Genomic DNA, 288,358 nt, shown 5'->3' on the forward strand with positions numbered 1-288,358 from the left:
TCACCCTCCCCTAGTGGTGTGCACTGGGACAAGATGATTCGCTCTCTTGTGAGACAGGATGATTCGCTTTCCTATGGACAAGATGATTTGCTCCACTGTGGACAAGATGGTTCACTCTCTTGTGTAGCAGGATGATTAGTTCTCCTGTGAGGTTTGGATGATGTGTTCTCCATGACAAAATGTAGCAGAATGATTATTTCTCCTGTGAGGTCTGGATGATGTGTTTTCCATGACAATTGTAGCAAGATGATTAGTTCTTCTGTGATGACGGGATTGATTAAGTTCTCCTATCGAGGCATCCTACCCTTGTAGTCAAGGACTCATGGGAAGTACCTCTCATCTGATCAATGAGCAGCGAAATGAAGTTAGGAACCATGGTAGTATCGATGGACGCATCGCTGTATCTATTGTACTCCCTATGCTAGGATGACCTTCATTGATATGGGATCAATGATACTGGTCTGGGACCAGTGGTAGGAGTGGTACCTACTATGACGCTGACTTCAGGTTGGTTGAGACTGATCTGGGACCAGTGGTAGGAGTTGTACTCAGTATGACACTGACTTCGGGTTGGTTAAGACTGGTCTGGGACCAGTGGTACATACTCTGAGACTAACTTTGAGTCAGTATGTTGCATCCTCAATCATTTCTTCTTCTTCATAATTCAGACAAAAGCAGAGTAGAACAGAACAAAGCAGAGCAGAGCAGAACATAGCAGAGCAGTGCAAATCAGTACAGGGCAGAATAGAACAGAGCAGAACAATACGGATTAGTATAAGGCAGAACAAGACAAAACATAACAGGAAGAATAGAGTAAAGCAGGGCAAGGGTCAAGCTGTACAGGGCAGTGCATTTGATGGATGAATAGTAGCGACCGACAGACAGATTGCAGATGGAGTTCTCCCTAGTTGAGAGGGAGTGTTAAAATTGGCAACTAGGGCCAAACTCCATGTGGGTCATCTTATTCATGGCTGATAATATTTTTATTAGAATCCTCTCGTTGAGAGGTGTAGGATTGATCTAAAGACCATCCGATTCCGATAAGTATTTATGGAGATATGAATTTATTTTGATTATGGAACAATTATCAAGTCTACCAACAACTCATGTAGGCTTAGAAGCCCAACAATGGCATCTATTCAATTATCATCAGATGTGTATAAATATAGGAGGACTTTTCCTCATTTGGACTCACTCAACTCATCACATCTCTCTCTCTCTCTCCAGCGCAGTAAAGAGGCTCTTCTCTCCTGCGCAGAAGGTGACTCTTCTCTCACACGTGTGGAAGGAAGGTGCAGAACTTGAAGCTGCAATTGCAGATCCAAAGTTTGACCAGTGTTGACCATTAGACCTCCTCCTCTAAACTGTGCTGTAGGTGTATTTGGATCTCCTCTGAAGGCCGCATTTTTTGGTGAAGGAATCAAGCCAATCCGACAGTGGTTTTGCAAGATATCGACTGTCGTAGTTTTGATATTGACGCCGCTAATGCTGATGCTGCTGATCTAGGGTTTGCTACTGCTGATATAAATCTAATTTTTGTACTATTTCTCTCTGTTGAATTATTGAAGATAAAAGACGATTTGATCAAAGTGTTTACCCATATTGGGGTTTGTCGCTGGCTAGCCGCCACATCTTGTGTCTCTTGTCTTGGCTTGTTTTCTGTTGATTGTTTAATGTTCTATCTGCACTTTACTTATGCAAATGTGATTGCTAATCTGTGAAAAAAATAAGAAAGAGAAGTAAACTGTTCTAAGCATAGAACATACCGTAAATTAACATTAATCTTCAATTATTATTAATGTTTATGCTGTAATAACAATAAATAAAAGAACACAGTAGGCACAATAATTTTGGGTCAAAAACCCCCTCCAGGTCAAAAACCACCGAACGTTTTTCTAATAAATTCTTTAATCTTCAGCGCCAACTGAAATGAAAGCAACAACTTCCTAGAATTCTAGAAAAACATTCTTCTCTAACTCCCATTGGAAGGACGCCCCATCGCCTTGGTTTCTTCAGTAATCAACTGAATGGATGCCCCAACACCCTAGACCAACCTACCACCTTGAAGTGTTCACGGCTCCAACCTGTAGGCGACTTCATGCACCTGCCTAGCACCTCCTTGCTACCCTATAATGACTGAAATGAGACAAGAGTGTGGATTCTTGTACTAGGGACAACAATCCCCAATACAATATGATTTACAATGATTTTGACCAAACACCCAATCACACTATGACCTGCAATCCAACCATGACATCATTCCAACAAAGACTCCTATACCTCCCAAAAATGCCTTTTCGACTCTAGGCATATTGACTCTTTTACAATAATGACTTCCGTTGATGACACTTTTACAAATGACTCTTTTACAACTTTACAATGATGACTCTTGGCCTTGACACTTCTTCACAATATACGAATGACTGTCATGTATTCAAAGGATGTCTCACTGCAATGCTTCCTTTGATTTGATACCCCTGCTCTTGAATTCTTGCTTGAAGTTGTACTTGAATCTTCTTCTACCTGCATGCAAATTTTTTTTGGCGAAACCAATCCCAAAACAAAACAAAATACCCTTCAAACTACCTCTACCAGCAAAACACATGTAAGTGAATAATAATGAATAAATACTACTTAAAATTACAATGCGTACCTAAAGTGTGCTTGTCACTTTTCTTGTTGACTTGTTGCAGCAGTAGACAAAGACTCCCACTCTTGATATAGGCCTGGACTCTATGTAATACTATATCCAAAACTGACCTAAAGATATATACAATAAAAATTGATGACAGACCCTAGAACAACAAAGACCATTTTATAAACTGACAAGAGAAGTAACATGAACTTACAACATCATATAGATTTAGCAGACTTGGTGCAACATCAAATTTGTAATATCATATAGAGACATAGAGATATAACCGAGACTCTGTTTGTACTTACATTGTCCTGCAAAAACACATGTCAGAGATGATACTCATATTTCAAATGTAAAAACTAATCATACGTACCTTGCTGTAGGAGACTTACCTTTGACTGTTGATGTGTGGTCCTTACTACAATGATCCTTGAATGCATGTTTTTCTTGCCTTCTAGGAGCTCGATATTGAATATATTGTATTTATGTAATTTCAGATCTCTAGGGTCTGAAATTTCGTCCTGTGGTAGCCTTCTAAGTCCTCTTGCCAACCCCACAGGTCTGATCAAGATTGGATTCTTCAAGAAAGAATTATGCCCAATCTCCCATGATGGTCTGATTATACACTGGTTCAGTAGAGTGAATTTGTTGTTGAAGATTCTAAGTTTACTTAGTTTAGAAACCCTTCATGCACTTTTTCTGATTTATTCCTACCTACTTATTATTTTTCTTTAACAAGTTATTTACAAAGTAAATACTAAAAATAAACACCAGTGCATGCTCAACATATTACAGATTAGAAACTAAAAGAAACAAGAACAAACAAACCACATGACACCATTATTTTTTGGACCAATGTCCCTGGAAAAACCCAATGCGGGAAAACCAGTGCAACTATCTGAGGGTTTTCTTATTAAGCAATATCAGAGTACAATCTGGGTGCCAAAAATGGCCTAGCCAACAAAGAATTTCCTTAGTAGCTATACCTCACAGTTTGAGAGAAATCCCCTGGCTAAAACCCCAGAACATCCTTCTGGCAACTCCTCAGCACAAAACTGCTCTGCAACCTCAGCGTCTACCCAATCTAGATTGCGTCAGCCCCTCTCTGTCTGATGCTGGCCCTGCGTCAGCCTTTCTTGGTTTGCGTCAGCCCCAAGAGGTCCTGCGTCGGATTTCTAGGCCTCTGCGTGGGACAGTTGGTCTCTCAGGTGCCCTACACAGCACTTGGCTACCTCTGTGTGGCCCTGCGTGAGCCCTTGCTGGCTCTCCGTCACTCTCCTTAGCTGCTGCGCTAGTCTCCCGACACAATATCTGCCTTCTTTGTTTCTCTGTACTCAATGCTCCTCAGCTGCTCTCCCGATCATTTATTCTATCTCTCTTAGCAAACCTCGCTTTAAAGAATAGAATCACTGATCACTCTGGTGTGCTCTCCAAGTGACCCTCAAGTCTCCTCTTATACTTTTCCTGTTGACATCTCAACGGCCGAGATTAAGTCCCTATTCAACATCTAAGATTAGATCTGGCTTGATCCATGTTTTTTGGACCATTCTAACACAGATTCATATTAGTACACATTAATATTTTATTTTCCCTAAGTTTAGACTTAGGGACTCCATTAAAAATATTAATTATTTTAATATCTCCTGATTTGTTTAGAATCTGCCCAAACCCTTTCTGGGTATTGGAGATCTCATGTGCCCCAACCTCTCCACCAAATTTCGTGGCTGGAGCACATCCGATGCTACCCCAAATCAACACTCCCTCTTAGCGAGGACTGTGCTCTAGCAATACTCTTCGCTGAGTATTACTCTAATCATCTAGCATCGGTACCTATGCTGATGCTAGGCCTTCCTGCCCAACATCCTCTACATTGTTGCCTCCTGTACTGCTGCCCATGGTTCTGCCACTGCCACTGCTGCATCTGTACGACAACCCCCTTTGCATCCGTGTTGCTGTTGGTCCTTTCTCCCAACACTGAATCCGCACTGCACCTCCTCTCATCATGCTGCATCGTGCTGCCCACTGCTGCACTGCAACTCAATTACTGAGAAGTAAGTAACTGATCTCCCAACTGACATCCCTGTTGGGCTAGAAACACCTTCTGATGCTGAAGCTCCCTATGCCGCTGACAAGTGCTCCCTCTCTGACCTCTGCGCTGCTGCAACAACTCCCTACATCTCACACCGTTGCACACCTATTTTTGCCTTCCTGCACTAGTGTAACACTCCTGTGCCTCTCGCACTGGTGCAACACTCCTGTGCCTCTCGCACTGTTGCAGTCTGCTAGCCTCGCGCTGTCTCAGGACTCCTGCACTGTAGCTCTCTCTGCTGCTCCATCTACATCCGTCTCTACCCACTCAGACATTCCTGCTACTTCTCGTCGGGGCTCCTGTAGCAAGGTCTAATCCAAGAGGCTAGGTACCTTAAGGATCTTGCCCCTCATTGCTTGTAGTTCGCCTGACTACAGTGCAATGTCTCCCCACTTCCGCTCAAGTGGTGCGTGTGCACTCACGACACAGTCATCATCTGTCAAAACTTCCTTCTCTGCTCGTGCTGGCGCTGCCTTAGTCTCGGGAGAATCTCCCTTACTCTTCTTCCTTGGGCATTGGGTCGCATAATGACCCATCTCCCCACAGTGGAAGCACTTGATCTTGGAGAGATCTTTCTTTTTCCGCTTCTCTTGCTTTCCCTCAGATGCTAGGGCCACATCCTCCTCCTCCTGTTTGACCTTGATCCCTTTGCTACTGCGACCTGTCTTGGACTGCCGTCTGGTCTCTTCTTGGCGAAGAGTTGCCCACATCTCGTCCCAAGGTGGGAGAGTCCCTCTGCCCAGGATACTCTGGACAAACACTTCCCAATATTCTGAGATAACATTCAGGGTTGTCCTCACCATAAGCTCCTGATCCAGTGTCGCTCCTATAGCAGTCAATTGGTCTCGAATCTCATTCAGTCCTCCGAGGAAGGTGTCAATTGATTGAACCTTCTTCATCTGATACAACCTCATCTAGTTCTCGAGTAACATTCTTCTCTACACAGAAGTATGCTGGTATAGGTTCTTGAGAGCCTCCACATTTCAACTGCCATTTCCTTCTCGGCTATATGTGGTACCACATGATCCTTGACCCCGTCAAGGATAATGCACTTGGCCCTCGCCATTGCCTCTTCGTACTTGTCGTTATCATTAGGGTCGACTGGGATAGCTATAACCTTCAAGGTGAAGTTCTTGACACGATTCCTGTCAAGCACTGATAAGATTCTGACCTTCCAGACTATGAAGTTCGATGCTCCGTCCAGTCTATCCTGGTCTCTTACCCTGTGTAGTGCCATGACGCTCCTCTACTTACCTCCTGGAAGTTCTCTGTTTGACTCCTCTGATTCTCTACTTCCCGTCTGGAAGTTCTATTCTAGACTCCCTCTGAGTCCTGGTTTCCCTTCTTGGAAATCCTACTCTGATCGTCTTGTGCAACTACAATGCTGATCCAGGTTCCTCGGTAACAACTCCTCTGGCCCTGCTATGTCAGGTACTGTTCTGACTACAGTACCTCACCAGCTCCACTCTGCAATATTTCTGCAGCTTTCTAGACTCTAGCAACTGCCACTTTGTGAACTGTGTCAGCCCCTCTCTGCCTCATGCTGGCTATGCATCACCCGGATGGGTCTGCGTCAGCGCTCGGATGCCCTGCGTCAGCCCTTTGGCCCTCTATGTCAACAACGCTGGCCTCTTTTGGGCTCTGCGCAGCTCTCGACTTCTTTTGCATGGCTCTGGCTGGCTCTGCATCACACTTTTTGGCTTCTGCGCTGCTAGAAACAACTTCTGTCACCTCGGGACAATTGTTTTCTGCTACTATTGCTCTGCTCGGCTGATTTCTTTTAGTCCTCCTGTGATCTACTATCACGCTCTGATACCATGTTGAAGTTTCTAAGTTTACTTAGTTTAGAAACCCTTCATGCATTTTTTCTGATTTATTCCTAAATACTGAAAATGAACACCAGTGCATGCTCAACATATTACAAATCAACAACTAAAATAATCAAGAACAAACACACCACATGACACCATTATTTTTTGGACCAATGTCCCCGAAAAAACCTAATGCGGGGAAAACCGGTGCGGCTATCTGAGGGTTTTCTTATTAAGCAATATCAAAGTACAATCTGGGTGCCAAAACTGGCCTATGCAACAGAGAATTTCCTTAGTAGCTATACCTCATAGTTTGAGAGAAATCTCCTGGCTAAAATCTCAGAAAATCCTTCCAGCAAATTCTTAGCACAAAACTGCTATGCAAGCCCAGCATCTACCCAATCTGGATTGCGTCAGCCCCTCTCTGTCTCACATTGGCCCTGCGTCAGCGTTTCTTGGCCTATGTCAGCCCCAAGAGGCCCTGTGTCAGCTTTCTGGGCCTCTGCGTGGGACACACTGGTCTCTCTGGTGCTCTGCGCAGCACTTGGCTGCGTCTGCATGGCCTTGCGTGAGCCCTTGTTGGCTCTGCGTCACTTTCCTTGGCTGCCGCGCTGCTTTCTTGGCACAATCTTTGCCTTCTCTGTTTCTCTGTATTCAATTACCCTCAGTTGCTCTTCCGATCACTGACTCTATCTCTCTTAGCAAACCCCGCTCTAGAGAAGAGAATGACTGATCGCTTTGGTGTGTTCTCCAAGTGACCCTCAAGCCTCCTCTTATACTTTTCCTATTGACATCTCAACGGCTGAGATTAAGTCTCTAATCAATGACTAAGATTAGATCTGGCTTGATCCATGTCTTTTGGACCATTCTAACATAGATTCATATTAATATATTAATACACATTAATATTTTATTTTCCCTAAGTTTAGACTTAGGGACTCCATTAAAAATATTAATTATTTTAATATCTCCTGATATGTTTAGAATCTGCCCAAACCCTTTCTGGGTAGTGGAGATCTCATGTGCCCCAACCTCTCTACCAAATTTCGTTGCTGGAGCACATCCGATGCTACCCCAAATCAACATTTGTACGATGTTCCATGTGTCACTGTTGCAACCTTCGGCCCTGAAAACGCTACTCAACAAACTACAATCCATCCTCTTTCTGTGACTATTTACAAAATTTGAATCCAATGCTTAGAGAGAAAGTTATGATGATTTTCCCAACATCACCTATTTGACATGGAATTCGGGAGCTTGCAAAAACCCTAATTTCCTCAGATCATATCTCCGAAAATATAGCGAACCAAGATCTGAAATTCGGTCACGAGGTTCATCAAGATTTCGGCTCAAATGGGTTTTAATTTCAGCTTCTGAAGCTTCGCAAAAAAAAAGTTATAGTGAAAATGCCACAATGACATGTTTGAAGCCACAAAATCCCTACTAGAGGAGGATATGAGGGTCATTATTTATATGAATGTCTTGAGTTGAGAGGGTCCTCAACAAGTGAACGTTGGAGGGATTTTAGGAGAAAAAAAATATTATTAATTATTGACTATTCAATGACCACAACCAATTATGAGTGCCATGCCACAACCCCATAGGGTTTTAGCCCACTAACTGGGGTTACTAACTTCAAATGCAAATACGTCTCAAACCGTGAAGAAATGGGAGGCGTACCATATATCAACAGAAAAATCTCAACAAGTAGAATCTATCGAGAATATCTTTGATGCAAAATAATATGAGTTTTCAAGTCAAAATGCCCATGCAAGATCTGGGTAGCCCTTGGTGCTGCTTGGGTTGACATCAATGACAATCACTGATCAACATGAGTAATGCTAAGGTTGAGTACATTGCAGCCTGTGAAGTAAGCAGAGAAGTTGTCGGGTTAAGGAAGTTGCTATCACACCTATTTGAAGGACCAATGGACCCTACAGTGATACATTGTGATAACACCAATTGAATACGATTGTCTGAAGACCCAATATTTCATGGAAAGACAAAGCATATCAACAACAAGTATCACTACATTCAGAAGCTAGTGCAAGATGGTGTGCTGCAACTACATTATATCTCCATCGATGAGCAGATATTTGAGATATTGACAAAATCTCTTCCTAATAAGAATCTTGTATATCTAAGAGACAAGCTTGGTTGGTTGATGTTTTCTCCTTGATTGAGAGGGAGAGATATGCACATCATTCTTGTCTTCACTTGAGAGACAGAATGGAGTGTTGGGTAAACATCTAACATCCAATACTCTTTGAGGATGTGGTAGGGAATCCAAGATAAAAGTAGTCGTGGACCAATATTCTTTGAGGACTAGCTATCCAAGATAAGAATAGTCCAAAGAAGGTCATACTCTGTGAACACCCGGGTGGGGTGTGTACCTTGAGAGACAACAATGATGGTGTCTATAAATCATTGGTCTCGCCAACATTGTGCTACAATCTTATGGAGAGATAGAGCTGTTAGTCAATGCCTTTGCTATATGACAATGCCGGTTGTTATGATGCTAAACCGATGGGTTACCAATTCGATTCTTCTTATGAGATATCTTAAGATTGAGAATGTCCATGTACCATTTATGAATACCTCCATAGTTAAGAGGGAGTGTTGAAAAATGTGTCATTAGATTCGGTCTTCATAAATATGAAATGTACTTTTGATTCTAGTAAATTATAAAATGAAAGAAAATTATTATTATTATTTTTGGAGCATGGGTTTCATCTCAAGGTCTTTTCTTTTATAGGTCAAGCATTCATTGAGAGCTTCTAGGGTTGGTCCTACATCAAGAAGTCAAAAGAGTCATCGTTATAAGTTGAAGACCCCATCGGACACATTGTAACTTGTAAAGAAATTTATTTTTGTCCTTAAAAGTGTCAAAATACCCTTCAAGACCATGTCGCCCTGGCAGTTGAAAAGTCAGCCTAATTTGAGGAGAAACGTCCACCTTAAGAAGCTTATATAAAGGAGGAAACCCGACCTGCTTGGATCACATTCATCTCTCACTCATTCAAGAGAAGGAGGAAGAAGAAGAAGGCAATAAAGAAGGAAGAGGGCGAAGAAGACTTGTCTTTGGGCTATTTCTCTCTCACACATGTGAAAGAAGGCTGGGGTTTTTGCAGCTGGTCTATTTTTTTCTTCTACAGGTTAGATCTCTAAGAAGGAAAGGAAATAAGGTCAAGCGAAGGTCATAAGAGGCCATCCTCAAGCTCCAAAAGGAAGATAAAGCCAAGCAAAGGTCTAAGGAAGCCTTGGGAGGCCAAAAGAAGCTTACACATGTGGCAGCAACAACTGTGGAAGGGTTGAAAATTTCAGGCCTGCAGTGAAGGTCAAAATTCTGCAGTTGGGGGTCGAAGTTGTGTTACTGGAAGAGATTTGACTGGGTTTGGCTTGGACAAGGAAAGAACATCATCTGGAAGGGTTGGAATTAGCCTTGAAGGGTATTCTTCTTGGTCAAAAGATCTTGGAATTCATCAATTGAAGAATCTATAAGGAAGAGAAGAGATTTTTGGGTTTTCCTCTCAAGTGGAGAGGTTTTTCCCTTGGCTTGCGGCCTATATTCTATGTTCTTGTTCTTCTTGTTTTTGGTAGCTGTTTGATGATATACAAATATAATAATAAGTAAGAAAAGGTAAAAATACATCACAAGCAGTTATCAAGTAAAGAGGAATCTCTATTATCATTGCCCTGTAGAGTTCTCAACATGGACATGAGTCTACGGTCTTGCATCCTGAATCTCTTCAAAATCTCCATAGTATATCTCCTTTTCCCAAGGAATATCTCCCCATCCGTCTCCCATACCTCCATTCCTAGAAAGTAATGCATCAATCCTAATTTCTTCATCTCGAACTCAACTGCCAAGTTCCTCTTGCAATCCTCTATGGGCCCTAATGACCCTGTTAAGAATAGATCATCCACATACAATACTAGGATGAGTGGCTCACATGCTACCATCGGATAATAGAGGTTGGAATATGCCTCGCTCTTCACAAAGCCCATCTATTGCAAGTCGCTGTCTATTCGACCATACCATGCTCTAGGAATTTTTTTGAGCTCGTATAGAGCCCTCTTCAGCCTGCACACATGTGTGTGTCTCTCATGTATCTTAAAACCCTCCTGTTGTTTGATATACACCTCCTCCTCTATCACCCCGTTCAAGAATGTAGTCTTGACATCCATCTGGTGAATCTGCCATCCCATTTGCGATTCTAGAGATATCACTACTCGGATAGAGGTATATTTGGCCACTGGTGTGAAGGTGTCCTAATAATCAATGCCTTTCTTCTACGCACACCCATTGGCCACGAACCTTGACTTATACTTCTCCATCCATCCATCCATCCATCCATTTGGAGTTGGCCATTGCCCTGCCCACTAGTCTAGGCATGGTGTCTCGTACATCGTTAATCATGATGGAGTTGTACTCCACCATAACATCTTACCACACTTGATGTTATGCAGCCTCACCAAAACTTGAAGGATGCCTGTGGACGAACTCTGTCGCTAGTGCCTTGTATCTGTCTAGTTGTTTGCGCTCTCTGGTGCTTGATATAGGAGCTCTGACAAAATCATGCACATCTTTGAACGTCTGAAGCACCTCTCTATTGCTCCCATTGGTGGTGGTTGGAGCTTCAAGCTCCTCGTCCTATTTTGTTTACTGTGAACTTGTAAGACCTCTTGCACCTGAGCTAGTGCTCGTACTATTAACTATACTCATGCTCTGTTGTCCTTGCAGCTGTTGCTAAACCCTTGGAGCTTTCCCTGGCCACTCGCGAGATATCCTAAAAGCTTTCTCCTCTTGGAACTTCACGTCCCGTCTCATGACAATCCTCTTGCTACCTGGAATATAGATCTTATATGCCTTGGATATTTCATTATAACCAATGAAATATCCCTTCTTTGCAGTCTTATCAAGTTTGGTGCGTTTGTCATCTAGCACATGACAGTACACTATGCTGCTGAATATCTTGAAGTGCCCAACCTATGGTTTCTTCCCTCTGAAGAGTTCCTTTGGTGTTATCTTCCCCTACACTGTGAGGAACCCTGTTTTTTATGTAAACAACCGTGCTACATGCCTCCACCCATAGGAACCTGGGCATATCTTGGTCATTCAACATCGACTTAGCTGCCCCAACAATAGTCATGTTCTTCCACTCCACCACTTTGTTTTGCTGTGGATTGTATTGAGCTGTCCACTCTCTCATGACATCATCCTTCTCTTAGAACCCTGTGAAGTCCTTATCTGTAAACTCACCTCGATTGTCCATATGAAGCACCTTGATATTTTTGCCTGTCATGTTCTCCACAAGAGCTTTAAACTCTTGGAAGCAATTGGAGACTTATCCTTCATCTTCAAAAAATATATTTAGGTTTTCCTAAAGGTCTTCTATGAAGGTTACAAAGTACTTGTAACCTCCTAGAGATTTGGTGGAAATTGGGCCACAAATGTCTAAGTGTACTAACTGCAACACACCATTGGCTCTACTATCACTTCTAGGGAACGTTGCCTTTGCCAACTTCCTGTTACCCACCACTAGTGGTGACCCCATAGGGGAAATTTTTTCTCTTGGATTTGTCTTCGATCGACAACTAGCAGCCCGTAACAACCCCCAGTGTAACTGATATATGTGCTAACTGATCTCCGCTCCCTCATCATGGCACCTTAAGGACTTAGCGAGGCCCTCCAACAACCCTTATGTATTATGACTTCATCATTTCAGCTCACTTATGGATGGATTCTTCATCACTTTATTGGCTACTTGGTGGGCTTGTTACAGCGATTTGTTAGTTGCTCATTATTGTATAATTGCTGGGGCTAATTAGGCTAAGTCAAATTAGGAAAGGATCCTATAAATTTAACTAGCCATCATTGTGAGAGATCGTCATCATCGCTTGGATTCTCTCTTGTACAAGAATTTCACACTTTTCTCTTGGATGCTACTTGTAGTTTCATTGACGCATTTCGATATCTTTGGAAACTAAATTTTTTATCTCTCTTGGAGCTACAACTTTTCTATGGTTGGATATATCTTTTCTCATGTTGTAAGTGCTATTTTGTTGAAGATATTTTTTCTTGGAATAATGTCTAATGTGTGGAGTTATTGCAACTAGCTAAATCTCTTGTGCCCTAATTTATTGAATATCGTTGTGAAAGATTGTTTGGTTGTAAATTACACATGTTACTCATTGAATGAGAATATATGAATGTTCCTAGTGGATGGGATTTCGTTCTTCTTCCATGAAAAACCATAGATATTGAATATGTAATTGTTGGAGTGGTTGCTAGGGCGTCATTATTTAGCCTCCTTGAAGATGAATTTAGCAAATCTTGAATCATCTTAGACTCCATAGCCCAAGGATTAGGCATTGGTCCAAGAATTATTGGCGGTCAACCTTCTTTTTTCATTGTTTTATTCTCTTAAAATTTTCTGTCCCTCTCCTTCAAATGACTAGTTAGGGCATCTTGTGAATTACATTAGAGGAGGAATTTTGGGAATCTTCTTGGATATGACTCTTCCTTAGTGTTTTCTCTAGAGGATATTAAAACTTGGTTGAGTTCCCACAATGGATTCTCCATAAATCTTGATGCCCTAGGTGTGCCCTAGAAGGGAAACCTAGTTTTGATCTATTGGACTGGTGGATTTCTTGAGGGTCATACGAACTTAGTATTCAGTGGAATAAACCTTAAGAGACCCTTTTCTTTGTCTTACCTTGGCCTAGTGAATACTTTGGAGGGAATTCTTCCCACGAATATCCTAAAACTGTAGGTCTAGCGTAAGCCCTAGTTAAGTCTCTCAAGGATAGTGAAAGTCCATTTCAAGTGATAAATCATCTTGCAAAGCTTGTTTAGAGGTCCTATCCCAATTCAAAGTTATTGACCTTAAGAATATCTTAAACCCTAAGTCTAGATTTTCCTCCTAGGTCTTTCTTGGAGAGCCATTAGCTTCTCTGAAGTATTGAGCCCTAATTGAGTCTTTACTTGAATGGGCCTTCAGAATCACTTCATACCTTGTCATTGATCCTATCATTTCAAGTGATTTACTCCTATTGAGTCTCCTCCCATCTGTTGAAGTCCATAAATAGCAGCGAACACTGATTGAAATGGGTCTTTGTCCCATTGTTGTCATTTGGTCTAGTAGTTGTCCCATAGGTTCCCTGCCTAGGGCTTTTGTAGATTATGTGGCAACACTTCCTAAATACGCACCCTTTGAACATGTCATCATATTCAGTGCTCAATTATAGAGCACCAATCTCAATCTCCTTGAGCAATATGTGTGTTCCATGGTGTAAGTGTCCCATCCTCCTATGCTACAACTCTCCCAAGTCTCTACCACTACTAGTATTGCTGCTAACCAGTGCCTTTGGAGAATCGAATAGTAACATGTATAACTTGTTGCTTCAAACCCCAATCTCTTTGACCTTCTTCCAACTTTGGTGTTTGATGATTACCTTATGCCCCATGGAACAAACATCATCATTAGGGGAGTTTTCAGGTCTAAAAGGGGACTTCTAAGGAAATTATAAAATAATAAAATAAGATTAGATGACATCATCAAATTTTAGAGGGAAAAAAGAAAAAAAAATTCAACTCGTATTTTCAACTTATCTCCCTATGGGTTTACTCAAATTTCGAGTGGAAACATTCGTTGGATTCATAATTTATTCCTCATCCAAGGAGTACCCATGTTGCATACTTTTGATGGACTTTGTTACATGAAAAATGAGAAATACATGAAAAATGTGATTGCAATCACATGTTTTCATGTATTTCTCATTTTTTTGTGTCGCAGGGTCCATCGAAAGTATGCAACATGGGTACTCTTTGGATGAGGAATTAAATTTTGCATCCAACGAGTTCTCCTGCTCGAAATTTGAGTAAAAAATGTTGGACACAGATTGTCATTGATGTCAATATGGCAATATTCGAGGAGCAAAAGGAGCCAAGAGGAGCAGAACAGAGGATGCAGACAACCATCGCAGCAACAGAGGAACAAGCAGAGCTATAAGGAAGCAGACAGAGCCATCAGAGGAGCAATGGGTGCATTTATATTATCAGGAGCTATCGGGCCACAAAAGAATTATATGCATGAAGATACAGGCGGAGGAGCATATATCATACATATGTGTTTTTACACTATCGGAGGCACAAAACCTTATATATATATATATATATATATATATATATATATATATATATATATATATATATATATATATATATACTATCGGGCCTGTAAAACCCATGCATGCATGCTTTAACACTATCGGCGGATAGAAAGCCCATATACATGGGAAAATACACTATCGGAGGCGGATTGCAGACTTGAAACTCTATACGTGGGAGTGTTGAGTTGTATAGGGTTCGGCACTGATCTAATATTCACCCTATGAGTGACATCAGTTAAAGATTTATTAAAGTAAAGTATTACAGACTCATGTGCTGGTGTGTGTTCTGTGTTATTGAAACAACGGATCGATCAGATTGCCAATACACAGACAATAAAATGGAAAGATGACAGAGAAATATAGTAAGCAACACAAAGACACAAACGGTTTTTAGTAAGGAGTTCACCCTATTCTCCAGGGCTACGTCTCCGGTCCAGCTTCAGTGGTGGCCTTGTTTTATTGTGTCTTTCAGCAGAGAAATTACAATGCAGGGACTCAATATGAGTTCTCCTGAAACAGATTTTTCTTGGCAGGGTGGTTCTTGGATTCCCCAAGCCACTAGGAGTACACAGACTCTTCTTCTTCCTACCAGCTCTGTGACCTCTTGGTCTACCGTGGAAAGAGCCAAATGTGGTGCTCAGTCTGAACAGATTCCTCTATGGGAAGGCTTAAATCTTCAAGCTCTCTGGTGTTCGACGCTGCCTCTGGTCAGCTTGGCCCTCTGTCTCTTTTGCTTAGCTTTACTGTTCTCTGTGTTCAGTCCTCCTCTCAGGGTTCACTGTTCAGTGTCTCTCTTGGTCGCTTGGAATATTCTCAATTCTGATTCCAAATCAACTTTAGCTAATTCAACTGTCTCTGTTCATAGCTTTAGCCATTTGATCCCTATGCCTGTTCGGTTCCTCTTCCGCCTGTGCCGATTCACCTTCTGCAGCTGCGCTTGGAGTTCCCTGCGTTCGGCGTCATCATGAACGCTCAGGGAGTGGCCACTTGTCCTCCTCTAAATGGCGCCAACATGCTTCATTGGTTCGTTTCTTCAGTTACACCGTGGATGCGTTCTTCCTCCACTGTGGCAGTCAAACGGATTCCAAATCCCTTTAGAACGTGGCTTAATTCCCTGTCGATTCCGCTTCTTTCCATCGGGTGCAATCTCAGCCGTCCGATCTGGGCCCTCCAGATCCGACGCCATACACACATTTCGCGCAGTTGACTTGCTCGACCAATAGCACGCGATCAACGACGGTTTTCTCTCACCTCCGCCTACCACGCGTCGATCGGTGTATGGAATCGCTCCGCTCCTATCCAAAATATCTTACTGTTCAAGGGTGCCCCGATCAATATTGTCGGTTTTCCAGTGCGCGGGTCCTGCATTCGTACACTAGCGTTTTTCGCTTTTTCTGCCCATGGTTTTCCTGGCTCCCGATGTGACCGAGTGGTCGGGCTTCCCCTTCAGGGCCTTGTTTGCCTAGAGATGCGCGACTAATCACGCATCAAAAACCTCCTCCTTTTCCCATTTCGGGGCTCCCAGGGGCTACTTTGGCTTCCTGCGCGGTCTCCATGGGCCTCGGTTAGTGTGCTTTGACCGAGGTCCTCGTCGTTCCACATTGGTTACCATTGCCACTGGTTCAGGGTGTTTTTGATATTGTTTTGGATTTCCTTAGAGAGTTGTTTGACCTGATTCAGTCATGGTTCTTGACAGTCTTTCTATGAATCCAATTTGGATCACGACCTCCCTACTGAAAAGCTTTTGGACCACCAAAAGTTGGTTTTCAAGCATCGACTAAGTGAGGATACTGTTTCTTCACTTGTCCAATCTCAATCCACTTTGTGTTGCTTGGCTTTGAACCTTTGAGCCCAATCCTGAGGTATTCAACTTCTCCCCTGCGCGTTGTCCTCACCTTTCTGTCCAGCACGGTGTCTTCCTGCAACTCATTGAGGTATTCAGGTAGTAGGTCATCAATAGAAGGTAATTGACTTTGCTCTTCAGGGTCCTCAATAATTGAAGGTTCAAACAATCTCAAACAATCTGCATTTACGACTGAGTAGATGTTCATGTAAGCTGGTAGATCAAGACGAAAAGCATTTTCACCAATTTTCTCAAGTACTCTAAAAGGTACATACTTGATAGGCTTTATCTTTTTACCTTCACCTTGCATCCTGTCCTTGCTGATATATAGCCAGACTTGGTCTACAACTTGAAAACTATGCTCCATCCGATGCTTATCATGCCTAGCCTTATACTTGGCCTGACTCTTTTCCAACTGTTCCTGTACTGCCTGATGGATCTCCTGGATCTGTTCAATGAACCTAGTTGCCTTGTCCACATCACTGTGTCCATCAACCATGGTATCTTTACCAAAGACAAAATCCAAAGGAGACCTTGGTGTGAAACCAAAGCAGGTCTCAAAAGGAGATCTCTGTGTAGAAGAGTGTTTGGCTCTGTTGTAAGCATGCTGCACATAACACAAGTGTTCATCCCAAAGCTTAGGATGTTTACTGCAATAACCTCTCAGTAACTGGATCATAGTCCTATTTACTACTTCTGTCTGGCCATCTGTTTGTGGATGAAAAGCTGTGCTTTTCTTTAACTTGGTGTCCATCAGTTCCCACAAACTAGACCAAAACTTCCCCACAAATCAGGTGTCTCGATCAGATACGATGGAAGTGGGTAGTCCAAATGAACCCATACATGTTCAAAGAACAATTTTGTAGTCTGTTCAGTTGTGACTTGTTTACTACAAGGTATCAAAATACACATTTTGGTGAACCTATCCACAACAACATATAGATAATCATGGCCTTTCCTAGATTTAAGCAGTCCTCCAACAAAATCCATGGAAACACTTTCCCAAGGGTGAGAAGGAATTGGCAATGGAGTGTACAAGCCTAGTTTTCTATTGCTGGGCTTGCTTTTAGCACACATGGCACACCCTCTTACATATCTAGAAACTGTCTCATTCATTTTCGGCCAATAGAAGAATCTTTGCAGTTGTGCAACTGTTTTACTTACCCCGAAGTGACCTGATATCAGAGAAGTGTGTGCTTCCTTGATTATCTTTACTCTCTCAGTTTGTGGAATGCAGAGTTTCCCACAATGGTATAAGAGTCGGTCATTTATGTGGTAGTCCAATTCTTCTACTCTTTTGCCTTGACTCAAAGTTGCATATACATCTTTAAAATCCATGTCCTAAGCATATTGTTCTATGTAGCTTTCATGTAGCACATAATTATGCTTAAGTATGGTAGATGCATTTATAATGAGTCTAGATAACATGTCTGCAACCTTGTTATGTATGCCTTTTCTATATCTGATGACTAAGTGAAACTGTTGTAGAAAACCCATCCATCTGTAGTGTCTTGATTGTTGCAACTTAGTTTGGGAGTGTAGATATTGAAGTGGCTGATGATCAGTATGTATTACTGTCTCTTTGCCCATTAAATAATGTTTCCACTTTTTCACACTCTGAACTAATGCATACAATTCTGTATCATATGTAGGATAGTTAACTACTGCAGGATTAAAAGTCTCAGAATGATAACATATGGGTTTGCCATGCTATGTCAACACTGCTCCCATGGCATAGTCACTGGCATAAGTTTGGATCTCAAATGGTCTTTGTAAATCTGGCAGTGCTAATACAAGTCCTGTACTGATTTTCTCTTTCAAGGTGTCGAAGGCTTTCTGTTGTTTGCCTCCCCACTGAAACACCTTATTCAATCCTGTTAAAGCATGTAAGGGAGCTGAAATCGAGGATAAGTTAGAAATGAACTTCCTCCAATAATGTGTTGCTCCTAAGAAGCTTCTTACTTCTGTAGCAGACTTGGGTTTAGGCCAGTTCATAATGATTGCCACTTTAGAGGGATCTATTTTTAATTCACCTCCCCCTACTATATGACCCAAGTAGTTTAGAGATGTTTTGCCAAATTCACATTTTGAGAGTTTAACATAAAATTTTTCTCTTTTCAAAACATCTAATGTCTGCTTAACATGATTTAAATGTTTTTCCCACGTTTTACTAAAAATCAGAATGTCATCCAGATACACAATAAAAAAATCATCAAGAAAAGGTCTGAGTACATCATTCATTAGTCTCATGAAAGTAGCAGGAGCGTTAGTTAAGCCAAAAGGCATAACCAGCCATTCATACAATCCCTACTTTGTTTTGAAAGCAGTCTTCCATGTGTCTTGCTCTGCAACTCTGACTTGATGGTATCCATTGTGCAAATCCATCTTGGTGAAATAAACAACTTCTTTCAATTGATCTAAAAGATCATCTATGCGAGGAAGGGGATAACGATTTTTGATCGTTATCTTATTCAGTGCTCGGTAATCTATGCACATTCTCCACGAGCCATATTTCTTTCTCACCAAAATGATTGGTGCCCACATGGTGATGTGCTAGGCCTAATGAAGCCCTTCTCGAGAAACTCCTGCACCTACGTCTTGATTTCAGCATTCTCTAAAGCAGACAACCTGTACATCTCAATGTTAGGCAATGGAACATCTTGCTGCAAAATAATATCATGTACTATTCCCTTTTTGGGTGGCAGACCTTTAGGTTTTTGAAATAAGACATCATACTCTGAAACAACCTTTTCTATATCAGCTTGCTGTTTAGCATTATAGCCCTCAAATGCATTGGTTTTATTAGGTTTCTTTTCCTTTACAACCATCAGTAAGAATTGTTTGCATGAATTAATCATTCTTTTCATCTGTCTTTAGTTTATGAGAGTGTAATTATTCTTGAGCTTATGAGCTCTTACAAAATATTCGATTCCATCTTTAACTAGTAGATACTTGTGCTCAGCTCTATAGAATATAGCCTTTCTATTATATAAGAAAGGACTTCCTAAAAAAATTCCACATATATCCAAAGGAATTATGTCTAACTCAACCTCATCTACAAATGCTGACCCAAAAGAAAACTTGAGTTTGCACTGTCTAGTCACTTGTAGTTGTGCTTTATCATTCAACCATCCTAATGGGTATGGTTTCCTGTGAGGTGTAGTTGCTAATCCCAATTTCTTTATAATTGCTTCAGAAATCAAATTTACTTGTGAGCCACTATCAAACAAAGTATGAATCTTTTGATTTTTAGAAATAACTCGAATATGGAAAAGCTCATGTCTTTTTCTCTCTTTTTCTTCATCAATAACAGATTGAGCAGAATTACTAGTAGATGCTTCAGAATTCTTACCTTTTATACCTGTGGCTGCTATAGTTGTTTCATCTCCCGAGTCTGACCCCAAATCTCTCTGAATAGCTGTAATTTTCTTCTTCTTCTTGCCCTCAAAATTCTTAGGTCTCAGTTCTAGATGCAGAATCCATCAATGCTCATCATTATGCCCCTCCTTTTTACAGTGAGTGCATGAAGCTTTGGCTTTCTGTGCAGTGTTAGCCTTCCTTTCTTTCCAATTCTGTTTTATTTTCTCCTTGCTCTTGCTCACAGTGGGTTGGGATGGTCCCCCAACCTCTGGATTTCCATTCTTTCCTCTAGCCTCTAGATGAGTAGCTTGTATAGATACCTCATCTATACTAGTGGGATTAAACATGAGGATGGTATGCCTCATGTAGCTGTGTAGACCACCAATGTACTTCAAAAGAGTCTCTGGTGAGTCTAGTGAGATACCCAATGTCAATGCTCTCTTTCTGAACTCTTGAGTATACCCTTGTACACTTTGCCCCTTCAACTGCCGAAGAGTTTGCCAACTCATCATGGCCTGCTGCATGTAGGCCAATGGATAGAACTATTTTTTGATTGCAGAAATAAAGTCACTCCAGACAGAGATGGTCTTACCATGTCTTTTCATATCAGCTTGGGTTCTACCTTCCCACCAAACCAAGGCAGTGCCTCCTAGGCGTAGGCTTGCCAGCTAAATCTTACTCTTGTCTGAGTTTATGTTCTGTACCCTGCAATACACATCAATTTGTCTAATCTAATTGTCCAATTTTTCAGCATTTAGCTCTCCATCATATATAGGCAAATCAAATTTAACATCTAACTTAATCAAATATGCTTTCTTATTATGTACAGGGCTATTAGGAGGTGTGAGAAAGTGTTCATCTTTCCCCTTTCCTTTGGAGTTGTCATGGAAGTAAGACTCATCTTCTTCTTTCTCTTGCTTAGAGCTGGATGCATCTTCCACCTTTTGCTTTCTAATGTCTCTGTACATTTCTTCAACCATAGACTTTATAGCTAGGAAACTCTCTATGAATTGAGGGTCTGACCCCATAGAACCTTCTTCTTACATGGTCTTTCGAGGATAGACTCTTCCAATTTCAGGATTAGTTTCCACCAACTCTCCGTCTCCTAATTTGAGCTTTGATCTTGTAAGCATTCACAACTATACCAACACAAGCTTGTCTAACTTTACAGCCTAGAGCTCTGATACCACTTGATCTGATATTCACCCTATGAATGACATTAGTTAAAGATTTATTAAAGTAAAGTATTACAGACTCATGTGCTGGTGTGTGTTCTATGTTATTGAAACAATGGATCGATCAGATTGCCAATACACAGACAATAAAATGGAAAGACGACAAAGAAATACAGTAAGCAACACAAAGCCACAAACAATTTTTAATAAGGAGTTCACCCTATTCTCCAGGGCTATGTCTCCAGTCTAGCTTCAATGGAGGTCTTGTTTTATTGTGTCTTTCAGCAGAGAAATTACAGTGCACGGAATCAATATGAGTTCTCTTGAAACAGATTTTTCGTGGCAGGGTGGTTCTTGGATTCCCCAAGCCACTGGGAGTACACAGACTCTTCTTCTTCCTATCAGCTCTGTGACCTATTGGTCTACAGTGGAAAGAGCCAAATGTGATGCTCAGTCCAGATAGCTTCCTCTATGGGAAGGCTTGAATCTTCAAGCTCTCTGGTGCTCGACGCTGCCTCTAGCTAGCTTGGCCCTTTGTCTCCTCTGCTTAGCTTTAATGTTCTCTATGTTCAGTGCTCCTCTCAGGGTTCACTGTTCACTGTCTCTCTTGGTCGCTTGGACTCTTCTCAATACTGATTCCAAATCAACTCTAACTGATTCGACTGTCTCTGTTCATAGCTTTAGCCATTCGATCCCTATGCCTGTTTGGTTCCTCTTTCGCCTGTGCCGATTCACCTTCTGCAGCTGCGCTTGGAGTTCCCTGCGTTTGTCGTCATCATGATCACTCAGAGAGTGACCACTTGTCCTCCTCTAAATGGCGCCAACATGCTTCGTCGGTTCGTTTCTTCAGTTACGCCATAGATGTGTTCTTCCTCCACCGTGGCGGTCACACGGATCCCAAATCCCTTTAGAACACAGCTTAATTCCCTGTTGATTCCACTTCTTTCCATCGAGTGCAATCTCAGCCGTCCAATCTGGGCCCTCCAGATCCAATGCCATACGCATGTTTCACGCGGTTGACTTGCTCGACTGATAGCACGCGATCAACGATGGTTTTCTCTCACCTCCGCCTGCCACGCGTCGATCGGTGTATGGAATCACTCCACTCCTGTCCAAAACCTCTTATCATTCAAGGGCACCCTGATCAATATCGCCGGATTTCCAGTGCGCGGGTCTTGCCTTGGTACGCTAGCGTTTTTTGCTTTTTCCACCCTCGGTTTTCTTGGCTCCCGATGTGACCAAGTGCTCGGGCTTCCCCTTCAGGGCCCTGTTCGCCTAGCGATGCACGACTAATCGCACATCAAAAACCTCATCCTTTTCCCATTCTGGGGCTCCCAAGGGCTACTTTGGCCTCCTGCGCGGTCTCCATGGGCCTCGGTCAGCACGCTTTGACCGAGGTCCTCGTCGTTCCACGCTGGCGACCATTGCCACTGGTTCAGGGTGTTTTTGATACTGTTTTGGATTTCCTTAGAGATTTGTTCGACCTGATTCAGTCATGGTTCTTGACAATATTTCTATGGATCCAATTCGGATCAGGAACATCACATCGCTATGAGGGGTCTACGTTAATGTTGAGCCCTGACTCTATGCGACTTTCGATCGTCGATAGCAAGTATGGCATCAACACTTCGGAAGTGGTAGCTACAATATGTCAAGCGGTCCATTGCGATTGCCAATAGCGATATCGCATTGGACCTCTGCCAGGGGCAACTCCCGACTGCGATGCATATCCACGCGGACCCACTGCACATTACAAATATGACTTAATCTATGATCACATCCGTCGCATATCACAAGTCGTAAAGCCTTGCCACATTGGAAGCACCGACTGCGATAGGCTGTGGACCCGACGGGCATATTAACTATGGTTTAATACCATATCACATCCAGTCCATCGGAGCAGTGGAGGATCGACTGTCGGCCATTGGTGGAGTCATGGGTCCGATATATAAAGGACCCTCGGGAGTCACGAATCGCCGATTTCGATTTAAGCGCAGACCCGATACATGAATAAGTGCGATTGTAATATTTCCTGAAGTCCGCCTTTTAGTCTGTTTGACTGTTTTTTTCTCATACTCTCTGTGTAATGGAATTTCTGGCTTGCGCGAGGTGTTTTAAGCCGAAAGGCTTACAATGGCTGTTCCGACGGTTCAGAAGGCTGAACGTCAGTAAAAAGGGGTGAATCATGGAAATTATGATTGCAATCGGGACAAAACATCTCCGTTTAATTGAAAGAACTCTGTGTATGCCGCAATCATTGCCAAAAGGAGCACTGTTACGGTAAACCAGGAGGATGTGTTCTCCGTGGATTGTTTGGACCAGTCTAATGAATCTACGTATCCCTAGAAAGTCAGTGAACTTGCACAACGTAGAGGAAGCCGTAGCGACCGAGGAGGAAGCCTAAGAGGCAGTGTAAGCAGAAACGAATGGACAGAGGCATGGGAATGTATAAAACAGTAAAAACAGAGAATTGTTGGTGCTATTGTTGTGGTGAAGAACCAGAGTGTGAGGTAGCAGAAGCAGCAGAGGCAGAAGAGGCAGCAGAAGCAGCGGAGGCTGTAGAGGCAGCAGAAGCAGCAGAGGCAGGAGAGTAGGAGTGAGAGAACCTCAGCTGAATAGAGTGTAGCAGCATACCAGTTTATACCAAGGTTGGGTTGGAGCCCAAGAGGTTGGAGCCTCAGAACTGAATAGGATTGAAGTCATTGGGGGTAGGTGCTCCTAAGTGCAGAACCACTGCAAAATAGAGTTGGTGCTCTGGAGGTTGGAGCCTCACTGAAGTCCAAGTTGGAGCTTGGAAACTATTCACAATCAGATATATACTTATATTGTATTTATTTCATTGCACTGTCTTGAGTTTTAATAAAAGCATTAATTCTAGCTGTTGATTTTTGTGTTCTGTGTATACATATACATATCTATATATGCTTTTGGCAATCACTAGAAGGAAAGGGAAAGGCGAAGATGAATTACAGGAAAAGGAACAGTTCTGTGTATACATATACATATCTATATATGCTTTTCCATTGATCATAGTAATTGTTCCTTTTCCTGCAATTCATCTACATTTCCTTCCTTTAAAATCTGTTCACAGGTTTTTCCTCAAAATAAAAAAATCATTTCTCTCAAAGTGGAAAACGAGGAAATAAGAAGGAGAGAAGATCTCTTGGAAGCAAAGCTTAAAGAAAAAGAAGAGACTTGTGAAGAACGTGAGGCCGAAATAGTGTCTCTAAGAAAGGAGTTGGAGAAAATTAAAAAGGGCTGTAAAATATCTCAAATACTTGAGACTATTATGAAATATCAAAAACCTCAACATGACAAGTCTGGAATAGGTTTCAAAGGAGAATCCTCAAGCACTAAGAATAGTGCGAAAATCTATGCCGATGCACTTTCCTGCAATCCAAAAGATGAAAAAGTATGATATCAAAAGTGCATCCCAGATCCCAAGAATGAAGAGAGAATTACTCCAAAGAAGAATGTGGAGTCGAATCATGGACACTACAGCTAATACAAACCTGTACTCCACCAAGGGCCCATCGAAAATCCAAAGAAGGAAATCGACTCAAACCGTGGTTACTTCAACAAGTACAAAACCATCTTTCTTGGACACTGCTTTCACTGTAAAAACTTCGGTCATCAAGCTAGACATTGTATGGCTCGCAGAAGTGAAAAAACAAAGCTAAAGGACCGAATAATCAACTCATATGCCCCCAAAAGGCAGGGACAAATCAAAACCTTCAATTCATTTGATCCCTTGACCAAATTTGATCTGATTTGCTCTTTCTGCTACAATAATGGACACTATGAACAAGATTGCCCACTTAAAGGAAGAAAGACGAGTAGCAAGAACTCCAGCATGGATAAATGCGGCCTGGATCGATATGCTCAAAATAATGGAAACCATTGGTTTGTGGATAGTGGGTTATCCAGACACATGATAGGAGATAGAAGGAAGTTTGTCTCACTGAGCAAAAAGGAAGGGAATGTGTCCTTTGGAAGTGGATCTGGCAGAATTGCAGGACAAGGAACAATTACTATGATCAATTGAAAAGGAAAATCTCAAGATGCTCTGCTAGTTGACGGACTCAAACACAACCTCCTGAGTGTCAGCCAAATCTATGATCAAGGACATAAGGTTGTTTTCAGCACCAAAGACTGTGAAATAAGGAACTCTGCCTCTGGGGAACTTGTGGCAAAAGGGGTGAGAACATTAGGGGTGAGAACATCAGACAAAATTTACATTCTGAACAAGATTCAAGAAAATAAATGCTACTTGAGTCAAACATATGAGAGTTGGCTGTGGCACAAGCGACTTGGACGTACAAGCTTCGAAAATCTGATCAATATCAGCAAGATCAAAGCTGTAAGAGACATCCCAAGGTTGTTTAAAACAAATCAAGGAGTTTGTGGTCCATGTTAACATGGAAAGTAGACCAGAACTAGCCACAAGACAAAGGAGCTCTCTACATCGAAGCCCTTGGAGATCATCCATGCTGATGTGTGTGGGCCAACTAGAAATCAGGGACTCCAAGGAGAAAGGTACTTTGTGTTATTTGTTGATGATTATACTAGAATGATGTGGATATATTTTATAAAGTTTAAATCTGAAACTTTTGAGTGTTTTAAGAATCTAAAAGCCCTTGTAGAAAAAGAAAAAGATTAAAAAATTAAGTGCCTCAGAATAGACCAAGGGGGAGAATTCACATCAAACAAATTTAGTGAGTTCTTTAATATTCATGGAATTAAAAGGGAATTCTTTGCTGCCAGAACACCTTAGCAAAATGGGGTAGTTGAAAGAAGAAATCGAACAGTCCAAGAAATGGCAAGAACAATGCTATTAGCAGCAGACTTACAGCCTAGATTCTGGAGAGAAGCAGTAGGGACAACTGTCTATACATTGAATCAAACTCAATTAAGACCAAATTGTGAAAAAACTCCTTATGAGCTATGGAAAGGAAGACCTGCTTCGGTGAAGTACTTCAAGATATTTGGAAGCAAGTGCTTCATAAAAATAAATGATGGCTCAATAGGAAAGTTTGATTCTCGGGTTGATGAAGGGATATTTCTTGGATACTCTACACGGAGCAAGGCTTACAAGTGCTACAATTATCGACTGAAGAAAATAATGGAAAGCATTGATGTAAAGGTTGATGAAGATCTTCCAGAAAAGGAAATTGAAGAACATGAAGATAACTTTCTCATTGAAGAAGAAGGACATAAAGAAGAAGAAATAGATGAGGAAGAAGAAGAAGAAGAAGAAGAAGAAGAGGAAAGAGAACCACCTAATACCCCTTCAAAGATGAAGTATGTCCAAAGACATCATCTAGAAGAGAAGATCATTGGCGATAGAGATGAAGGTGTGCAGACCTGAAGAAGGATAACAATCACACCCAAGAGAAAAGTCATTGCCCTCCTATCTACGATAGAACCAGAAACATTTGTAGAAGCAAGTAAGGATCCTCATTGGGTAAAGTCCATGGAAGAAGAAATGTCCAAAATTGAGAAGAACAAGACATGGGAGCTGGTACCTTGTCGAAAGGACAAAAACATAATAGGAACCAAATGGGTGTTCAAAAATAAAATGAATGAGGAAGGACAGGTCATCAAAAACAAGGCAAGACTTGTCTGTAAAGGCTATTCACAAATTGAAGGAATTGACTTTGAAGAGACATTTGCACCAGTGGCCCGTATGGAAGCTATCAAGATGTTCTTGGCATTTGCTTGCTCAAAAGGATTCAAAATCTATCAAATGGACGTGAAATCAGCAAGATTGGATCACTACCTACAACAACAAGGCTTCAAAAAGGGAGTGGTTGGAAGTAATTTATACATAAAGACAGATGAAGGTAAGTTACTAGTTGCTCTTGTTTATGTCGATGATTTGATTTTCGCTAGTAATAATGATGATATGAGCCATGAATTTTCTCAAAGCATTTCAAAAGAGTTTGAGATGTCAATGATAGGAGAGTTGTCCCACTTCCTTGGACTTCAAGTATCTCAAACCAGAGCAGGATTGTGTATATCTCAAACCACATATCTAAAAGACATGCTCAAAAAATATGGAATGGAGGACTGTGCACCCATGAGCACACCTATGACCACAAACTGTAAACTGAGAAAAGATGATGACTCCCCTCTAGTAGATGCAACTCATTACAGGTCAATGATTGGAGCCCTTCTATACTTAACAGCTACAAGACCAGAGATAATGCAGGCAGTAGGAATGGTGGGAAGATTTCAATCTGCTCCTAAACAATCCCGCTTATTAGCTGTAAAAAGAATTCTTTGATACCTGAAAGGAACTTCTGGTTTTGATCTTTGGTACCCAAAGAGCTCAACACTCACTGTCACTACATACACCGATGTTGATTGGGCTGGAAATATAGATGATTGGAAAAGTACTAGTGGAAATGCGTTCTTCCTAGGAGACTGTTTAGTATCCTGGCTCAGCAAAAAACAGTCATCCATATCATTATCCACAACTGAAGCCGATTATATTGCTGCAGCAGACTGTTGTACTCAGATGCTATGGATGAAGGAAGCTCTAAAAGATGTCGACATATGTACAGATCAACCAATTATTGTCTACTGTGACAACACAAGTGCTATCAGTCTTAGCGAAAATCCAGTGATGCACTCAAGAACCAAACACATACCAATCAAGTATCATTTCCTCGTGAGCAAGTAACTGAACAAAACATCGTCCTGGAATATATCAGTACTAAGGAGAAGATAGCTGATATTTTCAAAAAACCTCTTCCTCGAGAAGCATTCGAACATGTGTGTCAAAAGATGGGGGTTATTTCTTTATCATCACTCAAGTTCATTCATAAAGATGTAGCAGGACAGGGGGAGCAGTTTGACAGGGGGAGTCCATATGCATTCCTTTGCCATTGATGTCAAAGGGGGAGAGTAGAAGAATGTTGCCATCAATAACAAAGGGGGAGATTATTGGACACAGATTGTCATTGATGTCAATATGGAAATATTCGAAGAGCAAAAGGAGCCAAGAGGAGCAGAACAGAGGATGCAGATAGCCATCGCAGCAATAGAGGAACAAGTAGAGCTATAAGGAAGCAGAAAGAGCCATCAGAGGAGCAATGGGTGCATTTATATTATCAGAAGCTATCGGGCCACAAAAGAATTATATGCATGAAGATACAGGCGGAGGAGCATATATCATAAATATGTGTTTTTACACTATCGGAGGCACAAAACCTTATATATATATATATATATATATATATATATATACTATCGGGCCCATAAAACCCATGCATGCATGCTTTAACACTATCGGAGGATAGAAAGCCCATATACATGGGAAAACACACTATCAGAGGCAGATTGCAGACTTGAAACTCTATACATGGGAGTGTTGAGTTGTATCGGGTCTGGCACATCGCATCACTATGAGGGGTCTATGTTAACGTCGATCCCTGACCCTGTGCGACTTTCGATCGCCGATAGCGAGTATCGCATCGGGGTTTCAGAAGTGGGAGCTACAATATGTCAAGTGGTCCATTGCGATCGCTGATAGCAATATCACATCGGACCTCCGCTAGGGGCAACTCCCGACTGCGATGCATATCCACGTGGACCCGCCGCACATTACAAATATGACTTAATCTATGATTGCATCTGTCGCATATCGCAAGCCATAAGGCATTGCCACATTGGAAGCACTGACTGCGATAGGCTGTGGACCCGACGGGCATATTAACTATAGTTTAATACCATATCGCATCCATTCCATGGGAGCAGTGGAGGATCAACCGTCGGCCATTGGTGGAGTCATGGGTCCAATATATAAAGGACCCCCGGGAGTCATGAATTGCCGATTGCGATTTAAGCGCGGACCCGATATAGGAATAAGTGTGATTATAATATTTCCTGAAGTCCGCCTTTTAGTCCGTTTGATTGTTTTTTTCTCATACTCCCTGTGTAATGGAATTTCTAGCTTGTGCGGGGTGTTTTAAGCCGAAAGGCTTACGATGGTTGTTCTGACAGTTCAGAAGGCTGAACGTTAATAAAAAGGGGTGAATCATGGCAATTATGATTGCGATCGGGACAAAACATCTCTGTTTAATTGAAATAACTTTGTGTATGCCGCAATCATTGCCAAAAGGAGCACTGTTACGGTAAACCGGGAGGATGTGTTCTCCGTGGATCGTTTGGACCAGTCTAATGAATCTACGTATCCCCAGAAAGTCAGTGAACTTGCACAGCGCAGAGGAAGCCGCAGCGACCGAGGAGGAAGCCTAAGAGGCGGTGTAAGCGGAAACGAATGGACAGAGGCATGGGAATGTATAAAACAGTAAAAACAGAGAATTGTTGGTGTTGTTGTTGTGGTGAAGAACCAGAGTGTGAGGTAGCAGAAGCAGCAGAGGCAGAAGAGGCAGCAGAAGTAGCGGAGGCTGTAGAGGCAGCAGAAGCAGCAGAGGCAGGAGAGTAGGAGTGAGAGAACCTCAGCTGAATAGAGTGTAGCAACATACCAGTTTATACCAAGGTTGGGTTGGAGCCTCAGAATTGAACAGGACTGAAGTCATTAGGGGTAGGTGCTGCTAATTGCAGAACCACTGCAAAATAGAGTTGGTGCTCTGGAGGTTGGAGCCTCACTGAAGTCCAAGTTGGAGCTTGGCAACTATTCACAATCAGATATATACTTATATTGTATTTATTTCATTGCACTATCTTGAATTTTAATAAAAGAATTAATTCCAGCTGTTGATTTTTGTGTTCTGTGTATACATATACATATCTATATATGCTTTTGGCAATCACTAGAACAATTAAAAGAAATAAAATAAGAAATACTGATTCACCCCCCCCTAGTATTTCCAACAAAAGCTTAGGGAGATAAGTTGAAAATACGAGTTGAAAAAGTAGTTTTATTATTTTATTAGTTTTTAATCTTTTTACTTTTTTACTCCAAAAATGGTGAATCATCCCCCATGGTTGACATCATCATCTTGAATCCTATTGGTTCTTATAATTTTTTTTTTTTGGTTGTACTTTTTTTTTAGGAGGCCCATTTTAGACCTCAAAAATCCCCTAATGACCCCTTATCCTGAAGTCTAGATACTGAAATCAGGTTGATACCCAAATTTGGTACATGCAACACATTTGTAACACTGGTGTTCTTGCTTGACTCCCTCTGAATGTTAATGTTACCTTTGCCAACTGGAGTACACTCCGTCTTATTTCCCATTTGTATTTGGAAGTCCATCTCCTTTTCTCAGTAACTGGGAAAATAGTCGCCAACTCCCGTCCTATGTGTTAACGCTAAACTATCTATATACCAAACACCTGTCGATCTGGAGCTAGTGAGGCAATCTATGAGAGCAAATTGATCTTGGAAGACAAATCCTCAATGTCCTCTGAAGCTGTTGTTTTCTTCCCCTTCTTGTCCTTCTTCCAGTTAGATCATTGGCTAACATAGAGACCATGTTGAGAACAACCAAAACATTTGACCTTTGACAAGTCCTTCGTCTTCTCTCCCTTCAAGCCTTGTCCCTTACTGGGATCCTTCTTCGCCTTTCCCTTTCCTTCTAAGGTCACATTGTCTTGCTCCTCTTTCACCTTCAGTGCCTTACTTCTGCTATTGGTGCCATTGACTAAGCTAAGCCTCAGCTCCTCTTAAGTGAAATCACTCCATAGGTGATCCCAATCTAGAAGTTTGTCTCACCCAGAAATCACCTGGACGAACATGTGCCATTCCCTGGAAAAGCCATTGAGCGCTATGCGCACTAGCTCGTCATCACTTGGCTTGTCTCATGTTGTAGCTAATTGATCTCTGATAGATCAAACTTTCGTGAGATAAGATCATACAATTACATTCTACGCATACTTCTTCAAACCATACTCATCCAAAAGGAGTTACATCTTGGTCTTCTAAATGCCAAAGTTGGAGGCTCCATCCAACCTAGTTGATCTCTCAATCCTACTATGGCCATCTTTGGAATTTTGCGAACTCAAATAAACTAGAGAAATTGAACTGAAGAAATCGAATTGGGTAAAAAGCCTTATGCGCTTCTCTTCTTGGGCTTTGCATTGATTTACTGGTGCAAACCCTTTGCGCATAGATAAACTTTGATACCATGTGAAATTTCCTTAATTGCAACAACTGTAAGTTAATCTTGCAACTTATATAGTTTGTTTGTCTTAAAAAATTATTATAGGAAATAATGATTAATTCACTACCGCAATATTCACAAATAAACTTCTGGTACTAAGAAAATGATGTACACACAATGTTTTGGACACCAAGATTTTTGGACAATAGTCCTTAGGAAAACCTCAATGTGGGGAAAACAAGTTCAATGGATGAGGGATTATATATTAATTCTTCAGTGATTTGAGAAATACAACTGCTTGTTTGATACCGGAAAAGATTTGATATACAATTTTCTCAATTGGCAAATAAATTTGGAAACCCACGTTTCCTTTGCAAAATAAACTCGACCTCCTTAATGCATTCACCCCTAATGTCTTCTTTGCGGACTGGAAATGCTTGCAACCCAAATTGGATCTCACACCACTACAAGAAAATTGTTCTTGCAACCCCTTCTTCTGCCTACATGTCACACTAGTCAACTCTCACTTCCCCCAACCCATGTCTTTGAAAACTAGAAATCGATTCACTGCCCAGGTCTACGCACTGGCTAACTCACATTGCCTGGTACGACCTCTCTGCAGATAAATTCAACCTCCCTTCTTGTTACTGGAACGTTGGAAAATCTATGGAATTCTTCTCTAGAAATATTCTCCCAAATTTTATGCTAAAACTCATTGCTTATGTCTCCCACTGCTTCAACTGCACCCTTGCTGATCACTGCAACTAGGTAAGTTGAACTGCTCAAGTGTGTTTCTCCAAACCCTAGTGACTTGCTCTTATAGTCTCTCGTCTAGCAACCAACAATCATGATCTAATCAGAATGGATGGCTAAGATCATCTTGATCCCATCAAATGAATTTTCAAGAAGTCTCTAGAGCAAAATCGATTTTTCTCAATTAATTTGATTTATTTAACCAATTTTCCTAAGTTAGACTTAGGAAAATAATTAATAATTGACTAATTATTATACCTGTTGCAGGCATGGTATTACACATTAAATTTTGCTTTGACTACATATTAGTTTGTGTTTGACCAAATTTTTTTGCCACTTATCCATGGTTTAACATTAAGAATTCAATTTTTGTTATTTTATTATTATTATTTAATTTCATTTATTTGTAAGATGATTGGTTGAGGTCTTATTATGGGTTCTTTAGTAACTTCTATTTCTATGAGTTATTAAGTTTTTGTTTTTAGTTTTATTTCCTTTTTATTTAACTTTTGTATTTTGATTTTTTCCCCTTTTTCTATTATTTTGATTTTCATGAATTATATTTTTTTCTCTATATTTTCAATTTAAGATGACTTATTATTATATTCAAAACATATTTTAATAAATTTAATTAGAAAATATATATATTTATAAAAAATAAAACAAATAAATATATATTAAAAAAATAAACATATATATTTAAGGGTATATATGTTAATATAAACATTATTAGTTAATCATATTTCTTAATTTTTGGTGATAACATTTAACAATACAATATTTTATTAGTTGTGTTATTTTTGTGATGAAATCTTTGTCTTTATTATTTTTTAGTTTAATTAAGCAATATTTAAGCTTAAGTGACTGGTACTAGCTACTATTTATCCCTCATTCTAATTGAGGTGTTCCTTTCGAAACCTTTTTGTGGTATTGGAAAAAATATGTTCCTTAGCCTCATATACACCATAGGGACTAGAACACCTATCCACTACTACAAGAAACTAATGACCAATACAGGGTTGCGTGAAGACAAATGCACACGCAAGAGGCTAGAAGGACCTAGAGATTGGCGAATGTCATCCCTCAGAGGAAGAGAGGGAGGGCATACGAATCAGGGCATGATAGAAATTTTTAGTCATTTTCTAATGGCACCTGTTGATTTGTGTAGCTTGGGAGGTACTCCCACAATCCTTGGGGTACTAGGTTTGTGAGGAGTTGACCCACAAAAGTGGTTTGTGGACAATGTACCCAAGCAGTGGGTTTTGTACTAGAAGTTGTGGGTGCAAGACCAAGTGGAGAAAATGATAGTTTAATGATTAAGAGCATGAGGGGCAACCTTGAAGGGCTAAGGGGAACCTAGGGCTTCAATGATGTGGCGAAAGAGAAATGAAAGCGAATTTATTTCTAATGATAATGGGGTTTTTGGTGTTTGGTTCAAGTCAGATTGACCCATGTTACATGACCCCTAGTGGAGGATGACATGCCCTAAGAACACTATAAATAAAAGTGAATTCAAGCTCATTCCTGCCATCCACAGGTGCAATTTATCTTGTGCAAGACAAGCCTAAGGTGACCAAGTATCTCATGAAGCTGAGATGGAGTTGAAGGAAGACAACCAAATTGATCTTCTCTTGTGTTCTGGTACAGGTTGAGCTTATGGAGGTTTGGTTAAGCGAATGACATGGTTTCTATGCATTTTGTTGATAGTTTTGGGCATGCGAGCTAGAAAACAACTATGTTATCAAGGTTGAGTTATTTTTTGCATCCGAGTTGTAGCAAAGCTATGTGATTAGGCTGAAATATCTCTGTGGAATTGCAAGAAGGTTGAGGCACCTATAGTCTGTTGTTTAATAGGCCGAGAGACCTAAAGTGATTGCTGAACGAGGGCTGAAGTGTTACACAGTAAGTAGAGGCTAGTTGTGACAAGTATGAGGCTGCCTGAACTAAGATAAGGGTCCAACCTGCGAAAAGCCGATTCTGGTATGTTCGAATTATGGTAGGGACGAGTATGCTTGCACATGACCAAGCCTCTTGTAATTTGGGTAGAGGTTAGAAGGTGTGTTGTGTTGAAAAATGCAAAGTGGCAATTTATTGAATCTTATTTTCCTTAACCTTAAGATTTTCTTGTGAACTTAGTTATTCTTCTTGTGTTCTTTTAGTTAGATCTTTTCATCAAACAAATATCAAGAATGAAACAACAACAAAAGAGGACACACAATTTAGGCTCTAAACAAGGGAAAAATCCCTCTAAGGGGAAAACCTAGTAAACTCTTCTCTTCTTATAGAATTTGCTTCAAAATGAGACTCAAAGACCCAAACGCTAGAACAAGTCCTTCTCTAAGTACCAAGTCATCCCTTCCACAAGTATTTCCTTGATTTTGCACCAACCAACTTCAAACTGCAACTTCAACCTACGAAATTCAATACTGCAACTCCTCCAACAACTTTGACTCTACAACTTTGACCTTGTAGCTTCTATGGGAACCCTAATCCAACCTCATTTTAAGACCTACCTAGTGTTAAATTTCTATGATCTTGGGTCTAGGATAGAATCTTAGAATCTCTGATGCGACCAAACCAAGAACCTCAACATAACTACTTTTCACAACAGAACAATAAATAACAGTAAATCACACATGCACAAGTATAAACAACTTTTTACAAAATATTGTACAATTATGTACAACAACGCAATCTTCGTTATATTAAACCAATTGAGTAATACAACAGGATATGGCTCCCATACAAGGGATACAAGATACAATGGCAATCTCGCTGCAGTCTCTATGTCGTATCTCATCATGTCGGTGCTTTGCTTCCGTTATGCTCTCTAGCTGCCCCTTAGTCCATCAAGAGACAACATATAGAGTCTCCAAGAGGGCTACCAACTATCATTGTTGCAAGTCACTTCTTTTACAATGAACACAGGTTGATCCAATCTTCTCTTTTAGGCTGGCAAACACCTGAGCTCCAATATGCCAATCTAGCAGTCACTTTCGTCCATCAAAGTCTTATGATTTAGGCTTCAACCTTCACCCAACCTTTAGCTGTCAATGTCACTTTATAACTGCTCGTCAAGGGTTACTTTGGGTAGCCAACACATTTCCCTCCACCAATCCAATGGCACCAAATACTTCACTGTGAAATCTACTCCTTGTTGAGGTCTACAACCACCCAAGTCAACCTCAACACATGGCTTCCATAGGCTCCAATAACTCTGTCCACACTAGGACACCATCCCTTACATCAAATCAACCAAAACTTCACCAATACATACCTTGTCCTTAGGTATGTTTAATTGCAGTAGATTTTGGTTCTGGTTAGGGTTGATAGCTTACTACTTCAACTCCTCTTTTCTCCACCAAAATCTCCCTAACTGCTGCGACTTTGTTTCCTGTGCCTCCTCCTCTATTACGTTGCTCCCTTAGACTCTTTTTCAGCCCTTAATACCCCTCACAGATCCTTATTCTAGGGACATAAGGGCATGCGACCTATTCCTGGAATCTATCTGGGTTGCGACCTCATAAACAGAGGTATTACTCATACAAAACCACCCTCAAAACTATCCAGACCTCCCTCTCTCCAAGAGACTGTCTTTTTCCCTTAATTCAAACAAGCAATTGACAAATTCTCTCACACAAACTGCCCATAAATCATCTCCAAACTTGCAACTGTTTTATTGCAGCACCTTGGCCCTGTTGTGGATGCAAATTCACTCCAAACAATCTTTCACTCCCATGTCTTGTACTCCTGTTGAGCTCGACCTTATTTTAGAGATGTATTGATGAGACTTGATGCTCTTGGATGGATGTGAAGTGACCTCCAACGTCACTCATATATATACAAATCCATGTGGTGCTAAAACATGACTTGTGACACTTCAAATTGTTAAGCTAACCTCCATTTGGTGCCACATTAACCCACAATTTCATTCAAAAATTCATATCTCAAGTTCTAGAGCTCCAATTTGAGTGATTTTCGAAGCGTTGGATTCACTACACCATCCTCTATCACCTCAAATTTCTCGTACCCATATGTCTCATGGTTTTGGCCCAACTCCTTTGGGTGAAAAACCTCAACCTTGGGTTCCAAGCCCACGGGTGACTCTTATGGTGCTTCACCCTTTAAACCTTGAATCTTAGGGCTTGGTATACCTCCCAAGCTACTAAAAGATAAACACTCCCTCTTAGCAAGGGAGGTACTTCCAGGACAAGGAAGTAACTCATCGTCATCATCACTGCTCACAACACTCGCCCAAGTCTTGGCGCTCACCACTGCAGCAATCCTTGAAGCATGAACTACTCCTCTCTCAGAACAGTCGTTGCCACTGGAAGCATCTTGCTTCTTCTTTATCTCATGTATCGCGTTCCTATCCCTCCATGATTCCTTCTTGGTAGATGTGGAAGCACCCTTCCTCCTCACTGTCCACACACTCTTCTTGGGTTGCAAAGTCTCCCTCTGAATCTGCAAGCTCCCGCAAGAACTCGACTCCCTCTGAGTCTCTAGAATTTGGACCTTCTTCTTTGGAACCTGTAGATGCTTCTCCGAAACCTGCACCTACTCCTTCTGCTTCTTCTTCCCATGATCTATAAGCTTTCCCGTCAGCCTGTATAGACCATACTCTCTAACTCCAAGTACAATACTCACGGAGCTAGAGCCTCTAGGCCTGAGTCTTGCCTTCCCATTCTGGAACAAGAGCTCAAACATCTTCTTCTCGATCATCGAGACATATATCAGGCTATATATGAGTCCTGGTATAAACAATATATCCTGGACCCGCATCCTTAGTCCTGTCTCCATCCTAAATGGCATAACTCTTGATCCTCGGATCTCGTTTTGACTCTTGTGGCCCAAAACCATGTGCAACTTTGAGTCCCATTCAACTAGAGTCTCGAGAACCTCCTGTGACCCTGTCATATGTTTCGACGCACCACTTTCCACATACCATCCACCCTCATCAATAGTATCCCGTGGGAAATGAGAGATAATAGCAAAGTCCTCCTCCAGTCTTCTAGTGAGAGCATATATCTCAACAGAAGTGGCAACTCTAGCGACCTGCTTCCCTTTCTTCTTCTTGTCATCTCCCTTCCTCTTCATGGGACATCTTGACGAAAAATGAACCATCTCGCCACAATTGAAACACTTGAATTTACTCAAATCCTTCTGATTACCCTTCATTCGTGCTGCAAGTGCCATGTCATCATTTGGAGCCGTCTTCTTCAAATGAAGATCCTCGTCTCGCAACTCCTCCTAAATGAAGTCATCCCACAACCTATTTTAGTCTGGAAACGATCCCTTTGATGAAGGGCTTCTATTCCTCGATGAAAACTTTCAAGGCGATCCTCACCATATCATTTTATGAAATAGTCACACCGACGACAGCAAGTTCATCTTTGACCTGAGACAATCTTGTCAGATATGAAGTCACTCCTTCACCCTGTATCATCTTGGTGGACTTCAACTTATCCTCCAATACCAGTACTCGGTTCTTGTTCTTATTTTGGAACAAATTCTGAAGAGCCATCCACATCTCATGTGTAGTGTTCTTCCCAGACAAATGAGGTATTAGGGGATCCTTCACACCATCTAGGATGATCAATCTCACCCTCATATCCAAATCCTCGTACACTTCCAACTCCTTTGGGTCAGTTGGCTTCTTGATGGCTTTCTCGGCGAACTCCTAGATCTTGTTGACCTGCAAGACCAACTTGATCCTTTCCTTCCATGGATTATAGTTGGACAACCCCTCCAACCTGTCCTCATACTGAAGACTAGCCTGCAACTTCGACATTACAATGAGCCTTTTACCGACAATGTGACCAACTCACTCTTAAGATGTACTTCATTGTGCACACTTTGATTCACTGTTGAATTTCGATGATCTTGGTTCTAGGATAGAATCTTAGAATCTCTGATGCTACTAAATGAATAATCTCAACATAACTACTTTGCATAGTGGAACAATAAATAACAATAAATCACACATGCAGAAGTATAGACAACCTTTTACAAAATATTGTACAAATATGTACAACAACCCAATCTTCGATATATTAAACCAACTGAGTAATACAATAGTCTAGGGCTCCCATATAAAGGATACAATATGTAATGAAAATCTCATTGTAGTCTTTATGTCGTATCTCGTCCTGCCTGTCCTTTGCTTCTATTCTGCTCTCTAGTTGCCCCTTAGTCCATCAAGAGACAACACATAGAGTCTCCAAGAGGGCTTCCACCTATCACTGCTGCAAGTCGCTTCTGCTACAATGAACATGGGTTGATCCAATCTACTCTTCTAGGTTGGCCAACACCTGAGCTCCAATCTACCAATCTAGCAGTCACTTTCGTCCATCAAAGTGTTGCACATTAGGCTTCAACCTTCACCCAACCTTCAGCTGTCAATGTCACTTTATGACTGCTTGTCAAGGGCTACTTTGGGTATCCAACACGCTGCCCTCCACCAGTCCAATGGCACCCAATAATTCATTGTGAAATCTACTCCTTGTTGAGGTCTCCAACCACCCAAGTCAACCTCAACACATGGATTCCACAGGCTGCAATAACTCTGTCCACAATAGGACACCATCCCTTACATAAAATCAACCAAAACTTATACAATACATACCTTGTTCTTAGATTTGTTTGACTGCAGTATATTTTGGTTCTAGTTAGGGCTGATATCTTACTACGTCAACTCCTTTTTTGTGCACCAAAATCTCCCTAACTGCTGCGACTTTGTTTCCTGTGCCTCCTCCTTTATTATGCTGCTCCCTTAGACTCTTTTTCAACCCTTAATACCCCTCACGGATCCCTGTTCTAGGGAAAGTAAGGGTTGTGACCTACTCCTGTCATCTATCTGGGCTATGACCTCATAAACACAAGTATCACCCACACAAAACAACCCTAAAAACAACCCAGAAATCCCTCTCTCCAAACGACATTCTGCCCCTAATTTAGACCTGCAATTGACAAATTTTCTCACACAAACTACCCAGAAATCACCTCCAGACTTGTGTCTGTCTTATTCCAACACCTTGGCCCTAGTGTGGACGCAAGTTCACTCCAAAACAATCCTTCACTTCCACATCTTGTCCTCCTCTTGAGCTCGACCTTATTTCATAGATGTATTGATGAGACTTGATGCTCTTGGATGGATGTGAAGTGATCTCCAACGTCACTCATATATATACAATTCCATGTGGTGTTAAAGCATGACTTGTGGCACATCAAATTGTCAAGTCGACCTCCATTTGGTGCCACATTAACCAACAATTTCATTCAAAAATTCATATCTCAAGTTCTAGAGCTCCGATTTGAGTGATTTTCGAAGCGTTGGATTCGCCACGCCATCCTTTATCACCTCAATTTTTCTCATGCTCATATGTCTCATGGTTTTGGCCCAACTCCTTTGGGTGCAAAACCACAACCTTGGGTTCCAAGCCCACAAGTGGTTCTTGTGGTGCTTCACCCTCCAAACCCCGAACCTTAGGGCTTGGAGTACCTCCCAAGCTACTAAAAAATCAACAACTAGAGAAAGACAACCCTTCCAAGGTCGACGAGGTCAATATAGGGTGTCCTACCTTCCAGCTACAAGATTCTGTACTTTGTCCTCTTGCAACTCAGACTTGCAATTTTGGCCTCTTTCTGCAGCACCAAAATCCCTAGAACTTCACACGTGTGAAAGAAATAGAGCCCAAAGGCAAGGTATTTCATCCTTCTTCCTTCTCCTAGACCTTCACTCCTCTTTTCTACTTCTCCCAACTTCAGATCAAACTTCTTTCTTGATAGATCAAACTTATGGATGAGTGAGTCCTAAATGAGGTTGAACTGTTTCTTTATATATCCTTCTCAAGGGGTTGAATTCCCTCCTTTAGGTTGACTTGTCACTGTTAGGGCTGACTTGTACTTTTGGAGTTTCCCAAACTTTCTAGACTCAAAATAATTCTTTTTACAATTACATTTTTCTTGGAAGGGTCTTATAAACATGATGTTGACTCCTTTGACTCATGACAATAAATCCTAAGACTTAACAAACCCTAGAAGCACGAAGAACACACTTTTACTTAGAAGTTTTAGTTACATTTTTCAACACTTCCTTTTAACTAGGGAGGTATTCATAATCGTACAACCAGTGCAACATGATTCTCAAATTGAAGAGTTCTCATAAGAAGAGTTAGATTGATAAGTCATACTGTAAGCATCATCATTATGACTAGCACTGTCTCTGAGGCCTAACTAGACAATCTCTACTTTAATCAAGAGCATTATGCTGGGAGGATTTTCATGTGATGCTGCACTACCTCTACAAGGTACATACTGCATTCGAATGTCTACAAGGTATTCGCTTTTTGGACTATTCTTATCTTGGATCTCGAATCTTGAGTCAAAGAATATTGATCCTCTTCAACCATTATACTATTCTTCTCTTGGATACATGTCACATCGTCAAAAAGTGTCGGTACCTTTAGTTTCTTGGATGTTTTATCCTCAAGGAAACCACAAATGCTTATCCAATCCTTTGGCATTCTCTCTTCATCACCTGAAGAGGAGAATGCACACGTGAATTCCAACATCACTCCCTCCCAACCAGAGAGGACATCCCTATTCTCCTTTAATATTGAGAATAGAACCTTGCTCCTATACAAGGAGACTCCTTTACTCCCTCTCAAAATAAGAGGATATCTAGACTTCCTTTCTATTTGGGAAGTCATCATCACAAGCCTTACAACTTGTCTTCATAAGAGTATCAACTACCAATTCTTCATAGCTGCCCATCTCCCTCTTTCCTCTGCATTATCGAAATTTCTTTTTTTCAAGGTATCATGGAACCACCTTCTCTCTTCAATCTTGTGACAGGTTCTAGGTCACCTTTCTTGCTCATTACTTTCTTCTTCGATATGAAGGCATTACATTGAGCCTTTCCAAACTTCAAGTTGATCATAGCTTCTTCTTGAAAGTGATCTTCCTTTGACCTTTAGGTTATCTTCTCGCACTGCTACCTTTTAATCCAAGATGTCCATATCTTGAATTCACAGTTGCTAGGTACCAGATATTGAGCTTTCCTCAATATTCTTCATCCATACAGTTGAACTTGCCTCAACTGCCATCATATATTCCTGCAACATTCTTCCAGGTAGCAAAATAATATGTTAACCAGATAACAAACAATAATTAAAATCAAACTTTCCTGATCATGATGACCTTCTCAATCCATTAATATCCTCATGGTCCATCTCCATATGAATCTTCCTTCATGCAACAGAGTGCCCATTGATCAAACTTGATTACCAAGTTACAACTTTTCTTTCTGAGACTATACTGGATGTTAATCATTATTGTATATATTCTAGAGAAAGTCTTCAATTCTTTATACATCCTAAAGTAAGTCAAATCCTATTCATTTTAGGCATCATATATCCATATACCTAAGCATATTTTATGACCAACTTTATTTCCACAAGATTCTACACATATGAATCTTATCCAAAGTTTTATATCCAACATGCATTCCTATGCTTTCATCTGATCATTTAGCTATCCACAAAGAACCTGCATCCTGACCCATTGCATTCTTTCATACCTTTACCAATATTGATTCCACATTACATGGAATGTCTACTAACCTTTGTCATAGTGATTCTTCCAAGAACCTTTCATAATTATGGTTCTTCTAGGATCATGATGATCCACCTAAGCAAGATGACTTCCTCTAACATAATGTTAGATAATTCCTGGATGATCAATATGAAAAATGGTCTATCTATCCATCTATCTAGATGATCTCTACAAAGCAACTTAATCATGTAAATTTTAGACATTCTACTATCATATGCTTCTTTCTATTATGCTATGCAAAACATAATTTCCTAAAAGAAAGATTAATCCCTATAAAGAACTTGACAGTCAATGAACCTTATTTAGTAGTGAAGGTCCTTCGCTTCTTCCTTCTTTGCCTTCTTTTTAGGTTCTCCCATTGGTTCGGCTACATGAGCTTCACTCCTTTCCTTTCTCTTATTGTTCTGTAGGCTTGGACAATCCCTCTTAAAGCGTCCATACCCATTGCACTTAAAGCATTGAACCTCAGACCTATATTTCTTCTTGGACTTTCCAAAATTTCCTTTCTTCAGCTTCTTGACTTGGACAAAAGGCTTGAGACTTCTCATTTGATCCAATGCCATCTTTGACCTTTATCCTTGATTCTTCCAATATGCATTGATCCCACAACTCATCAAAGGGAGTTGAATCCTTCTTGGAGTAGATGCTCGATGCAAAGATGCTCCATTATGGTGGCAATCCATTTAGTACATAGATGCTTACTTATGAATCAATAATTGGTTCCCCAAGTCCTTTCATATGGTCTTAGTTGAGAGACTCTCATGAGAAATGATGCCACATCTTCATCCTTTGATTTCTTCATTCTATATAACTTGTTCCACAAATACATTTTTTGTCCAATTGTACTTACACATTAAGGGAATTTTGAGGTCTAAAGGGAATTTTGAGGTCTAAAATGGGCCTCCTAAGAAAAATGTACAACCAAAATAAAATTTATAAGAACCAATATGATTAAAAATGATGATGACAACCATAGGGGATGATTCACCATTTTTTGTAGTAAAAAAGTAAAAAGAATATAAAATAATAAAATAATAAAACTACTTTTTCAACTTGTATTTTCAACTTATCTCCCTAAGGTTTTACTCAAATTTCGAGAGGGAGTAATCATTGGATGCAAAATTTAATTCTTCATCCAAATATTACCCATGTTGCATACTTTCAATGGATCTTGCTACAAGAAAAATGAGAAATACATGAAAGGACGTGATTGCAATCACGTTTTTCATTTTTTCGTGTTGCAGGGTCCATTGAAAGTATGCAACATGAATACTCATTCGATGAAGAATCAAATTATGCATCCAATGAGTGTTTCCACTTGAAAATTGGAGTAAATCCATAGGGAGTTAAGTTGAAAATACGAGTTGAAAAAATAGGTTTTGCTTTTTTCCCTCTAAATTTTGATGATGTAATCTAATATTATTTTATTATTTCCACTATTATTTTATAATTTCCTTAGGAGGCCCATTTTAGACCTCAAAATTCCCCTAATGGAGTATAAATTCACTAGCTTCTCATACATAACCTTAAAAGTTTCCGGGTTTGCAACAAATGAAACAAGATAATCCTTAATTGATTCAACTATGATGCTTTGAGCCCTTACTTCCCCCTTCTTGTACTTTTCTAGTTCTTGTGCCTTGTCCTTGGTTGGTTCAATGATTTCCCCAGTAACATATTCCATTACTTCTTATTTTGTGAGTATCAAGTCAATTCTTTTCTTCCATGCTAGATAGTTTGATGCCCCAACAAGCTTATTGCTCTCCTTGCAGAAAGAACCCATATGACTTGAAGATTCAGACATGATGTAATAATATGATACTTACTTGAGATCAAGATTCTTCTTGATGATGTCTTCAATCTTCTTGATGCCTTCAAGATATTTGAAGTGTCCTTGATAACAACTTCCAAAGTCCCTTGATGCTTCCTTCAAAGATGCCTTCCAAATAGATCTTCTTCCAGAGAGAGATCAACACTCTTCTTGAAGTCTTTCTCTCAGATCTTCCTTTGATGTAAGCTTGATGTAGACTTGATCTCCTTTAATGTAGAAACCCTCCTTCCTTGAGTCCTTTCTCAAATGATCCCTTTTGACAATCAATTTCTTCTTGAAGAGCTTCCTTTTTCCTTCCCCTTGACAAGTAACTAGTGTCTTTTCAACTGCCTTCCTTGTTCACCTTAACTATGATACCATCTTGGAAAATGCGAAGTGGCAGCTTATTGAATATTATTTTCCTTAACCTTAATATTTTCTTGTGAACTTAGTTATTCTTCTTGTGTTCTTTCAGTTAGAATTTTTCATCAAGCAAATATCAAGAATGAAACAATAACAATAGAGGACACATAAATTAGGCCCTCAGCTAGGGCAAAACCCCTCCAAGGGGAAAACCCAGTAAACTCTTCTCTTCTTAGAGAATGTGCTTCAAAATGAGACACAAAGACCCAAACCCTAGATCAAGTCCTTCTCCAAGTACCAAGTCAACCCTTCCACAAGTCTTTCCCTGATTCTGCACCAACCAACTTCAAACTACAACTTCGACTTGCCAGCTTCATTACTGCAACCCATCTTGCAACATCGACACTGCAAGTTCGACCTTGTAACTTCTGTGGGAAACCTAATCTAGCCTCCTTCTGAGACCTACCTAGAGCAAGAAAACTCTTCCGAGTTCAACAAGGTCAATAGAGGGTTTTCTCCCTTTTAGCTACAAGATGCTACACTTTGCCCTCCTGCAACTCGGACTTGCAATTTCGGCCTCTTTTGCAGCACTAGAAACCCTAGAACTTCACACGTGTGATAGAAATAGAGCCCAAATAGAAGGTATTTTGTCCTTATTCCTTCTCCTAGACCTTCACTCCTCTTTTCTGCTTCTCCCAAATTCAGATCAGACTTCTTTCTTGGTAGATCGAACTTGTGGATGAGTGAGTCCTAAATGAGGTCAAATTGTTCGTTTATATAGCCTTCTCAAGCAGTCGAATTCCCTCCTTTAGGATGACTTGTAACTATTAGGCCCGACTTGTACTTTTGGAGTTTGCCAAACTTTCTCGACCCAAAATAATTCTTTTTACAATTACATTTTTCCGGGAAGGGTCTTATAAACATGATGTTGACTCCTTTGGCTCATGACAATAAATCTTAAGACCTAACAAACCTTAGAAACACGAAGAACATGATTTTACCTGGAAGATCATCACTAATGAGAATGAAAACCATACTTTAATAATGATAAATTTTTATTTTCTTCTCTTGTTTGTTACATAGGATTCATATTGACATGAGTACAACAATCATGAAGACTGAAACTAGTTACATTTTTCAACATGTTGTTGTGTTGTCTTTAAGAGGAGGATTGCTAAGTGTGGTAGGTTTGTGCATAGGAATTTTGGACTACAGTCTATGCTTCCCTAAGGACATAAATGCATGTGGTCTTTTAAAGTTGTGAGGGTTGCTTGTTTGGAAGGTTAAGAACAATTCTCTTTGTGAAGTAAAGAGACTGTTAGTGGCTGAGTTTTTAACTCTAAGTATAATGAACGAAGTGGTGATTCATTATTGTGTGGGTTGTACAGTAAGCCCTAGATTAGTGGGTCGTGTGAGGGCTGGTTTGATGCCCTAGTTTAGTGAAGTCAATGATAAGAGGGCAGAAGTTGAAGACCCCAAGAGCAAGCTATCTTGGAGGAGCAAGAAGGTTACTAGAGGGAAATTTTGGTTGGCTTATGGTAAGTTATTCTAAGATCAACTAGAATATTGATAGAGGCAGTGTGAGCGACTGGAAATGTAAGCATTCTGAAGTTGCAATACTTGTGAGCAGTAGAAGAGGTCGCAAAGGATTTGCCAGATTTTCAAGGTACATGGACCAGAAGGCTAAATAGAGATCTCCCTCAATAGGTAAGTCAAGTTTATCTTGTTCAACGATATATTGGTGATCATAAGTTGTTGACATCAAGCCCTAATTGTTCTTGTATTAGGGCTAATTGTAAGGGCCATGATCCTTGGTATGGGAGCCCTATGTTTGTTGTATTAAAGATTGTAATATAACAAGTTTTGAGTTGAAAAATTCTCTTGTGTACTACATTGATTCACTGGTGTATGTTTTCCACTATGCAAAGTGCTTGTGTTGTGGCATTTTAGTGTGTTTGTAATCATGTCTTAGACATAAACCTGATTCTGAAGTGTTGAGGAAAAAGCAACATGATCTTAGAGCTACTTTGATGGGACAACCAAATCATAGTGTGCACAATGTACAACTCAAGATGGAGTTGGTTTCCTTGTTGTTGAATGACTAACAACAATGGCGAAGTTGGCTACTGGTATGAGCTATGACGATCAATTGGATGGATTTCCTAACTATAGTCCCTAGAAGGAAAGGATCAAGTTGGTATTGTTGGTAAACAAGATTTGGGTTTTTTCTGACAACAAGATCAAGAAACCAACAAAGCTTAAGAAGTTGGAAGTGTACGAGGAGTTGGATACAAAGGCAAAGCAGATCATCCTAGATGGTGTCAAAGATCACTTGATTCCTCATCTGTTGATCTGATAATGAGATCTAAGACATTGTTTAAGGTATTATAGAATCATGTGCATGGATATGCCTATGTTATTTTGTGCAATGGATCGATAAGATTGCGAAATACACAGGCAATGAAGTAGTAAAGAAGCATAATAGACAACACACATAAACACAACAAGTTTAATATGGAGTTCACCCAAAACTCCTGGGCTACATCTCCTGGTCCAGCCTTCAGTGGTGGCCTCTCTATTATGTCTTCAGAACAGAGTTTTACAAAGTGTGAGCTCAATTTGAGTCTCAACACACAACAGATACAACAATAAGAGTTTTGCTTGAACCCCTCAAGCCTCTCTGAGTACACAGACTCTCTTTATCACTCTCTGTCTTTGTCTTTGCTCTCTCTCAGCACTTCCTGCCTCTCTCTTCTGTTTTCTATGGCTTTAAAGCCAATTTGTGCTGCCTGTTCGTTTCCTCTTCTCAGCTCTCTGTCTCTTGGCCTCTCTCTGCTCGAATCCCTCTTCTAGCATTAAATAATCATTGCATAACGCCTTCAGGGGAGGTGGCCACCTATTTTGCAACGTAAGAGTGCCTCGGGCCTTTGGAATCCCTGAAACAGCCGCTCTCTGTTTACACAGAGAAATACTTTCAAAATTGTGAAAATCCGCCAAAAACATTGTTTATCGGACTTTAAAAGTCCTCAAATCCGCTCTATACTTCTATCGGGTCCGCCCTCAATCGCTGTCGCAAGTCGCAATTTCCCGTTCAATGGTTTCCCTTTTGTATTTAAAAATACACTAAAATACTGAAAAATCCCGTGAAAATGGCTTTAAACGGATCTCAAATCTTATGCAATAATGTTTATATATCCATCGGGTCCAGCTAATCACATCGCATATATATATATATATATATATATATATATATATATATATATATATATATGTATGTATGTATAAGCCCTGCTCCATTGAGTTTGCCGATTGCGATATCGCGATGCAATTGATTGTAATTGCATATCGCGATAACCCCGGGCCATTTGGGGAGCGGTCTATTATATTTGCCGACTGCGATTCTGCGATGCAACATGGGCCATTGATCTGCATGCTTGATTGACGGTCCTCATTGACTCCACTGATCGCCATCACAAGTTCCATAGGGTCTCCACCGATAACCTCTGATAGCCTTTGCCGATTTCGATTTGCCGATCAGATCTGGATCGTTGATCGGCCAGATTTGATGGCTACTGTGCATTCACTATTCAAGCTGCCGATAGCTCTGTTTTCACTGTTTTCTTGTGTTTTTCACCTCCCGATAGTGTTTTTCCACCATTTTGAAGGTTCCCCTTATGCGATAGTTTTGATCTTTTAAGCGATTTTAAGACTTAGAGAGTTCTTGGATCCATTTTGGATCACGCCTTCCCACTGAAAAAGCTTTTGGACCACCAAAAGTTGGTTTTTAAGCATCAATCAAGTGAGGATACAGCTCCCTCACTTGCCCAATCTCTATCCATTTTGCACTGCTGGGTTTTGAACGTTTGAGTCCAATTCTGAGGTTCTTAATATCCCCTCTGCGCGTAGTTCTCACCTTACTGTCCATAACTATATATTCCTGCAACTCATTGAGATATTCAGGCAACAGATTATCAATGGAAGACAACTAACTTTGCTCTTTGGGATCTTCAATCAATGAAGGTTCAAACAGTCTTAAATTTTCTACATTTACCAATGAATAGATGTGCATGTACGCTGGAAAATCAAGGCGAGAAACATTCTCACCAATTTTCTCGAGTATCTTTAAAGGCCCATACTTTATTGGCTTCAGCTTCTTTCTTTCACCTTGTATTTTGTCCTTACTGATATACAACCAGACTTGATCATCAACTTGGAAGCTATGCTCAATTCGATGCTTATCATGCCTTGCCTTGTACTTGGCTTGGCTCTTTTCCAGCTGTTCCTGCACTGCTTGGTGAATTTCTTAGATCTGTTTAATGAACTTAGTTGCTTTGTCCACATCACTGTGTCCATTAACTGTTATGTCTTTACTAAAGACAAAATCCAAGGGAGACCTTGGTATGAAACCAAAACAAGTCTCAAAAGGAGATCTTTGTGTAGAAGAATGTTTAACACAGTTGTAAGCATGTTGCACATAACACAAATGTTCATCCCAAAGCTTGGGATGTTTGTTGCAATAACCCCTGAGCAATTGGATCTCTGTCCTGTTGACCACCTCTGTTTGGCCATCTATTTGTGGATGAAAGGTTGTGCTCTTCTTCAGTCTGGTGTCCATCAACTCCCATAGACTTGACCAAAACTTCCCAACAAATCGGGAATCTTGATCAGATACTATGGAAGTGGGTAACCCAAAATGTACCCAGACATGCTGAAAGAACAACTTTGTTGTTTGTTTAGTTGTAATTTGCTTGTTGCAAGGTATTAAAATACACATTTTGCTGAACCTGTCCACAATAACATATAAATAGTCATGACCTTTTCTAGATTTTGGCAATCCCCCAACAAATTCCATGGAAACACTTTCCCAAGGATGAGAATGAACTGGAAGTGGAGTGTACAAGCCTAGTTTTCTATTGCTGGGCTTGCTTTTAACACACATGGTACACCCTTTAATATATCTAGAAACTGTTTCATGCATTCTTGGCCAATAGCAGAATCTTTGCAGCTGTGCAACTGTTTTACTTACACCAAAATGATCTGATATTAGAGAAGTGTGTGCTTCTCGGATTATATTAACTCTTTCAGTTTGTGGAATGCATAGCTTCCCCAAATGATACAAGAGTTGGTCCTTAACACGATAATCCAATTATTCTACTTGTTTGCCATGACTTAAAGTTGCATATACATCTTTAAAATCTACATCTTGAGCATATTGTTCAATGTAGCTTTCATGCAATACTGAATTATGCTTAAGTATAGTAGATGCATTTATGATTGGTCTATGTTATCACCTGGATTGAACCTCAGGCTGAAGGGAGGCAAGCTAGGGTAACCACAAACCACACTGAGCTAAGTAGCTAGCCCTACTAGGCTAGGAGAGGGCTCTCTCCATAAGGATCTCAACCTAGATGACTGGATCAAGAAAACGATTTTAGGCTAGGTATAGTAGCATGAAGTTTTGATTGGATTTTGAAGTGGTTTTGCTGGATTAGGAGGAGCTGGGCAATTTGGGTCTAGTAAACTAAGTCAGAATTGCAGGGTATTCTATGGGGCAAGGTAGGCATAAGCTTTAGCACCTTAGGCTTGATGAGGTGAAATGCTAGACTGGTGAGGAGCTAAGAAGGGCATGAGAAGGTCATGAATCCTTCTTAAACAATAGAAAAAACATGAAATATTGGTGTTTTCCTAAGGCAGAGCATCAAAACTTAATGGATTTCACCTATCTTACTTGAAAACATCCAACCAGAAGAAATTATATGAAAGAGGCATACATGAAAAAATTAAAACATAATAACAGAAGAAGAAACTCATGCTAAAGGCCATACCACATGGATCCCATAAAAATAGCTGCAACATTATTTAGTTTCCTGCCAAACTGCTACAAGATGATGTATATTTAGTACATGAGCATCCAACTGAATCCAACCTCTACCAATGAAAAAGAAAATACATGATATATAGTTTCAAAACACTCATCCTAACCATCAGGGGTCGAAACCATGAGAAGAGGAGCTATTTCAACCATTTCTAAACAAAGAACAGGAATCTAGGCAGTCAAACATCTTGCCTCTAAAAGAGGGGAAACTTATTTATTACCCTCAAAACCACTTTTTATCTAATGAATCGACCATCTACTAGTGTTTTACTATTACATTTACAAACCATGGCACTAATTACATCAGTAGATTCACCTCCATGAGAGAGAAAACAAGAAAATGGTCAAAATTTAGCAAAACAGTCATCCTGAGTAAAAATGCCCTACGCGCAGTGTCACTGTTCCTACATGTAGTGCCATGTTGAGTCCACTTTTGGAGGCCTCCTGTCATCCAAATTGAGCCTAGGATAGCTCATTGGAAAGGAATTCAAGTCTAGTTTCTATAACACCTAGAATTTGTAGATTTGGAACTCATTTTCCCCATCAAAAACTGTTTCTCCCAAGGCTACTTCTGTGTCTCCAAAAACTGGCAAAAAGGTCAAATTTTGAGTGTTTTTGGACCTTTTGGTGGACTAAATCTACCCCAAAAATTCTAAAAATTGCTAGGGTGAATTTCCTTGATGCCCTGAATCCAAAAATGCAAGCCATTTGTGCATTAGGTTCCCCTAAAAAGCATAGCGCCACTGGCAGATTTTCTTTGTATTGAATTTCCAAAATTCAAAAATGACAAAATTTCCTTAAAAACTGCCCAAAATTGGTATGAGGCACCACCATCAATTTCTTTGATTAGCCAAGGAGGCTTCAGCCAACGTATTTAATCTATCCTCCTCCTTTTTGCCTTCTAAATCCCTCCTTAACCTAGCCTTCAACTTTCTGATCCTCATGTTACAAATTTTATTGCGAGCCATGTAATGGTATGCCATGTGTCTAAGAATTTTCTTGTCCCCATTGGCCTTCTCAACGAGCCCTTCAAGATGTAGGTTGACTCTTTCAACCCAAGTCTCCCTATCCTTTTCAATTTCTTGCTCGATAGGAGTCAAAGTGACATGAGCCTCTTTGTCACTTTGCCTTTTTGCTTTCAATATTTCAAGCTCCATGAGGACCTGTTTATCACTCATTTGTTTGTTCTTCTGCTCCAAGTATGTGATGACAAACTTGGCTATTTTTAGATTATCCATCAAGGCTTGCACTTGAGATTCCTTCTCTTGAATGATGATGTCTTTGATAGTTTCCCTCTCTTGAGCCTCTAAATCAATAACCTCAGTATCATGCTGCTCGGGCTCATCATGTTCTTCCAACTCAAACTCCCTTTCTTGCTCATCATCCAAGTCATCCTCTGGTACCTTTTCCTTCTCTTTGTTCAACTGCTCAACTTGCACCTGTTTTTTTGATGTAGAAGGCAAAGCCCCTTCCACACCCTGTGGAGATAACATTTGCCTATGGACTGATGAAGAAGACAAGGTCCCTTCCACATCCCGTGGAGCAAATACTTGCCTAGCAGCTGCAAAAAATTTCCTTGTACCTCTTTGATATGTCAAGTTTACTAGCACCTTAGAAATTTTTGTCTCCTTGTTTTCCTCTCCTATTTCCACATGACTAGAAGGCCCACCTGTTTCTTGCACCATGGATGAAGGAATTTGGGCTCCCCTGAACATGTCATGAGTAATGAAAGTCTCCCAAGGGATGTTTAGAAGATTGAGATGGTGAAGAACAATAATCTTGATTGAGTAATGATATATGTTGTTCATCTGCTGAGGGTATGGCTTCTTCTGCACAAGGTAAGCCATCTTATCAATGTTTCTAAACAAAAAGTAGGGGAGATTCAACATCTTCACCCTTGTAAAGTGCATGAGGAGCCTGATATGGGAAGTATACAACCTGGAAAATCTGCCCTCACAAGTAAAATATTTGATGATAATCCTCATCAAGGGGACATACTTGTTCTCCAAAAATTTGAAAGGGAAAAGCCTCTTCACCTGACTTTTGTGCAGAGGTTTAATGTAAGGTTCATAATAATTCTCATCAAGGTCCTGAGCCTTATACCATTTCTCACCAACATCAGGGATTCGGGTGGCCTCTGAAATAATAGATGGTGACACTGTGAAAGTCACCCTAGCAAGAGTCACTTCATTGTTGTGCAGGTTGGCTACAAAGAGTCTAGCCAATTCATGATGAAACTAAACTCTATCCACTAGTTCATAGAACTCATAACATCCAAGGTGTCTGAAACAAGAAACTGCTAATGGAGAGGCCTGTAGTTCTGCTAGGTTGGTTGGTTCTTCTCTGGTAATTTTACCTCCCTTATGAGGCTTTCTTTGTTGCCGTCTTCTCTCAACTGAACTATCACTTGCTGTATCCTCCTCATCATAATCATAATCTCCTCTATCTATTTTAACCAGCTTTTTAGTTGCACAATCTTAGACAATGAAGATGGGAATGAGTGGGATGCTTTAGGGTTTGTAGGGATGAGTTTTGAGTGAATTTAGGCACTTATGGGTAAATTATGAATCATGAGGGTGAGGGAGAGGGTTTTGAGAATGATGGATAGATGAGGGAATATAGATTAGGGGAAAGGAAATGATGTAAAAAGGGTTTTAGTTATAATGATAGGTAATGGGAAAAACAAGCTAGTTAGGGTTTGTAGTGGAAAACTAGGGTTTGATATTAAGAGTGAAGGAGATGTCTAAAACATTAAATGTGCAAGCTAAACATCAAGTGAAGTAGGGCCACTTACTTGTAGAGGAGGAATTTGCAAGAAATTTGGTGGAATTTTGAAGTTTGAAGTGATTTGGTGGCTCACTGCCCTACGTGTAGCGCACTCGCCCAGAAGCACAGTGCCTGTTCCTACGCGTAGCGCCCTTGTATTTTTGCATTGGATAAAATTTCCCTACGCGCAGCGCCTCCTTCCCTACGTGCAACGCTTTTTTCAGACCACTTTTGGAGGCCTTCCCGGTGTCCAAATTGGGCGTGGGATAGCTTGTTGGAAATATTGTCGAGTCTAATTTCTAGAACATCTTGAATTTTTCAATTTGGAGTTCATTTGCCCTGCCAAAAGCTCAATCTCCCAAGACTGGTCAAAATGTGAAAAATGAGGTTGCCAAAATGTAGAGTGATTTTTCAGTCAACTTTTGGAGGTCTTTCTCAACTCCAAATTGAGCTCAGGATGGCTCATTGGAAATCTCTTTGTGTCTAGTTATCATTTGACTCATCAATTAAGTAATTTGGTCATCTCAGCTAGGAGAAATATTGATTTTACCAAGGTCACTCCAGAAGTGCATCAACCCTCCTGAGGCAAATGATGTTTTGGACATTTCTCCCAAACCATGAGACCTGTGTAAAAACTGAAAGAGGTTTTTCTTCTTGGGTCTATTATGGATAAAAACCTCTCTCACTTTTGTCAAATTAATCTTTTCATGCTCAGAAACATCATTTGAATAAAACCTATCCTGATATGTGGAACAAGGGATTTGTAGAAATGAAGGGAAATGAAGGGGATGAAGGGCTTCTAAATTCTTGAGAAAATTTTGGGAAGTAGGGAGGGATGTTAGGAAGCAGGGGAAAGTGAAATTTCAAATATTGAGTGAGGGGAAGGGGTCCAAAAGGGCAAAATATAGACGTAACCTAGAAAAGTGTCAAATTATAGGAATATGCTAGGGTTTGTGGGAAAATGATGAATTTGAGGGATATCAGTAATGGGAAGTGTTTAAGAATGTACATTAAGGATAGGGGAATATGTATCAACATCAGGATACAATTTTTGTTGATGATTTGACCATCCAAGAAAAATTACCTTCAAAACCCGAGGAGAGGGAAATGAGCCTTACCTAAGCACCACTGAAGCACAAACAAGGTGTAAAATGACCCATTGGAACTTGAAATAATGATGAGAACTCTTTGAATGATGGTACACTCAGCCGAATGGTGACATGGACCAGTACTTGGAAAATTTTGAAAGGAGTGAAAACAATCCTAGACCTAATACCTAGTGACCAAATTTTACATGAAGACTCACTGAAATGACAAAATTTGACTTTGACACCCCAAGACCACTTTATAAGAGCATATTTGATCACTGGTGGAAGGCTGCAAAGACTGACACTAACAGTCTAGACAACATATTTGCAACTTTATTGTGTATGCCTTTCTTATATTTGATGACTATATGAAATTGTTGTAGAAAACCCATCCACCTATAGTGTCTTGATTGCTGTAATTTAGTTTGTGAGTGCAAATATTGAAGTGGCTGATGATCAATATGTATAACTGTTTCTTTTCCCAATAGGTAATGTTTCCACTTTTTCACACTTTGCACTAATGCATACAATTCTTTATCATATGTGGGATAATTAACTACTGCAGAATTAAATGTCTCAGAATGATAACATATGAGTTTACCATGTTGCATCAACACTGCTCCCATGGCATAGTCACTGGCATCTGTTTCAATCTCAAATAGTCTTTGAAGATCTGGCAATGCTAGTACTGGTGCTGTACTAATCTTTTCTTTCAAGGTGTTGAAGGCTTTCTGCTATTTGCCTCTCCACTGAAACACCTTGTTCAATCCTGTCAAAGCATTTAAGGGAGCTGCAATTAAGGAAAAGTTAGCAATAAACTTTCTTCAATACTGTGCTACTCCTAAGAAGCTTCTAACTTCTGTAGCAGACTTGGGTTTAGGCCAGTTTACAATGACTTCAACCTTAGAGGGATCTATCTTCAATTCACCACCCCCTACTATATGACCCAAATAATTCAAAGATGTTTTGCCAAATTCACATTTTGATAACTTAACATAGAGATTTTCTTTTTTCAAAACATCTAGAGTCTGCTTTACATGCTTCAAATGTTCTTCCCATGTTTTACTGAAAACAAGAATGTCATCCAAATATACAATTACAAAATCATCAATAAAAGGTTGGAGTACATCATTCCTAACTCTCATGAAAGTGGCAGGAGCATTGAGAAAGTGGCAGGAGCATTAGTTAAGCCAAAAGGCATAACTAGCCATTCATACAGTCCTTGCTTCGTTTTGAAAGCAGTGTTCCATGCATCTTACTCTGCAACTCTAACCTGATGGTAGCCGCTACGCAAGTCCAACTTGGAAAAGTAAATATCTTCTTTTAATTGATCCAATAGATCATCAATGCAAGGAAGGGGATAACGATTCTTGATCGTTATTTTGTTCAACGCTTTGTAATCAATGCACATCCTCCATGAACCATCTTTCTTTCTCACCAACACGATTGGAGATCCGCATGGTGATGTGCTTGGCCTTATGAACCCTTTTTTGAGCAGCTCCCGTACCTGCTTCTTGATCTCTGCATTCTCTAAAGCGGATAACCTGTACATTCCGATGTCAGGCAATGAGCATCTTGCTGCAAATGAATATCATGTACAATTTCCCTTTTGGGTGGCAGACCTTTAGGTTCTTGAAATAGGATATCATATTCTGAAACAAATTTTTCTAAATCAACGTTCTGTTTAGCATCATAGCCTTCAAATACATTGGTTTTATCAAGTTTCTTTTCCTTTACAACCATTAGTAAAAATTGATTGCATGAATTTACAATTCTTTTCATTTGCCCTGAGTTTATGAGAGTATAATTGTTCTTGAATTTATGAACTCTTACAATATATTCTATTCCATCTTTAACGAGTTGATACTTATTTTCAGCTCTATAGAAAATGGATTTTCTATCATACAAGTAAGGACTTCCTAAAACAATGCCACATATATCCAAGGGAATTACATCTAACTCAACCTCATCTACAAATGCTGACCCAATAGCAAACCTAAGTTTACATTGTCTAGTCACTTGTAGCTTTGCTTTATCACATACCCAACCTAATGGATATGGCTTCTTGTGAGGTGTGGTTAGTAATCCCAGCTTCTTTACAATTGCTTTAGAAATTAAGTTTACTTGTGAGTCACTATCAAATAAAGTATCAATCTTTTGATGCTTGGAAACAACTCTAATATGAAAAAGCTCATGTCTTTTCCTCTCATTTTCTTCATTATCAATAGTTTGTGAAGAATTACTAGTAGATGCTTCAGAATTTTTACCTTTTATACTTGTAGCTGTGATTGTTGTTTCATCACCTGAGTCTGACCCCAAATCCTTCTGAATAACAACAAAAACCTTCTTTTTCTTGCCATCGAACTTCTTGGGTTTCAGCTCTAGATGCAAAGACGAACAATGTTCATCATCATGTCCATCCTTCTTGCAGTGAGTGCATGAAGGTTTGGCTTTCTGTACAACATTGGCCTTCCTCTTTTCCTTGTTCTTGCTTGCAGTGGGTTTTGATGATCCCCCAATCTCCGGGTTCACATTCTTGCCTCTAGCCTCTAGATGTGTAGCCTAAACAGATACCTCATCTATGCTAGTAGGGTTAAACATGAGAATGGTGTGCCTCAAATAGCTGTGTAGACCACCTATACACTTCAGCAAAGTTTCAGGTGAGTCTAGAGAAATGCCTAGAATTAAAGATTTTTTTCTAAATTCCTGGGTATAGCTTTGTACACTTTGCCCCTTTAACTGGCGAAGAGTTTGCCAACTTATCATGGCTTGCTGCATATAAGCTAGTGGATAGAATTGTTTTTTAATGGCAGAAACAAATTCACTCCAGGTAGAAAGAATTTTACCATGCTTCTTCAAATTAGCTTGGGTCCTACCTTCCCACCACACTAGGGCAGTTCCTCCAAGGCATAGGCTGGCCAGCTGAATCTTTCTCCTTTCTGAATCGATGTTCTGCACTCTGAAATATACATCAATCTGTCTAATCTAGTTATCTAGCTTTTCTGCATTTAATTCTCCATCATATATTGGAAAATCAAATTTTACATCTAATTTAATCAAAGGGTTAGAAGGAGGTGTTGATAGAGGAGCCTCTTTTCCTTTCCCTTTGCCTTCAAAATGACCATCTAGGAGAGGTTCTTCTATTCCTTTGTCTTGTTTGGATGTTGAAGAATCTTCACCTCTACCTTTCTTAAATTCTCGATACATCTCTTCTACCATGGCTCTCATGGTCATGAAACTGTCCATGAACTGAGAGTCTTATTCTAAGGGAATTTCTTCGGCCATTTTCCTCCTAGGATAGACTCTTCCTATTTCGGGGTTAGTCTCAACCAGTTCTCCTTCTCTTGATTTGAGCTTTGACCTAGTTAGCATTCAACAATCTAGCACAAGCTTGTCTAACCTTAGCAAACCTAAAGCTCTGATACCACTTGATCTAATAATGAGATCTAAGACAATGTTTAAGGTATTACAGACTCATGTGCATGGATATGCCTATGTTATTTTTTGCAGTGGATCGATAAGATTATGAAATACACAGTGAATGAAGCAGTAAAGAAGCATAATAGACAACACACATAAATACAACAAGTTTAATATGGAGTTCACCCAAAACTCCTGGGCTACATCACCTAGTCCAGCCTTCAGTGGTGGCCTCTCTATTATGTATTCAGAACAGAGTTTTACAAAGTGTGAGCTCAGTTTGAGTCTCAACACACAACAGATACAACAGTAAGAGTTTTGTTTGAACCCTCAGGCCTCTTTGAGTACACAAATTCCTTTATCACTCTCTGTCTCTGTCTTTGCTCTCTCTCAGCACTACCTGCCTCTGTCTTCTGTTTTCTATGGCTTTAAAGCCAATTTGCGTTGCCTGTTCGTTTCCTCTTCTTGGCTTTCTGTCTCTTGGCCTCTGTTCACTCGAATCCCTCTTCTAGCGTTAAATAATCATTGCATAACGCCTTCAGGGGAGGTGGCCACCTATTCTGCAATGTAAGAGTGCCTTGGGCCTTTGGAATCCTTGAAACAACCGCTCTTTGTTTACACAGAGAAATACTTCAAAACGGTGAGAATCTACCAAAAACACTGTTTATCGGACTTTAAAAGTTCTCAAATCCACTCTATACTTCTATCGGGTCCACCCTCAATTGCTGTCACAAGTCATAATTTCCTGTTCAATGGTTTCCCTTTTGTATTTAAAAATACACTAAAATACTGAAAAATCCTGTGAAAATGGCTTTAAACGGATCTCAAATCTTATGCAATAACATTTATATATCCATTGGGTCCGACTAATCACATCGTATATCTAGATATATATATATATATATATATATATATATATATATATATATATATATATATATATATATATATATATATATATATATATATATATATATATATATATATATATATATATATATATATATATATATATATATATATATATAAAGCCCCGCTCCATTGAGTTTGCCGATTGCGATATCGCGATGCTATTGATTGCAATCGCATATCACGATAACCCTGGGCTATTTGGGGAGCGGTCTATTGTATTTTCCGACTGCGATTTTGCATTGCAATGTGGTCCGTCGATCTACACGCTTGATCGACAGTCCTCGTTGACTCCATCGATCGCCATCAAAAGTTCCATAGGGTCTCCGCCGATAACCTTCGATAGCCTTTGCCAATTGCGATTTGTCGATCAGATCTGGACCGTTGATCAGTCAGATCTGACGGCTACTGTGCATTCACTGTTCAAGCCACCATTAGCTCTGTTTTCACTGTTTTCTTATGTTTTTCGCCTCCCGATAGTGTTTTTCCACCATTTTGAAGGTTCCCCTTATGCGATAGTTTTGAAATTTTAAGTGATTTTAAGACTTAGAGAGTTCTTAGATCCATTTTGGATCACCTGTTTGGGAAGAACATTTTCCATGAGATGTGGAAAGCTCTTTAGGATTTGTTCTAGAATAAGAATGAGAACTGATTGTTGGTATTGAGAGATAAGTTGAAGAAAACCAAGATGTTGGTTGGTGAGGGTGTGGCTCCATATCTGACGATACTTTCTCAAGTTTGAGATGAGATTGCTGCCATTGATGAAGATGTTCTAGATTTTGAGCTAGTGAGGACTGCTTTGAAAGGACTTACCAAGGAATGGAAGCCATTTACCAAAGATATCATTTCTTGAGAAAATCTGCTAGATTGGAACAAGTTATGGGATGAATTCATTCAGGAAGAACTGCGAGACAATGACCTTCATAAGAAGAAGAAGAAGACTTTTGATGATAATGTGGCTCTTGTAGGGAGGATTAAGGGCAAGGCAAAGGATTTGAGCAAGCTAAAGTGTTATACCTATGGCGAATATGGTCATTATTTGAGCAAGTGTACATGGAAGAAGAAGGGAGACAATGAGAAGAAGATGAGGAAGGAGGTAGTTGGTGCTGCTACATCTTTTGAGTTGGATTACCTCTCCAGAAGGTTAGGGGACAAGGACTTCACTCTAGTTTCTCATTTCTATGAGGGTGCCATTGATGAGACTACATGGTACGTGGAAAGTGGAGCATCAAAGCATATAATAGGTTCGTGTTAAGTTTTTGAGATTCTAACTAAATGGGACTCAAAGTTGCACATGGAGATTGGTGACAAGAGTCAAAAAGTTGACAAAGGATCAGGTGTTATGCCATTTAAGATGGATTCAGGTAAGCTGCTACGAGTTCAAGATGTACTGTGGGTATCAAAGCTCAAATACAACATATTGTCGTCTCATTGATCGAGATGAAGGGGTTTGTGGTGATTTTCCAGGATGGAAAGCAAGACTGAAGCCTAGAGGCTCTAACTTTGCTAGAGTTATCATTTGATTTAGGGAGCATGGTCTATATTGGATGACAAGAAAACCTATAGATCAAGGGAAGAAGTAGGTTCCTAAGGCTTAGAGCGAGTCAAGTTCAAGGAGAAGTATGTAGGTTTGGAGGGAGAATCTGCAACCCAAGAGTGCATGGTCAGTGGGAATCAAGGGGACTTATGTTGGCAAGAAGTAATCATGGAATTTCGTAAAAGAATATCAGGAAGGAAAGAGGCAGGAAGCTTCTGGTGGAAGGGACACTATTGAGATTAGTGGTGTTCATTATATAGGGTATATTGTAGTGGTGAATGCCAGAGATTAGGCTAGTGTCACCGATGATGACAAGATACTTCTGAGTGGTGGAAGTATCTCCCTCACTAAAAGAGAGTGTTGATTTGTGTACCTTAGGAGGTAATCCCACAACCCCTGAGGTACTAGATTTGTGAGGAGTTTACCCATAAAAGAGGTTTGTGGAAAATGTACCCAAGCAATGGGTTTTGTACCCAAAGTTGTGGGCACAAGGCCAAGTGGAGAAAATGATATTTTAATCATTGAGAGCATGAGGGGCACCCTTGAAGGGCTAAGGGGCGCCTAGGGCTTAAATGATGTGGCAAAAGAGATGAAAGCGAATTTATTTCTAATGACAGTGGGGTTTTTGGTGTGTGGTTCAAGTTGGCTTGACCCATGTGACATGACCCTTGGTGGAGGATGACATGACCTAAGATCACTATAAATAGAAGTGAATTCAAGCTCATTCTCACCATCCACAAGTGAAATTTCTCTTGTGCAATGACAAGCCTAAGGTGACCGAGCTTCTCATGAAGCTGAGCTAGAGTTGAAGGAAGATGGTTGAATGGATGTTCTTTTGTGTTCTCGTACTGGTTGAACTTATGGAGGAATGGGAAAGTAAATGACATGGTTTCTGTGCATCTTGTTGATAGTTCTCGGCATGTGAGCTAGTGAGCAACTCTGTGATCAAGGCCAAGTTATTTTGTGCATTTGATCTACAACATAGCTTTGTGATTAGGAAAAAATATCTTTGTGGAATTGTAAGAAGGCCAAGGCCCCTGTAGTCTACTATTTAGTAGGCTGAGAGACCTTAAGTGTCTATTGGATGAGGGCCGAAGTGTTGCATAGTAAGTAGAGTCTAGTTGTGATGAGTGAGAGGCTGCTTGAACTAAGTTAAGGGTTCGACATGTGGAGAGCTAAGTTTGGTTTGTTCAAACTATGTTAGGGTTGAGTATCCTTGCACAAGATCGAGCCTCTTGTAATCTGGGTAGAGGTTACATGTTGTGTTTTTGTGTTGTATTCAAGATGAGGATTACTAAGTGTGGTAGGTTTGTCCATAGGAGTTTTGGACAACAATCTATGATGCACTAAGTACATGAATGGATGTGGTCATTTATAGTTGCAAGGGCTATTTGTTTGGAAGCCTAAGATCAATGCTCTTGGTGAAGTAAAGAGACTGTTAGTGGCCGAGTTTTTGGGAACCGTAAGTACATTTAACCAAGTGGTGATTCATTGTTGTGTGGGTTGTATAGTAAGCCCTAGATCAGTGGATTGTGTGAGGGTTGGTTTGATGCCCTATTTCAATGAAGTCAATGATTTGAGGGAAAAGTTGAAGACCCTAAGATTAGGCTATCTTCGAGGAGCAAGAAGGTTCCTATTAGTTTTTGGTAGCAACAGACAAGTGTTCTAGTCTCTATGGTGTCTAAGATGCTAAAGAACACATTTTATCCAATACCTAAAAAAGGTTTAACAAGAAATATGTCAATTAGATCAATTAGCCAATTATTAACTATTTTACGAAGTCAAACTTAGGAAAACTAGTTAATTAAATAAGATTAATTGAGGAAAAACGATTTTTCTCTAGAGACTTCCGAAAAAGTCACTTGATGGGGTTAAGATGATATTTTAGCCATTGATTGTGATTAGATCATGGTCGTTGATTGATCAACTAAATATTATAAGAGTAAGTTTATGGGGTTTGGAGAGATACACTCGAGTAGCGAGAGATATCAAGAAAGAAAGAGGTAGGAAGCTTCTGGTGGCAGGGACACTACCGAGATTAGTGGTGTTCATTTTGTAGGGTATGCTGCAATGGTGAACGCAAGAGATTAGGATAGTGTCACCGATGATGATGAGATACTTTTGAGTGGTGGAAGTACCTCCATCGCTAAAATGGAGTGTTGATTTGTGTAATTTGGGAGGTACTCCCACAACCCATTGGGTACTAGATTTGTGAGGAGTTGTCCCACCAAAGAGGTTTGTGGAAAATGTACCCAAGAAATGGGTTTTGTACCCAATGTTGTGGGCGCAAGGCCAAGTGGAGAAAATGATAGCTTAATCATTGAGAGCATGAGGGGAACCCTTGAAGGGCTAAGGGGCACCTAGGGCTTCAGTGATGTGGCAAAAGAGAAATAAAAGAAAATTTATTTCTAATGACAGCGGGGTTTTTGGTGTGTGGTTCAAGTTGGCTTGACCCATGTGACATGACCCTTGGTGGAGGATGACACAACCTAAGATCACTATAAATAGAAGTGAATTCAAGCTCATTCTCACCATCCACAAGTGCAATTTATCTTGTGCAATGACAACCCTAAGGTGACTGATTTTCTCATGAAGTTGAGTTGGAATTGAAGGAAGATAGTCGAATAGATCTTCTCTTGTGTTCTTGTACCGGTTGAACTTATGGAGGATTGGTCAAGTAAATGACATGGTTTCTGTGCATCTTGTTGATAGTTCTGGGCATGCGAGCTAGTGAACAACTCTATGATCAAGGCCAAGTTACTTTGTGCGTCCGATCTACAACATAGCTCTGTGATTAGGATAAAATATCTTTGTGGAATTGTAATAAGGTGGAGGAACCTATAGTCTACTATTTAGTAGGCCGAGAGACCTTAAGTGACTGTTGGACGAGGGCTGAACTGTTGCATAGTAAGTAGAGGCTAGTTTTGATGAGTGAGAGGTTGCTTGAATTGAGTTAAGGGTTCAACTTGTGGAGATTTGAGTCTGGTATGTTCAAACTATGTTAGGGTCGAGTATCCTTGCACATGATCGAGCCTCTTGTAATCTGGGAAGAGGTTACATGCCAGGTTGTTGTGTTGTCTTTGAGAGGAGGATTAATAAGCGTGGTAGGTATGTCCATAAGAGTTTTGGACAATAGTCTATGATGCCCTAAGTACATGAATGAATGTGGTCATTTATAGTTGCGAGGGCTATTTGTTTGGAAGAACAATGCTCTTGGTGAAGTAAAGACACTGTTAGTGGCCGATTTTTTGGGAATCGTAAGTACATTGAACCAAGTGGTGATTCATTGTTGGGTGGGTTGTATAGTAAGCCCTACACCAATGGACTGTGTACGGGTTGGTTTGATGCCATATTTCAGTGAAGTCAATGATTGGAGGGAAAAAGTTGAGGACCCTAAGAGTAGGCTCTCTTGGAGGAGAAAGAAGGTTGCTATTAGTTTTTGGTAGCAACAGACAAGTGTTCTAGTCTCTATGGTGTCTAAGATGCCAAAGAAACATTTTCTCTAATACCTAGAAAATGTTTCACAAGAAACATGTCAATTAGATCAATTAGACAATTATTAATTATTTTCCTAAGTCAAACTTACGAGAATTGGTTAATTAAATAAGTTTAATTGAGGAAAGACAATTTTTCTCTAGAGACTTCTGAAAAAGTCACTTGATTGGGTTAAGATGATTTTTTAGCCATCGATTGTGATTAGATCATGGTCATTGATTGATCAAATAAAGATTATAAGAATAAGTTTATGGGGTTTGGAGAGATACACTTGAGTAGTTCGACTTACCCAATTGTTGTGATTAGCAAGAGCGTAGTTGAAGTAGAGGGAGACACCAATAACAATGATTTCAACAAAGAATTTTAAAGGAGATTTCCAGAGAAGATTTCCATAGATTTTCCAGTTTCCCAGTGATAGGAAGAGAGACTGAATTTATCTACAGAGAGGTCGTGCTAGGAGGTGTGAATTAGCTAGTGTGCACTACTAGTTTATCCAATTCAAGTTGTCGAGGCTAAATCGAGTTCTATTGCTGGTATCCGTTACCAGAGGAGGTGCAAGTGGTTTCAATGAGTAGAAGTAGGCAATTTGATTTCTGAAACATATTTCCGGAGGCTGATCAAATCTCCTAGAGCCAATGGTGCACATTTTCGGTCACTGGTGCAAGTAGCAGGAGGAGGTGCAAATATGCTGGGAAGAGGACACGTTATTTTTGCAGAGGAAACTTGTGTTTCAAGATTATTTTGCTAGTGGAGAAAATTTTATGCCAAAGCTTTGCCAGTATCATGCAAGCAATTGGATTTCTCAAATTGCTTAAGTCATAATAATATAAACCCTCATCTGCTGAATTGGTTTTACCCACATTGGGGTTTTTCTAGGGACTATTGTTCAAAAATCTTGGTGCCTATAATTTTTGTGTGCATTGTTTTCTCAGTTCCTGAATTTTATTTGATTGCAGTAATGAATTAATCGTTATTTGTTGTAATAATTTCTGAATACAAATAAACTACACAGGTTAGAAGAATACATTTTGGTCATTGTAATTAAGTAAATTTCACATGGTATCAGAGCTAATCTAGGTGCAGAGGGTTTGCAGTGGTATGTCAACGCAGGGCACTTGAAGAAAAGAGAGCACAATTTTTACCCAATTTTATTTCTCCAGTTTATTTGAGTTCACATATTTCCAGAGCTAGCCACAATAGGATTAAGAGATCAACACAGGTTGGATGGAGCCTCAAATTTTGGAATTTGGAAGGCCAGGATGTCATTTCTCGTCATTCCTTTTGGATGAGGATGGTCTGAAGGAGTATGCGAAGAATGTAATTATTGTACCAACATATCAACAACAATTGGAAACCTAAAAAAAGGAAAATCGAAAAAAGAAGAGGATGATTCTTGATGGAGTCAAGGATCACATTGTTCCACATATTGCAGAAAAGGGGAGAACGAAGGAAATGTGGGATCCCATCATCAAACTATACCAGGATCCTTCATAAAACAAGAAAATGATTCTCAAGGAAAGGTTGAGGATGATCAAGATGTATAAGGGCGAGGATTTTACCTCTTATCTCACTAGAGTTAGGTTTGTCAGAGACAAATTAGCTGCAGATGGAGACAAAGTAAGTGATGACAAGTTAGTGCACATGGCAATGAATGGATTTTCCAAGGAATGGCACATGTTCGTCCAAGTGGTTTCTAGGTGGCACAAACATCCAGATTGGGTTCAACAATGGAGTGATTTCACTCAAGAGGAGCTGGGGCTCAGCTTAGTCAATGATACCAATAACAACGTGTTAAAGAGTGAAACTAGGGGCTAATTCCCCTTCCTAGAAACCTGTTATGAATAATATATATATATATATATATATATATATATATATATATATATATATATATATATATATATAACAATCATAAATAACGAATAATTAACTAATAATTAGTGTTGAAGAGTCATGTCACCAAGAACATGACCATTCATGAATGGGTACCTACCTAGGTATATAAATGGGACCCTTAATTGTTGTTGTTCCTTAAGAAACCAATTTGCTGGCTGTGGGGAAATTGTGCTTAAGGCATTAATAAATATTATTTACTGTCACTTATTGTTTGTTGTGTTCTCAAATGAAGGACCCAGAAAACTTGGTCTTTAACTCTTAATACATGTATGACCAGAACATCTCAGAATGCCATTTGTTGCTAGATATAAATGATGAATGAAGAAAGTTTGAAGGAGAAGTTAAAGATAATATGCTGATCTTTCACAAAAACTACTATCTGTAACTTAGAGGAACTATGATGATGAGAACTGAATCATAGACAATATGTTGGTCTTTCAAAAAAACTATTATCTATAACTTAGAAAGGAAGTGAGGACTTCAAGTATAGGAGTTCTCTTTTAAGGAAGTTTAACTTTATCTACATAAGCAAATAAAGACCTGCAACTTTATTACTATACTTGAAAAGAAGAAAACATAGCATGACACATGATAGAGAAGCTTACAAAATTATATGCAACAACTCATGGAAACTTCTGATTCTTTCATTAATCAACGATGATATCAGGAATACAGTGGCCTAGTCTTTGGGTTCTCCAAAAATCGAACCCTTTCTTAGTAAATTTTCCTCCTTTTATACATTGTGGAACAGTTGTTGATTTCTGAAACTACTCAAACTATCTCACTGCTTTTCTAACTATATGAAGTAAAAACTATTACAGAATTTTACAGAGGGTAAAAGACACCTCCAAGAACACGAAATAATAAGAACATAACTGGATTCAAAAGGGGATGATAACTGCTGGCTTGCTCTGTTGATCTGCTGTTGAATTCCTCTCTAAATGCCCTAATGATGCTTAATTCGTTTTAGCGGTATTGAAATATGTTTAGTTTGTGTAATCCTGAGCTTACATGGGCATTATGATTGGACAAAATGCAAAGAAACATATCAGATTGTCTTCCTCTTCAGCTTTGGCTCTAACCCTGATTTTCCGCTTTACACAACGAAATTAACGTGAACCTTTGATTAATATGGAACTCAAAAGAGTTCATATTGCTTTATAAATCTGTCAAATCCTCTTGTACAGTGCTCCATTGACTTCTGCCACAAATCGCAATCGGCCCAATAATCACTGTAAAACTTAACTTATGCACCCTTAGGTCGCATAACTATGGAAGTGTTGGACTTATGCGTAAATCCTTTATACCTGTGCTTTTCTATTGTAAACCTTTTATAATGAAAATATATTATAAAAAATACTTTTTCCACTTTCAATACAGGATTCGCACAATTTTCAAGGTATACCTTTCTGCCGATTCATCCCATCGTAGATCTATGCTTTTCAGATCAGACAGTCTACAAAGGTTTTCGGGTGGGACATAAGCCCAGAGAATACCCGCCCGAAATGGGTGGTTTCCTCTCTCCACCCGGCTACTACGTGTTGAATGCTGAGTGGGATTGGGTGAGCTCCAATAAAACCATTTACCGTTTTTTCTCCACCCAACAACCTGCCTTATAACTTGAAATCTGCTTTTTCATATGCCTTGCGGATCTGCTAGACTTATATAACATAATATATATCACTATCGGATCCAGACTTTCTATTATAATCCTTTATAATATAAATTCATATAAAATAGTGTAAACAAGAAATATATATGAATATCAATAAAAATCTTTACAACCCACGATAAGACAGACACGCTGAATTATAAAGTATAGCACATAAACTTATCGGGTCCGGAATCCCCATCGCTCATCGCAATCGGCAAAGGAACCTGCATAAAGGCTTTTCGGACCCGCCAGAGTTATATATATATATATATATATATATATATATATATATATATATTCAGGTCCGGCCCTTATCGCAGATTGCGATCGGCAGGGTCATATACATATAATATAAGTGCTCTGTGTTGTTTCAGACCCGCTGTCATTATAAAATATGGCATATATAATATCGGGTCTGGAACCCAATCGCAAATCGCAATCGGCGCTTGTCAGCGGAACCAACCGTCCATAATCATTGCGGACCCGCCGAACTTTTAAACGCAACATATATATTTCGGGTCTGGTGTTAATGCTTTAACGCTTGTTTCCTTTGTAAATCCGATATATTTCTTCATTTCTTTTATATTTTGATTTCGATATACTTGCCTTATCTTTTTTCAAAATATTTTTCAAGTGATTTTTTGAATGAAACAAACAACAAAATACATGTTACAACATCTGGCTCCACCTGGGGATAGTGCTTTTGCCATAGAAGCACTAAGAACCACAGATTAGTGCCTTCACTTTGGGCATGGAGTCATATATTGCTTTGCATAAACTGAAATACTATGGCATTTGTACAATGATTTCACTCCGGTATTCACAATGAAATGATGCTTATTCTTTAGAACTGGAAGTAGTGTTTTAAGTATTGCCCATTAACAGGCAGTTGTAGAGTTTCACCATTAAGATTCTCAAGGATGAAGGTATTATTGGATCTCACTTCAGAAATTCTAAAAGGACCATACCAGAGAGGATCAAACTTCCCATGTTTACCCTTATCTTCTCTTCTGGTATCCCATCTCAATACTAAATCTGCAACTTTGAAATCAATTTCCTTGGCTTTCCTGTCAAAAATATTTTTCATCTTGGATTGATACATAATCAAGTTGTCTCTTACCTTGTCCATGTTCTCGCTTAGCTCCACCACTTTGTTCATTCTTCTTATCAAAGCATTTGGTTCTTCTTTCACCTCTTGAATCATTGCAATCACTGGCTTTACAAGTTGACTTGGAAATAGAGCCTGAGTTCCATATACTAATTCAAAAGGTGATTTCCCTATGTTCTTTTTGTAGTTACTCTAGCAGCCCACAAAGCAAACTTTAACTTAGAATCCCAATCTCTTTGATTTTCTGCAATGATTTTCTTAAGGATCTTCATCAAAGTTTTGTTAGTAGATTCAGCTAATCCATTTCCCTGAGGATGGTAAGCTGTTGAATGGGACAAAATAACATTATACTTGTGACAAAAAGCAATGAACTTACTTGAATTGAAGACTTAAGCATTGTTTGTTATAATTTTAATGGGGCATCCAAATCTGCTGAAAATATTTTCCTCCGGGAACTTCATTACTATCTAATCATTTTCTCTCTTAGTAGGAATTGCCTCTACCCATTTGGTGAAGTAATCAATTGCTGTGAGAACCCACCTGTGTTGTCTTCTTGAAGGTGGATTGATTACTCCAACAAAGTCCAATCCCCATTGTATAAATGGCTCCTCTATGAAAACTTGAATCAAAGGTAAAGGAGCTAATCTCTTTTTCTCAGCAAAAAGTTGACATTTCTAACACCTTCTAACAAACTTATATGTATCACCAAATAAAGTAGGCCAATAAAACCCTGCCTGCAAGATCTTATGTGCAGTTACTTTCCAACTGTATTGTCCTCCACAAAACCCCTCATGATAATCTTTGATTGTTTCTGTAAATTCATCCTCTGCTAAACATACCAATAGAATTCCAGCAGGATCCTTCCAGTACAATCTTCCTTCCACAATCACATATCGTTGTGCCTTGATCTTTAGTGCCCTATACTTTGTTCTATCTAAGGGTTGGGGACAAGAAAGAAAGAACAAATAATGAATTATATGCTTATACCATTCTGAACACAAAAATTTATACCTGATCTTCATACCTGGATCTTGCTCTCCTTCACTTTCTTCAGCTTCTTTTTCATCCACAGGTGCCAACAAGTTAATTCCCAATGCCTGAAAGTTTGATTCTGTCAAAATTTTTTCCAATCCTTGTTCTTTCACCAACTTTGTGGGTTTTATGTCCAAATCATATTCTTGGATCTTGGCAATCCACTTTCCTCTTCTGCCTTCTACATCTCCCTATAGTAATACATCTTTCACGGCAACATTTGGAACATAAGCAATGATTTGGGACTACATCACATAAGTTCTAAAAGCTTTCAGGGCTTTTACCAAAGAATACACCCATTTCTAAAGAATATTATATTTCAGCTTGGAATCCCTAAGAATCTTACTGAAGAATGCAACTGGCTGCTTTCTCTCTTCATCATTCTTCTGCAGTAAGACAACAGTTATTGAACTTGATGATGCAAACGAAAAAATTTGGAAAGGATTTTGGTAATCAGGACTGATTAAGACTGGAGCTGCTTGTAATTCCTCTTTAATCCTGGAAAATGATTCTCTAGCTTCTTTGGTCCAACTCACTTCATTCTCTTTTTTTAGCATATTAGTAATTTGTTTTAAAATTTTTGCATAGTTGGATACAAATCTTCTCAGGAAGTTTATCTTTCCCATAAACTTTTGAATATCATTTTTACTCCTAGGCAATGGTATTTTCTACACAACTTGTACTATGTCTGGATCTATCTTCACTCCTTCTCTGGAAACAATGTGTCCCAATAGTTTTCCTTCTTCCAGAGCAAAAATGGATTTCTTGGGATTTAAGGAAAGTCCAAATCTTCTACATTTATCAAAAGTCCTCTTCAAATGATCCAAATGTTCTTCATCAAACTTTGAGAAAATAGTAATATCATCTAAATATATTACTACAAACTTATCTCCAACCAATGTCGCAGGAAGCGTCCCCCCCGGTTCCAAGGCCCAAAGCGCGTCCCATGCAGGAAGTGTCCCCGGAAGCGCGCTTCCCCCTGTTTTGGACGCTTCTTGGAAATTTCAGAAGCTTTCCTCCAAAGTGCACTTTGTACGGTGCTTCGGTAGTACGAAGCGTGGCACTTCGGAGGGCGAAGCGAACGCTTCCATACAATTCTGGAAAAGTGCCGCGCTATTTAAAAAATCATTTTGTTTTTTCATTTTTTTTTTTTTTTTAAATTTTAAGTGAGTTTGCTTGTTGGGGGTTGGTCCACCTTGGGTTGGGGTGAGGAATGAAGGCAAAAAAAATATAAATATAGCAGATGCTCCCTCATGGTAATGTTAAATTCTTAAAGTAAAAGTGACATTCTCCTTTATTTTTCATTTTCATCCTTTTACTTAAATTTTTAACATTACCATGAAATGACTCAGGATGTTTGAGAGTGGTTCCGGCCTCATTAGACTTCGTATGGAGAAAATAGAATTTCATATCCTATTCAAAATTTAGCAGACTTAACAGTTTTCATGAATTCAGGATCAATGGGATTGTGGCATTTCATTAGGTTATATCAAGTATGAAGGTATGCGATTAGCATTTAATCAAGAGCACCAAGCCCTATATGTACCCTAGTGTTGGTGGTGTTAATTGTTGAACTCCTTTGTCACGCGGCATGCCCTTAGCAAAAAATTACCTTTCAATTAAGTCAAAATCATCGATCAAGCATGTTAAGTTTTTTCTACCATATTTTAAGTCTTGAATTAGGTAGTTTGATCAAAATTGGGCAATGTTGACTAATATCCCTAGACAATCGAGGTAGAGGCAAAGGCTAGACAAGAGGAGAAGTATCTAGATTCTAGATGGTTGATGCATCTAAATGGTTGATGCTCAAATAATTAATCATTAATGTACAATGGATGTTATATCTATCTTGATTTATGCAAAAATATGCATGTTTTCATGTCTTCTACAACTAATTTGGTATTTGGGATGTTTGTTTTGAGTATAAATTTCCACAGATGCTTCGCTTCCTAGCTTTTTGGAAAATGACGCTTCCGCATCCCTGCTTCCAAAAAACGTCCCCGCTTCGTCCCCGCTTTGTGCAACATTGTCTCCAACAAAAGCAATGTCCATAGCCCTTTGAAATGTAGCACCTACATTCATTAATTCGAAAAGCATTCTAGCATACATAAATGTTCCCCAGGGGGTTGTGAACGTTGTTTTCTTCTGATCCTTCTTATCCACAACCACTTGGTTATAATTAGAAAATCCATCTATCATTGACATTCTAAAAGATCCCGTTACCTTTTGCAGCACATGATCCATCTTAGGCAATGGATAGTTATCTTTCAAAGAAGCCCTGTTGAGATTTCTGAAGTCCACACACAACCTTATTTCTCCATTTTTCTTTCTCACAGGTACTAGATTAGCCACCTAATCAGAATCCCTGAGTGGGACTATGATTTTGGCATCAAGCAAATTCTTGACCTCCTTTTCAATTGATGCTAGAAGCAGAGGATTTATCTGTCTAAGCTTATGTTTGTAGGGCTTAACCCCCTCCTTCAAAGGAATCTTATGTTGAATAATATTTACATCATAGGTTTTGAGATCTTCATAGGACCATGCAAAGAAATTAGCATAATTCTTGAAAAGTTTAATATATCTTTCTTGAAAATTAGGTGAAACTCCAGCATATAATTTGACTAACCTGAGATTCTCCTGAGTTCCAATGTTATGATCCTGAATATGTTCATCCTATGAGATTTTCCCTGAGTCCACAACCACATCATTGGAATTAAAAAGCCTTTCAAGAGGAACAAGTCCCTTTGGCATAATATTATCTTTCAATTGAAAGATCTTCTAATTTGCTATTGAATCTTTTAAACCACTGGCTCTTGCAATTTCTATTGTCTCTTCTTTGTCTTGATCAATTTCTGTGCCCTGGAACTCTTCAACCATAGTCAAAAAATCCTTAATCTGCTGGTCATCTTCAAAAAATTTCTAGTTCTTAACATTATCAGGAATAAAAGGTCTGTGTCTCATTTCTACCTCATATCTTAGTCTTGGATTAATAGGAGGCTTGAAAGTGCTAGCAGCCACAGCCAATGAATCTGCCAATCTATTCTCATCTCTTGGAATGAATTGAATGTTAAAAGCTTCAAAGAAGTTTTCAATAAAATCCCATACCTCATTTCTGTATGCTCGGAGCCTAGGATGCTTTGTTTGGCAATGATCTTTTATCTGCTTAATAATTAGCTCCGAATCTCCAAAAGTAGAAATTGACTTGACTCCCATCTGTTTGGCTGTTTGTAGAGCAATAATCAAGGACTCATATTCTGCCACATTGTTAGTTGCCTCGAACTCTAATTTGAAAGAAAAAGGGAACATATTACCTCCAGGTGCAATTAGAAAAAAACCAGCACATGTTCCTTCCTTGGAATAAGCTCCATCAAAGAAACATTTCCACACTTCTTCTGTTTGTAGCTCTGTAATTACATTGGCTGAAGCAAGCTGCTTCTGATTATCTTCAGCCAGCTCTGCATTATCATGCAGTGTGAAACAAGCAAAGTCATCCTTCTCCTGACTATATACAGGTGAATTGCTTGCTCCATTTTTTGTAATTGTCTTTACAAACCTAGTTTCTCTATACAATCTCCTCTCCTCCCCACCAAAAATCAGTATAACAGCATATGTAAAATCTAGTTTCAAAACACCTCCCAATTTAGCCCCCCAGGACCTAGATAGAAGCATTCCAAATCTAGCAGGAATATCTGCTACTACAACATCCATGACCAAGCTTCTAGCTGGAATTTGGGCTAGTGACACTGCCAGATCCTTAATAACCCCCAGACACTTGACCTTGTTTGAATCAAAAGAATACAAATCCCTGTAAGGTTTGGTCACTTGTAGATTTAGTTGCTTCATCACTGATAGAGGCATAAGATTATGTGAAGCTCCCAAATCAAACATACAATTATGTAGGAGGAAATCATGAACCAATAGGGAAATATAAAAAAGAGGTATTGAAGAATCTACTTCCTCTACATGTGGACCAAAAACCACTACTGGTTTATCTTCTTGCAGATTTACATTTTCACTCTCATTTTCTTTTAAATTAATAAACTCAGCGATCTCCTTTTGATAAGTAGGTGTTTTTGCTAGTTCTGTAAGGGGAACTTGTATTCTTACCTTTTCCAACTCCTTGGTAAGACTAAACAAGTGACCCTGTTTAGAAGTCTTTTCATTCTCATCTTCACCTTTCTTCATGACTGGAATTATTTGAGGAATTGAAACAAGTTTCTCCAAAGGAATTTTTCCAGTCTGATCTTGAGAAGACTCACCTCGAAGTATCTATGTCTTGCCATTTGCATTTTACTATTTATTTCCTTTATTTACTTGTTTTGCAGGTTGACATTCTTGTGGAGTCGCCTTTGGTGAGGAAGTTGAAACTTGCTGCTCACTTTCATTTTCTTGATTTCATGATCTTTTCTTAGATCTCAGGTCATATTTCTTATGTAGTTCAGCCTGCATAAAATCAAAGAATTGTTTCCAATATTCATCAGTTTCATTTTCATCATGAATAACATCTGCTTCATCATACAAATACTCTTCTCCTTCAATGCCGAGTTCATCTTCACCAACTGCATACAATGTAGAAATTTGATCTTTAGGTTGTTCTTCACTAGGATCTACTTCTATATATAATGGTGCTTGAATTTGATTTTGATCTTTTCTTTCCTTTTGCAAGATTTGCAAAGGTTGTCTTCTGAATTGGGGATTAAAGTTCTTATTATACTGTGTTTGTCTCTGAGAGTTCTTATTCTCTAACTCTAACCTATTTAACTTATCTGACATAGTTTTAATTACATTACACATATCCTCCAATGATTGACTTTGAGAGGATTCTATCTTTGCCCTTCCCTTGTCTTGGGTAAGCTGTGTGTCCGGTGCTTTCCCTGTAGCCACCATATTTGCTTCTATCTCTAAAGCATATGTTTGGATTTGATCAAGGGTTGGAGCTCTTCTTTCCCTTAATGTGAATCCAAAATTTGATTCAAAAGCCCTTGCAAAAGTTATTTTTGCACCAGCAGGAGGAGGCTTAATCTCTGCTGGGAGACTATTGTACAATTTGTTAAATCTTCTGACAAATTCGGCCATAGTTTCATTAGACTTCTTGTTTATGGCATTAAACTCTGTTAATGAATATCCATGGTCTCTTTTTTCTCCCCATCTCTGAATAAACACATTCCATCTCTTCCCAAGAAGGAATGGTATTATTGGGAAGTCCTTTGAACCATTTCCTTGCTTCTCCATCCAAGGACTGAACAAAAAGTCTTAGAACAACATCTAAATGTTCAAGATTTAGGCTTTATGAAAAATTACAAAATACTACTACATGATTCTCTGTTGTCTGTTCATCTTCTCTTGAAAAACGTGGAAGAGTTTTAAGGCAATCCTGTGGCATTTGATTGAAAGGTTGTGGTAGTTGAAGAGGTGCATACCTATTCACTAAGAATGCAGGTGTTGCCATGTTTACTGAACTTTGATTACCAATAGATGTGGAACTTGATTGAGAGGTAAATGGAATGTGCAAAGGAGGTAATGTGGTTATTGGTTGAGGTTGAATAATTACAACAGGTAAGTGAAAAGTAACAGACTCAAAAGATTGGTCTTGATAGCTAAGTTCCTGAAATAAAGATAATGAAAAAGATGACTCTCTTTTAGATGAATGTTCAGATAAGTTGCTTCTTGATGCAGACAATGTAGGAATTGGTCTAGTTGAGATCTTAGACTTCCTAACCCTCCTTGAAACCAGCCTTTCAGGATCTGAAAGAGCTTGAACCTTCTTTTGTGAAGTGTTTGATCTTGTATGGGGCCTTCTTGAAGCCAGAGTTATTGCTTTGATTCAAAACAACCAAATATTTCCTCCTCACTGAACAACTAGAGGAAAATATTGAAACCCAGGGAAAAATCTTCTTGTCTTCTCTCCCCAAAAATGACGCCAATTAATGTTGTTCCTTACGAAACCAATTTCCTGGATGTGGGGAAATTGTGCTTAAGACATTAATAAATATTATTTATTGTCACTTATTGTTTGTTGTGTTCTCAAATGAAGGACCTGGAAAACTTGGTCTTTAAAATGACCAGAACATCCTAGAATGCCATTTGTTGCTAGATATAAATGATGAATGAAGGAAGTTTGAAGGAGAAGTTAAAGATAATATGTTGATCTTTCACAGAAACTACTATCTGTAACTTAGAGGAACTATGATGATGAGAACTGAATCATAGACAATATGCTAGTCTTTCACAAAAACTATTATCTATAACTTAGAAAGGAAGTGAGGAATTCAAGTATAGGAGCGCTCTTTTAAGGAAGTTTAACTTTATCTACATAAACAAATAAAGACCTGCAGCTTCATTACTATAATTGAAAAGACGAAAACATAGCATGACACATGACAAAGAAGCTTACAAAATTATATGCAACAACTCATAGAAACTTCTGATTCTTTAATTAATCAACGATGATATCAGGAATACAGTGGCCTAGTCTCCGGGTTCTCCAAAAATCGAACCCTTTCTTAGTAAATTTTCCTCCTTTTATACATTGTGGAACAGTTGTTGATTTCTGAAACTGCCCAAACTATCTAACTGCTTTTCTAACTATATGAAGTAAAAACTATTACAGAATTTTACAGAGGGTAAAAGACACCTCCAAGAACATGAAATAATAAGAACATAACTGGATTCATAAGGGGATGATAACTACTAGCTTGCTCTGTTGATTCGCTGTCGAATTCCTCTCTAAATGCCCTAATGATGCTTAATTCATTTTAACCGTAATGAAATACATTTAGTTTGTGTAATCCTGAGCTTACATGGGCATTCTGATTGGCCAAAATGCAAAGAAACATACAGGATTGTCTTCCTCTTCAGCTTTGGCTCTAACCCTGATTTTCTGCTTTACACAACGAAATTAACACGAACCTTTGATTAATACGGAACTCAAAAGAGTTAATCTTGCTTTATAAATCTGTCAAATCCGCTCGTACAACACTCCGTTGACTTCCGCTGCAAATCGCAATCGGCCCGATAATCACTGTAAAACTTAACTTATGCACCCTTAGGTCGCATAACTATGGAAGTGTTGGACTTATGCATAAATCATCTATACCTGCGCTTTTCTATTGTAAACCTTTTATAATGAAAATATATTATAAAACATGATTTTTCCACTTTCAATACGGGCTTCGCACAATTTCTGAGGTATACCTTTCCGTCGATTCATCCCACCGTAGATCTGCACTTTTCAAATCAGATAGTTTACAAAGGTTTTCGAGTGGGACATAAGCCCGGAGAATACCTACCTGAAATGGGCGGTTTCCTCTCTCCACCCGACTGCTACATGTTGAATGCTGAGTGGGATCAGGTGAGCTCCAATAAAACCATTTACCGTTTTTGCTCCACCCGAAAACCTGCCTTATAACTTGAAATCTGCTTTTTCATATGCCTTGCGGATCTGCCGGACTTATATAACATAATATATATCACTATCGGATCTGGCCTTTCTATTATAATCCTTTATAATAGAAATTCATATAAAACAACGTAAACAAGAAATATATATGAATATCAATAAAAATATTTACAACCTGCGATAAGACAAACACGTTGAATTATAAAGTATATCACATAAACTTATCGGGTCCGGAATCCCCATCGCTCATTGCAATCGGCAAAGGAACCTGCATAAAGGCTTTTTGGACTCGCCGGAGTTATTAAATAGATATATATATATATATATATATATATATATATATATATATATATATATATATATATATATATATATATATATATATATATATATATATATATATATAGATATATATATATATATTCGGGTTCGGACCTTATCGTAGATCGCGATCGGCAGGGTCATATACATATAATATAAGCGCTCTGTGTTGTTTCAAGCCCGTCGTCATTATAAAATATGGCATATATAATATCGGGTCTGGAACCCAATCGCAAATTGCAATCAACGCTTGTCAACGGAATCAACCGTCTATAATCATTGCGGACCCGCCGAACTTTTAAACGCAACATATATATTTCGGGTTCGGTGTTAATGCTTTAACGCTTGTTTCCTTTGTAAATCGGATATATTTCTTCATTTCTTTTATATTTTGATTATGATATACTTGCCTTATCTTTTTTTCAAAATATTTTTCAAGTGATTTTTTGAATGAAACAATAAATGAAACAAACAACAAAATACATGTTACAACAGTTGTAATAAAATATTCTCATATATCTTCCTGTATGTATTGTTGATTTTCTATCTACAATTACTGTGAATTATGATAAGACATTGAAGTAATTGTTGCAAGCATAATGTTGAAGAATATAACTAGGTTTGGTCTTCATATTTGTATTTGGGTCATTATGAAATGTATTTATCAAGGAATGAGAAAATAAATTTTATTATTATTACAATGACTTATTAAAGCATGGGTTTCGTACTTGGGTCATCATTTTATAGGTCAAAGTCCCCATTGAGGACTTCTAGGTTTTATATTGAGTCATTAGAGTCATTGTCCATTTATTGAGACTCTTCTTGGGCTTTTGAATCATGCAAAAATAATTATTATTGAGTAAAATATGTAATTTGTCACCTCCACACCAAGTCGTTCCTTTCCTGATGAAGTGAGCCTACATGAGGAGAATTCAACCCACAAAAGAGGTTATATATACAAGTGCAGTTCGATCCATTTTCTCACCAACTCAAATAGTTCGATACACAAGAAGGAAATGTAGAAAAGTGTGAAGTTCAAGGAGAAGAAGGAGAATTGCAGAGAAGAACAAATCGAAGTTTTTAGGCTATCTCTCTCCCTCTCTCTCTCTCTTTCGTATGAAGTTACTAGGCTATTGCTGGGGTCGAAGATCTGTTGTTGGGTAGGTCGAAGTTTGGAGTTGCTGGGGTTGAAGTTTTGCTGCTTCATAGGTTGAATTTATGTTGCTAGATAGGTCAAAGGTCTACTGCTGTAGGGTCGAAGATCTAGATCGAAGTTGATGGAAGGAAAAGCTGACTTGGTGATTGGAGGAAGTCAGTGTCTAGGTCGAAGAGTCTTGGATTATCTCGTCTTATCTTGTGAAAACTACTGAAGGAAGAAGTTTGATTGGTTTTTCCCCTAGATAGGGGTTTTGTCTTGGCTGAGTGCCTACATCTTGTGTTTCTTTTTCTTGTGATCTTCATACACATAATTTGTTAACTTCTTCATGAAAGATAATATAATAAAGAAGTAAAATAAGCCACCATAATTCACAAGTAATTCTCAAGAAATAGAAATCAAACCCTAATACTACTAGCATTGATTTCTCAACATGGTATTAGAGCTAAGGTCAAGGAAGAGTGGAGATCGCTCTGTTGGCTTGAAAGGAAAATTTACTCCCTCTATGATAAGATACTTGAAAATGGGATTCAATATTGCAGGAAGCTGGATTAAAAGAATCATCTAAAACTTATTCAATAAGGTCAAAGGCAAAGGGTTCATGGCTGCACTCACAGGTTCACTCAATGATGACAATGCATGGATGATTGATAGTGGAGCATCAAGGAACATGACAATAGAAAGTAAACAAATTCAAACTCTATCAAAGGAACCATCTTCTCATAAAGGTTATGGTGTTAGAGGCCTAGGATAAACTTCTTGTAAGCTGGAAAATGGAGCAAAGCTATATCTCAACAATTTACTCTATAAACCAGGTTTGAAAAAGAATTTACTTTCAATTTTTTGCTTAGAAGATAAAGGTGATAAAATTGATTTTTTAGATGGAAAAGTTCTGGTTTGGGGAAAATATTCAAGCATCGATAAAGCTAGGGTTATTGGAGTACGTGAAGGAAGTCTATATAGAGTTATAACACCATCTCCTCAAGCCCTAGTTCACATGGAAATCAATCCCATTGAGCTATGGCATAGAAGATATGGACATTTACATTATAAGGTTATTCCCTCTCTCAATCAATTGGTAAATGGAATCCCCAATATCAAAGAAGAATCGTGAAGGAATATGCAAGGGATGTGCTTTGGGAAAGAATACAAGGAAACCCTTTACAAATAGTGAAACAAGGTCTAAGGATATATTAGACCTCATTCATTCAGATGTGTGTGGGATTATGTATGATAAATCGCTTGGAGGTAATATTTATTATGTGACCTTCATTGATGATTACTCTAGAAAGACATGGCTCTACCTTCCCAAGAAAAAGGATGAAATATTTGAGAAATTCAAGGAGTTTAGATTTGAAGTGGAGACCCTAACTGAAAGAAGAATAAAGACTTTGAGATCCGAAAATGGTGGGGAATTCATTTCCAAAGAAATGTTTCATATTACAAAGAAGCAGGAATTAAGAGGGAGCTCATTGTTCCCTACTATCCTGAACAAAATGGAGTGACCGAAAGGAAAAATAATACAATTGAAGAATGTATATGCACAATGATTTTTGATCAAGACATACCAATATTTATGTGGGGAGAAGCAACAATCACAACAATGTATATATAAAATAGAAGCCCTCATAGAATTCTTGAAAATATGACACCTGAAGAAGCATTCATAGGAAAGAAGACTTGTGTGGATCATCTCTGAATCTTTGGGTGTCCCTCCTATATCCATGTTCCAAAGGAAAAATTAAAGAAGATAGATTCTACAAGCATTAAAGGAAGCTTCATTGGCTACAATCTTTCTTCAAAGGAATATATAATCTACATCAAGGAAGGAAGACATATTGAAGTAAGCAGGGATGCTATATTTGATGAAAATAATGCCTACAAAAGATCCAAAGATATTCCTGTTGATTCCGATGATGAAGACATACCACTATTTGAAGAAGAAGAGAACCACGAAAATCCTACTACAAATAAAGAAGAAGAAGCAGAAGGACCAAGTGATCCTATTAAACCTGTGATCATACCTGACACAAGGAAGAGGCCAAATTGGTTAAAAGATACTCTTGAAGATACCAAAGGACATGGATATGCGAAAGTAAATTTTAGAGAAAGCAAAAGACCAAAAATATATTCTGGATATGCTGCATACATGAAAGCTATTAGAAGCCGAACCAACTACATTTGAAGAAGCTGCTCATGAAGATGGAAGAAGGAAATGCAGGAAAAATATCAATCCATCGTGAGGAATGGGGTTTGGGAAATCATTCCTAGACCAAGGGACAAATCGATTGTCTCTTCTAAATGGATCTACAAGATCAAGAACGTTGTTGATGGAAGCATATACAAGTACAAAGCTAGATTCGTTGCAAGAGGTTTCTCTCAAAAGGAAGACATAGATTATGAGGAAACCTTTGCACCTACTGCAATATATACTACTATAAGATCCTTGGATTCAGTGGTTGCTACAATGGGATGGAATGTCCATCAAATGGATGTAAAAACAACATTCTTGAATGGAACCGTTGATGAATAAGTATACATTGAACAACCTGAAGGCTTTGAAATAAATAGCAAAGACACTCATGTTTGTAAACTGAAGAAAACCCCATATGGTTTGAAGTAAGATCCTAGGGCATGGTGTGCAAGAATGGATGCATACCTTCTAAGAATCGGGTTCGTCAAAAGTACTACTAATCCAAATATCTATATCAAAGTTGTGGATAATGAGCCAATCATTATTCTACTATATGTAGATTATCTATTTATTATATGTGTAGAGCGAAGGATACAAGAATGCAAGAAGATGCTGGCAGACGAGTTTTAGATGAAGGATCTGGGACTCATGCATGATTACCTAGGTATGGAAGTACGACAAAAACCTGGTGAGATATGTAAAGACCTATTCTGTACTATATTTTTTCTTTTCTTTTTTTCTCAAAATAAATCACAATAAAATACAACTAGAAGAGAAAAACATTGGGAATTCAAATTTTATTCAACACTATATAACACATCCCTGAATTTCATTTCACTGAACATATCATACAATTTACATATATTTAACTAAGGCCATAAAGAAATCATACAAAATAATATTGCAACACATATGTACCGTTCACCAGAAGACAAGACTCCACTTGATTTGCCTTTACTTGTCTTCCCTTGTTGTCGATCACCTTCGAGTGTAAATGACGACATACTTGATCCGAATGCGATGACCCACCGGTTAACCTCCCAGCCTACTCCTTGGGTACTTTTCTTCCCCATGGACCCCTGAGCTGCAATGGGGTTATACAATGGAGGAATATAATAGCTGGTAGAGGAGAGCACTCCCTGGCTCAAGAATCCCCTCTCTAAATTCCTCTAACTCACCAAACTCACTATAGTTCGTAGTCACTACTCTGACATAGTCTCATCCATCCAACCATAGGGTACCCAAAAGTCCCTTCTCCCATGGCTTGCCCCTTCTTTTATAGGTGTCCTCATAGGTGACACTTGGCATGTCATGCATAAAAATTATTTTTGATAATTCAATTGTTTGATTATTCACCCACCCATGTGTCACTCTCTCATCAAGGGTCTCCAAAATTATTTACTTAAATTTTAATTTAAAACTAATATTTTCGTCACCTCAACAAGATTCCTATTTATTCTCCTAGTTGCCTCTTAATCCCCCTTTTTATTCCTTAATTTGTGTTCATTACTAAAGTCAATTAATGAGTCAATATTTGATCCCCTATCTACTCCCTAATTTAACTCAAGTTATCTCTTAGATGGATATTCTTATGTTGGTTGTTGCCACATGGAGGTTCTCTACATTTCTCTAAAATTTAATTTATTAATCTTATTTTAATTCACCTTCCTCTTCTCTTAATTAGGTTTAACTAGTTTAGGATTAATCTTTATCCTTACATTTATGTCCCTCTTTCCCCTTTTTACCTAATTAAACTACATAATCTACCTAATATTTTCCAACATGGGGAGGGTAGAGTTTTTAAGATAAAATATTTTATTTCTTCCCATGATCCTCTTAACCCAAGTTTTATTCTTGATTTAATTACCTCGGTTTCTAACATCATTTACCCTTGATGTAAATTTACCTAGTTTTCATTTCTTGATTATATTTATTAATTTATTTATTTTTAATGATTCCAAGGGTACCAAGTTTTGGTCATGCCCTTCAAGAACTTCCCTTGAAGTTCCAAGGGTGCCACGCCTAACAATTTATTTATGATGCCAAGGGTGCCAAGTTTGGTCGTGCCCTTCAAGAACTTCCCTTGAAGTCCCAAGGATGCCACGCCTAACAATTTATTTGTGATTCCAAGGGTGCCAAGTTGGTCATGCCCTTCAAGAAATTCCCTTGAAGTTTCAAGGGTGCCACACCAGTTGCCCTTCAATCATTCAGTGTATACGAGGGGAAAGTATAGGTGCAACAACATAGACCACTATAATCTCTTATGTTGCCTGCTATAGTGAGACTAATGGTGTCGGGGATCAAGGAATTCACCTTGATGCGTGCCCCCCAGTAAAATCCTCATGAGCGAACCAACTTTAGGACCTGCCCTCATGACATCGTGATCTTCAAGGTGAAGGTGTTCCAACCTTTCTAGCCCAAGTCACGGTGGGAGTGCTAGTGGGTGAGATCAGGGACACTATCCCACCCCTCCCATGCATTTCCATCCAATTGTACAACCCCATCACCCATATGTGAGTCATTCGGCCAAGCAACTAATCTGTGCCTGCAACCATTAACATATCATCAGAATATAGATAAACATATATAGCAGGTTTCAAAATCGACTTAGAATTTCAAAGATAAAATAATATAAATTTTCATCAAACCAGGTGTCGTCAACTCATCATGTGCGAGTGCCTCTGGTGGTTTCCTGCCATACTCAATAATAATCAGTAACAAGGTTTCTTAGTGTTAGTTATTGTCATAATAGCATTATTACCATCACCTGGTCATTCACATCATTGTTCATTGTGAACCAGAACTAATGCAAGTAGGTAACATAGGGGACACATCCATCATGGCTATCATCATCATAACATCAATGGAAGCATACATATTCATCAAAGCTATCAACATCATAACATCAAATAGATAACAAACATAACCATTTATGCGACAATCATCATAATATTAATAGATAACATGCATAACCATTAATGCTATCTTCATCATAATATCAATGGGGATCATACATAAACATCACAACCAATAAATAGAGTCATGTGTCCAGATCCTCAACCTGAGGTCCTCAAATAATAAAGTGTGGGCCTTAGGGCTAAATAAATGTTAATCTTATATCACTCTCAGTCAACTAGAGCGAGGCACTACAAGATATATCTGGGGCAAGGAAAGTATATAATCTTGTTGTTGCAGAAATTTAGTATGATGGATTCCAAGCCCATGAATACTCCCATGATCACCAATATCAAGAAGTTGAGAAGCTTTGACTCAAGTCTTGTAGATCCTACCACCTATCGTAAGTTGGTGGGTTCTCTGATGTATCTGGTAAATACTAGACCAAATATATGTTTTGTTGTGAACATTCTTAGTCAATTTCAGTTGGAGCCTCGCCATGATCATTGGATAGTTTCCAAGCATATACAACAAAAAGGAAGTCAAGTTGGTAGGTTTTACAAATTCTAATTGGGATAGTAGTGATATTGATGGAAGAAGCACTACAGGTGGATGTTTTAGTTTGGGATCTGCTATGATCTGATGGATGAGTCAAAAGCAAGATCCTGTTGCTTTAAGTAGTTCTGAAGCTAAGTATGTGGCTGCATGTGAAGTAGGAAAGGAGGTTGTATGGTTGAGGAAACTTCTGTTAGATTTGTATGGGAAGCCCTCTAATTCCTACTATGATAAATTGTGATAATCAAAGAAACATTAAGATGTCTGAAGATCCCGTGTTCCATGTAAGGACAAAGCATATCAACAATAAGTACCACTACATTAGAAGCTTGGTACAAGATGGGATCGTGAAGCTACAATATGTCTTGACCGACGAACATGTAGCTGATGTGTTAAGAAAGTCTCTTCCTAATAAAAGGTTTGAATATCTTAGAAGCATGGTTGGTTTGGTTGATATTACTAATCTCGTTGATGACAAATGTTTGGAAGAGATTTGATGAGGCATATTGTGTAATACAAAATGCTTGGGAGGACATCTGGTTGGCCTATGTATTGATGTCTAGTTCTCGAAGTAGGGAGGGTGGTGTTGGTCATAGAGCTTTGACCTTGCATTACGCACTTAGTTCCATGGGTTGATGGTTAGCAAGTAAGCATGATGTTACCTAGAGAGGCTGAGAGCTTGAGTCCATCTTAGTCCCACCCAGATAGATTGCCCTAGTAAGGAATCTAGTTTGTGGCACCGCGTGTGCCTAAACTCTTCACAGTTCTTGTGTTTTGAGATCTTCCTTGTACTTGTATATACATGTGTAAATTATGAATAACTCCCTAGTTAAGAGGGAGTGTTGAAGAATGTAACTAGGTTTAGTCTTCATATTTGTATTTGAGTCATTATGAAATGTATTTATCAATGAATGAAAAAGAAAATTTTATTATTATTACAATGACCTATTAAAGCATGTGTTTCATGCTTGGGTCATCATTTTATTGGTCAAATTCCACATTGAGGACTTCTAGGTTTTATATGGATTCATTAAAGTCATTTTCCATTTATTGGGACCCTTCTTGGGCTTTTGAATCGTGTAAAAAGAATTATTATTGAGTCAAATATGTAATTTGTCACCTCCACACCAAGTCAGCCCTTGCCTGATGAAATCGGCTTGCATGAGGACAATTCGACCCACAAAAGAGGCTATATATACAAGTGCAGTTTGATCCGTTTTCTCACCAACTCAACAAATTCGATACACAAGAAGGAAGTGCAGAAAAGTGCAAAGTTAAAGGAGAAGAATGAGAATTGTAGAGAAGAACAAATCAAAGTTTTTGGGCTCTCTCTCTCTTTCTCTCTCTTTCGTATGAAGTTACTGGGTTATTTTTGGGGTCGAAGATCTGTTGCTGGGTATGTCAAAGTTCTGGAGTTGCTGCGGTCAAAGTGCTGCTGCTGCATAGGTCGAATTTCTATTGCTGGATAGGTCGAAGTTCTACTGCTACAGGGTGGAAGATCTAGATTGAAGTTGCTGGAAGGGATGACTTGGTGATTGGAGGAAGTTTGTGTCTAGGTCGAAGTTCTACTGCTATAGGGTCGAAGATCTAAATCGAAGTTGCTGGAAGGAAGGGCTGACTTGGTGATTGGAGGAAGTTTGTGTCTAGGTCGAAGAGTCTTGGATTATCTCATCTTGTCTTGTGAAAACTACTGAAGGAAGAAGTTTGATTGGGTTTTCCCCTAGATAAAGGTTTTTCCGTGGCTCAGTCCCTACATCTTGTGTTTCTTGCTCTTGTGATCTTCATACACACATAATTTGGTAATTTCTTAATGAAGGATAATATAATAAAGAAGTAAAAGAAGCCAACATAATTCACAAGTAATTATCAAGAAAGAGAAATCAAACCTTAATACTACTAGCTTTGATTTCTCAACACATAAAACATAACATAAAAAATAACATGGTATTAGAGCTTTGGTGGAGAAATGCCTTAATAGAGTGTTAAATTTTTGGGGGTTTTTCAATCTTTACGTACAACATATTTAATTTTTTACTCCTACCTAAAAAATATAAAGATTTCCATACATTATGGTGGGCAATAATTCGTGGTAAATTTGTATAATTACTGAAATATAAAGAATGCAAATAATTCCATAAATTATGGTGGGCAGTAATTCTTGGTAAGTATGTATCTGCTAACGCTCTACTATATCTATCAATATGGAATAAGGCATAATTGAAAGTCTATGATTCAAGCATGTATTTTGAAGTCAGTTTGCTCAAATAAGATTGGTTAAGACCCTCTTTCATAAACCTTAAGTGGCATTGGTAGTAAAGTGGTGACACGATTGAAGAGCTTTCAACTTGACATATTGCTTGGTTCCTAGCTTGATAAAGGTTTCCATGCATAACATACTATAATGTGAAAACTATTTTTAAAGATCAATGACTTCTCAAATCATTGGAATGGGAGCTATGCATCATCACTACAGTATTGTTTGAAGTATTCTTAGATAATCTCTTATCATCATAAGAGAAGCTCTGTTAGAAGTCTGAGGACTTGCATCATAATATTTTGATATACCAAAGGTTTATATCAAATGCTTGAAAAATGAAAATACATTAGAGGACTGTGTCAATGATCTACAAATTGAAGATTATTTATCTCATTAGTCTCAGAGGGAGTTGTCTGTTGAACCCTCCCGATAATTATAGCAATGGACTTCTCTATGAAAGAGAATTGTTAGAGGCATGGCATGTTGATTGGTAATTCCTCATGTTATTGGATCCCATGATGAGCAGGCTTCTAGGTGGATCTTTTGTATTACAACATGCACCTTAAACCAAAGAGATTCTGGTCGCATGAAAGAAAATTGTGCAAAACAAACACTGTGGGACCTTCATGAATTAGACAAGCTTAGCCTTGTGGTCTCCTTGAGTGAGAGGGAGTAAGGTTAGTTAAATATTTTCTTTAACGTGATTTTTTATTTGGTATCTTGGATGTACAAGAAACAAAGGTTTTCTAAGTGTCACTAAAATCAATGCTGTTAGAATTCTAGCTGTAAGACAATGTGTTTGAAGAAGCTCTTTAGTGAGCTATGTGGCATCATCTATATGTTGTTGTGAGGAGGAATGAGGCTCCCATGGAAGAACATGTCATCATTATTGTCACTAAGAACAGGTCTTGATTCTCAAAGTGAAACATTCCCTATATGGAGTGATGTTGGTTGGGTTGGACATTGAGCTTTGGGAGCTCCTGGGGTTCTGGGGCACTTGTTAGAGCTATATGGACAGAAGGTGAATGGTTCACCTTCCCCTATGGAGTACATACCCTGGTATGTGAACATAGGGTGAGTGGTTCACCTTCCTCTATGGAGTACACTATATGAGAACATGGTGAGTGGTTCACCTTCCCCCGTGGAGTACATACTCCAGTATTTGAATATAGGATGAGTGGTCAACCTTACCTTTTAGAGTATGCTATATGAGAACATGGTGAGTAGTTCACCTTCCATTGTGGAGTACATACCCTCGTATGTGAACATAGGGTGAGTGGTTCACCTTTCCCTGTGGATACCCCATCATACATCCTACCCTTGCAGTCTAGGACTCTTGTGAAGTACCTCTCATCTGGCCAATGAGTTGGGAAAAGTGGTTAAGGTTAATTAGTACTACTGACAGATGCATCAGGTACTACTGGATTCCCTATGGCTAAGATGCATGATGTTCAACAAATTGATCACTAAGGATTAAGCCTGGTAGGGGTTCTATCCATGGACATGAGGACTTTCCTTTGTCATTTTGGCAAGGATGGCAAGGTCTTGTGGCCCACCCTCTTTCAATCTGTTATCACTCCTCTGGATCTCCAAGGCTGAGGAAGAGTCCAATTGAGGTAACCACAGACTAATCTTTTGACTTGGTAGATAGCCCCACCAAGCCTGAGAGGGCTCTCTCCAAAGAATCATAGCCAATAGGGCTGGATGGATTAGGGTTTTAGGCTAGGTATAAAGTGCATAGGTTGTTTTGATTTGACTTGATTGGGTTAATCACTAGATGAGTGAATTAGGTCAGAGAGTGAACTAGGTCAAAGAAAGTTAGAATTGTAGACATCTGATGGGGCAAGGTAGGAAAGTACTTTAACACTTTTTAGTATCTTGATGGAATGGTTTAGACTGATGAGGTGCTAAAAAGAGCATGGAAATCATGAATTCTTTTTAAACTGAAGAAATGAAACAAATTATGATGATTTTCCAAAAACAGAGCATAGAAGATGAATTCTGCTTATCATACTTGAAAATCGAACATATTTAGAAGTGAAATGGATCATGGAAAATACAAAACATTCACACACATGTAACTAAAGAAGAAACAATGTCAAAATACCATGCGACAAGAATCCCACCAAAATCGCTGCAACTCATCCAATATATTCCATGCCAAAGTTCGAATACAAGAATGTCTCTGATCACTAGTACAACATCCAATTGAGTCCAACCTCTAAAAAGAGTGAAGAAAGGGAAGATATAGACCTAAAAATAAACTCCTCCCAGTGTCAGGGGTTGAATCCACGAGAGGAGCAATAGTTCCACCAAAATCTAAACTGATAGCTAGAGTGTAGGGTGGTCAAAGTGACTCATCCCTAATTACAATAAAACTGATTCATTACACCTCATAAAGTCTATTTTTCTAATAGTAAAAAGGGCATAATTACATTTACATCATGAATTCCATCAGTAAAAACTTTCTTTCCCAATATGAAAGTCAAATATGGAGATAAACAATGAAAAATCAGGAAACTGGTCAAACGCGCCCTACCTAGTCAAACGCACCCTCCACCTTGAAGTCTGATTTTGAATGCCATATCGATGTCCAAATTGGGTCCAGGATAGCTCGTTGGAAATATTATCCTATCTTGTTTCTAGATATACCTTTAGTTTGCAAAATGGACTTGATTTGACCCTCCAAAAGTGGATTCTCCCAAGACTAGTCAAACGCGAAGCACCAAGCTGAAGGAGGAGGAACAACATTGATTTTTAGGTGTTTTTTCACCGTTTCACCTGCTAGTTGTGAAAACCAAGGCTTGTAAATTTTTTTTCCTGCATGTCTTCCCTGCTCTGAATCCAATGGTGGTCTTCTTTTGTCCAAAAAGTGCCCCAAACAAAAGCCCTTGGCATTCTAGTTATCAAAAAACTGTGCATGATTTCTTGAAAAGCACCAAAAACTTCAAAATTACCTCAAAACATCACAAAATTGGTGAAATGATTGCTGATCATGTGGTTTGTGCATGGAGTGAGGCCTTAGCAAGGATCTCAAATCTTCCTTCTTCTTCTTGCTTTTTTAAGGCTTCAATCTTTGCATTAGCTCTTCTAAGCTTTGCCCTTGCAATCTTGTTCTTCATGGCATAATGTTTTGCCATCTTTCTCTGAATGCCATTTTCTTTGTTGGCCTTGTCTAGGAGCTTATCCAAATGCTAGTATAACTTGTCAAGCAAATGCTCTCGGTTCTCATTAATCATGATGGAAAAATGTTCATTTCGTGTGAGCTGATTTGCAAGCTCAGCCTCCTTTTGTCTCTCTAGTTCTAGAGCTCTTTTCAGCACTCGAGTTCTAGGTCTAATTTTTGGTTCTTAATCTTGTTCAGGTTCACCATACCTATCATAGGCCTCATCAAGCAATGCCTTAGCTTTCATTTCTTCCCTTTCTGCCTCGATGAGCTGAATCTCCATGGTATCATGCTTGGCTTGAAGTTGTTGGTTTTCTTGCTCATGATATGAAATGATAAATTTAGACCTTTCTAAATTGGTCTGGAGCTCCTTAATGAGTGAATTTTTTTCCTTGATGACAATGATAGTGTCCTCATTGTCATCATGCTCATCTAGGTCAACAAGGTCAAAATCCTGCTCTATCTCATGGAGGTCCTCCTCCTCATGTTTGATCTCTGCCTGAATCTCTGCTTTTGTCATCTTTTCTTTGCCTTTGTGTACCTGTTTTGTTGGTGAAGAAGGCAGGGCCCCTCCCATAATCTGTGGGGAAAACACTTGCCTATGACCTCTCTGATAAATATGTGCCAATTTCCCAAATCTACCCTCTTAGGCTTGATGACCTCAACCTGCTTTGTCTGCTCAGGCTCACCGATCTTAGCTGTCCTAGGTGACTCAATGTGCTCATGAACTGGTGATGGTGGAGGTGATGGTGAAGGAGACTGATATGATGATGATGCATGATCTATGGGTTGAGATGGAGGAATGGATGTGGGAGGATGAGATGATGAAGGCACATCTTGAACATGATGAATAGATGTATCAATGAATATGTCATTAGCTATGAAAGTATTCCATGCAATGTTCAATTGTTTAAGGTGATGGGGGACAATGATTTTAATGAGGGAGTGGTGGAAAATAATCCTCATTTGATGCTCATATTCTCTTTTTTGGACAATATATGCCATCTTGTCAATGCTCCGGAAGAGATAATAAGGTATGTTGAGCATCTTAACCCTTGTGAAATGCATGAGTAGCCGGATATGATAGGTATAAAGTCTGGAAAACCTTCCTTCACAAGTAAAGTATCTCATGATGATTTTCATCATGGGAACATATCTATCCAGGGGGAAGAGAAAGGAAAAAGGCTCTTTCTATCATTTCTGTATCTAGGTTTGATATATGGCTCATAGTAATGCTCCTCCAAATATGTTTGCTTAAATCACTTTCCCCCCAACATCAAGGATTCCAGTAGCAACTGATATCATGGTAGTGGACACAGTGAAAGTGACACCAACAAGGGTTACCTCAGATTGGAGATGAATAGTCTACTCAACATAGGGTGATGTTGGACCTTTTGTACTTTCTCACAGAATTCAAAACATCCTATATGTTTAAAAGATGCCACAGTCATGGGAGATGCCATGAGTTCATTGGTATTTCTTGGCTCAAATCTAAGGATTCTCCCTCCTTTGTTTGACTTCCTCCCCTTCCTTTCCTCCTCACTGGAACTTCTGTTTTCTTCTTCTAACATGGTGTCTTGATTTTAAAACCCTAGGGAGATGAAATGATAGTGGAATGTAGGTATAGGGAGTTAGGAATGGTGTGAGGAAATTCAGGGAGATGAGGGAAGGGGTTTATGGTTTAAGGGAAGTGACAGGGAGTGGGAATGTAAAGGGATTTGGGATAGGGAATTTTATTACAGGTTAGGGGTTTTGGGAGCCTAGGTAAATAGAACACCTAGGTCTTAGGGTTTTGGGAATAAAGGGCTTTGGGAGATAGTGAAATGATATGAGGGTTGGGGAAGGGTTTAATAGCGGTATGGGATGGGAATAGAAGTACTAGAGTGTGAAATTAGAGTTGTGAGAATGAAACTAGGGTTTGTAGGTTTGAAAACTCCAAATTTCATTCAAGAGACTTAACACCATGAATTTATGAGTTGTGAAAAGCAAGGAGGGTATATTTTAGTGCTACTTACTTTCCAGAGGAAGAAAACAACCAAAATGAAGCTTCAGAGGCAATGGCACTTTGTTTTAGAAGATGGAGAGCAACTCTGGTCAAACGCGCAACGCACAACTGAAACGCGCCCTCCACTGGTCAAACACATAGCGTATCACTGAAACGCGCCCTCCTGGTCAAAGGCATAGTGTGGCACTGAAACGTGCAGTGTAATACACAAACGCACCCTCCAATTGCCAAACACGCAAGCGAAAAGTCTGTTTTGCTAATTTCACCTGTCAAACTCGAAAATTTCTCCTTTGTTGAGGTTTTTTGACCATGACAAGAGCAAATGAGGGGGAAATGGATGTCTTGAGGTTTTAAATACTTGATAGCATTTGAATTTGTTGATTTAAAACCCATTTGCTAATGTTTGAAAGTGATTTTGAAACATTGCAATAATACCCCTTTACCTTGTACTTTTGCTTTGCAGATTGATCAATTGCGGGAGTAGACACTTTTTGTTTTGACATTTAATGTCCTGTTGGCATGTGGAACTGAGTTGGTAGCTTGGGAAAAATTACTTATTACATATAATGACATACAATTACATAAATATAAAAAAATAGAATTACATCTGTGTTTTTGGAATAAAATTACAATTTAAGATGAAATTCATACTTGAAATCAAAATTACAGCTTTGTCAAACATCTTCACATGTTTGAAAATCCTCTTTAAATGAAAAAGGGATATTATTTTGTTCACTCTCATACTTTTGCTGGCCTTATGCAGTGAAATGGTGTTTTATTGGACCTTGAAAGAATGAAACCTAGAGACCTAATGGGACCTTGAATGACCAGACTCCATGTGGACTTGACTAACACAAAACATGATGAAATGAGCTTTTATGATACATTTATGCTTAGTAAGACACAAGAAGGTGGGCCAGCAAGTATAGATTTTTTTGAGGGAGAATGAGGTTTTTGACTAGGGCTACCATCAGTGAGTAAATTTTTGAATGAGGACCTAGGTAGAATGACAAAAATTTCAGAATTAGACCCTAATGTGATATAAAAGAGGAGTTTTGATCACTGATGGCAGTATCCAAATACTGACTCTAACATTGGCCTTATTTGTGGATGGTAGCTCCTTGGAGGTGCCAAGAACACTGTAGACCAAGTTCCTAACCATGTGGGCCAATACGGTCAAAAACTCATACTGAAATGCATCACTGAATTCTGACAATTAAAATAACACAAACTGACTTGAAACTATCTTGAAATTGACTATAAAAAAAAATGATTCAAAATTGACTTACTTAACTGATGACTGGACATTGAAAATGGCAGAAAATCAATGCAGCTCCATGGCCTTCACTTCGGGCTCTGAGCTCCAGTGATTCTCTACTTCACACTTGCAGAAAGTTAAATTGTTATGTATAATGAAATCAAGACATTTCTGAGAAGCATATTTCAAAAAATATAATAATTAAGGAGCCTACCATTAACTGGTCCTCCTAAGCATGGTTCTCCATTCATCTCATCCAATAAGAAAGCATTCTTCCCTCAGAAAACTGAAATCTGAAAAGGGCCTTTCCATAGATTTTCAAATTTACCATGCTTACCCTTGTCTTCCTTTCTAACATCCCAACGAAGCACCACATCTCTAATTTTGAAATCATCCTCCTTTGTTTTCCGGTCATAGATTTTATTTATCCTATCATGGAGCTTAGAGGTGTTCTGAAATACCTCATCTCATGTCTGTTATAGGTGAATCATTTGATTTTTCCGGCGTTGTATATCATTCTCTTCACTTCCTGCTTCTTGTAACAATTTCATGACCGGGACTGCTAATGATGAAGGAAAAAACAATATCTACTCCATACACAATTTGAAAAGGAGAAAGTCCAAGAGATTTCTTACTACTCACCCGATCTGCCTATAATGCATTGGTAAGCTTTTTGTGCCAATTTTTTTTATTGGCCTCCAACATTTTCTTGATAATGTTGATTAAGAATTTATTGGAGGACTCCACCAGACCATTTCCTTGTGGATAGTATGTTGTAGAATGTCCCAACTTAATTTTATATTTGTCACAAAACTCAGTCATCTTTTTAGACTTGAATGCAACCATGTTGTATGTAATGATCTTATTAGGACAACCAAAACGGGACAAGATATTAGTTTCTAAAAACTGAATGATAGCTGAATCTGTTTCTTGCTGGTTGGAATCACTTCGATCCACTTAGTAAAGTAGTCTATAGCTGTCAATATCCACTTGTGTTGTGCGGATAATGATGGGTTAATCTCGCCTATGAAATCTAGGCTCCACTGCTGAAAAGGTGCATGAACTGATATAGGTTATAAAGGCAAAGGAAGAAGTTTTCTTTTACCTTGGAAAACTTGGCACTCGTGACAACTGATCACTGCCTTGTAGATATCTACAAAATGTGTAGGCCAATAGTAACCCGCTCTCAATACTTTGTTGGTCGGGGTCTTCCAGTACAAGTGGCCCCCACAATCTCCTTTGTGGAAGTCATTTATTACTTCTTTAGATTCATCTTTGGTAAAATAGTTCAGCAGTACACCTCCAGGATCTTTCCAATAAAGTGCATTGTCCATAATGCAATATTTAGAAGCCTTCAGCTTCAATGACCTGTTCTTAGCCTTAGACATGCCTAGAGGGGGATTTAGATGTTGCAAAACATAAATAATATCAGAATATCATGGAGATGATAAAAAGATATCAGATACCTGAATGAGATCTACTTCTTCTTGATTGTCGGACAATGTTGCTACAAGGTTGATATCTAGAGCATGGAGATTTGACTCAGCCATGAGTTTGGCTAAGCCTTGACCCTTGATCAGCTTGGTAGGCTTAATCTCGAGATCATATTCTAATAAAGTTGCTATCCATCTACCTCTTCTACCTTCTTGATCATTCTGCACAAGAACTTCTTTTATCGCTGCATTAGGCACATAAGCAAGAGTATGTGAATGTAAAATGTAAAGTCTGAAATATTTCACTGCCTTTACCAAAGCCAAAGCCTGTTTCTCTATGATGTTGTGCTTAAGGGCCGCATCCTTGATGTTGCGGTTGAAAAATTCTATTGGCAGCTCAGTTTTATCCTTTTTTTGCATCAATATTGCTGCCATGGTATGCTCAAAAGCAAAAGAGAATATTATGAAATCAAGGGAGTAATCGGGACTAATTAAAACAGGGGTAGTGGTCAAGGCAAGTTTTACTGCATGAAAGGACTTGCAGGCTTCTTCGGACCACTTTACATCATTATCTTTTTTCAACATATTTGTCATCTCTCTAAGATGTTCAGCCAAATTAGGAATAAATCTGTGTAAGAAATTCATCTTACCATTGAATGCTTGGATTTCTTTCTTGCTGCGAGGGAAATCAATTTTCTGAATGACTTCTACTCATGAAGGGTCTATCCGGATGCCGTCCTTTGAGATGATGTCGCTGAGAAGTTTGTCTTCCTCCATAGCAAATAAACTTTTCTTCGGATTGAAAGAGATCCTGAACTTTCTACATCTTTGGAAAATAACTCTTAAATGATGCAAATGCTCATCATATGAATGTGAAAATATCATTACATCATCTAAATATACAACCAAGAAAACATCCTTTTCATTGGAAAAGGCTATGTCCATGGCACGCTGAAAAGTGGCCCCTGCATTTTTGAGACCGAATGGCATTTTTTCATATTTGAATGTGCCCCAAGGTGTGGTAAATGTTGTCTTGTCCTGATCATCCTTGTGCACTAAAATCTGATTGTAACCGGAATAGCCATCCAGTAGTGACATCCGGGAAGCACCAACAACTCTCTAAAGGATATGCTCCTTTTTAGAAAGCTGATAATTATCTTTCAGAGATACTTTGTTTAAGTTTCTGAAGTCTACGCAGAGCCTAATTTCTCTGGTCTTCTTTCTCGTCGGGACTAGATTTGATATCCAATTAGAAAATCTGATGGGAACAATGATGCCTGCCTTGAAAAGTTTGTTAATTTCTTTCTCTATGGATGGCAGCAACCTTGGGTTAATCCTTCTTAGCTTTTGTCTAAAGGGCTTTTGATCCGGTTTAATTGGGATGGTATGCTGAATTATTTTCTTGTCATACTCCTTTAAGTCTGCATAATCCCATGCGAAAACATCAGAAAATTTAGACAATAAATGAATATATTTTTCTTTTACCTCAAGAGATAACAATGTAAACTTTGAAAACTATAAACTCAAAACGAGAACTCTGGCAAAAAAACCTTGAAAAAACATGAAAAACAATGCTAAAAACGAAAAGTGTGTATATTGGAACGATGGTTTTTTTTAGAGTCAATTTTGAACATGTTTTAAAATTGGCAGTGAAAAAGAATTTTTTGTGCAAAAATTGTGCAAAAAACACCTTGAAAATGAAAAATGTTGATACTGAAACGATGACTTTTTTTGTAGGGTCATTTTTCAACATTTTAAAAAATGCCAATAAAACCAAATTTTTATGTGCAAAAATTGTGCAAAAAACACGCTCAAAACGAAAAGTGTTGATGCTGGAATAACATTTTTTCAACATTTTAAAATAATGGTGTAAAATATTTTATCATGACTCCGAAAAACATTAAAATTTGTAAAAAAAGAAAAAAAAAAAAAAGAAAAAAAAAAAGATTAAAAAAATAGCAAAATGTAAATAAAAATATATATTAAAAACAAAATATAAAATTAAAAAAAAAAAAATCAATAATAGAAATGTTAAAAAAAATAGCAAAACGTAAATAAAAATATATATTAAAAAAAAATTATAAAAATCTTAAAAAAATAAAAAATTAACCAAGATAAGAATTAAAAAATTAAAAAATATAAATAAATAAATAATAAGAAAAACATATTTAAAAAAAAAAATAACAATTTTTTTCTAATCTGGTAAACCATAAAAAAAATTTGAGAAAAAAAATGGAAAAAACTATAAAATTAAGTAAAAATAGGAAATTTTTTAAAAGCATTAAAAATAAAAATAAAAATAAAAATAAACTAGATTATATAAAAATAGAAAATTAACCAAAAAAAAAATTACTACTAAAATTAAGATTGAAAACATTTTTAAAAAACTCTAAAAAACAAAAATACGCTGAAATTAAAAAAAAAAAAAAAAGAAGAAGTAGAAGAAAAGAAAAGAAAAAAAAAAAAAAAGAAAAAGAAAAAGAAGAAAATTAATATTTTAAAAAATATACATATTTTCAAATTTTAAAAATAAAAATAAAAAAAACATTTAAGATTAAAAAACAAACAATATATTTTTGATTTAAAAAAATAAATAAAAATATTTCAAATTTTATAATAAAAAGTTTAAAATTTAAAATTTGGATTTAAAAAAATTAAAAATAAAAAAACATTTAAAATTAAAAAAGCTAAATATATTTTTGAATTTTTTAAAAATAACATTTAAAATATTAAAATATATATATATATATATATATATATATATATATATATAATTAAAAAAACATTTAAAATTTATTTAAAAAAATATGATTAACATATTTAACAAAATTAATTTTTTATTTAAAAGAAAAAATCAATTTTATCGGCCACTACCTGACCACCGTGGGGGCGCGACCCTAGGTGGCAGAGCCGTGTAGCTCCGCCGCCCAGGGCCACGCCCCCACAGGCAGCCAAGCGGTGGCTATCCGATTCTTAGAATCGGATAGCCACCCCCATGGGCGACCAAGCGGTGGCTATCAGATTCTGAGAATCAGATAGCCACCCCCATAGGTGGCTGAGTGGTCGCTATCTGATCCCATCGGTGGCCGAACGGTGGCTATCTGATTCTCAGAATCGAATAGCCATCATCTGACCGCCCGTAGGGGCGCAACCCTGGGTGGCGGAGCTGTGTGCATACATGTTTTTTAAAGTTTTAATCGTAAATATATGTTTTTTAAAGTTTTGAATGTTTTTTACTTTTGAAAAATCGAAAATATATGGCTTTCTTTTTTTTAAATGTTTTTTTTTTTAATCTAAAATATATATATTTTTAAAATTTAAAATGTTTTTAGGTTTTTTTGTTTTATATATATATGTTTGTCTTGATTTTAATAGTTTTTTAATTTTTATTGGTTTATTTATTTATTTTTATAGTAGTTTTTTTTAATGCTTTTTAAAATTTTTCTATTTTTAGTTACTTAATTTTATAATTTTTTTATATAACATGTAAAAAAAATATCCACACTTAATACATTAAAAAATTTAAAATGTCAAAAATTGTTAAATTTAGAAAATAATTATTTACATTTCATACATTAGAAAATTTAAAGTATAAAAAAAAAAAACTTAAAAAAAAGGGCCTGATGTAGAATCACCACTTTTTTAAATCAGCGTGCAAATCACTAACATTCTAAAACGTAATGTACATAAAAAAATTTAAACTACAAAAAACTATGCTCTAAAAAGAATATGTGTGTTCTGCATCGCCTCTTTTCAAAATCGGGTCACTTTTTTGCTATCTCTACGAAACGGGTAACAATATTAGTTCTCGCTTCAAAGTTTACATTGTTAGATAATGATTCGGACAGCTTGATCATTTTTGGTTTGTCTTTTGTTCCGATGTTCACGTCTTCGACACCTTTTTCTGTAGGAACCAATGTGGGCTTCCTTGCTACATCGTCCTGATCAAACAAGTCTTCCAAAGGTACAAGACCTTTCGGAATATTGTTGTCCTTCAGCTGTAGTATATCAACTTGGGTTGCCTCAATGACTTGATCATCCTTGTCATAAACTTCATCCATGGAACAATTCTCAAACTCTCCTTCACTCTGGAGAAAGTTATATACCTGCTTGTCATCCCATAATACTTGTCAATATCGTAAGCTGTTAGGAACATAGGGTTGATGCTTTACATGAATCTCAAATTTCTTGTTTGAAAAAATGGGGATTTTGAAATTGCTTGTAGTTGTAGCCAAGGAACCGGCCACAAGATTCTGACTCCTTGGTACAATCGAAAGTGTATATTCCGGAAACATTCTCAAAATATCTAAAACAACATTTCTATATTGTCTCATCTGCGAATGGTGAGCTTGATATTCACCTTTAACTTGCTTGATCACAAGTTCTGAATCACCATAGACATAAATTCTTCTTGCACCCAATCTTTTCAAGATCTTTAAGCCCGTGATCAATGCTTCGTATTCCGCATCATTGTTAGTGCAATCAAAAGCTAACTTGTACGAGCATAATCTAACATTCTGAGGGACCTCACCTTGCTGATGATTTGGACTTTGGATCCAAATTCCAATACCTGCCCCATCTTTCCTGAGAGCACCATCAAAGTCCATGGTCCAAAGACCATGCTCCTCTTCCAACGACTGTAAATTTGGTCTATACTTTGTGTCAACTTTTTGAACTTTCTCTTTAGGCTATTCTGAATTTTCCATTACCTTCTCTGATGGCTTTTCTGAGCCTTTCTCTGCCTTGTCCGATGCCTATTCTGATGAACTTGACAGCTTTTCTTTTTCCTGATCTAAAATTGTCCTTATACAATTGGAAATCTCCGGTACATATTTTATTTCCACAAGCTAACTATCTACATCATTTAATCCACTATCATTATATAAGATAAATGATTCTAAATTTGTATGTACAACATTTATAGGATGATTATTCGGCCTCTCCTTGCTAGTTATCATGAATTTCATTTTGGTTTCTCGGTACAATTTCCTCAATTGCCTGAAAACCGGGATGGTGGCATAGGAGAAGTCTAACTGTAGTGTGCCTCTTAGTTTCGCTCCCCAGGACTGTTATAGACATATTTGGTCACTGCAACCCCAATCACATATGTCCATAAACCAAGGGCTTCTAAACCGCTAAAAGTGTTGTTTCATTCCCTAAAGGAACAAGGTCAGGTGATTACATCATCTCCCAAAAGTTCTCCATGAAAAAACTACTGAGAACTGGTCAAAATTGGACCATACAGACTGCTCCATGCATAGGGTGCGATGCATCTCACCTATTACACACGGGGGGTGCAATGCATACTGGAAATCCCTTCTGTAGGGTGCGATGAGCGAGAGAAGACAAATGGCAGAAGCAGTTTGCTAGGTGGAAACCCAGAGAATCTTCTAGAAACTGCTCATATGACACTTGCCTCTCTGAATTCGCCTAGGGATGAGTAAGAGATCTGAAATCTCCAAGTGGAACCAAGAACTATCAGTGAAATGACACTAATCAAAATCCCAGAAGCTAACTCACTCTCCTATAAACATCTATATATGGATCCCTCATCTAAGAGATCCAAAGGCTAGAATTTTGTAATTTGCAAGGAAGTGCTGTTGGTTTCTCTTTGAAGACATTGTTGGGTGATCTTGCTTTGTATGAGGTGAAGAGGGCTTTCATGCTGGGAGGATGATGCTGGATCAGACAGCTTGGTTGTAATCCTCTCTTCTACTACTTCTATCAATAAATCTATTTGAGTTTTCCTCCATATGCTTGTATATCTCTGAATCTCGTATTAGTATATGCATTTATATGGTTAATGTACATCTGATCCTACATTGTTTATGGTTATAGATCTCTATGCTTTGATGGTATTTTTCTGCTTTGACTCTACAGGTGTTCTTTGAAGTGGGACAAGTGAGAAAGGAGTGGCGAAAGCTCTATCAAGGGAGAGAGGAAACGAGCAAGGAGACTAGCGAAACACTGAGGTTGGTACTCTCTGCTTCTCTCTCATCTATCTCTCATAAAGGAAAACACAAGTGACTTTAGTTTGTTTGTTTATAAGATAGCTACCCGTCTTAGTGGGACTAGCAGCTCTGAACGAACACTAGTTTTCCCGATAACAAAATGGTGACTCCACTGGGGAGCGAATAGTTTGTTTGTTTTGTTACTGTTGTTTGCTTTATAAACCACAGATGGAGCCTGAAGTTAAGCCAGCTAGCCTTCGAACTGCTTTTGCTATGCAACTGCAAAGTAGATCAACGCTGCTTTAGTTAATCTCCGAGTTGGTTTATGAACTGAACATCTAGCTTGCAAACATCCTAAGTGCCCTGGTGGTAGCTCAAATAACTTCATTAGATGAGCCCCTATACTTTGAGTTTACTGACTATCATTAGCTTAGCCTAAATCCCTGAACTTAGCTGCAAACCATGAGTGAAAACAAAGCTCAGCCTCATCCCTGGTCCATTGCACTGTCTCTTCTTGGCAACCTGGATGCATCACACCTCCCGTGTGTTGCAGGTGAGATGCATCCCTGTTTCCTTGTGTTACAGGTGTGATGATTGAATGAGACTGTTTCTGCCTCCAGATTTTGGTTTTTTCTTCATTGTCTTCAGCTTTATTCAGTAGTTTTGCTATCTATGATCAGTATATCTTTGTTGAAACCATCTTCCTTTGCATTATTTAGCCTCCATCAGAAGGAATTGTGAATGTTTTTTTAATGTATTTTTCATCATTTACAGTTCTCCTTTGCAAATAGTAGCTTAATCGAACTGTCTTCCTTTGATTTGAAAGTGTCGTAAGTGTCATTTTCAGTCAAGAAAAAGAGTGTCGCAAAGCATTCCTCTTTTAGATATTCAATTTCACTTTTGCCATTGTATTTGATTTGAATTAATAGTTTTTCAAGTGTCGAAAGCAATTTTAAATTCAAAATCGCAAAGTGTCATCTTGGCTCTACTTTCGTTTTTTGAAGAGAAAATTGTTAGTACTGTCGCTTTGAAAAAAGATATTTCAGATCTATACTTAGTTTTTTTTTGTCATTCTCACATTAAGGAAACTAAAAAACAATACATGCATGTGCATTTGCATTAAGAATGCATGCTGAAGTTGATTTAGGAAAAGTGCATTTAGTGTGTGCTTTCTGCTCTATGTTGAAAGAATTTCATCTCTCTTTCCTTAGTAGCTAGGATTTTCATTGCAAAAATAAAGTAGACGACTGTTTATCATCTTAGATTGCATATTTAGGAATTATATATCTACATCACACGGTGAACCTTAAAGGCAAACTTTTTAGGAAATATCAACTATAAAATAAACTTCAATGAACATAAAAACGCTTTGGAACCTAATGCACAACATCTAGAAGTCTAGGCTAGAGACGTATTCCGGCGTCGTAAAGCCTGGTAACTATCGCTTTCATTGTAGATTGGGTGATTCCTCCTCCTTGAGATGACAAGTGCCAGTATGGAATTGTGCTCCCACGTATTGTCAAGTATATATTGGGAGACCACGTTCAAATACCTCATTGTTCACGGAGACTAACGAGTCAACCGTCTTTGACTCCGGAAACAAAACCATTCCGGGCCAAGCGATCTCGTTTAACTGGGTCAAAGTCTCCTGGTTTGTTTGAAACTTGTGTTTCAACGTCCTTAGAAACTCTAGTTACTCCAACTATTTCTGGTATCCCTGCCTCTACAGAAGAAGTTCCACAGTTACAAGAGGACACTAGAACTGATCCTACTGTAACGGTAAACACATCTATTCCTGAACCAACTCCATCTAGGACTGATTCGGAAGGTGTTAACCCTCCAACATATATTGTTGCAGAGTGTGTACCTTCTTCGGCACCAGAAATATTTTACGGACCTGGCGGTCTACCTCTTCCACATGGAATGATTGTAATAGAAGATATTGTGGAGGATATTACATCCAGTACCCCATTGCATTTTGGAACTGGGATCCACCTATCTCCTTCTAATTCAAAAGATAGTCAACCTTCATCACAAGTTCCTGTAGAATCGCTAGGAAGTCTTTTGGATAGACTCAATATGTCTAAACAACCATCGACATCTAGGACTGTGTCATTCGATAAAGCGGTAGCAGAACCTCTTGCCACTACTCTGACAATGTTCGCTGGTATACCATCTGTCCCAACTATCTCTCAACCGCTAGATGGAGTCCACCGAGGGACTATTTCGACAATATGGTATGTTCCCATTTGTTCGTCTGGAATAATATCTGGAATTTCTTATGTTCAGTCTCAACAAATTGATCCTCCACAACAGTATCAATATGGGCAGTCCAGTCTACAAGGACCAATTTTTCATTTGAACACTGGATTGCCTCCATATGGGGGGCAATATGCCTTTTCATTGTTCCCTCCAGGAGAACAACCATATGAGATTTCACAACAGAATTCAGGTCAAGTTGGAATTGCATCCAGTAGTTGGGTGCCAATACTGCCTCAACAGCCAAGAGTTGTATATTCAATGCAACCAAATCTACCTGTGTCGAATATTCCCACTACATCGGCTATTGTAACGATGTTGCAAGTACAAGCGCTACCTGTTGTATGTCAACCTCAAGTCTCTCAGGTCGTAATACAACAACCTCTTGTCTCAACGACTCAACCACAATTGCCAATTAGTGGCTCCTTAACTGAAGCGACTCAAGCTCAAACGGGTACTATCACCCCTCATCTTGGTCAAACATCCAGTATTGGACAACAGCAAATGGCTTCACAACCATGGCTGGTGCAATATCAACAACCGCAATTCCAGCAAGCTTACCAAGGACTTGAGCAACAAAACTTTGCGGGTAATGGGCAGCCGTATATTCAAAACGGTTGTTGGAATTCAGAGGCACAACAAACGATTTAAAAAATACAGCAGAAAAATAAACAAGCACATGAGACACAGCTTTTAACGTGGTTCACCCAACCAATCTGGGCTACGTCCACCAAACATAGGCATAAGGAATATATTAATCAAATTAGGAGATTACATCATGAAATCCTCACACTCTCTCTTAGCAAATCATTCGAATGACTGCCTATTAAATAGCATAGAGAATCTAACAGCCTCATAACTCCCTCACATCAAATATAGGAGGCATTAACTCCCTCCCAACAACCTGGAGCTAATCTAGGAACTAAATCCCTATTGTTGTCATCCTTCAGAGATTTTTGCCTATTTGACTAAAACAGAAAATCTCAACAATCTCCACCTTGACAACAATTCGCCTGATGCCCTGTTATTATTATTTTATCTTTTCTGCAAGCCAAGAGAAGCCAAACACCAGCGTAGCTTCTCCAACAAAACTGGTTTCGTGAACATGTCTGCACAGTTCTCCTTTGTATGCACCTTTTCAAGAGAAACTCCCCTTTCAGTGATAACCTGTCTTACAAAATGATATTTGATTGGAATATGCTTTGACTTACTATGATAGGTTGGATTTTTAGCCAAATGTATTGCACTTTGACTGTCACAAAGTAACCTGATGTTATCCTGTAACCTACCAAACTCACCAAGCAAACCTTTCAACCAAACCGCCTCTTTGTAAGCATGAGAAGTAGCAATGTATTCTGCTTCAGTAGTAGACAAAGCAACAATGTTCTGTAGCTTTGACATCCAGCTAATAGCTCCACCTGCAAGAGTAAAGACGTACCCTGAAGTTGACCTTCTCTTATCCAAGTCACCTGCAAAATCGGAATCAACATATCTGCAAACATATTCACTACTCTTATTGTAAGAAATACAATAACTACTTGTGCCTCTCAAGTACCGAAGCACCCATTTCACTGCTGACCAGTGCTCTTTACCCGGATTTGCCATGTACCTGCTGACAACCCCAACTGCATGAGAAATATCTGGTCGCGTACACACCATCGCATACATCAAACATCCTACTACATTGGCATAAGGAATTCGAGACATATAATCCTTTTCTTCATCGGTATTAGGACATAAACTCGAAGAAAGCTTAAAATGGGAAGCTAAAGGGATCGACACAGGCTTCACATTGTTCATACCAAACCTCAAAAGTATTTTCTCAACATACTTCTGTTGTGATAGCTAGAGCTTACCATTACTCCTGTCTCTGAAAATCTCCATGCCCAAAATCTATCTTGCGGCTCCTAGATCTTTCATATCAAACATCCTTGCCATCTGAGTCTTCAACCTGTTGATTTCTTCAATGCTTTTACTTGCTAAAAGCATATCATCAACATACAACACTAAGATAATGAACATGCCATTATTTAACTACTTAAAATAAACACAATGATCATATTCACTTCTTACATATTTCTGACTCAACATGAAAGAATCAAACTTCTTATACCACTGCCGAGGCGATTGCTTCAGGCCATATAATGACTTCTTGAGCCTGCAGACAAATTTCGCATTGCGATGCTGAACAAACCCTTCCGGTTGTTCCATATATATTTCCTCATCTAAATCACCATGTAGAAATGCAGTCTTAACATCTAACTGCTGCAACTCCAAATCAAACAAAGCCACTAATGCTAACACAATTCTAATTGAAACAATTTTAACCACTGGTGAAAATATCTCATGAAAGTCTATGCCAGCTTTCTGAGAAAACCCTTTTGCAACCAGCCGAGCTTTGTACCTGTCTTCCGTATCATTCACACCTCGTTTCAGCTTGAAGACCCACTTGCATCCCACAGTTTTCCTGCCTTTGGGAAGTTCAACCAGATCCCACGTACCATTCTTACCTAAGGCCATCATTTCTTCCTTCATGGCTGCTTTCCATTTGTCACTATCTGAACCTTCTACAGCTTCCTGATAACACAAAGGTTCATCATCATTAGCGATCAAAGCAACTGAATCATCATACCTTCTCGGACGGCGTTTGATCCTTGTAGATCTCCTTAAGAATGTTTCTGGTGCTTCCACAACTGGCTGTCTATCAACTGTAGGAATTTCTTCATGATCGCCATCTGAGACCTGTTCATGTCCTCCATCTGAACCCTGTTCATAATCTGATTCTGAAACCTGTTCATGACTAGAATCTGAACTATGGTCATTATGACTATCATTAGAAATGCTGTCAAACTGAATATGCTGGAAATCAGATACATCATCCTGTTTCAATCTTCTATCTACATCTAACTGTACAAGAGAGGATTCATTAAACCTTACATCTCTGTTGATGATGATTTTGCGGGTAGTAGGATCCCACAATCTAAATCCCTTTGTTCCATCACCATACCCAACAAAGATATACCTTTTAGACTTTGGATCTAATTTAGTTCGCTGATGTTTAGGCACTAGAGCATATGCATCACAACCAAACACTCTGAGTTTAGAATAGTCACAAGGGTGTCCTGTCCATACCTCTTGCGGAACCTTGTAGTCTATTGCCGTTGATGGAGATCGGTTTATCACATAACAAGCAGTTGCCACTGCTTCCGTCCACAACTCCTTCGGCAACCCGGCGTTACTCAGCATACACCTTGCTCTCTCTAGAAGAGTCCTGTTCATGCGTTCAGCAACTCCATTCTGCTGAGGAGTATAAACCGTGGTCTTATGTCTCTCGATCCCTACATCCTTGCAATAGCTGTCAAACTCCTTGGAGGAAAACTCACCACCATTGTCAGTTCTTAAACATTTTATAGTTCTACCAGTGCTGTTTTCTACCAATGCTCTAAACTGCTTGAAAACTGTAAAAACATCAGACTTCTTTTTCAACATGTAGACCCAAACTTTCCGAGAAAAGTCATCAATGAATGATACAAAATAAGATGAGCCACCATATGACACTGTAGGGGCTGGACCCCAAACATCTGAATGGATATAATCAAGTATACCTTTACTAGTATGTTTGCCTGTTTTAAACTTTTGTTTACTTTGTTTACCAAACAGACAATGTTTACAGAAATCCAATTTTCCAGATCTTAGATTAGGAAGTAACTTTTGGTCAGCCAAAATTTTCAATCCTCTTTCACTCATATGCCCCAATCTTTGATGCCATAAGTGAATGGAACTACTGTCATGTTCAGACACAGACACATGATCTGACCCAGTTCTACCTTCTAACTGAAATAGATTTCCTACTTTCTTAGCTTTCATCACTAGTAAGATACCTTTATAGATTTTCATTACTCCACCTTGAATTACAGTTTTATATCCATTTGAATCAAGTGCTCCTAATGAAATCAAATTTTTCCTTAGATCTGGTACATGCCTCACATTAGTTAATATTTTGGTTGTGCCATCAAACATTTGTAGTTGTATGCTTCCAATCCCAACAATATTACATGTTACATCATTACCCATGTACACAACACCATCATCAATTGATCTATATGTTTTAAACCAATCTCTATGTATACACATGTGGTTAGATGCCCCGGAATCTAACAACCAATGTTGATCATGTTTTGAAACATTAACTGACAATACTTCATCACTCATACCTGAACCAGATACTGAACCTGTATCTGTGGTGTTGGCTTCCTTCTTTTCTGTCGAAGAGCCTTCTTTAGCAGCCTGCTTTCGCTTCCAGCAATCTTTTTTCAGATGTCCAGCCTTGCCACAATGCCAACACTTCACCTTGGGCTTCTTTCCTTTTGACTTTGAACGAGAGTCACTATGCTTTCCCCCGGAGTGTCTCTCTCATGAGCGACCTCTGGCCATCATTACCTCTGATGTCGAGGTGTCTGCATTCGACCTCTTCCTCGTCTCCTCAGCCAACAAGGCTCCAACAACATCGTCAAACTCAAGAATTTTTGATGTACTAAAACTTATGGAAGTAACAAAGTGATCCCAGGATTCAGGCAAAGAACATAATAAAGTTATCGCCTTATCCTCTGAATCAAATTTCACATCTAGACTGTTTAATTGCACCAACAAGGTATTAAAAACATTCAGGTGATCAGCAATTGAGGTACCTTCTTTCATCCGCAAACTGTAAAGCTGCCGTTTTAGGATAATTCGGTTTGTCAAAGATTTCATCATATAGAGCTTCTCAAGCTTCGACCACAAGCCTGCGGCGGTTTTCTCTGACACAATGTTAAACAGAACATCGTCCGCCAGACATAACCGAATTGCGCTCAGAGCTCTATCGTCCATCTCATCCCAATCATCCTCCGTCATGGAAGGAGGTCTTTTGTTTTTCCCCAACAGTGCTTTCGCCACACCTTGTTGAACCAACAGATCGTGCATCTTCACCTTCCAGATCTCAAAATTATTTTTCCCATTAAATTTCTCAATTTCAAACCGGGCACTTTGAGTTTTCGCCATTTTGTATCAAAAAGCACAATAACCTCCAATATCAACGTTTTAAATACCAGCAATTAAAAAAAATTGCCTATGCCTTTGATTTTACACAACAACAAATCTGCCTGTGTCTCTGTACTTTTGCCTTTGTTTTAAAAAAAAATAAATTTAAGCCCCCCTTACACTTTTAAAGCCTTTTCAAAGTGTAAAGCCTTTTAATTTGAAAAACATGTGATATAACCCTTATAACTCCCTTTTGTGTTTAAAATCATATTTACGTATTCCACCACATGAGTTCACCTTCATATATCACAATTGTTCATATAAAACAATTTCGTACTCCACCATCATATAAAAACAATTGTTTATATATAAAGCTTTTCGTACCAAGCTTTTAATCTGAGGTAACCAAAACAAAAAATGACACGCTTCAACGCTGGCACTGATTTGATTTTATATTTAAGCTTTATGCGTTTTGTTTTCGGTGAACTTGATCTACGGTCACTTTAAAAAATATGCATAAGCAATTTTAATACGCACCAACAACACCAACAGCGCCACGCGCACAGGTTATCAATACGCTTTTGTCACTTGTGTTTGAAGCCCCCCACGCAGCAGCTGCACCAGGTCGGATTACCTCCACCACGCACCAGCAACAGATACTAGCTCCACGGCTCCAGATATCAGGCTCCAGCACACGTATCAGGCTCCGCGCAGATATAAACACCAGACAGCAATGATAGTACCTTCAGATCCACGCCAATTAAACATTCTCTCCACGTACCCGCGTTCCACAGCAGCATTAACATGTAGGACAGCGGTCCATGCATCTCAGGCACCAGCGTCAGCACCTCCAGGCAGTGATCCGATCCGCTCCACGCTATGCAGCTCCAGCCAATACAGCTTCACACACCACGAACAGCAATCAAAAACCCCGGCTGCCTCCAGCACGCAATACTCCACACAGGTAATCCGTATTCAGCAGTCAGACACACCAGCACCTCCAACATGCTCTGATACCAATTGTTGGAATTCAGAGGCACAACAAACGATTTAAAAAATACAGCAGAAAAATAAACAAGCACATGAGACACAACTTTTAACGTGGTTCACCCAACCAATCTGGGCTACGTCCACCAAACATAGGCATCAGGAATATATTAATCAAATTAGGAGATTACATCATGAAATCCTCACACTCTCTCTTAGCAAATCATCCGAATGACTGCCTGTTAAATAGCATAGAGAATCTAACAGCCTCATAACTCCCTCACATCAAATATAGGAGGCATTAACTCCCTCCCAACAACCTGGAGCTAATCTAGGAACTAAATCCCTATTGTTGTCATCCTTCAGAGATTTTTGCCTATTTGACTAAAACAGAAAGTCGAATATTCCCACTACATCGGCTATTGTAACGATGTCGCAAGTACAAGCGCTACCTGTTGTATGTCTACCTCAAGTCTCTCAGGTCGTAATACAACAACCTCTTGTCTCAACGACTCAACCACAATTGCCAATTAGTGGCTCCTTAACTGAAGCGACTCAGGCTCAAACGGGTACTATCACCCCTCATCTTGGTCAAACATCCAGTATTGGACAACAGCAAATGGCTTCACAACCATGGCTGGTGCAATATCAACAACCGCAATTCCAGCAAGCTTACCAAGGACCTGAGCAACAAAACTTTGCAGGTAATGGGCAGCCGTATATTCAAAACGGTCACCGTCAATCATATCATAATGGTTATGCCCATCAACCTTATCAAAGTTATCAGTGTAAAATGCATTATGCTGGTATGTAAAGACCCATTGCTCAAGCAATCCCATCTTATCCTAGGTATGCTTCGCCAAACCTGAATCAATAGTTGCCTTTCGTCGCAACGTTGGAATTACCAGATCTGAATCGGCTAACAAATGATCCAATTGCTTACGCCCCTTGGTGGCCGGTGATTCCTCATAAACTTCCGTCAGATATTCCTAAATTCAATGGAAATCCGGGTGAAGATCCGTCGAATCATGTGATGACCTTTCATCTATGGTGTTCGTCCAACACTCTCAATGATGATTCGATTAGGCTTCGCCTCTTTCAGCGAACGTTAACTGGTCTGGCAGCAAAATGGTACATTGAATTGCCTAGAGCTTCATTCGATAACTTCAACACCCTTTCCACAACCTTTTTAACCCATTTTCAATTACCCATAAGGTACAAAATAGGAACAGATCTTCTTACCAATTTTAAGCAGACAACAACCACTCACATATCTAATCATATTCATGAGTGGTGACGTCATCACCGAATGGTAAAAACATATGTTCCTGATCAGCTGTTAGCTGAATGGTTTATTAAGTCATTATTACCTTCTATTATAGAAGATGTGGCTAAGGGGGGAGTTGTCATTGAAGAGCAAATCATTGCTCATGCGCAATATCTAGACTTGATCTATACTCAGTCTGGCACACTCTACGATAAAATCCCTAATGCTCCTAGACCATAGTTTTCCATTCCTCTTCCTCCTAAATCAAACAAAGACTCTCATGCCGGCGATGGCGTGATACGTACTACCAGAACAAAAACCACAAAGGCTACATCTAAGAAAGCCTGTACGGTTTCTGGTCAAAATGCAAATGAAGAACTTCTTGCCTTGGAGGTTAATGCTGTGTCAATTGACAAAGGCAAAGAACCGAAGTAGCCAGGGGGCAAGAAGAAAGGAAAAAGAAAAAAGAAGAAATAAGATGATTCGCCTCCTGAAAAATCTTCTGCAAACCCTTTTGGGCAAAAGAAACCTAATCAGCCATGTCTCATATGCGATGAGGACCATTGGACGAAAGATTGTCTATATAAAGCTGAGGTTAAGAAGTTTTTTAAAAATTCAAAAACCTCAGTGGTATTGACTGATCCGTTTCCAAACCCAGAAACCAATCTAGTTGCTAGCGACAATGCTTCCCCATCCCAAGTTCTTATGTTGTCTATTTCAAAATAGCAAAACGATGCTTTGATATTGACAAGGAATAAAGATTACGGGAATCCATAGCTGTCGAACAACAAGGCTATAGATCAACCTAGTAGTTTGACAACAACTTCAATCGAAGTTGTGCTACCCATCATTCCTGAGCTAACGATAAAGCTGCCAAAGGGAGTAGTACACAAATCGACTTTTAATCCTCATGCCCGAGCAACACAAAATTATAATATAGTAGAGTATCTGGCCCAATCGCAATTCACTATGTCGACACTTAAAGTACTGCAAAATTGCCCCTCCCAAAAGCAGGCTCTATTATCAGCAATAGGTGGGATTGACCCAGCGAATTCTGATCTTGTAGCCTTTAATCATAAAGGATATGAACCTCAGTTACCAACACAACTCGCTTTCCTCCTCCAAGTGAAAGCCCTCAACAAAACTGTTCATCGAACAAGTATTGATGAGGGGGCATCTACCTGCATTATGTCAATGAGTTGTTGGAAAACTTTAGGATCACCACCCTTGTCAAGATCATCAATGACATTAAAAGCATTCGATGGACGAACATACACCCCATACAGGATTTTAAGTAACTTACAAGTTGAACTAGGGGGCAAGACAGTAGAAATTGACATCGAAGTTATCGATGGAAACCTCGATTACAATATCTTACTAGGAAGGCCTTGGATTTATGCTATGGCTGTTGTTGTATCAACTTACTTTAGAAAGATTGCATTTCCTTTCCAAGGAGGAATTACGATTGTTGATCAACAAACCTTTCTCCCCAACAGTTCACAAGTTATAGGAAGCATTCCAATGATCCATGGAAGCTCTCATTCGCTTCAAAATGTCGGAGTAGGCCTACTGAAAGACCCTACCTTGATGGGTACTTTTTCCCTACTGCCTCCAAGTAATCTGGCGGAAGTGGAAATAGTAGGAACCTGCAATATGATATCTTCCATTCAGAAGATTTCCAAACATTTTGTTATCATGGATCATCAACAGGTTTTGCCTCCAAGCCCAATAGAGATTTTTTAGCAATTAATTTTCTCAGCCTGGTTGGCAAACCCAAATCAACGCTCATCGAGTGTTTGGGTAGATAGGTCAAAGGAATATGGCACCTCTTCAGATCCTTGGTCACATGTACATTCTACAGACGAAGGAATTATTCAGTCGATGATGATAGGAGAGGCACCATGGGAAGATTACCACCATCGTTCCCATCTTCCGGATTACAACGAATATTATTCCAACGACCTTGATCATCCTTCAGTTTTTGATTTTCTATCAAATACTGTAAATACGGTGGATTCCAAGAGAAATCTATCCAATATGGAAGAAAATATCGCCATAAATATCTCGATCAAACCTAAAGTTGTAGAGAATATTCATGTCAGCAAATCTTGTTCTTCTTCAGAACTGGAAATATATTGCGCTCTCTTTCACAAGTTCAGAGATGTCTTTGCATGGGCATATGAAGAAATACCAGGCATTGACTCGAGCATAGTTGAACACGAAATCAAGCTGTATCTAGATGTCAAACCGGTACAACAACGACTTCTGCAGGTGCACCCAAAGAAAGTCGCTGCCATCTAGGCAGAAGTTGAAAAACTTTTACATGCTGGTTTCATTTACCCAGTTCCTCTAATTGATTGGGTATTGAATATTGTTCCTGTGATGAAAAAGCAAGGAACGATTAGAGTGTGCGTTGATTACAGGGATGTAAATCAAGCTTGTCCAAAGGAAAACTACCCTACACCCTTCATCGACCAGATAATTGATGAATGCACCGGATGCGAAATCTTTTCATTTATGGATGGATTTTCTGGGTATAATCAAATAAATATCCACCCACAGGACCAGTCAAAGACTACATTTATATGTTCGTGGGGCACATTCGTGTACCGCAAATTACCTTTCGGTTTAAAGAATGCAGGGGCAACCTTTCAGAGGGCTATGAATTATGCCTTCCATGACATCAAGAACATCGTTCAACCATATCTCGACGATCTTCCAGCTCATTCGTGAAAGCGGACTGATCATCCGCGGCATTTGAGAGCTATATTTCTACGTTGCTGACACTACAAGATACGACTCAATCCACACAAGTGTGTGTTTTGTGTCGGTTCTGGTCGTTTACTTGGCTTCGTGGTTTCTAAGGACGAAATTCGACTCGACCCATGTAAGGTTCAGGCAATCATCGATATGCCTCCACCTTCAAATTTGCTTCAGATTCAAAAACTCCAAGGGAAAGCAAACTTTCTGAGGAGGTTCATTCCAAATTACGTCGAACTTGCTAAAGGTTATACGCGTCTTTTGAAAAAAGAAGTACCCTTCAACTGGGATCAGATTGTGCAAGCTTCCTTTGATTCTCTAAAGGAATCCCTAATAAAATCATCATTAATGTACGCTTCTGATTATCAAAAAGACTTTAACCTATATCTAGCTGCAACAAATACAACCATAGCAATGGTTTTAGTTTAAGAAGAAAATGGGATAGAACATCCTGTCTATTATTTAAGCGAAAACTTAAATGATACAGAAAGCAAGTACTCCTATGTTGAAAAGCTAGCTCTTGCAGCTGTTCAAGCAGTATAGAGATTTCGACACTATACCCTCTTTCGCAAAACTACCATTTTATCAGATTGCAACCCTATGACTTACATTTTTTCACGTCAGTTACTTGGGGGAAAATATTCAAAATGGATAGCTGTTTTGCAAGAGTTTGATCTGGAATTCGTAAAATCCAAATCAAAGAAATCTCTAGTTTTTGCGGAGTTACTATGCGACTTCCCATCATCGTCCAACGATTCAACATCCAAAGCAAAAATCGTGGATGAACCTTTATTTCTGATATCGTCAAGCGATCCATGGTACAGAGATATAATCATCTATCTCCAAACCCAAACATACAGGCCTAATACCTCTCGCTCTGAACAACAACGTACTCGATACCAAGCAAAAGACTATGTGATCATTAGTGATACGCTTTACTGTCGCAGTATCGATACAGTTCTGCGAAGGTGCCTCACCCATGAGGAGGCCGAAAAAGTCTTGAATGATTGTCATTTAGGCGTGTGTGGAGGGCATCAATCTGGTTACGTTACGGTACAAAAGATTTTACGAGCAGGTTACTTCTGGCCAACAATGTTCAAATATTGCATGACCGCAGTAAGAAGCTGCCATGCTTGTCAAATCTTCGACTGCAAAACTGGAATACCACCTGCACCTTTACAACCAGTAGTTGCTGTTGGGCCATTTGCCAAATGGGGCATAGATTTCATGACATGTAACCCCACCTTGGCCGAGGGGCATGGGTATATCATAGTCGCAGTTGACTATTTTACGAAATGGGCTGAGGCGATGCCTACATTAAACAACAGCAGCGAAACGACTGCTCTTTTCTTTTTCAATCATGTAGTCTCTAGGTTCGGTGTTCCACAGGCTATAGTCACAGATCATGGATCACATTTTCACAATCACATGATGGTCTAATTAGCTGCCAAACTAAGACTGTCCCAAGATAGTTCTACTCCGTATTATCCGCAAGCTAACGGACAAGTTGAGGCCATCAACAAAGTCCTAAAGCACATGCTGCAAAAGATGATTAGAGTCCACAAACGGAGTTGGCACCTAATCTTGTACTCAGCCTTGTGGGCGTATAGAACCTCGGTAAGAAATGCAACTGGGTTTACACCCTTTCAGCTGGTGTATGGCCTAGAAGCCGTCTTACAAGTTCAATGTGAGATTTCATCTCTCAAGCTCGCAATCGACCTTCTCCCTGGAACTTCAGAGGAAGAGGCTTGTTTCTTGGAACTAATCCAATTGGATGAAACCCGTCGTGATGCTACCTTGGCTAACGAAGCCCATACGAAACAAGTTAAGGCGTAGTTTGACAAAAATGTCAAACCCTGTGTCTTCTCAGAAGGTGACCTGGTCTTGCTTTACGATCAGGAATCTGATAAATTGGGAGCAGGTAAGTTCCAATCTTTGTGGATGGGTCCCTACATTGTTAAACGAGTGTTAGCAAAAGGAGCTTACGAGCTAGTAGATTACGATGGAACTCCACTGGCACAACCCCGAAACGGGCTATACCTTAAGCATTACTATGCTTGACTAAGTGTAGTAACCTCTTTATATGCTTTTGTTACATTTTTTGTTTTCGTCAAGAGTGATCATTTTGGTTAGGTAATCCATTTTTGCATTTGTTGCAGATGTCGAACCTATCGGAATCATTCGTTGGATATGCCGACAGAGCTAGTCGTAGTATGCAGAACCTATCTTCTACGGCCTGGGCCATTTTTGATCCAAGGGGCAAGTTAGTGTGTTTCAGAGGAGTATGTATTGGTCGATCAACGAACAACATTGCTGAGTATAGCGCGTTGATATAACTTCTCTCTGATGCCATCGCACGTGGCATACGTCGACTTTTTGTTAGGCTAGACTCACAACTTGTCATCCTACAGCTTACTAGCATATATTCTGTTCAGAATCCAGCTATCTATTGTATGTTCCTAAGGGTCAAGATTTTGGAAAGGCAGTTTGATTCTATTTAATATCAACACATTTCCAGAAACTTAAACACATTAACTGATTCATTAGAAAATTATGTGTTATATAAACATTTGTAGCATTTATAAAAGAAAGCATTTCAATCAACATTTGCATCAGGATCATATAACTTAACCAAAATAAAGCTCCGAAAATAAAAAATATATATAACTGTTTATAGTTTGTCAAAATGTTTTATGTCCAAGACAAAATTGGTCACATGACCCAAAAACTCAAAATGCAGGAAAATAACCCTAGACTAATGGTGTTGGTGATAACAAGTCACCGCCTGTGCGATCATACGTAAGAGCCTAGTCCATCGAGTCGGCACGCCAGTAATATGGAGTTGTAGTCTCAGAGGTAACTTGTCGGTCCTCATATCCTGGATACCAAGGGTGAGACCCTCGATATGATCTTGCAATACTGCAAGGGTCTCGGCTACGTCCAGATCGCGAAGGACAACCCTCCCTACAGCCTCTCCTACTGGAACGACAGCTGCTACCCTCAGGTGCATTGCTGGCCGCATTGGTCCAATATCTACACGAATATATGAGTTTGATTAGTCTTGATAACATTTAAAAGACATAAGAACATTATAAAAACAATAAACAAAGATATGGTCAGATATTTTACCTATAACACCCCACTGCTCGCCAGCCGGCAGCACCAAGTCTGGGTCACCCCAGAAATCCATCCTAGCATATGGATACTCAGCAAAGACGATCTCCTGATGGTCTAACCACTCAAATAAGGCATCGGAGAATGAAATCTGTGACTGACCAGCATGTATGGCCATAAGATCGACCCATCTCTGCATCCATGGTTTCGTTGGTACTGGCGATCAGAGTGAAATGTACTGTGGTTGCATCAGTGGGATCTTCTCCAAGGCAAAAGTGGTCAAAATAGAACCATAACCAAAGTTCTTAGATATTTCGTTCTTCACCTTGGTAAGCTATTCTTTTATAACCGGAAGTACTGCATCACACCAGTTGAATACCTTTGGTTCAAGGCATTCTAGAGCATACTGCATATAAGACCTATTGGCCAAATGAAGAGCTGGACTACCAGCCAATCTAGTGAAGGTGAATAAAATAGTCCTCAAGGACCGGTCAGTGACATCTCGAATATTGATCTTACCATCCCTACTCGGCTGAGATCCATCTCTACAGAATCGGCGAATATAATCCCTCATGGATTCACCTCCACAGGCGGATCCTGATAGTGAGAGAGGGGCACCACGCCTCGATAAACCGGTCAAGAAATAGATATCCTCAACTGTCAAAGGAATGGATTTACCTCAAATCTAGAACACTTGGTTGGTAGGATCCCATGCATCGAGAAAATATTGCAACAAATTGATTTGTTGCCTCATGCTAGATATGCGGAAGAATTTGAGCAAGCCACAGTTCTGCAATGCAGTCACCGTACCCGGATCATGTAAAGCAATGATGTCCTCTTCTTCATGCTTGCATTCATGCCATGTAATGACCATCTTGATTCAATGAATCTCTGAAAAACAAACAAGAGAAGAATTAGAATCCCAATTCAGGAAAAAACATGAAAAATTTCCATGAAAAAATAGTGCATAAACTTTCCCATTTGCGCCCATCGCACCCCAGCTGTGTACTGGGTGAGATGCATATTGACTGGAAAATGGCCAGCTTAGTATGCATCGCACCTTTTGATGTACATCAGGTGCGATGGGGAGAGAACGAATTTTTCAAACCCCAGAGGCCTAGAAGAACAGGAAAACATGCTTAAAATCAGAAAAGGAAAGAATGCAATTGAAGAGCTCAGGGTTAGCTCCTACCTAGTCTAGATAGCGTCGAAAATAGTCCACAGAATCTCCCGGAATCATCTGGTGAAAATCAAAGGGGAAAACACCTCCAAAGCTCCAAAAATCCCAAATTTGAATGAAATGGTAAAAATGAGAGGTAAAAACTATTTTTATGTTACTATTCACATAGTTCAAGTAAAATATTGTTGTTTAACTCATTTTTCAAGCATGTATTTACATTTCTAATCAATTTGATGGAGTAATTGAACAGGCAGCACAACCGTCAAAAGAACATAGTGTTAATGGTGAAATCAACGTCTCTGACTATTATCACGAGCAGTTTTACACAAAGTTCAAGCTCATTAAAAAAAAAATAAACCTCGCCATGAGCAGTTTTATGCGAAGTTCAAGCTCGTTAAAAAATAAACCTAGCAATGAGCAAGTGTTCCCATAGAGTTCAATCTCATTAAAAAATGAACCCCACCTTCGGTAAATAACCATTGTGATCGCATAATTATCAGCTTTGAACCTTGGTCATGTTCTTACCATCACCTCCACTCTTTTTAGTCGATCATACGCCTCCATTTGATTGTTTACCCTTTTGAGGAACAGCTGCGACGAGTGATTCTATTAGCCACCTTCTTTACACTGCCATGATTGAAAAGTTCCAAACCTTACCTGGAACCAACTGCTATCCAAAAACATCACTCGTTCCTAAAAAAACGAGTCTCCTTTAAGCTCTTTTCATCTGACTCGTAAAATATGAAAATATTGCCGAGTAATTGGCCTCTTCAGCTCGTTAAAGAGATCGGAAGTGCCATCCCTATTTTAGATTTTAATCTTTTTGGACCCGAGGGATCATTACACAAAAAGATCGAGCGCTTGTCTTGTTCGGCTCGTTAAAACTATCGAAAGGTCATCCCTTTCATATTATTTTATACTTTTTCGGACTTAAGGGATTACATTACAAAAAAGGACCACTGGAGTTGCCTTTACGTCTCTTTTTAGACTCTCTAAAATTGAAAAGGACCTAGTTATCTTTGTTGTTAAACTCATTAAAACAATAGCGAAAAACTTGTCCATGCAGACAAGAGCGAGTTTCACTGTCACTAGGCTCGTTAAAACATAGCGACAGGTTTGCTCGAAGGGAAAATTATAGAACAAGCATATGTTATCCTCCTCAAGCTTGAAAAAAATAAAGAGGTACTTGTCAGCAATGACTGGGGAAAAAGGGAAGAAAACTTGAATAGCTTCATTGGTAGCAGGTCGCTCTTGAGCATGAAACTTTCACTCTGTCACCATGATTGAGTCGGGTTGGGTTATTCCGTTCACCAGTCATATCACCATTGGTCCACCGTACCAACCATTTTTGGGGTTAATGCTACCAATCCATTTCAGTGTCGCTGATATGTTCAAGAGAAGTCACTCAGAGAATTCACCAACCTAGCTAACATCTCATCCGTTGCAATACCTTCACTCTCCATTTTTCATGACCGCCACCCTGAACCTTGTATCATTAGATTGTTTTCACCTCCACAAAATCATTTGCTCCATTCCGTGTCATAGATATGGGATTCATTAAGGCCCTCCTACGACGGGTAACTTCTTGTCGACATCAGCTCATTATCCAAGAAGTTGACTTAGGGACACCCCTTTCAGTACTTTGAAGCTTGCATGCCTCCATGGCAAGTTTCTCACTTCCGGTGACAGGTTTACATCAATGGCCTTCGAACGAAAGATTTTACATGGTGTTCGACATCAAATCATGTATTCACACCACATGAATTGTACTGTAGTACTTTGAGGGTCATCATCATTATCGGTGATTCCTCTCACGCCTGTTAACAACTTACATCATTGGCTGGTAATCAGGCGATGTCTTTCCATGTTCGACATCAGAACATCTTTTCACATGGATCGACTTGTACTTCGGGTGAAGATTGAATGAGTTTGAAGACCCCGGATCTAGTTTCATCCATCCAGGCTGCGATATATTCAGGAAAATAAAGACATCAAATGTACATCACAGCTGCACAGATAATCATCCAAACTAAAGGATGATGGCTCTACCAGAATCATTGGTCTGCCACACAGACGATTGTCCATCTTATGTACATGAATATGAATTTTTAAAGCTAAGCATGGGAATGCCCACCTCAACTAGATCATGAAAATATTTTGAAGATAACGTATTGTATTGTATATTATTACAGGTCACCTTCCAATTCGAAAAACCTCGGATCCTCATTATAAAGCATTCCACCCAACATTAAAAGATTTATGACCTCATGCTTTAGGGGGCAACTGTTATAGACATATTTGGGCACTGCAACCCCAATCACATATGTCCATAAACCAAGGGCTTCTAAACCCCTAAAAGTGTTGTTTCATACCCTAAAGGAACAAGGTCAGCTGATTACATCATCTCTGAGAAGTTCTCCAGGAAAAAACTACTCAGAACTAGTCAAAACTGGACCATACAGATTGCTCCATGCATAGGGTGCGATGCATCTCACCTATTACACATGGGGGCTGTGATGCATACTGGAAATCCCTTCTATAGGGTGCGATGAGCGAGAGCAGACAAATGGTAGAAGCAGTTTGTTAGGTGGAAACCCAGAGAATCTTCTAGAAACTTCTCATATGACACTTGCCTCTCTGAATTTTCCCAGGGATGAGCAAGAGATCTAAAATCTCCAAGTGGAACCAAGAACTATCAGTGAAATGACACTAATCAAAATCCTAGAATCTGACTCACTCTCATGTAAACATCTATATATGGATCCCTCATCCAAGATATCCAAAGGCTGGAATTTTGTAATTTGCAAGGAAGCGCTGTTGGTTTCTCTTTGAAGACATTGTTGGGTGATCTTGCTTTGTATGAGGTGAAGAGGGCTTTCATGCTGGGAGGATGATGTTGGATCAGACATCTTGGTTGTAATCCTCTCTTCTACTACTTCTATCAATAAAGCTATTTGAGTTTTCCTCCATATGCTTGTATATCTCTGAATCTCGTATTTGTATATGCATTTATATGGTTAATGTACATCTGATCCTACATTGTTTATGGTTATAGATCTCTATGCTTTGATCGTATTTTGCTTCTTTGACTCTACAGGTGTTCTTTGAAGCGGGACAAGTGAGAAAGGAGTGGCGAAAGCTCTATCAAAGGAGAGAGGAAATGAGCAAGGAGACTAGCGAAAGACTGAGGTTGGTACTCTCTACTTCTCTCTCATCTATCTCTCATAAAGGAAAACACAATCGATTTTAGTTTGTTTGTTTCTAAGATAGCTACCCATCTTAGTGGGACTAGCAGCTCTGAATGGACACTAGTTTTCCCGATAACAAGGACCTTGACAATAACATACCAAACCGTGGTGGTATATCAGCTACCACCACATCCATTAAGACATTCTTTGTCGGGATTTGGTCCAAGGATACTACCAAATCTTTGATTAGACCAAGACAACGGACCTTACCGGAATCAAAAGAATACAAGTCATGGTATTCACGAGTTATATCTAGACCCAACTTTTCCATGATGGCCTTGGGAATTAAATTATGGGAGGCTCTGGAATCAAGCATGGAGTTATGAAGAATGTATTTGTGGATTCTTAAACTCAGGTAAAATGGAGGAACCTCACTATCTTCTGACTAACCATCTATGGCTGGACCAAAAATTAATTCAGGCTGGTCATATTCAACATTAACCATGTCGGACATAGGGTCAACTTTCAAAATTTTAACTATATCATACTTGTAATGGATATTTTTGACTAGTTCAATAAGAGGGATTGACACTTTCAACTTTGAAATTTTAGTTTCTAAATTGAATGAGTTATATTTATCTACCTCTCTTTGGATGATGTCTCTCTTCTCGGGCAGATCTTTTGATGTTTGATCCTTCTTCTAACTGTCATGGTCCTTGTTTGGATTGCTTGTAGATGGCTGATTTACTTTGTTTTGGTTAGCTGCTACCAGCTCTTTACCTTTACTTTGATTACCTTGAGGATTTGTCTTCTGTTGTGCATCTTTCTGCTGCGATGCCCTTTTCTGAATAGGAGTGATCGGGACATCCCTATTCCTCAAGGAATATTTCTTCTAATGAGAGCTGAGTGTATTCAAGTATCCTCTTTGATAATCATCTGATTGGGTTTCCAATGCAAAGTCATTCGCTAGTGTGTAGTCTTCATCTTTATGTTCTTTCGTCTTCTCGACATACTTCTCATTTTCAGTCAAGAAAATGGGATGGTAATCTTCCCTAAAGAAGTGGTTTTCTTCGACAATCGAGTCTGTTTCATCCTCTGATTCTCCTTGAGCATAATTTTGCTGCAAGGGTGTCCAAATTTGCTGCTGAGATGTTGATGCCTCAGGAGATTTCTGCTCTCTTTGTTTTATCCTGTACTGAGGTTGCTGCCAGTTTCTGAAATTCGGATTCCTGACTTGTGGCTCCTGCTGTCTATCCGAATTTATCATTCAGTCAACCATCCTTTCCATGGTTCTGATCAGAGCATCTAGTTTAAGATTGGTGGAAGAAGATGGTTCTTCTTTAATTGTTACTTTCTTCTCTGGTTTCTCATGTTTCAACTAAGACATTTTAATCATCAAGTTTGCTTCCACGCTCACTTCATTATTCTGTATTTCTTCCAGAGTGGTGGGATCTCTTTCCCTTAGTTGATAAGCCATCTCTGGATCAGAGGCATCTGGATAATGTTGAAGTGCCAAATCTAGTGGGGGTTTCATGTTATCTGGAATGGAATTGTAGATCTGATTGAACCTTATAGTAAACTCTTGAACTGTCTCGTTAGGATTCATTTTCAATGTATTGTATTCTGCCAAGATCTACAATGGATTCTTCTTTTCCCGCCACCTGGCTAAGAACAACTCATTTAGCCTCTGAGGAGTATCAATGGAGCGAGCTGCCAAACCACAAAACCATTTTTTCACATCTCCAGAAAAACTTTGAGCCATTAGTCTCATTTTGGCATCATCTTCATCAACCTCCTCTAAATCAATGAAATCAACCATCTTGTCAATATGTTGCTGTGTTGTGATTCCTGAGCTGCCATCAAAAAGAGGAAGTCTCTGGCCATAGGTCTGAGGCAAAGCTGCCAACTGACCAGGTAATTGTAAGGGAGAAAATATCACCATGACTAATGGGGGAGGGCGTACGGGGATTACAATGGGTTGAGTTGGCTGGGATGAAGATGGAGCTGCGGATACAGTTGTTTTCGGAGGTGTAGTAGAGGGTATGGCAAAAGATAAGATTTCAAGCTGATACTGGATATAGGCTTTCCTGTAGTAATTTGTAATTGATCAGCTAGGCTTTGAAGTTTCTCAAAATTAGACCAAACCTCGTGCTCAAGTTTTGAAGACTGAGATGTAGCAGAAGGTTGATTAAACAAAGATTTTGAGGTGGGTAAGTATGAATCAAACTTTATGGGATCAAACAATATCTCTGTAAGACAATATTTAGACTTCGAACGAAATAGGGATAGCTTGATTTTAATATCAAAAGGAATATCCTCAATACTTAGTATCTGATCTAGCAAGGAAGTGGTCCTTTCCAATTTGTTGCTTTCAGTCTTGGGGAAAGGGACTAGGTTTTCTTAACAATCTTTCAGGATCATCAACAGGAGAAGGAGGGTTTGGGTCAGGGTTTGACCTGGAATATCTTTTCAGAGCCAAAATCTTAACAGGGTCAAAGACTATGTAAGGTAAAAGACTTCAGACTTGAGCGGAACAAAAAGAGCTTCAAATTTCACCACCAAGGAAGTTCTTGAATAGAACATTTTAACAGGTAATGATCAAGAGCTTACCAATAGAAAGAGGTTTGATTGAACTTGTGATTTGTAAACTTCTTCACCTTTTGAACAAGCTCTAAAAAGCTTTGACTGAATCAATTGGATCAGGATCTGGATTTTCATCTTGTTTGTCTCCTCGAAGCCAACTCTATAATCTTGACACTGCAATTATGGAATCAACCTTTTTGAAACTTAGTCCTATCATCCAAAGGACTAAATTCCAATGAAAAATTTTCGTACACCCAGGGAAAATGAATATTTTGTTCCCTGACAATGAATCTGGTATGTTATCACTCTTATGGATCTCCAAGGCTGAGGAAGAGTCCAGCCAAGGTAACCACATGATGCAGGAGCATCTATTCCTAGCCAACAATGTGATGGTGTGGTCATGTGTTGTGGCTAATGAAAATTTGGAGGAAGAATTGGTTATTTAATTTTATTAATTGCAAAGTATGTAAATAGTTAATTATTGCCTAATTTTGAATAGAATTGGGAAATAAGTGGCAAGTGATCCTCCCTACGTGGAGATCAAGCTAATTAGTTATATTGATTAGTTAAGGTAGGATATGATTTCTAAGTATATAGTGAATTCCTTCATTTGTGGAAGGAGATGGTTAGATAGAACATATATGTATTTTCTGTAGGAATTTACAGGGTAAGTTCCTTAGACAGAACACCAAAGGACACCGCTCACAAACAGATCGCAGATCAATACACTAGTACTTTTGACATGGTTAAAACCCTCAAAGAGGGAAACAGTCCATGCCCTAAGCCAACATGGCCACTTCAGGCAATTTATTAATAAAAGAATGAAAATTTACATAAGCTTCTCTCATGAACAGTTAACCTACAAATGACCCTCCATGCTCTTTAAATAGAGATCATGGACCAATCAGGTGTTAAGCCACGGATCAAGTGTCACTAATACCGAGGAGAGAATGAACCGTCGGATCACTACATATCGTGACCGTCGGATTGTAAGTTACAAAATGTACATAGTAAAGAAACACACTTTACCTAACTCTATACTAGACCAAGTTATACTTAACTATTTCCTATGTGTCGGAATATCCTAACATCCCCCCTTAAGAACAACTTGGGATAGGATTGAAGGATTTACAAATATGACACAATAGGAGAAGGAAGGAGGCACTAGAGCCTATCCCCCCTTAGTGACAACTTCCTGAACTCCAACCATAAATCGAAGTTTAGTGAACTTCGCCTCTGTGAGAGCCTTTGTAAAGATATCTGCAACTTGATCATCTGTTGAACAATATTGCACTTCAAGAACATGGTCGTGAATGAGCTTTCTGATGAAGTGCATGTGCAGTTCAATGTGTTTGCTATGCTGATGTTGGACTGGATCTTTGCATAGTTGAATGGCACTTTGATTATCACACCAAAGTGTAGTGGGATGTTGCTGCTGAAAGCCAAACTCTGACAGGATCTGACGAAGCCACAAGGCTTCCTTACTAGCTTCTACGGCACCACGATACTCTGCTTCTGCTGAAGAAAGAGAAATGGCACCTTGTTTCTTGCAAGCCCATGTAATAGGTCCTGAACCAAGAGTGAACACATAACCTGCAGTAGAATTCCGATCATCAGGGTCACTAGCCCAATCGGAATCAGTGAAACCAACCAATAGAGGAGATGCTTCGGCACTGTAATGAATCCCAAACTGAACTGTACCTCGAACATAACGAAGTATTCTTTTAGCTTCTTTTGCATAAACCGAGCAACAAGGCCAACAACAAAGGAAAGGTCAGGACGAGTATGGGTTAGATACAAAAGTTTTCCTACAAGTTGACGGTATAAGGTAGCATCAACTTCAGGAGAAGTACAAGTGGCTAAAAGTTTGACTCTAGAATGAAAGGGAGAAGGGGCTGGCTTACAGTCTTCCATGTGAAAATGGCGTAGAATATCACAGGCATACTTGGACTGGGAAAGGGAAATACCTTCCTTGGATGGCAAGACTTGAAGACTAAGAAAATAATGTAAGTGTCCTAAGTCTGTCATTTCAAACTTCCTTTTAAGGCTAGACTTCACATGGTTTATAAGGTTGGGATCACTACCAGTCAGGATAACATCACCAACATAAAGAACAAGAAAGATAAGAGACTTGCCCACTTTCTTGGTGTAGACAGTATTGTCAGAATGACACCTCGAAAAGCCATTTTCTAAAAGAAAGCTATCCATTTTGGCATACCAAGCTCGAGGAGCTTGCTTGAGACCATAAAGGGATTTCTTAAGCCGACATACAAGGCTGGAGTCTATTTGTATAAAGCCAATAGGTTGTTCCATATAGATTTCTTCATGCAAGTCCCCATGCAAGAAGGCAGATTTAACATCCATCTGATGGACTTCCCATTTGAAAGAGGCAGCAAGGGAAAGAACAAGGCGGATAGAGTTCATTTTGGCAATAGGGGAGAAGGTTTTAGTGTAGTCAATGCCTTCAACTTGTGAAAAACCCTTAGCAACAAGACGAGCTTTATGTTTATCAACTTTCCCATCTGGTCCATACTTGGTTCTGTAAACCCATTTGCAACTAACAAGTTTTCGTCCCTTTGGTAGAGGAACAAGATCCCATGTATCATTTGCCAATAATGAATGATATTCTTCATTCATAGTTGCGTCCCAATCTGGATGGCCTGAAGCTTCTGCAAAGGTGTCAGGATCATAATTTACTGAAGCTTGAGCCAGTAAAGAAGAGCCTCTATCAAACTGAGAACATGTACATCGCTAATCTGTAGGATCACCGGCAAGAGCACCCGCTGCATCCCGAGTAGCACGGACCCATTTTGGAAGCTGAGGAGCTGAAGGAGGATCCTGAGAAGGTGGGGGAGGATTTTCATCCTCGCTTTCATCATCTGAAGAAGAAATATTTTCAAAAGTAGAAGAGATAGGGAGAGGTGGCACATTCGTCGAACTAGGCTCGCAGGCCGATATATTTTCAGCAAACTTTACATCTCTTCTAATGATAACATTTTTGGACTTAAGTGGAATAAGTCTATATCCTTTGACATCTTCAGAATATCCACCAAAAATACATTTTTCACTCTTAGGTTCTAAAGCTTTATGTTTCTCATCTAGAATATGGGCCCATGCTTCACTTCCAAAAACACGAAAGTGGCTTACATCTGGTTTAATTGAGCTCCATGCTTCTTCTGGAGTGATATTCTTTAGAACCTTAGTAGGAGTGCGATTTATTATGTAATTTGCACAGTTAATTGCTTCTTCCCAATAATTAAGACTAAGTCCTTTAGATTGAAGCATACAATTAGCCATTTCCTTTAAGGTGCAATTCTTCCTTTCAGCTACACCATTTTGTTGTGGAGTATATGGAACAGTATGTTGCATTTGAATTCCATTCTCAGTGCAAAAGTTGATGAATTTGTTGTTAACATATTCTCCGCCATTATCAGATCTTAGCTTAAGAATTTGATGTCCAGATTGTTTTTCAACAAAGGCCTTAAAGGCCAAGAACATGTTAAATACTTCACTCTTGAGTTTTAAGAAGTATACCCAAGTGCGTCTGGAGAAATCATCAATGAAAGTTAAGAAATACTTGTAGCCAGAGAATGAAACAACTGGAAGTGGACCACATAAATCACTATGCACGAGCTGTAAAGGGGCTGAGGCATGCCAATAGGCACGTTTTTCAAAACTGTCCCGATGATGTTTTCCGAGTACACATCCGGAACAAACACCATCTCTGCAAGATACCATTGGAAGACCTGTCACCATATTTTCTTTACATAGATTCTGAAGAGAGCGATAGTTTAAGTGACCAAATCGCTCATGCCAAAGTTTGCTCACTTCATCATTATGAGCAACAAATACTGAGGGAAGATTTGATGACCCAAAGTTGTGAAACTTATACAACCTTGTAGAATCATCAGCAATGCCAGTAGCTAAAATCTGTCTAGGATGTCTTAGGTACTTAACCGCTCACAAACAGATCACAGATCAATACACCAGTACTTTTGACGTGGTTAAAACCCTCAAAGAGGGAAACAGTCCACGACCTGAGCCAACGCAGCCACTTCAGGTAATTTATTAATAAAAGAATGAAAATTTACATAAGCTTCTCTCATGAACGGTTAACCTACATGTTGGCATTTTGGCACAGGTGTGGCGCTATGGTACAGGTGTTGTCCTTGATGGAAACTCACTTTGGTGACAGATCTCAGTTCAGGTGCTCAGAATGAAGGAAATCTTGTATACGTAGGTACACCTTGCCGAAGACGCGTATACACGCGGTTTATACGTTCCAAAGTCGCGTATGCGTATACACACACTTTTATGCACATAAAAGCGCGTACATGATGGGAAACTTATTTTTGGTCCGTGGTTGTTAGTCCTTGGAATTTGAACCTATGGTTGTGGACCATGGTATCTCATCCGAAGAGTTGACCCCAGGTTTTTGGCCCTTGGTATTGGTTTATTATGGTTTTGGACCGTGGTATTGAGGAAGGCCTAAAACTATAAAAGAGGAAGGAGATCATGTGGCAAGGTATTATCTGAATTGTTGAATATCTGATAGTGTGATAGATCTGGAATACTGGTGATTGGGTTATGGTGCAGATCTAGATCTGAATGAAGGAGGAACCTGAGCGCAAGAAGGATAAGGACTATTGATGGATCAAAATCTCAAGGCTTGAACATCGGTATCTCTGTATGATTTTGATCTGTTATATGTGGCGCACTCTTGATCTATAAATCTGGGCTAACTAGTGTCTGAATGCTTAAAAGAATAAATTATCCTTTATAGATCTGTACGCAGGTTCATTGAATTGAAGGTGCGTATACACGCTTTTTCTGTGAATGAAAGAAGCGTATACGCAGGTTGGTTGTGGTACAGAAGTGTATACTCGCAGGTTGATGAACAGTGAAGTAGCGTATATATCTTGATTTATTTTCTAGCTGCTTCTGTTTTATTGCTGCAGTGTTCTGGGTTTAGAATTGGTGTTTGATTACAGTTACTATGTTCTGGGTACAGTGGTCAGAGAAGTGCTTATTTGTTTCAGCTGTTGATTGATGAAAAGGAGTTTGGGTTATGCAGAAATTCTTGATGTTTGATTGATGTTACTTGTGGATCCAGTCTAAAAATTAATGAAACGAGGTCCTTGAAAGCAAAGAGAAGGTTGCACCCTTCTGCAAGTAGGAGCCTGCGTACTAGTACCTCAAGCTAGTACAAGAAATAAGGGGGTTGGAGCTCCCTTCCAGGAAAGCTGGAAAATGAGAGAGAGTTGTAGCTCTCTGCAGGTTGCAGCCTGTGTACTGGTAAAGTCTGCTCTAGTACAAGACATTGTAAAGAGAAGTTTCTAATTAAAAAGAAGATAGAGACGAATTGCAGCAGGGGGTTTTCACCCACATTGGGTTTCCTCCTTATATCTTGTGTTCTTGTGTGTGTGACTGTCTTCTGCTCTGTTTCACTGTTTCTGGTACTGTTTATTTGCTTATGAAATCACAGATTAATAACTGACACCTGAACGATAAGACAAATTATAAGTCTGCTTTATATACGCGGGTTTCTTTATCTGTAGTTGCGTATATATGCGGTTTTTTATTAACTGAAGTAGCGTATATCATCTGGAATTGAAAAGGAAATATTTGGCTTGATAATACTGATTCACCCCCCCCCCTCTCAGTATTATTTCCAACACTACAAATGACCCTCCATGCTCTTTAAATAGAGATCATGGACCAATCGGGTGTTAAGCCACGGATCAAGTGTTGGTAATACCGAGGAGAGAATGAACCGTCGGATCACTACATATCGTGACCATCGAATTGTAAGTTACAAAATGTACATAGTAAAGAAACACACTTTACCTAACTCTATACTAGACCAAGTTATATTTAACTATTTCCTATGTGTCGGAATATCCTAACATTTTCCTTCTTTTCTGAAGAAGAGAGAAACAGTGAGAGAGGAATCACGATGGAATTGTAAGCCTACGGGCAGACTAGGAACAGAGGCCACTAATTTGAAGAATCAGGCCAGAGAGGAAGGATTTAGGAGAGGAAGTGAGTTAGTGAGAGCAAGGATAGTGTGTGGATTGTATTTTGAAACAGAGATCTTTCATTTGTGTAATCGGGCCAAGGTGAGACTCTGTAATTATTTTATTGTGAATGAATGATGCTGTGTGTATGATTGATTATCGAGCTTGCGGAAACCCTTGTATGCTTTCAGATTCTTTGTATTTGGGCAGAGTGATTATCCCTTTGTTTTTTTATGTTTAACACCTAAATCGTATGATTGATAGAAGTCGGGGCTTTATTTTAAATATCCTTGTTTGATGCCGGGTCGGTAAAGTCTATTACATAGTTTTGGTCTCACAAGTGGAAAACCCAAATTACACTAAGAATTGGTGCAAAACACAGTTGGATCTAAAATCCGGACTTGAAAATTAATAGACGGGGACCTATACCTTTATAGGGCCTAGAAGACTGATCAGATTGGCACTTTGAAGTGGAAGGAGCCTAGCAAGTGAACTTGCGACTTGTGATTGGCCGATTCAATCGTGGCCATTAGATCGTGATATATCGCAACCATTGGATCACGATTAATCGTGACTATTGGATCGCGGAAGCGGTCTCGCTACAATGAATGGTATTTTAGGCACATTAAAGGTTGTAAGTTGTTTTGAAGGGTCGACACCTAATCCCATTCACCCTTCGACACGTAGCAAGGAGGAGAGAGAGAAAACCGTTTATCGGGTGGTTAAACCATGGGGTTAATTGTTCGCCTGAAATAGATGTGGACTGTCGGATCCACCACGTATAGATCGATAGTGGAGGATTGATGCGCCAGTTGGATAGTCGGAGTAAATGTGGACCATTGGATCGGAGGATGTATTTGACGGTGGAGATCAGCTGATTGGGGATTGGTGATCAGAGAGCGTGGAGGTAGCTTGGAGTAGGCAGACCCAACGATTTAATAGATGCAGGTGAATAAGTTTTGAAGTCCAGCTATATGTTCAGAGTGGGGTTTTCCCTTTGCCCCTGTGTATTTCGATAAAAAGTGTTGTTCGAGTTTTTAGGCTAAAGTGATAATGAAACACTTCCGATAGTGTAATGGCCCTGATAGCTTAAGTGGTCCCGTTTTTAAAGGAAAAGCACCAAACTACGCTTCTGATATGTATATGTGGGCATGGAGCTTTAAAGGCTTATAAGGGTGAAATAGTCCCGATAAGGTGTTTAGGGTGTGGCAGCCATATGGTTGCATCGTTTGGTATCAGAGCAGGAAAAAGGAAGAAACTTTCCTGCGAGAAGGATGTCTTGCTTATGAAGGTTATGATTACAAAGGTATGACAGTAGCAGCAGTTGAATGAATGACAATTTTGGGCACAAGACTACAACAGTAAGACTATAGAAGAACTTTTGGAAGTTCTTAGAGATTGTAGCAGAACCTCATTCCAGCTGAGGCTTGGAATAGATAGGCACAGAGGAGTCCTTAAGAGAAGTGAGTGTAGCAACTAGAGAGAGAGAGAGAAAGATTTCTCAGTGCAAGTTCTAAGGAAAGAGGACTTGGAGACCAAGCAGAGGAGAAGCTTGGTGAGAAGATCAACTTAGAAGGAATTTGATTGGTTGCAGGTGTAGAGCTCACACAGAAGAGAAGATGGCTATGGAAATTCATATGGAAGGTTCAAAAGAAGGCTACAAGATGAATGAGAAGGGTGCTCAAAAAATCCATAGGAAACAGATGAGTCAAGCAGAGATTGACAAGGAAATAGCTAAGATAAGAGAAGAACTCGATGTGTTAGTAATGCTGCTAGAGGAGAACCAAAGACAAGGTTGGGTCTTGAAGAGGAAGCCAGTGAAGTGGCCTAAGTTGCAGAGAAGGCTACAACAAAGACAGGTAAAGTGGTTGATGGAAAACCTCAGAGAAGCAGAGGCAGAAATGGAAGTTTCCATTTGTAGACCAGAACAGGGTGAAATGTTGGGTGAAGAGGATAATGGGAGATCAACTGAAGATCTCATGGACTATTGGCATAGTTCAGAACAATTCGAAGATATGTTGACAAGGGAAGCAGATGAGGCAATGAAGCCTTGTGATTTTAATTCTCATAGTTTGTGTATGTTTGTAGGATATGTAGAGGATGATGGACAGTCTGGTGAAACTGTCACAAACAGGAATGAAGCTCTTGATATGAAGTATGATGGAGAATGCCTTTTAGAGGAAGAAGGCTGATTTATTGCAGCAAAAAGAGTTCATAGATGAATTTCTGTTTGGTGTAAGACAATCAGATGAAGTTGATATGGACCAGAAGTCTAATGAAAATGCCATAGTGGTATTCCAAGGAGGTAAACAAATGAATTTGTTTAATGAAATTGATGAAAGAACTTTGCAATATGATAGTGCAGAAAACAGGATAACTCAGGAGGATTGCCAGGAAAAGAATGAAGTTGAGGATGGAAGTTGTGATGAACTGCTAGAAAGATTTCACATGGAAATAGAGTTCTTGGAAAGATTTCTCAAGGAACCTGAAGGAGAAATGAAGCTTTCAGAACCTGATAAAGAAAAGAATATGGTTACTATGCATGATAAGGATGAAATGTCTTTAACATTTATAGAGTTAAGTAAATGTTTAGACTCTTCAGTTAATGATGTGACTGTAGGTATGGAAGACAACATTAATAAGTATGATGTTGAAATCAGAGAAATTGAGCAGAGATTATTTGAAGGTGAAATGGAAGATCAGGAACAACAAGGAAGTTATGTCCTCAGAGACATGAAGGAGACAGAAGAATTAATCCAGCAAGATAAAGATGGAAGGAACCAACAATTTAAAAGAGATGATCAACAACATGAGAATGAATTTGAGGAAGGCATTAGATTGCAGAAGTATAGCAACTGGCAGCAGAATGAAGAACAAGAGATTAGTCTGGCAGTACAAAGGAATACAAATGAAGACAAATGAAGACCGAAGATACAAATGGAGAACGAAGTAACGGGTTAGGTGGAAGCTATTGCAACAGAGGTGGAATGGCAAGCTGATAAATGAGTTCAGGGAACTTGAACAAATTCATATTGATTTGTTAGAGAAGAGGAGACTCAAAGAAATGGAGTCACAGCAAAGAGGATCTACTGAAATCCAGAAAATATATGATGGAAGATTGGTGCTTGAAGCATCAAAAGAGGATGAAGGATCTTGTATTTTAAAAATTAATAATTGTTGTGTGTTTGCAGGTCATGTAAACTTGAGGGAAGACAAGCAGTTATTGGAAACTGTCATATTAACAGGTGAAGAGATGACTACCCACAGTCATATGAAGAATAAAGAGAAAAGTTATAGTCAAGTGAAGGAAGATGTCCAGTCAGGTGACATCCAAAGGATAAGTCAAAAGGAGGATGGCAAAGGAATTATTGAGATCAAAGGAATGTTTGGAAAGGAAGAGATCCATTCATATGAACATAGAACAAAGAGTTTTCTCAGGAAAACTGATGAAGCTAATACAAACCAAGTGGAGAATCTTATGGTGTGTTCAGGAAGTGGGAGTCAACTGGAAGAGTTGATGATGAAATTATTTGAGGAGACCTTGGTGTCTCATAGTTTTGAAACTAATATTTTGTGTGTAAATGCAGGATACACTGAAGTAAGGAAACTGTTTAATGTTGTCATAAGGGAAAGGAAAAGCAAAGATATGATTTTTCAGAAGTTAAAGGAAGGAAATTCACATAATCTTGTGATGCAGAGGGAAGAGCAGCTGTTAAACATAGCTGTAGTAAATTATGCAAATATTGGACAACTATTGAGGACTGAAGCCAAAGGAGAACAAATATTGAAGATTGATATAGAATAATTTGTAGATATTAAACAGTTATTGAAGATTATTGACCTTGAAGAAAGTCAGAGTAAAGAAGGACTAAAGACAGATGTTGCAGACAATGAAGTTAGTAAAGATCGTGCAGAGATCTTGGGAGAAATTCCAAATGAGATGGTAGATTTGTGGCATGAGTCTAGTCTTTTGGAGAAGAGGCAAGGAAACCAAGGAATAAGTGATCAGATTGTACAACCAGAACTGAATGAGAATGAAGAAGTTGTCATGGATGACAAATATGGAAAAGAAGTTGTCAGAAATGTTGGCATAATGAGGAAACAGGGTAAAGCATTTGTGTTTAATGAATTAATTGATTCTGGCGAATATTTATATGCAGGAACAAGGCAATGCGAAGTAAGGAAGGGTGAGATCAGAATGTCTCAGAAAGATGAGATCGAAGTAAGGAAGGGTGAGATCAAAATGTCTCAGAAAGATGGAATGATGTTGAAATTACAGAATGAACTAGAGATGAGTTCAAGGGATGATAGTAACAGGATTACTATTGTACCACAAAGAGTTATTGATGAAGAAGAGGCTGAAGATGACATTTCAGAAGTAGACAAATATGATGCCATGATCCTTAAGTGTGCAGAAATTAAGTTACTAAAAGAAGAGGTATTCCAAGTATCTAAGAAAGAAGGAATAATTCTTAGTTATCAAGAAATTTGTGGAATTGCAGGTATACTGGAAATTGAAGTAAGAAGTGATGAAGCCATGAATGAGAAACCAGAAGAAGGAACTGGAATTGTTGCAAGGGATCAATGGAGAAGGCATTGGCATAGGGATTATGATGTTCTTATGCAAGAACACATCCAGTTGCAGGAGAATAGTATTCATCAGCTGAGAAGTGAAGTGGACAAAGAAATTGATGAGTTGTGGGAACTCATACAACAACATTCCAATAAACTAAATAGAGGACAAAAGAAGGAAGGAAGATTGGCTGGAAAGAATGGTACAAGTGAAGGTAATGGTAAACTGCAAATTAAGGTGGGGAAGTCTGGCATAAATTGTGATGATGAGAAAAAAGCAGTAAGATATATGGAAAAGACAGTAGCAGACAGTGAGAGCATAGCTAATGGGACAATGCAGCATAAAGTATGGAGACCTGGAGAACAACAAACAACAACAACAACCAAGGACAAACTACTGAAAAAACTATGGGATTCAGGAGGACATAGATCAGAAGCACATGATCAGGAGATCATGATTATTTTTAACCTTGGAAGTCTGATGCAAGAGCATCTAGGCCTAGCCAGCAATGTGATGGTGTGGTCACATGTTGTGGCTAATGAAAGTTTGGAGGAAGAATTGGTTATTTAATTTTATTAATTGCAAAGTATGTAAGTAGTTAATTATTGCCTAATTCTGAATAGAATTGGGAAATAAGTGGCAAGTGATCCTCCCTGCATGGAGATCAAGCCAATTAGTTATATTGATTAGTTAAGGTAGGATATGATTTCTAAGTATACAGTGAATTCCTTCGTTTGTGGAAGGAAATGGTTAGATAGAAAATGTATGTATTTTCCTTCTTTTTCAAAGAAGAAAGAAACAGTGAAAGAGGATTCACAATGGAAATGTAAGCCTATGGGCAGACTAGGAACATAGGCCACTAATTTGAAGAATCAGGCCAGAGAGGAAGGATTCAGGAGAGGAAGTGAGTTAGCGAGAGCAAGGATAGTGTGTGGATTGTATTTTGAAACAAATATCTTTCATTTGTGTAATAAGGCCAAGGCGAGACTCTGTAATTATTTTATTGTGAATGAATGATGTTGTGTGTATGATTGATTATCGAGCTTGCGGAAACCCTTGTATGCTTTCAGATTCTTTGTATTCGGGCAGAGTGATTATCCCTTTGTTTTGTTATGTTTAACGCCTAAATCATATGATTGATAGAAGTCGAGGCTTTATTTTAAATATCCTTGTTTGATGCCGGGTCGGCGAAGTCTATTACATAGTTTTGGTCCCGCAAGCGGAAAACCCAAATTACACTAAGAATCGGCGCAAAACACAATCAGATCTGAAATCCGGACTTGAAAATTTATAGACGGGGACCTATACCCTTATCGGGTCTGGAAGACTGATCAGACTGGCGATTTGAAGCGGAAGGAGCCTGGAAAGTGAACTTGCGACTTGCGATCAACCGATTCAATTGTGGTCATTAGATCGCAATATATCGCAACCATTGGATCGTGATCAACCATGACCATTGGATCGCGGAAGCGGTCTCGCTACAGTGAATGGTATTTCAGGAACATTAAAGGTTGTAAGTTGTTTTGAAGGGTCGACACCTTATCCCATTCACCCTTCGACACGTAGCAAGGAGGAGAGAGAGAAAACCATTTATCGGGCAGTTAAACCCCGTGTTAATTGTTCACCCGAAATAGATGTGGACTGTCGGATCCACCACGTGCAGATCGACGGTGGAGGATTGATGTGCCAGTTGGATAGTCAGAGTAAATGTGGACTGTTGGATCGGAGGATGTATTGAACGGTGGAGATCAACTGATCGGGGATCATTGATCGAAGAGTGTAGAGGTAGCTTGGAGTAGGTGGACCCGATGATTTAATAGATGTGGGTGAATAAGTTTTGAAGTCCGGCTATATGTTCAGAGAAGGGTTTTCCCTTTGCCCCTGTTTATTTCTATAAAAAGTGTTGTCCGGGTTTTTAGGCTAAAGTGATAATGAAACACTTCCGATAGTGTAATGGCCTTGATAGCTTAAGTGGTTCCATTTTTAAAGGAAAAGCACCAAACTACGCTTCCGATATGTATATGTGGGCATGGAGCTTTAAAGGCTTATAAGGGTGAAATAGTCCCAATAAGGTGTTTAGGGTGTGGCAGCCATATGGTTGCATCACCACAAACCAATCTTTTGATTTGGTAGCTAGCCCTACTAGGCCGGAGAGGGCTCTCTCCAAAGAATCACAACCAAGAGGGTTGGATGGATTAGGGTTTTGGGCTAGGTATAAAGTGCAGAGGTTGTTTTGATTTGATTTGATTGGGTTAATTGTTGGACGAGTGAATTAGGTCAGAGAGTGAACTAGGTTAGGGCAAAAGAAAGTCAGAATTGCAGACATATGATGGGGCAAGGTAGGCAAGTAATTTAACACTTTGTAGTATCTTGATGGAATGGTTTAGACTGATGAGGTGATAAAAAGAGCATGGAAATCATGAATTTTTTTTAAACTGAAGAAATGAAACAAATTATGATGATTTTCCCAAAACAAAGCATAGAAGATGAATTATGCTTATCATACTTGAAAATCAAACATATTTAGAAGTGAAATGGATCATGGAAAATACAAAACATTCACACACATGTAACTGAAGAAGAAACAATGTCAAAATACCATGCCACAGGAATCCCACCAAAATAGCTGCAACTCATCCAATATATTCCATGCCAAAGTTTGAATACAAGAATGTCTCTAATCACTATTACAACATCCAAATTGAGTCCAACCTCTGAAAATAGTGAATAAAGGGAAGACATAGACCTCAAAATAAACTCCTCCCAGCCTCAGGGGTCAAATCCATGAGGGGAGGAGAAGTTCCACCAAAATCTAAACTGATAGCTAGAGTGTAGGGTGGTCGAAGTGACTCATCCCTAATTACAATGGAACTGATTCATTACACCTCATAAATTATATTTACCTAATTTATTTACCCTAGGTAATAGTAAAAAGGCCATAATTACATTTACATCATGAATTCCATCAGTAAAAACTTGATTTCCCAAGATGAAAGTCAAATATGGAGATAAACAATGAAAAATCGGGTAACTGGTCAAATGTGCCCTCCACCTTGCAGGCTGATTTTGACTGCCTTCCCGGTGTCCAAATGTTAGGATATTCCGACACATAGGAAATAGTTAAGTATAACTTGGTCTAGTGTAGAGTTAGGTAAAGTTTGTTTCTTTACTATGTACTTTTGTAACTTACAATCCGATGGTCATGATATGTTCTAGACATGAAGTGATCCGCCAATTCATTCTCTCCTCGGTATTACCGACGCTTGATCCGTGGCTTAACACCCGATTAGTCCATGATCTCTATTTAAAGAGAATGGAGGGTCATTTGTAGGGTGACCGTTCCTGAGAGAAGCTTATGTAAAATTTCATTCTTTTATTAATAAATTGCCTGAAGTGGCCACGTTGGCTCAGGCCGTGGACTGTTTCGCTCTTTGAGGGTTTAAACCACGTCAAGAATACTAGTGTATTCATCTGTGATCTATTTGTGAGCGGTGTCCTTTGGTGTTCTGTCTGAGGAAATTACCCTATAAATTCCTACATGGTATTAGAGCTATTTTAGGGCCACATCCTTTGGTGATCCAAATCGGAAGTCGGTACAACTGCATCCGATTGTCGTTTCTTAGATCTACTATTTCTGACTGCTTTAGGGTCGAGATAACTACTCTATTGTGTTAAGAGCATCTGTTCTAGTGAGGAACCCCTTTCTTTTCATGCAAAAAGGTTTCTGGTAGCCCTAGGTATGTCATTTTTAAGATTTGGAGGTATATAGTCTTTATTTGTAGTTTTAGCTATTTATCTCTCTATTTATTTCAGTTTATTTATCTCTCTATCTTTTATTACCGGATCTATACCTTTCATTTCTGAGTATGCTCTTTGTCCTGCGACTCTGTGTGATCTATACCTTTCATTTCTGAGTATGCTCTTTGTCCTGCGAATCTGTGCGATCTAGGCAAATCAAAAATAGAAAGGAAGGATTTTTCTCATGCATATGCTCTTTTCTGCGCACCTTAGTGTGATCTCGGTAAATCAGAAACATTGAGGAAAATATTTGGTTTTCGACGAAAGCTAACTTCAAGCCATAAGGTTTGTTTTTTTTTGTATGTCCGTGTTGGGTTGCATGGTTTTTTGTTTTGTAGGAAAAAAGAGCTTTTTCAAGTAAGCATGCACCCCAAAGCTTCAGTGACTCTTAAAAAAAAAATCCCTCCTCTTTTCCAAAAATTACTAACCTTTTAAACTAGCTCACTTGGTCCAAAGCTACTTTATGAGAATAGAGGTTTTGAGTTCAAGTCTTTCTTTTTGTTGAGTTACTTTTTCAAAAAGGGCATGTAACTTATGTTTTAAAGTTACTTTATATAAAAGTGTTCTCACCCATTATAAAAAGCAAGTCATTTATAATTCAAAAGTCTCTTTATCTTTTATTTAAGTTACAATTTAGTGGGTAGCTCATAAAGTACCATCGTAAAAGTGACTTTCACTTATTTATAAAAGTGGGTCACATAATTTTTTTTAAAGTGAGCTAATTAGGTTAAGTTTGGAAGGGGGGGGGGGGGGGGGGGGGGGTGGTGTGGGGGGATTTTAAATATAACATTATCATTCACTTCCGCACATTCACGCATTTCGTCGACATCTTCAACAACGTTTCTTCAAAAAGCCATAACTTCTTCATCCGGAAGTCATTTTCAAAGCCGTTTTTTTTTAATTGGCCTAATTTTTCAAGATATTTCCATTGAAACACTTAGTTTCAACATATACAACTTTAGTTTCTATTAAAATGGAAATCCCATGCCAAGTTACTCTTGACAACACCAATTACTTCCAATGGTGGTCCTACATTATGGATTTACATAGAAGTAAAGGTATTTACAGAATAGCCTCAGGCCAAGAAACTAAACCTAAAGATGAAGATAAGGCAGCCAAATGGGAAAATAAGCAAGATCAAGCACGTGGATTGATAGGGATGTCTATTTCTCCAAACCTTAGATTCCATATCACAGAACTTGATACCCCTAATGAAGCAATGAAACAACTCACTAAAGTCTTTGGAATTTAAAATGAAATTAGAGCCCATCAATTCGAAAATGAATTGCTTATGTTGGACCCCAATTCTTCCATTGAATTTTTTTTGTCCAAGTTCAAGACCCGTAGAATTCTCTTGGAAGGTGTTAAGGTTAAGAAAGAAGATGGTAGCCTTATCTATTCCATTCTTACTAAGTTGGGACTAGCTTAATTTGTGTTTGTTTCCACCTTCCATTCTACTAGAGAAGCCTTCATTTCTCAAGGACAAGACTACAAGTCCCCCTATTTTGATGCCTTTTGTGATTCTTTAATAAGAGAACAAGAAAAACTCTTACATCTTGGTCTTTTTAATCTTGGAAACGTCTTCTAAGAAAGCCTTAGTTGCCTAGCAACAACAAAATTCAAAGAATCCTAAGAAGCATTATCCTAAAGAGAATGGTCCTAAACCAATGAAGGGTCCTAAGCAATTTCAGTCTTAAAATGAAAAATCAATTCATCAAAATTATAAGGGAAATAAAAACAAATGGAAGAACACTGATAGACATTTAAACTTTTGCAATCGAGATGGCCACTTAGAATCCAAATGCTTTAAGAAGATGGAAGCCTTGGAAGTAGCAATGAAGAAGCATAACATCCATTTGGAGCACTCTTCAACTTCAACTTCATCTTCAGGAATAACACTTCTACATGTGGTTGTCAAGCATCTTGGTCTGTTTATGCACTAAATGTATCTTCTTCTTCTCATTCTCATGAGTGGCTCATTGATTCTAGAGCTTCTTATCACATGGCCAAAAAAAAAACCATATTTTCTTCTATAAATGATTGTAACACCAAAAATATATATGTTGATGATAATAGATCTCTTAGTGTTGTAGGGACTGGAGCCATTCATCTAGACAATGGTCAATTTAATGATGTATTATGTGTTCCAATCTTATCTTGCTACCTTCTCTCTATATATCAGATAACTCATTCAGGTGAAGGTAAAATCGTTGAATTTTTACCTCATGATGTTGTAATTAAGGACCTAAGAGATCTTAGACAGATTTTAGCTACTGGCATTGCTGATGATTCTACAAGGTTGTATACGTTTAACGACTTTGGGTCATCAAATATTCCCTCGTTATTTGTTGCTCATAATGATGAAGTAAGCAAACTTTTGCATTAGCAATTTGGTCACTTAAACTATCCCTCCCTTCAAAATATATGTAAAGAAAATATGGTGACAGGTCTTCCTATGGTATCTTGAAGAGATGGTGTTTGTTCCAGATGTGTACTTGGAAAACATCATCAGGATAGTTTTGAAAAACATGCCTCTTGGCACACCTCAGCCCCTTTACAACTTGTGCATAGTGATTTATGTAGTCCACTTCCAATTGTTTCATTTTTTGGCTACAAGTATTTCTTAACTTTCATTGATGATTTCTCCAGATGCACGTGGGTATACTTCTTAAAACTCAAGAGTGAAGTATTTAACATGTTCTTGGCCTTTAACGCCTTTGTTGAGAAACAATATCGACATCACATTCTGTTAATTTTAGGTATGTTCTATGCTAGAGCAATTTATTTAATTTCTTTTCCATATTAGCAATCACATCAGCATAAGGTAAACTACGGATAGAACATAAATATAAATCACAGAAGACAAGCCAAGACAAGAGGACACAAGATGTGGCGCAAGCCAGGGACAAACCCCGTAATGTGTGGGGAAACCCTTGATCAATTCTTCTTTTATGTTCTTCAAATTTTAGCAGAGAAAGAGAGAGAGAGATAGTACATTTACAATAGAAGTCAATACTTTGACTTGTCTAGATCTAAGCATAGATCATCTCCTATAACGATGAGACCAGTTGAAGACATTCTGCTTCAACTGATACCTATCATCGTGCTGCATATGGTCCTCTAGTTGCACCACTGCATACTTCATCATGCTGCCCATGTCCATGATCTTATCCATCATAATGCTGCTCAAACTAATGTGCATCATCATCATGCTACTGCCCCTGCTAATGTATCATTGTACTACCCATGATCTCATAGTGCTGCCCACCATGCTATTTCCTTTGCCTTCTCGTTGCTTCATCATGCTGCTCATGATTACATACATCATGCTATCATCATAGTTGCATCATAGCTGCACTTTTACTTGTACCTTTTTTATTGCTGCATCTTCCAATGATGAGATCCATTGAGATCTTCATTGTGCTATTTTCTTCTTTTACATAATGACAGTTTCATCATATAAACACTAGGATTAGCTAGTAGGAGCATAGATCAACACACACATATATATATAATGATATACACATAGCTTTTTCATTCATCCGAGATGTCATCTGAGATCATACCTTCATTCATGGCATTCGAGATATGCTCCTATGATCGAGATCTTAGAGAAGGGGTTACTGTCAACAGAACTGCAGCTTACTGTCCATTTGAATTTTTGTCTATATGTGATTAAGCAGGAGAATGTTTGAGGCAGGTTTCCTTTGACTGTGTATAGAGGCTTGTCTCCATGACTGCGTAGAAGGTGACTTCCTGACAGCGTAGGAAGGTATCTCCATTTCAGCGTGTAAATATTGTTGTGTATATGTATTGCCATTGCTTCTGTGTATATGTATATCTTGCTGTGCCAGTGATCTGGGATTGATTGCGTGTAACAGGTGGCACCTTTTGACTGCGAATAATTATCTCTATACCAATGCGTATAAGAATCTTGTGGAAGGCGCCAACCCACTGTTCTCCAGCATAGGACTTGAAGTTCTCCATAACCATTTCTCTGATGAAAAGCCTCGGTTGAGTGGACCTGCTCTTGCCATTGTTTTCATTACAGTCCATGGCACTTGAATTGTCAGGTGTATCCTGCAAGCGTCCCATTCTTCTTGTTTGTTTGGTTACAGTCTGATGAAAGCTCCTTGGATCCAGACCGATTTCATCACCGTAAAAGATTACGCCGGGGTTTTGTTATACGCAAAGTGATTCCAGCAAAGACCTTCGTCAATGGCGTATCGATCTGTTGGCACATGTGGTTATTGTGTTTATGGTCTCCTCATGTTATGACTGCGACTCTTTTATTTACTGCGGCTACATTTATGTTGGACTGTGTATATCATTTGTGTGAACCCAGTGTTAACATCCACATGTTGACTGCAATGATACATTCCACGAGCAACATTTATCATTGACTGCACTGTGTTGATGCATTCATTCCCTGCACAACGTATAGGGTTTCCATAGCTGTGCAAATATTGTTTTCATGACAGCGTGTAATCCATTTGTGAGCTGTGATGCATTCCTCTCATGTACAACATGTAAGTCTCCATCATATTCTACGTATAAATGGTCTCCATTAACTAAGGTCCAGCGTATAAGATCTCGGCGTGCATCCTCACAGGCCTGCGACTTATTGTGGCTAGGGTATTATAGCAGTTAGGGCATCATAGTGGTTAGGGCATCATCTTGCAACTAGGGCTCCTTCGAGGCTAGCGTATTCTTTTGGTTCTCTCCTTCTCCAAAAACCCAAGACATGGACAGGAGATCACCTCAAGAATACATGTCCCAAATGACTTCAAGTCCTCACCAATTTATACTAAAACGTGGATGATGAATAGACACGTCTATTGGGCTTCTTGAGCCTATGTAAGAGCTAGTTGGCTTGATAATAATTACATAATAAAAATAAATTCATATCTCCATAAATAATTATCAGAATCGAATGATCTTTGGATCAATCCTACACCTCTCGATGAGAGGGATCTAATAAAAATATCATCTGCCATAAATAAGCTGCCCCACATGGAGTTTGGCCCTAGTTGCCAATTTAACAGTCCCTCTCAACTAGGGAGAACTCCATCCGTTGATCCATAAGTCTGATAGTATTATCTTTGTCATCAGTGCCATGCACTACTTTGCCTAGCTCTGCTGATTCTACTCTACTATACTCTGCTCAGCTCTGCTGAATCTGTTGGCTCTGCTCTGCTCAGCTCTGTTAGTTCTGCTGGCTCTGCTTAGCTCTGCTGGCTTTGCTGGCTCTGCTTTGCTCTACTCAGCTCAGCTCTACTGAACTATGAAGAAGAAGAATTGATCGAGAATGTCTCATACCATTCTCCACTGACTCGAAGTCAGTCTCAGAGTGCATACCATTGGTCACAGACCAGTCTCAACTGACCTGAAGTCAGCTTCATAGTAGGTACCACTCCTACCACTGGTCCCAGACCAGTATCGCAGTCTCAAAGAGTGTACCACTGGTCCCAGACCAGTCTCAACTAACTCGAAGTTAGCGTCATAATATGTACCACTCTCACTGGTCCCAAACCAGTACTGCACTGACAGAAAGTCAGTCTCAGAGTATGTACCACTGGTCCCAGACCAGTCTCAACCGACCCGAAGTCAATGTCATAGTATGGTACAACTCCTACCACTGGTCCCAGACCAGTATCATTGATCCCAGATCAATGGAGGTCATCCTAGCGTAGGGAGTATGGTAGATACAATGATGCATCCATCGGTACTACTATGGTCCTTAACTTCATTTCCCTACTCATTGATCAGATGAGAGGTACTTCCCATGAGTCCCAAACTGCATGGGTAGGATGCCTCGACACGAGAACTAATCAATCCTTTCCTCACAGGAGAACACATCAATCTTGCTACAGTTGCCATGGAGAACACATCAATCTAGGCCTCACAGGAGAACACATCAATCCTTCTACAATCTCCATGGAGAACACATCAATCTAGGCCTCACAAGAGAACACATCAATCCTGCTACAATCACCATGGAGAACACATCAATCCAGGCCTCACAGGACAATTAATCATCCTGCTACACAGGAGAGTGAATCATCCTGTCCCACAAGAGAGCGAATCATCTTGTTCCACAAGAGAGCAAATCATCTTGTCCTTAGGAGAGCGAATCATCTTGTCCACAGGAGAGCGAATCATCCTATCCCAGTGCGCACCACTAGGGGGGGTGAGTCACCCTGTGGTTGTATGTTGCTCCAGTAAGAACTGCAAGCCCCCAAAGCTCCCAGAGCTCAATGTATGTAACATGCAAGACCCTTGTACAAGGGTCTCTTGATGACTCTAATTCGTTCGAGAAAATCACAGATTTGATCTTTTCCCCGGGGCTTTAGCGACCTGTACATCATCTCAGTGTGATGGAGCCTCCTTGCTCATCGACTTTCCATATCCCAGATAAGGCAGTATCTGATGTCTGTCTGCTAGAGCAATTGTCGAATATGGGATTCCTCAATAATCGAATCCCACCTCTGGTTGTCATAGAGAAAAATAGCTCACTTAAGAGCTTCTGCAACCATGCAGCTTCATATGAGATCATACTCGTAGCCATGTATTCAGTCTTGATGGTGCTTATAGCAACTGACTTCTGCTTCCTACATCAAAGCAGAATCGAAAGAGGACCAACACTGAAAAGTGCTCTAGTGATCCTCCACACTGCCTGCCCATTCAGTATTTGAATAACAATGCAATTTCATCTTTTCGGCAGTGTATCTCAATCCATGAGAGATTTTTCCCTGAAGATATCTCAGAAGATTCTTGGCACCAATCTAGTGAGGCTCAACCAAATACAAGCTCACCATGCTAACTGCAAAACATATTTCCGGACGGAGGTTCACCAAGAACATCAATGCGAATGAGTTTATGAAACTCAGAGGCATTCCCAAATCTAGTCCGACATCACTACCATATAACTTACGATCCTTGAGGTAGTCACAGGCTTGCAGTTTATCATTCCACATCCGGAATCCAACTCCCTCTGTCTTCTACAAATGAGAGGGTCTGCACCTGTTAGACATAGGTGCCGGTATGAGAGGTCTATCATCCTCAACCTTCGGGTAATGGTTTGGATCGGTTTCACTCTTAGTGAATCTTAGCTTCATCTGATAGTTATCAATCCTATAATATTATGCCCGGGGTGCTTTGCTTTAAGCTATAGAGGGCTTTCTTCCACCAATATACGTGAGATTCTTGATCATCAGTCTCAAACCCCTCGGGTTGTTCCACACCTGTGGACCTGCTACATGAGGGAAATGTCAACTTGTAAGTTTTTCCTTCGGTACATCTCAGACATGTACTTTCATGCTCTTTTTGAATTCAGGCATCCTTGTCATCATCTGACTCACAAATCTTTCCATTGATGAGTGCCACCCTGAAACCTTTGACTTCCATTTCCGAGATGGACACCAGGTTCTTCTTGCGATCAGGTACATAAAAGAGATTCTGGGGTTCCTTGCTTTCTTTGAAGAGTCAACCATTTCCTTGATGACCTGCATTACCAATCATTCCTTTGATCATTGAAGATGTCCCTGGAATGATTGTTATCTTCATCAAGAGATGTGTCTCTGCCATTCGGACACTCCTTCGCATAATGGCTGAACTTATTGCAACCAAGGCATCTGCCTTTCCTTCCACCCTTAGATCTGAACTTCCCAATGAAGTGATCTTTAGATGGGCCATCAAAAACTTCCGCTGCGCCATTCTGATAACATTCTCTGCTTCGACTTCACCCTGGGTGAATTATGAGGAACCCATTGATCCTTCTATCTTGTCCCAACTGTCTTTGGTGATTGTTCCTTCACTCTTGCTTGGGCATTGTCTTCACCTCAGCTTTGATACCATGTTAATTTTAGGTATGTTCTATGCTAGAGCAATTTATTTAATTTCTTTTCCATATTAGCAATCACATCAACATAAGGTAAACTGCAGATAGAACATAAATATAAATCACAGAAGACAAGCCAAGACAAGAGGACACAAGATGTGGCGCAAGCCAGGGAAAAACCCCACAATGTGTGGGGAAACCCTTGATCAATTCTTCTTTTATGTTCTTCAAAGTTTAGCAGAGAAAGATAGAGAGAGATAGTACATTTACAACAGAAGTCAATACTTTGACTTGTCTAGATCTAAGCATAGATCATCTCCTATAACGATGAGATTAGTTGAAGACATTTTGCTTCAACTGATACCTATCATCGTGCTACATCTGGTCCTCTAGTTGCACCACTGCATACTGCATCATGCTGCTCTAATCATGATTAACATCATGCTGCCCATGTCCATGATCTTATCCATCATAATGCTGCTCAAACTAATGTGCATCATCATCATGCTGCTGCCCCTACTAATGTATCATTGTACTGCCCATGATCTCATAGTGCTGCCAACCATGTTATTGCCTCTGCCTTCTCGTTGCTTCATCATGCTGCTCATGATTACATACATCATGCTGTCATCACAGTTGCATCATTGCTGCACTTTTACTTGTACCTTTGTTACTGCTGCATCTTCCAATGATGAGATCCATTGAGATCTTCACTGTGCTCTTTTCTTCTTTTATATAATGACAGTTTCATCATATAAACACTAGGATCAGCTAGTAGGAGCACAGATCAACACACACATATATATACTGATATACACATACCTTTTTCATTCATCTGAGATGTCATCTGAGATCATACCTTCATTCATGGCATCCGAGATCTGCTCCTTTGATCGAGATCTCAGAGAAGGGGTTACTGTCAACAAAACTGCAACTTACTGTCCATTTGAATTCTTGTCTATATGTGATTTAGCAGGAGAATGTCTAAGGCAGGTTTCCTTTGACTGCGTATAGAGGCTTGTCTCCATGACTACGTAGAAGGTGACTTCTTGACAGCGTAGGAAGGTATCTCCATTTCAATGTGTAAATATTGTTGTGTATATGTATTTCCATTGCTTGCGTGTATATGTATATCTTACTGCGCCAGTGATCTGGGATTGACTACGTGTAACAGGTGGCACCTTTTGATTGCGAATAATTATCTCTATACCAATGCGTATAAGAATCTTATGGAAGGGGCCAACCCACTGTTCTCCAGCATAGGACTTGAAGTTCTCCATAACCATTTCTCTGATGAAAAGCCTCAGCTGAGTGGACTTGCTCTTGCCATTGTTTCTGTTACAGTCCATGGCACTTGAATTGTCAAGTGTATCCTGCAAGCGTCCCATTCTTCTTGTTTGTTTGGTTACAGGCTGATGAAAGCTCCTTGGATCTAGACCGATTTCATCATCGTAAAAGATTAGGCCAGGGTTTTGTTATACGCAGAGCGATTCCAGCGAAGACCTTCGTCAATGGCGTATCGATCTGTTGGCACATGTGGTTATTGTGTTTATGGTCTCCTCATGTTATGACTGTGGCTCTTTTATTTACTGCAGCTACATTTATGTTGGACCGTGTATATCATCTGAGTGAACCCAGCGTTAACATCCACACGTTGACTGCGATGATACATTCCACGAGAAACGTTTATCATTGACTGCACTACGTTGATGCATTCATTGCCTGCACAGCGTATAGGGTTTCCATAGCTGTGCGAATATTGTTTTCATGACAGCGTGTAATCCATTTGTGAGCTGTGATGCGTTCCTCTCATGTACAATGTGTAAGTCTCCATCATATTTTGTGTATAAATGGTCTCCATTAACTAAGGTCTAGCGTATAAGATCTCATCGTGCATCCTCATAAGCCTGCGGCTTATTGCGGCTAGGGTATTATAGCAGTTAGGGCATCATAGTGGTTAGGGCATCATCTTGCAGCTAGGGCTCCTTCTAGGCCAGCGTATTCTTTTGGTTCTCTCCTTCTCCAAAAACCCAAGATGTGGAGAGGAGATCACCTCAAGAATACATGTCCCAAATGACTTCAAGTCCTCACCAATTTATACTAAAACGTGGATGATGAATAGACACATCTATTGGGCTTCTTGAGCCTACATAAGAGCTGGTCGGCTTGATAATAATTACATAATCAAAATAAATTCATATCTCCATAAATACTTATCAGAATTGGATGATCTTTGGATCAATCCTACACCTCTCGATGAGAGGGATCCAATAAAAATATCAGCTGCCATAAATAAGCTGCCCCACATGGAGTTTGGCCCTAGTTTCCAATTTAACACATTCTTAAGCTAAGATCTTATAATGGCGGAGAATATGCTAACAACAAATTCATCAAATTTTGCACTGAGCATGGAATTCAAATGCAACATACTGTTCAATATACTCCACAACAAAATGGTGTAGCTGAAAGGAAAAATCGCACCTTAAAAGAAATGGCTAATTGTATGCTTCAATATAAAGGACTTAGTATTAATTTTTGGGCAGAAACAATTAATTGTGCAAATTACATAGTAAATCACACTCCTATTAAGGTTTTAAAGAATATCACTCTAGAAGAAGCATGGAGCTCAATTAAACCAGATGTAAGTCACTTTCGTGTTTTTGGAAGTGAAGCATGGGCCCATATTCCAGATGAGAAACATAAGCTTTAGAACCTAAGAGTGAAAAATGTATTTTTGTTGGATATTCTAAAGATGTCAAAGGATATAGACTTATTCCACTTAAGTCCAAAAATGTTATCATTAGAAGAGATGTAAAGTTTGCTGAAAATATATTGACTTACGAGCCTAGTTCGGTGGATGTGCCACCTCTCTCTATCCCTTCTACTTCTAAAAATATTTCTTCTTTAGATGATGACAACGAGGATGACAATCCTCCCCCACCTTCTCAGGATCCTCCTTCAGCTCCTCAGCTTCCAAAATGGGTCCGTGCTACTCGGGATGCAGCAGGTGCTCTTGCAGGTGATCCTACAGATCAATGACGTACACATTCTTAGTTCGATAGAGCCTCTTCTTTACTGGCTCAAGCTTTAGCGAATTATGATCCTGACACCTTTGCAGAAGCTTTAGGCCATCTAGATTGGGATGCAACTATGAATGAAGAATATCGTTCGTTATTGGAAAATGATACATGGGATCTTGTTCCTCTTCCAAAGGGACAAAAACTTGTTAGATGCAAATGGGTTTATAGAACAAAGTTTGGACTAGATGGAAAAGTTTATAAACATAAAGATCGTCTTGTTGCTAAGGGTTTTTCACAAGTTGAAGGCATTGACTATACTGAAACCTTCATCCCTATTGCCAAAATGAACTCTATCTGCCTTGTTCTTTCCCTTGCTGCCTCTTTCAAATGGGAATTCCATCAGATGGATGTTAAATCTGCCTTCTTGCATGGGGACTTGCATGAAGAAATCTATATGGAACAACCTCTTGGCTTTATACAAACAGAATCCAACCATGTATGTCATCTTAAGAAATCCCTTTATGGTCTCAAGCAAGCCCCTCGGGTTTGGTATGCCAAAATGGATAGCTTTCTTTTAGATATTGGGTTTTCTAGGTGTCATTCTGACAAGACTGTCTACACCAAGAAAGTGGGGAAGTCTCTTATCATTCTTGTTCTTTATGTTGATGATCTTATCCTTACTAGTAGTGATCCCAACCTTATAAACCATGAGAAGTCCAGCCTTGATAGACTTAAGGCACTTAAATTATTTTCTTGGTCTTAAAGTCTTGCAATCCAAGAAAGGTATTTCCCTTTCTTAGTCCAAGTATGTTTGTGATCTTCTACACTAGTTTCACATGGAAGACTGTAAGCCAACCCCTTCTCCCTTTCAGTCTGGAGTCAAACTTTCAGTCACTTGTACTTCCCCTGAAGTTGATGCTACCTTATACAGTCAAATTGTAGGAAAATTTTTGTATTTGACCCATACCCGTACTGACCTTTCCTTTGTTGTTGGCCTTGCTGCTTGGTTTATGCAAAACCCACATGAAAGTCATTGGAAAGAAGCTAAAATAATACTTCGTTATGTTTGAGGTACAATTCAGTTTGGGATTCATTACAGTGAAGAAGCATCTCTTTTATTGGTTGGTTTCACCGATTCCGATTGTGCTGGTGACCCTGATGATCGGAAGTCTACTGAAAGTTATGTGTTCACTCTTGGTTCTGGACCTATTACATGGGCTTATAAGAAACAAAGTGTCATTTCTCTTTCTTCAGTAGAAGTAGAGTATCGTGGTGCTGTAGAAGCTAGTAAGGAATCCCTGTGGCTTCGTCAGATCTTGTTAGAGTTTGGCTTTCAGCAACAGCATCCGACTACATTTTGGTGTGATAATCAAAGTGCCATTCAACTATGAAATGATCCAGTCCAACATCAATGCAACAAACAAATTGAACTACACATGCACTTCATCAGAAAGCTCATTCATGACCATGTTCTTGAAGTGCAATATTGCTCAACAGATGATCAAGTTGCAAACATCTTTACAAAGGCTCTCATAGAGGCGAAGTTTACTAAACTTCGATTTATGGTTGGAGTTCAGGAAGTTGTCACTAAGGGGGGATAGGCTCTAATGCCTCCTTCCTTCTCCTATTGTGTCATATTTGTACATCCTTCAATCCTATCCCAAGTTGTTCTTAAGAGGGGGTGTTAGGATATTCTGACACATAGGAAATAGTTAAGTATAACTTGGTCTAGTGTAGAGTTAGGTAAAGTGTGTTTCTTTACTATGTACTTTTTTAACTTACAATCCAATGGTCACGATATTTTCTAGACATGAAGTGATCCAACAGTTCATTTTCTCCTCGGTATCACCGACACTTGATCTGTGGCTTAGCACTCGATTGGTCCATGATCTCTATTTAAAGAGCATGGAGGGTCATTTGTAGGGTGATTGTTCATGAGAGAAGCTTATGTAAATTTTCATTCTTTTATTAATAAATTGCCTAAAGTGCTCGCGTTAGCTCAGGCCGTGGACTATTTCCTTCTTTGAGGGTTTTAACCACATCAAGAATATTGGTGTATTGATCTGTGATCTATTTGTGAGTGGTGCCCTTTGGTGTTCTGTCTGAGGAACTTACCTTGTAAATTCCTACACCAAATTCGGTCTAGAATAGCTCGTTGGAAAGCTTATCTTGTCTATTTTCCAAATCTACCTTTAGTTTGCAAAATGGACTTGATTTGACCCTCCAAAAGTGGATTCTCCCAACACTGGTCAAACACGCAGCACCAAGGTGAAAAAGGAGGCAAAACATTGATTTTTTAGGTGTTTTTTCACCTTTTCACCCACTAGTTGTGCAAACCAAGGCTTGTAAAGTTGTTTTCCTACATTTCTTCCATGCTCTGAATCCAATGGTGGTCTTATTTTGTCCAAAAACTACCCCAAACAAAAGTGCAATGCCAAGGGTGCTCCACCCTTGGCATTCTAGCTATCAAAAAACTATGTATGATTTCTTGAAAAGCACCAAAAACTTCAAAATTACCTCAAAACTTCTCAAAATTGGTGAAATGATTGTTGATCATGTGGTTTGTGCATGGAGTGAGGCCTCAGCAAGGATTTCAAGTCTTCCTTCCTCTTCTTGCTTTTTTAGGGCTTCAATCTTTGCATTAGCTCTTCTAAGCTTTGCCCTTGCAATCTTGTTCTTCATGGCATAATGTTTTTCCATCTTTCTCTGAATGTCATTTTCTTTGTTGGCCTTGTCTAGGAGCTTCTCCAAATGTTGGTTTACCTTGTCAAGCCAATTCTCCCGGTTCTCATTAATCATGATGGAAAACTGTTCATTCTATGTGAGCTGATTTGCAAGCTCAACCTCCTTTTGTCTCTCTAGTTCTAGAGCTCTTTTCAGCCCTCTAGTCCTAGGTCTACTTTTTGGTTCTTGCTCTTGTTCAGGTTCACCATACCTGTCATAGGCCTCATCAAGCAATGCCTTAGCTTTCATTTCTTCCCTTTCTACCTTGATGAGATGAATCTCCATGGTATCATGCTTGGCTTGAAGTTGTTGGTTTTCTTGCTCATAATATGAAATGATAAATTTAGACCTTTCTAAATTGGTCTGGAGCTCCCTGATGAGTGCATATTTTTCCTTGATGACAATTATAGTTTCCTCATTGTTATCATGCTCATCTAGGTCAACAAGGTCAAAATCCTTCTCTGTCTCATGGAGGTCCTCCTCCTCATGTTTGATCTCTGCCTGAACCTCTGCTTCTGTCATCTTTTCTTTGCCTTTGTGTACCTGTTTTGTTGGTGAAGAAGGCAGGGCCCCTCCCACAATCTGTGGGGAAAACACCTGCCTATGACCTCTCTGATAAGTATGTGCCAATATGCCCAAATATTCCCTCTTAGGCTTGATGACCTCAACCTTCTTTGTCTGCTCAGGCTCACCGATCTCAGCTGTACTAGGTGACTCAATGTGCTCATGAAATGGTGATGGTGGAGGTGATGGTGAAGGAGACTGATTTGATGATGATGCATGATCTGTGGGTTGAGATGGAGGAATGGATGTGGGAGGATGAGATGATGAAGGCACATCTTGAACATGCTGAATAGATGGATCAGTGAATATGTCATTAGCTAGGAAATTACTCCATTGAATTTTCAATTGTTTAAGGTGATAGAGGACAATGATTTTAATGAGGGAGTGGTGGAAATACTCCTCATTTGATGCTCATATTCTTTTTTTTGGACAATATATGCCATCTTGTCAATGCTTTGAAAGAGATAATAAGGTATGTTGAGCATCTTAACCCTTGTGAAATGCATGAGTAGCTGGATATGATAGGTATAAAGTCTGGAAAACCTTCCTTCACAAGTAAAGTATCTCATGATGATTTTCATCATGGGAACATATCTATCCAGGAGGCAAGAGAAAGGAAAAAGCCTCTTTCTATAATTTATGTATCTAGGTTTGATATATGGCTCATAATAATGCTCCTCCAAATCTGTTTGCTTAAACCATTTTTCCCCAACATCAGGGATTCCAGTAATAGCTGATATGATGGCAGTGGACACAGTGAATGTGACACCAACAAGGGTTACCTGGTTGTCATGGAGATTGGAGATGAATAGTCTACCCAACATAGGGTGATGTTGGACCTTTTGTACTTTCTCACAGAATTCAAAACATCTTAGATGTTTAAAAGATGTCACATTCATGGGATATGCCATGAGTTCATTGGTATTTCTTGGCTCAAATCTAAGGATTCTCCCTTCTTTGTTTGACTTCCTCCCCTTCCTTTCCTCCTCTCTGGAACTTTTGTTTTCTTCTTCTAACATGGTGTCTTGATTTTAAAACCCTAGGGGAGATGAAATGATAATGGAATGTAGGTATAGGGAGTTAGGAACGGTGTGACGAAATTCAAGGAGATGAGGGAAGGGGTTTATGGTCTAAGGGAGTGACAGGGAGTGGGAATATAAAGGGATTTTGGATAGAGAATTTTATTATAGGTTAGGGGTTTTGGGAGCCTAGGTAAATAGAACACCTAATTCTTAGGGTTTTGGGAATAAAGGGCTTTAGGAGATAGTGAAATGATATGAGGGTTGGGGAAGGGTTTAATAGGGGTATGGGATGGGAATAAAAGTATTAGGGTGTGAAATTAGAGGTGTGGGAATGAAACTAAGGTTTGCAGGTTTGAAAACTCCAAATTTCATTCAAGAGACTTAACATCATGAATTTATGAGTTGTGAAATGCAAGGAGGGTATATTTTAGTGCTACTTACTTGCTGGAGGAAGAAAACAACCAAACTGAAGCTTCAGAGGCAATGGCACTTTATTTTAGAAGATGGAGAACAACTCTGGTCAGACGCAGAGTGCATAACTGAAACACACCCTCCACTGGTCAAATGCGCAGTGTATCACTGAAACGTGCCCTCCTGGTTAAACATGCAACGTGACACTGAAACGCGTAGCGTAATACACAAACACGCCCTCCAGTTTCCAAACATGCAATGAAAACTTTGTTTTGCTGATTTCACCTGTCAAACTCGAAAATTTCTCCTTTGTTGAGGTTGTTCGACCATGACAAGAGCAAATGAGGGGCAAATGGATGTCTTGAGGTTTTAAATACTTGATAGCATTTGATTTTGTTGATTTAAAACCCATTTGCTAATGTTTGAAAGTGCTTTTGATTAATTGCTAGAGTAGACACTTTTTGTTTTGACATTTAATGTCCAGTTGGCATGTGGAACTGAGTTGGCAGCTTGGGAAAAGTTACTTATTACATATAATGACATAAAATTACATAAATATAAAAAAATATAATTACATCTTTGTTTTTGGAATAAAATTACAATTTGAGATGAAACTCATACTTGAAATCAAAATTACAACTTTGGCAAACATCTTCACATGTTTGCAAATCCTCTTTAAATGAAAAAGGGATATTATTTTGTTCACTCTCATACTTTTGCTAGCCTTATGCAGTGAAATGGTGTTTTATTGGACCTTGAAAGAATGAAACCTAGAGACCTAATGGGACCTTGAATGACCAGGCAGCATGTGGACTTGACTGACACAAAACATGATGAAATGAGCTTTTATGATACATGTATGCTCAGTAAGATACAAGAAGGTGGGCCAACAAGTATAGATTTTTTTGAGTGAGAGTGAGGTTTTTGACTAGGGCTACCATCAATGAGTAAATTTTTGAATGAGGACCTTGGTGGAATGACAAAAATTTCATAATGGGACCCTAATATGATATTAAAGAGGAGTTTTGATCACTGGTGGCAGTATGAAAATACTGACTCTAACACAATCCTTTCTTAGTGGACTATGATTTCAATCTTCAGTAGAGACGAGACAAGTTGCAGAGATGGCACATGACAAAAATGAATAATAATCATAAATAATGAATAATTAACTAATAATTAGTGCTGAAGAGTGATGTCTCCAAGGACATGGCCATTCGTGAATGGGTACCTACCTAGGTATATAATTGGGATCCTAAGTTGTAATCAAATCATCTCATATATCTTCTTGTACGTATTTATGATGTTCTATCTACAATTACTCTCAATGATGATAAGACATTGAAGTAATTGTTGCAAGCATAGAACACCATAAACATTAATAGCAAGGAACCGAAGGTGAAAGAGGATTAAGAGAATGTGTCCCTAACAGGAAAGTGAAAGGCCAAAAAGGGTCTTATGTTGAGATTTATAGCTTGGTAGGTACTCCAAGCCCTAGGGTTTGAGGTTTTGGAGGAATGGGAAACACAAAAGTGGTTTGTGGGCTTAGAACCCAAAGTGTGGGATTTTCACCCAAGCTTTTGGGTGTGAAACCACAAGGAAATGTTGACACCTAACCCTTGGAGATTGTAAAGGGCCCTAAAAGGAGCTAGGGGATGCAAAGAACACCAAAGGAGAAGCTATACAAAGTGAGTTATTCATTTTGATATGTTTTCAAGAGGGTTGGTGGCACAAAAGACAAGCTAGGTAGGGTTAGAAGTGTGCCCTCAAGGGATGCATTGGAGCCTAAGGTGAAACATATAAATAAGAGGAGTTTGGGAGCTCATTTCTCGCTTCTAAGAGCAACGAATTCATAGAAACATATCTCTAATCTAGGCCACAGATCTAAGGAGCCAAACAAAGGAGGAAAGAGGAAAGGATTATGTCTTTTCATGACTATTAGAGGGGCCGAGTGTAGAAGGAGGCGAGCTAAGGATAAAGGGATCAAATTTGGGTTCTTTGTGCAAGGGTTTGGGGTGATTTATTCTTTGTATTGCAAGCCACAATATCTATGAGATTAGTAGAAGGACCGAGGTCCCATTCTGCACTATTTGGAGGGGTTGTAAGGCCTATTTCCCTCAATAGATCAGAGCTATAGGCAACGAGTAGAGGCAACAAGTAAAGGGAGGCAAGCTACAACTGTTGAGAGGTTTCTTGGGGCAGAAAACCAAGGCTGACGTGGACTAACAAAAACCCTAACCAGGCCACACAAAATACAACAGATGCACCAACTCTAGAAGGTATGTGTTGATATGTTTGAGTTGGATTTGTTTCTAGAGGATAGAGTCTAGGTTGGACAATTTGTGTTGACCATCTTGAGGTTGTTGGAGGGCAACAAGTAGGTGCCCAAAGTAGCCCTAGATTAGTTTCCAAGAAGGAAATTGACAACTGTAAGGAGGGTGAAGGTTGGAGGCTCTAGTGTTGACACCTTGAAGGACAAAGGATGACTAAGTGAATCAGCTCGAGTTCATTGTTGGAGAAGGAAATCTTGCAGTGATAGGTGGAAACCCTCCGACCCAAAGTTTATCTTCATTGGAGTAGCACAGGAAGACATTAGAGGGAATAAGTCCCAAGGGATGTGAGGAGCAATAGTGGGAAGGTTACAGTTGTTGACAAAGGAAGTTGTGAACAACTCAACAAGAGTCTCGATGTGTTTATGCGTTGAAGTACTAACAATCAACTAGACAACAGTTGGAGAAGCCATGTTCAGTGACCTAAATGAGCAGGACCTTTGATAGATCCAAGAGTTGTAGATTGGGAGTAGATGGACCAACAATTGTGTTCAGGATACGATCAAGGAAGATATGAAGTTGACTACATCAGCTAGATGATCAGAGTATCTTGTTTTTGTATTCTTGTATTAGTGGATGTATGAGGGCCATTATCATTGGTACAGGAGCACTAGACTATTATATTAAAGCTGTTAATATAACGAAATTGGGTTGTTGAAAATTGTAAAAATATTTGTCTATATTTGTGCAAGTGTTGATTTACTACTGTATTTTGTTCCAATGTGTAATGTAGTTTGTTGTGGTATATCAGATTGGTTGTGTTAGTGATTCTAAGACCCTAACCTAGATACCAGTACCGTGGAAAAACAACTTGGTATCAGAACTACTTTGAAGGGCCATTGAATCAGAGTGTGCACAACGAAGTGCAACTTACGAGGGAGTTGGTTACATTGTTGTTGAAGGGCTCACAACAATGTCGAAGTTATTGGTTGGTCTCTGGTAGGAGGACAGGTGGAAGGGTTGTCCAACTATAGTCCATGGATGGAAAGGATCAAGTTGGTTCTGATGGTGAACATGATTTAGGACTTTTCTAAGGAAGTGATCAAGAAGCCAACTGATCTTAAGGAGCTAGAAGTGTATGAAGAGTTGGATACGAAGGTGAAGTTGATCATCTTAGATGGTCTTAAGGATTCCTTAATACCTCAAATGTTCCGAAAGAGCACTTCCCATGAAATGTGGGAAGCTCCTCAGAATCTATTCCAGAATAAGAACCAGAACCGGGTATTAGTATTACATGATAAGTTGAAGGCCACCAAGATGATACAGGGTGAAGGGGTGACTTCGTTTATGACAAGGTTGTCTCAAGTTAGACATGAGCTTGCCGCCATCTGTGAGACCATTTCAGATTCTGAGATGCTAAGGATTGCCTTCAAGGGGTTTACTCGAGAGTGGAAGCCGTTCATCAAGGGTATCATTTCCAGGGACAAGCTACTAGACTGGAACAGGTTGTGGTATGAGTTCGGTTAGGAAGAATTGTAAGACAAGGACCTTCATTCGAACAAGAATGCTTTTGAGGATGACATGGCTCTTGTAGTGAGAATGAAGAACAAGAAAAATAAGGACTAGAATAAGATTAACTGTTTCAACTACATAGAGTTTGCTCATTATTCAATGAAGTGTCCAAGGAAGAAGCAGGGAGATGATGAGAAGAAGATAGGGAAGCAGGTTGCAAGTGTCACCTCTTCCACTGAGATGGATGATCTTTCCAGTGTTAGAAAATCGGAAACACATAAAGATTTTCTTATATAGAGAATTACTTGTGATTCTTTTATCTTTATGTTCTTCTTTTATCTTTTAGTTCATCAAGAAATTACCAAAACAATAACACAAGAATAACAGATGTAGGAAGACAGTTAGGGAAAAATCCCTATCTAGGGGAAAACCTACTCATCAATTCTTTCTTCAATAGTTTCTCAAGATAATCCAAGACTCTAGACCCAGACAAATACTTCCTCCACACCAATTCAACCCTCAATCCTTCTTGCAAATGACAATTCTTCTAAAGGAAATTCGACCTAGTAGCATCAACAACAACTTCGACCCAGCAGAAGTAGCAACAACAAATTCGACCAAACTAAAAAAACTTCAATCTCCCTTGATACACCTTAGAACTGAATGAGAGTTGTCCCAAAATTTCGATCTTGAGGTCTTCTATCTCCTTCTAGAAACTCACACTTCTTTCCAGTTTCTTTTCTAATCCTTTTCCACCTTCACACTTTTCTAGCTTCCAGCTTTAGAAATCAAACTGTGTGAGAGAGTGAGATGCTCCAAATGAATTCGAACTGCCTTGTATATATAGCCTTCCAGGAAGGTTGAATTACTTGTCTTGAGGTCGACTTGATTTTATTGAGGTTGACTTGGTGTGAAGGAGACTAAATTCATTTTTGGCTAAAAAATAATTCTTTTTACATGATCCGAAAGCCCAAGAAGGGTCTCTTTAAATGTACAATGACTTTAATGACTCAGAATAAATCCTATAATTCCTCAATTGGAACTTTGACGTAAAACATGATGACCCAAGCATGAAACCCATGCTTTAATAAGTCATAGAAATAATAATAAAAATATTCTCTTCATTCTTTATATAAGTACATCTCAAATAAATTTATGAAGACTAAACCTAGTTACATTTTTAAACACTCCCTCTTAACTAGGGGGGTATTCATCAGTGCAAGTACAAGGAATATCTCAGAACACATGACCCATGAAGAATTTTAGACACCACAATGTCATGGGCTATATTCCTGACCAGGGAAATATATCCAAGGTCCTTCAACAGTTTAGGCATCACAATGCCACGGACTAGATTCCTGACCAAGGAAATCTATCCAAGTGGGACTAAGATGGACTAAAGCTTTCAGCCTTTCCAAGTACCATTAGGCTTACTAACCATCAACCCAGGGATCTAGGTGAGTATCCGAGGTTAGAGCTCCATGACCAACACCACCCTCCCTACTTTAGGAACTAGGAATCAACACATAGTGCTAACCAGATGTCCTCCCAGGCAATGTTTCACACACAAAGCCTCAATTTCCTGATTATTCCAATCGGTAACAGACTGACAAAAAATCTCTCATAATCAAACTGATTGACAACTCTAAGCATGTAAAATAGGCTATCAAACTGCTGAGAGATTTACATGTACAAACACAACCCCAATCAGTAACAAGCTTTCAAATGTACATAAATAGATACAAACCTTTGAGATCTTCCAGACAATTTGATGTTGCTTCTCAAAATTTCATAGTAGGTCTTAGAGCTTTCCTAATGAATCTTGACAAAAGATTCCTCAACCATACAACTTCCTTTCCTACTTGTCATGCAACAACATATTCCACAAATAGATCCGCCTTTTCTTATCTCAACAACCCTTCAAAATACATTCTCCAATTTCTTCTCTCACTCAGGGCCTTCATTAAAACTTACGGTTGTTAGTCCCGGTCTAGTGCATGACACATGAAGTAGAGAGCCATATCCATCACTCCCTCTTAATTAGGCAGGATCTAATCATTCCCGTACAAGGAATATACCCAAGCTCCCTTTTAACCTAGGGAGATCAACTTTCATTCAGGCTCCCTCTCAACTTAGGGGGCTTAACTTCTTTTCTACGACATCAAAGAATCTTTCATTGCTTCTGTCCTTCTTATAAGAGTTATCATGACCATTAAAAATTTCTTCATCATGCTTATCATATCAAGTTTACTTTACGAGGATCTGCACCATCTTGAAGATTATGTACCTTCACAAATTAGATAACAAGTACAACCAAATCTATAGAAGCATGAAGTTAACCATATTAGAATCATATAATGGAAGCATTCATCTTTAGACATCAAACACTCACACTTGGTTACAAACAAGAGACACATACTCTTCAACTTCTTGCTAGGGTTTTTGTCATAAACCCTAGGCTACTTCACCAAGACTCTGAGCATTTCATAACAACTTTCATTACATCTAGGGTTTCAATGTTTCTTTTAGAGGTATGACATACCTTACTACAACATATTGCAAACCCTAGAAACTATTCAGACAAATATAGATTTACATTGTATCTGACAACTTCATAATTCATATGTTAGACTTCTCACTAGGATTTGGTGTGATATCCTAGATTTCATACATGAGATTTTAACAACCAAAACCAATTACAACTCAATTCAAAGTAACAACATGACTAGCTTCCACTAGGGTTTGTTGCAAACCCTAGATTTTATCAAAGAAACAACATCAATCATAACTAAAACTTAGATTTCAACAATTTTACACAAATCTCAAATTATCACTAGTCATCATATATCAGAGATTTAGACTTCTACTAAGGTTTAGTTACAAAACCCACAAATACAATCATCCTAGAGAATCAAACTTCAATTAGGGCTTAGTTCAAAACCGTAGGACTCATGACCATAAATAATTAGGTCAACTCATATATCTAGGATTTCATCATCATGCTCAAACATATCATAACATGTGTTAGTCAAACCCAACTATACAAATATCAATAAGACTTATACATATAACAAACTTGATTAGACAAGTGTTTGATCAGAAAAACACATACATGACAAGGATTTCATTTCTAGGACATTATAAGGGTCTTGCGTATACACCCTAGCAAACCCTAATGGTCTAGGGTTTCAATACAAAACATATAAAAACCAATACTTCAAAGGTTTAGGATTTAAGACATCACCATTCAACCCTAACAAGTTAGGGTTTCCATAACCATGACATCATCAAAGTATCAACTAGATTCTTTAGAATTCATCAAAACATTAGACATTTTATTTCAACAATAACCCTAAGTAGGTTAGGGTTTTACACATAATCATTGAGATACCCTTAAGTTAGGGTTTTCACAATGAACCTTTCTAAAGTTCTGCAAGAGTAATGAAAGATATGCGGAGGGTAGATTTATCTAATGATGAATCACCCAATCAAGAATCTTTAAGATTCAAGAAAGCTAGACAAAAGATGTTAGTAAAAATTTATCAAGAATGAATATGGAGAGACAAAAAATTGTAATTCAAAACATACTTCTTGTTTCTTAACAAACCTTGTAATTCTAAGGCATTCTTCCTTGAGTCTTCAACATGTTTTCCTAAAAAAGGAAAATAAGAGAATAAATGTGATTAGTATTTAATGCAAAAAACTAGATAAGTAAGGAAAACTAAAAATGAAAATGGTAATAGGATACTTTGGAGGTTGATGAGGGCTCCCTCCACTTAAGAACAAATAAAAATGTTTTTCCAAAATATGTTAAACCTAAAAACTAGAAATAAAAAATAAAATAATTGAAGTTTAGGTCAAAGGAATTAGTAGTGTAAGTCCCTTATATCCGTTTCTTCGGGCTTAGTCTTCTTTGGAGATCCTTCTTCAACAACATTGGCTTGATCTCTGCTTCTTTTCTTATTCTTCGGATTGTCAGGACAATCACTTCTATAGTGATCCATCTTGTGGCATTGATAGGATTCTATCTTGGACATATCAACTTTCATTCTTGAGCCTCTTGAATTCTTGGAGTGTCCTTTCTTGTGAGAAGAAAAGTATGCATGTGAGACCTCCTCTTCTTAATTGTTGGATACTAGTGAAATTCTCATTTCTTATTGGGTGCAGATGTTCCACAATTTTTCAAAGGTAGGAGCTTCTTTCCAACTATTTAGACCTGAAGCAAAATAACTCCAAGTAGGTGGTAATCCCAATAGTGAAGTGATTACTAGATCCTTTTCTGGTACAAGTTCATATATGGATTGAAGTTCATCTCTAATTATAGATATCCTCACAAAGAAGGAAGCCACAATATCATCCTTTGTCATCTTTGTAGTCCTTAACTCATTCTTACAACTTGCTATTTGGCAGATGTTCTTGATAGTGAATAATTCTGACAAAGCTTCATAAATTTATTGAGCATGGTCTTTATTGGAAATAAATGGGATAAGATGGTCCTTTATGATTTCTAAAATTAGTGCCATGGCCAATATCTCCAATTCTCTACACTTCACCTTGTCTGCATTACTAGATTCTTCGGTAGGCTTCTTCGCCTTTCCTTTGACCACATCCAAGACCTTGTTCTTTTCAAGAATGAGGTCAATCCTCTTCTTCCAAGACCTGTGTTCTGATCCTCCTTCCAACTTGTTCTCACTCTTTATTGTGTTAGACATCGTCCTTGAAGATAATGAGATTTTAGATTCCCTAGATCAATCTTTTAGATTCCTTCTAGTAGATACTCAAGGTTGCCTTTTTCCTCCTTCACCTTAACTCTGATACCATGTTAGAAAATCAGAAATGCAGAAATATTTTATGATATAGACAATTACTTGTGATTCTTTTATCTTTATGTTCTTATTTTATATTTTAGTTCATCAAGCAATCACCAAAATAATAACACAAGGACAATAGATGTAGACAAACAACTAGGGAAAAAACCATATCTAGGGGAAAACCTAGAAAAAAATTCTTCCTTCAATAGTTTCTCGAGATAATCCAAGACTCTACACCCAAATAGAGACTTCCTCTACACCAAGTCAATCCTCAATCCTTCTTGCAAATGATAGTCCTTCCAAATAAACTTTGACCTAGAAGCATCAACAACAAATTTGACCGAGTCGCAACTTCGACCCAGCAATAGTAGTAGCGACAACTTTGAGCAAACTAGAAAAACTTTGATCTCCCTTCATACACCTCAAAACTGAGTGAGAGTTGTCCCAAAATTTCGATCTTGAGGTATTCGATCTCCTTCCATAAAATCACACTTCTTTCCATCTCCTTTTCTAGTCCTTTGCCAACTTCGCACTTTTCCTGCTTCCAACTTCATAAATCAAAATATGTGTGAGAGAGTGAGATGCTCCAAATGAATTTGAATTGCCTTATATATATATCCTTCTAGGGTGGTAAAATTACTTTTCTTGAGGTTGACTTGATCTTATTGGGGTCGACTTGATGTGGAGGAGATTAAATTCATTTTGGACTAAAAAATAATTCTTTTTACATGATCCGAAAGCCCAAGAAGGGTCTCTTTATATGTACAATGACTCTAATGACTCAGAATAAATCCTAGAAGTCCTCAATGGAGTCTTTGACTTAAAACATGATGACCCAAGCATGAAACCCATGCTTTAATAAGTCATAGAAATAATAATAAAAATATTTTCTTCATTCTTTTGATAAGTACATCTCAAATACATTTATGAAGACCGAACCTAGTTACATTTTTCAACATCTAGGAGATTGGAGAGTGAGGACTTTGCTTTGATCTCTCATTTGTCTTAGGGTACCATCAACGAGGCTACATGGTACGTGGAAAGTGGTGCGTCGAAGCACATGACAGGTTTGTAGGATGTGTTTGAGACTCTAGCTGAGTGGGACTCAAAGTTGCACATGGTGTTGGGAAACAAGAGTAAAAAAGAGATCAAGGGATCATGTGTCGTTCCATTTAGGATAGAGTCAGGTCAGGTGATGTGAGTTCAGGATGTACTGTTTGTACTAGAACTCAGATATAACGTGTTGTCTATCTCAACCATCGAGCAAAAGGGGTTTTAGGTGTTGTTCTAGGGTAGAAAAGACTCAAGCCCAAAGGCTCTAGTTCCACAGGTGTTGTGATTGAAGTTAGAGAACATGGTCTATATGGGTTGACGGGCAAGCCTATAGATCATGAGAAGAAGAAGGAAGAGAAGGCCCAAGTTTCAGAGGTTAAGAGGGATTCGAGTTCTAGAGGGAGTTTTCTGGTTTAGAGGGAGAATGTGCAGCCCAAGAAGAGCACGTGGTTAGTGGGGAGTAAGGGTACTTCTACAGCTAGAAAGAAGGAATGAGGGAGAGAGGAATCTTAATGAGTGTGTTGGGTTTGAGGAGGGGGCAGTAAGGAGATCCAAATCAACCATGGAGAGTTTGGTTAGCTGGATCAAATTTAGTGTTGTATGTAATTCCTCAGTTGGGCCATTTTCCGAGGGAGGGAGCCCAAGTAAGTTCTTAATTTTAATGAAGAATAGTGATTGGGTAGAATCCGTGTCATTTTTTTTTTGAGTTTGGAAAATTTGTTTTTGTTGAATTTATTTTGTTAATACCCTAGCTATGCTTTTATTCAATAGACATAAATTTTCTTGGAACTAATTACTAGATTGCTAGGGTAAGAAAATTAACAAAACTATGGCTAAGTGGATTACAATTTTGCAGGGTAGTGAAATTGAAATTTGATGGATTTATCGTTTAATGGTTTACAACTTGGTGGCTTTGTGAAAAGGAAACTTGTTGCATTTATAGCTCATTGGATTACAACTTGATGGGCAAGTGAAATTGCAACTTGGTAGACTCATGAAATTGCAATTATGGATATATTGGCGACTCTTCAAAATTTTCTAGTGCATGAACTTTCTTATTAGGAAGTGCCTCACACACTCTTGAAATTTAAATTTTGGATCCTTTCTAGGTAATTTCAAAATTTTCATGAAACTTGGTGGTGAAATCTTATGCGGACACAACTCCTAGCATATTACTAATCTCTACTCTGGACTAACTATTTACTTTTAATAATTTGCTTCTAACCCTACAAGTTACCTTTGACTCCATGTTTATTTTATGTTTCCAAATGATTCCTAAAAACGCATTATCCCCATGTCCTTATTTTGAAGTTGCCTCAATCATTCATATTAATTTTCAGAGTTTTCCATATTCTCAAAGATGTATCATTAAATTCATGATGCGTATAAAATATTTCCCATGACTATTGACACGTAGTTCAAGTTCCAAGTATGGACAACCTATGCACTTCAATCTCAAACTTATCCATGATCGTCTCTAAGTGGTTGATTTAATTCATTATAGTCCTCATCCTAGGGGTCCATTTCTATTTTAGAATTATAATTGTGTTATTCTTGTCTTGAACCAATGGTTAGAGTTGATAACTTGGAATGACCTAGTACCACAACATAACTTACAAGGTTTAACAATCTTGTTGTCTAGTGTTGCACATTATTGATATTGTTGACCTATGGTTGTGACCTTACCTGAAATAAGAAAAGTTCTACAACCCAATTACGTCTATGACTATGTTATATCTAATGGAATAACATCGTTATTAATTGTGTTTCTCTTTTGGTATTGAACCACTAGTTGAAGTTTATGAATTGGAAGGGCTTGATACCACAACTCAACCTACAAAGTCTAAAATTCCCAAGAGGTTAGGCTTGTTACTCCTCTAGGACTCGACTGTCTTATGACTCAATAACTCTTTTTAGACTTGTTTCAAACTCGAAAAAGAGAAACACACTCAAAATGTGGTAAATTTTGTGAATAAAATATATAATAATGATATTTCCAATCCATATAGTTATAAAACCACGGTCTATGCAACATAAGGTCATCTCATAAAATGATATTTGGAATTCGATATTTGTAAGCAAAATAGTGAATTGAAAGATGATTCCATGATTAGATTCACAAATATTACTCAATTCAACTACATGAATCATGGTGTCATAGCATAATTATAAAATCAAAATAGACCATGTCTTCATGTGCAATCTCAAGTCTCATGCATAACTACCATAATGCATAGAATATGCCCTTGAGGAGCTATTAATCACTAATAATGATGAAGCCTCCTTCAAGTGCCCTTCTAAATGATGAACTCAATCCCATCATATTGACAATGCACATCACTCTTCTAAGGAAGAAATGGCTATTGGAAACATATGGAATAAGAAATATTTCTACCCTCGCAAACATTTCATTTCCCTCCTAAAACTCCCTCCAAAACACATATGACTTGTTCAAATCAAACATATGATATTTTTGGTCATTATCTTTGGGTTGATTGAGCTTGGGTCAATCTCTTGGTTTGGTGAGTCTGGGAAGTGGGGAGTTTACTGAGAGATTCTTTAGGATTCACTCATCCCACGTTGACTCGATGAGACTTATGAGTCTCAAAGGAGTATGTTATCTAGTGTTGCAAACTATTGATATTGTAGTCTTATCGTCGAAACCTTGCTCGAGAGAAACAATAATCATTTGAGAACTCTAGAACTTTATTTTTAGCCCCACAATTTCTTGTATCAACACCTTTGGTGGAAATTTTAATTATGCTACTAACATAAAGAAACCACTACACATCCTCTAATTTATTTCAATACAATGGCTCTTAATTCTCATTTGATTGCCTATTGAGTTGCAAAAAATCCTTCTACCCATCAACTAATGTGGTGGGAGAAACCAATATCACTTTTAGCAGTTTTGTTTCTATTAGATCTTCTATTATTTTTCCTACTATAGATTGTGACAACCATGGTTTTTTTATCAAATAGTCATCTTTGTTTCCATTTGTGAAAGTTTCAACAAACCCCATAGTTTAATTGATGTGGAATTTATGTGGTATCATTTTCCCTTAGAAGTTTGGTGGTTGTTTCTCTTCAACCTTTGATTCCCAAGAATTTGTCTCATCTTCACAACCAAGTCACTATATGTTGAAAAAAGTACTCATGTAGAAGTTGGTTCACATTTAAGTATTTTTTTCAAGTAAAGAACCAATTATGAATTATGGCTCCACTTTGAGAGTGACTAAAATGGATTAATTTTAATTCTTAGTTAAACTATTTGCTCACTATTATGATCCAAATTAGTATCCAGGTGGAGTGTTCAACCATAGATGCTACTTTGGGATAAAAAGATGGGAATCACATCATTGTCACCACAATAAAATATCCCCTTGATTTTAGGTCAACACCCAACAACCTAGGAGGGTATCCCTATCTATTAATATTAGATGTAAAATAAATCTCTTTTAGTGAGTTAATCTATGCAAGCTTATGATGTACATCAAAGAATGAATCCAACAAATATATAAGAATATAGAGATGCAAGGGTTCTAAAAAGAAGTGATTGAATGTTTTAAATAACACTTCAACAATATTAACGCATAACCACAATTATCCAATTCTAGAGTTATAAATTAGGAGCTAGTAGATTGATGTCAAATTTGATTTTAAAGCATGCATGAAATACTATCTTCAAATTTGCATTAGATTGATTGATATTCCAAGAAAATAAAACTTAGAAAAGGATATTGGAAAATAAGTCAGTGTAAATTAAAGAAAAAACCTTAAGAATGAAATCATCCATCATAAATTGATGAAGTGTGACGTTTTTTAAGTGCCAATCAATCTTATGCTAGATTAAGGACAATGGCAAGGCCGTCTTAGAATTTCAAATATGTTTTTATTCATGATTTTATTGCAAATTTTGAGATAATCTCAAGAAACAACAATCCAAGAGTGATTATTCAACCTTAAAGCAAGATGTCTTGGATGTTTAGTTAGGGTTTTATGATATGTAATGAATTCATACCAATTCCACTTATAATCAAGTTCAATATAAATATATCAATGTAACTAAGTAATAAGTATAATGAAAGGTAAATCCCTACAAGGGTTTAACAATATTAGATTTAGAATCTCCAAGATGATCTTCTAATGAAAGATATACAGGTAATGCCAAATTGGATATGAGCTTCATCACTTTAAAAAAGAAAAATAAGCTCATCAATGAAATATATGCATAAAACCTAGAATTTGGGTTTATGTGCATTTTTCTTTTTCTTTTTATGTAATTTATAGATCTATATGAACCTCAAAATCAACCGAAAATAGATAAATAAACCTTTAAATAAAAAATATAAGGAGTAGATTTTCCTTCTAGGGTTTTAAGATAGGGAATTAATTTCAAACCCTTACTCTAGTGTACAAAATGAAATGAGACAATTAACTTTATGCTGGGCTAGGAAGAAATCTAATTAATGATTTTGTAAGATTTTTCTTAGATTTATTCTCAAGAAAAAACAAAGAAAGGATTTTGGATTTATAGTTTTCGTTGGTTGTTGGAAGAAGAAAAATGCCTTATTGCAACTAGGGCCTGTGGGATTACGAAGAAAACATTGCTTCAAAATTCGTCCATTTTTGTTGACTTTTCTATAAGATGCACAATACAATACTATTTTCTACCATGTAATTATTGTCTAATGATTTTCACACAATATTCTTATACCATTGATATCATTGAGCAATTACACTTCAGAAAATATCAACAATAAATGCAATAGAAACAATAAAGACCATGAAAAGACAATCATGCACAATAGAGACAATACTTTTACCCTGGGAAACCCAACTATTAATTTTAGATAACAATGGTATGTTCTATGCTTAAGAGAAATTTACTTCAATTTTCTTATTAGCCCAATATTAATTTCCAGATTAGCAATCACATTAACATGACAGTAAATGCAGATATAACATATATAAAATAGTAGAAGACAAGCCAAGACAAGAGGACACAAGATATGGTGCCAGCTAGGGACAATCCCCAATGTGGGGAAACCCTTTGATCATTTCTTCTTATTATTCTTCAAAGGTTCAGCAAAGAGAGAGAGAGTACAATATGAAATATTCACTTTCCCAATCAAAGTGAATTATGTCCCGTCAAACAACAACCACAGAAAGCCCTAACCAGAAAGTCAACGTTGGTCAACAAGGCATATTTTGACCTCCAAAACATCTCAGTCAAACTTGGCCAACTTGGCCTCCAACAACAAATTAAATCAGCTCAAAACAATACGAAAATACTCAGTCAAACTTGGTCAACGCAAGTCAATGTTGCAATCAAACCTTCTGCAGTCAACGCTGGTCAAACAATATGAACTACCTTGATTTTTGTGCCCAGAAATGTAGTCAAACAAAATCAACACTGCTGGTCAACGCTTGGTCAAACTGTCCCTGAAACTTGGTCAACGCAGAAAACAATCTTCTTCTTCTTCGCACGTGTGGAGAGAGGTTGTCTTGAAATCTGTACCTAATCATAAGAGGAGAGAGATATGCGTGAGAAGGTGAGTGATGTCCAAATGAGGCAAATACACCTTCTATTTATATGCAAATGTTGAGGATGAATGGAGGTGACTGTATGGCTTCTGAGCCTACATTAGTTTGTTGGCCGACCTTGACAATTTGTCCATAAACAAAATAAATTCATAATTACATGTGTACATGTCAGAATGAGATGATATTTAGATCAATCCTACACCTCTCGGACAGAGGAATCTAATAAAAATATCAGCTTCATCATATGAGCTTTCCAAGGTGGAGTTTGGCCCTAGTTTCTGAATTTAACACTCCCTCTCAACTAGGAAGAACTCCACCTGCCAAACCATCTGACAATCAGTGCCATCCATATCACCCCTACTCTGCTCTATTGAACCATGAAGAAATAATGAAGAAGAAATGGTCGAGAATGTATCATACCATTCTCCACTGACCCAAATTCAGTCTCCAATAATCGAGAGTTTATCATACTACTCTCCACTAACCTGAAGTCAGTTTCCATTGATCCTAGATCAATATTAAACATCCTAGCATAGAGCGTATGGTAGTACACAATGCGTCCATCAGTAGTACTATGGTCCCTATCCTCATTGCCCTACTCATTGGCCAGATGAGAGGTACTTTCCATGAGTCCCAGATTGCATGGGTAAGATGTGCTGGCAGGATAAGGTGAACCACTCATCTTGCTCATATTCCATAGGAGAAGGTGAACCACTCATCCTATGCATATCTCAACATGGGGTATCACAGGGGAAGGTGAACCACTCACCCTGTACATCGCGCACCACTAGGGGAAGGTGAAACACTCACCCTTTACATCGCGCGCCACTAGGGGAAGGTGAACCACTCACCCTATGGTCACTCATCGCTACAAGAAGTACTCCAAGCCCCCCGAAGCTCCCAGAGCTCAATATCCATCTCATACGTGACCCTCATAAGAGGGTCTCTCCACAACTCCAAGTCATTCACAGAAGGTTAAGAATTTGACCTTTCCTAGGGGCTTCGTAAGAGTATCTGCGACTTGATCAACAGTCCCAATATGATGGAGTTTTATTGCTCCCAATTGTACCATATCTTGAATAAAGTGGTACTTGATATCAATATGCTTCGAGCGATCATGAAACATGGGATTATCAGAAAGACGAATCCCACTTTGGTTGTCGCAATAGATCACGGTGGTATCTAACACATGTCCAAACATCTCATTAAAGAGCTTCCTCAACCAAACAAATTCACAGGAGGCTATACTTGCAGCAATGTATTCAGCCTCATCGATTGTCAAGGCAACCGACTTCTCCTTCCTGCTTATCCAGGATATCAAAGTAGAACCAAGATAGAAGCAACATCCAGATGCTCTTTTACAATCCACCACACTTCCAACCCAGTTAGCATTAGAATAAGCATGGAGCCTCACATTATCGGCAATGTATCTTAGTCCATAGGTGATTGTGCCCCAAAGATATCTCAAGATATTCTTGGCAACAATCCAGTGTATGTGATGAGTCTCGACCATAAACTAACTCAATGTGTTCACTACAAAACATATGTCTGGACGAGAGTTCACCAAGAACATCATGACCCCAACGATTTGATGATACTCAGAAGGATTTACCAAATTGGGCCCATCAACACTTCAGCATAACTTCTTGAAGTTAATTTCCATTAGAGTAGTCATGCAATTGCAGTCCACCATCCCAAATATTTCAAGTAGCTTCACGATGTATTTTTCTTGAGAAAGAAAAATCTCACCTGGATTTTTGCAGATCTCCAACCCTAAGAAGTAATGCATCAGTCCTAGGTCCTTCATCTCAAATTTGGAAGCCAACTCCCTCTTACATTGATGAATAAGAGGGTCTGCACCAGTAAAAAAGAGATCATCCACATAAAGTACCAACATGGGAGGTATATCATTGTCAACCTTAAAATAAAGGTTTAGATCAACTTCATTTCTTGTAAATCCCAACTTCATCAGATAGTTGCCGATTCTCTCATACCAAGATTGGGGAGCTTGTTTCAACCCATAGAGGGCTTCCTTCAACCGACATACATGTGTTTGACGATTTTGAACTTCGAACCCCCTGGGTTGTTCTAGATAGAATTCCTCCTTAATTGAACCATGTAAACATCCACTGGTGTAGATTCCATTTGCGAGGCAACAAGGGATATAACCAAACGGATGGTGGTGTATCAGGCAACAGGTGCAAATATTTCATTGTAGTCCACACCTTCCTTTTGAGAGAAGCCTCAAGCAACAAATCTAGCCTTGTACTTTTTAGCACTTCCATCAACTCCATGTTTGATATTGTAGAGCCATTTCAAGGTGACATTAGATTTCTCCTTGGGTCTAGGGACCACATCCCAGACATCATGCAACATAATCAACTCATACTCTTTGTTCATAGAATCCTTCCAAACTTCGTGCTTGACAACTTCTTCGAATGTGCCAGGCTTAGATTGAACAATGGTGCTCATTGCAGTTAAGTACCCTTGGTACCTATTCGGCTTCTTGCTTTCACGAAATGTACCCCTTGGTGCAATATGATTATCGATATCTTTGAGAGTGTCTCTAAGTCACGAGGGTCTCCTTTTTGAGGAGGAGGGCTCATGAGGGGGTGGATCAATGGGATGCATAAATTCTTCAGCATCGGACATCAACTCATTCTGTTGTTCTCCCTGCTTTCCTGAATTTTCTTCTTTGTCCTTCCTTGGAATAAGAAGGTTACTAATCTTCCTATGGGAAACATCCTCATCGAAGGTGACATCATGGCTTATTTTCACTTATCTTTGACCAGGCACATAGATTATATATGCCTTATAAGTTTCAATGCAGCCCACAAATGTTCCTTTGTTCCCAGAAGCATCCAATTTGATTCTCTTTTCTTTCGGCACATGAAAATATATGGGACTACCAAAAATTCTAAAGTGAGAAAAATCAGGTTTCTCACTGGTGAAAACTTCTTCGAGAGTTTTGGAGTCCAATGCTTGATGAGGGCATCTATTTTGAACATACAGGTCAGTGTTTCAACTTCAACCCATAGAAACTTTAGAAGGCTTTGATAATGAAGCATGGTATGAGTGGCTCCTATAATAGAACGATGATTCCTTTCAGCAACACGGTTTTTCTTAGGAGTATATGTGGTAGTAGTCTTCCTCTTAATGTCAGCTTCTCTATAATAGTCATTGAACTCATTTGATTCATATTCGATTCCATTATTGGTCCTCAATATTTTGATCTTCTTCCTGGTTTGATTTTTGACCAAAGCTTTGAAAGAACGAAACCATGATAATACTTCATCCTTCTTCTTCAAGAATCCAAGTCTTGCGAGAGAAATCATCCACAAAGATAACATAATATAAATATCCTCCCAAAGATTTTACCGGTATCATACTAGATAGATCAGAATGAACGAATTGAAATATGTCTGTAGTCTTGCTATCACTGGAGGGGAATGGTCCCCTTGTATGCTTTCCTTTGGCACACACTTGAAAAACACCTTCATGTTCTACTTTAAATTTTGGCATGCCTATTACCATCTTCCTCAGATCGGGTAGAGCCTTAGAATATAGACGGGAAAACCTCCAGTTCCATAATTCGGAATGAAGAGATGTGTTGTAAGACATAACTCCCAATGGACTTCCTCCAACTTGATATAGGCTATCAACCCTGAATCCAAGTGTAAATGCATCTTTGAAATTTTTATTCCACATGCATACCTTTCCATCGATGAATACCACCTTAAATAATTTGTCCTCCATCGCCGAGATAGATGCCAGGTTCTTTTTTAGATCGGGTACATATAGTACTTCTTGTAGATGAATGGTGTTACCTTGATTCAATTGAAGAGTAACGTTCCCAACTCCCTTCACAGGATAGGCGGCATTGTCTCCAAGGATAATTTCCAAATTTGTATCCTTTTCAATCAGATTTGAAAGAGCTTCCTTATAATAGTGAAGTGCCTTGAGGCACCATTATCAATCAACCAATTTCCCAAGGTGTCTATAGGAGAGGTAGTAGAGAGGGCATAGATAAGATAAAATTCTTTTTTCTTGTTATCTACAACATTAGATTCATCATACCTGGTGTTTCTTGATCTCTTGGGAGGGCGACCATTTCCTTGATGAGGAGCGGGAGCATTCCTTTTTCCTCTGTTGTTGAATTTTCCATTCCTTTGATTGTTGTTTCCCCTGAAATTGTTGTTGTTGTGGTTGTCATCATCATGAGGTGTATCCATTCTATTAGGACACTCTCTAGCATAGTGGCCAAACTTGTTGCAAATGAAACAGCTTCCCTTCCTTCCATTTTTGAAACCCGGTCTTCCTTGACATTGCTTCTTTGAACTTGCATTGTTCTTCTTTTTAGCATGAGTGGAGAATGCGGTAGGATCATTCCTATTTGAAGGCATATACATGTCCATCATCCTTGTTTCTTCTTGAAAACATCTAGTCAACAATTCTTCAAAACTTGGAATCCTGTCATTATTAAGAATAATAGGTTTTAACACGTACCATTCATGAGGGAGTCCTCCAAGGGCAATGACAGTAAGCTCCCTATCAACAATAGCTTCTCCAATTGAAAGAATATCATTTTTGATCTCAATAATCCTCATGAAGTAGGATTGAATATATTCACCTCTTCCCTTCTTTATGTCCTTTAATTTTTTCTTAAGAAAGAGAACTTGGTTTGCATTGCTAGCTTTGAACATGCCAACCAACTTGTCATGCAACCAAATGCTTATGAATAGAATCCCTGATGATCTTATTTGATTTGACTTCACCCTTCTTGTATTTTGTCTTCATGGAAACCAGTGCATTTGAAGAAGGCTCAGAAATATTTCCCTGCACATAGTCCATAACATCCTTCTCTTCCAAAGTCAAATCAAGATACATCTTCCATGCATGATAATAATATTTATCAGTGATCTTGTCATCAGATTTGAAGTAGGATGTGGAGGCCATTGACTCTTGTCTTTGTCCAACAAATCTCAGTGATTGATCTTCTCAGTGATTGCTCTTTTCACTCTTTCTTGGGCTTTGTCTTCACCTCAGCTCTAATCACATGTTAATTTTAGATAACAATAATATGTTCTATGCTTAAGAGCAATTTACTTCAATTATATTACTAACCCAATATCAATTTCCATATTAGCAATCACATTAACATGACAGTAAATGTAGATAGAACATAAATAAAATAGTAGAAGACAAGCCAAGAGAAGAGGACACAAGATATGGCTCTAGCCAGGGACAAACCCCAATGTGGGGAAACCCTTTGATCAATTCTTCTTATTATTATTCAAAAGTTCAACAGAGAGAGAGAGAGTACAATATGCAATATTTATTTGCCCAATCAAAGTGAATTCTGTTCAGTCAAACAATAGCAACAGAAATCCCTAACCAGAAAGTCAACAGGGTAGATTTTGACCTCCAAAACAACTCAATCAAACTCTATCAACTCAACCTCCAACAGTAAATCAAATCAGCCCAAAACAATTCGAAAATACTCAGTCAAACTTGGTCAATGCTAGTCAATGCTGCAATAGAACCTTCTGTAGTCAATGCTGGTCAAACAATACGGACTGCCTCGATTTTTGTGCCCAGAAATGTGGCCTGCCCAGACAAAAAGAATCCCACAAATCCGCAGTAAAAAATTCAACATTGTTGGTCAAACTGTCCCTGAAATTTGGTCAACACATAAAACAATCTTCTTCTTCTTCGCACATGCAGAGAGAGGTTGTCCTGAAATCCATACCCAACCATAAGAGGGGAGAGAGAGATGCGTGAGAAGGTGAGTGATGTCCAAATGAGGTAAAGGAACCTTCTATTTATAGGAAAAAGTTGAGGATGAATGGATGTGACTGTTGGGTTTCTGAGCCTACACTAGTTTGTTGGCCTACCTTGACAATTTTCCCATAGACAAAATAAATTCATAATTCCATTTCTACATGTTAGAATGAGATGATCTTTAGATCAATCCTACACCTCTTAGAGAGAGGAATCCAATTAAAATATCAACTGCATCATATGAGCTGTCCAAGGTGGAGTTTGGCCCTAGTTGCCAAATTTAACACAACCTTGGGAGCAAACCCATCAAATTTTCTTTTAGGAGAAATTATTCTTCAGCAAGGTTTACAAAGTCAATAATTTTTTCGAGAAATATGTGCCAATAATCTAAGTCAAAATACAAGTCAAACTTGGTAAATTTGTAGCAAGTCAATGCTAGTCAAACCAACCAAAATATTAGAAATTCAACACTAGTCAACTTGTCCTTGTCAACCTTCCTATGGTCAAATTTCACCCCTGTAGTAAATTGTGGTCAACCTTGCGATCAACTATGGTCAACCTTGCGATCAACTATGGTCAACTATAATATGGATTTAGTCAAACTACAAATAAATCAGCTCAGCCAAACAGTCAAAGTCAGTTGACTGTTACAGTCAAATTCATCCTTCTATTCACACATGTGACTACCCAAGAATGTTGGTCAAACTTGTTCAAGAAAGTGGTCAAAGACTCCTTCACATGTGTGGCCAAGAGAGAGATAGAAAGATGATCTCCAGAACAAAATTCTTCATGCTCAAACTTGGTGTTCTTTAGTGGAGAAAATGAAATGTCACATCATTTATATATACTAGTTGAATGGGGTGAAATAACACAAGGGAGACATCCCTTCACCCTCTTGGGTCGAATTGTCATTCAAAAGATCAAAATTTTTATTTTAATTCTTTAGAATTCTTCTAGGCCAACTTAGGCATGCAGGAATACCTCCCGATGCTACACGAAATATCAACACTCCCTCTTAGCGAGGGAGGTATTCTCTTTGGCTGCAAACAAATTTCTCCTTAGCTGGAATTTCTCCTCCGTAGGAAAAGTTCATGAGCTTGCTATTTTGATGTAGTATCTTTTCACATTCATTTCTATAGATCACTCCACCCCGGAGTAGGCAATGCAACTCCTCACATGCACATCTATAGACCACTCCATCCCAGAGTAGGAGTAGGCACTGTGAGTATCTTAGGCCATCTAATGCTAGCCAAATCTGTATGGACTAACAAAAAAAACATGGATCCTTAAGTAAATGTATAAATCTCCTATGGTTAAATCAGCATGACCCAGCCAAAGTACTCATGGCTTCTTAGGAGAGGACCTACCCTTGAACCATTCACCCTTGGCCAAATCAACATGACCTAGCCAAAGTCCTTCATGGCTTCTCAGGTGAATTACATCAATCTCCTCTGGTCAAATTAGCATGACTCAACCAAATTCCTTCATGGATTCTTAGGAGAAGATCTTTCCAATCTTGTAGTTTCCCTTGGCCATTCACCCCTTGCTAAATCACCATGGCTTCATGGGTGAATGTATTAATATCCCATAGTCAATTCAACATGACCTTAGCCAAATCAACATGGTTGTATGGGAGATAGTATACGCCAATCGTGTAAGAATCAACACTCCCTCTCAATGAGGGAGGCATTCTTTATCATGCCGGGCTTGTCCATGAAGTATAAAAACTTTGCTCTAGATAGAGGCTTGGTGAGAATGTTAGAAATCTGCTAGTCTGTGGATATGTATTGGAGTTTCACTTCTCCTCTCTACACCATGTCTTATATGAATTAATATTTGATCTCCACTTGATCAAATAGCTCCACAAGTGAATTTTGAAGCCCCACTACATCTTGAATTATGACATTAGCTGCAGCATACTCCGGCTCTACTGTATTGAGTGTGATTTTTTTTTTTCTTCTTGCTAAACTAGGATATCATAGTTGATCCCAAGTTGAAGCAACACTCTCGGGGTGCTCTTTCCGTCCTCTGCACTCCTTGCTTAATCTAAATCTATATATCCCTGCTGACTCACTTCACCGTCTGTGATATATCTCAAACCATATCCAACTGTACCATGTAGGTACCTCATCACATGATTTTCCACATGCCTTGACTCAACCATAAACTCACCAACTTCTTTCATGAAATCCATCATCACAATTGCTTTTTGGTTACCCTAACTGGGTGCTCCCTCAAGCACTAAAGAAAATCCTCCTATGGTAATCTTGGCTGCTCCCTTTGTCATGGAAACAAATCCTCTCACCATTGCTACTCCCTCTATTATTAGAGCATACCCTACTATCTGGCATGGTCCCCTCATAGCAGGAACACTGCTCCTAGATACCTCCTGTTTCTGAGCATCTACTTTGACAATCTCAACTCATGACATCCTCTTGGAAGGTTGTGTTGAGAAACCAAGTGTAGTGAAGTTTAACAACTAATTTCTCTACTTGATAATTACTTGTGAATGGTAGATGTCTTCTTCATCAAATAATTATACACATGTTCAATCTTCTAGGAAAATATAGAGATCTCAAAGAGACAAGAGACACCAAAATTAGGTTGCTAGCCAAGGAAAAATCCACAAGGGGAAAACCAAACAATCCTTCTCTTATAGAATGAGATGAAAATGAGATACCCGAGACCAAGACCAAGACCAAACTTCCACCAAGTTAGAGCCTCCTCCAAGTCACCTCCAAAGTCAAAGACAATGCTTGGTCAAACTGCTCCAAAATTTGGTCAACCTTCATAATTTCAAACCTACAACTAGGGCTGAATTTCAACCTTCAAGACTTGGGGAAATTTTGGCCTCTCTTCTGACAAAATTTTATCCTCCATAGGGGAAAGCTAGTGGAAGTCAAAGATTTGGTCAAGGATGTTGAATTCTCCTTGTTTTGACTTGTATTTCTCTCTCCTTTGACTCAAACTCTTATTTATTTGTTAGTTACCAAAGATACTTGTTATGATAATGAATGACTATGCTCCACGTAGGTCAAACTTGTCTCTAATATATATTTGTCTAGGAGGGTCAAATAGGTGCCACTTGGAGGGATAGATTGACTTGTCCAAGGAGGGCCAACTTGGTCGACATGTGGACTAATGACTCATTATACAATTCAAATTTCATTTTCTTACAAATGTCCAAACGGGACATGATTCAAATAAATTTTTCTTTTTGACTCTTTTGACCCTAAGCATGAAGAACAGGTTTTAACAAAATATAAATAAATATAACAATACATCAATGATAATTTTATATTATGAAGACCAACTCTAGTTACAACTTCAACACTCGCTCTTAACTAGGGAGGTATTCATAATGACCCAACAAAATAATCTCAAGTTGAAATATTCATATAAGAAAGGGCCCAAATTGGTAAGCATCAATGATGATAACTTCATCATATCCAACATTGTCAAACTAACAAGGCCTTAACAAGTAAGCTCTATCTCTCCACTAGATCAAAGCACAATGCTATGAGGCATTCAATAGGACACCACACTGCCTCTCCAAGGAGCATACTCCACTTAGGTTCACCAAAGTATGTCCTCAACAATACCATTTATTTCTAATCCATTTTCACAATACTTGACACAAGGAAATGTCAATCCTCCAAACCATTCTTATATTATATCAATGTACTTAACTTACCACTGTTAGTCCTTGTCACATGATAGATCTCAAGAATGTCAGTCTCTGATGCTTATCCAATCCAGCATTCTCCCTACATGTGTTCGTGCACTAGACTTACGATTGCTAGTCTTGGCCATAGTACATGACACATGGAGAATAAGGTGTCTATCCTCACTCCCTCTCAAACAAGGAGGAGATATTGACAAGCCCAAGCTTGTCTAAAAATACTCATCCTCTCCCTTAGGAAGGGACTTCATCAATACATCAACTACCTATTTTCCAGTGGAGATATACTGTAGCTTCACGACTCCAATCTTCATCATGTCATGTTGGCTTATTGGGGCCTAACCCAGGTTCGAAAGAGTTATTAACCAAACAAATCCCACAACTACTGGCCCTTTCGGTAACAGTCCGCGGAGCGCGGACTGAAGTCTCACCTAAGGTAGTAGAGGAGGGTGCTGGAACTAGGTTTCCGCACCCTTGGGATGTCTTGATGTGGTCTAGAGGGGTAGCGAAACACTCTGCGACCTCGCGCCACTCTGTACTGTTGTTTGTCTTCCACGTAGATTCACACAAACCTGATTTCTTATTAATGAATTTATTACAGATCTGATCTTCTTTATAGTGTTTAAGCAAACATTTAACAAGGAAACCCAATACGCGCAATCATAATTAACAAAGAAAAGGACAGTGCATAAACTCAGAACATAAGCAATAGATAGATAACAAAGTACACAATGCTTCAGCAATTCTTATCTTTATTTATCTTCTGTCAATACAACCAAATCTGCCTTGTGCACTCAGCTGCAGGGGTCCATGCACTCAGTTGCGGACTCTACCCAACCTCTGCGCAGATAGCTGCAGAACCTCTATCTATCTACCAACACCCTCTACTCGAACTTACAGACGCTGAGAAAATAGTGCCCTCATAAACGCATAACATTCAAGATCAAAATCGAAAAACTGACTTCTACCCCTAGAGCCTTGCTCTATTTATACATTTCCATGGTCCGCGAACCATGGGCAGGCTAACTCACTTCATATTATTTTATATTATTTTTGGGCGGACAACCCTTTGACTTGACTCATTACAATTCGAACTCTGCACACCTCGTGGAGCTTTTACCATAATTTTACCCAAAATTGTGGGATTTGAGCCCCAAAACCGTTACATGGGCCTTTCGCTACCCAACATGTCACGAATCATAATTTCAACATTCCTGGTTCTTCGACAATATTCACACAACTTCGATCAATACAAAATGTTATAAATGTATTCAACATGCCATCAAATAGTCCATCAAACATTTTATGGAGCTGACTGCTTCACAACTAATTGTACAAACTTCCATATCCTCTTCCTTCACAATGCAATATAATCTTGCTTCATGCTCTTCCAAGAAATCATACCAAATCCCAAACAAAACCAACTATCGATCATACCTGTATTCATCATTAGCACTGCCAATCCAATCAATGTGTCCTTATGTAGGATCTTGATCACAAGCTTCTCTTAGTTTTCTACCAAACCTCAAGTAGTAATCCATCCAACATATGTCAAAATTTGCTTTCAACTCCCTCTTCTTGAGTCGAGGTAAGTGAGCTTCTGTTAAAATTGGAAACTAGGGCCAAACTCCATGTGGGTCATCTTATTTATGGCAGCTAATATTTTTCTTGGATTCCTCTCTTCGAGAGGTGTAGGATTGATCTAAAGATCATTCGATTCTGACATGTATTTATGGAGATATGAATTTATTTGTATTATTTGACAATTTTTCAAGGTTGGCCAACAAGCAAATTACCCCAGCTCAACCTCGACGTTGCATTATAAATAGAAGAGTCTTCAAGTCATTTGACACACACTCATCTCTTGTGATCTCTCTCCACTCGTTTGGGTTTTGGTGGAAAGAGAGGTCTAAAGGAAAGATCCCTAGTTGCAATCCTACAGGAAGGAGACATATCCATAAGTAAAGAGAAGGATCTGGTTGCAGTTAAGTGGAGAATTATACGCAGTCAAGGAGGCATCATATGCAGCACTAGGGAAGGCCTAATACTCAATCCTAAGGAGAATCTCTATACCCTGACCTAGAGGATATCAAGATGCATTAAAGAGAAGCTCCTATCCGCAGTCTAAAGGTGCCCTAGCCTAAGGTCAAGAGGAGCCTTAATTCGCACTTAAAGGGAGGCCCAAGAGAGCCCTAAAATGAAGCTAAATGAGACCCTAAAATGCAGCCAAAAAGGAGACCCTAAGCCGCAATAAAAGGCAGCCCTAGTGGCAGTCAAAAGGAGGCTTAGACATTGTCAAGAGAAACCTGACACGCAGCATAAGGTAGTCACTAATACGTAGCCATAAAAGGAGAGACCCTAGCTGTAGCCAGAGTGACCTTAGCACAACAAGAAAATGCATAAAAGAATCATGGTCAGATTGTTGTAGGTGACAACACAGTGATAGAGGTTGTTCCAAGTATGAGTATAGAGGTTGTGAGTATGAATCTATGTAGGGCTAGTTTCATATGCAGATTAGGTGTGCATATATACTGATATTGTTTTGAGGACATTTACTATAGTGTTTCTATGTGCTAGGCCACAAAACATAACATCATAACAAGGGTTTCTTAGGGCTTCTCTCTTAGCACTGTTTGGAGATTATGAAGGAAGTTTAGTACTACTTCAGGTGCCCTTATCAAATCAACAATTCATCACAGTCAAGGGAGTTTAGGGCTGCATATTGTGCCCTAACCATAATTGCTGGATCTGCTAGTAATCGAAGGAATGTTGCATCAGAATATGCTACAACACTTGTAATGATTGAAGACTGTCATAATGATGTACTTCTACTACTGTGATAAAATCTCAGATTTTTATATTTGTACTATCTCTCTCTCTTTGCTGAACTATTGAAGAATATAAGAAGAATTGATCAAGGGTTTCCCCACATTGGGGTTTGTCCCTGGCTGGTGCCACATCTTGTGTCCTCTTGTCTTGGCTTGTCTTCTATTGTTTTATGTTTATGTTCTATCTGCATTTTTACTATCATGCTGATGTGATTGCTAAACATCTTCCTTTTTATTGGGATAACCTTTTAAAGTATTTATTCCATTCTTCCATTTAATGCTAAGTGTTGTCTTCTTTAATGCAAAGTTAAAATTTCTTTCTTTTTCTGCATTTATGTCTTCTATGATTCATAAAGTCTTAGTGATTTGTTATGTTATTCCAGTTCTTTTATCCATTGTCAAGACTTCATAAACTCTTATCATTGGCTTGCAAACTCTATTAGAAGGCTATGCTAGAACAAATATCATTAAGCAAAGTGCATAGACAAAATAGTAACAATAGTAATTAAAGAAATGAGATGTACAATAGTTATCATTTTGAGGGAAGTTAACTCCCTCTTAATCTTGGACCTTTTTCACGAACTTTGTCCTCACATAAGCATGATGTCATTTATGTCATTATCAAGAGCTAGGGATTCTTTTTCAACATAAACAATTAGTTATAGGGTTTTGTTCCTAGGGTTTTCTAATTGAAACCGTTGCCAGGGTTTACAAACCCTAGATGCTTCAATATCCAAAATCTTCAAGACCTGCTACTCTTAAAAATTTTGCAAATTCAAGTATACTAATGAGTTAGTTGCAAACCCTATAAATGTTATTTAGAAGCCTTCTATACATGAAATTAGCTAAAATCTAGTCTTCATATGCGAGGAAAGGATCTGATTGCTAACATATCAATTATGTCATGATCTCTAATATCTATATAGACACTTTTTATAATACATCACTATCTTTCAAAGAAGCATATGGTCGTTACCTTACTCCTCATGTTCATTTCTAGATGTGATTTCACCATGACCTAGAAGACTTAGCATTATATGCAATAGAATTGACTTAGGTTATTGGTTGCAAATGAACAAAATTATACGTACCTCTTCAACCTTACCTATCCACTCTTATAGTTTTTCTTCACAAAGATCCTGTCCTTTTGTAACAGAGATCATTTGGCTTTTCTTCAACTCATATGTATCATCTTCCTCTAATAGAGGTACCTCAAACCTTCAACCATCGAACTAGGATACGAACCACAAAGATGTCTTTGGGCTGCTTGCAATCTTCTCTGTATAGGTTCACATAATTCACACATACATCTTCTATAGAAGAGGCTCAATCTCTGCATAAACTTCAAACCCTTTTAATTATACCTTCTAGACTTCATTGTAATACGGAAATATTAGACATGTCAACTTTATTAGTGTAATTCATCCTACTTTTATATATAGGAAGGGAGTCTACATATCAAGGCTATTTTACAGGCTTGTACCACAAAGATGAGGTCAATATAGCTTGTGTTTCCATAGACTTCATATACCTTCAGATTCCTTACCATTTCCTTCTTACAAGGAGATATAGCACTGTTTCTTAATTTATATAGATCTTCAAGCTTGGTATTATTTTCAATGCTAAAGTGTTACAAGTAGCCTGTTCCATAGAAATATAATGCCTTAGAATTTTGAACCAGACTTTGATGTATCCTACTTCACATTGTTTCTATGCTTCAGAAATATGCTTCATATTGTTACATGCCTCAGAGATATACTTCACATTATTCCACACTGCAGAGATATACTTCACATTATCCCACAAGGGGAAAACCAAACAATCCTTCTCTTATAGAATGAGATGAAAATGAGATACCCGAGACCAAGACCAAGACCAAACTTCCACCAAGTTAGAGCCTCCTCCAAGTCACCTCCAAAGTCAAAGACAATGCTTGGTCAAACTGCTCCAAAATTTGGTCAACCTTCATAATTTCAAACCTACAACTAGGGCTGAATTTCAACCTTCAAGACTTGGGGAAATTTTGGCCTCTCTTCTGACAAAATTTTATCCTCCATAGGGGAAAGCTAGTGGAAGTCAAAGATTTGGTCAAGGATGTTGAATTCTCCTTGTTTTGACTTGTATTTCTCTCTCCTTTGACTCAAACTCTTATTTATTTGTTAGTTACCAAAGATACTTGTTATGATAATGAATGACTATGCTCCACGTAGGTCAAACTTGTCTCTAATATATATTTGTCTAGGAGGGTCAAATAGGTGCCACTTGGAGGGATAGATTGACTTGTCCAAGGAGGGCCAACTTGGTCGACATGTGGACTAATGACTCATTATACAATTCAAATTTCATTTTCTTACAAATGTCCAAACGGGACATGATTCAAATAAATTTTTCTTTTTGACTCTTTTGACCCTAAGCATGAAGAACAGGTTTTAACAAAATATAAATAAATATAACAATACATCAATGATAATTTTATATTATGAAGACCAACTCTAGTTACAACTTCAACACTCGCTCTTAACTAGGGAGGTATTCATAATGACCCAACAAAATAATCTCAAGTTGAAATATTCATATAAGAAAGGGCCCAAATTGGTAAGCATCAATGATGATAACTTCATCATATCCAACATTGTCAAACTAACAAGGCCTTAACAAGTAAGCTCTATCTCTCCACTAGATCGAAGCACAATGCTATGAGGCATTCAATAGGACACCACACTGCCTCTCCAAGGAGCATACTCCACTTAGGTTCACCAAAGTATGTCCTCAACAATACCATTTATTTCTAATCCATTTTCACAATACTTGACACAAGGAAATGTCAATCCTCCAAACCATTCTTATATTATATCAATGTACTTAACTTACCACTGTTAGTCCTTGTCACATGATAGATCTCAAGAATGTCAGTCTCTGATGCTTATCCAATCCAGCATTCTCCCTACATGTGTTCGTGCACTAGACTTACGATTGCTAGTCTTGGCCATAGTACATGACACATGGAGAATAAGGTGTCTATCCTCACTCCCTCTCAAACAAGGAGGAGATATTGACAAGCCCAAGCTTGTCTAAAAATACTCATCCTCTCCCTTAGGAAGGGACTTCATCAATACATCAACTACCTATTTTCCAGTGGAGATATACTGTAGCTTCACGACTCCAATCTTCATCATGTCATGTTGGCTTATTGGGGCCTAACCCAGGTTCGGAAGAGTTATTAACCAAACAAATCCCACAACTACTGGCCCTTTCGGTAACAGTCTGCGGAGCGCGGACTGAAGTCTCACCTAAGGTAGTAGAGGAGGGTGCTGGAACTAGGTTTCCGCACCCTTGGGATGTCTTGATGTGGTCTAGAGGGGTAGCGAAACACTCTGCGACCTCGCGCCACTCTGTACTGTTGTTTGTCTTCCACGTAGATTCACACAAACCTGATTTCTTATTAATGAATTTATTACAGATCTGATCTTCTTTATAGTGTTTAAGCAAACATTTAACAAGGAAACCCAATACGCGCAATCATAATTAACAAAGAAAAGGACAGTGCATAAACTCAGAACATAAGCAATAGATAGATAACAAAGTACACAATGCTTCAGCAATTCTTATCTTTATTTATCTTCTGTCAATACAACCAAATCTGCCTTGTGCACTCAGCTGCAGGGGTCCATGCACTCAGTTGCGGACTCTACCCAACCTCTGCGCAGATAGCTGCAGAACCTCTATCTATCTACCAACACCCTCTACTCGAACTTACAGACGCTGAGAAAATAGTGCCCTCATAAACGCATAACATTCAAGATCAAAATCGAAAAACTGACTTCTACCCCTAGAGCCTTGCTCTATTTATACATTTCCATGGTCCGCGAACCATGGGCAGGCTAACTCACTTCATATTATTTTATATTATTTTTGGGCGGACAACCCTTTGACTTGACTCATTACAATTCGAACTTTGCACACCTCGTGGAGCTTTTACCATAATTTTACCCAAAATTGTGGGATTTGAGCCCCAAAACTGTTACATGGGCCTTTCGCTACCCAACATGTCACGAATCATAATTTCAACATTCCTGGTTCTTCGACAATATTCACACAACTTCGATCAATACAAAATGTTATAAATGTATTCAACATGCCATCAAATAGTCAATCAAACATTTTATGGAGCTGACTGCTTCACAACTAATTGTACAAACTTCCATATCCTCTTCCTTCACAATGCAATATAATCTTGCTTCATGCTCTTCCAAGAAATCATACCAAATCCCAAACAAAACCAACTATCGATCATACCTGTATTCATCATTAGCACTGCCAATCCAATCAATGTGTCCTTATGTAGGATCTTGATCACAAGCTTCTCTTAGTTTTCTACCAAACCTCAAGTAGTAATCCATCCAACATACGTCAAAATTTGCTTTCAACTCCCTCTTCTCGAGTCGAAGTAAGTGAGTTTCTGCTAAAATTGGAAACTAGGGCCAAACTCCATGTGGGTCATCTTATTTATGGCAGCTAATATTTTTCTTGCATTCCTCTCTTCGAGAGGTGTAGGATTGATCTAAAGATCATTCGATTCTGACATGTATTTATGGAGATATGAATTTATTTGTATTATTTGACAATTTTTCAAGGTTGGCCAACAAGCAAATTACCCCAGCTCAACCTCGACGTTGCATTATAAATAGAAGAGTCTTCAAGTCATTTGACACACACTCATCTCTTGTGATCTCTCTCCACTCGTTTGGGTTTTGGTGGAAAGAGAGGTCTAAAGGAAAGATCCCTAGTTGCAATCCTACAGGAAGGAGACATAGCCATAAGTAAAGAGAAGGATCTGGCCGCAGTTAAGAGGAGAACTATACGCAGTCAAGGAGGCATCATATGCAGCACTAGGGAAGGCCTAATACGCAGTCCTAAGGAGAAGCTGTATATGTTGTCCTAAAGGAGATCAAGCTGCAGTGAAGAGAGGCTCCTATCCGCAGTCCAAAGGTGCCCTAGCCTAAGGTCAAGAGGAGCCTTAATCCGCACTTAAAGGGAGGCCCAAGAGAGCCCTAAAATGCAGCTAAAGGAGACCCTAAAATGCAGCCAAAAAGGAGACCCTAAGCCGCAATAAAAGGCAGCCCTAGTCGCAGTCAAAAGGAGGCTTAGACATTGTCAAGAGAAACCCGACACGCAGCATAAGGTAGTCACTAATACGTAGCCATAAAAGGAGAGACCCTAGCTGTAGCCAGAGTGACCTTAGCACAACAAGAAAATGCATAAAAGAATCATGGTCAGATTGTTGTAGGTGACAACACAGTGATAGAGGTTGTTCCAAGTATGAGTATAGAGGTTGTGAGTATGAATCTATGTAGGGCTAGTTTCATATGCAGATTAGGTGTGCATATATACTGATATTGTTTTGAGGACATTTACTATAGTGTTTCTATGTGCTAGGCCACAAAACATAACATCATAACAAGGGTTTCTTAGGGCTTCTCTCTTAGCACTGTTTGGAGATTATGAAGGAAGTTTAGTACTACTTCAGGTGCCCTTATCAAATCAACAATTCATCACAGTCAAGGGAGTTTAGGGCTGCATATTGTGCCCTAACCATAATTGCTGGATCTGCTAGTAATCGAAGGAATGTTGCATCAGAATATGCTACAACACTTGTAATGATTGAAGACTGTCATAATGATGTACTTCTACTACTGTGATAAAATCTCAGATTTTTATATTTGTACTATCTCTCTCTCTTTGCTGAACTATTGAAGAATATAAGAAGAATTGATCAAGGGTTTCCCCACATTGGGGTTTGTCCCTGGCTGGTGCCACATCTTGTGTCCTCTTGTCTTGGCTTGTCTTCTATTGTTTTATGTTTATGTTCTATCTGCATTTTTACTATCATGCTGATGTGATTGCTAAACATCTTCCTTTTTATTGGGATAACCTTTTAAAGTATTTATTCCATTCTTCCATTTAATGCTAAGTGTTGTCTTCTTTAATGCAAAGTTAAAATTTCTTTCTTTTTCTGCATTTATGTCTTCTATGATTCATAAAGTCTTAGTGATTTGTTATGTTATTCCAGTTCTTTTATCCATTGTCAAGACTTCATAAACTCTTATCATTGGCTTGCAAACTCTATTAGAAGGCTATGCTAGAACAAATATCATTAAGCAAAGTGCATAGACAAAATAGTAACAATAGTAATTAAAGAAATGAGATGTACAATAGTTATCATTTTGAGGGAAGTTAACTCCCTCTTAATCTTGGACCTTTTTCACGAACTTTGTCCTCACATAAGCATGATGTCATTTATGTCATTATCAAGAGCTAGGGATTCTTTTTCAACATAAACAATTAGTTATAGGGTTTTGTTCCTAGGGTTTTCTAATTGAAACCGTTGCCAGGGTTTACAAACCCTAGATGCTTCAATATCCAAAATCTTCAAGACCTGCTACTCTTAAAAATTTTGCAAATTCAAGTATACTAATGAGTTAGTTGCAAACCCTATAAATGTTATTTAGAAGCCTTCTATACATGAAATTAGCTAAAATCTAGTCTTCATATGCGAGGAAAGGATCTGATTGCTAACATATCAATTATGTCATGATCTCTAATATCTATATAGACACTTTTTATAATACATCACTATCTTTCAAAGAAGCATATGGTCGTTACCTTACTCCTCATGTTCATTTCTAGATGTGATTTCACCATGACCTAGAAGACTTAGCGTTATATGCAATAGAATTGACTTAGGTTATTGGTTGCAAATGAACAAAATTATACGTACCTCTTCAACCTTACCTATCCACTCTTATAGTTTTTCTTCACAAAGATCCTGTCCTTTTGTAACAGAGATCATTTGGCTTTTCTTCAACTCATATGTATCATCTTCCTCTAATAGAGGTACCTCAAACCTTCAACCATCGAACTAGGATACGAACCACAAAGATGTCTTTGGGCTGCTTGCAATCTTCTCTGTATAGGTTCACATAATTCACACATACATCTTCTATAGAAGAGGCTCAATCTCTGCATAAACTTCAAACCCTTTTAATTATACCTTCTAGACTTCATTGTAATACGGAAATATTAGACATGTCAACTTTATTAGTGTAATTCATCCTACTTTTATATATAGGAAGGGAGTCTACATATCAAGGCTATTTTACAGGCTTGTACCACAAAGATGAGGTCAATATAGCTTGTGTTTCCATAGACTTCATATACCTTCAGATTCCTTACCATTTCCTTCTTACAAGGAGATATAGCACTGTTTCTTAATTTATATAGATCTTCAAGCTTGGTATTATTTTCAATGCTAAAGTGTTACAAGTAGCCTGTTCCATAGAAATATAATGCCTTAGAATTTTGAACCAGACTTTGATGTATCCTACTTCACATTGTTTCTATGCTTCAGAAATATGCTTCATATTGTTACATGCCTCAGAGATATACTTCACATTATTCCACACTGCAGAGATTCCATTGAGATATTGATTCAAATTTTGTTGTCTTTCTCCACCTTCAGACTGCGTACTTGTTGAAATTTGACGACTAAAAAGTTTCTTGCAATCCAAACCTGGTTTTAATTTCACCTTATCACTCCCATTCAATTAACTTCCCTTTCCCATAAACATACATTCAACATATAGAATTCTGGAAATGAAATTTCCAGATTAAAACACATGGGCCCTCTTAACACATGCTGAAAATAAATATGGACATAAATAGACCAACAACACACACAAAAATACAAACATATTTTTGGTCAACTTAGACCCAGGCAAAACCCCTTCAATATTCTCCGGGGAAAAACTGTTAGATAGATATTCAAATTTATATATCTTTCAAGTTCAAGAAAAATACATTTGCAGACAAAACAAAACAACAAATTACAACTTATCTCTTCAACCCAAAACTCCTTGAAAACTGTGCCCACTTTGCCTCGATTTATGTGCCCACTTGAAGCTGAAAATATGTACTGTACGAATACAGACTATACAAACTGTATTGTACGAATTTCGTACAGACTGTATGAACTGTATGGATTTTTTTTTCGAATATTTTTTTTTCAAAAAATTCTCTCGAGCAATATGCAACTCACAACATTAAATGGTGTTCATACTATAGCTTCTGTTGCCTTCTATGCCTTGATTTCCAAGCCCATATTTGCCTAGAAATCACTCCTTTAGCTTGCTGCAACAAATTTCTCCTTCAGAACTTTTCTCCAACTCTCAGTCTCATTTCTTCAATCTGCTCGTGAAGAAATGAATGCAGTCTCTCATTTCTTTCCCCATTTTGCTTCCCTAAATGACTTTTGGGCAACCCTAAGGTCTAATGGCTAAGATTAATTTAAATCAAGGGATAAGAATAAATGTGCATTTAATTCTCACTTTCTATTTTTTAACTCACCCATTAAATAAAGTACTCGCATTGTACTTTATGTCTAAAGTAACTTTTCACTTTATAATTTAACATTAACTTTACCACTTATAAAGTCACTTTCACTTTATAAAGTCACAATTAGGAAAAGAATTATTTTGGACACTTTTCCCTAGGTAGAGACTAACCCATGGGAAACCAATCATCCAAGGTACATTAAAAATCAACACTCCCTCTTACTGAGGAAAGTTTTTCTCACCACACCCATCTTGTCCCTGAAATGGACATGCTTGCCTCTTGGCAAGGACTTCGTGAGAACATTGACCACCTACTCATTTGTTGATATATAATCCAGCTTCAATGCCCCCTTCTGAACATAGTCCTTGATGAAATGATATCTAATGTCAATGTGTTTTGACTTGTCATGAAACACTAGATTCTCAATGAGTTTAATGAAACTTTGATTATCACAGTGAATAACCGTCAGTCTCAACTCCTGATCAAATAGGACATACAACAACTTGTGAAGCTAACTAGCCTCACAACTAGCTTGGCTAGCAGCCATATACTCAGCCTCAGAAGAGCTCAAAGCAACTAACTTTTTCTTTCGATTGAACCACGACACAACTGTTGAACCAAATCCAAAGCAACACCCTTAATTGCTTTTCCTGTCAGAAGCACAACCTACTCAATCTGCATCTGTGTAACCTGCCAACCTCACTCCATCTTCCCACCTATAGTCCAGACCATAATCAATAGTCCCCTGCATGCAGCAAAGAATGTGCTTTGTAGCTACCCAGTGCACCCTCTTGGGCTGAACCGTGAACTGGCTAAGTGTGTACACTACAAAGCATATATCTGGCCTAGTGTTGACTACATACATCAAGGACCCAATAAGCTGCCTATATAATGTGGGATCCACCAAACTAGAATCTGAAGCATGAAGCTTCTTCCTATTGGTGATCATAGGTGTAGACATGGGTCTACAGTCTGCCATGTGAAATCTGTTCAACACATCCACAACATACTGTCGTTGCCCCAGAAAGATATGCCCCTCCTCCAGCCACAACATATTTATCGATCAAACGAGAAAATGAACTGGTACCCATTTTTTTGAGGTAGCAAAAAATCACCCGATTTTGAAAAGTGGTAATGCGAGAATACACTTTTTTTTTTAATTATAATTTTGGCACTTTAAATTTTCTTATGTATCAAGTATGAACATTTCTTTTTCGATGTTAGTGATTTTCATGTTGATTTTGAAAAGTGCTGATGCAACATCAACCCCTTTTTTTTAGAGGGTTGATTTTTGACACTTTAAATTTTCTAATGCCTTCTTCCCATAAGATTTTTTTTAAGTGTATTTTTTGTGTTTGTGTGTTTTCATTTTTCTTTTCAATTTTGTTTGTAATGAAATCTTCATTTTTTTGCATAGTTAAAAAAAAAATAAAAATATGGTCAATATTTTAATGTTACTATTTTCTATATGTTTATGTAATGTTAATTAATATTTCAATGGAAATCAAATAATTATCACTAAAATACAATAATTTTAATCATTTGAAAAAAAACACATTTTATATATAAATATAATGAAAAAAATACACATTTTCAGAATTTTTGTCAAAAATGACATGTCAAATAAACGATTTTTATGGTGACAAAAAAACTTTAAAAAATATCATTTTTTTTATGAATTTTATGTTAAAAAATAATAGTAATCACAAGGTTTTTACAAAAAAAAAATGATTCACATAAAAATTAAAGTGAAAATCAGATAATACAAATATTAAACATATAACAACAATAATCAAATGTTCATTCTTCTCATAAAATCTCAAAGTCAAAACATTACAAGTAAAACTAATGAAGATCTCTCAAAATTGAGTTTGATTTGCAATCATAACTTAAATGTCATCAAGAATATCATATAATCCATGTTCATTGTCTTCTTCAGCTTCATTATTTTCTTCTTCCACAATATTTCCTGCTTGAGTTTCCTCATTTTCCTCGTCTAATGGATCTTTCATGTCTGCAAATCTCCCAAAGTGTCATTTTCCAATCATTGCATATAATGGTGGTTGAGGCTCCTTTGCCTTTTTTGCCACACGTGATTCATTGAAATCTCCTTTCCTCAAACCAACTTCTTGCATTTCATATGGAAGAAATTGAAGAACATTAATTCTTTGTTAAATAAAATTGCATTGTAGTGGGTCTCTTTCAATCACAATGCAATTTCTTCCTTTTTGTAGGAAACATGCTAGTGTTGTACCTAATCATCAAGCACAAAAACAATAAGTAAATTAGTATAAACACATAAAAACAAAAAAAAAAAAATTTATTAAAATTCAATTTTATATAATAAAACTTACCTAAAATTGAAAATAAATCCAAAACCCAATCTCTTTCATTTGAACATAAATCTATAAGATAGTTAATCAATGTTTTCGGTTTTTTATAAATGTTAACTATCTCTCATTTTGCATCTTTATCCTCATATGTTAACTTTTTTACGACAACATCATGAACCAGTACTTGGCTATGACTCTTTCCATCTACTTGGTTCAGAAGAATGAACTTATAATTATCATATTTTGCCCAACATTCAACATGGATGAACTCACAATCACTTGTAATTGGTTGATCTCTGGAAGAAATAAGATTTGAATTTTGCTTGTAACACGACATAGTAAAAGTTCAATCCACTTGTACATAAAAAAAAATTACATTAATCAAACATACAATTTCAATGTCTTACCATGTAAGCTGCATCCTTGAGTTTGATTTTCCCTTGAAGCTTGTTAATAACATTGCAAATTGTGTGTCTAAATGAAATGTCACAAATCTCCAAAGTGGTGATGTTGTGACTTCTTGAAAGCCTGTAACCACTTTATTAAAAGCTTGATAAGTGTAAGGCTCACTATCATATTCAATGTTTGGGAAATTGAAACCATGAGGAATGTCTGCAATAACCAAGGCATATTCCCTTTTAGGTATGAGTTTTGCAATGTCTTCACAGTCACCTTGTATTATTTGATATTGGATAGTCTCCAGCCCATTCCAAATGAAATGAGTAAGAGTAGGATCAAGTTCAACATTCCTAAGACGCTACTTTCTCAACCTTTCCAACTTAATTTTTTCAATGAAACTTTTGAAAGTATTTGGTACTCCATTTGCATCCTTCTTCGACATCTTTAATGAAATAAATAAATATAAGTATAAGTAATATAATAAAATAAAAAATTATATAAATAAAATGAATGTAAAAATCAACATACATTTTTGAATGCAAGATAAAAATATTTAAGTGTTGTTGTAGAACTTGATTCTGGGTAGTTGAGTACAACATCATTCCAACTCTCTTCATTCAACATTTTAACCATATGTTATTGTATTTTCATATAAATCTTATGACTAAATAAATAAAGTAAAAATTGTTAATATAGTGATATGTATAGCAAATAATACTGACAACAATATGTTATATTTAAAAAAAAAAAATTATAATCCAAAAAAAAGTAAAAGTAATTCAAAAAACTTACTTTTGAAATTCCAAACACATTTCGTCCAATGACAATTCACCTGACTTCACACGACATAATATTGATTTGACTAGTTTGTCATCTTTCACACCTTGCATTGTTCTCCAAGGTGTGATAGTCATATCATCTGGAAGTTGCTTCATTTCAGGACCTGTCTTACTGTTGGTACATATTATGGGTTTAGAACTTTTAACCTTCTGATTTTTTATGCCAATATTCTCCCATAATTCAAAAATGTCATCAATCAATTCCCATATCTCCCTTGTTCTAAATGCCAACTGGAAAATGTTATTTATGCCTCTGAATAGTTCTGAATTTACTTTTCCACCTTTTGATTGGATTCTATCCTCAATTTGATAACCTGTTTCCATACAACATTCCTTCTAAAAGCTTAAACTGACATTAAGCTTATCCCCACCACATTTTTCTAAAAATTCATTATGAATAAATCTGACCCTTTGGACGAAATTCATAGACATTCTATATTCATTATCTGCATTATGATCCCATGCCAATAACTTTGCCTCTATTTCTGTTAAACCAGCATAAATGATGCATTTCACTGTTTCAAAAAGATAGTTTTCGTGATATTCCTCGATCAATTGTCTTTTGGCCTCTGCTTAATGGTTCCATCCAATTATATAATATTTGTAGTCAAAACATCGTGTCCTATCAAATTCCTCCTTATTGGGAACTTGATTTGGATCAACAAGAACAACATAAGCCACCACATGTGCATATGGATTGTACCTGAACAATGTTTTCAAATTACAGACATGTAGGTGATGTGCCTTTCTAATTTTATATTGAGATTTTCCTTCATCTGACCTATAGAATTGGGTGGCATTAAACCCAAATATTTTGCCACCAATAATTAATTTATTCTTCCTCAAGTGATTCTGAATGGCATTTTGTTTTGTTTTCATAATGCCATCCTCTAAATCAGCACATAGTGTTATGATTTCTTTGTTGCTTTTAGAACTTTCACTTTGTTTTTGATTGTTGCTTATGATTTTAACGGATTCGTCAATTTTTTGTTTCTTCTTTTTCTTAGTTAACATTTTTTCTTTTACAGAAATAATCTCCACATCATCAAGTGGAAGAGCAACATCCAAGAGAATTTTTCTTTTCGGTGTTCTATTTATTTTCTCCTTTTCAACAACAGTTCTAACCTCCTCCTCACTAATGGAAACATATTTTTGAGTTTCAACTTGAGCTACAACTGTCACATCTTAAAAAAACACATGTTTAGCTTTGTTAGATTGATCCACCGTATGGATTTTTTGTTGATTCCCTACATGTACCATTGCAGTGTTATGGATTGTTGATTTTTGCTTCATTCTCTTTTCTTGTTCTGACTCTATATGGAAATTGTTGATCACATGCATAATATTTGGTTCCATATAGTAAATACCCTCCAGTATCATTGAAAGACTCTCAGCGAAATCCTATCAAAGAAAATACAATATGTCAATGATCAATCATTTATAAAAAAATTAATGATCATTACAATAATACATTACACATAAATATAAATAAGCATATTTACAATGTTATTTGAAATGTTGGATGAGATTTCTTTACACAATGGTGTAGATTCTTCATCTATGTCATACTTGTTCTTTGACAGATGATATCTAACATTTTCATGTGACTTGGGCAATTTTGCAAGAACATAAATAGTGTTTGAATTTGACACGAAACATATGTCTCGTACTCTGCCTATCACCTCATAGGGTTCACCCAAATAAATCATACCATAGTATAGATATAGATGTGTACTATCACCAGATTCAACATCTTTAACATGCCATGAAAAATTTGTTTTATTTATTTCTAGTGAATTCATCCATTCAGAAATAATATTTGGTGCATTTGATGGGCCAGTTGGTAGACTTTTACTTCCGATATGTTCGACAGTCTTCAAAACATGTCCATTTACAACTTTAGATGATGGAATTGTTGCCTTTGTTCCAGACATATTCACAAAGACCTTCCTTGATGTCATCTTCCTGAAAAACAAATATATATATATATATATATATATAAAAACATGTAAATTAGTTAATAAAAAAATCATATATATTACTTAACCAATTAATATATATATATATGATATTCAATTTAAAAATAGTAAAATGAACAATAATATATATAAAAAAACTTATATATAAATATTTTTTATTACATTTAAATTTTATAAAACATTTATTAATAAAATTATATTAAAAACTTTATATATAATTTTTTTTTTAATTTATAAATAATTTATATTAAAATTTCATATATAATATTTTTTTTTAATTTTCAAATTATATAATTATTTTTTTTATTACAATTTTATTAAAATTTAATTTTAATTTGTTTTTATTGTAATTTTTTTTTTATTTAAAATTTTAATTTTAATTCTCTCCAAGCTTTTTGAGCATAGGAATAAAATCTTAAATCAAAATAAATAATTTGTTTTTTTAGGTCCGATAGACCAATGTTTGGTCTCAACGGACGTTAACCATCATTATCATCATCATCATCATCATCATCATCATCATTTTAATTTAAAAAATAATTTGGTCCGCCCTTTGGCCACTGGCCGGGGCCCAGGTGGGCAGAGGGGAGTTGGACGTAGCCCCCTCCACTCACCCAGGCTCCCGGGCTATGGCCCTTTGGCTACTGGTCAGGGGCTCGAGTGGCCGGAGGGGGCTGCGTAGCCCCCCTCCACCCAACTGAGCCCTCGGCTAGTGGCCAAAGGGCCGCAGGGCAATTTGTGCAGCTCCTGTTCACTTGCTCGGGCCCCCGACCAGCAGCCAAAGGGACGCAGGCCGATTCATGCAGCTCCCCTCCACCCGCCCAGGCCCCTGGCTAGCGAATAAATGGCGAGCCAGAATTTTTTTAATTTTTTTTAAAGATTAAAAATCTAATTACAAATAATCAAAAAATTAAATTTAAATTTAAATAAAATAATAAATTAAAAATTAAAAAAAAAAAGAAAAATATTATAATTTAAAAAAAATTATAAAATTTTAATTTTAATTTTAAATAAACGAAAAATTAAAATAGAAACCAAAAATTTATATAATTATAATTATAATTTTAAATTAAAAAAATTACAATAAAAACAAAAAAAAAAACTTATAAAATTAAAATTAGAATTTTAAATAAAAAACAAATTAAAATAAAAACAATTTTTTTATAAAATTATAATTATAATTAAAACAAAATTAAAATAAAGACAAAAGAAATAATTATAAAATTTTAATTTTAATTTTAAATTAAAAATAAAATAAAATAAAAACAAAACAAAACAAAACACATGGCTATTTTTTTTATAATGTTAAATAATAAAACAAAAAAAACTAATAATTTTATTTTTATAAATTATTTTTTAATAATTAAAAAAACATGTAACAAATAAATTTATATAAAAGGGAAAAAAACAAAATTTTAAATATTTTTTTTTAAATTAAATTTTAATTTTCAAATATTTTCAAGCATAAATTTTAATTTTCGAATATTTTCAAACATATATATTTTAATTAATTAATTAATTATATATATATATATATATATATATAATAACAAATGAAATAAGAATAAATAAATAAATAATAGTGTTTAATAAATATAATTTCAATTAAAAAAAAACAAACAAAAAATTTAAAAATTACAAATAAATTAAAAAAAATATGTTGTTTTTGTTTTGTTTTGTTTTTTTTTTTAATTGAGCAATTTTATTTTTTATTTTTTATTTTCTTTCCATGCAATAATTTTAATGGTCCCAAAAAAAAAAAAATATTGATTTCTCTCCTAAAAAGCCAACAAATTTGTGTTTTTTTTTGCCTTGTCGTCTCTATAAAAATATTAAAAAAAAGAGTTTTATATGTGGTTTTTCCTGTAAAAACACAAAATTTCTCCAAATTTATCTGTAAATAGTCGAGATAGAGACAAAACTAACCTTTAAAATGCGTAAAACTCCTGTTGAATTAGCTATCCATGACAATGCAACTCCTCCGCAAGATCACTTCAAACTTTTTAACAAGACCCAGAAGACTTGATGTGATGTAATGAATAGAAACGATGAATTTTTTTTTATAGTGATGATTGTGGGAATGATTTATTGTTTCTTGAATGTGGGATTAAACTTAATATATATATATATATATATATATATATATATATATATAATATATATATATATATATATATATATATATATATATATATATATATAGTTAATATTATAGCTTTAGGTTAGTTTTCATTCATTATGGGATAAAAAATATTAATTATAAAAATTAATTTACTTACATAGTCAATGTTAAATAATTTAAATAGAAAAATTATTTTGAGTTTCTATCAATATTTTGAATAGAAACTAGGGTGAAATTTTCCAAAACCAAAAGTTTAGTAATATGTTTTCAAGTAAATTATAGATGAAAATTTTGGAGGGAAATATTTAAAAACAAAATTTTTGGAGGGAAAATTTTCAACAAAAGCTTTTGGGGGCAAACTTTGGAGGGAAAATTTTCCACGAAAATTTTTGTGTGGGGGGGGGGGGGGGGGGGGGGGGGGGGGGGGGACTTTAGAGGGAAATTCTCAATCTCTAAGTTATATATTGTCATTGGGAGAGAGTGCATTTGTATCATTCGACATCTTCTGGTTGAAGGTCATGGATTCTTTTGATAGTGAAGTTTTTCTTTCTTCAACATCGACATTTTCGTCATGCAACAACTCTATTCATTTTGATGAATGTAATAGGAATTCTTTCACTATGAATAGAGAGACGAATTTTCCACTTGGTCTTAATCATAAAGATAATAAGAGCAACATTGATGAAGGGCAGCAAAAAGAATTTCCTGTGAATAAAGAGTCAATTTTTCCACTTCCTCCTAATCCTAAGGATTATGAGAGCACCACTGATGAAGGGGGGGATGAAGAATTTCCAGAATCAAAGTTTCCACATAGTCCTAATCCTAAGGATTATGAGAGCAACATTGATGAAGGGGGTGATGAAGAATTTCCCGAGTCAAAGTTTCCACTTCCTCCTAATCATAAGGATTATGAGAGCACCATTGATGAAGGGGGGATAAAGAATTTGCAGAGTCAAAGTTTCCACTTCCTCCTAATCCTAAGGATTATGAGAGAAGCACTAATGAAGGGACGGATGAAGAATTTGAAAATTCAAAGTTTCCACATAGTCCTAATCCTAAGGATTATGAGAGCAGCACTGATGAAGGGGGGCATAAAGAATTTGCAGAGTCAAAGTTTCCACATAGTATTAATCCTAAGGATTATGAGAGAAACACTGATGAAGGGGGGGATGAAGAATTTGCAGAGTCAAAGTTTCCACATATTTCTAATCCTAAGGATTATGAGAGCAACACGGATGAAGGGCAGGATGAAGAATTTGCAAAGTCAAAATTTCCACATATTCCTAATCCTTAGGATTATGAGAGCACCACTTATGAAAGGGGGGATGAAGAATTTGCAGAGTCAAAGTTTCCACGTATTCCTAATCCTAAGGATTATGAGAGCACCACTGATGAAGGGGAGGGTGAGGATGAAAAATTTCCAGTACATAGAGATTCAAAGTTTCCACTTAGTCCTAATCCTAAGGATTATGAGAGCACCATTGACATAGGGGAGGATGAAGAATTTCCATCAAATAGAAATTCAAAGTTTCCACTTGTTCCTAATCCCAAGGATTATGAAACCACCACTGATGAAGGGGAGGATGAAGAATTTCGTGCAAATTATAATTTGACCATGAATAGAGAGTCATATTTTCCACTTAGTCATAATCCTAAGGATTATACGTGCACCGGTGATGAATGGGAGGATGAACAGTTTCTTGCAAATGATAATTTTAGAGGCACAAATGTCAATAATTCATTTTCTCTAAGTGAGTGTTTCAAAGGTAGTCATGGTGATGATGAATTGAGTCCTCCAAGGGAGATTTACAAAAGCAAGGATGAAGATGGTGAATAATTTCGTCTGAGTCAAGATTTCAAAAGCGCAGATGTTGGTAGTGAAGAATTTCCTTCATGTAAGGATGGTAATGAATATTTTCCAAGCAATGATGGGGATGAATTTTGTAACTATCTTTGTCAATATAATATTCCTCCTACTGATGATGAAAATGCTTATGTAGATAATAATGAAATGAGGGAGACGTTAGAAGCAAATATTATATCCAGGAGTAGGAGTAGGCCTTTCATATCAATCCAAAATATTCTAGTTATACAAGGGATAGGACAGAATATCTCACAAGTAGAAGTTCTGTCGGTGATCTGATTTCAAGTGAATGTTGTCGAAAAGATTGCTTGAAACATATGGATTTCAAGTTTGCTTTGGAGCAAAGGAAGAAATATTTTTCAATGAATAAAAACATGCAAAATTTATTTTTAGTTGGTTGCATGCAATCTACACTAGCAGGTTATGATTATCATATTGGGAATGTATTGATATGTAGAAAGGCTTTCAAAATGTTGCATTCAGTTGGTAATTTTCGTTTGTCAAGAATCCAAGAAAGACTGGAAAAAGACCCTACATACTATTCAGAAGTATGTTATAAAAGAGAGGTTGGACCATCAACAATTACTGCAATGTCATGGATGAAAGACTTCTTTTCAAAGCATGGAGAGTGTATGCCAAATAAAGACACAATACATATTCTAGATAATTTCTCAAGACAAGAAATCTACAACTTATACAGAGAATATGCAGAAGGTGCTGAAGGAGATGGTAATTTTATCACATATTCATATTTTACAAGGATATGGAGGAACGAATTCAACAATGTTCATATTCCTAAGAAGACAAGGATGGGGATTTGTAGTACATGTGCTTCTCTTAAATCAAAAAGAGATAAATTTCAAGGGGCAGAAAGAGGTATGCATTCATAACATTATTTTTAAAAATTGGATAGTTATTAACTATGAAAATATATTTATTAATAGATTTCTTTTATTTTATGTGCATATTCCATTGTCAAAGCACTTCAAGAGCATCGCAATCAGAAAACATGTGAAAGACAAAAATTGTATAAACATAGGAAAAAGTGTTATGATAATCCAAATAAATATTTGGGTTTGACAATTGATGGTATGGACCAAAAGAAAACACTTCTGCCACATTTTTCCCGCACACCAAAAAATTTACAGGAACAAAATTTTATTCAGTTTCACTTGGTTGGCTATATGATCTTTAATGGGGAGATGTTTCCAAGGGTTTACTTCACAACTCCAAATATTGATAATGATGCAAACCTTACCATAACTATAATCCATGATTTTCTTTCTCATTTGTCTGGTATTCTTCCTGAATTTTTGTATCTGCAATTGGACAACACAAGCCAGGAAAATAAAAATCAAGTTCTTTTTGGATATCTAAACGCGGTTGTTCAATTGGGCATTTTTAAAAAGGTAAAGGTTGGTTTCCTTCTTGTTGGGCACACTCATGACCATATTGATTAGATGTGTAGTCGTTTTTCAGTAACATTGAGGAGGAAGAGTGTTGGGAGCCTTCAATCATTAATTGAATGTATTAAGAAAGCATATATTCCATAGCCTGTTTTTCATGTGCTGGAGGAAACTATTGATATGTGAAGGTTTGTTTTGGGATTGCATGGTGAGGAGAAATGCATTGAAAAACTTAATGACATTAGCTTCCAGCATCAATTTCGTATCAAAAAAATTGATGGAAAAACACTTATATGGGGCAAGAAGTATTCAATTGTTGCAGAATGGGGGTCATCGTCAGGTTTAGCATTTTTGAAGTTCATTCCAGATCATCCAATATTTGCATCAAAGATAATATTATTACAATTAGTTGTTGAACTCAATAATGCACGAAGGCATAAGAGAGAGATAAATTATTCTGAATGTCTGGAAGAAATAAAAAAATGTATTAGAGATACATATGACTACTTTGATGTTGCTGATTCAGTTTGGTGGGAGTCTTTTTTCAATGATCAAAGTGATATCATCTCAATATTAGGAAATGAATATACACTTTTGAAGACTCCATTTATTTGGCCTCAAAATATGCCAAATGAACAGGAGGAAAGACACATTGTTGAACAACAACAATCTCAAGGCATTATTAATTCTCAATAGGAAGAGGAAAGAGAAATATATATTGGTTCTAGAAGATCGCATGCACAACATGAAGCCATGGAAGACCTTTACAGGGGTTCTGTGCAGGATGTTAAGGAGGGTTGCATGATAACAGTATTAGCAGATGGAAATCGACTTGGCTATCCACTTTGGGTTGCAAAGGTTATAAAAGTAATTAAAGAAAATGAAGATATTATAGCGGTTGAGGTACATAAATACCCACCCATTCAATGGTGTGTATAACCCAGATATGGTAGTTGATAAACAAATTTACAGAAAGAGAAAAAGAAAGGGTACAAATATAAATCGTCGCTGCAAAGACCTATTAAAATTGGAGGATGTTGACATACTTGTCAAAATTGGAGGATGTTGACATACTTGTCTATGACTTCAATTTAACAAAGAGAGGAACTCTTCGCTTAAAGACCGTATATATTTTGAAGAAGTTTCTACCAGAAGGAACAATGTTGAGATGGGAGTCTGCTGAACCTAGTTGTAGATTTAGGAGACTTTTGAAACCTGAAATGGTGGGCATGCATGTTGACTTAGATGGGGCTCTAGTTAATGAAAGAGAAGAATATGGGTCATCTTCATCCGCATCCAGTAATTCATATGAAGATGTAGATTCTGATGGTGTGCCAAATCCTATGGATGATTTTGAATAAATGTCTAAGATTTTTTGTGTAAATGAAGTTTGCATGGTAACTTGAAATAAATATTTTGACTTCCATGATCTTACATGAATTTATGAGTCATTTCTATGTTTGTTGGATTTAATGTTTTAATTAAAATAAATTCATGTATTTAGAGATGTTTGCATGGTAACTTGAAATAGATATTTTTGACTTCCATATGATCTTACATGAAGTTATCGGCCATTTCTATGTTTTTTGGATTATATGCTTTAATATATGTGATATTCAATCTACGAAAGTTGATATTTTGATTAAAACAAAATAAATATTAGAAATTAATGTTGATTTTTTAAATTATACAGTGATATTGTCATGATATTATTTATTGTTATCATTTGGTACAAGATAGTTTTAAAATTGTTGAAATTTTAATGCCTCATTAAAAGGAACACTTCATTTTGATGGTTGATTTTTAGGTTTTTATTACAATAGGATAAGTTGTCTTAGGCTAAAATTTGAAAAGAGATATAGTTTTATCCTTTGAAATAAAAATTACTCTTGGAATAATGAATCTTTCATTTACTTGTTCATTTTTAAAAATTGTTTTAGTCATATAATTTGTCCATAATTTCATGGTTGAAATGTGTTACAAATTGAAGGTTTTTAATTACAAGGTTGAAAATTTGTCAAAATGTTAAGGTGTTTCTGAATTATGATATTTTATATTTAATGCTATGGTTGAAAACAATTACAATTTCAAGGTTTTTTAGAGTCAAGATATTTTATCTTTAACTCCATTGCTAAAAATTACTCTTGGAATAATGAATCTTTCATTTACTTGTTCATTTTTAAAAATTGTTTCATTCATATAATTTGTCCATAGTTTCATGGTTGAAATGTGTTATAAAATGAAGGTTTTTAATTACAAGGTTGAAAATTTGTCAAAATTTTAAGGTGTTTCTGAATTATGATATTTTTTCTTTAATGCTATGGTTGAAAACAATTACAATTTCAAGGTTTTTTAGAGTCAAGATATTTTATCTTTAACAACATGGATGGAAATAGTTAGAGTTATCAAGATTCAAGACATGATATTTTATCTTAACATCATGCTCGAGAATTGTTGGAATTTTATAGTGTTTCAAAGTCCATATATTTTATCTTTAACTCCATTGCTAAAAATTACTCTCGGAATAATGAATCTTTCATATACTTGTTCATTTTTAAAAATTGTTTTAGTCATATAATTTGTCCATAATTTCATGGTTGAAATGTGTTACAAACTGAAGATTTTTAACTACAAGGTTGAAAATTTGTCAAAATGTTAAGGTGTTTCTGAATTATGATATTTTATCTTTAATGCTATGGTCGAAAACAATTACAATTTCAAGGTTTTTTAGAGTCAAGATATTTTATCTTTAACAACATGGATGGAAATAGTTGGAATTATGAGGATTCGAGACATGATATTTTATCTTTAACATCATGTCTGAGAATTGTTGGAATTTTACAATTTTTCAAAGTTAGATATTTTCTCTTTAACTCCTTTGCTAAAAAATGTCAAAATTGTAACCTAATTTTTTATTTGTTATTCCAGAATTAAAAAAATAAAAATAAAAATAAAAATAAAAAAATAAAAATAAAAAATTAAGGGTGTTTTTTTCATCCATTTAAAAAAAATGGTTTTTACTTCCATTTAAAAAAAATGTTGAAATTTTACCCTAAAAAAAAAAAAATCATTCTGGAATAAATAATTTTCATTTTTGGGTTTTTGGGCTCGAGTACCCGTTTTGAGGTAATAGTTCCCATTTCATCGGTAACTATGTTCCACACCTCAAGCCCAAAAAAGTAATGCATCAACCCAATGTCCTTCATCTCAAACTCCATAGAAAGATCCTCCTTGCAACCACTAATTAGTCTCTCTACCCCAGTAATGAACAAGTCATCAACATACAGCACAAGAATTAGGAGATCATCCCCTACAACAATGTAGTATGGGTTTAGATCTGCATCACTCTTCGTGAAACCCATCTGCCGCAAGTAAGTATTAATCCTCGAATACCAAGCTCTCGGAGCTTGCTTAAGTCCATAGAGTTCTCGTCTCAACCAACATACATGGGTCTCCCACCCAAGTACCTCAAAGCCCTGTGGCTGCTCAACATACACCTCCTCCTCTATAACTCTGTTAAAAAATGTGGTCTTCACATCCATATGATGGATCTTCCAAGCCATTTCTGTAGCAATAGAAATAAGGGACTAGATAGAAGTGTATCGAGCTATGAGAGCAAAGGTGTCATCATAGTCAACTCCCTCTATCTGTGAGAACCCTCTAGCCACAAACCTTGCCTTGAACTTCTCAATGCTACCATCCACAACATGCTTGATCTTGTAGAGCCACCTAGAAGTCATAACTGACTTTCCCTCAAGCCTAGGCACCACTTCCTAGACATTGTTCTTAATGATAGAGGCATACTCCTCCACCATAGTCTCTCTCCATACCTCCTGGATGGAAGCCTCCTTATAGATAGTAGGCTTAGAGTCAAAAATGCTGGTAGCCTTGGCTACATAACTACAAAACCGCTCAAGTGGCACACTCTCCTTGTTCACCCTCTTCGGAGAACTAATGAACTCTGCTTCCTTCAAGGTGTCTTGAAGCCACTTGGCATCCTCTTCCCTGAAGAAGGTTTCCCATAGGGAACCCCATCCTCTTCCCCCCAGTCTGGTGAACCTGCAGGTCTGCCAACTGACCCTGGTGTGCCTTTACCTACACCTGTCCTCGAAGAACCTATATTGGCACCTATTTCTGTGTCAGCTAAAGTGCCATGTGAACTTTGTACTAGTGGACTCCCTAAAGAAGTGCTTGGTGAACTCTCCATTGGTGCCCCATATGTCATTGACACTGAAGTACCTCTTGTACTCATTGATCCAGAACCCTGAGGTCCTACTCCCCATACTTGACCTCCCTACTAAGGAGAAGTCTTTGACTCTCTCTCATCATACTCCCGTGATATCTGATAGGCCCTCTCCTCCTCGAACTTCACATCCCTCCTAATCACCACTCTCCATTTAGAAGGAATGAAGATCCGATAGGCCTTCAAAGTCTCGTTGTAACCTATAAAGATACCCTTCTCTGCCATGGGTTCAAGCTTCGTCCTCTGCTCCTTGGGGATATAAGAATATGTGAGACATCCAAAGATACGAAGATGTCCCACATGAGGCTTCTCTCCAGTGAAAGCCTCCTCCAGAGTCATATTCCCCAATACTCTATGAGGACTCCTCTTTTGAATATAAAAAAATTATTGTAGGCCTCAACCCACAAAAACAAAGGCAACCCCTGATCATGAATCATTACTCTAGCAGCCCCAAAAATAGCTCTGTTCTCCCTTTCAGACATCCCATTCTGCTGGGGTTTGTAAGGAACCATGAACTCTCTCCTAATGCCCTCCTGTGCATAGAAGTCGGAAAACCCACCATCGATGTACTCACCACCATTGTCCTACCTCAAGACCTGAATCTTCCTACTTGTCTGCTTTTCCACAAGAGCTTTGAAATCTTTAAAGTGACTAAAGACCTCACCCTTTGTCTTCAAGAAATATATCCAAGTCCTCCTCGAGTAGTCATCAATTAATATAACATAATACTCATAACCACCCAAAGACACATGAGACATACAACCACTAACATCAGTATGAATCATATCTAGTATACTTGTAGATCTATTGTTGCTTGCTGGGAATGGTAAATTGGTGTACTTGCCCAAACAAAACCCTCTCCAAACCTCATAATGCTCTACACTAAAACCAGGAACTCCAGTAGTGATCTCCCTTAGTACTCTCAAAGCTCCATGATGCATATGCGCCATCCTCCGGTGCCATAACTCGCACAAGTCTCTACTGTTGGTGGTACTAGAGTGAGTGCTACCATATGTGCTACTCACCAATGCTCCTACCGCGTGAAAATTGAACCTATATAGTTTCCCAGAGCGGACTCCAATCATTTTGGCCGAAGTGATGGAAGCTCCCTTAGGATGCATCAATACCTTCCCTCCCGTGAAAGTGGTGTCAAACCCCTTCTCCTCCATAGCAGACACTGAAATCAAGTTCTTCTTCATCCCTGGAACATACAAAAAATCCATGAACTTCGAAAGAGGCAAAGACTCCCTCTTAAAGGTCACAGTCCCCACACCATCAACTCTCACAGTGAAGTCATCTCCTAGTACAATCTCATTATCAAGTGCCTTCTTTGTAAGCTTTGAAAATAATTATCATGCACCTGTCATATGGCGGGAAGCCCCACTGTCTATATACCATACATCGGATGATGTACTCCTACTAGATGTAGAAGTAATAAATGAAAATTCCTGGTCAAACTGTGAAGCAAACTGTTCCACCTCTGCTGAAGTTGCAACACTCTTCTTCCCCTTGTTCTTCCTCTCAAGACACGTAGCAACATAGTGTCCCATCTTCTGACATGCCCAAAATTTGAATTTGGACATATCCGTATCTTTCTTCTTCTTCTTCTTCTCTTTTCCCTTAGCCCCATCTGATGAGGCCCCTTTCTTGGCCTTCCCTTTGTTCTTTCCCCTTTCTGTCAAGGCTACATCCTCCTCATCTGCTATCTTCACCCCACCACTGCCAGCCTTCCATATCTCATCTTGTAAACAATCATCCCAGAATCTGTCCCAATTGGGAAGATTCTCCCTAGAGGTAACAACATCTCCAAAGGCCTCCCAAGACTTAGGAAGTCCCACTACAACTATCTTGACTAACTTTGTGGGTTCAACTTCCTGACTAATAGCTGTAAAATCATCATGTACATGTTTGACCTTGCCAAGATAATGAACTGCATTTTCAACCCTTGTCATCCTGATGTTCTTCAATTATTCTTTGAGTATCATCTTCTTGCTCTCATTGTTACTCTAATAGAGAGTGGTTAGAGTTGTCCACATTCGATATGCATATGTGTTTCCTCTCACCTAAGGAACCACATGATCCTTCAAATTGTCCATCAAAATCCTTTTTGCCTTTGCATTATTTTTTGTGAAATCAACAAGTTCATCTGCAACAGTAGGAGGTACAACCACTTTCCACACTATGTCCCAAACTGCTGCCTCCTCAAACACTGTCTGAATTTTGTCCTTCCAAATGACATAGTTGGATATCCCATCCAGTCTATCCTCTATCCTCAAGAACATGGCCATTATTGTTGTCCAAAATTTACAAAACCAAGAAAGTGGAGAAATGAAATGTCAGTTTGTGTGAAATTTCACCTTGTTGTCCCAAAATATTTGTTTGCTATCCAAAAATTTAGTTTATTGTCCAAACCATTGTTTGCTGTCCCAAAATACCGCCTGTTGTTCAAACTGCAATTTCAGATTGTAGCTCTGGTACCATGTTGAAATTTGATGCCTAAAAAGTTTCCTGCAATCCCAACCCAGTTATAATTTCACCTTATCACTCCCATTCAGTTAAATGTACTTTCCCATAAACATACATTCAACATATAGAATTATGGAAATGAAATTTTCAGATTAAAACACATGGGACTATAAACACATGATGAAAACAAATATTGACATAAATAGACCAGCAACACACATAAAAATACACAGATTTTTGGTCAACTTAGACCTAGGAAAAACCCTTTCAGTCTTCTTCAAGGAAAACCTGTTAGAGAGATCTTCAAATTTATTTATCTTTCAAGTTCAAGAAAAATACATTTGCAGACAAAACAAAACAACAAAATACAACTTATCTATTTAGCCCAAAACTCCTTGAAAATTGTGCCCACTTTGCCTCGATTTATGTGCCCACTTGAAGTTGAAAATATGTACTATACTGTATAGATTCCATATGGACTGTACGATTATTTTTTTTTCAAAAACTTCTCTCGAACGATGTGAAACTCACAACATTAAATGTTGTTCACACTGTACCTTCTACTGTCTTCTATGCCTTGATTTCCATGTCTAACTTTGCCCAGAAATCACTCCTTCAACTTTCTACAACAAATTTCTCCTACAAAACTTTTCTCCAGCTCTCAGCCTCCTTTCTCCAATTTGCTCATGATGAAATGAATGAATTCACTCTTTTCTTTTCCCCCTTTTGTTTCCCTAAATGACCTTTGGGCAACCCTAAGATCTAATGGCTCAGATTCATTTAGATCAAGGGATGAGAATAAATGTGCATTTAATTCTCACTTTCTATTTTTTAACTTGCCCATTAAATAAAGTACCCACATTGTACTTTATGTCTAAAGTCACTTTTCACTTTATAATATAACATTGACTTTACCACTTATAAACTAACTTTCACTTTATAAAGTCACACTTAGGAAAATAATTATTTTGGACACTTTTCTCTAGCTAGAGACTAACCTGTGGGAAACCACTTGTCCAAGGTACATTAAAAATCAACAATACCTTTATGTCTCAGACCTTTATGTTTGATTAGCCTCCAAAATTTCCTTGAGCGAGTAGCCTTTCCTTTTATGTTCAACCTCTAAGAGCGAGTAGCCTTGTCTTATATGTTCAACCTCCAAGAGCGAGTATCTTTGTCTCCTATGTATGTGTGTTGATGGGCACCAATTGAGAGATGGGAGTGTAATGTAAATAGTCTTCTCCACAAGCAAATGGATACTTCTCCACATGGTTCCAAAGAGATATACCTTGCTTCTATAGTAGTTTGTATGTTTGCCTAATATATGTAACATAAACATTACAACTTTATACTTGTTACCTTGATTCCACATGAACGCTTGAGGGGGCTTGGTCTTCCATAGGGATATAATTGATAATTTTCATGGTAAGCAAGATTACTCCTTGATCTCAACAACCTTTATGTAGTGGATGCGATGATCTTAGCCTCTTAGGTCTTTTAACACTTAATACTTTTCGTTCCAAATGCATTTTCTTTCAAACTTAGGTATGCTTAGGGCTTCTTCAATAATGCTCCTGCCTTTACGAAAACTCTAAGACCATGTTGAGAAACCAAGTGTAATGATGTCTAACACCTAATTTATCTACTTGATAATTACTTGTGAATGTTAGATGTTTTCTTATTACTTTTTATTTCTTCTTCATTAAGAAATTATACAAATGTTCAGTCTTCTAGGAAAATATAGAGATCATAAAGAGACAAGGGGCACCAAAATTACATTGCTAGCCAATGCAGAACCCACAAGGTGAAAATCCAACAACCCTTCTTTTATAGAATCATATCAAAATGAGATATCCAAGATCAAGAGAAATACGAAACTACCACCAAATCAGACCCTCCTCTAAGCCACCTCCAAAGTCAAAGTCAACGCTTGGTCAAAATGCTCCAAAATCTGGTCAAACTTCATATTTTTGGACCTGCATCTAGGGTCGAATTTCAACTCGCAACAGACTCAGAAAATTTTGTTTTCTTTTCACAGAATTTCTTCCTCCACACATGCAAGTTAGTGGAAGGCAAATATTTGGTCAATGATGCATAATTCTCCTTGTTTTGACTTGTCTTTCTCTCTCCTTTGACTCAACCTCTTACTCCTTCGTTAGGTGTAGAATATGTTATGATGATGAATGAATATGCTCCAAGTAGGTTGAACTTGTCTCTAATATATACATTTCTAGGAGGGTCAAATAGGTTCCACTTAGAGAGCTAGGATGACTTGTTCAAGGAGGGCCAACTTGGTCAACATGTGGACTAATGACTCAATATTAAATTCAAATTTATTTTTCTTACAAATGTCCAAATAGGACATGACTCAAATATTTTTTTCTTTTTGACTCTTTTGACTATAAACATGAAGAATATGCTTTAAGAAGCACTTTCTGTACTAGCGAAGGAGAGAAATATTCCAAGTTAAAGGAAAGTCTACACAAGAACAAATCTCACACATGTAGAGGATGAATTCTATAAAAGAGGTTGAAACCTCTGAGGTTGTTGTAAACTTATTTTCGACCTGCTCTATTGCAGATCCGAATTTCAGAAAATTGACTTGTTGGGGACAAATTTGACCAATGTTGACTTTGATTTTGAAGGTGACTTGGATGAGGGTTTGGGCTTGGTCTTTTGGTGGAAGATTGGTCTTTTTCTTGGTCTTGGATATCTCATTTTGATCTGATCCTATAAGAGAAGGATTGTTGGGTTTTCCCCTTGTGGGGTTTTGCGTGGGTCAACAACCTAATTTTTGTGTCTCTTGTCTTTTTATTTTCCTTGAAGTTTGATCATTTGTATAATTTCTTGATGAAGAAGAATAACATATAATAAAGAAGAAATCTAACATTCACAAGTAATTATCAAGACAGAGAAATCAAGCCTATTCTCACTACACTTGGTTTCTCAACATCGTATCAAAGCCATGGTAAAGAAGAAAGCACTATTGAAGAAGCCCTAAGCAAGAAGATCTAAAAGGCCAAGACCATTACATCATAATACTCTTATATCTTTGAAAAAAATATCACTATACTATGGGAAAACAAAGGAAGTAAAGAAGCAGATTGAAGCTTGGAAGAACATCTTATATTTGTGATCAATCACCTTTCAAAAGGAAAACTAAATTCTATGTGATTCGTACCTTGAGATGTAAGCCAAAATCCATAATTCATATATGTAACAAAAATCTAAAATTTGTGATATATGACCCAAGTAAAAATATCGAAGTCTGAAGCTTGCACATATGCAAAAGGTCTGAAATCTGTTATAACTATTCTATGGTAGTGATCCAAACTCTATCCTATGGAAGAGGTCCAAAACTGTGGTTACTATTCTAGACAGAGGACCTAGAATTCTAAGATACATATCTATGAAGAAGGAAATTTGAAGAACAAATACAAAAGTTATAATTGATCTCTGCTAGCCCTCGCTCAAGTACATATTTGATATTCTCTAAAGTTGATATGAATCTCCTGTTGTATGTGAAGTATTCAAAGATACTGTGATATGTGAAGTCTCTATAACACTATAACATGCAATGTCTTCAAGACACTGTGATATGCAAAGTTAGTATTGTGACAAGCGAAGTCTTCAAGACACTATGATATGCAAGGTATCTATGGAAATGTCATATGAAAATTCATTGTAAAACTATGACACTATACTACTATAGTATGCAAGTTTGTTCTTCTATGAAATCCTATGGACTAGCTTAAAACAAAAATTGTAAACAATTATTTCCTGGTGAAAGGACGACATGGAACTTGAACAATAGGTCTATAGATCAGAAGAAGGCATTCAAACTACTTGACAATCTGAGCAACTATAGAAATACGTTTTACTCATTCGAAACCATGTGGAAAGGTCTGAGTTACCTCAAATTAAAATGATTCTCAAAAGTTCGAACTATACAAGGCATTTTTTTTTTTGTTCTGAAGTTTGAGGAATGTTTTTTTGAGAGATTAGTGTAAAGGATAAGCTTTAAAAGAAGACCATGTACGGGTCTCTTATGGAACACTACCCAAATTATGACACGAAGTATTTCTTCTCACAAAATAAACGCATCAGTCTGAAGTCTTTACCTTTGAAGCAAATATTGCTTGTTTATGTGGTCTATACACTTGGCTCATGCAAAGGGCTGTGACAATTATGATACTATCTATGGATAATACAAAGGTCTATGGTACGTTCTACTATAATTAAAGAAGACACTCCTGAAGCAACTCACATAACATTCCTATGGCAGAGGAAGATGACTTGAGCTACCATTCTGAGAAGTCTAAGTCTATTATGAATATATCTCTTTGAAGTAGCCCAAAGATATCTTTGACGACCAAATACTTGTGCTTTAGTTCAATAGCTATAGTTATGAGGTACCTCTATTGAAAGAAGATGATAATCCTTGTTGCAAGAAGACCATATCTTTGTGATAAAAAGATTGATAGGTAAGGTTGAAGAGGTATGTATAATTTTTGTTCATTTCAAAGTTCTCTTGCAACTAATGACCTATGTCAATTACATTGCATAAAATGTTGAGTCCACTAGGACATGGAGAACTCACATCTAGGAATTAACATGTAGAATAATCTTATGTATTATAAAAGATCTGTATAGATATATTAGAAATCATAACATAATATGATAGCATTCAGATCCTTTCCTTGCTTATGAAATCTAGGTTTTTGATCAAGGAATGAAATGAACTCCATGTATAGAAGGATCATTAATAACATTTCTAGGGTTTGCAACTAATACATTAGTACACCTGTAGAACTTGTGAATCTAAAAGGTGGTAGGTTTTGGAGATTCTAAATAATGAAGTATCTAGGGTTTGTAAACCCTAACAAATATTTGAATAAGAAAACCCTAGAACTAATCATTTATGCTATACGAAGAAACCATAGCTCTTGATAATGATAGAAATGACATCATGTTGAAATAAGGACCAGGTTTATGAAAAGATCCAAGATTGAGTTGAATTTCCTAAAAAAGATAAGTACTCTACATCTCCTTAGTTACTGTTATTGTTATTGTCTCTTTACTTTGCTTAACTATATTTTTTCTTTCATAGCTTACTAATAAAGCTTGTAGTGTTGAGAATGCAACAAGATGATGGAGCTTAGTGAAAGGAGTCGCCTTCACTAGGTGGGCCCGCAGGCAAATTATGGCACAAAGTCTATTTTTAGACTATGTCTATTTTTAGACATATGGATCATGGTATATGAGTTGCAAGATGCTGTTTATGGATGATTGGTCATGTTGGGAAAAATAGATGGGCTTCTATTTTTGGATCACAGCAGGAGTGATCAGAGTCTATTTTTAGACTGCTAGTCAAAAATAGAAAAGTCAAATATTATTGTCTCATAATAATATTTAGACTATAAACTTTATCTTATCCTCTTGGAGCACTTCAGTTTGAGCTACAGATGTGGCACATGCAGCTATCAAAAGGAAATACGCTTTTCTTATGAGTCAGTTGAGCTATTGCATGCATGACATCAGTTAGAACTCATGCATGTGAGTTCTGTGGAGTTGGATGTGGAGTTGATGGAGTTTTGTTTAGTTTGACTTGGTTAAACTAGTTGTAATTAGTCTAACTGCAAATAGACTAGTGATGAGTGATGTGAATTAACTGATTAAATTAATTCACTAATTATTAACTCATAATGCAACTGAAGAATACATCAGTTAACTCAGTGCATGTACAGTTCAGTGGAGACAGGGGTTAGAGGTTGAGATTGCTATCAGTTGTGACTATAGTTGTGCATGAGGTCTTGCACAAGCAATGTATTGAGTATGTCCATGAGAATTGCATAGCATATGCCCAATAGAATAGCCTGTGCTCACATGATTTCCAGGGTGAGTGATTTTCACATGGTATTGTGTGCAATAGAGGTAGGCAAAGCAGCGGAGAAGATTTGAACCTGTGACTTGTTCGGATCTGAGCTAGTTTTGTGTGTAACAGGTGGAGATAGTGTTGGATACTTGAGAGGAGTATTGTACTATGTAATGTTACATGTTCTCAATCATTAATATACATATAGTGTGGGGTTTTCAGCTGTAAGCTTTCCCCGGGAGATACATACTGTGTTAATGTGTGCATGCTATTGATGTTTCATTGTTTTTGATGCTGCTAAATTGATGATCAACGTAGAGGAGGTTATGTATTATGCATGTATTCCACAATAGTGTATAATCGGGATAATCTCTGTTGAATATGTGTTTATTATTCAAAATTTATACATGGTATCATAGCTGTTGATCATCAGATCTACTATTCAGAAAGTTTTTACATCTTATTTCTTCAAGCAGAGTCTGTAATCGGGCTAGGTAGCCTCTGGATTCATCCTTCCTTTGGAAGGTGAGATATCCAGTAAAAGCCCCTACAGTCAATCTCTATACGAGAAATAATTTGTTCTCACGAATCTTAGAACGGAGGCGGTTGAGTTTGGAGCTGGTGGAATTCAAATTGCAGCAGTGTTTTCTTGGTATCAATGTGGCATTGTCTTTCAACGGATTGTGATTGGAGTATGCTCTTGAGGGCATCTCAAACTATATTTCATGGAAGGACAGGATGGAGGTAGTGTTAGATGATAATGCGCTGAAGGATTTCATAGAGGCTGATGTCCCAAAGCCTACTGATGCTGCGCAGGTTGATGCTTGGCAAAAGAAGATAGCAAAGTGTCGAAGGATTCTATTGGAGGGCGTGAAGGATCACATTGTGTCCAGCTTGCATGGAAAGGCTTCTCCATACTTGATGTGGAAAGCGTTGACAGATCTATTCCAAAGCAAGAGTGATCAGAGGAAGTTGGCGCTCAAGGATAAACTCAGAAACATCAAATGTGAGAAGGGAGATAGTATGCCCAAGTATCTCACAAAGTTCACTCAGTGCAGAGATGAGCTGGGAAGTGTGGGGGTGATTGTCAATGATGAGGACTTGGTGAGCTTGGCTCTCCTTGGTCTTCCAAAGAGTTGGCATTCCTATTAGGACTCTGTCAATGGTCAGGAGAAATTGCCAGGATGGGAAAGACTTTGGTCAGATCTTGTGCAAGAGGAGATGAGGCGGAATACCAGGGACGGATCTTCATCAAAGGGATCTGATGAAGAAAATTGTGCTTTGGCTGCCAAAGCAAAGAAGGGGAAGAGCAATAAAGATTCTCAGTCTAGTGTGAAAGGCAAGAAGCAGGACATGTCCAAGGTGAAGTGTTTTCACTATCACCAGCACAGACACTATGCCACTAATTGTCCGCAGAAGAAGAAGAACAAGCAAGTTGCTGGATCTGCAGCAGGAGAGGCTCTAGCCTCATAGTTTGAGCTTGATTTTTCATTGATCGCATGCTTGGTTTCAAGTGTGATGGGATTGGTGTGGTTCTTGGACAGTGGTGCATATTTTCACATGACAGGAGATTGAGATTTGTTTTCTGATCTAGAGGACAAAGATCTTGGAGTGCACATCGAGATGGGCGATGATGGTAGATACAGTGCGACCGGTATCGGTACCATTTCCTTTGAGATGGAGTCTGGTAAACCCTTCGTATTGAAGGAAGTGATGCATGTTCCAGGATTGAAGAAGAATCTTATCTCTGTGGCGATGTTAGAAGACAAGGGATATGATGTTGTTTTCAGTGAGGGAAAGGCTTTCCTGCACAGCAAGACAACTGGAGAAACCCAGAAGATAGGGGTTCGAGTGAGGAACCTTTATCAGTTGCATGTAGATGGATGTGCAGCAATGGCATGCAAGGCAGAGGGATTGGTGAGTTGGGATGATGGCGAGCTATGGCACAAGAGATTGGGTCACCTTCACCATGGAGCCTTGAAGATACTACAATAGATCATTACAGGGCTTCCTAAAGGCACTCTTGCGCAGTCAGATCAGTGCAAGGGGTGTACTTTGGGAAAGTTTGTGAAAGCCACCTTTCACGAGAAGGATAGTCGTGCCACGACGATCCTTGAGAGAATTCACACAGACGTGTGTGGACCTTTCTCAGTAGCTTCGACAGCAAAACACAGGTATTATGTGATCTTTGTTGATGATTTCTCTCGTAAGTGTTGGATCTTTTTCATGCAAAAGAAGAGCGAGACATACTCAAAGTTCTGTGAGTTCAAAGCATTGGTCGAGAAGGAGTCGGGGAAGAAGGTGAAGGCTCTTAGGAGTGATAATGGTGGTGAATACATCTCTGGCGAGTTCAAGGATTTCTGCAGTGCAGAAGGGATTCGAAGAGAGCTCATAGCTCCCCATAACCCACAGCAGAATGGGGTTGCTGAGCGGAAGAATAGAACGATCGTGGGTGCTGCACGGGCGATGTTGCATGATCAGGGCCTACCCCTTCACTTGTGGGCGGAAGCATGCAATACAGCAGTTTATGTGCAGAACCGTTGTCCTCACAGGATACTTGGCATGAGTACACCCGAGGAGGCTTATTCTGGTAAGAAGCCTGATCTTTCTCATTTGAGGATTTTTGGTGCTAATGTTTACATGCATGTGATGAAGGATGCCAGGAAGAAGTTGGAGCCAACCACAGAGGTTGGGATATTTGTGGGGTACACTGATATGCCCCACAACTATCGTGTGTATTTACCAGACAGTGGTAAGACTGTTGTGCGACAGGATATAAAATCTCAAGAGGAGAAAGCCATGAAGTGTTCGCTTGAGAGGGAGCTACACTTGCATGCAGATGAGGAGCTATTAGTTCCTAAAGATGAGCTTCAGGACGTGGATCAGCCAAAGGATGAGATTCATGGAGTGGAAGAGACCACTCATGCAGCGCCAACCATCAGAGGGCGAAAGCGCTTGACAGAAGCTGAGCGACTGGCTCAAGATGCAGAGAAAGTTGTAGGACCACCTATAGCCCAACGCAGGTAGAGACAGTCACCTGATCAGTACACTGGATACATGGCTCTTATGAGTAAATGTGTTGTGACTGAGCCATCCTCTTTCGAGGAAGCTGTGGAGGATCCCACATGGGTAGACGCCATGGTGGAAGAGTATGATTCGATTGTCAGAAACAGTGCATGGGAGATTGTTCCTAGACCGGAAGGGAAATCAGTGGTGGGTTCGAGATGGATCTACAAAGTTAAGTAGGCAGCTGACGGGAGTGTGGAGAAGTACAAGGCAAGATTTGTTGCCCGAGGCTTTTCACAGATAGAGGGGATCGATTATGAGGAGACCTTTGCACCTGTCGCAAGGTATTCTTCCATACAGACGATTCTTGCTCTCTCAGCGCAGATGGGGTGGCACATTCATCAGATGGATGTGAAGACTGTGTTCCTCAATGGAGTCATTGAGGAGGAGGTGTACATTGAGTAGCCCGAAGGTTTTGAGATCTTCAGCAGCGAGTCGCATGTGTGCAGGCTCAAGAGAGCGTTGTATGGGTTGAAACAAGAACCACGTGCTTGGTACACATAGATAGACAGTTATTTCATCAGACTTGGATTCTCCAAGAGTGAGACGGATCCTAACCTATACCAGATTGTGGTGGAGGGTAATTTGCTTATCATTGTACTTTATGTAGATGATTTGATTCTAACAGGTGATGAGCTGTTGATACTTTCATGCAAGGATGATCTTGCTAAGGAGTTTGAGATGAAGGACTTGGGCCTCCTTCATTATTTCCTGGATTGGAAATTTGGCAGCGCAGTGATGGACTATTTGTTTCTCAGGGTAAGTATGCTCGGGAGATACTGGAGAAGTTCAACATGCATGGCTGCAAGCCTATTGATACTCCTCTTCCTGGAGGTTGGAGGAAGGAGGATGCCACTTCGGCAGAAGAAGTGGATGCCACTATTTATCGACAGTTGGTGGGGTCGCTTATGTATCTGGTCAATACACGACCCGATATATGCTATGCTGTTAACCAGCTTTCACAAGCTATGGTTAAGCCAACCAAGCTCTTCTGGAAGGCAGGCAAGCATGTATTGCGTTATTTGAGAGGCACATCGGGATATGGATCTTGGTACAGACAGGAGGATGCAGATTGGGCAGGGAGCTCAATGGACGACATCAAGTACCATCATATCAGAGATTGTGTGCAGCGGAGAATCATGTTACTTTCATACATTCCAATGGAGGATCAGGATGTTGATATCTTGACGAAGGCGCTCACCAGGAGCAAATTCGAATACCACCGAGGCAGGATAGGGGTTGCTGATAATCCATATCTTGTTGAGAGGGAGTGTTGAGAATGCAACAAGATGATGGAGCTTAGTGGAAAGGAGTCGCCTTCACTAAGTGGGCCCGCAGGCAAATTATGGTGCAAAGTCTATTTTTAGACATATGGATCATGGTCTATGAGTTGCAGGATGTTGTTTATGGATGATTGGTCATGTTGGGAAAAATAGATGGACTTCTATTTTTGGATCACAGCAGGAGTGATCAGAGTCTATTTTTAGACTGCTAGTCAAAAATAGAAAAGTCAAATATTATTGTCTCATAATAATATTTAGACTATAAACTTTATCTTATCCTCTTGGAGCACTTTAGTTTGAGCTACAGATGTGGCACATGCAGCTGTCAGAAGGAAATAAACTTTTCTTATGAGTCATTTAAGCTATTGCATGCATGACATCAGTTAGAACTCATGCATGTGAGTTCTGTGGAGTTGGATGTGGAGTTGATGGAGTTTTGTTCAGTTTGACTTGGTTAAACTAGTTGTAATTAGTCTAACTGCAAATAGACTAGTGATGAGTGATGTGAATTAATTGATTAAATTAATTCACTAATTATTAACTCATAATGCAACTGAAGAATACATCAGTTAACTCAGTGCATGTACAGTTCAGTGGAGACAAGTGTTAGAGGTTGAGATTGCTATCAGTTGTGACTATAGTTGTGCATGAGGTCTTGCATAAGCAATGTATTGAGTATGCCCATGAGAATTGCATAGCATATGCCCAGTAGAATAGCCTGTGCTCACATGATTTCCAGGGTGAGTGATTTTCACATGGTATTGTGTGCAATAGAGGCAAGCAAAGCAGCGGAGAAGATTTGAACCCGTGACTTGTTTGGATCTGAGCTAGTTTTGTGTGTAACAGGTGGAGATAGTGCTGGATACTTGAGAGGAGTATTGTACTATGTAATGTTACATGTTCTCAATCATTAATATACAGATAGTGTGGGGTTTTCAGCTGTAAGCTTTCCTCGGGATACATACTGTGTTAATGTGTGCATGTTATTGATGTTTCATTGTTTTTGATGCTGCTAAATTGATGATCAACGTAGAGGAGGTTATGTATTATGCATTTATTCCACAATAGTGTATAATCGGGATAATCTCTGTTGAATATGTGTTTATTATTCAAAATTTCTACATGCAGGAACTGCCTAAGCTTTGACGACAGATGAAATAATGTATCCAAAGACTTTCCTAGAAGACGTAAATAAAGAAGGAGAAAGCAATTTGAAGGTTGCATTAAAGAATTCAACACTTAGGTTTAGATGGCAGCATGAAAGCAAGACTTGAGAAGGTTCTTCCAATAACAAGGAAGAAGTTCACTAACCTTAGCTTGAAAGAGGGAGGTATACTATCAATGGTCGATTCTGTTTGGAAGTTGGTATGATTTCTTGATAGAACATGAAGCTGGATTCTATTGTACTATGAATGAAGAGAACATGGAAGCTTATACAATTAGATGTGAAACAGTTTGGCTCCTTAAAAATATTTGATGGTCTATCTGATGACATGCTGGATTCAATTATGATATTTTTTATTGTTCAAAGCTATTCAAAGATTTTCAAATATCTAGGGAGGTCGAAGAACATTATGATTCGTGACTTGATGGATCCATGAAGCTACCAATATATCTCCATCGAAGAACAAGTATTCGATGCATTAATTATGTTCCTTCATAAGGGAAATGATGAGTATTTTTTAGTCAAGTTTGGGCTTGTGGGTATCAACTCCCCCTGGTTGAGAGGGAGTGAGGATGGACATCTTGTTCTCCATGTGTCATGTACTATGGCTAGGACTAACCGCTGCAAGTCTAGTGCATGAACACAGGTAGAGAGAATAATGGATTGGATAAGTGTAAGGGATGTACATTCCTAAGTCATGTATTATGACCATGACTAATAATTGTAAGTGTTAAGTACATGGAATTGGTAAAGAATGGTCTAGAGGATGAACTTTTCCTTGGGATTAGGAAATGGTCTTGTGAGGTCAGCTTCAGAACACCTAGGTGGGGTAGGTGCCTTGAGAGGAAGTGGTGTCCAATTTAATGCCTCCCAACATTGTGCTTTGATTTAGTGGAGAGATAGAGCATACTTGTCAAGGCTTTGGTAGTTTGAGAATGTTGGTTATGATGATGCTATCATCATTGATGCTTATCAATCCAGATCCTTTCTTATATGAATACTTCAACTTGAGACTATTCTATTGAGTCATGATGAATACCTCCCTAGTTAAGAGGGAGTGTTGAAGTTGTAATTAGAGTCAGTCTTCATAATGTAGAATTATCATTGATATATTCATATTTATATTTATTATATTTTGTCAAAGCATGTTCTCCATACTTATAGAGTCAAAAAGAGTAAAAAAGAATTTATCTTGAGTCAAAAGAAAAATGTATTTGAGTCATGTCCCATTTGGACATTTCTAAGAAAATGAAATTTGATTTTTTATGTTGAATCGTAAGTCCAAAAGTTGACCAAGTCATCTTGGGCCTCTAAGAGACACCTATTTGACCTCCTAGATAGATATATATAAAAGGAAAATTTGACCTACTTGGAAGATAATTTTTAGTACAAAACGAGAAGCACTTTTTGAACTAGCGGAGAGAAACATTCCAACTTAAAGGCAAGTATACACAAAGAAAAATGTTGCACATGTGGAGGATGAATTTTTTGAAAGAGGTCGAAACTTCTGAGGTTGTTGTGGACCTATTTTCAACCCCCTCTATTGTAGATCCGAATTTTAGAAAATTGATCTGTTATGGACAAATTTGACCAACATTGACTTTGATTTTGAAGGTGACTTAGAGGAGGGTTTGGGTTTGGTCTCTTGGTGTCATATTGGTCTTTAGTCTTGGTCTTGGATATCTCATTTTGATCTGATTCTATAAGGGAAGGATTGTTGGGTTTTCCCCTTGTGGGGTTTTGCCTTGGCTAGAAACCTAATTTTGGTGTCTCTTGTCTCTTTATTTTCCTGGAAGATTGATCATTTGTATAATTGCTTGATGAAGAAGACATAAAAAATAATAAATAAGAATTCTAACATTCACAAGTAGTTATCAAGATAGAGAAATCAACCCTAATCTCACTACACTTGGTTTCTTAACACTTCTTCTCTTACAAATCTATAAGAGAGTCTCATAAACCTGTCATATGCATTTTCCACAAACCAAACATCACTACGATTGGTAGTAGTTTCTAAAGGAAAAATTCCTTTGACTTCTTCTGAGGTGGATGATGATGATCATCATCATCAACTTTGGCTATTGATGAATGTTTATTTCCCTTCTTTTTCTTCTTAGGACACTAGGAGGCATATTGTCCAAAATCATGACAAATGAAGCACTTGACCTTTGACATATCCTTCTTCTTTTGGTCCTGAAAAAGAGTCGTTATTCTACCCATGTCCTTCTTATCAAACTTTCCAAAGTTCATTATTTCGTTTCCTTTCCTTGTGTGATATGCAAGAGCTTGAGTTTCTTCATCTCGTAGATTTTGTGAAGCTATTATTGGAAAGAAATTTGGTCTCATCTTTGACACAATTAGTCCATAACTTATCAAACTTGGGCAATTTTTTTTGTGCACAAATTCCCTAAATAAATGGCTCTTATGAGGAGATAAATCCATTGAGAGTCACTGTAACAATATTTGTATCATCAATGTTATCACCAATGACTACAAGCTCATCTATGATCTGGGAGACTCTCATAAGACAACAAAATTTTATCTAGTCATCAGGACATTACATAGATGATTTCTCAAGGTTAACTTCCTACTAGTGTTTCTACTCTCATACAATCCTACCAAAACATCATATACTTCCTTGACAATCTTCAATGCAACAACGTGAGGAATCAAGTGGTCCTTTATGGAATCTACCAATATTCTCTTAGCCTTGACTTCATTCTTCTTATACTTTTCTTTCTCCTTAGCTTCCCCTCTCTTTGGAATGATTTTCTCCACATGATCCTAAAGCTCATTCTCGTCTAAGATAATTAGTATCTTGGTCTTCCAAGATTTGAAGTTGATGGTGCCATCTAACCTCTCTTCAACTCTAAGACTTGGTGCCATTTTGACAAGAGATCTCAAAACCAAGTTGTTGATCACTTTGTCTCTTAGGTTGACTTCAATGGCTACTCTTTCAACAAATCTTTGATACCATGTTGATTTTTCTACAAGATGCACAATATAATATTATTTTCTTCCATATAATTACTTCATAATGATTTTCACACAATTTTCATATGCTACTGATATCATTAAGCAGTTACACTTCAGAAAATATCAATAGTAAATACAATAGAAATAGTAAAGATCATAGAATGATAACAATGCACAATAGAGACAATAGTTTTACCCTGGGAGAAACAACCTTGGGAGAAAACCCAACAACTTTTCTTTTAAGAGAAATTATTTTTCAGCAAGGATTACAAAATCAACAATTTTGTCTAAAAATAAGTGCCAATAATCTAAAGTCAAAATACTAGTCAAACTTGGTCATTCTTTAGCAAGTCAATGCTGGTCAAACCAACCAACCAAAATATCATAAATTCAACACTGGTCAACTTGGCCTGGTCAACCTTTCTATGGTCAAATTTCGGCCCTAGGGTCAACCCTGTAGTCAACTATAGTACGAAATTCGGTCAAATTGCAGTCAAATAATCTTTGTTAAGTAGTTAAAATTGGTCAACTACTGCCATCAAATTCATCCTATTGTTTACACATGTGATTGTCCAAGAATGTTGGTCAATCTCATCCAAGAACTCGATGAAAGACTCCCTTCACATGTGTGGCCAAGAGAGAGATAGAAATATAAAACGATGATCTCCAAAACAACCTTCTTCATGCTCAAACTTGCTCTTCATTAGTGGAGAAATTGTAATGTTACATCATTTATATATACTAGTCGAAGGGGGTGAAATAACCCAAGAGAAATATTGTTTATACTAGGGCGGGGGTGGGGGGGTGTGAATAAGTATAAAACTACCTGTTAAACTTTTTCAAATTCTTTAAAATCAATACTAATAAATTAACATCAATGCTATGTGTGAGATCAATAATAAGGAATCATGAAGCATATCACATCAACAACACAAAAGACTATTGAGTATGTTGTCATTGATGCCAAAGTAGGTACACGATGTCAAGCAGGTGCAGGATGTCACAATAGGTGCATGATATCATCAAAGTTTTCCTTTGTATGCTAGTTATCATGTATGAAATGAAGCATTGGTGAAACCCTAGCTCTAGGGTTTGGTTTCCTTGGAGGATGATCACATCTCACATTTATTGATGATTTTGAAGAAGCAGGTCATTGAATTTTCCTCAGATACCATCACCATTAGATTCTCCTTGTCATGCCGATTTTGTTGATATGTGGAGTGTCTCATGGGCCTTCACAGTTTGAAAGGTATGCTCATTTAAAGTCGGTGCACCCAATCATTGGTCAAATACCCCATAGTGTGATGACATGGAAATTCATCATTAGGTCATGGGCTTAGAAATAATTCATCATGAGTGGAGGACTAATTATTAAAAGAATTTTTCTTATAATTGAAGAAATTCCATGAATTACTTTTGGACCAATTTTTTTTTGGCATAAGGTTTTTTGTGAAGGGTGTCAAATTTTATTAAGCATGTGAGGTTATTTTTGGCTCCAAAAATTTGAATTTCAAATTCAAATTTCCCTCCTAAAGATTATAAGTCCGCTCTCCTAAAGAAGCATTTTCAACAAATATATAAAGACACCAAACCTCAACTCTTCAGTGTGCATCAAACATCAAATCAATGTGTGAAATGCTCTAAAATCTCCAGCAACCCTGTGGAGGATAGGAGGATCCAATGAAAGACAATTTTGAAAGTTTCTTTTTGGTTTTTGATTTTGTATTTTTGGGCTACATCGCATTTTGGTTTCATGGGCTTTCGTGGGCTAGTATGTTATATTTGCAGGTGAACTTTCTGCTATGATTAAAAGGTTAACTTTGGCATGTTGTAGTTGATCCTAAAGGATCCTAGCTTATGGTCTTTGAGCAATGATACAAATGGGTTTTCTGATGTTTTGAGTGTAGGTCATTGGTGGATCTCGAGGTATTGTTTGGAGGTGGATTTACATTCAATTAATGGGCTACATACGTATGTCATAAAAAATCCCAGCCTTGGTTTCTTTTGCATCTAAACACATCGTATAACACTTTTCTAAAGATTGTTGACATATGCACCATCTTCTTGGTCTAAAGCAATAGAGGAATGATTAAAGGATTGAGTTAATACTGGACTCTAATATGTGGCCTTGTACAATTATATTTATGCAACAAAGTTGATGAAGAATCAAATCAGTCGCTAATCTGAAGTAGTCTTGGCCTAAGTTCGTCACACCTTAATCGAGGTTGTTTGAGGAGTTTTGAACTATAGGTCTTTAAGATTATTGTTGCAGGTAGATTTCACACTATCATTCTACTCATTTAATGAAGATCATCATCTCTCATATCTGAGTCCAACGAAGGTATTATGGCATGTCATGTGATCCTATCTCGAGTTGTTTTTTGTTAGCAATTTTGAAGGTATATCTCATGCATTTAGATGAGGAGGGACATGTTTATTGTGTTGTTCGTTGGGCTTATAGTTACATTTCGTTCACTGCATTTTGAGTAACTTATGCACATGAACTATCCCTTCCTCAAAAGGCATAAATTTGAAATGCAATGGGACATTAACGCACCTTGTATCTGAGGCCTCTGATAAGGATTTAAAACAAGAATCTAATTAGTCCTAAAGAGCTTGTGTCGCAACCTTTGTGGACACAGATATGTCTTAGATTCTCTATTGAAATATTTATTTTTGATCCCATATAGTGATGCAAAGCCTTTGAGACTTCACTTACTTATAAATGGAGATTTGAAATGACTCAATACTATTTTTGGCCTAGACGATATCGTGGCCTAGTTCTGGAATCATGGACAAAAGTTATGCCCCGTTGAAGTAAGAAATTGATAGAACATATGCATGGTACCTCTGTTTTTAAGTGTTTTGGATAGGCATCCTAAAGTTAGCATGAAATCTAAACAACAATGATATGTAACAATGACTTGACAATGGTCATCTATGACATGATACTTTTGTTTATAACAATTATCTCTCTCTATATATATATCTATCTATATATATATATATATATATATATATATATATATATATATATATATATATATGTTGACAATGATACTTGTATAGTAGAGTAACCTTGTTGTGACTTGGCAATGGCTTCATTGCATAACGTAAATCTGTGAATCACAATGTTGTAACCTAAGCATGACAAAATATTGTCTCTGACCTGTATAATCTCTAGCATCAATCTACAACAATCTTGGGTGATTGATGTTTCGTTGAAACAGAGTTGGCTTCACTTATTATAGTAAGGGTGTATCCAAGGGTCTAGAGAATATAAATATTATAGCTTTGCTTACACACCAAACTGAGCCCTAAAACATTCACCCTGTTTTGAACAAGACTTACAATGCTCTTGATTGTGACAATGATAGTACTCTTGATATGTGACAGTGTTAATGATACTAATTCTTAGATAACATAGTCTCTTGATGTATGGAAATGAGTTGTGTTTATTTATTGCAGTGAATGATGTATGACAAAAAGGTATGGCAGTAATAACTGAAAATATATGGTAGTAAACTTGGTGGTGACACTATGCAATGATGACAATGATATTGTGCATCTATGATAGTGATACACTTGACAGTGATAGTGATTTGGACAATTATGATCTACTTGAAAGTGACAATGACTTTGAGATGTTTAACAAGTGGAGACATGACAATGATATACTTGGAAAAGAAATGACCTTGTTGAATAATAGTGATAATGAATATTGATATAGCAATGGTAGCAGTGGAAAGTTGGAGCAGTGGCAGCAGTAGTAGTAGTGGCGACAGTAATAACTGAGGAAACAATGGACAATGGTAGTAAAACAACAGTACGAGTGATAGTGGAGTGCAACAACAGAGGCACCACTTGTTGTAGTTGGGTCATTGTCCTTGGTATGGGAGTGCAAACTCATTTAGGGAGCATTTTCTTCCTTCCATATTTGTTGGTAAAACCCTTGGGGATTCTTGTACTTCCTTCCAGTTCATTTGGTAAATTTATATGTACATCATACATAACGAAGCACTTGTTGAGACAAATTTATGTGTATTGTTCATGTGATGTTTTATGTTATGTTTTGATGCTAAGGATAATTATTGGAATCTAACCAATTGTAAAAATTAGAGGAAATATTGATTTACCCCCCTCTCAGTATTTCTGACAAAATACAATTTATTTATTTAAGGTGGAAACCCATAAAGGGAGAAAACCACCATTCTTCTTCTTCTCTTCCCAATTCTTATTTACATAAGTTCGTTGGTACCCACTAGCGACATCTGCATCATGTTCATTGACATTAATGTCAACATTAGGGTTAACTTTGTGTTGGCATTGATGTTAATAACTATAAGTGTTCATGTATGGTCTTCATAGATGTCTGATGTGTTGATGGTACTGCCAGTGGTTGGCATGATGTCTACATGTGTTATGATGCAAGTGTTATTGGTGTGATCAGATCTGGGTGGAATAAATTGCAGACGTTTGAAGTTTGTAATCTATACGTTACTCTTGTGTGAGAAACACAAGTACATATGAAAATATCCTTTAGTAATAATGTGTACATGATTCTATGTGCATAAAGTAAAAATACCATGGGATTTCCTAGGGAATTTTCCCAAGGCATTAAGGGAATTTTGAGGTCTAAAATGGCCATTCTAAGGAAAATAATAAAATAATAGTTAAAATAATAAAATAAGAGTCATGAATTTTCGAAGAAAAAAAAGGAGACTACTATTTTAAATTATAATTTTGGATTATCTCCTTATAGGTTACTCAAATGTAGAGTGTAGACACCTGTTGGTTGTAGAATTAAATTCCACATCCAACAAGTTCCCACTCTACATACTTCTAAGTAGACCACATTGAAAAAACAAAAAATACATGAAAAAAATATGTTGATGTGGGTATTTTCGTATATTTTAATATATTTTCGGGTTTTTTCGATGTGGGTCTACTCAGAAGTATGTAGAGTGGGTACTTGATGAGCCTCATAAATGGGTAATTATATGGGCTCATTTTACCTCCTAACCTAGTCAAATCAACCATTATCTTAGCTTATTGTATGATTTTATGATTATATTTATGCTTATAGGGTGAGTTGAGTTAGTTATTATGCCATGTGGTCTAACATGTATTTAATGTAGATTATTGATGGATTTCGAGGTAAAAGTCAAGGATCTAATGGTAAAACTACAAAAATAACTCGAAGTGGATAGAGGAGAGGACTTATAGGAGGGAATCCCCCTCATTTATTGCTCCTCACCTCGAATTCCCCTTCATTCAGCTCGGAGTACAAGCAGTCGAATCATGCACTAGAAGGCAGCCGAGCAAGTGGAAGATGATTGATAGTTATCTTGAGTTTTGGGAGCCAAGCGTAGCTTTGGATGTATAAATAGAGAGGCCTAGGGCCTCACTAGGGTCGACTTTTTGCTGGTGTAAACTCTGCTCAAATTTCGAGCTTACTATTGTATGACAGTTTTATGTAATCCTGCTATTTTTTGATAATGAAGATGGAATCCTTTTTAAGCTAGCACTGAGTTACCTCAGAGGGCTGAAGCTCTTGTGTTAGGGCCCAATCCAAGTAGCCAAGCTTCTCTTTACTTGTATTTGTATGCTTTACTTCAGTTTGTAAATTAGATTGTTGTTAGATGTATTTCTCTTATGGTTAAGAATAGGTTGCCTTTTATGATTTAGTAGCTTGCTTCCATTTGTGTTTTTTGTAGCAGGTTGAGCAGTGATCAAAGAGGATTAAAAATGCTAGAAACAGTGCCTTGGCCTCTCTTCCTCCCTCTGGGACCATGATTTGAGGCAAAGACTCTCTTGCTTCCCCAAAAACAAAGATTTTCCTCATTCCTAGGACTTCAAGTGTTTGTAGCTCTTTAGTAGACTGATAGTCCAATTTTTCTTTGCTTTAGATATCCTTTATCATGTTCACTTCCTGATTTGCAATAGTCCTTTTGCATGCTTTCCTTTCTTACAACATTTCCTAGCACTTCCTTCTATACATCATAGTTTAGGCCATTTTAATGCAAACCTCTATTTTTCCTAAAATACACTCATTTCATTGGATTGCTTGATTTTCTTGGTTGACTGTCAATTTCTATGCAGCAGATATCCTTTAGCAGTAGGCTAGCTTACCAGCAATCACACCCTCATTCTGATCCATGCCCTATAGGTCTCCCAAACCTCACCTCAATTCTGCCCTAGTTTCCTTCACTTTCCATAGAACGTCTTCCTCTCTCCTTGAGAAAACCCAATCATTTTTCTCTCTCCTGGTGATTCATGTAGACCTTAGGCACCCTAACACCTCATTCCAACCTTCATCCACCTTTTCCACCCACTCTCACACCCTCAAAACAGCGAAAATTGCTCTCGCCCTCCTCTTGTAGGCCTCCTGTAGTTTCCCTGTTTTCCTCTTGTAGTTTTCCTGTGTCCTCCTGTAGTTTTTCCTGTAGGCTTTATTTTGAAGGACAAGTGTGGGAAAAGCCTCCAGAATGCCACCTAAGACCTCCTAGGACCCATCCACACCATCTTACATCCTCTCAAGCTCCAAAACCTCCCTCTAACGCCACCTGTTCGCTGCCACACTCACACACAATAAATTAGATGCATGTTAAATTCACATAAAAATCCAAAAACATGTTTTTTTCTTATTTACTTCCATAAATAGCATGGTTAGATGTTGTTTACTTCCTTGAGTAGGTAATGGAATTTCTTTCGTGGTTTTCATAGTGTTTTTGGCAAAATTAGAATTAGCTTGTTAATTAGGGTTTACTAGGTTTTGCTTCACATTCTAGTCTTTCTCCTTCCTGTAGTTAGAATAGCATCTGTAGAGTAATCTTCCTTTCCTTTCATCACACCCAGAGCTTCTTTTGAAATATATAGAAGCTGGCTTGAGCTCCTAGTGATGTTGCACCGATTGACCAAGTGACAACCTGCAGTGAGAACTAGTACTTGTGCATATAGCACCGACGCTTCCAAGTTTGTTACGAACTACCGGGTTGATAAAAGTAAAGTTGGTAGCCCAGGAGTTGCAACATTCTTGATGCAATACTGGTGCTCACCACCTTCTGGCGCCATTGCCGGGGAAGCGTCAGAGTATTCTGTGATAACTGCTTTCTTCTATTTCCTAATGCAACATTATGCTAATAGTTTATTTCAGCAAAAGTAGACTAGTCATTTATTTTCTTTCAGTTCTGCATTTCCTTGCTTTCCTTTTCAATTCTGCAAATTTCCATTCCAGCAAGTTCATTTCAGCTAGTTGCAATTTGTTTTTTTCAATCACATTCAGTTTCTGCAAGTACTTTCAGTGTGGGGAAAAAGAAACAAAAATATTTCCTTTCATGCCTCGTAGGAGTAGAGATAACCTAGGAAAATTTTTGCCCAACACCCCCACTGCTTCACACAGCCAACCTTCTCTCTTCTTCAGTGGATGCGATCAAGAAGAACCCTTAGGTGAACAACCAGACATATTTGAAGAACCTATAGGGGAAGAAGAAGAAGAAACCATTTCTCTGGAGCCAATGGCTGAAAATAGAAATGCTAGGGGAAATGGAGAAAGAATAGAGGGTACCTTCCCCATTCGGGAGACCAATGGGGACACCAAAATGAAGAATATAAGTCCTTCAGCCCTACCTCACTTCCATGGTCTGACTACAGAAGATCCTGACACCTTCTTGTTCGAGTTTGCTATCATCTGTCGAACTTATGACTATGTAGAAGACGAGCAAAAGTTGAAATTGTTCCCTTCTACTCTCAAGGATGCAACACTATGCTGGTTCATGGGATTACCTGGCAATAGCATCACAACATGGGCTCAGATGCAGCAGGCCTTCAACAACAAGTATCGAGACTATTGTAGGTCAAAAGATACTAAAGAAGAAATCTTCTGAATGACCATAGGAAGTGATGAGTCCTGGAAGACTATGAAGAGAGGTTCCAGCTTAGTTACAAAAGGGCCAGGTGTACACTTAACCCTGAGTCTCTAAAGTTGGTCCTGCTCAGGGGAATTCGGGAAGACCTTTTAGACACCCTCCATCTACTGGCCGGGGAGACATCTACCAACTATCCTATGAGGACATAAAAACTGTTTTTAGAAACCATTCTAGGGCAGCCAAAAAGAAAGGTAGGGGTAGTCAACCCATAGCCATTACCTCTTCTTCCAATTCATCCATTAAAGGTGAAATTCGAAACATGCTGGAAGACTTCAAGAGTGAGATGCTGCAGACTCTTGCCATGCAAATGGATACCTTACATATCAAGAGAAAACAAGAGGAAGCAGAGAGGGCTTTGGCCATTTTTTGTCCTAGATGCACTAGGAGGCATCCTAGGAATGAATTCCCATTGAAATCTATAGAGGTTTGTTCAGTCTATGAAGAAGATCATTCTACACATAAGTGCCCTTCCTTGTCCGAACTTAAAGCTGTATACCAAGGGGTCGAAGGAGTCACTGAATAGATATATTACATAAACCAAAGGAGGCCACATGGACCTAGACCATACCAACAGGGGATGCAAGGGACATCTTAGGCATACTACAACCCCAACCAAGTCACCTCCATACCTTCTTGGGGCCCCCCTGCTCATCCTTCCTGGTCCACGCCTCCTCCTTGGTCCTTCACATCTCAATATCATGCCCAACCAGCCACCCATTCATTTCAATCCTATGCTTAGCCGCAACCTCAATGGAATGCATCTCATCAGGGGTGGAGGCCCTAATACAACTCTCTTCCCGCTCTTCTGCCTCCACCACCTGCCCAACCACAACTATTACCTTCTGCTCCACCAAGGCAACCCAAAATGCCTACCTAGCCAAATCCAAACCCGAACAACAGATAGGCTCAACAAGTGTATAGTGGGGAACCATCATGCCCAACTTATGTTGTGGAGATTCAAGAAATTAACCTGTGATCCAGGAAAGTTCTCCCAGATAGCCAGCCTCCACCGAGGGAGGTTGAGGAAGATACAGAGGAAAGTGAACCTAAAGCAAACCCACCCTTTCCTGAGAGACTATCCATGACAATCCAGCCTACCCTAGAAGAGACTGAACTCCTAGGAGAATTGAAACATTTATGTGTGAAGATACCACTTCTCCAAGCCATAAAATATGTGCCTATCTACAATAAGTTGATCAAAGATAAGTGCTTTAGGCATCCAGGAAGGCGCAAGAGAGACGCCCCAACCATCAATGTCATAGGACAATTGTCCAACCTAATGTTGGGGCAGATAATCTGTCCAAAATATATGGACCCTAGAAGCCCAGTAATTGATGTCTACATCAATGGCACAATGGTCCCACATACCTTGATTGATCTGGGAGCTGCCATTAATGTGATCACGAAGGACACAATGCTCAAACTTAACCTCCAAGGCTCCTTGAGGAAGACCACGACAGTGCTGCAACTAGCAGACCACTCCACAGTGACCCCTGAGGGGATTGTGGAAGATGTGATAGTCTCCATTGATTCTTGGGAGTACCCTGCTAATTTCTTAGTTCTCCAGCTAAAGGCAAAGCTCACTAGGTATCCTCTCATTCTGGGAAGACCCTAGTTGGCTACAGCCGATGCCTACATTAGCTGCCAAGCTAGGAACATGACCATAAAGAATGGGCACATGTCCAAGCAGTTAATCCTATATCCTCCTGCCCAACCCTTGCTAGAACATGATCTACCTCTCTAGTTGGAGGAGGAGGATGAGGATGAAGTTTATTTTGTACCACTTTGTGCATTGGAAATCGCCATGGGGGGAAACTACAAGATGAGGATGATATGATTGAAAATTTGATTCAGAATCCACCTCCCAGTATATCACCATTAGAAGACATGGTAAGAGAAACCCAACACAACCCCTGAACTAATCTCTGTGTGGCTGACTCCACTTCTCTCCATGTTAAAAATATAGAGTTTGGCCCAGAAAGAACATTGAAAATCAATCCATCCTTATCTAGTTCCCAGGAGAAGGAACTATGCAGCATACTGATAAATTATCTAGATGCCTTCGCCTAGAGTTATAAGGAGATGAAGGGAGTGCACCCTTTAGTATGTACTCATCATATATACACCAAGGAAGATTGCAAGCCAGTCAGGTAGCCTCAAAGGAGGATGAACCCAACACTTAAAGATATTGTTAAGGAAGAACTGTAGAATTTGCTTGATGCAGGATTCATCTACCCCATCTCTGACAGTGAATGGGTCTCTCCTTTGGTGCTAGTGCCAAAGAAAAATGGTAAGCGGAGAATCTGTGTCAACTATCGGGAATTGAACAAAGCCACTAAAAAGGACCATTTTCCTTTACCCTTCATAGATCAAGTGTTAGACAATCTTGCAGGGAAAAAGTTTTTCTCCTTACTAGATGGGTTTAGTGGGTAAAATCAGATTCAAATCAGCCTGGAAGACCAAGATAAGAACACTTTCACTTGTCCTTTGGGTACCTTTGCATACCGGGTCCTTCCTTTTGGTTTGTGCAACGCTCCAGCCACTTTCCAAAGAGCAGTAATGAGTATATTTTCTGAATTGGTTCATGATGCAGTAGAAATATACATGGATGCTTTTACTCCTTATGGCTCTGACTTTCAGGAAGCTTTATCTAACCTAGGAAAAGTCATAGATAAGTGTATTGAGATGAACCTATCCCTCAGTCTGGAAAAATGTGAATTTTTTATGACTGAAGGGATCGTGCTAGGTCATTCAACATCTCAACAAGGACTGCAGGTGGACCCTAACAAAATTTCCATCATCCAAAGGGTCCCACCTCCTCAAAAGATGAGAGATGTTAGAAGCTTCCTAGGCTTAGCTAGATATTACAAGAGATTCATTAAATATTTCAGCAAGTTATCCTCTCCTTTGTTTGGCTTCCTAGGCAAATATGTTGAGTTCATATGCTCGGAAAACTGTCAAGAAGCCTTAGATACCTTGAAGAGAAAGCTAGTGACTGCCCCAATTCTCAGAGGCCCAAACCGGGCCCTACCCTTTCACATTCACACAGATGCCTCGAACAATGCAATAGGAGCAGCATTAGGACAAATTGATGAAAAGTTACCTTATGCCATATACTTTATAAGCAAAAACTTGTCAAAGGCAGAGTTAAACTATACAGTGACCGAGAAAGAACTCCTAGCTGTCGTGTATTCCTTAAACAAATTTAGACATTATATCACAAGCTATCAAACCTTTGTGCACACTGATCATGCTGTAATTAGATATTTAATGAACAAACCATATGTAAATGCTCGCATTATTAGATGGTTGCTTTTACTGTAGTAGTTTGATTTGACCATTATTGATAAGCCTGGTAAAGAGAATGTTGTTGTTGACTTTTTGTCTAGAGTAAATTTGCTTGCAGGTGAAGAAGGAATGGTGGATGAACAAAAGCTAGATGAACACCTATTTTCTATATCAATACTCTCTCTATGGTTTGCTGATATAGCAAACTACTTGGTTTCAACACAGTTCCCACCACACCTATCCTCAAAAGATAAGAGCAAGATAGTAAGGAAAAGCACCCCTTTCACCTGGATTGGAGGCAGTCTCTTCAAAATTGGCCCAGATCAAATCTTGAGAAGATGTGTCCAGGAGGAGGAAGTCTTTGACATCCTCCTGACCTGTCATGACGAGCCTTGTGGAGGTCATTTTGCAGCAAAAAGAACCGCCTTCAACATATTGCAAGCAGGCTACTACTGGCCCACTCTTCATCAAGATGTGAGGAGATACACGAGCCAGTGTGATCGGTGTCAGAGTATGGGGAAACCCACTCCAAAGGATGAAATGCCCATGCAACCTCAAGTGACCTTTGAGCCATTTGAGAAGTGGGGCATGGACTTTGTGGGGCCTATCAACCCTCCTTCAAAGCATAAGCAGTACATCACTATGTACATTGACTACCTGACAAAGTGGGCAGAGACAAAAGCAATCAAAGTAGTGACAGAGGAAAAAGTAGCTAAGTTTTTGAGGGAAAACATATTCTACAAGTTTGAGTATCTGAGAGAGTTGGTCACAGACCAAGGCAGTCAATTCACTTCCAACCTGATTGAAGACCTGCTCACACATCATAAGATCAAGCACAAGACTTCCACCCCTTACCATCCACAAGCCAATGGGCAAGTGGAGGTCACTAACAAAGCATTAGAAGGTATCCTAACCAAGGTAGTGAGCAGCAATAGAAAAGACTAGGCAGACAGATTAGTTGAGGCCACTTGGGCCTACAACACAACATGGAAGACCACCACTGAGTTCACACCCTATGAACTGGTCTATGGGAAAAAGGCTTTGTTGTCAATAGAGTTTGAATTCAATACCCTAAGGATGGCATCTCAGCTAAACCTAGACCTCAACCATGCACAGAAGGAGAGATTACTTCAGCTCAATGGATTGGATGAATACAGATTACAAGCCCTTCTCCATACAGAGGTAGTTCAGCTTCAGAGAAAGATATGGCATGATAGAAATATCAGGGAGAAGCAATTCCAAGAGGGAGATTGGGCACTACTCTATGATTCAAGATATAAGGATTTCAAAGGCAAGCTCAGGACAAGATTGTTGGGACCCTACACAGTGGAGAAATGCAATGACAATGGTTCAGTTCTGATCAGAACCATTGATGATGAAGCCATCCCCATGCTTATCAATAGACGTGGCTTGAAAATCTACAAGAAACCCCTCTCCAAGCGAGAGTTTATTGAAGATTTGAATAAAATAGTGATGGTAGTGGAGCATGTCTTAGCTTCCACTTCACCCACTCACTGAAGAAGAAAAAAGAAAAAATAAGGGCTCAAGTGAAAACCTCCATGAGGTGCTTGAGTCCCATCATTGGGTTGAAAACCTCTTCTGAGGCGGCCTAATGATGTCAAAAAAAAAAAAAAGATGAAAAGAATAAGATCCCTGGGTGAAAACCTCCCTTGGAGGTGCCTAGGGCAGGCAATTAAGGTGAAAACCTCTCTGAGGTGGCCTAGTTGTTTTCAAAAAAAAAAAAAAAGAGAAAGAAAAAATGAATTTTTATTGCATTGCATGTCTGCAAGAGGACTATAAGGAGCAGAAAAAGGTGCCAAGGGGACCCTGACATTCATACTAGCATCCATCTCATCTTCTCCACACCTTCCTCCATCATTTGTGGAATTTCTTTCACCCCACTGTACCTCTTCTTCTAAAACTGTGTTTTCTACAGGAAGCTCTGTGTTTTCTACAAGAGGCTCCTATAGGAGTTACAAAGAGCCAAAAGTGTCTACAGAAGGCAGTTTGAGGGAAAATAAAAGCTTCATGAGGAACCTATAACCCCTCTTACCATCTTCAAACCTCCTTGCCATCATTTCCAAGCCTGCATCACACTCCAAGCATCATTATTTATTTTATTTTTTTCCTTTCCAAGAAAAATACAGAAAACAGTTTTTCAGTTTTGAAAAAAACAAAAATAAAAAAAGAGGAAAAGGCACCATTAACTTTACCTGAAGCTTACCTACGATCCCTCCATCATTCATCTCCACCTCTGGCATCGTTCTTGAGCTCCAAGCACAGGGAAATAGTTGAAGTTTCAAGGGGAGAAGTAGCTACAGGAGCTCCTATAGGAATTCTTGTAGCAGCTGATCCCATAGAAGTCTAGCACCAGCAGCAAGGGACAACACATCTGAAGGTTGAAAAGGCACTTGCAACTCAGCTCTAGCAAAAGAAGAACCTGCAAAAACATAACAACACATCAGCAAGCAGAGACAACATGCATGAAGGAAATGAAGGCATGCAGCCAAGAAAGCCACAACACCTCACAGTCGATGGCAACAAATACACTTGGATCACAGGTAAGTAGCTAAGTCACTCCTCTATCTGCATTTGTGTAATTAGAAATCATACGAAGGCAATGAGATGGTTGAAATTGAAAGAGGGAAAGGTGGCCAGTTAACTTGGCCACCTTCATTGAGTTGTCTCCACTTAACTGAGATATCACCCACACGTGCGCACGGTCAACTCAAGCAAAAGATGCGAAGGACAGGTAGTGGGAGGAAGAGTTAACTCTGATGCCATGATGAGGATATGATTATGAGGGAGGGTCATGATGACCATGCAAGTGGGGACCAACGGTCCTAATCTGGGCAACGTAAACCTTTCCAGCTCAGCACTCATAACCGAAAACAGCCATAAAAGGTAATGAGCACTCCTGCCCACACATTCTCACCACCTTTTCTTTAGCTTCTCCTCGTAACTTAGCTACACCGCATTCTTCTTATGCCCCCACAGCCTCATATCCACCATTCTCCATCGAAACCCTCCATATTTTTGCTCTCGACATTTTCTACATGAGCACCTATAGGAAATCTACAGGAGGGACAGCGGGCTTCTACAGGAGGGGAAGTGAGTCATTTTGAAGGGAGGAAACGTGATTTTTGGCACGAATTTCAGTCTGAAGAGGTAGATTTCATTAATGCCCTCTGTTGAATATCAAAATGTGAAAGATTTTGTCTCAAATTGAAGATAAAATCAGTGTTTAAGAGGGTAGAAATACATAAAAAAAAATTATGTTTAAAAAAAAAACATAGTCCCCTATGTTTTTCAATTTCACTCAAAACTCTTTGTATCCACCTCCATATCTAGTTTTTCAAAATAAGTACAGGCAGTATGATAGGGGGTTTTATGAAAAAAGAGCCCACTAACTCCACTAGACTCCATGCACATCCTCAAGTGGTGGAAATTTTTACAAGGGCAAACTGGATGAACTTCTTTGAGAGGTTTAGAGGGTTTGATGATGAAATTGCCCAAGAATTTGCTCTCTCTCTGGTCCCTCACACAAGAACTCATGCTACTGTAACCATTAGGGGCCTCTCTATTGAAATAACCCCTGAAGTCATCAGTAGGGTCACTACCCTTCCTCTTGGGCTGCCTTGGAGTAAGGATGAGAAAACAATTGGCCACGCTGCCAAAAGGAATTTTTTCCAAGATAATGAAACCATTGTTGAAAATAAAAATAGAATTAGGAGGGCTAGTGTACCATATCCCTGGGATGAAGTTAGCTACCAATTGATCAAATAAATTTCTTGTGAGGGGAAGCACAACATTGTTTATGGATATCATTTCAAAATCCTCCAAGAATTGAGATATGGCATGGATACCCCAACACATCAAAAGCTCAGTATCCTTACTTTCTCCTTCAGTCCCTCATTGACTCCAGCACCAAGTTACTTCACAGCAGCTAGCTCACCATGGCCTAATCAAAATCCTAGTAGAAGAAGCCCTCCATACCCTTACAATCCCTATAGCATGGGAAGTTTTTAGGAACATGATAGTTGAGGATGACATCAAGGCATTAACCTATGATGTCAGTCCTGTTGTTAGTGAGGAGGGAGAACAACAAGGAGGAGAAGATGAAGCCAGTGGTGACATAGCAGAGCAAGAGAGGAAGGAGGAGAGAAAAGAAATAGAGGAGGGGAAAGTTGAAGAGGCAGAGCAGGAGGAGGAAAAAGAGATAGAAGAGGGAGAAAAGGAGGCAGAGAGGGCAGAGCAAGGAGAAGAGTCCCATGAAACTTTGGAAAGAGAAGCAACAACTGCCCTCACTGCCCTCGGTACACCAGCCAAGTAGAAGCAGAAGAGGAAAAGAAAAACCTCCATGTATTTCAGGGCAAGGAAGAGTACCAGAATTAAAACAGGCAAATCTCAATCCTCATCAAAGACTCCCATTAACATTGAAGATTCACCATCTGCCCAGGTCAAAGAATCTCCTTCCAAGACACCCATAACTTATGAAAGGAGGACTACAAGATCTTCTACATGGAAGGGAAAGGAAATTCTACAAGACCCCAAACTAGACCTGCAGGAGGCTAAAAGAGTCCTACAAGAGACACTGTCCAAACTACAAGAGAGACAAAAACTTGAGGAAAAGATAGGAGGACAGCCATAGGTGAAAGAGGAAGCACAAGAGCTACAAGAACTTGACCCCCAACCCAATCTTGACTCCTATTACAGACTACTTGAGGGAGGCAAGATAATCCCACAGAAATTTGCAATTCCACTGTTTTTCGAATTGGAAAAAGAGAGAGTGAGAACGCATAGGTGGATGCAGATAACCAAGTCCAAAGGAGTTGAGGATATTGGCCACATGGAAGACAAACTCAGGGAAATGGGCAGGGAATTGAGTGCTCTCAGACACAGAGAATCCATTACAAGAAGCCACCTTGAGAAAGAAAATGAATTACTAAGGAGGAAACTGCAGGAGAGAGAGAATCATTTGGCATACATGGCCAGCTCATCCATAGAAGCATTACAATGCAGAACACCAGCCAAATCTTATGGCCTCTATCTGAAGGATCAATGGCTTCAATTCCAAATAAAAACTTTGGCACAAAGAGGCATAATTCCTTTCCAATACTATAGGCAGTTCATGGATTTGTGTGACCAAAGCACCTCCAAGGACAAAGCAAAGATGGCAGAGTTCTATCTACACAACATGGCCCTCATAGACCTGAATGTGTGGGATCCCAATGCCAAGCTAGGGGATATGCAATTAATGACCATGGCATCATGGATGAACAATGAAGAATTGAGGGCAACATAAATGAAAAGATTGTTAATAAAAGAGCATAATGAACCATTGATGATAAGAGCTGAGCCATCAGATCCTATGGCATTCATCAGCACACACAACCTACTTGCCAATGACCCTCAGATTGCCCCTAAATATCTAGCCAATCAGGAACATGCCATTGCACACTTTGAAGATATTCTTAAGCTACTTGGGGATGACTATGTGCATGCATGTATGAGAATATGGAACACCTTACCCCACAGTCTGTAGATCAAAGAATACCATTCCCCCATGAGGTTGAAGGAGGCATTGAAAATAGTGCCAATGTACAAGCACTCCATGCAAAGGCTAAAGGTCAACTGGATTGGCCTCAAACTGAGTCCTCCACTCATATTAGGCATGCTGGAAGGCAGACAAGAAGAAGAAGAGAAGGAGCAGTGGAAGGACATAGACAAAAAGGTAGGATTTTATGAAGAACATGAGCAGACCACATTAGAAGCCTGGGATGCTAGGGAGGCCACCAGGGCCATGAAAGACGAAGAGATTAACTAGGTTGCTCAGAGGATGAGCAACACCTTCAGTAGGGGGCTGATGATGAGCCTCATAAATGGGTAATTATATGGGCTCATTTTACCTCCTAACCTAGTCAAATCAACCATTCTCTTAGCTTATTGTATGATTTTCTGATTATATTTATGCTTATAGGGTGAGTTGAGTTAGTTATTATGCCATGTGGTCTAACATGTATTTAATGCAGATTATCGATGGATTTCGAGGTCAAATTCAAGGATCTAACGGTCAAACTACAACAATAACTCGAAGTGGATAGAGGGGAGGACTTATAGGAGGGAATTCCCCTCATTTATTGCTCCTCGCCTCGAATTCCCCTTCATTCAGCTCGGAGTACAAGCAGCCGAATCATGCACTAGAAGGCAGCCGAGCAAGTCGAAGATGATTGATAGTTATCTTGAGTTTTGGGAGCCAAGCCTCCCTAATTTTAAGGAAGTTGTTGGCAGATTCAGATGTATAAGTAGAGAAGCCTAGGGCCTCACTAGGGTCGACATTTGCTGGTGTAAACTCTGCTCAAATTTCGAGCTATGATAGTTTTATGTAATCTTGCTATTTTTTGATAATGAAGATGGAATCCTTTTTGAGCTAGCACTGAGTTACCTCAGAGGGCTGAAGCTCTTGGGTTAGGGCCCAATCCAAGCAGCCAAGCTTCTCTTTACTTGTATTTGTATGCTTTACTTCAGTTTGTAGATTAGTTTGTTGTTAGATGTATTTCTCTTATGGTTAAGAATAGGTTGCTTTTGATGATTTAGTAGCTTGCTTCCATTTTTGTTTTCTGTAGCAGGTTAAGCAGTGATCAGAGAAGATTCAAAAGGCTAGAAACAGTGCCTTGGCCTCTCTTCCTCCCTCTGGGACCATGATTTGAGGCAAAGACTCTCTTGCTGCCCCAAAAACACAGATTTTCCTCATTCCTAGGACTTCTAGTGTTTGCAGCTCTTTAGTAGATTGATAGTCCAGTTTTGATTTGCTTTAGATCTCCTTTATCATGTTCACTTCCTAATTTGCAATAGTCCTTTTGCATGCTTTCCTTTCTTACAACATTTCCCAGCACTTCCTTCTATACATCATAGTTTAGGCCATTTTAATGCAAACCTCTGTTTTTCCTAAAATGCACTCATTTCATTGGATTGCTTGATTTTCTTGGTTGATTGTCAGTTTCTATGTAGCAGATCTCCTCCAGTAGTAGGCCAGTTTACCAACAATTACACCCTCATTCTGATCCATGCCCTATAGGTCTCCCAAACCTCACCTCAATTTTGCCCTAGTTTCCTTCACTTTCCATAGAACTTCTTCCTCTCTCCTTGAGCAAACCCAATCATCTTTCTCTCTCCTGGTGATTCATGGTAGACCTTAGGTGCCCTAACACCTCATTCCAACCTTCATCCACCTTTTCCACCCACTCTCACACCCTCAAAATAGTGAAAATTGCTCTTGTCTTCCTCCTGTAGGCCACCTGTAGTTTCCCTATTTTCCTCCTGTAGTTTTCCTGTGTCCTCCTGCAGTTTTTCATGTAGGCTTTATTTTGAAGGCCGAGTGTGGGAAAAGCCTCCAGAAGGCCACTTAAGACCTCCTAGGACCCATACACACCATATTACATCCTCTCAAACTCCAAAACCACCCTCTAACGCCACCTATTCGCTGCCACACTCACACACAATAAATTAGATGCATGTTAAATTCACATAAAAATCCAAAAACATGTTTTTTGCTTATTTACTTCCAAAAATAGCATGGTTAGATGTTGTTTACTTCCTTGAGTAGGTAATGGAATTTCTTTCATGGTTTTCATAGTGTTTTTGGAAAAAGTAGAATTAGCTTGTTAATTAGGGTTTACTAGGTTTTGCTTCACATTCTAGTCTTTCTCCTTCCTGCAGTTAGAATAGCATCTATAGAGTAATCTTTCTTTCCTTTCATCACACCCAGAGCTTATTCTAAAATCTATAGAAGTTAGCTTGAGCTCTTAGTGATCTTGCACCGGCTGACCAAGTGACAACCTACAATGAGAACTAGTACTTGTGCATATAGCACCGACGCTTCCAAGTTTGTTACAAACTACCAGGTTGATAAAAGTAAAGTTGGTAGTCCAGGAGTTGCAGCATTCTTGCTGTAATACTGGTGCTCACCAGTACTCGTTAGATGTGGAATTTAATTACACATCCAATAGGTGTCTACACTTGACATTTGAGTAAACCTAAAAGGAGATAAGCCAAATATACAATAAAAAAGTAGTTTTCTTCTTTTACCTCCAAAATATTTTTCCCTGGGGTTGACATCATCATCTTGAATCTTATTGGTTCTTTAAAAGTTATTTTTTTTAGTACATTTTTATATTTGAGGCCCATTTTTTACCTTAAAAATTCCCTTAATGGTATTGGAGCGATGGACTCGGTCTGTGATAAAAATGATTTGATTTGGTCTAATTTGATCTGGTCACCAATGACGTAGTGAAAAGTAATCAATGCATGTGGATCTAGTCTGATCGTGGCATGAACAATTAATTCATAATAATTATGCTATGGATTAATCTGAGTTTGATTGATTATTGTTTTTGTTGCATCGATATAATGAGTATCAGTGTGTGCACTCTTGTATAAAAGAGCAACAACCTGTGTATGGAATGTGGTTTTCAAAGATCGAGTTAACATGTGTGATTGGAAGAGTAAAGGGGTCTGCGACGAACCATCCAAGAGAGGGTGAGATCTAGTAGATCGATGGAAGCATTGTGTGATGTGATGAGTCAAAGCCTGCACATGGAGTGAGGTATTATGGATTGTGTTAGCCTGTGCTATTGGAAGAGTATGACAGGTCAAATGTATGCACTTGTGCGCTAATGTCTCGATCGAATGCATGGTGCGAATGGGGTGTGCAATGAAGCAATGACCTATAGATGTTAGATAAATTAATGTTTAGAAGTGTTGGTCTGCATAACAAAATTACAGTGAACAAAGTTGTTGATGTTAGTGTTAGGAATTGACTTGCATTTTGCTAAGTGTGCTAGTACTATTTCTATACTGTGAGTTTGAGTTGATGAGCAGAGAATGTTGGCTATGTGGGCAAGGGTATTGTTGCAAAGGCATGAATTGCTAGTGTTGATTGATTTGTATGTTGTTGTAGCTGTCATGTATTAGGAATCACTGATGTATTGTCATCAGCCTTGTATTATCATTCTATTACTCTAGGGTTTTCCTATATGAGCATTGTTATTGTGCGTTGGTTTATCATACAAAAATTGTGTGTTTTTGTAGCTTGGGAGGTACTCCGACAACCCTTGGGGTATTGGGTTTGTGAGGAATTGACCCAAAAAAGTGGTTTGTGGGCAGTGTACCCAAATAGTGGGTTTTATACCCAAAGTTGTGGGTGCGAAACCAAGTGGAGAAAAAAATATTTTATTCATGGATGAAAGAGGCACACCCTTGATTGGCTAAGGTGCACATAGGGCATCTAGATGTGGCAAAAAAGAATGAAATGGAATTTATTTTTAATGTTAGTGGGGTTTTTGTAGTTTGGTTCAAGTTGGCTTGATCAATATGGCATGAATCTTGGTGGAGGAGAACGCCACCTAAGATCAATATCAATAAAGATCAATTCAAGCTCATTCTCAAGATCCACAAGTGCATTTTCTTCTAAAGAAATGACATAGCCAAAGGAGCCACACACCTCAGGCACTGAGATGGATAAGGAGCAAAAGGACGTGGTTTGGATATGTTTTATCTCATGTTCTGGTACAGGTCAAAGGAGGGGGGTACGGCGAGATTTAGAGATGGTTCTGTGATTAGTTTGGTGCATACAAACTGGGAAGTATCATTGTGATTAGGGTTCAAACTTCTGTGCTTCAATATGTGTCAAGTGTGTGATTAGTCCAAGTTATCTCTAGCTGCATAGAGAGGGACGAGACTACCTTATGTTTTGTGCACAATGCCAAGAGGGTTTATGTGTCGTATAAGGGGTTGACCTAGAGCATAAAAACTGAGCAAAGGAGATAGAGGGTGAATGAAGATGTTTTTGAAGCAATGGTAAAGTAGAATTCAAGGCTGAGTTTCCTGAGGTGCTGCTTTGAGGTAGGACTATGTTTATTCATCACAAGACCAAGATCCTTGAGGTTGAGTAGGGCCTATAAGGAGGATATTAGGGTTGCATCTTTGTGAAGATGGATTTCTATGGTGAAGGGTTAACATAGTTACCAATCAAACGAGAAAATTACCTAGTACCCATTTTTTTAAGGTAGAAAAAAATCACCTGATTTTGAAAAGTGGTGATTCAGAATACACTTTTTTTTAGCATATTTTTGGCACTTTAAATTTTCTTATGTATCAAGTATGAACATTTTTTTTTAAATGTTAGTGATTTTCATGCTGATTTTGAAAAGTGTTGATGCAACATCAACACATTTTTTAGAGGACTTATTTTTGACACTTTAATTTTTTTTTATGTATCAAGTATGAACATTTTTTTTTGTTATTGATTTTCATCTTGATTTTGAAAAGCACTTATGCAACATCAACCCTTTTTGTTTAGATGACTTGTTTTTTACACTTAAAATTTTTTGATGTATTAAGTGTGGATATTTAGTTTTTTAAAATGTTGGTGACTATCAGTTTGGTAATAAAACATAAAAAATAAAAAATAAAATAAAACATGAAAAGTATAAACAAATATATAAAAAAGAAAAAGAAAACCATAAAAATGTAAAAAGACAACAAAATTAACTTGTAAAAAAAAAAAAAAAAAAAAGGAAATCAAAAAATTAATTAAAAAGGAAAATATTTCAAAAAAACATATAATTTAAGGAAAAAAAATTTAAAACGATTTTTATTTTGTTCATATTTTTATTTTGTTTATTTTTATTTTTATTTTTATTTATTTATTTATTTTTAATTTTTTTAATTTTATTTATTTATTTATTTATGTTAAAAAAATCGTATAATAAAAAAATTAATTACAAAAAAAAAAAAAAAAAATCTACCTTGTCACCTAGCCTAGGGGTGGTAGGGGCCGATTCCCGAAATCGGTCCCTGCCACCTTTGGGCCTTTTTTTTTTTTTCAGTTTTTTTTTTTAATTTTAATGTTTTATTTTAATTTTGTAATTTTTTATTTTAATTATTTGGTTTTTATTTTTTTTAAGTTAAACAAAAATTGTTTTTGATTTTTTTTTGTTATTTTTATTTTATTTTCTTAAATTAATGTATTTTTGAAATATTTTCCTCATTTTTTATTTTTATTTCTTTTTTAAATTTTACAAGTTAATTTTGTTTTCTTTTACATTTTATAGTTTTTTTTCGGTCTTTTTTTATCTCATTTTTATATTTGATTTATTTTTGTCATGTTTTATTTATATTTTAATTATTTGTTTTAATTTTTTTTTCAATATTTGAATTTTTGTTTTCTTTTGTATTTTTCATTCTCACTTATTTATTATTTTGATTTTGATTTTTTTTTTTTTTTTTTTTGCAGGGTCCGTGTTGATGCTCGTATAACAATCTGATCCCATCGAGTCTTCCCCCAGAATGTGTCAATTTCATGGTTGGTCTTTAAGTTTTCATTACAATGGGTCGAGTTCACCTACACTGCGTGTCAATTTGATGGTTGATTTTTAAATTTTTGTTGCAATGTATCAAGTTGTCTTAGGCTAAGATTTTAAAATCGCTATACATTTAACATTTAAAAAATAAATTACTCTTGGTATAATAACTCTTTCATTCAGGTGTTCATTTTTAAAGTTTTTTTAGTCATAAATATTTCCATAATGTCATGCTTGAAATATTTTGAAAACTTAAGATTTTTTTGTAGTCATAATCTTTGGTTTTAATTCCATGGTTGAAAATTTGTCAAGATTTTAATGTTTTTCTAAGTCATGATATTTTATCTTTAATGTTATGGTTGAAAACAATTATATTTTTTTTTTTTCTTTAACACCATGCCTGAAAATTGTTGGAATTTTAAGGTTTTTCAAAGATGCGATATTTTAAATTTAATGTCATGCCTAAAAATCATTAGAATTTTAAGGCTTTTCAAAGACATGATATTTTATCCTTAATGTCATGCTTGAAAATCATTGGAAATTTAAAGTTTTTCGGAGACATGATATTTTATTTTTAACATCATTATTAAAATGTTGAAAATTTACCCTAAAAAAAGTCGTTATTCCAACATCAACACTTTTCGTTTTCAGGGTGTCTTTTGCACAAAAAAAATGGTTTTTACTGCCATTTTTTTAAAATGTTGAAAATGTACTGCAAAAAAAAATGTTATTCCAACATCAACACTTTTCATTTTCAACCTGTTTTTTCATGTTTTTTTGGGTTTTTTGGCTAGAGTTCTCGTTTTGAGGTAATAGTTCTCGTTTGATCGATAACTATGTTGGTTGTTCCAATGGGTTTGGACAACATGTGAATGTGCCCTAAGGACTGTCAATTTGGAGTGGCAAAAGGATAGTTAATGGACTGTTTATGTAATCCCTAAGGGCTATGCTTGACGTGTCAAAGTATTATTGTGAGTGTTGTCTATGTGTGCCCTGAGTACAATAATTGGTGTGTCAAATCATTTGTTGAAGCCTGTGATCATATGTTTTGGAGTTGAGAGGTTGTTTGGAGGGTTGATTGTGCAAGCCCCAAGTCTGTCATCTTGGAGCAACCAAGAGACAGTATGAGGGTAGATTGAAGAGATGGTGTACAATAATCTTTGAGGCAACAAAGTGACTATGTGAAGGTAGATCTGGATGTCCCTAAGAGCATGCATCTTGGTGGAGCAGGAGGGTTACTAGAGGGAAGTTTGAAGACCTAAAATCAGCTATCCTTAGAGAAACAAGAGTGATTGATAGAGGCATTTTGTTGACCGAATATACAAGCATTCTAAAGTTGCAGAAGTACTTGTGAGAAACAAAAGAGGTGGCAAAGGACCTGCTAGAAGTGTTCAACGTACATGAACCAAAAGGGCTGAGCTATGTACACCTTTAGCAAACAAGTCAATTGTATGTTGTTCAGGGTAGATTGGTAGTCATAAGTTATTGTCTCCAAGCCCTATTTTTCCTTATATCAAGGATGATTGTAAGAGCCATGATCCTTGGTATGAGAACCCTATGTTTGTTGTATTAATATTGTAATATAACAAGTTTTAGGTTAAAAATTATCTTGTGTACTACATTGATTCATTGTTGTATGTTATCTGTTGTGGAAAGTGCTAGTGTTATGGTATTTCAGTGTGTTTATGATCATGTTCTTAGACATAAACCTAATTCTAAAGCATCGAGGAAAGAACAACAGAGGTCATACTTTGTATTACTGCTATTGCTATTGTTGTGTGTATGTTGTTGTTACGGTTTGACCATTAGGGGAATTTTGAGGTCTAAAATGGGTCTCTTAAGAAAAATGTACAACCAAAATAAACATTATAAGAATCAATAGGATTCAAGATGATGATGTCAACCATGGGGGATAATTCACCATTTTTTGAGTAAAAAAGTAAAAAGTTTAAAAAATAATAAAATAATAAAACTATTTTTTCAACTCATATTTTCAACTTATCTCCTTAAGATTTTACTCAAATTTCAAGCGGGAGTAATCATTGGATGCAAAATTTTCTTCCTCGTCCAAGGAGTACCCATGTTGCATACTTTTGATGGACCCTGCTACAAGAAAAATGAGAAATACATGAAAAAATGTGATTGCAATAACATTTTTCATATATTTCTCATTTTTCATGTAGCAAGGTTCATTGAAAGTATTCAACGTGGGTACTCCTTGGATGGGGAATCAAAATTTTCATCCAAAGAGTGTTGCTACTCAAAATTTGAGTAAACCCATAAGGAGATAAGTTGAAAATACGAGTTGAAAAAATATTTTTTTATTTTTTCCCTCCAAAATTTGATGATGTAATCTAATAATATTTTATTATTTCCACTATTATTTTATAATTTCCTTAGGAGGCCCATTTTAGATCTCAAAATTCCCCTAATGAATGAAAAGTATTGTTAAGCAAAGAGAGTGGCTTGTAGTGTCGTTGAGTGTGTTGAGTCAACAAAGAGATTTTTGATGTTATTGTTGAGAAGAAAGATACTCTGTGGATCAAGTATGAAAACGTATGAAAACGAGGTCCATGGTGATTCTAAGGTTGGTGCCTTTAGGGAAAGTGATGGCTCGTTGATTAGGGAGTATTGGATTCCTTCATGTGGGTGTCTAAGAAACTATTTAGGGCTTGGTGTCTCTAGCAAATCAGTGTCTGCAAAGTCAATTGGTAGTGGTTGCTTCCAAGAAGGTCAGTGCTTGTAGATTATTTGGGGTCTGATGCCTCTAGTAGATGGGTGTTTGCATATAGTTGTAGAAGTGAGTGCTTCCATCAGGTCGTAGCCTAGAAAAAGTTGGTGTTTGCAAATCTCGCAAGTTGGTGCTTGCACACTAGTGGGTGCTAGTGAATGATGTAATGAGAGATTTTATCAAAGAATAAGAAGATGAACATTTGGTGGCTTTTATCCTAGAAGGGTTTCCACCTAATATCTGGTGTCCATGTGTTTGATGATGTTTGACGTGTTTCTCTCATGGTTCACTTAATATATATGTGTTTTTTGCTGCTTATGTAATATGTCTAGATCTATTGTTCTATTGTGATGGTAATTATTGAATGATCAATTAATTGTAAGAAAAGCTAAAATGTTTAAAACGATGTTCCATATGATACAATACTAATTCATCCCCACTCTCAGTATTTTGAAGCTCATATCAATTGGTATCAAAGTGGGTTACTTCAAGTGTAGCATGACCATTGGAATGTATATCTGGTAAAAAAAAAAATCATGGATCATAGAAGTGTGTCTTTACTCAATGTTGCAAGCTATCAGGTATGGAGAGAAAAAGTGAAGTATGAATTGTTAGCTTGTGGATCTAATGTTTGGAATGTAGCGTCTGAAGGTTGTGGTAAAGATCCCCCCCCAAAGAAAGTGCAACAACAAAATTCTCAAGCCAAATGTGTGATCTTCAACAATCTCCACAATTTGGATCTTAAGAGGAATATATATTATAATTCTTCAAAGTATATATGGGACAAATTCCAAGTTTTGTATGAAGGAGATATTAGTAGCAATGATGGAGAGAAGGAGAAGAAAAAGAAGAAGAAGAAGGAGAAGAAGGGATCTTAGAAGAAAGATCAGTTGATCCATCCCCCTAGTGTTGAAGCAGCTGATCAACACGAGGAGAAAACTTGGTCAGAAAATGAAAATGAAGACTCAAATGAAAAATAAGTTAAGCCACCCATCTATTAGGATGATTGAAAGATATTTCTTAGATATGCATTAGATGGTTTTGATGGCACCCATTTAGAGTCAAATAGTCAAGATGATAATGAATGTGATAGAATGGTGGTCCTTGAAGTTAAACTTGATTCAAACCTGTTTGTAATAGAAAAGTTAATTGTTGAAATAGAAATGCTAACAACCGAGAACAAGGATGAGAAAAAATTATTGCAGATTTTTTATGTCAAGGAGTTTGAACTGAAAGAAGAATTTATCATCTTGATAACCTAGTTAGAAGAGGCAAAAATAATTAAAGATGTGATGGGTAACCAACTGAAAGAAAGAGAGGGTCAATGTGAAAATCTAGAGGTTGAAATTGTTTGAATGAGGAAGGAGCTAGAAAATAAATAAAATTGGTTGAAGTTGGAGAAGAGTACCAAGATTTTGGATAGCGTGCTTAGTAGCCAAACATCTCCCTCGGACAAATCTGGTCATGGTTTTCATAAGGGAGAATCTAGTACACAGGTAGGTGGAAACAATGTTGCAGTAGTAGAAAATGGAAACAATGTGAGCAACAAGAGAGGAAACAACAGAACCAAAACTTGAGGGACGAACTAAGAAGAGCACATATGTCAAGAAGACCATTTTCTCCAAGAGAAGAGTATGGTAGATTTCAAAGGAGGAATAATAACCCCTTTTCTCCTTTGATGGATGAAGTTGAATGCTATATTTTCCATAACTATGGACATGTTGTAGCCAACTATAGAAGAATATTATTCAATTATTATCAACAAAGTATGAAAAAATTTCGGTAGAAAAAGAGAATTCCACCTCAAGCAAAAAATCAAGGAAGGACACTCTGCTCAAGAAGATCATCAACCTTCAAGTATACAAATGTTTTTTATGGTTATTGTTTCTCATGTAATATCTTTGGCCATAAGGAAGTTGATTGTAGATCTCATGCATGGAGTAGAAGTATGATCAATGCAAGGCAAAGATCTAATGTGAATAACAGAGGGTATGATCCTCTTGCCTCATATCTTGGTCATGTAAGATTTTATACATGTAACAATCTTGGTCACATGGCTAGAGACTGTAAGCTATCTGGCTCTTAACGAAAATCAAGCAAAGGAAGATCTTATTCATAATAGGCCTAGAATGAAGTCAGAGGAGAATATGAATACCCGAAAGAAACCTACCAAAGTGTGGAAAAATAAGGATAGGAAACAAGTTTAGTCTCGTTTTATGCATGCTTGAAAAATATGACCAATGGTACATAGGCAATGGAGGTTCCCATCATATGTCAAGAGATAAGACTAGATTCCTATCCTTGAAGAAAACCAAAATTGGCCATGTTATCTAGGAGATAATGCCCCAACTAAAGCGTTACGAAAAGGTAAGGCCAAGTTTGGTGATAAGAAAACAAATGCAGTTGATGTGTTACTGGTTGAATGTATAAAGCACATTATCTTGAGAGTGAGTCGTTTATGGAGGCAAAGAAGTCATTTTCAATTCCAAATGATGCAAAATTAGAAAAGAAGGTTCAAAGAGAGTAATAGAAAAAGGAATTAGTACCCTAGACAATGTGTACATGTTGAAAGGGAGAGAAGGAAAAGTTAAGAGATTGAAGACAATCTCTTCCTCTTCAAATTCTGAGTAAGAGAATTTAGTCCCCACTATGGTATATTATTCTCATATTTATTCACAAGAAGACTGCAGAAGAGTAATGAGGGGTGCATGATTATAGGGGAGCATATGGCACCATCATAGATTGCATGAACAAGAATGTAGATGAACTGTAGAAGAGGCATGGTGTATCCTAATGGATTAAAAGAAAAATTAGGTCCACAAGATACAGAGTGGCAGGAAAAGGTGTATGATCTCAGGGGGAGCTATAGCAAATTTGATCTAGGTGAAAAATTTGGATTAACACAATTTATATGATACCTGTATAAGGGAAAATCTTTTATTGACACAATTTTCTCCGTAGCAAGATGCGTATATATTCCTGTTGTGTTAAGGGTTTGAAGGTTTTCATTATGTTTTCATCTTTCCTTTTTTTGGTAACAAATGCACATGTTGTGATCAGTCATGTGTAAAAGAGAGTCACTTGATTCAACCATTTATGATAATGTATATCATTTAGTATGATGGATGGTAGCCTTGGTTTGATATTGTTAGGGTCCTATGACTTTTGACATAAAATGTAGTTTCCTTATCCATTGATTTTTAGTTTTTGAGTAGTTAGCCTATGACTATTGTTGTTGTCATAGCCTCAAAGTTACTGTCCAAAATCGTTGAAGTTCTTTCATAAAGAGTTTTAGTCAGTGGGAGTCATGAGGTCATGAGGTCACACATGTTTATACAGTCAGTCAGAGTTGAAAGGGGTTATGTGTCAGTCTTTGTCGGTCATAACCATCCAAAATGAGTTTGTTTTAGTCAAGGTTCTGTTGGTCATTAAAATATTCCACCGCATATGATTTATACTTTATTTCCCTATTTCTATCTACCCCATGCTTCCCTATTTCATACCCTATTTTCCCACTTCCCCTTATACATGCCCCTTTAATATGTCATTTACATACATTCCTTTCTCCCCCCCACTCCATCTTACCCCTTCATTCTAAACCTATTCTCATAATACTATTACCACTATCCTACATTCACTACCATGATACACCCTCATGCCTAATGGTTCATACATCACATCTTACCCCTAAATTCTAATGATTCCCCATAACCCCTATAATCATGCCAAGTGAAGCGAGCACTAAAAGTAATCAATTCAAAGTGACAAGTTGGCAGTTTAAATGACTACGCTACAAGACAAAAATGCAAGGCACAATTCAAATGTTATGCCACTCGTGCCTCATTCCACTATATTCTCAAGCATCACTACATAGAATACAAAACAATCACCATAGGAGATCATAGATTGATTCCCAACAGGCACACTAATAATAAATTGAGCTCTTTTTCACTGTAGATATCCGTTGCGCAAACACTACCCAACCTGGTTGCTACACAGTGCTGCAAAACCACTACACATCAATTCTCTAGTACCCTACAAAGAATCCATGCAGTCTTAAAATGTTGAAGAATCTAGGGCAATTAGAGTTAATAATATTCTTCTTCTCATGATAACTATTTGTGAGGTTCTTTTAACTTTTCTTATTAGTACAATTTTTCCTTTTTATTAGAGTGTGTCTACTTAGTTCATAAAATAGTTACTGAAAACAAAAGAGACAAGAACACACGATGTTGGATTTCTGCCAGGGCCAAAACCTCTCACTCTTTGAGAGGAAAACCCGTAAAAAATTCTTCTTATATAGATTCCAATTGATGCATACCAAGACCATGACCCTTGACCTATTAGGCCACCCTAAGACCAAGACACCAATCCTCTTCTTTGTTACTGCTTGAGATCATCATCATTGTTGCACCACTGAGGCCATCACTACTACACCACTGAAATCTTCATTAATGTTGTAACACCATTGTTGAACCACTAAACTTGTCTGAAGTCCTGAACCACTATAATTTCCTCTGAAATATATAAGATGAATCTGAGTTCTATGTGACTGTAATTACCTCAAAGTTTTAGAGATATCCGAGATTCTTGTACTACTGTACTTGTCTGAGATTTCAGAGATGTATGCAAAGATGTTTGCTCCTGTAACGTTGATCTTACATGCCTATTTATAGTGGTTAGTCACCATAATAAGCCAACATGTTATAGTGAAGTGTTGTGTCTCCTTATTTGAGCCGACATGACTGCTTTTCATTCATTTTTTGGTCGACTTCTTCAAGAGGATTGTGCTTGTCTTTGGAGGGTTGTTAGACACTAGGTTGACTCATATTTATTTTACATATGCTTAAGAAGAAATCTTTATACATGACATTGACTCTTTGACTCAATAATAAATCCTAAGGCTCTCAATAGGAGCCACTAATAAATAAACTTCTTGCTCATAAAACCCATGCAGTAACGCATACAAATTATTTTATTTCTTTTGTTTCATCATTTACAAAGATCATGTCATTATGAAGATCGAACCTAGTTACACTTTCTTTAACAATCCCTCTTAACTAGGGAGGTATTCATAATGGTACTTGTTCATTTTCAATCTGAAGAGTTTCTCATAAGAAGAATCGGATTGGTAACCCACCTGTATAGCATCATATCAACCAACATTGTCACAGTGGAAGGCCTTGGATAACAACTCCATCTCTCCACGAGACTATGAGCTACAATGCTGATGAGACCAATGAATATAGACACCTTCATCATTGTCTCTCAAGGTACATACCCACCCGGGTGTTCACTAAGTATGACCTTCTAGGACTATTCTTATCTTGGGTTCCCAACCCTCAAAGAATATCGGTCCTCTTGCCTACTCTTATATTGGATGCCATACACATACTCAAAGAGCATTAGATGCCAGATGATTACCCAATCCTCCATTCTTTCTTCCAAGTGAAGACAAGAATGTTGTGTCTATCTCTCCCTCTCAATTAGGGAGGATACATCCATCATGTGTCTACATTTCTCTTCATGTACTTCACTGAGACTTACTACTGTTAGTCCTGGTCTAGTGCATGACACATGAAATAGAAAAACACAAATGTCACTCCATTTTAATCAGGAGTGACCCAATCCAAGCTTCCTCTTAATCAAGGACTTGTCTTTTCATCAGTAGCTTCTTCTTCATGGGTTCTTCAGCTGCTTGATCAACTTCTTTCCTTGATTTCATGAAATTTAGTCGAACTTCTTCCTTGTAGGGCATAAACCATCGATAACTTTCTTTCTTGGTTCGTCATGTCATTCCTTTCTTCAAGGAAAGTGGCCTTCTTGATATCTAGAACCTTCGTCATATGGCTACTTCTTCCTCATAATGTTTCTTTCAGGAGTTTCCATCCACCACATGAATGCTAGTTGTACTTGTACTTACAATTCCTGTTCCATTAGCCCTACATGAACTCATCCAGATATTATTTAAGAAATCATAACATTAAATCAAATCGTACCTTTCAATATGGCTCTTCATCATGGCATATTCCTGTAGGTATCAACATATTGAATATGTTTACACATATCCCAAAGATACCCATTGTCAAGGGTCTTCATCTTTTCAGATTTTCATCAGAGTCTTCATATCTTTTCTAGGAGATTTCCTAGTCAAGTCTTCTTGGTCCTTTGGATGTTGATTGCCTTCATCATGGTTTCATATCTCATGATCTCTTCCTTCCTCACACATTCCATTCCCAGGAGCTTTCAATCAGAGTTTCTTAATTGTAGTCAACCACCTCATACTTCATATGAGGACATATTATGTTGATTTCATCTAGTGTGATTTATGTCTTCCTGCATCCTTTCAGAGGAGGAGATTCTTTTTCCTTGATCATGCTTCTCAAGATAGAAGTAATGATCCATGTTACCTGCAACCATATGACATGACATTACAATATTAAATACAAACATACATACCTCATTTTACCTTTAGGTCATCTAGGCTTCTTCCAACAACTTCCTTGATTGAAAAGGTCTTCAATCCCTTGATCTGCTTCATGTCATCACACCATCATCCCATGAATTCCATAAGTTGGAGTTCCTGATGAAATACTTGCTTCCTCTCTAGATTAGTGAACCCTCCTGTGAGGATTCTTTCAGAGAATCTTGAGGATCTTGCATATCCCCATTTGGTAAATGTTTCCTTTTTGACTTGATGTATGATGAGCCTTGTCCTGGATGACTTCTTCCTTTCCTGCAATGTCCAATGAGGTTCCCAAGAGCTACATCCTTCATGTTTGACTGCCATGGATTTTGTTTTTCATGATTCCCATGGTGATGTCACGAGCTCTTGATTCTAATGCTTTTCATGATGCCACGATGCATCTTATTATTGTTGTCATATCTATAATAGAAGCTTATGATAGGACCCTTTTGTGAGGGATACCATCTCAATCATAGTAGAGATCTGTTACTCCCTCTTTCCTTGGCCCTTTTCTTCAGCTTCCTCCATCTATCTGGTGATATGAGCTTCCATAATCTTTTCATAATCTTAGCTATACTATTTGAGGACCAAACTTCCCTTTCCTTTCTGCACATGTTTTAGTCCTTTAACCTTCAATACTTTTGCCATCAACTTTTCTCTATCTAGCATAGAGACCACAAATTGTTGAATGAGGTAACCTTCTTGTTCATGGACATTTGTTACCTTGCCTACTAGTTAGAACAATGATGATTGTCTTCATCTCCCAATTGAGATCTTATGAAGGTATTTCTTCATTCTTTGATACCTTCAATCAGGTCTAAGTGATATGACCTTCTTCATGAATTTTAGAGAGTATATATTCTAGCATTTAATATCTCTCTTTTATGTCACCTCTCTTGCTACTGTTACATAGCATTTTGTCATTGTCCCTATACTCCCCGTTCCTTTATCTTAGAGGACCTCTACAGTGAACCCCACATGCTTTGCCTTCATGAAGAAACTCCCATTATGTTCCTCTTAATGAGAAAATCAATTCCCTTTTGCACCATTTCCCTTGAAAATTATGTTTTGCCCAGTTTATAAGACCGGTGCTAAAGACCTTTGTCTCCCCCGCATCGATGTGGAGAGATTAGTACTATCCTTAGCACCGACCGGAGCGACTAAGCTGTGTTCCAGTCACACCGGTCCTGTTATGGAAAGTTTTTTAAATTAGGAGCCAAAGCTTCCAGCTCTAGAAGCTTTGTAACGGAGGTCTGGTAAATGATTTGGCTGGATGGGGTCGAGGATGTCAGTTTGTGCTCTTTTCCCATATAATGATGGAACTACCTCAAGGGATAAGCCCTTCTCCCATGAGAAGAGGATCCATCTGCCATCTATTCATCCTATATAAACATCCCTTCTTCCCAAGCACAAGCTAGTGTTGATGTTGGTGTGCTAGTGCTATTTTGGTTTGGAGTAAACAACAAGTTATTCCTAGTTGTAGCTATCTAGTTGTGCGAGGGAGAAGTGCGATTTGGTTTGGAGTTGAGCCTAAAGGGAAGAGCCTTAAAACTATTGTGGATTGAGGCCATCATGGAATGCTAGCAGAAGTGTGTGGGAATCTAGTCTTGTCAGAGGAGAACTGCAACGTTAAGACAATGGTTGTAATCTCTCTTTCATATTAATAGATGCAACTATCGATTGATTTCCTACATGATTTGTCATCTTACATATTCATGGCTTAATGTTTCTTAACTTGTTAAGTAGGTTGAATTACAATTTGTCTATTATCATGTTTGTTGTCTGATGTTGTTTACTTGTTTCAAGTGCTTATCCTTAGCAAGCGAGAGATAGTTGGAGCGAGCAAGCAAGGACATCATCAAACATGATAAATGTACTAAGAGGTATGCCCTCTTAATTGGTTCTAACCTAAGGAAATATTCCATAGAATGTATCTGTTGTGGCTAGACCCATTATTAGGCTAGAGGAATTTGTTTGTGTCCGCACTTATAATTTTACTTCACCACAAATTGGCGACTCCACTGGGGAACCAATCCTTTTGTTTGTCTTGGATTTCATGATTTCGTGTGAACTTTTCTAGTTCCACTTTTTCCCTTTGGTTTTGTTTCTTTTCTCCTGCTTACTGGCTTGAGTTTGAAATTCATAGTAGCAGATCTGGTCCCTGTTTCAATTTTTTTTATTTTTTTCTTGGCTCCCTCGCTCAACGCGCTTAATCCACTGACAGTTGCACCAATCAATGTGATATTCTGAGAAATAGTTGCGTCAACCGACCTCTGGTGCTTATTTTCAGTTATGCAGTCGCGTCGATGCCTGTAAGTGAATATTAGGGTTTGTCCCCAATCTTGGCCAGTGTGTTTTTCTCTCATGATTTCAACCCCGTAAGCCTTTTAGACCGTCTTCTCCCTGACTAGAGAGCTTCATTTAGCTTGGTTTGTGTGCTTGCTTGGTTTAGCCCACCCTATGATGTGTTAAGTCTGGCCTTGTGTGAAGTTATTTTTTATTTTTTCTTTGAATCCCTTGATTAGCACTATTTTTAGCCAAACAGTCGCGCCAATCAGGATTATCAGCACTAGTTTTAGCATGAAAGTCGTGCTGGTTGTGTCGATCAGCGCTACTTTTGGCCCAAAATTTTCTCCAGTCTCTAAGTTAAGAAAAAATCATAATTTCAACCATTCCAGTGCCAGTGTGTCTTGACCCTCAGACTCTCTTCTTCTGCCAAAAGTGACTAGGATGTTTTGTTTTCAATTGAATGAGTGAAACAATCTTGTTTGTTCTCTTATTTCGAGTGTCTCTTTTCTCTTTCCAAGCATAGATTACATTGCTTGGTTTGTTGATTGAATCATTTATGTGTTTGGTTTGTTCGATTCAGGGAAGAAGTTTTCCCTGAAGTTGCTTTTAGTTTCATTTATAATGCTTTGGATTTGATCGATGCTTGTTTGTTCAGAATTGTGAAAATTTTCATTTAAAGTGCTTTATGTGAAAGATTCATTTTGCATTTTATGAAAAGGAGAACATCATTCTAGTTTACTTAAGAGAAAATATTGCATTAGTAGCATTATTGAGAAGCTAGAATTGCATCATCATAAGCATTGGAAATGAAATGAAACTTCTTATGTTGTTATAGGAAGATTAAGTGCATTTAGGACATCTTAAGTGAAGATTTCATTCTTTGATTGTTGCATTGATTGTGTGCTCTCTATCCCTCAATTAGTGTTGATTTTCATTGAAGACAAAGATCTCTTTTCTCATATAGCTACATGTAGGAGTTTTGTCAGATGACAACGATAGGGCCTTGTAATTGAAACCTAATTCAAGATCAACCATTAAAATTTATTGAATTAACCTAAGGAAGCATTGAAACCTAACATTCACATTTAGTGGTCTAGGCTAGAGACGTGTTCCAACGTCTTTAAACCTAGCAGATGTCGTTCGCTTCGGTATTAGACAGCACTAGTATGGACTTGTGCTCCCCATACCGTCGTGTATATAAAGGGAGACCCCACTAGGTATGAAATCCTTTATCCATTGGAAGCCGAGTTCGCCACCTCATAAACATGATACACCAAACACAGCATTCAAGGAGATTGCCTGCCCATACTTCTCGGTTTGTCGGGAGGTATTCTATAGTTCACAGTTACCTGGTAATCCTTTTGCCTAGATTATCCATAGTAGTCATTTTGGTCTTTTTGACTCGTTAAATTTGAAAGATCATTGAGAACTTGTCCTTTTGAGTTCGTTAATTCCTAAAGCGACTAGAGTCATATTTAGTCCTTTTCTCGACTCTTAAAATATGAAAAGGAAAATTTTGGTTTCAGTGTCTTAAAATTAACTTCCCACAAAATATTCCTGCTAAAAGTTATCTTCCTTAGTAATTATTTAGGGTCGATTCCAATGGAAACATTTCCAGAGTCCACCAGTCAAGGATTCCCCTCAGATGGGAATCCTGGTCCTTTTCCTTCTTTTGGAAATTCTAGTGCTCCTTATATGGCAACATTGTCCCTTCCTAGGTTAACCATTGGTTTACCTGTCTGGTTATTTTCGACCTCTGTGATCCCAAGTGTCCCAAATCCTTCCCCATCATCTCCTTCAATTTAATCACATCATTGTGATTCTCAAGTTGACCCCTCGCCTTCTTCCCCTCTTTCTTCACCCTCCTCTTCTACTTCGCCTGGTGAAAGTTTCAAATCTAGTAACCAGGAGACTAAGAAGAAGAAGAAGAAGAAGATGATGAAGAAGAAGTCAAATAAGCGAGAGGCCAACTGTGCAGCTATTAGTCCAAATGCACCCCCCATCGACAGACCTTCTGATCCTTTGCAGAAGGTGAAATTCCCTTGTAGGTTGTGTAAGGGTGACCATCTCCTTCGAGACTGTCCTTACATTCCCAGAGTCTTAGAGGTATGGTCTCAAAATCTGGATCGACCATCCCCATCGACCTCTAGAGATCATGGCGATGCTACACCCTCAGCTAATGATGGTAAGAAGAAGGAAAAGATTATATTCCCCTATAGGTTATGTAAAGGGAGGCATCTTCTTAACCTTTGTCCTCTCATGGATAAAGCTTCCAAAGTTTTGGAAAACCTTATAGCTCCTCAACCCCAACTTCTTGTTGGTTATCGGAGGCTTTCTTCTAGCCCTCTCCTAGTTGGTAAAGAGATTGACATGGATTCAGTTGTTCACTCTGTTCTAGAAGAGAGTGGTGATCATATTGCTCATGTTCTTCTTATCTCCTCAGATACTCATGAATCGAAAAGTGACCCTCCTGTCCGAGTTGTTCAAGAGAGACCTTCTCCTATTTCTATAGGGCATGGAGGCAATCATATGATACCCCCACCAAGTAGTTTTGTTGTCTCTTTCGATTGGGGTCCATTGACTACTTTCCGCCTCCCATCTTATGTGCCTTTCCAGATCACAGTACAAGCCTATAATATGGTATTACATGGAACTATATTAGATGAAGGCGCATCTGTCAGCATCATGTCTTCTATTACTTGGCAAGCTTTGGGTTCCCCATAGCTTGTGCCTATCACCCAGAATCTATTAGCTTTCAACAGAGGAACCAGTCAACCCTTAGGGATCCTTCCGAAGTTCCCTATTACTTTGGGAGGAAAGACCGTCTATATAGACATGATGGCAGTCCAAGGTCCCTTGGATTTCAATCTTCTCCTTGGACGCGACTATTTTGATGTCATGGGGGCTCTTGTTTCTTCGCTTTTCTGTGTGGTTTGTTTTCTGCACGAAGGGAGGATTGTGACTCTTGATCAATTGTTGTTCATTGGTCACCAGGCGCCTCCTTTGCAACCATCATCCCCTATCAACTCTTGGTTGCAAGAAGTACCTTCCCCACCACAAGTCAATTATGTGGCTACCCATTCCATCTCGACATCTATTGATGATCACGTAGTTGGTATAGTACATTATGTACTAGGGGCATTGGAACTTGATCTATCATTGGTACCAGTTGACATGTATTCCTCCTAGAGCGTAGTTCTCCCATCCAGTGAGGACCTCTTGGGTGCCATGTTCTCGTATGGTCCATGATCAGCCTTCAAGGATAGTTTGTTCCTGTATCAAGCTGGTTAAAAAATGAAACATAGGGTATGAGGATAGTTCCTGATCTTGTGTCAACCTTTTTAAAAAATGAAACAAAGGGTGTGAGCATAGTTCTTTGTCTTGTGTCAAGCTCTTTAAAGAATGAAACAAGGGTCTCGAGGATAGTTCTTTTACTATGTCAACCTCGTTAAAAAATTAAATAACTTCCTTTTCAAAATCGAGTCTTTGATTAAGATCTCGTAAAATCCCAGTCGAGTATTTCCAAGATCTCGAAAGTGAATCTTCATTCCATCTACGTAGTTGAAAGAAATGAAGCTTGGGGGCATGTACCTCGATTGAGTCATTATGCTGGGGGCATGCACAAATTATAGCAAGCATAGTTTTTCATTTCAAGCTTGTGTAAACATGAAACCGAATCCAAGCAAAGTTCTCCATGGTTCAAGCTTGTGTAAAAATGAACCCATGCCCAATTTACATCCCGTGATTGCCCTTTTTATCAGCTAATTTCTGATGAACCTTGGTTGTTTCATTCCATAGTTGCCATCTCTTTGGCCAATAATATGCTTTCACTTGGTTGTTTCTCATTTCCTGAGGAACTGCAACGATGAGTAGTTTTGTTAGCTAGCCTCTTGACCATTACATGTTTTGAGCAGTTCCATCATTGCTGGAACCAGTTTCTACCCTTTATACCACTCGTTCCTCCAGGCTGAGTCACGTTTCAACTCTTTTCTCGACTCGTAAAACTCAAATGAAAAGATTTCCGAGTACTTTTCCCTTTTGACTTGTAAAAGAAAATAAAATGGGGGGTCCACCTTCAAGCTCTTTTCCGACCCTTTAAAAAAGAAAAGATGGTCGAGCCCTTGTCATTTCGAACTCGTTAATAGATGTGAAATGTTATGTGCCCAGTATAAGTTTATCCCTTTTTCGAGTTGGGATGCACTATTTATGAAAAAGGTAATCCTTGACTGAAATGGTCAAGCGGTTCTCTCAAGTATTTTTTTCTACCTTTTCGAGCTTGAGAGACACAAATGTACGAAAATGGACTATAAATCTTCAATATCATTCTCTAAACTATTGGAATGGATTGGGGTTTGGATCAAGTCAGATGACTATTTCAACTCTGTTTTCACTCAAGACATGCATGAAAAACCTCAGCTTGACAAGGCTTTCAACCACTAATGCTCAATAGTTTATAGATTCAATGAATAGGTGGAGAATCCTGACTGTACTAGAGATACATACATAAACACATATGAATGGCTAGCTACAGAAGGTAAATGAAGCTTGCAAATCTAATTTATCAATGCAGAGATAATATGACAGTTATCTAGCATTAGACACAGAAGAAAACATGAATAACCTATTCAAGTGCAAGCTTAGAACAGAGGAGAAGATGGCGATTGAACATGTAATAGCAAAAGAAGCTTTTATTATTGGAATGAAGATGAGACGCTGGGAGGAATAGAGTATCCACAGTCTCCAAAAGTTGAATCCCTCTTCCTTCGAACTTTCAGCCATTTATAGGCATTTTACAATACTCTCGAACTCTCTGAGGCTCGAGATGTCTTAATCTATCCCCTCTGTCTTCTAATTACTTGATGCCGTAACTAGGCAAACATGAGCTTAGAGAGCTCCGTTTCTAACAAACACAGTAATCAAATTCTGGTAATTTCACCATGTTTTCAGGTGGTTCACTCATGCCAGTGTGTTCCATGATCATTTCTATTGGTTCGGCTGCATCGTGTTGTTGTTTTTTCCATTTTCGACCATGAATTGTGTTATTTCAGTTCAACTGTCTGACTGTAAAAAACACTGACAAAGCCAACAAATTTCCTCCCCGGGTGATTGGTGGGCAGTGAGATACGGGGCTGTTGGATGGTCAGGCGGCGGAGATCGAGCCAAGGAAGAATAGATGAGAGAGTGCACAGGAGCCGTCGGATCAAGTTCAGATCAACGGTTAAGATCTGATCATTAATCGCAGAGGTGAAGGGTTGGTGGATAGTGCGTTGGAATTGCGATACACCGATGGGAGATTAAGTGATGCGCGATAGCCATTGGATCGGCGAATGAAATGGATGGCAGAGATCAGAGAATGGAGAGCGCAGCAGAAAAGAGATGAACCAAGAGCTGACCCGCTGATATTTATTAGCGTGGGTGTATAATTTTTGAAGTCCGGCTTATGGCCAAAGCGGAGCAAGAGGAGACGTGGACCATCAAAGCTAAAACAGGGGACATTTCTGTTAAAATAGTAGCACCGCACCTCAAGGCTAACACTGGCTCCTTCTGGGGGTGAAAGCCTCCCCGTGAGGTTTCAAGAACTGCAAACTACTGCCTTTCCAGTAACAACCAAAACAAACTTAAGTGTTCCATTGGGCATGGAGTTTATTTGCATATAAAACAAAAACTGAAAAATCCTATTACAATATTAAGGCCTTAAAGCCTCATATGAAGTAAAGTTTCAAAAACTGCCCATTGACTGGGCCATCAAAAACACCTTCCCCCTCCAAATTGTGCAGAATGAAAGTATTGTTCATATGAACTTGAGCAATGACAAACGGTCCCATCCATAAGGCATCAGATTTACCATGGTTGCCCTTCTTCTCCTTCAATGCATCCCATTTGAGAACCCAGTCACCAACTTGAAAACTGTCCATTTTTGCCTTTCTATCAAAGGTTTCTTTGATCTTCTTCTGATGAATTCTTGACTTCTCAACCAATTTTTCTCTGATCTGCTATAATTCAACCAAGTTACTCATTCTCCTTGCCATGTCGTTCTCTTCATCTTGTTCTTCTTGCAAGAATTTGGCCACGGGGAGAATCAACTGGATAGGAAAAGCAGCATCAGCACCATAAACTAGCTTAAATGGAGAATTTCCTATGGACTTCTTGTTGGTAACTCTATCAGCCCATAGTGAAAACTTCAACTTGGAATCCCAGTTCTTTTTGTTGTCCTCCAACAGTTTTTTGATTATCCTTACAAGACTCTTGTTAGATGATTCTGCCAAGCCATTGCCTTGAGGATAATATGAGGTAGAATGCACCAATTGAATGCACATGGACTCACACATGTCCACCAATTCTTCTACCCTGAAAGCTACTGCATTATCAGTGACTAGTTTGGTTGGACAACCAAATCTAGTGAAAATATTCTCATTCAAGAACTTTATGATAACCTGATGATTAGCATTTTTAGTGGGTATAGCCTCAGTCCATTTGGTGAAATAATCATTGGCTACCAAGATCCATTTGTGATGGCCACTGGAATGTGGATTGATCTCACCTATGAAGTCCAAGCCCCACTGCTAGAAGGGACCATTGGCGTGTACTGGCTTCAAGGGCGGAGATTTTAGTTGTTGTCTTCCTGCAAACCTCTGAGATTTATCACAAGACTTCAGAAAAGAAAACACATCAAAGAACAAAGTAGGCCAATAATACTCAACTCTCAGGATCTTGTGGGCTATGGTTTTCCAATAATGATTCCCTCCACAGATGCTAGAATGGAACTAGTGCATGACTTCCACAGATTGTCCTTTGTCTAGACATCTCAAGAGGATCCTTGATGGGTCTTTCCAATAAAGTAGGTTTTTATTAATGCAGAATTTGGCTGATCTGAGCTTAATGGCCCAAGCTTGACTTGAGCTATGCCCTGGAGGGACTTCTAGCTTCTGCAAAAAAATGAACTACACTGGAATACCATTCACAAGTGGCTAGATTTTTAGCCAAAGACTAATTCTGCTCTTGCTCTTCTGCGGCTTCCTTTGTCCACTCACCACCTAAATTTGAACCTATGCAATTAATGTCTAACAAACTGCAATTTTCCTCAGCCATAAGCTTAGCCAAGCCCTGGACTTTGACAATCTTGGTGGGCTTCACCTCTATGTTGAACTCTATGAATTTTGCAATCCATTTAGCTCTCTTTCCATCAATATCTGGTTGAGTTAGGACATCTTTTACTGAGGCTAAAGGTACATACGCAACCACTTTGGAATGTAGAATATAAATTCTGAATGCCTTTAAATATTTTATGAGAGCATAAGCTTGTTTTTCAATAAGGTCATACCTTAGTTCAGCCTCCCTCAAAGTTTTGTTGAAAAATGCCATAGGGTGCTCTACACGTTCATCATTTTTCTGTAATAGAACTACTACAAGTGTATCATAAGAGGCAAAAGAGAAGATATAAAACTCCTGGTATAATCTGGACTGATTAGAGTGGGAGCTTCCATGATAGCTTGTTTGATGGCTTCAAAAGAGCTTCTTGCACCATCTTTCCATTTTATTTCTGATCCTTTCTTCAGCATGGAAGTGATGTGTTTCACTAGCTCTGCAAAGTTTGGAATAAACCTCCTGACAAAGTTAATCTTACCCAGGAAATATTGAATGTCCCTTTTTGACCTTGGGATGGACAATGTTTGAATTTCTTGAACTCTTGCTGGATCGATCTTCACACCTTCAGCAGAAACAATATGTCCCAGAAGTTTGCCTTCTTCTAGAGAAAACTGTGACTTCTTTGGGTTCACAGAAATTCCAAACCGTCTGCACTTTAGAAACACCTTCTTCAAATGCTGCAAATGGTCCTTGTGATTGCTGGAAAAGACTGTTATGTCATCAAGGTAAATAAGGACAAACTTGTCCTTCTCTCCCACAAAGGCTATGTCCATGGCCCTCTGAAAAGTAGCCCCAACATTCATCAGTCCAAAAGGCATCTTGGAGTACATAAAAGTGCCCCAAGGAGTAGTGACGGTGGTATTTTCCTAATCTTTTGGATGTACAACAATTTGATTGTAACCTAAAAATCCATCTAAGAAAGATATGACTCTAGCCCCCAAAACTTTTTGCAGCAAGTGTTCCATCTTAGGCAGGGGGTAGTTGTCTTTTTTAGAGCATTTGTTCAGATTCCTGAAGTCAACACAAAGCCTGATTTCTCCATTCTTCTTTCTTACTACCACAAGGTTAGCTATCCACTTTGAATACCTTAGGGAACTATGATCTTGGCATCCAACAGCTTCTTGATTTCCTTTTCAATCAAAGGCAATAAGAGAGGGCTGATAGGTCTTAATTTCTACTTAAAAGGGATGGTGTTCTTCTCCAGTGGAATCTTATGCTGAATGATGTTGGTGTCATAGGTCTTAAGATCACTATACTCCCAAGAAAAAATATCAGCAAATTGTTTCATCAGGGTGCAATACTCAGAACTTTGGGCAGAAGACAAGTGAGTGGACATATTTATGTACTTTGGATGGTCTGGACTCCCTACATTATGTCTATGAACTGCAGACTCATTTTCTTTTTTGGCAGGCTTATAAGGTACATCATTATGATCAAAAAGATTCTCTAGGGGCACCAATCCTTTGGGTATATGGTTACTAGGCAGCTGAACAATGCTATCCTGACCAATCTCATCCTTTAGCTTGGACTGGTTGCATTCTTCAATGGTTTCATTTTCTTGGTCAATGTGCATTTCAGAAAATTCATCAATGACTTGTAAAAACCTATTAATTTCATCATCATTTTCAAAAACTTTCCAGTATTTGACATTGTCAGGTAGAGATGGTTTATATTTCACCTGAACTTCATAAGTCAATTTAAAAGGCAAAGGAGGAATAAGCGTGCTAGCAGACACAGCAAGGGAATCAGCAAGCTGGTTCTTCATTCTAGGGATGTAAGAAATGCTGAAACTATTAAAATAACCCTTAAGCTTCCAGATCTCATCTCTGTATGCTTTCAGCCTTGGATGCTTTGCTTGGAAAGTTTTGTTCAACTGCTGAATGATAAGGTCTACATCTCCAAACACCTCTAGACCTTTGATGCCCATTTCTTTAGCAGCGTTTAAGCCCAATATCAAGGCTTCATACTTTGTTATGTTATTTGTGACCTTAAAAGTTAACTTGAAAGATAAATGAATGCATTCTTGTGTGGGGGACACAAGGACTACACCTACCCCTGCAACTTCCTTAGAGCAAACTCCATCAAAGAACATGTCCCAAATTTGTGGGATTTCTTCCTCTATGATCTGTCAAATCAGTTTCCTAAGCTGCATGGAGGCCAACTGGGATTCTTCAATCTGAAGAATACAGGCTCCAAAATCAGTGTTGACAGCATAGATGGGATGATTAGTGGGATTCCTTTCATCACTGATGATATAAGCCAACTGAGCTTCTCTGTATAATCTCTTACTCTCACCTCCAAAAACTGGGACAATAGCATAGGACAGATCATTTTGCAATGTTCCACCTAATCTCTTGATCCAACCTCTGGAAAGCAACATGGAAAACTTGGGGGCTACATCTGCCACCACAATATCCATCATCATGCTCTTCATGGGTAGCTGAGACAAGGTGATGGCTAGGTCTTTGATTAATCCCAAACATTTCACTTTTCTAGAGTCAAAAGAAAACAGGTCATGATAAGGCTTGGTAATGTCAAGACCCAACTCATCCATGATAGCCTTGGGCATTAGATTATGGCTGGCTCCTGTGTCCAGAAGGCAGTTGTGAAGGGCTTTGTTATGGATAGTTAAAGAGACATAGAATGATGGGGAGTTGTCATCACAATTTTTAATCATTGGGTTGAGAACAAAAGCTGGTTTGTCGTCTTGCAGATTTACATAGTCAATGGAGGTTTGGATGGCTTTAGGCTCAAGGGCCTGGAGGATAGATCTCTTGAAGGACTCATTCTTCATTAGTTCCATCAGAGGTATAGGTATGCTTAGCTTCTGAATTCCTGATTCAAAACTGAAAGGAGAAGGAGACTTGTCAAGGCCTCTTACCTCGTGAGCTGGAGCTTTGAGGATGATGGGATCAACTGTTGGTCATCTCTGCTTATTAGCTTGCTGTATTGTAGGGAAAACAACTCTCTTAACATAAGTTTCCTTGGAATTATTCATCTTCGACCTCATATTATATCTGTGTTGATCATCAGTTTGCAGAACAACTCCACCATCTCACTCTTGGTTGATCTAGTCATTGAATAATGACTTTTCATAGGTAGATAAGGTCAAAAAGGAGGCACTACCTTTGTCTTCCAGACAATGGATCTCATCATCTTCTTCAAATTGCTCTTCTTCCATGACTACATTCTAGAAAGGGGTCTTCACCCTTTGGCCTTCACTGGCATCTTTGCTTCTTTGCAGAATCTGCAACTGCTCATTAGCTCTTCTATATGGATTTGGATTTCTAGGAGAAAAGGTATTAGGAACTCTTCCTTTCCCAGGGTGCTGCTCAACCTTTAATTTGGAGATTTTATAGGCTAATGACTCTATCATCTTGGTCATTTTATCGATCTTGGGATCTGAAGATGATGAAGATTCGCCCCTATGTCTCCTTCTATCAACATTCCCCTTGAGCTTCTCTGTAGCCATGATGTTTGATTCTACTTTCAAGGCTACATCCTGCATATCAGCCAAGGTAGCACATCGTCTCTCCCTCAACAGTAGATAGAAGTCAGAATCAAAGGCACTAGCATAGGTGAGTTTAGCAGAGATAGTGTTGGGTTTTACTTTAGCCAGTATCTTTTTGTACATGCCGTTAAACCTCTTATTAAAATCGGAAAACAACTCACCATTTTACCTCTTTAAGTTCCCAAACTCGGTGTGGTAGTAGAGTAGATCCTTCTTATCCCCCCAATGCTTTAGGAATGCATCATCTAAAGCCTCAATATCTGCTATAGACATTGGGGTCAGTTCTCTGAACCATTTTCTAGCCTCTCCATCTAGACTTTGGACAAAGACTCTCATCCATACACCATCTTCACTAATGTCCAAGTTATCAACATAGCTATAGAATGATTCAAGATGTTCCTTAGCTATAACAACTTCAGTCCCAGTGAACTTAGGCATATACTTCTGATATTCTCCAGTAGGCATGGCATTCAAAGGAGTGGGCAGTACTAGATGTCCATACCTAGCAGCTATGATTATTTCCATTTTGGTAGGCGCTGCCATGGCTGTGGTGGCTATCAAGGTACTGGAAGTCTGAATGATAGAGGATTGAGGAGTGACTGATAGGACTAGAGGAGTATGATGGATAGGAGGAGAGGCTTCCTTTGGGCTTACAACGAAAGAAGAACCTAAAGAATAAGGAGCTCTATGAATCTCTGAGATTTTTTCTTCACTGCTAGTATTAGATGCTATACTCTCAACATGTATTTGTTCTATTACAGGATTTTCTTGAAGAGATATAGAATATTTTTTAGAGCTACCTGAAACTGATGCTCCTTTCTATAGCTCCTTTCTTTCTTTGATTATTTTTTCAGGGTCAAGTACTGGGTCAGCTCGTGGCTTCTGAGGATTTCTCTGAGTATGCCTCACAAACTGAGCCAGAACTATGGAGTGGAGTCGCCAAGAGGTTCGTCCTCCAGTAGAGTCGCCAGATAGATGACTACAACCCAAATAGTGTCCAGACTTTGTCTATCATCAAAGTTGAATCTGTGTCGTCCCCCAAGGAAGTTGAGCTTCAGTCTCCTCTCCCCGACAATGACACCAATTATGTTAGCACTCTAGGAAACTATCCTGAGTTGTAGCTCGGAGATGCCTGGTAACATATAAATCTTCAATATCGTTCTCTAAATTATTGGAATGGATTGGGGTTTGGATCAAGTTAGATGACTATTTCAACTCTGCTTTCACTCAATACTTGCATGAACACCCTCAGCTTGACAAGGCTTTCAACCACTAATGCTCAATAGTTTATAGATTCAATGAATAGGTGGAGAAGCCTAATTGTACCAGCAGATACATACATAAACACATATGAATGGCTAGCTATAGAAAGTAAATGAAGCTTGCAAATCTAATTTATCAACACAGAGATAAGATGACAGTTATCTGGCATTAAACACAGAAGAAAACATGAATAACCTATTCAAGTGCAAGCTTAGAATAGAGGAGAAGATGGTGATTGAACATGTAATAACAAAAGAAGCTTGTATTACTGGAATGAAGATGAGACGTTGGGAGGAACAGAGTATCCATAGTCTCCAAAAGTTGAACCCCTCTTCCTTCAAACTTTCAACCATTTATAGGCATTTTACAATAGTCTCGAACTCTCTGAGGCTCAAGATGTCTTAATATATCCCCTCTGTCTTCTAACTACTTGATGCCGTAACTAGAAAAACATGAGCTCAGAGAGATCTATTTCTAACAAACACGGTAATCAAATTCTGGTAATTTCGCCACGCTGTTAGGTGGTTCACTCATGCCAGTGCATTCCACGATCATTTTTGTTGGTTCAACTGCATCGTGCAGTTGTTTTTTCCCTTTTTGGCCATGCATTCTGTTATTTTAGTTCAACTATCCGACTATAAAAAACACTGACAAAGCCAACAAATTTCCTCCCCGGGTGACTGGTGGGAAGTGGGACATGGGGTCGTTGGATGGTCAAGCGGAGGAGATCGAGCCAAGGAAGAATAGATGAGAGAGTGCACAGGATCCATCGGATCGAGTTCAGATCAACGATCAAGATCTGATCATTAATCGCAGAGGTGAAGGGTTGGCAGACAGTGAAATGGAATTGCGATACGTCGATGGGCGATTAAGAGATGCATGATAGCTGTTGGATCGGCGAATGAAATGGACAGTGGAGATTGATCTGATCAGAGATCGGAGAATGGAGAGTACAGCAGAAAAGAGATGAACCGAGAGCGGACCCGCCGATATTTATGAGTGTGGTGTATAATTTTTGAAGTCCGGCTTATGGCCAAAGTGGAGCAAGAGGAGACGTGGAACATCAGAGCTAAAACAAGGGACATTTCTGTTAAAATAATAGCAGTGCACCTCATGGCTAATAGGAACCATGTGGATTTTTCTTTTACGTGTCTTTTTCAAACTCTCTAAACATGAAAAAGATACCGAGTTACACCTTTGTTGGATTGGTTAAAATATTAAACGACATCGGATTCGTCACCATAACGAACATGAGCTTCTCCTTCCTAGGGCTCATTAAACTTACTAGGTCGGATTCGTCTGAAAGATGAACTTACAATGCAAGCATATGTTATCCCCTTCAAGCTTGCGCTTAAAAAATAATTGGGGTACCTACCAGGAATGGTGGGGGGAAATTTGGAAATCTATCAATTGTGTTGGCAGCTCACTCTTGAACATGACACTTTTTGCTTCGTGTCGGGTTGGGATATCCTCCTTTGTATCATTGACCTTCCTGGGTTTTGGCCATTCATTTTTGCCTTCCATTTAATCTCTACCATGTCATCATGACCACTGATCCCATGGATTCAAAAGCTGCCAGACTTCCAGTTGTGTTGCCGATATGTTCAAGAGTTGTCCTTCTGCAATTACACTTACCTCTGATTCTCAATATCAACCAAAATCATTTTGCATCCTTTCGTCTCATGTCAATGATGTGGGAAACATTATGGCCCTCCTTCAACATGGTCGTTTCCCTTCAAATTCAACTCATTATCTGGGAAGTTGACCAAGAGACTCCTTTCAGTACCTTAAAGCTTGCATGCCCTAATGGTAAGTTCTTCGCACTTGACGACAAGTTCACATCATTGGCTTTTGATTGAGTGATTTCATGGGTGTTCGACTTCAGTTCCTCTATTAACATTCCATGGACTGTGTTGATGGTACCTTGAGGACCATTGTCATTATTGGTGGTTTCTCTCGTGCTTGTTAATAGTTTACATCATTGACTGGTAATCAAGCGACTTTCTAGCATGTTCGATGCCAACACATCTATTCACATGTTAGAATCTTTACTTTGATCTCGTCGAGTTGGAGCACAAGACCCTGGACTTAGATCACAAAAGTCCAGGTTGCGAGGTGATGTGACATGGTTATGATGATATGCATGTCTCTTTCAGATGGCTGGCTACAACTAGACCATGAGTTATCATATGTGATCCTTCTCATTATTGGATGGTTGTGACCATACCTTGGTTTCATTATGATCCTCTTTAATGGATGGATGCGCCCATACCTGGATCCATTTACGCGATCATTCTCTGGGTGGTTGCGTCCATGCCATGATTCATGTATCATTTGATAGAGTTCTCAGTTATATATATTTATCTCTACTGGCTTGCAAGTTTTTCGACGGCAAATAGTTCCCCACACTGATTCATAAAGCATTTCACCCTACTCTAGCTCAGCCTTCACGCTTTAGGGGGCATCTGTTACACAACATTTTGTAACTGTCCCTGTACTCCCCGTTCCTTGATCCTATAGGACCTCTACAGTGAACCCCACATGCCTTGCCTTCATGACAAAACTCCCATTGTGTTCCTCTTCATGAGCAGATCAATTCCCTTTTGCACCATTTCCCCTGAAACTTTTGTTTTTCCCAGTTTACAAGACTGGTGCTAATGACCTTTCTCTCCCCTGCGCCAAAGTGCAGAGATTAGCACTATCCCTAGCATCAACCGGAGCGACTAAGCTGTGTTCCAGTTGCACCGGTCCTGTTATGGAAAGTTTTTTAGATTAGGAGCCGAAGCTTCTAGCTCTAGAAGCTTCGTAATGGAAGTCTGGTAAATGGTTTGGCCGGATGGGGTCGAGGATGTTAGTTTGGGCTCCTTTCCCCTATAATGATGGAACTACCTCAAGGGATAATCCCTTCTCCCATGAGAAGAGGATCCATCTCCCATCCATTCATCCTATATAAACCTCCCTTCTTCCCAAGCACAAGCTAGTGTTAATGTTGGTGTGCTAGTGCTATTTTGGTTTGGAGTAAACAACAAGCTATTCCTAGTTGTAGCTATCTAGTTGTGTGAGGGAGAAGTGTGATTTGGTTTGGAGTGAAGCCTAAAGGGAAGATCCTTAAAACTATTGTGGATTGAGGCCATCATGGAATGCTAGCAGAAGTGTGTGGGAACCTGGTCTTGTCAGAGGAGAACTGCAATGTCAAGACAATGGTTGTAATCTCTCTTTGATATTAATATATGCAACTATCGATTGATTTCCTACATGATTTGTCATCTTACATATTCATGGCTTAATGTTTCTTGACTTGTTAAGTAGGTTGAATTGCAATTTGTCTATTATAACTTTTGTTGTCTGATGTTGTTTACTTGTTTTAGGTGCTTATCCTTAGGAAGCGAGAGATAGCTGGAGCGAGCAATCAAGGACATCATCAAACGGGATAAGCGTACTAAGAGGTAGGCCCTCTTAATTGTTTCTAACCTAAGGAAATCTTCCATAGAATGTATCTGTTGTGGCTAGATCCATTATCGGGCTAGAGGAATTTGTTTGTGTCCGAACTTATAATTTTACTTCACCACAACTACATAGGGATGAGAGGACCTAGGACCAATTTCATATGAATTCTCTTCTAGGGGCTATATCTATCCTCCTTTCTTATGAAAGGAATCTTGATGACCCAACTAATTTATATATCTCCTTGCAAACATGAAGTCATTTAACCAAACTTGATTATAGAATGAAAAGATACTTACTTCACAAGTGAAGATGAACTCTTCCACTTGATCACTTTGATGATGGTTGAAGAAGATGTATTATGGCTTCTTCTTGGATAATGTTCTTTCAAATGAGAGAGCCTTTTCTCAACAAAAAAGGTTTCTCCTTTTGATGGGGATGATTTTCTGCTTCTTCGGATGATCTTATTCTAAGGCAAGGAGATGATTCTTTCTTGAAGATGACCATGACTTATTGCCTTCAATATGCTTTGCCTTCTTTTGTAGTGTAGATCAGGACTACTTCTATGGTTTCAACCTGTTCCAAGATGATGTGATCTTCATTTTTGAGGTCCTTTGAGTTACCTTGCTTTGTAGACAACTTGATGGGGGTCTTGGTGGCCTTTTGATGATGACTATGGAAACAAAAGCTCTTGTTGTGGTAGACTACTTCTTTGATCTAAGGCTTGATCCTTCAATGTAGATCTTGATCCTTTTGATATCCTTCAACTTGCTTTGATGCCCTTCTTGAAACTTGATTCTTAAATGTCTCTTTGCTGCCCTTCCTTTGACTTCAACACCTTAGCTCTGATACCATGTTGAAGAATCTAGGGAAATTAGAGTTAATAAGATTCTTCTTCTCATGATAACTATTTGTGAGGTTCTTTTAACTTTTCTTATTAGTACAATCTTTCCTTATTATTAGAGTGTGTTTGCTTAGTTCATCAAATAGTTACCAAAAACAAAAGAGACAAGAACACACGATGTTGGCTTTCTGCCAGGGCCAAAACCTCTCACTCTTTGAGAGGAAAACCTGAACAAAATTCTTCTTATAGAGATTCCAATTGACGAATACCAAGACCATGACCTTTGACCTATTAGGCCACTCCAAGACCAAGATACCAATCCTCTTCTTTGTCACTGCTTGAGATCATCATCATTGCTGCACCACTGAGGCCATCACTACTACACCATTGAAATATTCATTAATGTTGTAACACCATTGCTACACCTTCACCAAGGTATTCATCATAACAACTAGATCATCGTTGTTGCACCATTGCTGCTCCTTCACTGGGATCTTCTCCTTGTGACTATGTCTCCTTCAAGATCGAGATCATAACTATGCTTAAATCATGACTATACCTTGAAGTATGTCAAGACAGTGTGTGCTATATCGAGACCATAATTGAGATCTTGAATGCATCTGGAGGTGTGCTGAGATAGAGTTTTCTCTGTTGGATAACATCATTACATATATACTGATACCATGATTGTGTTTTCTTCCTACATCAAGATCTTCATGAGACTGTTCATTATGCCAAGATAGTGATCATTGAGAGGATTTACTTCTGAGTTACCAATCCAAGAAATATAAGGCTACTGTACTCATCCGAAGTATTGAACCACTGCACTTGTCCGAAGTCCTGAACCACTGTAATTTCCTCCAAAAAATATTAGATGAATCTAAGTTCTATGTGATTGTAATTACCCTGAAGTTTCAGAGATATCCAAGATTCTTGTACTGATGTACTTGTCCGATATTTCAAAGATGTATGCAAAGATGTCTTCTCCTGTAATGCTACTCTTACATGCCTATTTATAGTGGTTAGTCACCATAATAAGCCAACATGTTATAGTGAAGTGTTGTGTCTCCTTATTTGAGCCAACATGACTTCTTTTCATTCATTTGTTGGGAGACTTCTTCAAGAGGATTATGCTTGTCTTTGGAGGGCTGTTAGACACTCGGTTGACTCATATTTATTTTACATATGCTCAAGAAGAGCTCTTTATACATGACATTGACTCTTTGACTCAATAATAAATCCTTAGGCTCTCAATGGGAGCCACTAATAAATAAACTTCTGGCTCATGAAGCCCATGCATCAAGGCATAAAAATTATTTTATTTCTTTTATTTCATCATTTACAAATATCATGTCATTATGAAGACCGAAACAAGTTACACTTTATTCAACAATAAATTCATTTTCATTAAGGTTTGAGGTAGAAATCTCCATCTCTATTCACAATTTGTGTTTTAAAGCATACTCTGTGGTTAATTGAAGTGTGTTAAGCCCACCGCTACCCAATCGTTGCACAAGCTCTATTTCATGTCGATTTGAGTCTAAAGATTGAAACCTGGGTATAGGATTAAATATTAGTGTTGTCGAGTTTTGAATAGGGTTGGGTGAAAAGCTATAAATCCTTTTATTGCGTTTTTCCTTGTATTTACCTCAATATTCCCTCTCCATCCCATTGTGCAATGCGTTGAAAGCCAAACTACTGACTCTCCGTTATGTTCAGTGTGTTGTACACATAGGTTTATTGTTGTCTTACCACCATCCAACCAATGTGCCATGAGTACTAAGACCTATCCTATAGGTTTTAAAGACATATGGCTCCCACTTCCAATAGGAACAAAAGCAAAGGAGGTCAGTAGTTGGTCAAAGTTTGGAGGTCTGCCACATACTGCTGCGCAAAGTGACTGTTTTAGTCACCATTTTAAAAAGTGATTTTCGACCAACTGGAGATGAAGTTTAGAAAAATAAAAGAGATTTTGTCCATCACAGGTCAAAGAACAAAAACCTCCTCTAGTTTCTGCACATGTGCATTGGATTGAGAGATTCTACTGCATCTTTAAAGCCTATTTTTCTGACTGTGTAATTGACTGTTTTAGTCATGATTTTGGGGAACAAATTCTGAGGAGCTGGAGAATAATTTTTGGGGAACTAAGAGATTTTATCTAAAAGAAAAGTTGATATACAAAAACCTATTCCATTTTTTTACAGATGTGGTATAGTTCGGTAGTTACAAGTGTCACTTGGAGATCCATTTTCACAGTTTCTTGCTGCCAGAATTCTGAAATTTGTTTCGAAATTGGAATTGTAAATTCGGATTTTGGTATTTTGATGCTTTATGGGAGTCATTTTTGTCAAGTTCACTGAGATCTGGTACCACAACATAAAAGGAGACTTGCATTGGTCTCACCCCCTCTGTCCCTATCCTCTTTCACTTCAACTCTATTGGTCTCTCTCTCTCTCTCTCTGAATCCACTTTTGTTGTCTAATGATTGTGCCTTTACAATGTACTTCAGTGATACATTTTTCTCCTAACACTAGTATGTTGGGGGGCAATCTATTATCACCAAAACATTGATCATCTAGCCTAATTTAGTAGATGGATCGAAGTACACCATGTAAGGCAAACTTTACCATAGTAAAATTGCTTTCACTATGAGAAATTATTTAATAAACCACATTTGTTAAGTAATTTATAATTAAACCCATGAAGAATAATTAAATAAATCACTATTTATTTATTTTTCTTCTAGGAATAGTTAATTAAACCATTAATTAATTAATATTCCTTGTCATATTTGAGCCAGTTATGAAAAATAAACAGATAAATCATTAATTATCTTATTTTTCTCTAAGAATAATTAATTAATCACTAATTAATTATTATTCTTTTTCAAGTTTGACTAAATCCCTTAGGAATAATTAAATAAATCATTTTTTTATTATTACTTAACCAATTTCTTGAGATGATAAATAAATCATTTATTTATTTATTATTTCTAAATAAAAGTTTAAATACTTTTTCCCTCCTAAAAAAATAATAATAAAATATTCCAAGTGGTTATCCCAAGAATGAGGTTAATAATATTTTATTATTGTTCATTATTCGAGGATAACTCAATATTTTGTTATAAATAGAAGGGTTTTCCATTCATTATTCACTTTTGATTATTTTCATTGTTGCACTCGCTGTTGTAACTCTGATTATTATCACTGTCGCACACCATTTTTCTTCCATTTGAGTTTCCATTGAGATCAAAACATTTTATTTGCTGGGTTTACACATTATAGAGGAGAGAGACTCCACATAAGCTGAAGACATTTGAGAATAGCTAAGTACCCATTCCATAGAGGGGGACTGGTAACATTTATTTGTTCCCTTCACAAGTGTTATAATAAAATTTATTCTTTGAATATCTGGTTTCCATTGGATTAATGGAGTTATCATTACTGTTTCATTTTTTTGTTTAACTATGATTGTGACATAGATCAAGACTTTGGCAGGTTTTCTTTCTATCAGTTGCGTATATCTACAATGTTTAGAAGCCATTTATATTGTTGAGACTGTTTGTCATCCACATTCTTAAGTGTTTTCTTTTCGTACATCTTTGAGGAGAAAAAACTATAACACTTTAGGTATCCCAATGACAAATTTGATCCAATTCTTGGCCGTGGTGTCTATTATATTCCTTGCTCTTGTGGAAAGCCCTACATAGGCCAAATAAGTAGATCATTCAAAGCTCGTAAGAAGGAGCACATGGCTGATAACATCCATAATCAGATCTCAAAATCAGCCATTGCTGAGCACTCTCACAACACCAAGCATCTCATTCTCTTTTACAAAGTTAAAATCCTTGCCTCTGCTACCTTTCACAACACCTGTCTAATCAGGGAAGCCCTTGAAATTGAAAATAACCCTAACAATTTTAATCAAGAGGATGGTTTTAAGCTTAGTCAATCTTGGCATACCACCATCCATTGTCTTGCTCACAAGCATTTCTTCCAATCGAACCACCCCTAAGCAGTTCCTTGGTTCCCTTTCCCTCTCCCTGTTTTGCTTTTCACTCTCTCCCCTCCTTAACCAATATCATAAGTTCCTCGTTTCTCTTTTATTTTTAATTTATTGTCTTTAACAATATAGGGTCTTAATCACTTTGATTTTAATAGCATTGGTTTTCTTCTATATTAATATTTCAATTCTTGGGATTAATGATATTAATCAATCATTATTTTAACTCTGTATTCTAACAAATTTAAGTCTTAATAATAATATTTTCTTTAAATATTGAGGGTCTTTCACAGTGCATTATATTAGATATCATTTTTTGGGATTCAAATGCATTAAGAAAGTCATTCATCTATGACCATTTCCATGAGAGGTAGTCATAACTAACTAATTTCTCATGATTTTTGAATAGTCCGCTTAGCACTCATTGCATTGGGTGATGCTCATAGGGGTGAAGAAGTGGGATTGAAACTAGTGAAATTAATCACATAGCATCAATCATCACTTCTGGGGCTTGCACCTGATAACCAGGACTTCCCGGTAGGTCACCCATCCCAGATCGCCTCTGGCTCAAGCACGCTTAACTGTGGGATTTCCCCACAATCAAGCCGACTTAGCTTGCTACCCCATTTGAAAAACCGTAGCAAGTATTGTACCTCATTAACCATTCAAGTAGAGCTCCCTTCACTCTTATGTATTTAAGTATTGAGGGTCTTTCGCAGTGCATTATATTAGATATCATTTTTTGGGATTCAATTGTGTTAAGAAAGTTATTCATCTATGAACATTTCCATGAGAGGTAGTCATTACTGAGTAATTTCTCAATGAGTGCTAAGTGGACTATTCAAAAATCATGAGAAATTAGTCAGTTACGACTACCTCTCATGGAAATGGTCATAGATAAATGACTTTCTTAATGTAGTTGAACCCCAAAAATGATATCTAATATAAGGCACTGCAAAAGACCCTCAATACTTAAATGTACATAAGAGTGAAGGGAGCTCTACTTGAATGGTTCATGAGGCACAATACTTGCTAAGGTTTTTCAAATGGGGTAGCAAGCTAAGTGGGCTTGATTGTGGGGAAAAACTCCACAGTTAAGCACGCTTGAGCCAGAGGCGATCTAGGATGGGTGACCTCTCAGGAAGTCCTGGTTACCGGGTGCAAGCCCTAGAAGTGATGATTGACGCTATGTGATTCATTTCACTAGTTTCAATCCCACTTCTTCACCCCTGTGAGCATCACCCGATGCAATGAGTGTTAAGTGGACTATTCAAAAATCATGAGAAATTAGTCAGTTACGACTACCTCTCATGGAAATGGTCATAGATGAATGACTTTCTTAATGTAGTTGAATCCCAAAAAATGATATCTAATAATATTTTAATCATTATATATTTTAATTATTTACCAAATGACTTTAATATTAATATAATGATAATATAAATAATTTAATCATTATATTATAATATTAATTACTTACAAATGGCTTTAATATTAGTATTAATATAACAATAATATACATATTTTAATTATTATATTTTTATTCTAATTATAACATTAATTTCTAATAATTATAATACTAATGGGCTTTAATATTAATATAGTAATCATCCTCATATATTTAATATTATTTATAATAATAATAGTTTTTCCTTTCAATTAATCTATAGATATTTAATTATCTTTATTAACAAATTCTCCTACTTCGTTAATAATTTATTTTATAGTTTAATTCAAAATTAACAATTATAAATCCTATTAGTTATTTATTTTTTTATAAATTAATAATCATCAATTTTTTTATTGTTGTTAATTCGTCTTATTAGGCCTTAATATTTATTATTATTATTATTTTTAGTAATATATTAATGTTTAATAATAGTCTTATTAGGTATTAATACTTTAATAGTTTATTGTTTATAATTTAATTTTATCAGTTTATTATTGTTTATTCTTTAAATTATATCCTAATTAGGGTCCTATTTTAATAGTCAAAATAATAATAATAAATTTAATATTTTTAATAAATTCTAATGTCTAGTCCCTAACATCTCTCCCATCACCATTGGTTTTAAAAATGATTGGTCTCTATTTCTCTTCATCTTTGTTCTTGCTTCTTGTCCCTGATGATGGGTGAAGAGTTCACCCGAAACGTCAGATGTTTCAACGATTATTAACACGGTTTTTTCGAGAATCTTGTTTCATTATATATTACAACTGTGGAAATCTGCATTCAAAAAATATATACCTATTAGTTAATGAATTGTTATCAAAGGTTGGGTTTTCAAGTATTGGGAGGCTACGGGGGGCTTGCAGATGTGGAAGTTGAGAAGGCTAGCTAAAGTTGGTGGGTTGCCAGAAGAAAACCTCGTGATACCCTAATGGCTCATATAATGATGACACCTAGAGGGTGTTAATGTGTCAAAGTGGTAGATCTTCAACTGCGCACAACTTTATGGTCAAAGCTTAGCTAGAGGTGGAATTAGTATCATTGGAAATCTCTTAATGAGTAAAATATGATGTTAATATAAAAAATGAATTTTGAGGTGGTTGTACAAATAAGACATTTTTCTAACCACATGTCCATAACTTAATCTTGGAGGTCACGTTTGGACACCCCACAACCTTGATCAGGAATTAAGGTGTGGGGTACCTTATAGTAAACATAAAACTGTACTATGACAATCCCATCAATAATATAATGTTATTTAAAAAGTTACAATATTTAGTGAAAAAATGAAATTTTCCACATTGAAATTCAAAGTTTATAATATAATAAAATATATTTTTGCATCTAGATTAATAGTAAATTAATAAAGAGTAATTAATATAATTAAAAATCCCAATGGGTTAGATTGAGTGGTTGAAAAATATGAATTACAACAACGAGGTTTTGGGGTTAAGGGTTTGATATATTTGTACATATTATTGGGCGTCACCTGATGTCTCCATTGGCCAAACTTGACCAAAGGGTTTGCCTAGATATTATATTTCATTGAAAAAAAATAATTGAATTCTTTTGTTCACACTATTTTACAAGGATCAATTATTAAGCATATAAAAGAAATATTTTTAACGTGTTTATCTAATATAATAAATGAATATATAAAAAGATAAAATTTAAATTACATTTATTTTACATATGATTTGTGAATTGAAGAAAATAAAACTTGATGACATAAGTTAATATTGATGAGATAAGTAAAAAATGCATCTTTCTTGGGTATGATGATCATTCAAAGGAATAAAAATTACATAATATCATCCTAAAGAAGATAATAATCAACAAAGATGTTGAATTCAAATAACATGAAGCATGGGATGGAAGCATTGGCAAGACTATAGATATTGAAGCAACAATAACTCAAATAGAAGATGAACGGAAGGAGAATATTGCATAAGGAGTACAACAAGGTTGAAAAATCTAGTTATCAAATGGAGGTACTCCAACTTGAACTCCAAGAAATTCTATTCAAGATGAGCCATCTACTCTAGCAGTGCAATCTACTCATACTTCTCAATCAATTAGTGAATCTAGTCCTACAATTACTTCCCTAAGATATATAAATACTAGAATTTTGAGAGAAATTTATGAATATATACATGTACATTTGAATTGTGCATTGTTTATTATCAATCCACATGTTTTAAAGAAGCAGTTAAAGAAGGAAAGAAAGTCAAAGCAATGGATGAAGAGATTGATTCCATAGAGAAAAATGATACATTAGATCTAACATAACTACTAAAAGGTAATGATTGCATTGCTATAAAATGGGTTTACAAAACAAATATCAATGATAAAGGAGAAATATAAGGCTACATTGATAGCAAAAAGGATTTTCATATCAACCCAGAGTGGATTATAGTGAGACCTTTGCACCAATTGCAAGGTAAAATATAGTTAGAGTTGTCTAGTCCAATAGCTCAAAACAAGTGGAAAGTTTATCAAGTAGATATAAAATCAACATTCTTAAATGGTATTTTGTAAGAAGAAGTACATGTGAAGCAATAATTGGGATATGTAATAAAAGAAAACGATATAGTTTATAGATTGAAGAAATCACTTTATGAACTTAAGCAAGTTCCTAAAGCTTCGTACAGTAGGATCAATTCATATTTGATCAACAATGAATTTAGAAAAAGAAACTGTGAGCCTACATTATACAAAATTGCAAATAAACAAGGTCAAATTCTAACTATTTGTTTGTATGTTGATGTTATGATCTTCGTAGGAAATATATCAGTGGACAAGTTTAAATCAACCATGAATAAAAAATGTGAAATGATTGATTTGAGGTTAATGAGATATTTTCTTGTTATTGAATTCATTCAATTAGATTTAGGTCAAACAAAGTATGTCATGAATGTGATGAAGAGGTTCAAGATGGTGAATTGCAAACTAGCACCAACTCCAATTGCAATAGACACAAAGCTTAGCAAAGTGAATATGGGATCCAACATAGATATAACTCTATTCAAGATATTGATTGGCAACCTCATGTTTTTCATTGTCACTAGAATGGAAATTATGTATGCTACCCAGTTTGATTTCTAGGTTTATTGAGTCTCCAAAACACTCACAATGAAAAGTTGAAAAAAAAATTCTCAATATATATTATTGTAACAATAGGGTATGTTATATTATACCTTATCACTAGTAATATTTTTTTGGTTGGATATACTTACAATGCTTTTGCAGGTGGCATGGATGATAGGAAAAGTACTCTAGGATTTGTGTTCCATCTTGGTTTAGGTGTGATTTCATGGACATCCAGGAAGCAACCAATTGTGACTATCTCATCAGTACACGCTAAGTATATAGCAGCAATATCATCAACTTGCAAAGCAATTTGATTATGTAGAGTATTGGGTGATATGAAACAAGAACAAGGACCAATATCAATGTATTGTAAAAAAAAACAAAATAGTTCTATCAAAGAATCATGTTTTTCATTAGAAAAGTAAGCATATTAATATAAGATCTCACTTCATTAGAGAGCTTATAAACAATGGATAAATTTACTTAGAATCTTGTAGATCAAAAGATCAATTGCCTAACATATATACAAAGCCATTGGAAAGAGATATATTTGGGTTTTGTACAAAGATTGTAGGTGTTGAATAAATGTCTAGCTGAGACTTAGACTAGCAGGTGATGATGTCATGATTGTAAGCCCATAGAGGCATTGTGAAATGTTTAGTATTAGAATTGTTAGTGGTGGCATAATGAAAGGGTAGTTATGGAATCTATTAATTATTTTTGTTAACTATGCATGTGCATGTAAAAGGTATTAGATACATGTAGAAGAGTCTCATAAAATATTAATAGACATGCATAAAGGTCTACAAAAGATAAAAAAAAATATGAAGTGATTATTATTAACAAACCAAGGCCCTTTTAGAGGATCTCTCGATAAGATTTTTGGTCTATTTATATTTATATTTTTTGTTCTCAATAAATTCAAACATTCAAATTGTAGTGTCACAACTATATTTTGTAGTGAAATTTGTATCATTATGTCTTGTATAAAATTGAATTTCCCTCTTAGGTTGACCGTATTTGCTGCAAATTACTCTACTAGTTTAACAATTTAATTTATTTCTCACATTGAAGTCATAATAATATTTCCCTCTACAATAGATCATATTCGATATCTAACACAGAGTTTGGTTTACAAAATGATGTGGTATATCCCGAGAGAGGCAACTAGACAAAACATCGTGTAGCTATAAAGCATCATTTAGGTAGACATTTTAGATAACCAAGATGACTATCAATATATAAGCTTGGTAACCGTTAAATTTGATATGCCATACAATTTGTATCTTAAAATGTTTGCTAGAGTATGTATCTCTTACTTGTCATGTGTGTGATCTATTGAAAATGCAGCAAGAAAATCCTAGTTTGACCTTCCCTTGGTCAAACTAGAGAAAATTCGAATTTACATTTCAATAAAAATCTTGGAGGTACTTAACTTAGGTGACATGGCTCTTGTCACTAAATTAACTAAGTTAATTCGAGATATAGGTCTTGAGTTCAGATAAGTATGAGTGATTGCAAATTTGTAGCAATCTAAATCAGTTAAAATGGGTTATTGTCAGTTAAACTAGTTCTAACTATTGGATGAACTAGTGGAAGGTCAAGTTGTGTAGTGAGACTTCAGTCAAACTCATTGATCATCCAAATAACTAATAAATCAGCCCAAAATAAGTGTTTCATGCAAATAATTTGAGTTACCCAGTTGAGATGGAGATTATAAGGGAGTGTACTATTAATGGTAGACTATTCCAATGTGTACAGGTGGTGCATGCAATAAGAGATAAAACTTTATGGATTACGTAATCAATTGAAGGGAAATTACTAATTAATAGGGGCCCAATCAGTCATGATTTATGCAAGGAAATAGGGGCTTGAAGGGCTTGAAATTTGGCTAAGTGTTGGCCAGATTCAGTCAGTCAGGTAGAGAGATAGGTTATTCACTTGCAGGTTGTTCTTAGGCTTGAGCAAGAATATGTAATATATATCTATTCTCTGATTAATGCAATACATATAGGAAAGGGTTTTGAGCAGTTTCTTTCCCCTAGATAAATATATGTGTATGTGTGTTATTTCTTAATGCATATTTATGATTTGTGTTCTAAATTGTGAATTGAATTTTGTAGAGAAGTAGAGTAGATTTGAGTCTTGTGATTTAGTAAATTTCATGAGTAGTTTCAAATCTACACATAATTTCTACAAGGTATCGGAGCAATATTCACATTAGAGCATAAATTTTGAAGTTGGTTCTCAGAAGTTTCAAACTTACAGGATTAGTGTAGCAGAAATTCTTCAGAGCTAGAAGGATGGATTTCTATTGACTAAGACTTGAGGGAAGCTCAAATTTTGTTGCTTGGAAGGAACACATGGAGGCAGTTTTGGAAGAAAATGGATTGAAGGAATTTGTTGAGAATGACATTCCAAAACCAGGATCAATTGATGTCTAGGATCTAGCAGAATGGAAGAAGTGTGTAGCCAAGGCAAGGAGAATAATATTGGAGGGAGTATGTGACCATAGTGTCTCAAATATCCACGGGAAAGAAACTCCTTATGCAATGTAGTAGGACTTAAAAAATATGTTCTAGAGTAGCAAGGACCACAGGAAATTGGTGCTCAAGGATAAACTTTGAAATATCAAGATGCATCAGAATGACTCCATTCAACAACATTTGACCAAGTTCACACAATGTCGTGATGAACTTGCAGGAGTTGGTGTTATAGTTTCAGATGATGATTTGGTAATCCTAGATCTTGTAGGCCTTCCTATAGCTACCAAGATTTGATGAATGGGAGGGAGAAACTACCAAACTAGGAAGGCTTATGGTCCAATTTGGTACAAGAAGAAAGCAGGCGAAATACCAAAGCTAGTACTTCATCCAAAGGAGAGGATGAAGAGGAATTATCTCTAGTGGGAAAATGAATGAAGTCCAAGGGAAAGAAGTCCCAAGGTGAGGCTGATTCTAGCCAAGAGGGAAATAAGAAATACTTGTCCAAAATTAAATGCTTCAATTGTCATGAATTTGGGCACTGTGCCACTAGGTGTCCACACAAAAAACCTAGCAAGGAGGAGTCTGCAATAACAGTAGAAGGTGAAGCTTTGGCTTCACAATTCGAGCTTGACTTAAACCTTATTACATGCATGGTTGGCATAGTGATGGGGAGGGTGTTGTACTTGGATTCAGGTGCCTCGTTCCACATGACGGGGAATAGAGAGTTTTTAGTGACATAGAGGAGAAATATCTCTAGATGAACATTGAGTTTAGAGACAATGAAAGGTACAATGTGACCAGGATTGGTACAATCACCTTTTACAAGGAGTTAGGCTCCCCTCTCAGACTCAAGGATGTCATGTTCGTTGCAGGTCTAAATAAAAATCTCATCTTTGTAGCAGTTTTGGAAGACCATGGTTATGATGTGATCTTCAACAAAGGGAAATCATTTCTGAGACACACACCCATGGGATAGGTGAAGTAGATCAGTGCTCGAGTCAAGAACCTATATGCACTTCAGGTATACAATGCATAATCTTTGAGGAGAAAGACAAGGGTTAAAGACATGGTGGTTGAGGGGGCGCATGATTTACCTCTCAAAATGAAGCCTCAGAAGGATCCTCAAGAAGTTGTGGAGCAACCAAAAATGGAGAAGCAGAATGAAGGAAGAGTGGAGACATCCACTCAAGTAGAGACCTTCATTAGGGGGAGACTTCGAGCTAACTGGGAAGAGGGAACGCATGCAGCCATAACTCCAGGTGTGAGGTTGGGTGATGTGAAGTCCTAGTCCTAGAAAATGCATTAATTTGGGCATGGTCCATTGAGGTGTTCACCTCATGGATCATTACCCTTGCTACAGGGGCCCACAGTATTCAGTATTAGGAGGATCAATTTCAGTTAGATATTGAGGAGTACAAAATAGTGTAAACAGTAGAGCAAGAGGCTCAGTTGCAAAGTCAACAACAATACAATTTTCATAGTAGACAGTTGTAGATTGATTCAATGTTTTTTTTGTTTTGCTTCTCAATTGTAGATGTTGCAGTAGCAACAACAACAATGAGAAGTGTTTCATTCAATACTTTCATAGAGGCATGATAAGGGTAGGCGGTAATCCATTTCTTGTTGAGAGGGAGTGTTGAAAATGTAGCAAGAAAATCTCAGTTTGACCTTGCCTTGGTTAAACTAGAGAAAATTTGAATTTCCATTTCAGTAAAAATCTTGGAGGTAGTTAACTGAGGTGACATGGCTCTTGTCACTTAGTTAACTTAGTTTTTTAGAGATAGAGGCCTTGAGTTTAGATAAGCATGAGTGATCTCAAATTTGTAGCAATCTAAATCAGTTAAATTGAGAATTCGAGTTACCCAATTGAGATGTAGATTCCAAGGTAGTGTACTATCAGTTGTAGACTATTCCAATGTGTACAAGTGGTTCATACAATTAGAGATAAAACCTTACAGATTGTGCAGTCAATTGAAGGGAAATTCCTAATTAATAAGGGCCCAATTAGTCAGGATTTGCACAAGGAAATAGGGGCTTGGAGGGCTTGAAATTTGTCTAAGTGTTGGCTACATTCAGTCAATCAGATGGACTATTCACGTGCAGGTTGTGCTCAGGCTTGAGCAAGCATATGTAATACATCTCTATTATCTAATTAATGCAATAGAAAAAGGAAAAGGTTTTTAGAAGTTGGTTTCCCCTAGACAAATCTATGTGTATATGTGTTATTTATTAATGCATGTTTATGATTTGTTCTAAATTGTGAATTGAATTCCGCAGAACAATAGAGTAGATTTGAGTCCTATGATTTAGTAAATTTCATGAGCAGTTTCAAATATACACATAATTTTTACATGATTTTATTTGGGTTGTGATTATTGGCCTTGATTAGGTATAGTGGTCTCTTGAAAGGAGTTTGTTCCTATTATTTAAGATTTGGTTAGATCTATTTGGTTTGAAAGATATTCTCCAACTAGCTAGCTTCCTTCATTGGTGTGTAGTTGATATATTTGCTCAACTATTTGATTGTGTGATCAATCTAGTTTCTCTATCTTGAGAACTCATTCATGTATTTATATGTGTAACATTATTTGATTAATTAATAGAGAGAGAGAGGTTATGCATTTATAATTTGATACCAAAGCAAGTATGGGCCTGAATCTCTCATGGGAGGGCCCAACATCATAGGAGAGTAGAGTAGTGTACTTGTGAGTGTTTTGATTTTCCATCAAAATGTGGAATTTGCTATAGTTGAGGACATGCTAATTTGATGTTGCTTGGAGATGTTGTAGTAGTGTTAGAGTATTGTAGATTTGTTAGACAATACAGGGTACCTCTACAGATTAAAAGAAAGAGCCATTGTAGGGAATTTATGTGGCTAGATTAGAAGCCATCATGCAATGGTGTGCTATGTGGAGAAGTCAATGGAGTTTTGACTAGTTGACCACCTGCGAGCCAAGATCACCCTTCATTGAACTACCAAAGTTTTTTTTACAATCTGTAATATGTATGTTATTGGCTTTGGAAGAAAATGTCTAATAAGATCTTCAAGAAAAGCTCATTGATCACCATGATATATTTCAAGTTGTTGGAAAGTTTGTAAGTGTTGTGGAATGGACTAATGACTATATTGTAATGTGATTTAGTCATTACGTTTTTAAGCAAGTCCATGCTCTCATGTTTGAGTTGATATATTGGTTCTTGAAAATGGTTGAGTATTATGTATCTTGTATCTCCATGAATGGAGTATGTCAATTGTATGTACCTCAGTCAATAATGATGTAATGAGGTATGTATACCCTTGGAATTTACCATTTTGAAAAGTTCATGGTAATCTAAAACCACTTTGTAGTGTAGGTTTGTGCTAAGCCAAAAACTACATGATAGAGAAAAGTTTGTGGTTAGCAAGAAACCACTTGGTGTGATGGTGTGTGGTCATCCAAAGCCACTTGATGCATTGTTTGTGGTAAGCATAAACCACATGAGGATGTCGGGCCATTCACAGAAGCGCGATTGTGGAAAAATTCATCAATTGAGGCAATACATACTTGACAAGATTGAGGTAGTTAGGAAGATTACAAGTCATTTAAAAGGGGTTTGTTTAGGAGTAGAGTAACCATTAAGAATGTGATGATGAAACATAAGTTTGCAAGAAACATGGAACACATGGATAGGGATCCTTATAGAGTTTTTTTCCCTTGGGATTTTGATGTAGGTGCATTGGGAACATGGTTGAGGGTAAGTTGAGAAGACTCAAAGCATAATTACAAGTAACCTGAGAAAACCTAGAGCATGGTTATGGGTAAGGTTACAAAACCTAGGATGATGATGATGGTGATGCAAGGGAAGTTAAGTAAAAATATAGGTATGGAAATATTTGATTTAAGGATGGTTGAATGAACAATGTACATGAAAGAACATCCTAGTAGATTAACAATTACAATGGTTGGTTACCTATGCATTCCGATGGATGGTTCATTAGAGAAATTTTGAGGTTTAAAATGGGTCTCCTAAGGAATATCATAAAATAATAGTGGAAATAATAAAATAAGATTATATTACATTGTCAAATTTTAGAGGGGAAAAAAAAACGAATTTTTCAATTCATATTTTCAACTTATCTCCCTAAGGTTTTACTCAAATTTCGAGTGGGAGCACTCATTAGATGCAGAATTTAATTTCTCATCCAAGGAGCACCCATGTTGCATATTTTCAATAGACACTACTATATGAAAAATGAGAAATACATGAAAAAACGTGATTGCAATCATGTTTTTCATGTATTTCTCATTTTTCGTGTTGAAGAGTCCATCGAAAGTATGAAACATGGGTACTCCTTGGATGAGGAATTAAATTATGCATCCAACGAGTACTCCTCCTCGAAACTTGAGTATATCGTAGGGAGATAAGTTGAAAAAATAGTTTTATTTATTTATTTTCTTTATAACTCCAAAAATGGTGAATCATTCCCCATGGTTGACATCATCATTTTGAATCCTACTGGTCCTTATAAAGTTGATTTTGGTTGTACATTTTTGTTTTGAGACCCATATTAGACCTCAAAATTTCTCTAATGGTTCCTTTATATGGACATTAACATTTTAATAATGTTTGTAAATGCCAAGTTGAACCATAGATAGACTTTGCTAATCAAGATGTGCTTCAATTCATAGTGGATCATGTGTTGAAGAAGATAATATATTAGTGAAGACCTTAATTAATGAAGATTAAAACAAGTAATCATTAAAGAGAGATTTAGAAGATAATATATTAGTGAAGACCTTAATTGATGAAGATTAAAACAAGTAATCATTAAGGAGGGATTTAAAGTATATAACGTTTACTCGTCATATGTGTGATCCTTTTAGATTGCTATGATTATTGGTCATGATTAAATAAAATGATTTCTTAAAATAATTGTATTCCTATTAATAGATAAATCGAGAGATATTTTAGAAATAAGACCTAAATTAATGTGTGTTTGATATATTTGTTCACTTAATTAATTTTACAATGAAATTAATTTATTTTATATATATATATATATATATATATTTTTTTTTTTTTTTTTTTTTTTTTCCGAAGGTGGTAAAACCTATCAACTCAGGGGTCAAACCAACAGTGAGGACAGCCATCTCTGGCTGCTATCCGCGAATGCTGGGTTTGACTCATCACTGTTAAATAGGAAAACCACGCCACCTGGCATAACCCTACTGGTGGTCTGTAATCGGGAGCAGGCTCTCACTCCTGCCAGATGCCTCTGGGTCTTGGGCCGTTAACCTGTTTCCTTACGTCCGAGGAAGACGAGCTCTTAGCCAAGCAGAAGCAGTTTTACGGCAAAACTCATTCATATATTTATTTATATGTATAACATAATTTGATTAATTAATAAAAGGAATAATATAAAGGGAAGTGGTGAAAGTGAGTTTTGTTTTGATGGGGTGAAATAATATTGTAAACTATAATTTTGTTTCGCGGAAATTGTCTATTCCCACACCATTATATAATAAACTATATTATCTGGTGATACAAAATTGGAATCTAAAATCTTTGAATGGTTGATTTTCGAACGATAGCGTGGAAAAGTTTATTGCTAAAATCATTGGATTGGAAATGTCCAGTGAACTTCTAAGAAGTGGCCAGGAATGCTATCCTATCCTAAAAGTTATGATTAAATAATAATAGCATTCCACTTTAGTTATAATTAGTGACATTCCACTTATAAAAATTAAGGAGAAAAGTTAATAAATATATTTTAATAATAAATTAAAAATATATGAAAAAAATTAAAATAATAATAATAGACAAAAAAATCAATAATAAATTATATTATTATATTTAAATCTTTTTAGTACCAATTAAATAATTATAATTTATTTTTTATTCTATTTGTTAATTTTTTTAATGTTAAATATTATTACTATATTTTGATTAAACAAAATATAAGATAAATTTATTTATTATTTGGATTATCAAATTAATAATAGATATGTAGTTTGTTTAAATAATTAAATTAACTGAGATTTACTTAACTTTGGATCTAGAGGGATCAAATTTCATGAGGTGTTTATTTAATTTTGGATCTAGAGATCAAATTTCATGAGGTGCAAACTTTTTTTGAGTGAAAAATTTTGCACAAATTTGATCCCTTCTGAGTTAAGATGGATCTAAGTTGGTTTAATTATTAATTATCAATAATTATAATTAATAATTTTATTTTTTTATTTTTACTCTATTTTTATATAATTTCATCGAGTCAACCAAAAAATGTCATAAAATTAAATTTAAAAAATATATTTATAACATATTTTGATTGTGAAATGAGGGATGGTTTTTGGGCATGTGGTATTGAACATGGTATTGTAACAAAGTCAATAATATCCATGGTAAAAGTCTTTTTATATTGTAAGTATTAAGTTTTTATGTAATCTCGTTACAAAATATTATTATTTAATTTATATGGTAAAATGGATTGCAATTTAGAGCTACTATTTATATATCTTAATTTGATAGAGGGTTTAGATATATGTCAAAAGTGATTATAATATTTTGACTATTCATGGTTAAAAGTCTTTTTATATTGTAAATATTAAGTTTTTATGTAATCTGGTTACAAAATTATTATTTTAATTTATATGGTAAAATGGATCGTAATTTATAATTACTATTTATATATCTTAATTTGAGAGACGGTTTAGATATATCTCAAAAGTGATTATAATATTTTGTCTTTTAGATTTAATTAAAAAAATATTATAAATTAAATTCAAATAAAATATTTTGATTATGAAATGAGAGATGGTTTTGGGGCATGTGGTATTAATGAGTCATGGTATTGTCCCATGGTATAGTAACAAAGTCTATTTACAACTAATAATATCTATGGTAAAGTTGGCATGAATATCCGTGGTTAAAAATATTGTCATATGTTAAGTTTATTGTAAGTACTAAAGTTTTTATGTATTTATTAATTAAATTTAAATATGGTTATAGAATCATTATTTTAATTTAGAAGGTAAAATGGGTCTTAACTTATAGCTACTACTTATATGTTATATATTTTAATGTGATATGTATATTATTATTTTATTTTATCTAAATAGTGATTGGTAAACAAAATTACAATATAAAAAATTGAAGAATTTTATTATTTTATTACTTTTAATTTTTTAAGGGATACTACAACATCTCCCTCATACTATATATTACTTTTACTTTTAAGCTTTTATTAAATGTTTACAAATCCTTTACATTTTATAAATTCGATAATTGAACCATATAAATAATACAACCATATAAATTAAATGGTTGGTAAATGTTGATAAACAATCCATAAGGAACATCAAAACGTCTACTTCATGTTATGTTTCACAATATTATTATTATTATATCAAAAAAACATGTTACATAAGGAAGTGAAGAACTTCAAAGAACATTTTCAGCATTTTTGGCGTTGAGTTGTTCAGGGGTTTCTCTTTTCCCCCTTTCTCCTACATACATTAACCCAACCTACAAAGTTATCAATTACAACCGCGGATATGGTTGTATCCTCATTTTTTTGAGAAATCTCCATCGCTACTAGCTCAACATAGCATATAATTTCTTTATCACTATCTGAATGGCCCATCTTGTGGGAGTGCTTTTGTCCACTGATTGTTGAAACGATTATAGTTGAAAATATTTCATTCTTATTTATCAAAATATTCTCTTATACTGAGGTATGATGTGGACCGATAGGGATCTATACTGGACTTTGAGAAGTCGAGGTGTT

Source organism: Pinus tabuliformis, chromosome X (assembly GCF_031772625.1).
Source record: "Pinus tabuliformis cultivar Carrire ecotype Pingquan chromosome X, CPIR1, whole genome shotgun sequence".
Taxonomy (NCBI): domain Eukaryota; kingdom Viridiplantae; phylum Streptophyta; class Pinopsida; order Pinales; family Pinaceae; genus Pinus; species Pinus tabuliformis.